General features: G+C 36.4%; 1 protein-coding gene across 9 annotated transcripts; it reads left to right on the top strand.

The window, feature by feature from the left end:
- Positions 1 to 63,737: 63,737 nt before the first annotated feature.
- Positions 63,738 to 281,252, top strand: NRPC2 (nuclear RNA polymerase C2). Of its 9 annotated transcripts, none has more exons than XM_089829230.1 (40): positions 63,763 to 63,886; positions 65,369 to 65,431; positions 65,579 to 65,653; positions 81,454 to 81,532; positions 81,614 to 81,741; positions 81,900 to 81,992; positions 84,651 to 84,729; positions 84,821 to 84,911; positions 85,015 to 85,067; positions 85,532 to 85,596; positions 132,673 to 132,778; positions 132,918 to 133,028; positions 174,949 to 175,008; positions 175,332 to 175,376; positions 175,681 to 175,731; positions 175,925 to 176,023; positions 183,150 to 183,209; positions 183,555 to 183,647; positions 185,899 to 186,000; positions 186,177 to 186,287; positions 186,467 to 186,583; positions 192,119 to 192,235; positions 192,386 to 192,466; positions 245,446 to 245,550; positions 245,637 to 245,717; positions 245,796 to 245,927; positions 246,049 to 246,093; positions 247,221 to 247,298; positions 247,482 to 247,621; positions 261,686 to 261,794; positions 277,608 to 277,732; positions 277,824 to 277,959; positions 278,065 to 278,195; positions 278,892 to 279,017; positions 279,111 to 279,166; positions 279,283 to 279,353; positions 280,087 to 280,171; positions 280,302 to 280,405; positions 280,643 to 280,771; positions 280,906 to 281,252. In XM_089829230.1, the coding sequence occupies exons 3-40, from the start codon at positions 65,637 to 65,639 to the stop codon at positions 280,954 to 280,956; spliced, it is 3,462 nt and encodes a 1,153-aa protein (XP_089685356.1). In that variant the 5' UTR covers positions 63,763 to 63,886; positions 65,369 to 65,431; positions 65,579 to 65,636; the 3' UTR covers positions 280,957 to 281,252. The 9 variants fall into 9 exon arrangements, with proteins under 9 accessions (XP_089685355.1, XP_089685360.1, XP_089685356.1 ...); XM_089829237.1 differs by lacking the exon at positions 65,369 to 65,431 and adding an exon at positions 81,121 to 81,213 and having other exon boundaries at positions 63,789 to 63,886; positions 85,547 to 85,596; XM_089829236.1 differs by lacking the exon at positions 65,369 to 65,431 and adding an exon at positions 81,121 to 81,213 and having other exon boundaries at positions 63,789 to 63,924.
- The last annotated feature ends 7,106 nt before the right edge of the window (positions 281,253 to 288,358 follow it).

The following is a 288,358-nucleotide window of genomic DNA, read 5'->3' as shown; positions in this document are numbered from 1 at the left end:
AATAATTCCTCATATGGATATAATGCAAGCTTATGTCAAGAAGGTTAAAGAACTGGTATAGGCACATGAGCTAAGAACCATTGATAGTATGGAGGAGCTTGTATCTGACCTACAGGGTCAAATGATTACAATTAGAGCATTGAAATACTTATGGGAGACTCTACTGAACAATCTAGGAGATTGATACAAATTTATCTCTGATAAGCTATTATCGTTATGTACCCCTATGTACATAACCTTTTGTTATCTTTGACATTATTTCCAGAAAAGGGGAGAGATAAGATAAATAAAACAAAATAAAGAAAATTAAAAAGTGGAGAGATAAATAATTTAAAAATTATCATCAAAGGGGAGTTTACAATATGATTACTGATAATGTATAGAGGATACCTATTTGGAACTTTTGAAAATTTTGAAGAAGTTTTCTTTTGCCATCAATGACAAAGGAGGAGATTATTGATTAAAAAATTACACAATAGAATTTAATGATGATTTTGATGTTATTATTTTCATTGATGGAAAATAATTACAAAGGAAGAATTATTATTCATAGGTTCATCAAATAGGTGAAGACATAAAGACGGCGTGTTAAGAATTCTACACTATCAACAAGTGAAGTAACCTTATTGGTAAACATGAGAAATAGGTACAAGAGAAGAGTTATTTATAGACTAGATTGTTATCGACACAAGGATACATGGAGATATAATTGATATTGTTAGCCTGGTTTTAGCACCCAAATTTTAAACTTCAAAAATTGGGCCCCATGGACAAAGTTTCTTGAACACTCTCATGACTTATAAATATTTTTGCTAACAATGGCTTTGTAAAGTTATGCTTGGGATACCATCAACTAGAGGTATTGAACTTGAACCTTGAACCACATAGTTAAAATTCAAAAGTTTAAAGTTTGAATTTTAAAATGATAGTCTCAAAAAAATATTCTTGGTGTGGGGTCAATATCTCTAAATTTAACTGTTGGATTTCTGTCTATTTTGGATATGTTGTTGAGAGGCAACTTTCCCAAATTCTCACTAGAGTGATTGGTAAAATTTAATCAGGTGTAGAAGTTGTTAATCTTTGAGTACAATCATATCAAACTAGACTAGAAACCTCAAGTTATCATATTGAACTTGAACCTTGAACCACATAGTTCAAGTTCACTAGTTCAAAGGTACAAATCTAAATTTTGGTTTAGAAGTTTAAGTTTGAGGTTCAAGAGTTCAAAAGTTCAAAGATACGGCTGGTCTAACAATCTAAAATTATTTTTTGAGTCTAGGTCAGCAAGTTATCATATTGAACTTGAACCTTGAACCACATAGTTCAAGTTCATTGGTTCAGAAGTGCAAAGCTGAGTTTTTTTTATTAAAATCCATTTGTGACATAAGATCCCTAAACCATGAATGTAATTAAAAATTTCAAGTTCAAAAGTTTAAGTTCTAACATATGGGTTTAGGTTTAATTTCAATTCATAAGTTCACATTCGCAAGTTCAAATTGTCTAGTTTTTAACAGCAAAAACCTGTAACAACAAATTTTCTAATAAGAAAAATGGGTCTCCATGTGGGGGCATAACATTTTTCTCCACTGTCCAATCTCCCCAATTTTTGGATATGTTGTCAAGAGGTAAGTTAAATTAAATCTCACTTGGGAAATCAAAAAATATATGATTGCAGTAAAAAGATACAATCACCTAAGTCGAGGTCTACCAAAAATGACAGTGAACTGCAACTAGTGAAGACATGCTTCAAATTTTATTATCCCTTCCCATTGATATTTTATTGTAATGTTGTATTCTCAAAGTTCTATATCAAATGCTTAAAAGAAACATTATAATAGAAAGGAAAATATAAAAGGGAATTAAAATGATTGGGAAGGATATGAATAATGGATGAAAGATTAATTATTAATCTTTCCAAGATTTGGTAATGAAACTAAATACTAATCCATAAAATTATTTATTGTCAAAGAAAGAGATAAGCAGGGTTCTTCTTTCGATGGTCTAGTGGCTATAGAAAGGATGAGATTACATTTTTCTGAACAATTATTGTGATAGGGGGAGTAAAGAGGAGTTAGTTTCATATTTTGAAAATTAATTGTAATAGTAGGAGCAAAGTAGTCTTGAGGTTAGTTTGCTATATTTTTGAAACAAAGAGGAAGATGTATGTGTTAGATCTTATGGCCTGTGCATTCATTTTTCTGGTTAAAAATTAATTTTGTGGTTTTTTCTTTCTTGTTTTAGATATAGTTCTATTGCCCCGCTTTTTGTTTTCTAACCAATTGGAAAAAGTGAGTTCTTAGGTATAAGAGAAAAGAGCATAGTTTCAATTTCATTTGAGTCTAGGTCTAAGTCCCTTTAGGTTAGGTGAATCTCTATCAGATTTTCCCTTTTCTCCCTCTCCTCATTCATAGCCGGGTGGGTTTTCATTTTGCTGAGTGATCTTATAGGTAGGTTAGTGCCTAGCCTGATAGAGATTCATTTTACTCATTCAAAGATTAATTACATTCTATATCCGTTTATGATGTATCATTATTTGAAAAACTGATGCTGGTAGAAATTTGGAAAATCGTCTTCTCCTCAGTGGGTTTCCTACCCATGAGGACAATTTCCCATGAAAGGTACTAAATGATGCATGCGTATCAAAAACATACAAGTAACAAGGCATCTTGTAGACAATCAATGTTTTCATTTATGATTATGACTCCCAAATATGGTTCAAATTCATTGTGGCCTACATAATCTTTCTCAACGGAAAACTCAAATCTAACTTCTCCTCGATGGGTTTTCTACCCATGAAGTTAGTTTTCTGAAAAGATAGTTTGGAATGAAAAGGGATGTTAATTAGTCCTTGAAAAGGTCTTCACACCTCATTTAAGACATTTACAACTTCAAAAGAGGCAATCTAAAACTTGACTGAAAAAGGGAAATTAGTAGAGAAACAAAAATTGTCTTCTCCTCAATGGGTTTTCAACCCACGAAGACAATTTCCTAAATTTCAAAGAAAAATAAAGTTAATGATTAAGTTGGATTTTCAAATCACATTTAGAATATCTTAGAATGATACTAAAGTGAATCAAACCATTATGGAAAAGAAATGATAGTTAGGATCTCAATTGGTAGACATTCTCCCACAGGGCACCATGTAACTTTCTAAAACTTAAGAAAAATGGAAAAGTAAGAAATGTGTTTACAAATAGTTATTTTTGAGTTCAACGAAATAGTGAAAAGACCCCTAAAAGTTCTATTAAGATTTCACATTTACTACTCAATGGGTATTTTCTTAAATTCCATCCATGTGGCACGAATTTTGAAGAAAAATGGATGAATTGAGGCTCTCATTTATAGAAACATAAACGGTTGAATGAGCTACCACTTTTTCTTTGAACTATTATTTTGTTAACGTGATAGCTTTTTGAAAAACTAGTGATTTTTGTGTTTGTTATTCTTTTCATCTCTTCAATTCAAATCTAGTTATCAAAATCATGGCAACCAAGTTCCTGGGTTTTGATGGACCAATTGGAATCAAATCCCCATTGCAGAATTTCACAGACACTTCTCTTCACTTCTATGACATGGAGGACTTTCAAAAGATAGTAAAGTCTAAATAGATTCACCCTGTTACCAAGAAACTTTGGGGATGCAGGTTAGTTGAATCTACTAGTTTTTTGGTTGCAGTTCAAGCCCCTATGTTGATTTACATGTGCATACATCATTACAACCTGGAGACAAGGAAAATTGTGTTGCCTGATGATATAATGTTAATTTTAATTGATAGACAAACTATAGTATATTACCTCCACATGCCAAAGTGAGAAGAATTCTCAGACTTAACCTTTGGGGGAGCCACTTTTGAGTTCTTCGTAGAGAAGATGATCTAGAGGAAAGAAATCACGTAGACATGGTTCTAGAAACCATGAGCTGCTAAGATTAAAGTTCCTCAAACATTGTTTGGGACCAACCTTAAACTAGAGATTACTAATATTTTGGTTCTCCTACATAGGTTGAAAAGTGAGGTAGAAGCCTTGAATTTTGTTGAGTAGTATTTCTTTTTAGTACAAGTCATTTTCTCTAACACTCAATACATTGATTGGGCTCAAGAGGTAAGCAAAATTATGTCCAATGTTCTCTGAGTGGCCAAATTTTATAATACATTCTCTATGTCTTCTTTCTTGATTTGTATGTTGACCTCTTTGCAACTATGGCCGGGCCTCCCAAGACTAGAGATTTTTTTTGATAATGTGAAATCTTATGAGTTTTATCCATTATTACAGTTACAGAATGGTTATGAGTATGTGGAAGTAAATGATGCATTTACTATGAGTATTTGTAGGGAGCTACAAGGATGCCTAGAGAGGAGAATAAATCATGAAGGTATGGTAGCTATCAGCTAGTTTGGGAGTTATTTCATTCAATTCTCATTTTTCTTTTATTTGTGTCTTGTGGCCTTCGATGAATTCGCCTTGAAGCTGCAAAGGTATCCTAGTGACATGCTTGTGCTAATTGAGGTTGTGTGGTAGGCCCTTTAAGTGAACATCTTGAGTGGGAGCTTGAAGAAGAAAGGATACAATTTTCCCATGAAGGTGGGCGATTTCAGCTACACAATCCACTCTGATGCTAAGAACATGTTGAAGGTGTTCAAGAATAAGTATAAGCTAGACATGTACGAAGTCCTGAGGCCCATGTTTGACCCAAATGGGTATGTCAGGGATGTTTTACAAATAGGAAGTGTGATCAAACATATCACCACCATTGAAGATTATTGAGCCAACTACAAGGATGAATTTGAGAGTCATGATCAAGCCTTCTCTAGATTAAAAGTTGATTAGGTGAAGATATACAAAGTTAACATTGATGTAGAAGGGGTGGAAGACGATGACCAAAATATGTATAGCAACACTTACCTGACTAAGCTCGGAGCATTACAAAGACACCAAGGAGGAGTTCGATGAAATGATGGCTCAAATCTATAAGAGGATCAAAAAATGGGTCGAATGGACCATAGCTCAGAGAAGTCAGAGCAAAGGTACATTTTATTAGGCTTCCCCAAAAGTAGCAGTGACTTCCTCTTCTCAAAGTGGTGCATCAACTGCACCCTTGTCTATTACTCAAGGGTCCACACAACCATCAAGTGGAGGTAAACAACCTCCCGACAAGAGCATTCCTCTCGCCAAAACTTGCCAAGACAGTTCTCTACGAGCAATTGGAACAAATACAAAAGTTGAGAAAAAGAAGGTGGAGGAATTGAAAGACAACATAGTCGCAGTAGCTCTCTCACCACATAGCAATCTAATCCCATCTATGAATGTTGTACTACTCCTACCAAGTAGTCCCTAAGTACAAGTGGTGGACCTCGGAGATGGTGGAAGCAGTGAAAGTGAGTCTACTAAGTCTGACGAAGCCATAAGGAAGACTATAGAAATAGAAAATGGTCTCGAAGTTTCAAAACTCATTTCCCAGGACTCAAAGAACCCTTTCTCTTTAGCTACAAAGACATTGACCTTGGTCAAAAGAAAGATGTTTAGTATAGGCATGGTCGGTACGACATCCAAGGTGATTGGCATAGAATCATGGTTAGAGGACACCTTGGATAGAAAGAGGAAGAGGAAAGAAGATGGGGTTCCCAACAAAGAAACTTTATCTCTAGCTATATATTCTAAATCAGCATTGAGTAAAGTCAAGAAGCAAAAGACCCTATCAATTCTTGGACAAGATCCTCACACAGGGCATCTGACTATGGAAATTGTTAAGCCCACTAAAGAAGGGAGGATCAAAGACATGTCTGTAAAAGATTTCACCTTCTATTATGTGGATCTCAGAGAAGTTAGACATGACACTAAGGTCGGCTTGTGGAAGTCAAAAAATGATGTGATAGAAGGACAACTCGAAAGCCTTAAGCTAGCTAAAGTCAGAATGAAGGCAAACATTCATGAACTTAATTTCTTTATCAAGTAATTAGTCACTCCGTTGGCAAGCATCTCAAGAATGTCAACCACCAGTGATCCTATAGCTACTGACATTTAAGCTATCATCTCTTAGTTATAGGAAGACAAGCATTTCAGACAAATTGGTAGAGAGTGGAGCGAAAAACTCAAGTTTGAGGTACTTGTAATCATAGAGAAAATTGGCAATGCAGTATTGAGGCTCGAAATAGAGAAGGATAACATCTAAGCTAACTAAGCTACCTTGGTAGCAGAGAAAGCCAAGAGTGAAGATTGCATTTCCTTATTTAAGATGATCATTCACATGAAGGATAAGGAAGCTATAGAGGCAAAGATTCTGCCTAGGGGAGATGAGCCCTTTTTTGAATGGTTACAAAGCATGCAATTCAAATCTAAAATGATCCTAGTGGCAGAAGAAGGACTGGAGGAAATAGAAGCTAAAGTTAAAAAGGATCAAGATAGAGACTATGGATTATTAAGAGGTCTACATACAAATTCCCAAGCTAGTGGACAAGGAAAAGGGATAATTGGAGTGGTTGTCATGCAAAAGAATTTCTCCAATTTTCTAGATAGCTTAACGGATAAATCTTCTGATCACCGAAGCAGAGTATCGAAGCTCCAAAAACTTGGTGAATGTATACACATGGCTATGGAGGAAATACAGGAGTGGTTGAATTTTGTCAAAGATCTAGCCAGAGAGCATTCCAAGTGGCTCTTGAGATACACTAAAATTCATGTTCATAGACATGAGGAGTTGATCCCAATCATTGTTGTAGCTAAAGCCTATAGAGAAAAGTCAGAAAAGGGAAAGAAGATGAAGTGATTCTAATCTTTCCCTTTGACATTTTGATATAATGATTGTAACTGACAATTGGCTCCTTGCCATTTGTCAATTTTGAGGAGATGAATTGATTTGAATTCCATTTTGTAATGATCATCTCAAGATCTTATATGTACTGAAATGAAATAATAGTAGAAAGTTAGCTAATTATTGGTGTGAGATACTTAATGTTGTAGAGACAATTTGAGGGTATTTTGTATCAATCATTTTCTATTCCATTATTTTCTATATTAGTTTTATGTTTCTCTTTTTTCTGAATTGAGTCAAGGAATGAACAGAATTTTATTCCCCTATTTTGAAATATAAAACCTAAGATAATAACATTGTTATTGAAAGTTCAAGAGATTATTTTTTGTTCTTTTCTTTCAAATTAGTCTTTTCCATTCCTAGAACTAGAATCTTACTAATATTAGTTTAGTTGTAGATAGCACCCATTGCTAAATCGTTAAACTTTGCAGGTTTATAATATGTGTGAATCCACAAATTTGACCAATCCTAAGACTAAAATTCTCACCTAAGTTAGTTCCTATTTAGGCCTAACTTGGTTCACCATTCCTATTCTTGGCTTAAGAACATACACCATTTAGAGTTAGGAACAAACATAATTCATTGCAAATTACAAATACAAAAGGGATTTGTACCTAAGAATACAGAGGGAAGTTAGTCACTTAGTAGCAACTTCCCAAGTATTGTAATAAGTTGTTGTTCACCAATATTGGGCAACTAAAGAGTAAAAGGAAATAACAATTTGTTTACCAATAGATTTTTGGCGACTCTATTGGGGACACAAATAGTCACTAGACCAATAGACCTATAGTATGAAGAAAGATGGTGTTACCTCATGAGAACATAGTCCCAGTACTCCAACCTAATCTTGGATTCCAAGATGACCAAGAATATATAATCTTGTCCCTTAACACATCCATTTGGAGGAATAGGAGGAACACAAAGCACTACAAAAATGCTAGCCAAGTGTTAGAAGAAGTAGAAGCTAGAGTTGAAGCAATGGAAAGAGTTGTTCAAAAGAGAGAACTCTGAATAGCAGAAAGACAATTAGAATGCAAAACCCAAAGGAAAAATTAATTCAACACCTTGGACCAAGTAAGGTTTCTTAGAAGCACCAAATATCAAGGTGGGAAAGATCCTATTTTTGAAAAGCTTACAAAACTTGGCTTCCCCACCCTACAAGTACCTCAACGAAAAGGTGATAAGAAAAGTTAGAGTAGGCCACCTTCACCTCCTAGAAATCAAAACTTGTCACACACTACTTGCTAGGTATTGGGCTTAAATGGAGTAACTACTCCTCTAGTTGTCATTTTATGACATACCTTTCTATGATAATCGTGGTTGCTCCTTGGGACACAGCAACAGGTCCGTTAGCACTTACGATGTATCACCCACTCCTGTTTGGCTCAAGAAAGAATTTCCCAAAGTTTTCAGGTGATGGAAAAGTTATTACTGATGAACATATCAAATCCTTTTTTGCAACTACTCATATCTTGGGGGTAGCTCACGAAGATGTAGTCATAAGGCTATTTGTAGAAACTTTGATGGAGAACGTAGGCATATTAGTTTTATCATTTGGGTGATGCCTCAATCACAAGTTGGGATACAGTGAGGATGACTTTCGAAATGAGATTCAAAATAGAAAAAGATGAGCATGTTCTACTAACATAATTGACATCCATTAAAAAACAACCTATTATGAGTATGATGGATTTTGTTACAACTTTTAATAAGATCACTAGTAGAATTCCTACCACTGACAGACCCATTGCTAGCAATTTGAAAACATTCTTCATAAGCGTGATGCCATCAAATATCAACTATGATATAAGGAGATCCCATACCATGGACTTGGAAGATGCACAAAAAAAAGTGTTTGAATTTGAAGACGACTTGATCTCTGCTAGAAAATGGAAATGAGAACTTCAAACCAAAGGAAGTTCCAATAATACCACTTAATCTGATGAGATGATACAAAAGTTTTCAAATCAGCTAGTTTCTATGAAGAGGTTGTTGGAAGCATGAAAGCTAATGATATTACTTCATGGGAGTATTGTAGAAATATGATTAGATCTTTATCATGATGATACGTTACATTCATGACTATGTTTATCATTGATGTCAACATAACAATTTTCTGTGGTAGCTGAAAGAAGAATAGTGGAAAGATCAAGTTGGTATGGACTGATCATTGAGTACTTTTAGTAGTGAGGTTAAAGAGAGATACTACTAAGTGTCTATTATATGCAGCGAACCTCAGAAGCATAAGATATTAAGTCTAGAAGAAGTTATGCATGTTTTGGTGAAGACAATTCTAAGATAGAGTTTGCAAAGGCATGTTTTGGTAAAGTTACTATATCTCTTAGTAGAGTTATTATTCTAAGAAGCAAAAGTTAAAGATGTGAAGAAGACATGTTGGCGATGGCATGGACAAGCTCGCTCATCATAATGATACATGTACAAAAAATATTCAAGTTGCAAAGCAAAAGATTAATGTTATCGCTAAGTGTAATGTGTTCTTAATCTGGTCCTATAATAAATAACTGAGAAGGTATAACAACTTACTCAAGGAATTGTTTTATGGATTCAGTATAAAGGAAGGACATTTTCCTTTATCACAAGAGTGGATGTATGGATGAATGAAAATGATTTTAAGCAACACAAAGAGAGGAATGAAAAGATAAGTAGAGTAGAACAAAAGTGAAGCAAACTTCATTGTCGAGGTTTTATTGTTTGATCTGAAGTTGGATACTTGCATTTGAGGTTCGTGACCTAGTCTACAAAGTCTGATAGTGATTGGTCTAGTTGACAGGATAGAGGAAAGAAGTTTGAAGTATAGTACACACAATTATTCTACAATGAATAGTTGAGAGATCAGTTGGACAATGAGTTTAGTGGTCTTTCCCCAGAAGCTATTTGGATAGTGGGTCCTTCTATCTTCTACAACTCCTAACAGTGTTGGAATCTCCTAATAGGGATTCAAAGTCTCCTAATAGGGACTCATATGTAATAAATGTTGTAATAGACTCCTAAAAGGGTCCATCCTCTAACAAGGAATATTTATATTAGTACATCATCTTGTGCGCATCATTCCCACCAGGGTTTTCCCTCTAATCAAGGGTTTCCCTAGTTAACATATCTAGTGTAATTGTCTATGTGCATCTTGTTATGGTTGTTGTTTACTTTGATTGAATGGATAAGATTGTTTAAGGTTGACAAATATTTTAATTATTGGATAACTAATTCACCCCCCTCACCCCCTTCTTACTTATCTTGGTGGACTACTATTTCTAACAATTGGTATTAAAACATTAGGTCCTTGAAGATAAAGTTTAACAACTTTGGGAGATCCATGGCAAGCATGTTCAGGAAAGATAGTCAGAAGTTTGATGGAACAAATTATGATAGTTGGAATGAAAAGATGAAGACACGTCTATTGTGTATGGGTCTAGGATATTGGATCTTGACAAAATCATTAAATATAATCATTGCTAAAAAAGAATTGGAAACTTATACTGAGGAAGAAAGAGATCTTCTTATGTGGGACATGAGAGCAAGAGAAGCACTATTGACTATACTTCCTAAAATTGAATACAATCAGGTAAAGTCACTTGTTACTTCACATTTGATTTAGAAAGATTTGGAAACTAGTTTTGAAGGTGATGAACATTCTAAGAAATTGAGGCTATAAAATTGGACTTGTGCATTTCAAAATGCTAAAATGATGGAAGATGAATCTATAAGAACATATGTAGGGAGAATATCAGAATTCACTATAGGTACTAAATCTCAAGGAGGAACCAAATAAGATGATGAGGTTATATGGAAGATATTGAAGAGATTAACACCACCATTTAAGTCAGTAGTTCAAATGATACAGTTGTTAATATCTTGTATCGAAGATTTCACAAAGGAGACATTACTTAGAAGACTTGAAGCAGTTGAGAATGAGCTTAGACAGTTTGGAAAATTGACCAAAACTGAAATAGTTTTCAGTGCCTTGAATATTTGACCTAGTTTATCAAGGAGCACAAGTGTTAGAGGAGACTTTACTAGCAATAGCATATCTGATGAGGATAGAAAGATTGAAGAAGGAGTAGCCCTTCTGGTAAGAAGAGAAAAAGATGGTAAGAAAATCTTTAAATGTTGGACTTGTAATGGATTTTGTCATTATGCATTGAAGTGTCCTAAAAGAGAGAAAAAGTATAAAGGAAATTTCAAATCTAGAAGAGATAGAGAGTGTCTGTATGCAAATGGAGAAGATGAATCTAATGAACAAGTAAGTGCTAGTGATAATGAAATACAATTTGTAGCAATCAAAGAAGAAATCCTAGAGAAAGTAGGTTGAAAAGAAATCTGATTGGATAATTGACAGTGGTTGTTTACATCATATGACTAGTGATATGAACAAGTTTTTTGACTTCAAAAATGAAGATGGAGGCATTGTCAAAGTTGGAAACAATGCAGCATGCTAAGTTAAAGGTACTGGATCTATAACTCTTGATGGTAAAAATAACATTGAGGATGTATATTTTGTTTATGATTTGAAGCACAATCTTTTGAGTGTTGGACAACTAGTGGATAAAAGTTATCAGTTGCAGTTCATAGAAAAGACATGCATGATCAGAGACAGACATGGAAAGATAATTGGAACAAGAACCAGATCTAGAGGTAATGTGTTTTAGTTGAATCCTCCTCAAATGACATGTTTGGTTGCTAAGGTAGATGACAGTTGGTTATGGCATAAGAGATTTTTTCATATAAACTTTGACAGTATTATGAAGACCAGTAGTATGTTTGTAGTTAGAGATTTTCCTAAGATTGTAAAACCTACTAACACAATTTTCAAGGAGTGTGTTTTGGCAAAGCATAACAGAACTTCTTTTCTCTGCAAGAAGTTTACTACTACAAAAGAATTGGAGATTGTACACACAGATCTCAATGGTCCTACGAAGACTAAAGGACTTTATGGAAAAAGGTATTTCACGATTTTAGTTGATGGCTTTTCTCGAATGATGTGGGTTGCATTTCTTAAAGAAAAATCTGAGGCATTTGATAAGTTAAAGATATTCAAGAATAGAGTTGAGAATGAATTAGCCATGAAGATTAAATGTTTAAGATCAAATAGAGGAGGAAAGTTTACTTCAAATGAATTTAACATCTTTTTTGAAGCTAATGGAATCAAAATATAGTTATTAGCACCAAGAACCCTTGAATAGAATGGAATAGCAGAAATAAGAAACGGGGTAGTAATAGAAGCAGCAAGAGGTATGTTAGCTGAGAATGATGTATCTGAGATGTTTTGGAGAGAAGTTATGAATATAGTAGTCTATACTATGACTAGAGTACAGGTTAAGAAAGACACAAACAAGACCTCTTATGAACTATGGTCCAGTCACTCACCTACAGTTAAGTATTTTAAAATTTTTGGCGGTAAGTCTTATATCAAAAGAAATGATGATATTGGTAAGTTTGATGGTAAAGTGATGAAGGTATGTTTCTTGCTTATTCATTGAAAAGCAAGGGTTATAGATGTTATAATATGAGAACTAAGACTATTATGAAAGTGCAAATGTGAGAGTTGATGAGAAATTTAGGATACAAGAAAGAATAGTTTATTACAATTTAGATGATGATGTTGTTACTAAAGCAAGGAATGATGAAGTTTTCCTTGAGACTAACAATGATTCGCAGAATGAAGGAGAGCTAAGGTAGGAACAAAGCTTGAAACCTTCAGTAGAGCCAAGAGTTGAGATAACAACTCCTACTTTGGGTAAGAATATGTCAAAGAATCATATACCTGAGTAGCTCATCAGAAGCAAAGATAAAGGTGTGATGACAAGAAGTAGAATCAACGAAGAACTATGTTTGATATCTCAAGTTGAACCTAAGAATGTAGATGAAGCATGTAAAGATGACTATTAGAAGCAAGCTATGAAAGATGAATTGGATTAGATAGTAAATAATGAGACATGGGAATTGGTCCCTAGACCAGTAGATAAGAATGTGATAGGAACTAAATGGGTATTCAGGAACAAGACAAATGAACAAGGCGAAGTTGTAAGGAACAAGGCAAGATTGGTATGTAAAGGTTACTCACAGCAAGAAGGAATAGACTATGATGAAACCTATGCTCTTGTGGCAAGAATTGAAGCAGTAAGGTTATTCTTAGCATATGAAGCATATAAGAAATTCAAAGTATATCAGATGGATGTCAAGTCAGCATTTCTGAATGGAGAACTTGAAGAAGAGGTATACATAGAATAACCTAAAGGTTGTCCTTTAACAGATGACAAGGACATAGTATGTAGATTGAAGAAAGCATTATATGGCTTGAAGTAAGCACCCAAAATGTGGTATGCAAGGTTGGACAAGCATTTGACAAAGCTTAGATATAGCAAAGGTATGGCAGATAGCATCTCTATTGGAAAGAAATTGATGATAGATTGATGATCTTGGTAATATTTGTTGATGATATCATATTTGGAGGAAATGATGATGAAAGTGAAAAGTTTACAGAAGAAATGAAGAAGGAATTTGAAATGAGTATGATAGGAGAAATGAAATATTACCTAGGATTATAGATTGTATAGGATAAAGAAAGAATCTTTATTTCTCACACTAAGTATTTGAAAGATTTACTGAAAAAGGTTTAGTTTGGAAACATGTAAACCCATTAAGACACCTATGGTAACTAGACACAAGTTATCTATAAGGGATGAGACACTTACTATTGAGTAGAAGAAATACAGATCTATGATTGGAGGATTGCAATATCTCGCTCACACAAGGCTAGATATAGAAAATGCAGTTGGAATTGTTGCAAGATTCCAAGCTGATCTCAGAGAAGCACATTATGCAGTAGTCAAAAGGATATTTAGATAACTAAAAGGAACACCAGAGTTTAGATTGTGGTATGATAAATCTAATAATTTTACTTTATGTGCTTATACTGATGCTAATTGGGCAGGCAGTATGGATGACAAAAAGAGCACCAATAGTGGAGCCTTCATTCTTGGAGGAAGATTGGTCTCTTGGCTAAGCAAGAAGTAGGATTGTACCTCACAAAGTATACTAGAAGCTAAATATGTTGTAGCAGTAAACAATTATAATCAAGTTGTTTGGATGAAGCAAATACTAAAGGATATAAGAATAGAATTTAGTGAACCTGTTGTCATACATTGTGACAACACAAGCACATTAAATATGTCTAAGAATCTAGTGTTGCATTCTAAGACTAAGCACATTTATATCAAGTATCACATGTTGAGAGAGAAAGTTGCAGAAAAGGAAATTAGATTGGAGTATGTGAGCACTAAAGAGCATATTATAGATATCTTCACTAAGCCTCTTCCCAAAGAGACTTTTGAGTATTTGCGAGGTATGCTAGGGGTTATGCCCCATCCTACATCAGACTAGATGATGCAAGAGTGCATCAATCCAGTGTAATAGAGCACCATTGTTTGTCTGGATTAAATGTTGATGCTTCCCTTATGGGGGAGTATTTGTGATGGATAGAGTCATCTAGGACTCTTGTTGGATGTTATTTTTAAATCATGTCTTTGGACACTTGAGCTAAGTAAGAATCAGTTGTTGTAGAGTTTGATGGTTGTTGAAACCTTTGACATTGATGTGAATGGGGGAGAAGTACTAGATGAAAAATAATTTGAGTACATTGAAGGTAGAAGAGAACAATTTGGGAGAATTATAACAAAGGAGAATGATTGATGAAGAGGATTTGAAAAGAAAGGTTAATAGTCTTTTGCAATTGGTATTCTTGGAACTAGATGTTTTTCATCCATGTTGCCATCAATTCCAAAGGGGGAGATTGTTGGAAGCGTGAATGTTGATGATATTCCTATGGGGGAGTATTGTAGAAAAATGATTAGATCATTATCATGATGATATGTTACATTCATGACTGTGTTTGTCATTGATGTCAATATAGCAGTTTTATGTGGTATCTAATAGAAGAACAACGAAAAGATCAAGTTGGTACGAATAGATCATTGAGAACTTTTAGTAGTGAAATTAAAGAGAGATACTACTAATTGTATAGTATATGTAGCTAACCTCAAAAGTATAAGATATTAAGTCTGTAAGAAGTTATGCAAGTTTCAGTGAAGACTATTATGAGATAGAGTTTACAGAGGAATAGTTGAGAGATCAGTTGGATAGTGAGTTCAATGGTCTTGCCCCAAAAGCTATTTGGACAGTGGGTCCTTATGTCTTCTACAACTCCTAACATGGTTGGAATCTCCTAACAGGGATTCAAAGTCTCCTAACAGGGACTCATATGTACTAAATGTTGTAATAGACTCCTAACAAGGTCCATCCTCTAACAAGGAATATTTATATTAGTACATCATCTTCTGGGCATCATTCCCACTGTGGTTTTCCTTCTGATCAAGGGTTTCCCTAGTTAACATATATGGTGTAATTGTCTATGTGCATCTTGTTATGGTTGTTGTTTACTTTGATTGAATGGATAAGATTGTTTATGGTTGATAAATGTTTTAATTATTGGATAATTGTTTCACCCCCCTCCCCAACTCCTCTCAATTATCTTGGTGGACTATTGTTTCTAATAGAGAAAATTGCCTAGATTTAATCACTCCTACCAATGGAATTACCAAAATTTGCTAGGAATGAATACCAATAAAAAGTTTCGTAGCTTGCAGGTCCACAACAAAGGTTGGCAATCAAAGTGACACCTAAGAAAGGGAATATGTGTGTTTTTCATTTAACAATGGATCACAATAATGAAAGTTGTCCTAAAATGGCTCATATGATGCAATTATTATCCACTAATGAGTTAAAGATTGTAACCTCTAGTTTTGAGTCAGATTTGTACTAAAATGGTGACTCTGGAAATTTATTTTTAGAGTATGAATCAGACTCTGAGAAACAAGGCAAATGTTATGCAACTATTGATGGAACTTCATATATAATGTTAACCAAGAGCCAAAAGCACAAGAATCTATCTTCTAATCATATTCTAGGAAGTGATAACATCCCTTCTTTAGGTACCATTCATATTGATCAAGGAGCCATAATATCTCAACTAGGCAAGGACAAGAATCCTTTTGATTTTATCCAATTTTGTAAAGACTCCACAATCCAAATCTCTCCCATATATTACCTAAAATATCATCCCTCTGAGTTAAAAATATTAGTGGATCACTGTAAAGGAGATGACTTGAATTTGAATCATAAGGTTTCCACTAAAGAGGAAGATGAACCTTTAAAATCTAACCTTTTTTATCAAGAAGAATCCATGGTCTTAGCAACCTTTCCTGGACAAAAACCTGATCCATTCTACATATCACTATACTTCAATGGGTGCAAATTAAGTAATTGTATAATTGATTCAAGTGCATCAGACAATGTGATGCCTTATGCTATAGCTAAGCTCTCAGCCTCACTCTCACCAAAGTTCATGGTAGATTTTATTCTATGGATGCCAAACAAGTCCCACTACTTGGAAAAATTAAAGACTCTCAAGTAGCACCGACCTCTCATCTGGAAAAGAAAATGTTGTTAACTATCCTAGTTGTGGATATCTTGACAAGCTATGGCTTGCTCCTAAGTAGAAGTTTTTGTAGAGATCTGGGAGGAGAAATAAAATTGAATTGGTCTCAAGCAGTCATACCCATAGGAAGCATGAAGGTCAAGTTGGAACCTGAAGAGAATGCTAAATTTACAGTTTTAAAGTCAGATGATCCCAAAGTCCAAATTCTCTACCAAGAATTAGAATTCAGTAACTACATGATGTTTATTAAAGATGTTTTAAATAATCAAGAGGTAGATGACCTGAGAAATCAAATCCTTAGTGAGGAGGAAGAATCATCATACATATGGACATTGGAGTTTGATGGAAGTTGTTCCTCATATGGGTTTAGTGCAGGTATAGTGTTGATATCTCCTAAAAGAGAGCCCTTACCCATGGCTTTTAAACTAGAATTTTGGAATACAAATAACACAATAGAATATGAAACTATATTACTCAGAATGATAGTTGCGAAGGAAAAGGGGATAAAGATCCTGAGAGCTCAAGGTGATTCAGAGCTCATTGTGTGACAGATCAAAGGACAGTACTCTATGAAGAACCATAAGTTGAAAAATTACAGAAACAAGGTCTAGGATGAAATAGAGGGGCTAGATGCATTCACAATTGAATCAGTGTCAATGGAAATGAATTTTAAAGCAGATTCACTGGCCATTTCTATCTCCTTGTTGCTCCCTTGCCCAAAATTTAAATACAAATCCTATGTTCCTGACAATATAGAAGCTTAGCAAGTGTTCAAAGATGACAAGAGTCTATAACTATTTTTAGAAAATTCCAAAGATACTCATGAGGATCATCCTAGTGAGATCAATCAAGAAGACCTTCACTAGAAATGAAAAGAAGGTCAAACTAATGAAGTTCAAGTGCAAGGTAATATCATTCCCCTGTACTTTGTACATAAAGAAAAAGAGGATAGAAAAAGGGCCTACTACTAGTAAGTACGAAGGAGTAAACATTGGAGACATGCAAAGTCTCAAAATGATCAATATTGGAAAGTGTTGCTCACCTAAGGAGAAGGAAGCTGCCAAACAACTTTTCATAGAATATCAAGATGTTTTTGCTTGGAGTTACAAAGATCTGAAAAGCTACAGAGGTGGGAAAATGAAACATCAAATTTCCTTAAAGCCTAATGTAACTCATTTCTAGTAGAAGCAGAGAAATTATTATATGAAAGTGGCACACACTATATTATGAGAAGTCGACAAGATGCTAAAGGCAAGAATCATTTATTTTATTCATCACTCTACCTGGGTAGCAAATATAGTACCAGTTAGAAAGAAGAATAGAGAAATAAGGATTTCAGTAGATTTTAGAAATCTAAACCAAGCATCTTTGAAAGATAATTATGCTCTCCCTAACATGGACCATCTACTACAAATAGTGGCTAGAGCTGAAATGATGTCCATGCTCAATGGATTCTTGAAATACAATCAGGTAGAAGTGGAAGAGAAAGATCAACACAAGATGGCTTTCACCACCCCTTGGGGTACATTCGCATATCATAGAATGCCCTTCGGCCTCATCAATGTTGGTGCCACATTTCAGATGTGTATGAGTAAATATTTTGCTGACTTAAAAGATCAAATTATTGTTATATACCTAGATGACCTCATTGTATTCACAAAGAAGAGAAAAAGCCACATAGAAGATTTGAAAAAGGTGTTACAAAGTTGCTGAGCACATGGAATCTCACTACATCCTAAGAAATCCATTTTTTGGGTAATAGAGGGAAAGCTACTCGGTCATATAGTATCACAAGAAGGTATTTGAAGGTTAAGTCTAATCGTAAGAAAAATACGAGTTAAGTCATTCTCTGGACAAGTGAATTTCCTCAGAAGGTTCATACCTGACTTTGCAAAAAACACTAAGTGTATTATAGATATGATGAAGGGAAATTTGAGCTTCAAATGGAATGAGGTGGGAAAATAAGCCTTCTAGAATATAAAGACTGCTATTGCTAATGCTCCAGTATTATGTCATCCAGACTATAAGCTATATTTCATGATCTATTGTTACACTTCTGAACACACCTCGTCAGCCATCCTCATGCAAGATAACAAGGAAGGAATACAAGCCCCTATCACCTTCATAAGAATTCCCCTAAAGAGTCACGAGTAGAAATATTTGCAAATCGAAAAACATGCCTTTGTCATAGTCAAAGCATTAAAAAAATTTAGATTTGATATCTTGCATTCACATTCAGTGGTTCATGTACCTAATATGGTGGTAAAGAGTGTGTTGACTCAACAAGATGTAGGGTACGATACCAAAGGAATGTGGGTAGCAAAAACACAAGAATATGACACTGATATAAAGCCCATTAAGCTAGTAAGAGGTAATGCCCTATGCAAGGATATTGTGAAAAATAGAATTACTGAAGAGCTAGAATAGAAACAATTAGTCTTGGTTGTGGGTCTGCAAGACCCTTGGTTCGAGAATATCACTTATATACTGACATATGGAGAATGTATCGAAGGGATGACAGTGAAACAAAGAAGAGACCTCAAGCTGAAGGCCGCCAAGTATGTGATTTGGGATAATAAATTATTCAAAAAAGCTATAGATGGTACGTTCCTCAGGTACGTAGATAAACAACAACAAGAAAGATTGTTGAAATCATTTCATGATGAAGCATGTGGGGGACATTTCTAACCCTCAATCACTACTTTCAAAATACTATGACAGTGTTATTATTGGCTTGCCATGTTTAAGGATTCCTACTACTGGGTGTGGAAGTGCGAAAAATGTAAAATGTTCACGGGTAGACCTTAGTTAGTCGCATTACCTATCAGACCTATGATTATTGAAGGTCCTTTTCAGCAATGGGGTCTCAATTTCATTGGCCCTATTAGTCCAACATCTAGTGTTGGTCACACATATGTTATTACTATAACTGCCTACTTCACCAAATTGATAGAGGTGAAAGCAACCAAGAAAACTAATTTCGAAGTAGCTCACGAGTTCATCAAGGAGAATATACTAGTTAGATTTGGCATACCCATCAAACTAGTAATAGATAATGCAACATACTTCTCTTCAGTTGAAATTGTCGAGTTTTATTTTGAGTATGGCATAACAGTCAGTCACTTTGACTATTTTCTACAAGGGAATGGTCAATCCAAATCTAGCAACAAAAACTTGATAAACATCATTAAAAAAATGGTGTTAGACAATCAGAAAACTTGGCACAAAAAGATTCATGAGGCGGTTTGGGTAGATAGAGTGACCCCAAAAAGGGCAATTGGCATCTTCCCTTTTGAATTAGTCTATGGAATAGAAGCTAGTCTCCCTTTACTCTTGGAATTGGCTACAAGTAGACTAAGGACAGTTATTGAAGATGACATCTATAAAGATGGACTAGAGAAGAGGATCCTGTCCCTAAGCAAGCTCAAAGAAGAAAGAGAAGAAATTGTGGATCACATTATGCAACATTAGATGTGTGTAAAGAACTTTTTCAACAAAAAGGCAAGTCCATAGAAGTTAATGGTAGGAAATACTACTCTACTATGGGATAAGTGAAAGGCACCAAAGGGCATGCATAATAAATTTGATACTCTATGGAAAGGCCCATTCGATATTCATCATGTTGTTGAAAATAACTTGTTCAAATTAGCATATTTGGATGGTGAAGTACTAGCCCTAACCTACAATGGTCAAGATTTGAAGCTGTATCAAGTTTCAAATTAAATACAGGAAACCCCTATATTGCACTATAGTTATGCTTAGTTCCCCTTTTTGTTTTTTCCTAGTTAGGTTTCACTCACTTTTCTTGCTTTAGTTTTGTTGTGTAGCCACCTTTTAATTTTGTGAAACTAGAGATCTTGGATTCCTTACTTGGACATAGATTGCCCAAGTCCCCAGACAAAGCCAGTTGTTGCCCCATTTTTTGTTTTCTAACCAATTGGCAAAAGTGAGTTCTTATGTATAAGTCAAAAGAGTGTAGTTTCAATTTGTTTGAGTCTAGGTCTAAGTCCCTTTAGGTTAGGAAAATCTCTATCGGATTTTCCCTTTTCTCCCTCTCCTCATTCATAGCTGGGTGGATTTTTACTTTGCTGAGTGATCTTATGGGTAGGTTAGTGCCTAGCCCAATAGATATTCATTTTACTCATTTAAAGATCAATTACATTCGATGTCTATTTATGGCATATCACTATTTGAAAAATTGATGCTAGCAGAAATTTGGAAAATCATCTTCTCCTCGATGGGTTTCCTAGCCATAAGTATGATTTCCTGTGAAAGGCACTAAATGATGCATGTGTATCAAAAACATGCAAGTAACAAGGCATCCTACACATAGTCAATGCTTTCATTTATGATTATGACTCCCAAATATGGTTCAGATTCATTATGGCCTACATAATCGTTCTCGGCAGAAAACTCAAATCTAACTTCTCTTTGACGGGTTTTCTACCCATGAAATTAATTTTCTAAAAAGGTCGTTTGGAATGAAAAGGAATATTAATTGGTCCACAAAAAGGACTTCACACCTCATTTAGACATTTTTGACTTCAAGAGAGGTGATTGTCTAAAATCTAACTGAAAAAGGAAACATTAGTAGAGATCTCCTCTGCCGGTTTTCAACCCATGAGGACAGTTTCCCAAATTTCAAAGAAAAATCAAGTTAGTGATTAAGTTTGATTTGTAAATTTCATTTAGAATATCTCAGAATGATACTAAAGTGAATTGAATCATTATGGAAAAGAAATGATAGTCAGCATCTCAATTGGCAGGCATTCTCCCATAGTGTACCCTAATGGTAACTTTGTGAAACTTAAGAAAAATGGAAAAGTAAGAAATTTGTTTATAGAAAGTTACCATTGAGTTCAACGAAACAGTGAAAAGACCCCTAAAAGGTCTGTTGAGCTTTCACATTTACTACTCAATGGATATTTTCTTAAATTCCATTTGTGTGGCACAAAGTTTGAAGAATAATGGATGAATTGAAGCTCTCATATATATAAACATAAATTGTTGAATGAGCTACCACTTTTTTTTGAACTATTATTCTGTTAATGCGCATAGATTTTTGAAAAACTAGGGATTGTTGCATTTGTTATTATTTTCATCTCTTTAATTCAAATCTTGTTCTCAAAATCATGGCAACTAGGTTCATGGGTTTCGATGGACTCACTTGAATCAAATCCCCATTGCAGAATTTCATAGACACTTCTCTTCGCTTCTACGACATGGAGGATTTTCAAAAGAGAGTAAAGTCTAAATGAATTCACCCCATCATTGAGAAACTTCGGGGATGCGAGTTAGTTGATGTTGTTGGTTTTCTAGTTGCAGTTCAACCCCTGGAGTTGATCTATCAGTGCATACATCATTACAACCTAGAGATGAGGTAGATTGCGCTGCCTGATGGCATAGTGTTAATTTCAATTGATAGGAAAACTATAGTAAATTGCCTCTACATGCTAGAGTGGGAAGAATTCTCAGACTTAACCTTTGGGGGAGCCATTTCTAAGTTCTACACAAAGAAGATGATTTGGGGGAAAGAAATCATGTAGACATGGTTCGAAAAACCATGGGGTGCTAAGAGTAAAGTTCCTAAGACGTTGTTTGGGACCAACCTCAAACTAGAGATTGCTAATATTTTGGTTCTCCTACATAGGTTGAAAGATGAGGTAGAAGCTTTGAATTTTTTTGAGTAGTATTTCTTTTTAGTGCAAGTCATTTGCTCTAACACTCAATACATTGATTGGGCTCAAGAGGTAAGCAAAATTCTATCCAATGCTCTCCAAGCAGCCAAATTTTATAATATGTTCTATATGTCTTCTTTCTTGATTTATATGTTGGCCTCGTTGCAACTATGGCTAGGCCTCCCAAGACCAGATAATTTTCCTCATAATGTGAAATCTTATGATTTTTATCCATGCTTACAGTTACAAAATAGCTATACAAAGTATGTGAAAGTAAATGATGCATTTACTATGAGGATTTGCAGGGAGCTACAAGGATGCCCAGAAAGGAGATTCGGTCCTGAAGCCATGGCCATTATCAGCCAGTTTGGGAGTTATTTCATTCAATTCTCATCTTTCTCTTATTTGTGTCTTGTAGCTTTCAATCAATTCCCCTTGAAGCTGCTAAGGTATCCTAGTGACATGCTCATATTGATCGAGGTTGTGTGGCAGGCCCTTCAATTGAACATATTGAGCAAGAGCTTGAAGAAGAAAGGATACGAATTTCCCATGAAGGTGGGGGCTTTCAGCAGCTTCCTCTTCTCAGAGTGGTGCATCAGGTGCACCTTATCTATTACTTAAGGGCCTGCACAACCATCAGATGGAGGTGACCAACCTCTCGACAAGAGCATTCTTCTTGCCAAAACTTGCTAAGATGGTTCTGTACCGATAATTGAAAAAAATACAAAAGTCATTAAAAAGAAGGTAGAGGTATTGAAAGAAAACACAGTTATAGTAGCTATCTCACCCTATAGTAGTCTAATTCCATTTGTGAATGTTGCACTACTCCTATCAAGTAGTCCCCAAGTACAAGTGGTGGACCTTGGAGATGGTGGAAGCAGTGAAAATGAGTCTACAGAGTCTAACGAAGCTACAAGGAAGACTATAAAAACATAGAAATGTCCTAAAGTTTCAAAACTCATTTTCCAGGACTCAAAGAACCCTTTCTCTTTAGCTATGAAGATATTGACCCCAGTCAGAAGAAAGATGTTCAATATAGACACTCTCGAGATTGCATCCAAGGTGATTGGCATAGAATCATGGTTAGAGGACACCTTATATAGAAAGAGGAAGAGGGAAGAAGAAGGAGTTCCCAACAAAGAAACTTTATCTTTGACTATCCATTCTAGATCAACATTGAGTAAAGTCAAGAAGTAGAAGACCTTATCAATTCTTAGACAAGATCCTAACATAGGGAATCTGACTATGGAAATTGCTAAGCCCACTAAAGAAGGGAGGATCAAAGACATGTTTGTGAAAGATTTCCCCTTGCATTCTATGGATCTCGAAGAAGTTAGACATGACACTAAGGTAGGCCTATGGAAGTCAACAAAAAATGTGATAGAAGGACAACTCAAAAGCCTTAAGCTAGCTAAAGTCGAAATGAAGGAGGAGATTCATGAAGTTAATTGCTTCATCAGACAATTACTCACCTTGCTAGCAAGCATCTTAGGAATGTCAACCACCAGTGATCTTATAGCTACTGACATTTAAGCTATCATCTCTCAGTTATAGGAAGACAAGCACTTCAGGCAAATTGGTAGAGAGTGGAGTGGAAAATTCAAGTCTGAGGGACTTGTAATCATAAAGAAAATTGGCAATGCAGTACTGAGGCTTGAAATAGAGCAGGATAACATCTCAACTAATCAATCTACCTTCATAGTAGAGAAATCCAAAAGAGAAGATTACATTTCCTTATTGAAGATGATCATTTACATGAAGGCTAAAGAACCTATAGAGGCAAAGATTCTGCCTAGGGGAGATGAACCCTTATTTGAATGGCTACAGAGCATGCAATTCAAATCTGAAATGATCTTAGTGGAAGAAGAAAGATTAAGGGAAAGAGAAGCTAAAGTTAAAAAGGATCAAGATAGAGACTATGAATTATTAAGAGGTCTACATACAGATTCCCAAGCTAGTGGACAAGGAAAAGGGATAATTGGAGTGGTTGTCATGCAATAGAATTTCTCCAATTTTCTAGATAGGTTAACGGATAAATCTTCTTATCACCAATAGAGTGTCAAAGCTCCAAAAACTCGGTGGGTGTATACACGTGGCTATGGATGAAATACAAGAGCGGTTGAATGTCATCAAAGATCTAGCTAAAGAGCATTCCAAGTGGATCTTGAGATACACTAAAATTCTTGTTCATAGACATGAGGAGTTGATCCCAATCGTTGTTGTTGCTAAAGCCTATAGGGAAAAATCAGAAAAGGGAAAAAAGGTGAAGTGATTCTGATCTCGCCCTTTCACATTTTCATGTAATGATTGTAACTAACAATTGGCTCCTTGCCATTTGTCAATTTTGAGGAGATGAACTGATTTGAATCCCATTTTGTAACGGTCATCTCAAAATCTTATATGTACTAAAATGAAATAATAATAGAAGGTCGACTAATTTTTGGTGTGAGATACTTGATGTTGCAGAGACAATTTGAGGGCATTTTGTATGAATTGTTTTTTGTTCCATTTTTTTCCATATTAGTTTTATGTTTCTCTTTTGTCTGAATTGAGTCAAGGAATGAATAGAGTTTTATTCTCTTGTTTTGAAATAGCAAGCCTAAGATAATAATATTTTATTAGAATTTCAAGAGAGATTATTTTTCGTGCTTTTCTTTCAAATTAGTCTTTTCCATTCCTAGAACTAGAATCTTACTAATATCAATTTAGTTGTAGATAGAACCCAGTGTTGAATCATTAAACTTTATGGGTTTATAAGATGTGTGAATCCACAAATTTGACTAAACCTAAGACTGAAATTCTCACCTAAGTTAGTTCCTATTTAGGCCTAACTTGGTTCACCTTTTCTATTCTCAGGTTAAGAACATACCCCATTTAGAGTTAGGAACAAACATAATTCATTGTAAATTACAAATACAAAAGGGAGTTGTACCTAAAAATTAAGAGGGAAGTTAGTCACTTAGTAGCAACTTCCCAACTATTGTAATCAGTTGTTGTTCACCACTATTGGACATCCAAAGAGTAAAAGGAAAGAACAATTTGTTTGCCAACAAGTTCTACATTATTATACCAAGTAGTTATGTGATTATGGATCATGTCTATTCACGAAGGCATCATTTGCAGAATAAGTCATTTAATCCTTTTCATTTCCATTGTAATGTGAAAGTTTTGATAAGCAATCTTATGGTTCTTTGTTGATCTTTCTCTCTATGTTTAATCCATAAATCTGATAACCCCACTCATTTCATGTATATGTTTGGGTGTTAATACGCCTCAGACATACCCAGTTATCTAATTCATTGCAAACCTTTCTTGGAGGGAGTTGTAACTCACAATTCAAAGGATACTTATCAATCAATTATAACTCGTCCAACTGTTAGTAGCTTTTGTTCTTCCATTTGGGCATTTTGATTCATATTTTGTAATTATTTTCCAAGGGCAAATTTTTTTACTAACAAATTTTTGGTGACTTTTCTAGGGACTCAAAAACAAGTATTGGTTCTTGACTTTTGGTTCCTCCATTTTGACATCATCTCTATGTTTAAGAGATTGGCAACTCTATGCATTGACCATGTTGAATAGAACGGTCACAAAGAAGATGAGACCTAACCCTACCATCTCATAGATCATCTAGATGAATGAAAAAGTACAGCAAGACTTCTAAGCACGCCACAAAGAAAGTATTTCGCATGTTGTGAAAATAAACCTTAGCATTGAACATGACCACACTTCTACTCTATTGTGGATAAGTTTGTGCCACGTGTTTCACAAGCTAAAAGACATGGAAGAACACAAAAGTAAAGTATAGCAACTTGAAGGAGAACTAGAGGTTGGTGATGAAAAAGCCCCAATCATCCTAATTTCTTCCCTCTCATACAACTACCTTCATATGGGAAAGAAAGAAGTTCAATGTGAAGCCATTAAACCTCTTGAAAGTCAAACATTGGTAAGCATAAATGACCCAACTAAAACTAAAAAATTATGTGATCTTGAACAAGATGAATTCATTGTATAATGTTTTCTGTGTAGAAATAGACAATTTCAATTTTCAAAGTGAGAGGAATCATTTTATTTTAGAAAGAATGGAAGGAAATAATTTTAGTTTTATCAACAACTAGAATATGAGGTTTTTGATTTCCATTAAAGAGTGGATAAAGATGTTTTCAAAATTCTAGAAGATTGTGATCATCCTATTCTAGAGCATGTTCACTTTTAAAATAGAATTGGTGTTGATGACAAAGGGAAATCGATTTTAAAAGACCCTTCTCATTTTGAAAATATAATCAAAAAAGAAAGTTGTGAAATAAATTTCCAACACCATGACAATACTGGCAAGAAAAGATGGTGTAAGTGAAGATTTTTTTTTGTTATCATTCTTTTTCCTAAATTTAAAGGTGTTAAAAGTTGTCATTTTTCTATCATATTTAAAATGAGCATCTTCAAGCTCATGTACAATCTAAATATGAGGTTATCCATTCTACTTGGCACAAGGATGGATGTGGTATTTCAAATCAAACTATTGTAGAGTCTGGCTCCTTAAATGAGATCCCTTGTGGTGAAAGTAAAACTAATGTGTGTCTTGCCGAAAGTTATTTTGACTATGAATTTTGAGTTTTAAAAAAAATCTGAAATGTCATAGCCCCAAGTGATGGTTAATAAGCCAGATCAATCCTTGGTAATTGTCAAACAAGGATACACTCTCAAAGATGATTTGGGTATAAATCTATCTTTGGTCCTAGATAAAGAAAAATTAGACTTCATTCCAATAATACATGATGAAGGTATTCCAATATATGTTGACCCTATGCTACATGAAGCTAATCTACATTATGAGGAAGATTTGAATACCATAAATTATTTTGAAAATAGTGCTCTTGAATGATTTGATCCTATTAATGATATATTCCTTTATTGGGAAAGAGCTAGGTATTACTTTTATCTACCTTGGGTTGAAAGAGGTGCTAAAAGTCTCGTGCCTCAAAGATTATCATACAACTTGGAGAATACTTCTTGTGAAGATGAAACCATAGGTAGGCTTTCGCTATCCAATCCACAAGAAGATTTTGGAAAGAAAGACCACTTGAGAATGTCACATGAATGTTAATCAACATATGGTATTATCAAAGACTTTAGACATAGCTCTGAAATTTTTCAAACTCAAACCCATGAAGATGTGTGGTATCAAATAACCACAAAGATGAAAAGAAAAAAAAGGCAATCTTCTACAATGTGCAACAACTATAAAAATTGATGGTAATATTGGTGGCATAAAATTTTATAACAATTTGATCTACAAAAATATAGCTTGCATGAGTATCTCAAGCTTGGAAGGTATGATGTATAAAATAGATCCATGTTGCATTCTCTATCATCTTGTTAGCCATACACATCTTAGCTTTCATCTTGAGAGAGGAGATATTTCATGTGTTTTTCTTAGTTATCTTGTGCACCTTAGTGATACCAAGGTGATTAAGATTGGGCAACTCTCACAACAATATAAGGTCTATTGTTGTCATGCATTCCATAGGAAGGAAACTAACACAACCTATTGTTGATCAATTGAAGATATATCCAACATTTGGGTGAACAAACCGAGCACATTTTGGCATGCAACTTGGATCCAAGAAGGTGAGCTTTATGAAGAACATTTTTTAGATGAGATGAATGTTTATGCTGGTTGGTTTGGTCTTGATAAGATTGTTGAATTGGATAAATAATTTGGAAGTGATCAAAAGAGTTGTATCATGTTCCAAGTTGTAGAGCCTGGAGAGTTTCTCTTGGAGATGTTTAGGCATCATCTTTTTCAGTTACAAAATGGCAATGATTTTGAGAATTTCATGATGGAAGATTGGGAAGAGTCTAAAATCTATGATGAGTCATGGTTATTTTCATATGTATATCTACTCACTAAGATCTTGCACACAATCAGTTGGGATTACAGTGATGAAGAGTTTACCAAACAAAGATGGCATCGAGTTCTTCCATTCAGATGCACCCTTCTATTCAAAAGGGGCCCATATTTATCCTAGCCTGTAAATGGATTTTTGTAAATATTTTGTGCCTTCAGCTCTCATGATGGGTGTCTCCTCCCAATTAACATATTTTTTAATAACTTTCTACTTCACAATTTTTGGTTGTGCTTAGTTTCAGTTTGTTGGTTTTTGGCTTGCTAGGAGTTTAGGTGTTTTGGTGTGTGTCTTGTTCTTTGCCCTCTCTACAAGAAACTCCATGTCATCTATGAAATAATGACTCTTCTCCCAATGACTAGACATTGGTCTTACACCAAAGATTGCAAGATTTTGTATGTCTCATTCAGCACATGTCCCTAGTCAGAGCAGCCTTCTTTTAGCACCCAAGTTTTGAACTTTAAAAACTAGGCTCCATGGAGAAAATTTCCCAAACACTCTCATGACTTATAAATATTTTTGCTAATCATGACTTTGTAAAGTTATGCTTGGGATATTATCAACTAGAGGTATTGAACTTGAACCTTGAACCACATAGTTCAAGTTTAGAAGTTCAAAGCTTGAATTTCAAAATTACAGTCTTAAAAAAGCATTCTTGGTACAAGGGAAATATCCCCAAATTTAACCATTATATTTCTCTCCATTTTGAATATGTTTATGAGGGAAAAATTTCCTAGATTCTCACTGAAGCGATTGCAAAGTTTAATCAGATGTAAAATTTGTTAATATTTGAGTACAATACTATCAAAATAGACAAGCTACCTCAAGTTATCATACTGAACTTGAACCTTGAACCACATTGTTCATGTTCACTAGTTCAAAGGTAGAGATTTAAATTATGGTTCAAAAGTTTAAGTTCAAGTTTCAAGAGTTCAAAGACTCGGCTAGTTTAATAATCAATAATTGTTTTTTAGAATTTAGGTCAACAAGTTATCATATAGAACTTGAACCTTGAACCATATAGTTCAAGTTCACTAGTTCAAAAGTGTAGATCTAAGTCCATATTCAAAATCTAAATGTGACTTAAGATCCCCAAACCATGAATGCAATTCAAAATGTAAAGTTCAAAAGTTCAAGTTCTAACATGCAGGTTCGAGTTTAATTTCAATTCAAAAGTTTAGGTTTGTAGGTTTAGGTTCACCAGTTCAAACTATCCAGTTTTTAACAGTAGCAGATTGTAACAATAAATTTTTTGACTGGAAAAATGGGTCTCCATGTGAGGGCATAACATTGTCTCCACATTCAAATCTTCCCAATTTTTGGATATGTTGTCAAGAGGCAAGTTTACTTGAATCGCACTAGCACAATCAAAAAAAATCTGATTACAATAAACTTTTTTGATCACTTAAGTAGAGGTCTATAAAAAATGATTGTGAGAAATAGCTAGAAAAGGCATGCTTTAAATTTTACTATCCCTTCTCATTGATATTTTATTCTAATATTGTATTCTCAAAGGTTCTATATCAAATGCTTAACAGCAACATTATAATATAAATGAAAATATAGAAGGGAATAAAACCATCGAGAAGGATATGAATAATGGATGAAAAGACAATTATTAATCATTCCAAGATTCAATTATGAAACTAAATACCCACCTGTAAAATTATTTATTGTCAAAGAAAGAGAGAAGCAGGGTTCTTCTTTTAGCAATCTGGTCGCTATAAGAAGGGGGAGATTGCATTTTTTTGAGTAGTGGTTGTAATAGGGAGATTAAAGAGGAGTTACTTTCATTTCTTGCGAATTAATTATAATAGTAGGAGCAAATTAGTCTTTAGGTTGTTTTGCTATGTTTTTGAAAAAAAGAGAAATATGTATGTGTTAGATCTTATGGTCTATGCATTCAATTTTCTAGTTAAAAAGGATCTTTTGTTCTTTTCTTTCTTGTTTTAGATATAGTTCTACATTATTATACCAAGTATTTATGTGATTGTGGATCATGTTCTTTCACAAAGGAATTATTTGTAGAATAATTCATTTAATCCTTTTCATTTCCACTATAATGTGAAAGGTTTGATAAGAAATATTATGGTTGTTTGTTGATCTTCTCACTATGTTTAATCCATGAATCTGATAATCACAGTTTCATGTATATGTGTGGGTGTTAATACACCTTCATGTCTTCTATTTAAAGAAATGCTCAGTTATCTAATTTATTACAAACCTTTCTTAGAGGGAGCTATACCTCGCAAATCAAAGGAGAAATATTAATCAATGATAAACTCATCCAACTATTAGTACCTTTTATGATGTAGGAGCATCCCTAGTTTGCTTGCAATCCTACAAGATGGTGTGGTTTGGCTTTGGAGTTTGTATTTTGGGAACTCGGTCAAAGAAGGAAGTGTGACTCGGTTGATACTGAGTTGGTTTGTGTTAACCAAGTGACTGTAAGGAAACTCAAGTGCAAAAACAGCTTCCTACACTAATATCTTAAGAGAAGTATGGTGCAAATCCTATTAAATGCTTTTACACTTACAAATCCAATATCATATAAATGGCAATATTTCAGCCAAACAAGCATAAAGAAAATAGACAGAGAAAGAAACACATAACACAAAGATTTTTTGGTGGGGAAAAACCTTTCAGTAAAACAACCCCACCCCTCCAGAACCTGCACAATGTATTATCTTCAACACAAGGTTACAATACACTTGCAATGCAAGTTCAACAGCGACAACAGAAGACTCCAGTAGCAACTCACAGTACCAACAATACACTTTCTTGCATACCTCATCTTCACAACCCTAAAAATGCTTATAACATGTGCTTCACTTTAGGGCTACTCCCAAAGATAACCGTATTAGGGTTTTACCATTCTCCGAGAAAATAGGAACCCCAAAAAAAAATTTGGGGGGTAGAGTGTATAGTACTCAAAATTATCAGTTGCCACATGTCTTCACCTATCATTGAATCTTTCTAACATAGCTCTTACGTGTCATTTGAATCTGTCATAACCGTTTTAGTGATGATCTCCTTATACACAATTCAAAATGCCGACACATCAACATTATTTGTAAGAAATACATTTTACAAAACAAATAATAAGAATAGGAATTATCCAAGATTGAGACACCTTATTCCTAACAGTGACTCAATTAATGAAGGTGCTCAACAATACTTGTGGGAACTCAACACACACTAGGAGCTCGGTGAAGCTTGGTTTTAGTGTTTCCCAAGTTGCTTGGTTGCTTCTAGGAGCTTGACAGACATTGGGAGCTCAACATACTCTATGGAGCTTAACATGCTCTAGGAATCCACTGATGCTCAACCTGGTCTTTCTAATGCTCAGCTTGGTCTTGGTTTTTGTTGGTGTCGAGTTCTCTATGAGTTGACATTTGGCATTTAATTTGTGTATGGGTATTTAATTTGTGTTGTAGCTGACTTGTGGCTCAATATATATTAAATGTAAGGGATTTAATTTAATTTTTAATGAATTGAGTTGACTTGTGGCATAGTTGGGTATAAGTAGGGTTTTTTTGGAGTTTTTAGGCATTATTATGATCATTTGGCTTAGAGAAGAGGATACTAACTTTGAAGGGCTAGTAGTTGCAACTTGATAACTAAAAGATTTATTGGTGGGCTTGCGAGCACAAGTTGAGATTTCCTTGGTGATTTCTCTTCCAATTGTGGATCTAGACTAGATGGGATTTGGATTGTAAGATGGATCTTATAGGATCTTCTAGAACTGATATTGTAATTTTTGTTTGTATTTGGCCCTGACGTGGAAGGCCTTACAACCGAGCATATTGCATGTAAGTGGTTATTAAATGAATAAAGAGTTGTGAATTGGTATTAGATCTTGAATTATTGTTGCTTGTTCGTGTGTTTCCTCTATGTGGTTATTTATTGGAGGTTTGGACATCTTCTTTGGGGATTCTCTTACCTTGCATAACATCATTTTGTTCTTCCATTCAAGAATTTTGAGTCATATTTTCTATTTATTTTCAAATGACGAAACTACTTTCACTACCACTTAGGGAATGTTTCTTATAGGTGAATGCCTTTTGGGCTCATAAATGTTATTGCCACCTTTCAAAGGGCAATGAATTCTTCATTTGGTCAATTGTTGAACAAACTAATAGTCATATGTTTGGATGGCATGATTGTCTTCTCAAGAAGGTGAAAAATGCATTTATGTAACCTAAGACTAGTCCTCCAAAGGTGTAGAGAACATGGGGTGTCTCTCAATCCAAAGAAGTTTATATTTTCTATTATAAAAGGGAAACTCCTAGGGCACCTGGTGTCAAAGAAGAGAATCAAGATCAACCCAAAGAGAATTTAGATAATTCAACAGTTATGCCTACCTTCCAACTGTAATGGAGTGGGGTCATTTTTTAGTTAGATTAACTTTTTAAGAAGGTTTGTACCTAAATTCTTTGAGATCACTAGGCCTATTGCTAATATTCTTAGTGAAAAGTTAACTTTCAAATGAAATGATGAAGCCACAAAAGCTTTTGAAGAACCTATTTTGGCTCACCCTAATTACAAAAAGGATTTTATGATCTTTGTTATGCTAGTGAACATACCATGTTTTCAATCTTGCTATAGAAGAACAAAGAAGGTGAAGAGGCTCATATTTCCTTCATGAGTGTGCCATTGAAAAATCATGAGTTGTGGTACTTTCTCACTGAATTTTTTTTTTTATAAAAAAAATCAATGGTAATCAATTTTGCTATTACATCCCTCACTCCCATTCTACATTATTTGTCCCTAATGCAAATGTTGAAATTATCCTTACATAGAAAGACATGGTAGTAAACAACTAAGAAACATGGGTATCAAAAGTTCAAGAATTTGACCTTTAAATAAAACCAACCAAACTCATAAGGGGACAAGGCTGGTGCAAATTAATAGTTGAGAATCAAGGAGAAGACACTCAAGAAAAATCATTGGCATTGTCGGTAGGCCTAACAGATAGCTCATTTTAGAATATCACTCATTACCTCACTTATGGTGAATGCCCTAAGCATCTCACAGGTAAGGCAAAAAGAAATTTGAGTTTGAAATCTACTAAATATGTAATTTTTAATGGTATTCTATATAAAAGGGGCTTAGAATGCATGTTCCTAAAATTCCTTGACAAGGATGAACATGAGAATTTGCTTCATGCTTTCACAATAAAGTGTGTGAAGGATGTTATTCTTCCATGGTCACTACTTTTAAAATACTTTGAAGTGGGTATTATTGGTCAGGTATGTTTGGTGATGCATATAGATGGGTTGGATGATATGAGAAATGTAAAATGTTTGCAAAAAAGCCTAAGCTAGAAACACTTCCTCTAAGACATGTAATGATAGAGGAACCTTTCAAACAATATGGCATAGATTCCATTGGACCGCTTAATCCAAATTCCAGTGTTGGGCATACTCATATCCTAAATACAATTTGATTATTTTACAAAATGGGTTGAAGCGATTCCATTTAGGAAAACTGCCTCTGAAGTTGTATGGAAGTTCCTGAAAGATAGTACCTTGGTTAGGTTCAGTGTGCCAAAGAAGATAGTAATAGTTAATGCTCAGAATTTCTCCTCAAATGAATTACAAATTTTTTGCTATGATAATGGAAAAAGACTTTCACACGCCTTTGACTATTTTCCACAATGGAATGACCAAACAAAATCCTCACATAAAAAACTTGTTTCCATCATGGAGAAATTGGTTAGTGATAATGCAAAACATTGGCACAAAAGACTATTTGAAGCTCTATGAGTTGATCGAATGACTCCAAAAAGGGTTTGGAATGACACCTTTTGAATTGGTATACTATGTAGAAGAACAACTATCACTTCCCCTTGAACTAGCACCTACAAAACTGCAAAAAAAAGAAGAAGATGAAAAATTCAAGAGTGCCTTGGAGAAATGAATATACTATATCATGAAGGTGGAAGAGGAGTGATAAAGAGTGGTAGACCATATCATTGAGCATTAAGCTTAGGTTTAAAAAAAAAAATTGATCATAAAGCTAGACCTAGAAAGTTCATAGGAAATGATAAAGTATTTTTGTGGGAGAAAAGGAAAGAGCCTAAAGGTGCTCATGGGAATTTCAAATCACTTTAGAAGGATCCTTTTGAAATTAGAAAAGAACTCAAACCTTTAGATAAATTCCTATCCAAAAATCCAAACACCAGCGTAAGCATTGATTTCTTGGAATATCTAAAGCAAATCTTAGATAATGACATCAATTGTATCAATGTCAAAATCATAGGAATATGGAAGATTAGTTGATCTTGATCTGAATCAAGCTATGATAAAAGACGAAGGAGATGATTATGATTACCAACCCTATGAAGAGAAGCCTTTTCTATAGGATACAATTGAAGGTGGCATCTCTATGCAAATGGAAACTCACAATCACTGAGAATATTCTCCTGTGTAGATGGAACTAAGCAAAAGGCATTTAATGTCTTCCATTGCTATATCTAGATCAGGATATCTGGTTCCAAAACAGATGTCAAGTATGCAATCATTCACTAATAGGAGGGTTGATTTTGTAGGGAATATCTCTCCAAGGAAATCATTTACACCATTGAGACAAAGGTCCCCATCTCCTGTAGGAGCCAAATTTCCTACACCTGCAAATAATATTTCAAGATCACCATCTAGATCGATGTCACTAGTACACTACACATTTGCTTCATCTACCAAGCATCAAATACCTTCTCCTACAAATTCAATGCCTCGTATTTCACATAGATCACATTATCCTAGAAAGCATCCTTCCTCACCTAAAAGGCATGAACCAACTTCACCTAGGAGGTACATATCACCTTCACCTAAAATGAACAGATCAACCACAAGGATAAGTGTAAGTGAAATAAGAATAATTCTAAGAAAATGATGGAGCATACAATGGCACTTGGCAACACTATTTTGAGAAAGAAGAAATTTAGATAGCCATGGAAGCCTCATACATTCCTCATAGGAATGGTTGAAACATAAGGATGTTTATACTGCAACTAGAATACCATATAGTTGATACATTAAATATGAGGAAATGTACAAAAAAGATTTTATTAAAAATACAATAATTTGTTAAGTGGTGATCCTATGCCCAATGATTAAAGCACTAAAGTGTCCCATAGATTCCAAATTTCTCTACATCTTGACACAAAATGCAGCCCCCAAAAAGAGTCAATTGTTACCTAGGGTTTTGAAACCCTAAGTATTCCCATCTCAAAACCAAAAAAAGAAGCTTGCAAAGAAAATATTTAAAAAAATTTTTGTATCATATTTAATTCTTTAAAGAATTAATTATTACCACATTTAAATGCAAAATAATTAAATATCAAACTACTTTAAGGTAACTTTGTTTTTTCACATAATTAATTCTACAAAGAATTAATAATAAGTATTATAATGTGACCATGAAAGTGAAAATGGTAAATAAGTTGATGGGGTGGGATAAATTGGAAAAATAATTAATTTTATTGTAATATGAGGGATTTGTGGGAGAATTTGTACAAGGAGATACTATTGAGAAATAAATTTTAATGAAAGGAAGTTATGGGTAGTTTTACTCGGGTGAAAATTCTTTAAAAGGGGAAAAATATATTGTAATGGGGTTCTTCTTTTTTTGTGCATGCTTGTGCATTTCTCAATGAAAGGGAAGACTTTTTATTTTTGCAAACTTTTTTATTGTACAAATACAAAATGATCAGTTGATCATTTTGTATGTATATTTGAAATGAAGGGAAATGCATATTCAAATCAGTTGGTTTGAATTTATAGTTCTCTGGTTGGGAGTGATCTATTGATTATTCCAATCTTATTTCAAATATTGTATTGGTTTCATTCATCAAGTGTTTTTGTGTATTATAAAATTAGTTGGTTTTATGCATTCATACATGCAAAGAATGAATATTAAAATATCCCCTTTGTTTCTTTGTAAATGGGAAGATTGATTAGATGGCATGTGCGTCATATACTGATTTTATTTTTACTTTGTTTAAATAAATATTTGCATCCATTTCATGTTTATGAATGGATGTTAGTGTTCCTTATGTGCCTTTTGGTTAAAGGCATGATCATAAATCATTCATTGTAAATCAAGAGAAGGGAGTTGTACCTTCATTTCAAAATTCAGAGAGCACTTGACAAAATAATTGCAAGTGACTCAATTGTTGGTTTTAGAGTCTACCTTTCAATTTGGGAATTTAAGAGTTATTTCTAAAAGATTTTGGAAGAAGACAAATCTGTTTACTAATAGATACAAAGGAAAGTTAGTTTTCTATCAGTAAACTACAATTATTGGTGAAAAGGAGAATGTTGAACAGGTACAGTTAACCAATTGATAGTGGAAAAAAAAGGTTTGCAAGAGTGATCAAAACCTATCATGTTATAATAAAATTCATCAAACATGGACAAAAGAAAAATAAATCTACATAGAGAATTGCAAAGAGTAAAAATATTTATAGAGATTGGTAACAAGATCTAAGTGCAAATTTTGAGGAAAGTTGGAGGGATAAAATGAAATATAATTTAACCTTGAAAATGATAAAATATCATGATGTAACCAAAAAGATCAAAACATATTATGGAAAGATATAAATGGATTTGAGGAGAAGATAATGGAAACCTTTATTTGGTCATACAATATCTTGGAAGGATGAAGAAAATTGAGCTGGAAAAAAGTTGTTCAAGTTGTTCAGAGCAAAGAGGCTGAAGAGATAATGTAGAATTAAATTGTGATCGCATATGTGGGTAAAAAAAATGGAGAAAAATAGTGCACAAAGGATCTGACAATATTTGAGAGGAAATCATTCATAATTCAATTAGTTTCTTATACCTAATAGTTTGTACAAGTTATTGTAAAACTCCTTGATTGGGTATTCTTTTACTAGACTTAAGAGTTCTCAATTGAACATGTTTTAAATCCTCTAACAAGGTGAACATTGTATATGTGGGATTAAATCTCTTAACAAATAAGTTCATGATAGGATTGCTAGATACATCTAACAGTGTATCAATCGCTCATGATAGTGTGGGTCACTTTGAAGTTAACATATCTAGTTGTTAATCAATCATTCTTTTTACTGTTGTGAAGAGTTTTGGGTGTCATCCCCACCATAATGTTTTCCTCAAACCAAGGGTTTTTTGAGACTAAAATTTATGGTGCAACTTGTGGATGCATGATCTTATGGTTTACTATTATTATTTTTATAGTTTTTATACTCCAACATATCAATAAACTAGTTCAAATTACAAAAATTAATAAGCAAATGAATAATATTGGTTGAATATATTATAGATTTGGGTTTATGGTTAAAAGTTTGAATTGGTGAATTGTTAGTGAGTATAGATTCACCCCCCTCCTCCCAGTGCACACATTTCCAACATTTTTAGGTGTAGTCTAATTTTATTATAAAGAATGCTCTTATCATTATTTTATCAATCTTTCTTTCTCATTCTCCCTTCCATCTCTAGGTATCTACCATCCTCTCTCCATCTCTACCTAAAGTTCTCTCTTGAGCATGAATTTCCCATTTAAAAAGGTTTGTTTATATACATTTCTCTATCTCACTCTAATATCTCTCACAAATCAACCCCTCCCCAAGTCTCTCACTCCCTTTCCATCTCCCCTCCTACATTACCCCATATTTACCTCCCTCTCAAACTCTCTCTTTTTTTATCTCTCCATTCTCTAGGTTTCCATTTCTCTCTCCCTTGCACTCCACCTATATACCTCTCCATCCATGGAACTCATTTCCCACATCTCTACATATACTTATATCTCTCACCCTACTCTCTATCTCCATCTAATCCTCTTTCCTCTCCCCCACCCCTCTAGGTAATGTTGAGATAATGGGTGTTGCACACATTGCATAGTATTGTTATATTGTACTATTTTATTTTATTATGTAATGTCGTATCTAGGAGTACCTAGATGGATGTGCAACATGGAAAGATTCCCATGGGATATACTTGATGAGTTGTATTGTAACATTGTGATAATATTTCATGTAATTATTTAATATTGGGGAAAATAATTAAAATTCCAATATTAAATGTGGGGTCAATGGGTTAGGTAGCACATGGTTTATGTAATATCACTTGATGGTTTTGTGGGACTTGCTACTATATAAGCAACCACAAGGGTAGTTGATGGGTGAGTAAATGAGAAGAGAGAAAGAAGAAGGCAAAAAGGGAAAGAGTTGAGCGGGACAAAGCTTGACAGCTTAGCCAAGGGAGCATTTGTGAAGGTTGGAAGCATGGCATGGGATGTGTGGATTTATACTTGTTCACATGGATTGCTTGGTTGTGGCTATGGCTTTGAAGTCTTCCATGGTTGTATTGCAATAGTTTTTTTGTTGAATAATACATGGTGATGGGTGCTTTTGGAGGCTGGGTTTTCCCCCTTAATAAGGGTTTTCCAGGGTATATCTTGTGTCACATTTTTGTGGGTATGTTGTCTATTCTCTTACATGTGGATTTAAATTACATATTTATTTTAGATCTATTATGGGTTATGTGGAAATGATTATATTCTTTCTTGCAAGTTTTCGTACAAATGGTATCAGAGCTATGGTTTTATTGTTGTAAACCTAGATTGAATCCATGGGAATGCATGAGAGGACAAAAGAAAGGGCAAGATATATGAGTGGTTTATTGCAAATCTGAGAGTTTTGGGTTTGTTGTTATGATGGGATGTTGGTAGATTTTGGGCATGTGAAATTGTTGGACAAAAGGGTTTTTTGGATGTTTTATTTTAAATGAGGGTTTAGGGGGAGCTTGTAGAAATGACCTCCTAGGTAAAAATAGACCTCACCATTGGATCTGAGTCAATATTTCCATAAATTTTGATTTATAAAATGCCCTAGTTTGGCCATGTTCAGAAGAAATGAAAGAGTTTTTTAGTTTCAACTCATGATGGTTGTCAAATTTAATCCCGTCAAAATTTTTATCATAAAAAAAAAAATCACAATGAAAATAGTAAAAAGACTATCTTAGTAAAACGACCATCACTATCTCTCAAGATATCAAATTTTAGACTTTTTATAGGTGTTGGAAAGATAATTCAAAGCACTACAACTTGGTGTAGGTTTGATTTGATGGTTTTGACATTTTATTAGGTTTTAAGTGCCTAAAAGTTAGATGTTATTTATTTTGAGCACAAATTAGGACATGACTTGGGCATACGAAGTCAGATTTTAGACTTCGAGTAGTCAATGGAAAGCTCTTGGAGAGCTCTACACATTTCAGATTTGGTGCAAGTTTGACATGCTTTATTTGTTGATATATCAATCTAAATAGTTTATGATATATATTGACTATAGCAGCATTGTGAGTTTATGACATTATATGTTTGGAGATTTAAGATTTGATGTCATTGTATACTCAGTTCATATTTCAGATTGGTCTCGTGATGATATGGTTATCAGTGTTTAGTTTGGATATTTATGATGACTTGTTGGGTCTACAAGTTGTGCAATGTTGTAAGCAGTCTCTACTTACAAGTTGCACTTATAGCTTGGTTATGGGTTATCTTTTCCCATTGATCTTTCATTATTGATGCATATTCAGATTGGTGGCTTGGATTTAGGTTGTTTATGCCCTAAGTCACATTATTTGCTAATTTTTCTTCATGTAGAAGGGATAAGATGTTGTTACTAGGTACAATCATGTTAGAGAATTATAGTTGACTATTTTATGTTGACAAATTGGACATATTGAGAGTCAAATGCTCAGTTCAAGGATGTGATCATGGTGCCATGGATTTTGGCATGACATGATTGGATATACAGGTACATCCTTGATGTTTATTGGATTGGATTGCTGATTTGGTTATGGTGGTATATCTTCTTAGTTGAGGATCATGGTTATTTGGTTTTTTTTTAGGAGCTCATGATGTGCACTTTGAGTTCTTTGATGGGTTTGATGCCTTGATTGATTATCATGGTTAGAGGATGAGTTTTTCATCATGATGTCATGGATAGCTTGGATACATGATTTAGTGAGAGCTTGTGATAGTAATGAGGTGGCAGTGCAGGATTAGTTCCTAGTTTGTTTTATATCTTCTTGGTTTGGAGATCTTGGTTTCACTTGGTACTGACACTTTGGTTGTGTGACTGTAGACCTATGGGATCTTCATGTAGGAGATGGGTTTTATGATGCCATAGTGACTTGTTACCATAGTTGAGTGGGAGTTGTTGGCATTGATATAATGATTGAGGGTTTGCAAATGTTGGAGGTTTGTCTTAGATCCTATTGTTGTAGAAGCATATTTGGCATTTGCATAGTGCACTTATTATATTCATAGTGTGTGAAGATGGTTAGATCTTGAGAACTCATGGGGTTCTTGGTTATATTCATGGTGTGTGGAGATGGTTCTTTATGGTATGTGGAGATGGTTCTCTTCATGGTGTGTGGATATGGTTTCATTTTGAGGACTAATGGAGTTCTTAGTAAAGGTGTGATTTACACTTTCACTTGACATGTTATCCTTGGTGTTAGGATGGTTTCATTTTTATGTCATGATATACTCTTGATATGTGTTTAGAGTTTTGGCATGTTATAGTATGTTCATATGGATCATGTTATCTCTTTTGGCTGAGATGGTTTAGATCATGTTGTCATGTTTATGTTCCTAAGGCCGTGGTTGGAACTTTGACATTGATCTTGGTTTAGTTTCTTAGTATTGAGTACATTGAGCATAAGTTGGATACTTCATGATATTGCTATGTTGCATTTGGAGTTGGCATGGATTGATTGGTTACAGGTGCTCATGGATACTTAGAGATGGTGATGATGTTGATTTCTCTTAAACTAGAGAAGTATTTGTTGGGATAATTATTTGGTTTTAGGAGGAAGTCTGAGGGGCAGTCACCTGATATGGACTTGAGAGGAGATTGTTCTTAGATGAGTCTTGGTTGGAGACTTGGATATCTTGATGAGAATTCTCATTCCCCACTCTTGGTCTACTCGGTGGTTTTCTACTTGAGAGGTATAGCCCATTGTTTCTCTTAGGTGCATTATGTTTATGCTTGTTTTTCATGGATATGGATCTTGAGCTATGGTACATGAGTTAGTTCTAGAGGGTTCATTTGAGCGGTGGTTTAGCATTGGTTATCTCCTTATGCATATGTTGTTATTCTAGTTGAGTTTGGGATATGGTTTTATATTGGGCATATTCCTTGGATTATGAATGGTTTATGAGTTTGATCTTTTTTGAGAGGCTTACATCCATGATTTTTTATATGGTATGGTTTGGGTGCTATTGAGGCTTCTTGTTGGGGTTTTATGGAGGAGATCATACTTCCACCATTTACATCTAGAGGTGTGTGTAGAAGGGCATTATACAAGTGATGATTTCCATGGTTTCTTTTTAGTCTTGGTTATCTTTATGGATGCTCAATTTTTCTTACACTAGACTTGAGATTGGTTAGAGATTGTGATCACTAGTTTGTGCTTATGTATGTCATGTGAGAGATGACATGGATATTCTTTTATCTCTTTCCTCTATTGGTTGTGGAGAACTTGGGAGAGTGTTGGAGACTTCTTATGAGATTTTTTCTTACATGTTATTGGTCTATGTGTTGTGAATGTCCTTGAGACTACATGGATTCACTTCTTTGAGATGTTGTGAGTGGATTGGTTATAGATTTGACATTATCTTTTGTAGTGGGAGCTTCTTGGTATATATGTGGCAAGTATTTCTCTTGAGGCTTGTGATTGTAGGTTACAGATTGGATATGTTGATGACGTGAGATTTAATTGGTATACCTTTAGAGGTATGAATATTTGGATGGGTTTGGCACTTGCTATGGGTGCTATTTCAGCTAGATATTTTGACAACTACAGATACATGTGATTACCTTTGGATTAAGTTTTTGTGCTTGGCATTTTAGTTGGTACATGATTTTATGATCTTCTAATGCGACAGTTAAGTGGCTTTCTCTTTGGATGGCTTCTATGTATGTCTAGTGGCAATGACATAATAGGAGGTGAGATCATTCATGTTTGAGATGTTGGATACTTTGATATTGTTGTGAGTACCAAGATGGAGCACTTCATGTACTTTGATCCATGATGGTAGATGTGCTGGGAGGGATTGTTCCCTTGTTCATTTATGTGGCTACAGATTGACCCTATGCAATGTATACAACAAGTGGGAGATTGTTGAGATAATGGTTGTTGCACACATTGCATAATATTGTTATATTGTATTATTTTATTTTATTATGTAATGTTGAATCTAGGAGTACCTAGATGGATGTGCAACATGGAAAGATTCCCATGAGATATACTTGATGAGTTGTATTTAACATTGTGATAATATTTCATGTAATTATTTAATATTGGGGAAAAGAATTAAAATTCCAATATTAAATTTGGGGTCAATGGGTTAGGTAGCACATGTTTTTAGCACATGGTTTATAAAATACCACTTGGCAGTTTTGTGGGACTTGCTACTATATAGGTAGCCATAAGGGTAGTTGTTGGGTGAGTAAATGAGAAGAGAGAAAGAAAGGCAAAAAGGGAAAGAGTTGAGCGGGACAAGGCTTGACAGGTTAGCCAAGGGAGCATTTGTGAAGGTTGGAAGCATGGCATGGGATGTGTGGTTTCATGCTTGTTCACATGGATCGCTTGGTTGTGGCTATGGCTTTGAAGGCTTCCATGGTTGTATTGCAATGGTTTTTTTGCTAAATAATGCATGGTGATGGATGCTTTTGGAGGCTAGGTTTTTCCCTTAATAAGGATTTCCTAGGGTATATCTTGTGTCACATTTTGTGGGTATGTTGTCTATTCTCTTGCATGTGGATTTTAATTGCATATTTATTTTAGATCTATTACGGGTTATGTGGAAACAGTTTTATTCTTTCTTGCAAGTTTCCTTACAGGCAACTCACATCTCTCTCTCTCTCTCTCTCTCTCTCTCTCTCTCTCATTGATCACCTATCTCTTTGTTTTGTTGTCTCTCCTCGCCTTCCTCCCTCCAATCTCAAGGTAATTAACTCTAACTGTCAGAATATTCTGAATAACTTGGGGTGGGGCGGGGGGTGAATCAATTATCCTTAGGTCCAGATGTACCAATTTAACATTTAATAACTTCAAACAACTTAAATAATCCCACTAAATATCTCAGTCTATATATCATCTCATCAGCAACTTAATATTCTTTAACTCTATTATTTGTATATTTGTCGACCAACAGTAAACTAAACAACAATAAAAATTAGTGTGCATAACATAACATTCACATAAGTAAATGACACCAAGGTTTAACGTGGAAACCCAATTTGGGAAAAACCACCAGTAACGTGCTACTAACTTTTCACTCTTCTAAAGTGAGCTTGGTTAAGAGACAACCCTATAAAAGGTTACAAAACACACTATTAGGTGTGAACTTGTTAAAGGATTTAATCACCCTATTAAGGGTGGCCTAGTTAAAGGACTTTGGATCATTCCATTAGAATGTCACTTTGATTAAAGGGTTTACAAATTTATTATTAGGTCAACCTTTATTACAGGATTATGATTGCTATAATGGTTAGAAAGTAAGGGCAAGTTTTATATGTAAAGATACAACTCACTTTACAAATTCATATCTCCATTTGGTTATCTACTAGTTCATTAATTGGCCTTCATTAACATATCCATCACTATTTTTCTTGGAAACCCGTTAAGAAATCACACTTCACCAATCTATTCACTTCTCCTCTGCTACTCTGTTATTTATAGGTTCTCCTTGAGATCGTCAATCAACAACATACCAACCTTAGGAGACATCTCTTATGCCTCCTTGAATAGGTAATTGTGATCTTTTGTCGATTAAACGTCACTATAGTTCTTAGGGTTAGGCTAGATCCATTGAATCTATCTATCATTTTGTTCTTCTACTCCTTTCTTGATACTTCTAGAAACTTCTTCTTAAATCCTTGCCTTTAATCACATAAAAAACTCTATTCATGCATTAAGTATGTCAACTCATCAATCCTTATCATCCATGCATTTTGACTAATCTAAAAATTCAACTATGTCAGCCTCAAACTTGATTATTTTATAAGATGACATTGTGTTGACATTCAATCATCACTGTGTAGCTTGGTCATTATTGTTCTATCTCACTTGGCTTCCACTAGCTTGCTCGGTCGTCACTATGCTCAATTGCTACTCCAACTTACTTGGCCATAACTATCACTCAGCTAATAATGTTTACTTGGATAACCTTAAGTTCCTTAATCTTCTACTTCAATAGCCTTGTAAAACTATCACTCAGTCAAGCTTAGTGTTTTACCCAATTTCTTTTCTTCTCTTCTAAACATCAACTCAATGTCTTCCTTACTTCGTATAATGATTAAACAACACATTATCTTGCCAAAGACAAACTAATCAAGTGCCTGTTGTAACTCCATCATACTTACTCGTCATCACTCCTCAACTTCACTAGTTCATCTAGTTATCTCTCTTTTCAAATCCTCTTCATCAATCAACATATATGACACTCAAAATAAGTAGTAAATGTCTTACCGGTGAGGTTTGACATTAATGACAACATAACAATTGTTCCAATTGTAATTTCCAATAATTTCCCTCTTTGGAATTGATGACAACACCTCTGGTTACCATGTAAATGCAAAATAAATCACTTGATGTATTAGTAATAGTACCCTGTATGATTTGAGATAGATCTTTATTAATATCCCTAGTTTCAATCTGATACTCATCCATGCATCACTTACATTTATCCCTCTAAGATACCAATTTTATATTCTTCAATACTAACACCAAATGTATGACAAATTGTATTGGCAACACCTCTAGTTATATTCTCTTCTTGTAATTCATCTTCTCTCTCTAATCATTGGATGACGATATCTCTAGTTATATTCTCCCTCTGATATGCATCCAACTCCAAATGTCTCCCTCTTTTTATCTCAACACCTACTCTCCATCATGATATTATAACTTGGTAACATACTCTCCCTCTCTCATTCAAATATAGGATGGTAACTTGTATAAGTTCTCCCTCTTTGACAATAATGTCAAAGGCATCAACCATTTACATATATAACTTCTCCCTCTTTCTCTAGCATGCATATCTTCTTTAATTTATCATTGTCTTATTGATATTTCAAAATCACTTTTTCCTTCATATTTACCTTGACTCCGACAATCTCATATTCTTCATACTTAAGTTCATTATTTCACAATCTTTAGGCAACTCCTAAAGTGTGACTTTCTGCATTAATGTGTAATATATTATGATTTCAACATTTGATGCAATGCAACATCTCTCCTTAGCTTCCTCGGATAGAGGAATGACCCCTAACTTACCTCTTAGATACTCAAAAAAATCCTTAGGTGATTCCTTAGTGAATATATTAGCTATTTGCTCCTTTGTGTTCACATATTCCAATCTCACTTATTTTTCTCGAACCAACTCTCTCAAGTAATGATACTTGTGTTATCACGATATATCACCACATTTTTAGCAATTTCTTCCTTCATACCTTTCAACAATTGTTTGACCCACACAATATTAGAACATATGACTGTTGAAGCATCATATTCAAACTTTATTGTGGATTGAGAAATATAGTTTTGTTTCTTTCTTGTCCATGAAATCAATCTCCTTCCTAGAGAGAAAACTCCTCCACTTGTACTCTTTTTGTCATCAATGTTGCCTACCCAATCAACATATGTATAAACCTTCAGTTCAAACTTGTCACTTTTCTTGTACCATAATCCATAGTCTTTTGTTCCTTTTAGACATCTTAGTATCCTTTTCATAGCCATCATGTGATTTTCTCTATGATTAGCAAAAATCTAGCTACAATGCCAACAACTAATGCAATGTTAGGTTTTCTTTGTACAACATATTTTAATTTGCCAATCATCGACCTATACAATGTTTGATTCGCTTCAGTTGAACCATCATTCTTTCAAATTTTATGTCTAGTCACCATAGGTGTCCCAACTGATCTTGAGTCTTCCATTCCAAAGGTCTTTAATATCTTTTTGATATACTTTGACTGTGTAATGTAAATACCTTTCTTCATCTGATAAACTTGTAAACCAACAAAGAACTTGATCTCTCCAAATATTGACATCTCAAATTCCTTCTTCATTTTATTAGAAAATGACTTGCACAACAAATATTATCCTCCAAATATGATATCATCAACAAAAATTTCAGCTAGTCATATTTATTTCCATTTCTAATATTTTGGCTTAGATTTCCACTACATTACCATCATCTTCCTTAACAATAGCTCTATCACTAGAGGGCCTCGGGTTCCCTCTTGCAAACCCACCAAAAATTACCTTAACCCACCCTAGCTCTAGTTTCTTCCACACAACCTATTTTTCTATTACACAAATTACTATTGTCATTAGTTCTTTCAAAACCAATTTTCATTATATAAGTGTGTAACCTTTCATACTATGCTCTAGGGGATTACTTCAAACCATATAATGCTCGTGTAGTTTGCATACCATATTTTTCTTGCTAGGATCAACAAATCCTTTGAATTAATCAGTGTAGACTTCTTCCTCCAAGATTCCATTTAGAAATGCAATTTTAACATCCATTTGGTATACTTTGTATATAAGAAGCATATGCAAGAAAATTTTTCACTCCTTCCAATATTTCAAGTAAGGAAATTGCCTCTGCATAGTCAAATCCTTCTTCTTGTGCATATCCTTTACAAACTAGTCTTTCCTTGTTCCTTGTGACTTCACCTTTCTCATTTAGCTTGTTTCTAAAAACCCACTTGGTTCCAATCACATTTTTTTCTTTTGGTCTAGGTACCAATGCCCATTACTACTTGTTCTCTATTTGATCAATTTCTCATTCATTTCCTTTATCCAATCTTCATTCTCCAAATCTTCTTTAATTGATTTAGGTTCAACTTCACATAATAAATATGTATCATTTTTTAATGAACTTCTTGTCATGACTCTTGAATCTTTTCTTACAATAATTTGGTATGGTGTATGATTCCTCCTTGCATGCTTTGATAAGATAGGTTCAGGTCTTCTTTCTACTTGTTATGGTTCACTTGGTTCTACTTGCTTTTTTATTTCAAGTATCAATGGCTAAAACTCAGGTTGGTTTGGCTAGTGTTTAGTTTCCTTTCTCTATTGTTATGCGTAACTCAACTCCTACAACCTAATGCTTGACATTCTGTTGAGACTCAACAATTTGTTGATGCTAAACCTTGGCAGTGCTTGGTTGTTGATGCTCAACAACCTCCTTATGTGGTTTAGGTCGAGTACTAGGCTCACCTTCATATTTATATATAAAAAATTTATGTAATCTTTAGGATCTTTATTGCATTCCTCTTCATTCTTTTCTACAAATTCATCAACTCTAACATTTGCACTTTTCACAAAATTTGATAGTGTAAGAATTCAAACACTTATATGCCTTACTTTTAGTGGAATATCCTAGAAAAATACCTTCATCACTCTTTGCACCAAGTTTTACTTTCCTTGCATCTTTCAATATGTAACATTTTCTTCCAAAAACTTTGAAATTATTCACATTAGGTGCATAGTCATACCAAAGTTCAAAAGGTGTTTTTTGTACCTTTCTTCACTTGAGGGTGAATGCACCAAGTTGGTGTAAAAAAAAGTGGACACCCAACATAAATAAAATAAAATATCTCAATAACCTAATTGGGTTATTTAAAAGTGAAATGTGGGCCAAACTTGGTATCCAAGCCTAGCCATTATAATTTAAAAAAGCTGAACGGGTTCTACAAAACCCGATCAAGTTTTCAATAACCTGATTGGGTTATTTAAAAGTGAAATGCAAGCCAGGCTTGGTATCCAAGCCTGGCCATTATGATTTAGAAATTTTGATCAGGTCCAACAAAACCCAATTGGGTTTTATAATTTTAAAAATTATGTTTCTTAAAACTCGATCAGGTTTTAAGAAACATAAATAATTTTCTAATGCCCACGTTTGAGGGCATTCTTATACCCTCAAATGACAACAAAAACATGGATTGCAAAGGAAAAAGACAAAATCTAATTGGGTTTGTAAGGAAAATAGGTTTTTTCTTGCATTTTGATCCATGGCACCCTGCAAACGAGGTATGCCTTTACTCTTTTCATTGTTTATGTATTTTTTCATTATAGTTTGTAATATGGTTTTTTAATTTGTAAGTTTTGTAAAAATAAAATCATAATTTGTAGTATAAAAGAATAAAAAAATATAGATGCATCAATGAATCCAAGAAAATGAGGGAGAGGCAAAAGACCACCTCCTACACAATAAAACCCTTCATTTGTAATGACACAACCACAAAACCCTCCACTCAATGTTCTCATTCAACAACCATTGCTACCTATAAACCCTTTGTGCATATCATTGCACCATTTAACTACTACACAAGAGGATCTCATAAACCACCTTACACAAAATAGTGCTGACATTATGCAAATGGTCAATAGGTTGTTGTCGTCTACACTTTCTCACCACTCCACCCTAGCGAATACACTTGAAAAAATGGCCCAAAATGTGAATGAGGTGTTTAGGGAGGTTACAAAATGGGGTACATGGTGGGATAGGTGACATGCATTTTATGGCAATGGGTTATCATATCAACAAGTGAAAGATAAGGACACAAACGAAGGTACTATATGTTCTCTTTTCACCGATCCTATATCTGGCAACTCCCTATTACACACAACCAAAATTTTTCCTATTCATCAATGCACTCATACTAGGATGAGGTCATATTTTTGGGACAAGTGGTATATGGTATTTGACCTACCACCAAGTAATAATTATGAGGTGTCTCTATATTTTTTGAGAAAGCTATATCTTGAGGTCATTCTTTGCGAGAAGACAAATTACATTGACTTCAATGAGTTCCTAGGTAGAGGGAGAGGCTTTGTGAAAGACAGACTTGGGGCTCATAGGGTGGTACCACAACATGAGAGATGTACAACATGAAAAATCATACCAGATGTTGTGCCCCCATCAATTGTAAAAGAGTTTATTGATTTACAATCTCTTCATGTAGTTACATCATTAGAAGATGTTATCATTGAACATGACTCACAACTAGGTGGCTTTCCTTCATCTACGACACCTCCACCATCATCAAATGCAATTTTAGGGTCATCGCAGCCTACAGAAGCTTCATCATCATCACCTATGGCACCTCAGTCATCCTAGCCCACAACAACTCTACCAGCATCACCTGCACTACCAGTGTCATCCCCTCTTGTGTCACCTGGACCAGTAGTGTCATCCCCACTTGTGTCACTAGCACCTCCAGTGTCATCCTCTCTTGTGCCACCTGCATTGTCATCATGTGCATCATTACAGTCTTTGGGGCCCAATCAACATTTTTGGTTTAGTTGTCAATGCATGTGTGATCAAATGGGTATTGAGGCATCTCAAGATAGAGTGTCATCTCATCCATGTGTACATTGCGGGCATACTTGTTATTCATACAGAGGTGGGGATTTAACACTCACAGATGATTTGATGATGATGGTTTTCAGTAGATAGGAGACACAAGTTTGTTTGATTGAGTTTTGATGTGATATTATTTAATCACCTAAATATCATAAAAGTAAAAAAAAAAAAAATTATAGAGCACTCTAGATTGATATGTGAATAATATGCAATGCAAGGTGTAGCAAGTGGTATGAGGATATTGCAGAGTACTCGTTATGCTTTAGGTGTGAGGCTAGGAGTAAGAACACCTGAGGTAAAGTTTTTTAAATATTTTATAAAAGTGTAATAATATGTTGGCTTTGAAATATTGTTTATTAATTGGTATGACACTAACAACACAAAGTTCCCTAAATGTTGTTTCTTAATTGTTTTACAATGAACAACCAGTCTCTGAGAAGTCTTACAAGGAAGCCAATAGAATATCCATTTCCAAGTTAAGTTAATGAATACATCTCATCTAATTACATCATGCAAAGCTTCCAGCACACTGAAACCTTTCCATCCCTCGCACTTGTCATTCCTCTTCCATGTCCCATAACTATCATCCCTCTTTCATCCAACCTGCTTATAGATCCTCCTCCATTTCCTACCATTATTTTAACCCTGTTGGTCATTTTTGCGTTCCCGCCAGAATCACCGCATTTGAATTTGACGTAGTAATGTTTAAAAGTTTTAAATATTCAAATATTCAAAAGGGGCACAAAATACTTAACGCTCAACCTTATATATTTCTTTCCTTGAGCATTTTAATGTTTCTGCGGGCCCGCAAGTCCGCATCATCGGATCGAGATAGATCAACGGTTGGCGCTATCTTGCTATGGGAAGTTGCACGTTGTTTTGCCATAGCGACATAGCACCTTTTGGCTGCGTGGCCAGTGGGTCCTCCCTTTTTCTTGTTGTTTCCCTGGCGCCGAGTTTTGTCTAGATCCCCAGAGGGCGCTATGGCGCTATTGAAAAATATGTGTTCCTCGTCATTAGCGACATAGCGCTTAAACGAAAAGTGATATTGCAGCAACACCAGAAGGAAGAATGTGGGTCCTACTTCACTTGACAGCTCGCAAACGATGATTTGTCAGACAGGTTGGCACGTGGCCAATTTCTTATTGGTTGGTATACTGATAGGTCAAATCCATCTTGCTCACTGCTAGATCTCAAAAAATCAATGGTGGGCGCTATCTCACTATGGAAAGCTGTGAGGATATTACCCATAGCAACATAGCGCCTCGATGATGTGTGGCACAAATGACATCATGGGCTCACCCTTCTCCAAATTAATATTACGGCTCATCCTCAGTGGCAGTTGTCAAGTGGGCCATAGTACAATGGTGGTATTTTGTTGGTCCACTCAGCCAACTCAGTGTGCAGTCATGCAATTTTCTTAAGGAAAATCAATAGTGGGTGTTATCTTGCTATGGAAAGATGCGAGGATATTACCCATAGCGACATAGCGCCATTGTGCCACATGGATCAGTGGGGCCAGGTCATACCAAGATGAAGATGTCAGGTGTGTTGAGTGGTTCGTGGGCCTAGGTTTTCAAGTTTTTTAAAAGGATATAGCGCAGTAATACGGTGAATCTTCACGATTGTCAGATCAGTCTAGATCCACGGTGGGCGCTATCTCGCTATGGGAAATTGCTCAGAGGATATGCATAGCGACATAGCAGCTTGACAACGCGTGGCAGGGTGGGGCCAAGTATTATGAAACTGTCGATTAGTGCCAGTTAGGATCATGAGGTCCGACTAAGGTATGAACAACAATTAAGGCATTAACGGTTAGTGGCCGACAATTAGTATAACGTTGTAGTCAAGATTTTTTAAACAAGATGGCGTGGTTAGTAATGAAAGAGGTGGTCAACTCGAGAAGACCTTGCGAGGTGGCAGAAAGGAAAGAAATTATTGGCCCACGTGGTTCGTCCTACTTGCAATTTTAGTTTGACTCATTGACTTGCTGATTCATGAGCCAAAATGATGGAAAACTAGGGTTATCTTGCGAATCTGACCAACCCATAATGAGTGCAGAACGAGAGGGACACTCCACTATCCATTTTTTGATCCATCTACCTAGTCAGAATGGCTTAATGGCGCAATTTCTGTCCTCTCAAGGCATTATTTGACATAGAAGATCAGATATCATTACATCTAGATCCGTATCCAGATCAGATTTTCTTCATGATTTTTCTTTGTAGGACTTAATGGCAAGTTGTTGTGAAGTAATTACAGTTGGAGGACATCCTAGTTATGCGTGAGCTATAAAGGCAAAATTTTATGAATTTTGTAGGGGTTGACCTTTCTCTGTTTTCTCTGTTATTGCTCTGCAGATTCTCGGTGTAAATTCCCCTGTGCCTCTGAACTACATGATTTTCTGCCTTATCTCTTTCAGGCATTGGTATGAAAGTGCAAGAACTCTTTGCCTCTTATTGGTGTTTTGTAGAGATCTATGATCTGCATGACTGTATCTCCTTGGCCTATGAATGATAATATACGTGAATCTCTCTTTCCTTGTGTCATTCATCTTGGTCTTCTGATCTGCATGTGATTATTAGATTAAAGCAAGTCTGAATGTGTATATCCTTAGTTTCATTTTGGTTCAATAGTGCATATATGGGCAGAGTTTGGTCCGAACACTCTATTTTGGTGCATCGCCTCCCTAGATTAGAATAGGTAGATTTGCTTTCCATGCATTCCTTCTCCCTTTTCCTTTCTAAGAATAGTTAGGTGCACCTTGATAGTAAGAGGAAGCCGGCCTTCTCTGGAGATTCAACCTCACAGTTCAAGTCCCACAGCTTGGAGGTTGTTTCCATGTTTCACGAGGTTGTCCTCATGCATAGGCTTTGGACAAGGGTGCAAACCTCAGTGACAACAAACCCCTCTTATAAATCCTTGTCCACCTCCTACCATCATTGAAACCCTCTCATTCATCAGATCCTTCCAATTCCCATCCACATCTCTTGCTCCTAGCATTACCCAAACCCATATAATGAACCTCATAGGTTTTGACATGATATTATTTAATCACCTAAATATCATAAAAGTAAATTTTTTATTTATTTTATAGAGCACTCTAGATTGATATGTGAACAATATGCAATGTAGGGTACAACAAGTGGTACATGAACACCACATAGTACTCATTTTGCTAGAGGTGCGAGGGTAGGAGAAAGAACACCCGAGGTAAAGTTTTATAAATATTCTTAAAAGTACAATAATACGTTGGCTTTGAAATATTGTTTCTTAATTGGCATGTCACTAACAACACAGAGTTCCCTAAGTGTTGTTTCTCAATGGTTTTACAATGAACACCCGGTCTCTAAGAAGTCTTACAATGAAGCCAATAGAATATCCATGTCCAAGTTAAGTTGACGAGGACATCTCATCTAATTACATCATGAGAAGTTGTTAGCACACTAAAACCTTTCCATCTCTCGCACTCATCATTCCTCTTCCATGTCCTATAACTATCATCCCTCTTTCATCCAACCTGCTTATAGATCTTCTTCCAGCTCCTACCATCATTGAAACCCTCCAAAATTCATCAAACTCATCCAATTCTCATCCACATATCTTGCTCCTAACATACCCAAACTCCATCTAATGAACCTCATGAGCTCATCCTCCATATACCCATCCACATCGAAGAACCTCCACATCACATATGGTGTCTTGCAGGAGTGTGGAGATCATGAATCTCCACTTGTATTTCTTGACAAGGTGCCAAAAGTTCATTCACATCTCTCTTTTCCTTCTTGATCTCTTTGTTTTCAATTTAGGCCTTGTAGCCTTTTTGAGCCCCAAATTTTCCTATCTTTCAACTATCCTTGCAATCTTGTCCTTCAAGTCCTTCTTGTTTCTTCTTACCCTCCTATGATCTTCTTGTTATTATTGTGACTTCTTGCCATTTACAACATTATCTCATATTTGTAACAATACTTTTTACTATTTTATAGGGCTTGTCGAGGGCTCAAATTTCTCAAGTTGATGGTCACGCTTTCTGCCATTAACTTTGGCCTCAACAGCTATGTGGTATCATAGCTTTCACACCTATCAAGTTTACGGTTTGAGTTGAACTCATGATGTATCTTATTGATTCCTCTTATGTTATATTTGTTTCTTCTTTAGGGTACTCCACATAGCTCAAGGTCTAGATGGGAAGGGAAGGAAATCAACAAGAACATTGAAACAAAAAAGGTATTAAATACAAGTCAAGTTTATATTTTGAAATTTATTATGAATGAATGTATATACATGTACTCAATATTGATGAATATGTGTTGACTTGTTTGTTGAATATATATATAAACAATTGAGTTTTGTATCTAGTTTACAAATGCACCTAAGACTACCAACGTTGAGGCAATCGAAGAGGTAAAATTTCATATTTTCCTTCTCATAAATTTTAGGTTATTGTATGCATTTGTTCTATATACATATTAAATAGTTACATTTACAAATGAGTACATGTTTTTTTTTTCGAGTTTTAGAGTAGTTATCAATAATTTGGCTTATTAACATGTGTTATTTATCTTTTACCTATTACAAAACTATTTGAGACTTCGTGCAAATCCTTTCCCATTTCATTTTTTTAGGAGTCCTGAGCATAAAAAATAGGGTCAAACACAACAGAGACCAGAGTTATGTATGTAGATTCTTAGTTGAAGCCGTCTTGTGATCTCAATTTGAATTGCTTGTATTTGTGTGTGATAGAAATCCCTAATGATACCATAGATCTGTATGTTCCTAATTTTCTTGTGGTTGACATGGATGAGGATTTACATGTTGCTCTTATTGCGGATTTGAGCTTACATGTTGTTGATTTGGTTTAAGAGTTACCTCATGTTCCTGAGATGGATTTCATGTCTAAGGATATTGTTGTTGGTGGTTGTGATTTGGTGAAGCATTATGTTTAGTTTGTTCCTAGTAGTGAGCTTGCTAATTGAGTTGTCGAGATTCATTTGATTCTAATGTTTGAGTGGATGAAGCCAAGATGGTTGATGTACCAATTTTTTCTTCTATTTGGGATAGATTGGAAACCTTTAGCGAAGATGGAGTTGGCTAGAGAAATTTCTTTTATCATCAAAGCATGGGACATACCTTTCTATCTACCTGGGAAGTCTAATGCAGGAGCATCTTAAATCAAAAAATAAAAGGGGGCATGATATATTTATTTTTATTAATATATATATTTATATATGGAGGAGAGAGAAAGTTACGAAAACTAGAAGAATAAATTAATTAATTAATTAAAAAATAAAAATTAATAATAAATGTAACTTGTGGCTTAAGGATTTATTTAATATAACTTGCTAGGTTGACTTGTGCCTTGGTTTGGTATAAGTAGAGGGTCTTGTCTTCTCATTACTCATTATTCAACATGAAGGAAGTGAGCTAGAGAGAGGAGTAGCTGAGCAGAGCTAGTAGCTGTAGCTTTGGAAACAAGAAGGTTGCTTGGTGGATTGTGAGCACATGTTTAGATCCTTCTTGGAGTTTTCTACCAGATTGTGGATCTGGGCTAGCTAGGATTTTGATCTTGTGAGATCTTGTAAAATTACTATTGTAATTGCTTATGTATTTGGTTGTAACTCGAAGACCTTACAACCATGCATATTGGATCTAAATTTTATGATTTTATTATGAGAGTTGGTATTATTTTGGATCTAAATCTCTGTGTTATTGTTATTCTTCTGTTATGTGGTTATTTGTTGGGGGCCAAGACATCTCCTTTGGGGATTCTCTTGCCTTGCACTGCATAAAAAAGGTGCTATGCTTTTTAGTTTTTAGATTATCAATCCTTCTATTATGATATGAGAAATCTGGAAGCAAAGAAATAGGCACATTTTTCAAGACAAGAAAGAATTGATTGAGTAATTACTATGGAGAATTGATCATTCCACAGAGGAGGTAACGAGTGTTGCAGCCTTTAGACAAGATTCTAGCAATGTAAATTATTCCAAAGATGATGGAGGTATACTACATCATTAGTCGGGTATAAAAATTATAAGTCTAGGCCGCAAGAAGCGAGATAAATTAGGGGCTATTTTAAGGGGACCAGTTAAGTGGTGTGCTCCAAATAATGGTGGGATCAAAGAAAATTTTGATGGGGCTATAAGGGGTAACCCTGGCCTTTTTGGGATTGGAATTATCATTAGAAATTAGTTAGGGGAGACTAGCCTTTAGGAGGATAAGATTTAACAGACAAAATGAATAACATCACATAGATGAAGGCAACTTTGATGGCGGTTAAATGTGTGAAGGAGTTAGGGGTGTAGAGGGTTCATTTAGAATGAGATTCCGTAGTAATAGTAGAAGCCATCCAATCAAGAAAAACTCAAGAATGACATTTGGAGAACTATATTGTGGCTATTAGAAAGGAGTTGGAAAGCTTTTTAGAATTCAGAGTTAGCCATTTTTATAGAGAGGGGAATGGGGAGATAGACACATCGTCAAAATGGGTTGTAAACTTCCAAGAAGTTGGCAAAAGTTAATTTGAATTTTGTGACCATTGGAATGATTACTTTTCAAATTAGTTAATAATGTTATTGTCACTCTTTATATTATTTATTGTGATGGGGGGAGTATATTTTATAATAAAGGAGGTTGAAAACCCTTAACTTAAAAAAAGAGAGGCAAGAATGATGACATGGGAAATCATTTGAAGGACAAATGAGTTGCATTTTGAATGAAGAAGATTTAGAAATGACAATGCTTGGAGTGTGTGGAGTTGATGGGGACAAGAAAGGACTGTTAAGTAGTAATTACGTGAGGTCTTTATAACATGAAGCCATAAGTGGTTTTTCAATTGAGGAAGGTGGTGAAAGGTGGATTTGCAGACATGGATTTGACGTTTATATTCAAAGCCCATCAACAACAAAAAGCACTTCTTGGGTCCTCTACGAAGAAGAGATTGAAGTTTCTCTTATAATGCCCAATAAATGGAGTAATCAACGTTGTCCAACGAATATCAGATCACTTATTTCAGGAAGTGACTTACTATTGGAAAGTGCAGGCAGTGGTGGTTGCAATGGTGACGATGTGGATGTTAGAATTGAATGAGAATGCACTAGTGGTTCAATGGGTGGTGGAGGCTTTATTCTCTAAAAATTTAATTATTAGAATTGATTCATCTGGAGTGGGCCTTCCCAGGCTATTGCTTCAATTATAGTGAGTGCTTCACAAATGAGGAAGAAGGGAATGAAGTGGGGAGTTTTCCTTTTTGTGATAGCCCAAGAGAGTAAACTAGAGGGCCTATAAGGAGGAAATTATTGAAGCCTGAGTGTAGCTGAAAGAAGAAATTTAACGGTTTCAAGTAAATAAAGATCACTATGTAGTGGGTATTCTAATGATTCCTCTACGAAGGTGACGGTCTGCTACCTCACGTCAAAAAAGGCTAGTGCGAGTGGTTTTCCTACATAATTGAATTATGGTTTGAAGTTTTTTGTGTGAAATGGAAGGGTTGTTTTTTGTAAGGATTCATAAGGAAGAAGAGCAAAGGATTATAATAAATAGTGTTTTGAAGAAAGTTTAAAAATACATTTTTTAGATTGGATGTTGGTGGACGGATTGGTGATGACGGAAGGAAAGAAGGGTAGATGTTGATGATGGTTTTTTAAAATAATATTTTTTAGCTATCATGGGAAATTGGGTTTCACTTTGAAGGGCTCGTGGTGTGTAAATAGAAGTGTGCAAGAGAAGTTTAGATTGAGGGATTGTGGAAATAGTGATGGGGAGAAAGATGGCAATGCAACAACTTGAGACATATTGGAGGACCATTTCATAGACACAACTTGACAAAATTGGTGGTTTACTAATGAAAAATCCAAATGGTTTTTGGATGTCTAGTTTGGTTGTGTTTGGTTTTGGGACCCCATGCTTTGTAATGATTATATGAAATAAAAGGGTCTGGTTAGATATTTTTAGGCCTTATTTCAAATGTCCTCATTAGTTATCTTTTTATGTATTGTAATCTTTTTAAATATTAATAAAATGTCATATTATCGACAAAAAAAGATAAACTATCAAAATGATTTGAATAATTGGTTAATATTGAAATTAAAAGTAGAATTAATAATTTGGTTTTGTATAGAGAAAAATGATGCTTTAGATATCAAGGATTGATTTATCAATTTGCTAAAAACTAGGGCCTTGTCTAGATGAATGTCTCAAAATCTATAATCAATTACATTGTTGTTTTATCAAGATACATTCCTATATAATTAATCTCTATGCCTAGTAAATTATATATTGTGTGAAAGTGGTGCCTTATATTATGTATGCATGTGTCTTTGACTGGAATGTGCGCTATTTTTCAACATTATAAGTATAAACTTTATACAACAATAAATAAATAACCAAACAATAAAATTGTGAAAAAATCCATGCAATGGAATTCACTCCTTGCTTAAATTTAAAAAACTCTCACATTAAACTGATAGTAGTAGTCATTCATTTTACTACTAAAATTCAACATAATTGATTCCAACTTAATATAGGTATTTATCTATGATTAACTTGTATGATTTAAAAAGAGTAAACAATAGAGCAAGTCATGTTGAGTGCATTGGTCCAATGGAACTATAAGGAATAATGACAATGTTATGCTAAATTCTCTAGATTCACTACTTAATAGAGATGATCTTGGAGTTATACCATGAAATTATAGTGGAGCGAATACCCAAATTCGCTTAACTACAATGAATGAGATTGTGACAATGCTTCAAACATATTTGATAGAGTAGATAGTTTATAATAATTAATAAACTCTATGAAGAACATGGTTGAAATAATGGTTTACACAAATTTTAATATAATGAATAATGAATTTGCTTGACCCTATAATAGTTGAAGTATTATATTAGAAAACTTTCAAAAAATAAATCTTGTCAATGGATCCTTGATCTTTGAAAAAGTTGTTTGATTCTTAATGAGTCCACCAAGGATCAAGTATTGTTGAATGCAAAGACCCCAACACCACAAGGGACGCTATTGAAATTATGCTCCAAACAAATTTTAACCAAATAGATAACCAAACCTCCAAAAAAATAAAAAACATTTTAATACAAAATTTGAAAATAAACAAATGCTTCTAAAAAAATCAAACAAATATTCTCAATCCTTACCACTAAAATTTAAATAAACAAGTTTTTACAATATCTATTTATTTTTTGCTTCTGACCAATTAATAAAAATCAGAATACACCTACCTATCTATCTATCTATCTAGAGTAATACACATAAAGCGTGCCCCATAACAAGGCAACAGTAGATAGATAGATAGATAAAATTTTAACGTCCACGAGGCTAAAAATAGCCTATGGGACAGCAAGACAACTCAAGCAGACTTAAGTGGCAATGTTCGCTGCTTCTGCAGGATGATGATGAGTCCACCCAATTGCTCAATGTACTCTTCGTTGAATAGGTTATGGCAAGAACTGTCACATATAGTGTCCGCAAATTTATCTCTACTACTCTTGTAGGCCTCACATTCTAAAATAAAGTGTTGTTCAATTTCCACTTTCCCAGAATTGCAGAATCTGCAAATTCTCTCTTCCCAAGCCTCCTTTGGCCTCTTCTAACGTCCGGTCTCACAACGAAGTTGGTGAGAGTTGGTTCTCAGCTGAGCAATAAGAATTTTAGCCCTCCAAGAAATGTTGGCTCCTATGTATGCTTTTTAGAGTTGATCACAAGCGAGTTTGAACTCATTTATATAATATAATTTCTTCATGCTGATCTCGCTTCCCCAATTTCTCTTGTAGAATTTCTCCATGACAAAGACCTTTATTTCTTTATTATTTGTGGGGCACATATTGAATTGAATATTTCATTTACTCATCCATTTGATGTTTTGTTGCATCCATGTCCTTTTTCGCTTACATAGTGTGTCACTAAAGACAACTTTAGGCCATCTATCCTCTTCCATTTTTTCAATTCTTTTTAAATAGCTTAGAAGGTGAACCATAGCAAGTGCCTCAATAAGAGCAGCCCCCATTTCACTTAGCATGATATCATATGGAACAGTGCTTTTTATTTTAAACTTGCTTGTGATCAAGCGCTTTTGGATTCCTTCGATTTGTTTCCATTGTGGTATAGTAGTGTTGTTGGCCCATAATTCACACCCGTAAAGAACAACTGGCAGCACAAGAAGACCGAACAAGGTTTGAATAGTTTTCCAATCCCACAACTCTGCTTCACGACACCTATTCTGAAGAGCATAAAAAGCCTTCCACCCACCTAATATCCTTTTATACCTGCAGCTAGACCAGCTTAGTTTTTTGTTGAAATCGATGCCAAGGTATTTATACTCCGCAACTTCTTCAAGAACACTTCCATTGTAATAAAATTCATGTTGGTGTTGTTTTTTATTATTAGAGAAAATCATAACCTTAGTCTTGCTGATATTGACCTGCATCCCCACCATTCCGCAAAAGTGCTCGAGAGAAGATAGATGATCTTGCAAACCATAGGTAGATTTGGCAATTAAAATGAGATCGTCCGCATATAGGAGCAGCTTTATAACAAATTCACCTAGCTGAATGCCTTCACCGTTTTGCATGTTTAACCACTCTTCTAGTTTGTCAATATATAAACCAAACAAAGTAGGAGATAAAGGGCAGCCCTGTTTGACCCCGATATTGCTCCTAAGACATTCTAAAATGCCATTTGAAGTTTTGATTTTAACTTTCACCTCTTCATACATCCTATGAACAACAGCTCTGAGATGCATAGGAATCCCCAATTCTTCCATCCTAAACCAAAGCTTGTCTCTTGGGACAGTGTCAAAAGCCTTTTAAAGTCGACAAAGCAAAAAAATACCTCTTCCTTTTTCTCCCATTCTTTTTCAATAATGTGTCTCAAAGTGACACAGTGATCCATTGTCGAGTGCTTTGGCCTAAAACCAGCTTGCCCTTTAGCACGTTTATGGTTTTCTTCTGCCCATTTGCTGATCCTAGTTTCTATCATGCTACCAAAGAGTTTAACAATGAGGGGATTGATCATTATAATCCTGTAGTTGGAGGGATTGTTAACATCACCACTCTTAAAAAGTGGTATTGCAAGGCCGATTGTCCAATCTTTCAGAAACCCTTCTTGGCAAATTTTGTTAAAAATTTCAGTGATGTGCGGTGCAAGAGTTTTCATACCCCACTTCAGATATTCTGCTTGGAGCGCAACAAGGTCTTTTGCTTTACCTCCACCTAACTTCTTAATCCTTGCCTCTATCTCTTGCACAATGAAAAGATTTGTATCATCATTGACCAAAGGTGGCTGTCCCACTCCACCCTCTTGTTCATAAAGTTTCTTAGCATATTCAAACCATTGGGTGGCAGTAATATTATTATTTTCAGTTTGTTTTCTCCTTGGTTGAAGTTCTTTCAAAAAATGTTTGGGGTTATTTCTGCCCAAGAAAATTAGCTCCTCTCTCCTTGTGAACATAAAATCAAATTTCTTCTTCTTTAGGATCTGTTTGTAGGCCTTAATGTCAAGGTTAGTTTTATTTGACTCTCTTAGGTTTCTCCTAGCCCTCTTGCATTCCTTATCAAACCAAGCATTGGCTGGAAAACAATTAGTTTCAGATTTTCTATTTTTTGCTCTCTTGTATTTTGAAAGAGCCTCATGAATCAGATTTGATAAATCATAACTGTTAACACCATGTTTATACATAGGGTGTCCCATACAAAGTTCCTCAAGAGTAGTTTTGAAAGTGTTACTGTTTTCTGAAGTTAACAAAATTCTGCCCTGAGAAGGGGGGGTTTGAGGGCCTTGGGTTTTTGCTCCAATCCGCCTATCCTTTGCTCAATACAAATTTACGTACAACGGTCTATGATCTGATTTGAGATCCCAAATTTGTTCTCCAATTTCAACTTCTTCAATATTTTCATACAAATTCTGCGAACAAATTACATAATCTACCACACTTGCCCCGTTGTATGTGTTGCAAGTGAAAGTGCCTGACTTAGCCCATCTAGCCAAACCATTACAAATTATGAGATCAAATGTGCCACATAGAGTGATCAATTCTTCCCCAAAATGATTGCAGCCTTTAGCATCTTCGGATATTCTTTCCCATTAGTGATTTCTTTCTTCTATGAGCCAAATAGGGTTATCATTTACTTTGGAGCTAAAAATACTTGCTTGCCAATTTGTTGTCCTAGCATTGAAATCTCCAACAAGAAGAACATCCCCATGCTGCGAAAAAATAGCAACATCTTTCTTTAACGCAGCATAGGGATCATTGTGATCTAAGCCACAGTTTTTATAAGTTTTAGATACTTGTGGAGCAAAGTAACATGCTGCAATCCTGATAAGAGTGTTATTTTCCACAATTTTGAGCCATATAAATTGTTTATTAGAATCAGTCTTTTCCAACTGAATGGCACGACCTTCCCTTTCTTTTACTAGAACCATTATACCTCCATGACCTTTACCATTTCCCACTACCTCATTCCACACTGCCATCTTCCAGTAGCCTTCAAACAATGGGGTCTTACATCCCTCATGCTCATGTGTCTCTATGAGACAAATAATGTCTTTGCCTTCCGCAATAGGTCTTAACCCAGGCCCACGTCTCCATGGATAACCTCTGCAATTCCAACAAACTAAACTTAAGGACGCCTGGGTTAAGTTTGATTGCTATTTGTTTTGATGTGAAAGACTCGAAGTTGAGTTATTATCGCTAAGCGTGATTGCTGATCTTGTTGTATCACTGCATGCTAATGTGTTTGTTGTCACACCTTTGTTGCCTTCTTGCTGCCCTTCACTAGAGCGATAGCCAAAATGAGCAATAATTGCTTTTCCCTTGAACATCCAAGCTCTTTTGCCTTCATTTCTAGCGGTTCTGATTTTTTCCATTTCCATTCTTCTTTCTACTTGCTGTCTCATGGTTAAATCCTCCTCTATAACGAAGCGAGAACCCCTCAAGAGCTATTTTTTGTTAAGTAGATTTTGTTTGTCGCTAATGCTGGGCATGACTACCTTGATTGGCCTATTTCTCTCAGCTTGTGGTTTGCCAACCCTCCAAGCTTGACAGATTTGTCCTTGCCACAACAACACATCTTGTAGGAAATCCCTTGTTAAGTCGAGGGTGTGTTCGCCTTCCCCATAATCTTTTATCCCTTTGATAATTACATTGGATGCCCTACGTTGCCTTTCCTTGACCTCTCTGTCTTGTGTGTTCACACGAATCTTTGCCTCTTCTCTTGCCATATCAAGGTGTTTGCTGTTTTTGTCCCAAGTTTTGGTGACTTCTGAAAAACTTCTCCTCTCCTATTCAACCCCTGCCTTTCCCAACGAATTAGTGTGAAGAATCAGTCTCTCCTTATAATGAGATGACTCAATATTTGTTGTGACCTTGTTTGTTTCCAATGTAGCATTCAGGTTTTTCCATTCATCCTTCATGTTCTGCCATTCAAGCTTCTCTGCTAAAAGTGTTTCTTGCAGCGTTGAGATTTGAGCTTTTAAAATGTTGTTATTATCTGCAAGAGTTTTATTTGCTGCAATTAACACCTGCATATTACGATAACTTTCTTGTTCCTTAGCCTCTAGGAGTTCCAACCTCCTCTTGGCCCTCAATAGTTCTTGCACATAAAGATCTGGGCACCAAGCGAGAGGTGTGGTGGTAGGGCTGTAAGTGACAGAATCAACAAAGTTGTTGCTACCATGCAAATGACTGTCACCATCTAAGTGTGGAGGGGGGTACATTTTGACAACATCTTTTTGTTTCTTTTCTGGTTTATGCAATCTCTGCCTGTGCTTCTGCTTTTCATGTGACCCTTTCAAGCGAGCAAGTCTACGTTTTAAAATGCCCTTGAACTGTTTAACGTTGACCCAAATATATTTTCCTATCTTGCTGAGTGATGCCATTTTGACTTGACTTAAATGGTTAGTTTCAAAGTGCACCAGAATTTCTTGACCGTTTTTTACCAATGATATGGTTTGTTTTCCCAATGCTTGCATATCCACCGTTTGTTTTCCCATTGTTTGTGTATCCACAATTTGTTTTTCCATTGATCAAAGGAAAGAAGGACGAAACAAAACTAACAAGAGCAAATATATAAAACAAAAAAGTCAGAAAGTGCACCTTGAAACCCCTGGCTTAAAAGCCTACTCTATCTTGCTGTGGGCTGGGCCCAGTCGTCGTTTTTCCCTTGGAAACGAGCCTGTCTGGAATCTACGCCTGTTTGGTATTGTGTCTGCTGCTTGGTCCCACTGTGATGCTCCGGTGTGATGCCCTGGTCCCTGGTATCTTTCTTCCATTTCAAAAAAGCAAAGCCTCACTTATGCAACAAGAAAACAGGAAAACCTCAATTTGAACAACATAACAACAAGATTTAAAAGCTTATAAAAAACAACAAATGCATAAATAGTTGCCATAGTTCGAACCTAATAAGGGCAAAGTTCAGGTACAACTGCGGCTCCCGTCTGAAACACAGTGCAACTGCATTTCAAGTTTTTTCTTCTTTCCTCTTCCATCATTTCCGCGGCCACCCGAGGAGATTGAAAGAATTCTGAACATCGATCAGGTTCCTTTTGAAAGAATAACAAGTCTCGAAGTAATCGTGTGAATATTTCAATACTTTAATCAATTTCAAATACTTCTTTATATCTTCTGGTATTTTGAATGGATTCTGGTATTTTGAATCCATTCTTTCAATTATTTTCATTATATCTTCATGTATATGCGGTCACAAAAGGTTTTACTCTGTCAAATCCACTTGAAACTCTAAACAAGAACAGTACATAACTCACCCAGGGATCTACGGAACAAAACCAGTTTACTAGTTAACCGCCTACGATACGATTCATTGACTCATCAGCATCAGGAGGACCTAGTGCTAGTTAGGCGTGTCGGAAAGAATCATAGTTTGGGTTGGGTGCTAGTTCGGCTAGGTCCATTTCAATTGCATGAACGGAACCGTGAATGCTGTTTTATTCAATTATAAGCACTTCATAATGCCTCCCGCTGATACGAAGGCTATCATGAAAGCGCCAATGCTTTGAGTTTGAAGTGCTACGTAAGCTTATCCTGCTACAACAGTTTTTAGAATCTTCTTTTGTTATGCCTCTGTTACAGTTTCGAAATTCCTATAGGTAGATTTTATATTTTATATTTTTAACTTTTTAATTCTTCAGTGAAGTGACTTTTGGCTTAAATGACACAACCTAAGAGCATCTTTCTTGTTAAATTTGCCTGGGTCTTGACCCCAGCCCTGTTTGGTTGGATAGGCTGTCCTCAAGAAGTTGTATGCAGTGTTTTATGCAATTTCATATATGTTTCCAAGTATTTTGGGGTTCGAATCCAGGAATGTTACAAAGGATCTAATAAATTTACCACTTTAATTTATTCTGAAGCCATATGCTAATATGAGAATAGGTACAACCCAACTCAAGTGGCACTGAGAGGACGTAGTTGGGCAATGGTCCTTCAGTATAGCCAAATATAAAGTCTTTGTTCCTTTTCGGTTTTACCCTTATTTGTTAGATTTTGCAAGTCTCCACAGCTAGAATTTTTTATTGTCTCGTGGCTCACTGCATTATTTCTTTATCATATGAATATTTTAGGTCTATCGTATAAATTGCTATCCAAGGTTTAAAACGTGTAGGATATACCTGTAATTTTATTTTATTGACTTCAAAATCCATGTGATTTAAGGTTCGGGCCTCCTTGTTCCAAGTCTCATTGCAGCTTAAATTATCTTTTGCCATTTCCTTGTTTCTATTCCATTTGGTAAATTGCCTTAACTTTTTTGAAGCATGTAATTTTCAGCTCTGTTGCCTTGACTAAGGATTTCTCTTTCTTGAAATTCTCCAAGGGCTTGTTGTCAACCTTGGATATGCCAAACCCAATAAGCGTTGCAGTATTTTACAAAAAAAATGAAGAGTTGTCATTTATTATGAGATTTGAATCTGCATCTTTTTTGTGAAATCCTCGATGCCTTTGTCACTTAAGTTCAGCTCAGTCATGAGACAAACTATTTCATTATTTCGCCATATTTTCTGTTTAGGTAAGCTAAACTGAAAGAGGATTTATGATTGTAGCTGAGAATGACCGTACTCCAATGTTTCATGTATGGCTTACTTCAGCTTGCTTATGCAATTTATTTAATTATTATCAACTTGTTGTGTTTCAAAGCTGTGATCTAGAATTACATGTAACATGTATGTAACAGTTTTTTTAAACTTCCATATAAAAATCCTCCTCTGTAATATTGCAGGGAATTGCAGGTTTAGTTTCTTTGAAGGAGTTATTGTCTTTTGGAATTGCAGATTGCAATGGGTCAGCTCAAAGAGTAAGATTTATTGTATTTCTGTCTTTTGCAATGAGTATTCATATGATTTTTAGCTTGGGGCCAAAGAATCGAGCCTTAATAGCTTGTGGTGAAGAGATTTGTGTCAAATATAATGCTTATGAGCAATGCTCTTTTTGATGATTTTAAATGGAGCATCAATAGGGGGTGCTGCACATTTATCCCAGCAATAGAAACAAGTGTATTTACGAATGTTGTAATAGTAACTGATTTCAAACTGTTTATTATATCATTTTACAAAATTTGTACACAACTCTTATAATGCGTTGTAACTTAAATAGTTTCTTCTTCTGTCAACATAAACAAGATGAAAACAGTTGCTATGTATTAATTTTGCACCTTTAGTTTAGCATTGGAGAAAATATAATTTAGTAATTGTCAAGTTTTGAGCTTCTTTCAAGTACAATTGTTCAGATAGTAAATATTCCACAAAAGTGCACTTCAAAAAGTTGATGCAACAACTCTAAGTAGTTATTCCGATAGAAAAGAATCTACAAATCATGTTTTTTAGAGATCCCCTTCTGTTAAGGTCTTTTGTGCATTTTGTTTCAAGCTGAGAGTTGTTATTTATTTAATGCCCATCTGAGCTGGCAAGGGCCTCTCCTCGGAGACATTGGAGGGACCAGGGAAAGCTGCATTTTTTTATAATACACATCTTAGCTGGAATGGCATGGAAGATTTTGATGATGTCCATGAGACCAAACAGTCTAAGGGACTGAAAGATTGTAGCACTAAAGAATTTCCATATTCCTTTTCATTTCCGATTTTTTGTTATGGATCTTAACCAAAAAACCAGCTGTTTGTTTGATCTTATCTTCTTCAAATAAAATATGCGTGTTGTTGCTTTCAAGATGGCATCATAATGAATCCGAATATTGTTATACACTGCACATTCCGAGAGAAAGTGCCATTCCGTTCAATTGCGCCCGTCCTGCAAAACATGCAAGTTCTCTCCCCCCAAGCCTCCTTGGTCTACCCATCTCACATCTGAGATGATTGATCCCGTCCTCAATTGTGCCACTAGCCTTGCCTTTCCTGTAATAGCAGCCCTAAGATACCCTTTCTCACCATGTTCCCCGGTTGGGTTGAATTCTTGAATGTAGTACGCCTTTTCTCTACCACTGTTATTTGTCCACATGGCGCTTTGAAACTTCTCTAAAACAAACTATTTAATATCCGCATTTGTGTTACTCATGTATCTTAATTTTGCATTTATTCAACCATTTGTGTTTTTGCTTCATCCATGTTTTCTTTCTATGGTTAAGAACCTCTTCTTTCACAATTTTTGGTCATTGGTGGTCATGCATGTTTTCAGCCTTCTTCAAGTAACTAACTGAATTATTGCTGAAGCCTCTAATGGAAAAGTCCCGGACTTTGCTGAAAGAATTTATAAGGCACAAAGGTTTTAACTTTGAGATTACTTGTGATTAGATGTTTCTGAATTCTCTCTAGTTGTTTCCATCTACAATTTGACATGCTGTCACCCCAAACTCCGCAGCTATAAAGAACCACCAACGTGACCAACAAACCAAAAAGAGTCTTGTTTTCCCAATCACAAAGTTCCGTTGTCTTGCATCTCGTTTGTAGAGTAAAAACAAAGCTTTCTAGTCTCATTGTATCCTTTTCTCTCTACATGTCTCCCAACTGAGCTTATAATGGAAGTCAATCCCAAGATACTTGTATTCTTTCACAATTTCCAGTTGGCTGTCTTCAAAAAGGAACGTAATATGCTTTTTTCTCTCATCAAAGAGAAAATCATGACTTTGATTTTGGTAATAGTTGCCTACATCCCAACTTCCTGGCAAAAGTGCTCTAAGGCCCCTAAATGATCTCTTAACCCTTGAGCCGTTTTTGATATCAAAATAAGATCATCAATGTACAAAAGAAGCTTCACCACATATCGTACCAAATAAACACCTTCCCCCTTTGTTTTACTTAACCATACTTAACCAAGTTTCTAGTTTATGGATGCATAACCCAAATAAGGTAGGAGATAAAGGACATCCTTGTTTAACACCAATGTCACTAGCAAAACATTCGAACATCCCTTCACTAGCGTTGTAAGGCCCCTAAATGATCTCTTAACCTTTGAACCACTTTTGATATCAAAATAAGATCATCAACGTACAAAAGAAGCTTTACCATATACCCTTCCAAATGCACACCTCCCCATTTATAACCCAAATAAAGTAGGAGATAAAGGACATCCTTGTTTAACACCATTGTCACTAGCAAAATCAGACATTCCTTCACTAGTTCTTATTTTGGCTCTTGCTTTGTCATATATCTGTGCATTGCTGCTCTATACTTGTTTGAAATACCCAATTCTTCCATTTTGTTCCATAGCTTGTCTCTAGGCACTGTGTCAAAGGCTTTCTTGAGGTCTATCAAACAACAATAAGCTTCTTCTCCCTAATTGTCCCATATTTTCTCTATTAAGTCTTGAAGAGTGATGCAATGGTCAATGGTGGAGTGTCTAGGTCTGAACCTTGCTTCTCCTCACCTTCTACCTAGTTGCTGATTCTATGTTCTATCATGCTCCCAAAAAGTTTGCCAAGAAGTGGGTTAACCATAATAGTGCGGTAGTTAGATGGATTATTGATATGCCCATTCTTGAAGAGGGGAATAACCACACTAGTAGTCCAAGCCATTGGGAAACCATCACGAGTAATAGGATTGAAGATTCGTTTTATGTGAGGTGCAAGGATTTCTGCTCCCCATTTTGAATATTCAGCTTGCAACCCATCAATATCTCTAGCTTTACCTCTTCCAATTTCTTTATCCCTAGCTTGATATCATTAACTATGAAGAGTTCCTCCGATGTATTCACTATAGGAGTGTTCTCTTTTTGTGGGCGTTCATAAAGCAGCTTTGCATATTCCAGCCATCGTGCATCTGCGATATTGTTGTTTATTTGTTTTCTACCTGTTGCAGTCTTTTCCAAAACTTTTTGGGATCATGCTTTCCAAGGGATATTAACTTTTCCTTCATTCCCTTAACATACTTCTTTTTTTGTGTGAATCAATTTTGTATACCACTACTTGTTAGCATCCTACCCTTTTATAGATCTCTTTGCTGCCTTACAATCTTCATTGTACCATGCATTTGCTAGGAAAGTTTTTGTAGCCCTCTTTCTACTGCATGATTTTTTACATGTATTTAAAGCGTTGTGAATTAAAAGAAATCAACAAGCTACTATGGACCTGTTCGCATTCCTCATTAACCTTGTCAACCACTAGGAGATTATTTATTTCATGAAATTGCTGCTCAAGCACCACATTGAAGATGTCCTTGTTCTCTTGATTTGAAAGGATTTGAATTTGTTGGCTGCTTTTTTTTGCATGTGAGGATTGTGTTTATCGTGTAGGTTGTTTGAAGGAAAGTCCAGCTTAATATATAGAGGCACATGATCGGAACTCATCTCTATATGCCATTAACTGATGTCAAACTCACACTCTAGCTGTAAGATTTTGTGAACAAATTACACAGTCAACCACACTTTGGCCATTATATGTTTTGCACGTGATACCCTGACTTTGGCCAACCTCTCAACCTGTTGCAAATAATCATACCAAACACACTACACAACCTTAGTAATTCAGTTCCAAAATGTGTCCTTTTCAAAATTGACTGCTGCCCTCTTCCAACCACAGAGGATTATTTTCCCCTTTTTCAGTATCAATCAGCAAAAAAGATTGATTATTAGCTGTCCTATAGCATTCAAATCTCCCACTAACATTATATCACTAGTGGTGTTGAACACTGAAATATCTTTTTTCAATGATGCATACGGATCTTAATTGTCTAGATTCTTCCTCTTAGAGAACTTTTGCAGAGCAAAGTAACATTCAACCAGCCTGAACATTATCTCATTCACTGTAATTTGCAGCCTTTTATACTATTTATTTGGATTCTCAAATTTTAAAACGCCATACCACCTCTCATGATTAAGCACCATAACTCCACCATGTCCTTTACCTGTCTCACTCCCTTTATTCCAAACTGAAAATTTCTTGTAACCTTCAAAATCTGGCACCTTGCAACCCTCATGCTCATGTGTTTCTACAAGGATGATAATATCCCTCCCTCATGCTATGGGCCCCATCCTAGGATCTCTTCTCCATGGATAAAAATGGATGGAGAAGTGGTAGAACGTGTGGAACCGCATATGCACACAAGCAGTCTTGTGGGGCCCCAAATTCCTATTTCTTTTCGAGAAACGTTCGCTAATTTGGGCTTTCCCATTCTTCAGCCAAGCCCATTTACCTTGATTTCTTTCCGTTTTCACCTTTTCCCACTCCTTCCTTTGTTCTTCTTGCCGGGAAAAAGTTAGATCTTCACGTGCCAATTCACAACCTTCTATTCCTAAGAATAATGTTCTTATCTTCTTTTTTCAAGGCAACTCTATTGTGTCTGTCAATCACTCCATCTATCCATTTACCAATCTTGTTTGCTTGTTGAGTACCATCAATCCACTTTAGCTGATCACTAAGAAAGTCCCTCATTAGAGTGTTAGTTCTCTCATTTTCTCCAAAATCTCTCACTCCTTTAACAATGGTATTTGCCACTCTGCTCTGTTTGTCCTGTTCTTTTATTTGTATTTTGATTTGTCCAATAATCCCCTTTTGTTTATTTGCTGATCCATTAACCACTTGGGACCAAAATCTTGCTTCTTCTATCTGTGCCCTTAGCTGAGACTCTTTAACTTCCATATCCGCCAAGGCTGCTTGAATTTCCTTTATTTGTGTTGTGTCCTCTACTTTTGTAATTCTGCCCCTTACTTCCAACTGATCTCCATTGCTCCAGTTCCCGTTGTAAGGATTCTAGTTCTTTCTGTCCTATCTCCATTTTGTCCTGCATGCTTGAAATGTGCTTGTTTAAAGTTTTGTTTTCCCTCTCTATCTTACTTGTGTAGTCTGTTGCTTCATACGCTTTGTTCTCTTCTTTCCAATTCCTCTCGTCTGGATTCGAGCCTCTCTTTTTGTCCATGAGTTCCTCTACGTATAATACTGAAGACCATGTTAGTGGTGTTGAAGTTGGGCTGTAGTAAATTTTAATGTCTTGTTTCTCTTCAGTGCTGTCTGCTTTAGTCGTTGTTCCTGTTTCTCCTTGATATGGAAATGATCCAAAATTCTCACTTGCTTCTGCCTGTTTTTGAATCCTCTCAGTTCCTTTCTCCTCCAGCCCTGTTTGTTCTACATTGGATTGGCCAAACCTGCCCGAGGTTCCATTTACTTGTGGTAAAATCATGCCAAAATGCCTCTTATGTGATTGTTTTAATTTCCAGATCTGTCTGCGTCTTAAAATTGCTTTGTACTGTTTTGCATTTACCAATATCAATATTTTGTCTATATTACCTGCCTTTTTTTGAAGAAAATCTAGCATGACAACTTGCCAAACTCCGGCTAAACTTTCTGTGTTAACCATAGGTAGGGGTGTTGTATGTCTTCTTTTTCGCTTGCTTATAGCCTTCTTACAGCCCTCCTGATATAGAGTGTTCAGCATTGGACCCAATAGCTGAAGATTAGTGTTGGAACCAGTACCTCCCATAATGCTTGGTTGCAAGAAAAGTTTATTCCCTACTGCAAGTTGAGAATCTTCTAGTTTGCGTTTATAGCGGACCACTGCTAACCTTTTCTGCGACTCGCCGTGAATGAGCCCCATGGGGTGAAGTGCCAGATATATTTTAAGTCCAAAACAGTTTTGAGTTTGAGCTCGATGTGGTTTGTGTGTACCCAATATTGTTCTATTTTGCAACAGATATGTTTTATTTTATTGAAGTGACAGTGCATGTAAATGCATCAAGTGTACTAAAATAGAAAAACGGAAGGGAATATTATCTGACAAATCTGTTGGAAATGAAGACCTTGTGCTCCCTGTGGATCCGGTAGGATGTGGAGATGGGTCCCTGGCGCCTCTGTTCCAATGCTTGCAGATAATTAAAAAAGGTCCTTTAACTGTTTGCTGCCATGTCTGCAACCTAGTTCACCCCCGTTGCTGCAGCCTCTCTGCTGCACACTCCATTGAAAGAATATGAAAAACAGATGCTGCAGCCTCTCCGCTACCTCTGCTGCCTCTCCACTACCTCTGCTGCACTCTCTGCTAAGGAATCTTTGTCACCTCAGTAATGCAGATGAAACTTGCTAATGGAAGCTACTACAATGTCATTAAAGTCAAGTTGCAAACCCTATTTATGAGGACTTCTTTCCTCTCATCTTCAGGGACTTGAGGCTTTTTAAACAAGAGTTAGCATTGCTTATTAAACCTAATGTTAAATTCCATTATTTTTGAAAAGATAGTGCATCATTGCATCTTGGAGTCTAGTCTCAGTTTTTAATTTTTTAAGGGTTTTAGGGAGTGACGATCCTTGAAAACCTGGTGTCAATTGATGTCTTTTTCTCCTATTCCACAAAGTAATACATTTCACTTCAGAAAAAAAATTAAACCTCTACAAATATAACCAGACACACTATAAAGGCACAAGATTTCCTTGTCATGGAAATGACACACCTTAGGAATACCCACATTGTGCATGAGAGTCACAAAGTGAGTATAACAACAGGAATAGAATAGGCACCTAACAGCTGAAGACAGAGGGAGTATTGATAATAAAGCATTCAACATTCTCCTTTTCCTTGGATTGGATATGTTCATGGTTATCTTCATCTAGAACTTGATTCATTGATTTGACATATCATTCTTATTCTTATCTGATGACATACTTGTTTTATCAAACTGTCTATGCTCTAGGTGAGCTTATTCTGTTCTGTTGTAAACCTAACCTGGGGATTGTGTCTTTCTAGCAACATAATAATCCAGTAGGAAGGACTGCCAATTGTAGTTACTGTAGTGTATACATGATCTTCCCAGCCATTTTTAATAGAAGTATGCCTTGAATATATATATATATATATATATATATATATATATATAGAATCAAATAATAGACAACTTGACAGTAAATAATAGCGTTTATTTGCTGGTAAATGTCTAATCTGAAGTTTCAATATTAATTTAAACTATTACTATGTTCTTGGGAGCATTGATACAGACCAACATGATAAATCAACATGATATGAGGATGCAGCAAATTATCAAATTATCAATCATAAAGCACCAAAATATCTTATATTTGTAGCATGGTGTAACATTTCATACCTGCTGCAGAAGCATCAAATCGGGACATTAAACAGCAGCTGGTAAAGTTGGCTTTCCATTGTTAGGTGCAAGTCTCTAAATACAGCTTTGGGGCCAATAAGCTCCTCCAACACATGGAAAACTCCTTCAAATCTTCGGGATCAGTGCATCAATCGTAACCAACCAATAATAATCATGCAAAAAGTCAGAAATCAGACCAGACTTTCACTATAGCAAACTAGGTGCTGTTTAGCAGGGGCCAAAAGATTCACAACTGTTTTTTCTGTCACCCTAATTGTCCAGCATCATTTGTTTTTGGTTCCACCAATCATGGAACCTATGTCAGCGGATACTGCAACTTGAGACCTTTCCTGCAATCCCTGTGTGATGTCCTCACTCTGATCTAATAAATAATTTTATTGATTGCAAAGCGAAGATTTAATAAAATAAATAATATTTAAAAAACAAATAATAATATGTAATTAAATGACAAAGTCTGTAAAGAGACTAAATTGTAATTATATAATTTTAAGTCTGTTAAGGATGTACATGAGTGAGCTTGAAGATCATCCTTAAACCAAACTATAGAGAGATGTAATTACTTCATTCCAATTTGACATTGAAATTAGTATAACGAGATGATATCAATAAAAGAGGCAAGAACATTTAATGAGCTATGCTGGAGACTAACAAGTCAGACATGAGACTCTATAAGTTTGATTCTTCATCATATGCATTAACCATTTCTGCAAGACCAATGCTTGACCTTTCAAATATCACGCAGTAGGTAAAATAACCATCGATGGGATACTATATGGAGGCAAGATATATTACAATACTGTTTAGGGTTTAGTCGACAGTAATAATGGAAGACACATCATGTTTCCAATGGCGAACCATCATATACAATTATCAACTATAGGTTATGATTGGTATCTTTAAGTGAAATGGAAGATTGATCATTCTGTGAAACAACATGAATTGCCTATGACACAATGATATTAAGGTACACTTCATGCGATTGAATCTGGTATCAAAGGATACACTGTCGATTACAAACATTGATAATATTAATGAAGAAACAGAATAATAAACTATCTTCAATGAGAGAAGAGGGATGCATTATGCAGCGATTAATATTAACTGAGATGATACGATTAGTTATGAAGAAAGACAATCATGAAAGGATGGGATGTGTATTGACTAAGTAACTTGTGCACAATCTAAAAGGACAGTTCCAATCACTCATTCATGCATGCAATGCGATGTAACGCCCCGCTAAGGGATCAAAAAGAATTAACCTAAAATTTTTCTAAGTTTGCTAAACATTTTTTTTTTTAGTAAGAATGTATAACATACACATCAAACACATAGTAGCGGAAGTAATAACATGTAATCATCAACAAACATACATAACAGGTTACATTCCTTAAGGATCCCAAGACGTTGAGTCATATTTAAATTTAATTAATTCTAAGTCTAACAACTACCACATCCGCATGAAAGAATAATAAGAAGTCCAATGTCCATATAATATACATTTGTTCCAAATGCCTCTTGGCAAATTAATTCGGAATGCTCAATCATCCACTGTACATGTCACAGGGTATGAAAGGCTTAAAAGAATATACATATGTAAAAATAGATATACATCATCCTCAAATCCATATATACAAGGTACAGTAAAATAAATGAAATCATCCACCATACATGATACATCCATACATCCATAATGATAAAACATTCATCATAAAATCTAACCATACATCATAATGATCTAGGAACATAGTGAAGGTAAATGCCAACCAAGAAAGCTCCAGCCACGACGACTACGGGCGAATCTCAATGGTAAGAGTAAAAGCACTACCACCCGACCGCGTGGAACCTAAATGGTCCACTCCCACCGCACTAAGGAGATAGTCTCAAGTCCCAAATAGGATATCAAAACACAAAACACAAGTACTCTCTAAGTTTGGAAAATCCTAAAAGAGTATACTAACTCAAAGGTTCCAACATAGATAGACATCTAGACCCAGAGGCACACAAGACACGTAGGGAACCTACTATGCAAGCGGGAAAGTGTCATCACATGAATCACATTGGAAGTTACCCGAGCAATCCCTCAGGAATCTTGGGTCCCCAGTAATCCTGCGGCCACTAGTACCCTCTCATACCGACAAGGCATACTATGGATTGCAAGGTCGCAACCAAGCGTTCTCTCTACCCCATCCTAGTTTGTACTAGCACTCAAGGCATGGGAGAGAACATACAGTTATCTTATTAGGTTCATTTAAGTCAGTATTTAGGTGAGATTTTTCACTTATTAAAACAAACAACTTACAATGAGTCATCCCCAGAGCCACTTCGGGTCTCCCGTCCCTCATTGCAAGCCACTTCCTGACACTACACATAGATAACCTACCCTAGGCTCATGAAATCACAAAACACAAAATCACCTCAGTCCTATACAAGCGACTGGAAAGCATCAAAAGATAAACTGCAATAGTCACATCAGTTCTCCACGAGAAATTGGAAAGCATCAAATAATAATCATAATGATCACAACAGTTCTCTATCAGCAATTGAAGGCATCAATGATAAGTCACAATATCCATCAGTTCTTAGCAAGCAATCGGAAAAACTATCCCAAAATAAATCACAATGCTGATTGAAGACTCCAAAATGGTCAAGTCAAAACATGTCACAACATAACATCATCAAAACAATCACTTAAAATACCTCAGCTTCGCACAAGGAAACTGAAAAAAACAACCAGTAAATACATCCATCATAGAGCATATTGACACATCACTATGGTTGGGTTTAGAAAGATCGAGAACAAATACTCAAAATGCCACAATCACATAACGCCCAAGCCTCTGGTAACGTCCCAAACCGGTGAAACTAAGACAACCCAAAACCCCAAATCATAGACAACAGAATAGTCACATAGAAACAGAATCATCACACAGTTGGGTATGAATATATTGTTGAGTTAATGTAAGGTTTTAAGTTCCAGTTTTATGTATATCTCAAGTGATAAGTTTTCGCAATTACCCCTTACAATTAACCCATTTCTATATTCAAATAATTGTACAATTACCCTATAAATAATCTAAGGATAATCCTTTAATTTATTAAGTTATAAGAATAGCCATTAATGATTTTAAATAAAATAATTACATTTTTATTTTATTTTATTAAAATCAATAATTTTTCTTTAACATCAAAAAGTAAGTCCTTATTAATAACTATCGATTATTAATAAATATTATTTAAATTATATTCAATAAATTTATTAATATTATATTACATTCATAATTAATGTATCAAATTTTAAAATATTAAAATAATTTAATAATTGCATTATTAATAATTAATAACATAAATTTGATTTAATTAAACTTTATTAAAAATTTAAAATGCAATTTATAATATTAAAATTACACCACAATAAAAAAAAAGCGAATTTAAAAAGAACATATACTAAAGTCTTTTAAAAAATAAAAATAAAATATTAAAGCAATATCAAATCGCCAGTTGTGATAAACTCTGCAGCGCACGGCTGCTGTCACAGTCGGCCTGCGTCAGCAGGTACGACTGCCAACAGTAGCGTGCCTGGCACCATTAAATAAAGGGGGGGGTAGGGGGTGGTTTAACCGCTCCTCCCTAAATAATTTTTTTTTAATAATCAAAATATGATATGCACGGTTTTCTATTTTATAATTAGATCTAATTATGTTATAAAAAAAATTATAATTATATAAAAATTATTTAAATAACCTCTTTTTTTTCTTCTTTTATATATATATATATATATATATTTATTTTATTTTTTTTAAATTTGGTTCCCACATTACTCTGATAGAGGAAATAATAACAACCTTCCAGATTTTTAATTTAGAACTTCATCTTTAAATTCAACCCCTTCCTGATTAAATCTTAATTTCTTAAATCTAGAAAAAACGAGGTTTTCTGATAACTCTATTATTCTTCACGTATACAGAAATTATTAACAAGCAATTAATAATTCACAATATTGAAATATATAAACTTTCATCATAGAGAATTCGGATTTTACAATCCACAGACACGAAGAAGACAGGGAAGGATAACTACGAAATTAATCAACGATCAAAGCACAAGACCCTACCTGATCCTGATGCTAATATGAAAACCCTGAAAAGCTGTGAGAGAATTCGCTCTTCTTCAATAACTTTCTTAGAATTCTCCTTCTAAAATTCGCTGCCAAAAGATGTCTCCTAAAATCCTTGTCTCAAAAATTCACGGTCCAAATTCGTGTCCCTCAAAAATGAACCCCAAAGTTGTGATAAGGAGTTTTCTCCTCAAATCGGGGCACTAATTGTGCGTTCACCCGAGAGGACTCCTTGCTCAACTGAGTTAACTCTAAAATAACTTGTATTAATCTTTGCTTTATCTTTTTAATGCACGTTAAATAAATTATTAAATAACTTTATTTAATATTCCACTTGACTTCTATTTTTAATCTTTATTAGTTTTAAACCCATGCGCACTTTATGAAATTAAAACAACATTATAATTTCCACTTATTTTATCTTTTAATTTATTTCTTTTATTTTCAACTCAAGCTCACATCATGTGATCTAGAAACTTTAATAATTTAATATCTTTCAACTTTTAATTTATTTTAGAAACTTAATTGATAAAATATTTAATTAATTTAAATAACAATAATATTTAGCATTTATTTAAAAATGAACTCTAAATATATTATTATTAAATTAAATAAATATTATCATGTTCTAAATTTATCCTTAAACTTTTATCTCCAAATTTTAATTCTTTTTATTTAATTAATTGCTCAATTAATTAAATAGTAAAAATTATCATATTGATTTTCCATTAAATTAAATCATTAATTAATCTTTTTAGTTAGACTTAATTAATAGAAAAATACATCAAGGACTCATAAAGCAACATACGAAAACCCATCATAGAAAAACACATACTAAAGCAACAAAGGGTTATAATCACGAAATTACATCATTTGATGCATTCGGAGGGTACTTAACTCAGATACTTGTCCTAATTATCAATTAGGACAATTGGCTAAAGGGTTTAGGATTTGGACTTAAAAGTTTATCTCCCCTCTCTTACCATTGAGATAATGCGATAGGGTACGCTCATCCTGGCAATTCAGGGAAGTCGATACCCGGTACCTGCAACCTGCATAAAATTCACGCATGTACAAACACAATATTCTATGCTAAACAGACAATGGCAGGAAGTGGTGCATCGTGTAGATCTCGACTAGCAGGTGACTACGACTCCCTTCCTTAACCACATCAGAAACACCATACATAAAGAAAACAAACACGCACACCATACACATGCAGTATGGGGTAAGTAATCATAAGAAAGCACATGTGATACTAAACCATCTAACTAATCATCATCGATAACTGAAAACATTGAATAATCATCATACATGCATGAAATATAGAGTACCAAGTAATCTCATCATATAATAAACTGAGTGTAAAACAACATCTGATAATCTCTAAAATAATAATACTAGTCATCAAACATAAAATTGGCCTAAAAGAGTTTGGCAAGGATGACTGAAATGCGACTTAGGGGCAAGCACTACATGCGAATATTATTTATACAAGGTATTCAAAAAACTAGAGTACACATCAATTATGCTTACAAAAAGAGAATTACATTATTTGGCTGGCAAGTGTCATATGATAGCATAACGTTATGTTGTAATTTATCTATAAATCAATGATGAATTGCAGAATATGATATCTGAGTCCTATTAGGATCAGAGATCCTTATTTATCCTAATATATATTAGATATATAAATATATATATCCAATAAGAATATATATTCAAGATATATAAATTCAACATTAATAATGGTATACAGAAATTATATTTTAATCTTATTACTATTTGATTAATAGAAGGGAAGTTTGTGATGTTACCAAGGAGGGGCTTGTTTAAATCCAAGCAATGGATCTTTAACCCAAGAAATGGTAGGGGCTAGTGCTCCGTACTTGGACCTATAAACTTTGAGAGAATCCATTGTAAAGTTTGTATCTAGGGAATTTGGATAACACCTACTCCTTCCTTCATTGAGTTGAAATATTAATAAGATTGAGTACGATTGTTAAAGATATCCTCAATCTAATAAGATAAATGACTAATCCTACCATGTACATTACAATCCGAACCCTAATCATGAAACATAAGTTAAATTAAGTAAAGTCTTGATAGGGGACATCACACCCTGTCAAAACCAAATGTGCACACCCAATACTTGTACAGCCTTCTGGTAGGGGCGATCTGCTCTAGGATGATAAGGACAGCATATGGGCATAGAAAATTACATGACGAAGAGTTACCTGGCAGTTATGATGACTCAGTGAAATTGCCCATAATCATTGCATCCATCCATCAATCATAATATCCAAAATGGTGAGGATCGACCAACAAGAAGGGTTGTACAACTAGCTTGGAAGTATTGTGAGTCAGACAAAGAAACAGCAAAAAATGATGCTACGAACCCTTGCAAGAAACACCAAAAAATGAAGACTCCAGTCTGCAATCGAACATCATGAAGATTCTTGTTTTTTGTAAACCCAAAACTTCTAATATACCCTTATATTCAAGTCTGCAAACCACATCAATGAAACACAAGCATAGATTCAGGATGAATGTATAAGCAATTAACCAGGAAAGATCTTTGACCACTGTGGATGATATTCTCCATGATAGCTTTTATCCTTTTAGGAGTTCTTGGAGAAAAACTGACAACATAACATTAACATATAAAATCCTGGCATATTGAAATGAGCTCCAAAAAGACCCTTATATACTTAACCAAAACTCAACGCCCCTTTTTGGAGAATAAGGTTTGATTTCATTAAATATTTTCTTTTCATAACTTGGGTGCTCACTCCAACCAGGGTCTACTTCACTTTAATATTTAAATAAAGACTTAGGCATAATATAAAGTTAAAACATAGTAACTTGCATTTATTTTAAATAAACCACCTGACTTGTGGAAAGCATCACACAAAATCGGTTCCTGAAATTGAGTGTACCAAACTGAAGTCAAGGGACATTGTTTATGCTGAAATATTGAGTTTCTAAGAATAGCCATGGGCTCAAAGAAATGTGGAGCATGGACCAGGCTTTCACAATTGCTTCTTAAAGCGTCACTTCGTATCTGACTTCCAACAGAGCTCAAAGCCACAAATAGAAATGCTGAAAGAACTAGAAGTGAACTGCAACAGCTCCAAGAACTGCAGAGCTCCTAACCAACCACACTAGCCTAGGGGAATACAAGGAATAGGCTTATGGTCACCAAGCTGACTAGGCTTAGAGAGGGGACATTATATCCTTTTAACCTTCATTTTCATCAAAGTGGAGCCCTGTAATGAACTTAAGAGAGCACCAATTATCGAATAGTTTTTTTGTTTAGATGGCATGTTTAATGGTTTCAGGTTATAGGATCTTGCCATTAATAACAATTAACGAAACAGCATAACTACTGGGGATTATTTTAAAAAGCTGGCCACTGATGGGGAGAAGACTAGATAAATATGTAGTAAGTGCAATACCTAATAAATTACAACCCTGTGGTCGGTTCCTGGTTTCCATGGAATGAATTTATTATTCAACTTTGAGAAAGCCTAGAACTGGGTTCTTTATATGATGGGCAGCTAAATTCAACAATGAGCACAACTTTGTTTTCTTCTCCTAGAATTATTGTAACATGAATACTACATTCAACATTGTACCTACTTTATTTGAATAAGAAACTAATGATGATAATGGGCTATTTGCAACAATTTCCTTCAATGAGTAGCACTTAATTTTTCTTCATTAACCTAAATTGGTCCCTCTTGTCCATTTATGGAATATTTCTTCATTACCATTGCAAGTAATGTTAAATATTTTATGTAGTCACACCTAAAATATCTATTTTATTCTCATCCATGACCTTTTTGTGGTTATGCTTAGAAAAATAGCGTATATGATTCCCTACATGGTTACATTTCCTTCTGATGTGCCGAGGGGAGATTGTTCTAATAAAAAAGGATTATCATGTTTTACAATCCATGTATAACTGCTGTCTTATCCAATTTTCTCCAAGTCATCTTCATATCACCCTAAATCTCTATATTAAGCTATGATTCTTGGATCACCAAATGGATCAGAAAAGGAAAGGATCAGGTCCAAGTAAATTATCAGTGTTCTCAATCTAAACATGTGCTTTAACGATCGAGGAGATTCCAATCTTTGTCTTCTCCTGCAGGTCCAGGATTTGTTTCAGAAGCTCCATCTAAGTGCAACCCGACTTTTAAAATAGCTTCCATTTCATCCTTGGATCCGAGACCATAAACTTCAGGTCGCTTATTGGGGTAGTCTATGGATATAAAACTGCTTTTGTTATTGATGTTCACTTTTGCTATGGTGATTTAGATATATTATTTGTCTTTTCAAAGTTTAAGCCAGTGAGGACTAGGATTTAAACTCTAGCCCATTATGAGTGGATCATCTATATTTTTAGTGGCTGCTGAGAAACTTTTCCATTTGATGATTGCATTGTTATTTAGCCTAGACTTTTTACGGTTTACCTTTGTGGCAGATCTCCTGGCTCTAAAAACATAGAAGCTCCCGTTAAGACGGCAGTTGACAAATTTCAGCTGCTTCCAGAATTTCTTAAGGTGGGTAGTGTCTCTTTGTTTGATGCTGCTTTTTTCTCTTTTCTTAGATTGGATAATTTAGTATAATCATTTCATTTTCAGGTTAGGGGACTTGTAAAACAGCACATAGATTCTTTTAACTACTTCGTCAACTGTGAGATTAAGAAGATTATTCATGCAAAAGCCAATGAAAAAATAACCAGTGATGTTAATCCTAATTTTTATCTCAAGTAAGTGCACTTTTGGAGTTTTTATATTTTCTTGAGCACAAAGCCTCTGCAAAGTTTCCTACTGGGTATGACATAATGATGATTGTATTCTATTCAAGAAAGTTGTATTATGCTTCAATTGTATGCCTATCGATGATTATTTTTTATTTTTCTGACAGGTATATAGATATATACGTGGGCATGCCTTGTGTGGAGCAAGACTACATTTTTGAGGACATTGCACCCCACAAATGTCGCTTAAGGGATATTACGTATGTTGATAGATAACTCGATTTTATGTTGGAAAAATTTATCTAAATGCACTATAGCAGTGATATTGCCTTGAAGAGGACTTTACTTTTGTTGTTTTGTTTTTGTTGAATGCATTTTGATTTCAAAGTTTTAAAAGAAAATACTTAGAATTCTTGATTTGGGCATCTGGAATAATTGTGGTTTGTTGTATTGATAGTTTCATGCAGCGATTTGAAAGTTGAATTATGCCAAAAACATATGGATGCTTTAAGCTGATATAATTGAAACTAATAAAGAATGCTGTTTGTACCACTTCAAAAGCGGTGCACTTTGGAATAGGATGTCTTTGAAAACTGTTACATTCTTATTCTAAATGTACCGTTCAGAGAAAGAAAATGCGTAAAATGAAAACTGCTATTGTAATGAAAGAACGTGATATTGGCATCAAATTTTGTGGAACTTGTCAAGGGGGATTAGAAACACCCTTTGAAATAAATCATTGTAACCGGTGTATTCTCATTTTGGATTGACAGTCTAGTGTTCTACAGGGATGTGTCCCTTCCAATGAAAAATCCCACGTCCCCTACATGGGGATGTTTCTAAGACTTGGGGGCTTGGGGGAAATGCCCCCTCCCCCAGCACCATCTCTGTCACCTCCACCAGGGTTGCCTCCGGGGTGCTTGCTATCATGCTGATTGCAACCTTTAACTTTGTGAAAACTAATTAACTTTTCATGGGGGATTCATAGAGATGTTATATTGCAGATTTTGCCTTGATTCACCTCAATTTTAAATTTTTTATATCATTGTCACCTCCTATTGCCTCTCTTCTGTTGTTCCCTCACTGTCTCCTTGCTATCCCAAATTAAGGTCCTTGATCCATCTGTTCCTGAAACTCATCCCTGCGTCCTCATGTCACCCTGATCGGGAAGCTCTGTGGAACTATGTGATTTTTAAAATAGAATATCTATATTTCAATGGATTGTGTTGTATTCAGCAATGCTACCAAATTTTGTCCAGTGATTTTGTTTGCTGCAAAAATATTGCACTACCAAATGCTATATAAATAGAACAAATCAAGTATTTATAGATGAAAATTATTGATTGCTTTGTTCAGGGTAGTGCTTTCACAACCAAAATGTAGTCCATTGAGGACCATGTATAAAATTGGACAACTCCCCCGACTATGAGAAGTGTATATACAATGCCCAATAGTTGCCAATTAGGGCACAATCATTAGCAATCACTTACAAGCATTCTCAGCAATTTCCTTTAGTTTTCAGCTAACACTTATAACCTCAATTCTTTCTACACCATTTGCTCATGATCTGGCAAAACTTTTATGTCTTTAGCTTTTCTTCATTCCATGCAACTAAGTTACTGACATATGCAGCAGGGTCGATTGTATCATGGGCAATCCATTGAAATTTCTTTTCCTGCACTACCCAAGCCGCAAGCGTGTTGCTGTTTTCCTTATTAGTCAGGAAAACATTTCTTTGCATTTTATATTTGGCGATCTCTTTATTTTATTTTAGTTTAAAGTTAACATCAATATTATTGGCAAACTACATAGTTCACTGCAATACATAAATGTCTTGCAGAAGTCAGGTTCATCTGGATTGGGAGTCTTTTTGCCTGAAAGGGCTCACGTCTTGAGCTTAAGATCCTGTTTTGCCTTCAAGAAACTATCTGTTTCTAGTGCAACAAATTTCTATTTCTTGAGAAATTTTCAGACTGAAAATTATTTATACCTATAACATAAACCAAATATATGTTACTATAACCTAAACCAAATATATATAGACAGACTCAAAAAGACCTAAAGGTAGAAGTACCGAAGCAGGAAAGACAAGTCTTCAAAAGTATCATGAATATTGATACCTAATATGTGGAAAGCATATATGTCTTGCAGAAGTCAGGTTCATCTGGATTGGGAGTCTTTTTGCCTGAAAGGGCTCACGTCTTGAGCTTAAGATCCCGTTTTGCCTTCAAAAAACTATCTGTTTCTAGTGCAACAAATTTCTGTTTCTTGAGAAATTTTCAGACTGTGAAAATTATTTATAACTATAACATAAACCAAATATATGTTACTGTAACCTAAACCAAATATATATAGACAAAGACCCAAAAAGACCTAAAGGTTGAAGTACCGAAGCAGGAAAGACAAGTCTTCATAAGTATCATGAATATTGATACCTAATATGTGGAAAGCATATTTAAGAATACTTTTACCGACACAATTTTGTATGGAAAATTTAAATCAGCCATTGACTTCGCTTTAGATAAAATTTGATATAGTTGTATCCTTGTTTTGACATTCATCAAATATAAATGCCAGTCTTAAAAATATAAATCTTGACAATGTTATCACTCTTATTATCTTGTATAGTGAAATTTCTGTTTATCTGCTTATTGATATATTAGAATTCTTCTCATTCAAATATTGGTTTTCTTGTTCATGCGAGGTCAGATCGTATTTGCAAGCTACTTGTTCTTATATTTTCCATTTATTAGCTCAAAATATGCTCAAAACGTTTTTTGTAAATGGAGAGGATGTTGATTCTGTATTGTAGCAGAAGTTACATAATGTATAGACGAATAATAAAAAGTAATCAGTGAAATACCTTTTCTTGAAGATTTAAACCACTTGTTTGATATGCTACACTACATTTCTTATAGATACGCTGCGCCAATCAATGTTGACATAGAATACACTAGAGGACAGGAGATTGTTCAGAGAAAGGGGAAGCAGGGGCAGGTAGTTTTAGTTGCTCATTTGAAGAGCTATCTGACATATTTAGTAGCTTATGTATGTAAATGGTGAAAATAAAAAAAACGTTTTCTTGTAGGGAGCTCTTACAATTGGAAGGATGCCTATTATGCTTAGAAGTAGCCGTTGTGTGCTGACAGGCAAAAATGAGGCTGAACTCGCAAAACTAGGTATGTTAAATTAAAAACCATGCATTTGAGATCAATTGATTTTATGTTCTGAGTTACAACTTTTCTACTCTGCAATTATCAATATTATGAGTTGAATTCACAGGTGAATGCCCTCTTGATCCAGGAGGCTATTTTATTATTAGGGGAACAGAGAAGGTATTTGGATTCTAACTCGTTTAATGATGCTTTAAACCTCTATCTAAATTATAGTAACATACTAACATGACTCGCTGTGAGTCACACGAGTCACCCGGGTTGGCGAGTCGGGCCACTCCTGCTGGGTCAAAATGACCCGTGACCCTGACCTGCCAAGTCATCAAATATCTTATATTTCTATTAGTATACCTTGGCTTGCCAAGTCACTGTCGAGTCACAATTGAGTCCGAGGCGGGCCACAAGTCGAATTGCCCTTGCCGAGTTAGAGCTGGCTCCGAGTTTCATGACTTTGATTTAAATGTATCGTCTACAGTCATGATGTCTTTAACTAAGTACTTCCATCATTTATTGCCTTAGGACTTGTTTGGGGTTAAAACTATGTTAATTTTTGTAGGTTTGTTTCTATTATGCGAATAAGGCTGATTATATGTTGTTAAAGTTTATGATAGTACTCATTCTTTCAGGTCATTTTAATTCAGGAGCAGCTCTCAAAGAACCGAATAATAATTGATACTGATAGTAGTGGCAGGTTGGATGCTTTCCTACTTCTTAAAGTTAATGTTAGTCTTTCAATATACAATAAATTCTTTAATACGCAGAGTTGGAAAATAACCTCATTATTTTTTCATTAAATAGTGAACTTTCCCTGCATTTTTATTCTGCTGCAGTTCTTCGCATTCAGTTATTGTTGAATCTCTGAAGTAATAATGCTGACTTTTTGTGCAAGTATACTATAATATTTTATTCAATATAAATAGGATTTTTATACAAACTTTATAAATTTGCTTACTAGGAAACAATTTCACAATTATATCATCCTAATTTATTCTATATGGGTGTGGCTTCAACAATTTAACTGCCCAACAGTAGGTAAGTGGAAATAATTTTTTTGTTTAATCAAACAATTAGTATGTACTAACAATATTTTACTAACTACAAACCATAGGTGTACGTGTAAATACTAAGGCCAAACTGTTAATGTTGTAGCTTCAGTCAGATTGAATTGACGCAGATACAATTCTTCTATGGTTATTGGTCAATCATCAGTTAGACTTATATATTTATTATATATATTATATATTATCATATTTATTATATGTATCATTATATATAATAATATGTATGTTATATATAATTTATTAATATTAATATTGTCTAATCAATGATTGATTAATTTATTACCAAATAGACATGTCTCTTCTATGGTTATTTATATTACTTTCAAATCTGCAATTGGAATACACAGAAATAAACCATAGTGCTTAGTACATTTGTAGAGATCCTTTCACTTAACATGGTATCAGAGCCAAATCTGCAAATGTAAGAGGACGTGTTTTTGAAATTATTAGCAACTTGACATAGAAGACTCTTCAAGTGGTGGGTGTGTATCAGGACAAGTATTCACCTCAAAACTCAAAGTATGAACAACAATCATCGTGAAAGTCTCAAGCAACATAAGACTCTGATTATAGTGGGAAGTATAGTCCAAATGCGGCACCTAAAATAATTGGCAAAAATAAGAAGTGCAGTTTTTAACTAAAATCTTAAATGGACAGCAGCAATTCATTCTGAACGAAATAATGAATACAGTGCCCGATGGAAGACATACAACGGTATATCGAAGGAAATGTTTCAATTGGAGTATGAAGCAAAGAACTTATATACGGTGGACAGATGTATAAAAGTCTGTTGTGTTTAATTGTAACAAAGAAGAAATGTTATGTAGTTAATGTAGCACATAATTGTTTGAACATCGTTCTAATAATTTCATCGGGCTAACAGACATAGTACTAAGAAGGTCCCGATAAGGGTGTGTATTGGCAAGTAATTCTGTAACTTTTTTTTTTTTTGAATAAGGTTCTGATGATTAAGCAGTGTGTTCCCTTGGGTACCCGATAAAAGACAAAGGAGTAAATTCATAACAATTAAAGTGATAAATAAAAATCGCTACAGGAACGGCAACCATATTGGGCATATAGACAAACAAAGAAATTATCATCTCATATCCTAAAGTTATCGGGGCTAGTATTCTTCCCGTGCAAACAGGTGTTTGAAGACAGACTTGAAGAATTTGTTTGAGGAAGCTGCCACTACAGACCAGTACATTTGGCATCGTTCTAAGAAGACAAAAATTGATAATATTTGTATATAGCTGTTTGGTGTTTTTTTTGTTATGAAGTTGGGGAGTTTCAATTAAGCACATGATGAAACTGTCATCTGATAGTGAGAGTTTCAGTTCATTGTCAGCCAGATGTCAGGTAGTAAATAGCCACGTAACTTCTAGTTACAATTATGGAACTGTCTTTGTGTTTGAAGCTTTTTATCGAGCTAACTAGCACCCGAGCAGGACCCCATATTTATTAATAATATGTTTATTTATGGGGAGTTAAACTGTTTTGAACTATCTTGTCACTGTATAATATTTCATTTCCATGTTCCAAGTTTGTTATCAAATGAAAAAGTATATATCAATCAGTACGAAGTCTTTGAGTAATATTGTCTAACAAATAATCTGTGTAAGCATCACGAATAAATAAGTGAAGCACAGAAATAAATAAATGCACAGTGGGCATAAAATATACTGGAATACAGATTTGGTGGTGGAATTTGAACAATCAAAGTGGAGAAACTGATAATACAGGGATTTCTGGTACTTCACATATTTTAGTTGATATAGAGGTAACATGATTTTTTATCAGATCGGCAAAGTTTATTAGATTGCTCTGAAAATAATACAGCATACAGAACGTGGATAGCTATAAGGTGGGAGCAGAGAAAAGGAAACTTTGGTAAGACTCAGAAATTCAGTGATTAGATTAGTGGTTGTGATGAATAGAAGTAAACAAAAACAATAAACAAAATTCAGAAATAGTAAGAAGTAAAGTTCAATCATAAGAGGAGCGACCCAAAGTAAATGTTGCGATAATAATAGATATAAAAAAATAAAAAAATAAGAGGGACCAAAGATTAAAATGGATTGTTGCATCGAAACAAGCACTAAGTAAAGAGTATAAGGAAACATTTCACATAATCCAGAGAAATATATTTATTAATTTTCCTTATAGCTGCTGAAGGAAGCATTTAGTGCAAGGATGGGATCAGTATTAATGGAACCTTGAATTGTTATATTTCTCACACATAACAAGCAAGCATGCAGATAAAGACATCTAGTTATGTTGAGAATAGAAACAATATTCTTGTTATGAAATGAATGTTGCATAAGGAGATAATTATGATGAGATCACATTGAAACACAACATAAAGAGTCTCTTGAGAAATGACATAGAGAAATGATATCATGAAATTGAGTAACTCATCAAATATCATTATGTTGATATACTAAGTGGAGAATACACTACCTTATGAAGATGTGGATCAAGAAAGAGGCTAAGTGATATTTTTTAATGATACCCATTGGAACAAATTCATTATAACACATACTGAAGTGCCGAATCAACGGATTTAAGCTGCAGTCAAAACATAAAGAACAATAATGTGTTTTCCCAATACGTTCTAATGGCCCCAAGTTGATGGAATGATCAAAGGCCTAGATTCTGCCACCAAGTTTTAGAGAACGAGGAAGCTCTTGTTTATCATCTCGGACAATCATTATGAAAGGTAATTGAGGTTTGCAGGCATCTGATGGTCATTTCAGACATAGAGGTTGATGACTAACAGAGTAAGAAGTTGATATCATTCATGGATGATTATCACTCATTGGACTTGATAGTGATTGAAAACTCTTTAAAATGGAGTGAGTGGGAATTTTATATTGTGGGGGGGGTAATAATAACCAATGTTCTCCATTCCCCATTTGAACCATCTTTAAAGGAAATATGTTAGAGAAGGGACATGATTAGAGTTCCAAATTGAACTATTATTTGATCTAATGCACAGGACCTTCACTGGAGTAACTTGTATAGATAAGTATTTATTACCCTTAAATATTTCATTTAACTTCTCACTAGTCTATCTTATTTCAATATGTGCTATAAGAGCCATTTGCCTTGATCTTTTCCTTTTCTCTGGGAATGTTCTTGTAGGAAAAGAAGAGGGAGTATACTAAGTCGAGATGGATTCTCCACTAATCAAAATACTTATTGACCTAGGGAAGCATGACACTACTTGCTGCCAGGAGATTACAAGGATTATCAGATTCAGAGGGAGTTTGATACTTCATCTAAGACAACCCTGTACGAGGAGGTTAGAAGGGTGGTATCAGGCTTGGAGGGAATATGACATTCCATCACAAGCAACCTTGATCAGAAAAAGTCAACAGATTGAGAGGGAGAAGTTCGAGGACCAATTCCTTGTAATTCATTCTTCGTGAGAGAGAAGCTTGAGGTGAAAACCTTGTTCTAACCTCTTAGCTATGGTGGATCCACCCTTTGACTTGGTTCACGGTGGATATCATGAGAGATAATATTTTGCATATGTGGATTATGTCATGAAAGATGACGATCTTTTATTGATGTATTTGGGAGTTTGCTATTGTAAGGTGACGATCTTAACAATGGCTTGATCTGTTATCATGATTGACTACATTAAGTTGCTGTCCTAGAGTGCTGGATATCATGATAACAAATGTATCATGATAGACTACATTAAGTTGCTGTCCTCGAGTGCCGGAGATCATGATACTTGTCATGATGGAGATCATGACATTTTGATTACTTGTTATTTGATAGACTATATTCAGTTGTTGTCCCGAAGTCCCGGTGTTCCATAAAGTTTAAAATATGGGTTCATAGCGATGAATTTCACGATTGGGGAGACTTGTATGAAATTTGTGGATGGCTGGGGTGAGTGGCGGGGAGTGAGGGCAGGGGAGGGGGGAGGCAATGAATTATAAAAAATATATAAGCAATTACAATTCATTTTTATTGTTTATGAAAATTTTAAACATTATACCAATCAAAACCTACAATATGTTAAACATTTCTTATTGCTAGAACTGTTGGAAGTGGATCCATCTTTTTGAAGCTCTTCCAAATGCCAGAGGAAACTCCTCAATGCTAGAATTGCTGGAAGTAAATCGATCTAGCTGATGCTCCTCCAAATTGACACCATTCAATCACATTGTGCGGCTTGATTCCCATCAATTTGAGTTGGTTCCTTTGGGTCCACATCCCATCGTTCTACTAGCCTTTTAGTGTTTTTGCATGCAAGTGTCTTGTGGTCTACAAGACACAAGGCACCATGTGCAACCACAAGCTTCTTTGCTTACTTAGAGCTAAGCTTTGCTCCTCTTAATGAAGTGGACGATTCTCTATATAGACTAGTTTTTCTTATTAGCAAAGTAATTAAAAAACTTGATATCAAAAGTAATTGGCAACTGTATTTTTTAGCAAATGGGGGCCCTAGCTCTTTAGTGTTAGTAATTTGGTCCAATCATGACAGATGGCAGCAACCTCCTTTGCATTTGTATAAATGTAATAATTGCCTTTGTGAAGCTTGTTGTCACCTTAGTATTTTCTACACAGACAAATTTTTTGAGCCTTTGCTCATACAATTTTAGGTACAATGTATAGGTAGCCATGTGCAAGGGAGTGTTTAGCTTTTCCCATCTCCTCCGAATGACTGACAATAGAACTGCAAGGTGGGTTTTTTCTTCTGTACGTCGACTCTTTCATTTTGCCATGCATGCTGTCCATCTTGTCATACATTTAGAGATCAACCATATTTGATCACTGCGAAATTTGGAAATGTGATGCTTGCATTGTATTTTGCAAGAGTTAAAAAGTGGTTCTTGTTATCACTTATTTTTCTCTCTTCCTTGCTTTGATTTGGACTTATTAAATCTTCTCTCACATTATGACCATTAGTTGCAAGAGAAGTATGACACACTTCTGATATCAATAGGTAATAGATTTGCCTTATTGAAGAGAGTCTAGAATAATGCATTTGACATGTGCTGCAACTTGTCAAATATCGCCATATCTTCAGCATTAATGACAGACGGTTTTAGCTAGTCAATTTTTTCCATCTCCTTTACTGCATTGTTCATGGCATGCAAACAAAAGACCCAACAATATGTTTGCAGGAGCTCTACCAACTTTCTTTCTGTTTTACACATAGATTACATTCATCATGACTTGCACCATCACATGCTACCATAATTTGGATGAGTGGGCTATGTCCAAAAATCATTCACCCTACCTGCTAATGTTGCATCCATTTGAAACCTATGTTACACCAAGTTTCTAGGATGGGGATGAGAGGGAATGAGAGCATTTGTTTTGGGATGGTAGGGCAGGGGAGGATTTCTTTTTAGAGAATAGCAGGGAATAGCAATATTGAAACAGGGAAACTGATGCAAAAGGACAGAGTAAATACATCCAATCTTGTATGCAACCCATTTCCCATTCTCTCCTTTCTAAAAGAGGAACTATCAACATCTATCAAAATCTGAAGTTTTGTGTTTCAAATACGCATAAATATAAATAGATTACAAAACAAAAATCATGTATGTAATGGCCACTCATGGCCTTTCAGCTCTATTCAAACCCACTTTGTGAACACACCTCTTCAGAATGCTTCTCCAAGCTTTCTTTAAAATCTGCAATTCAATACCTGTCTTTATTTACTTATTTTTCTTTTTTCCTTCACACAGCAGCCTAACTTTTACTGTTCTCATACACTTTTTCTCTTGTTTCTCATGCACTCAACTCTCCGGCATCAAACCATCCTTCCTTCCTACTCTGCGTTATTTTTCTCTCTCTTGTGCAGTAATTGCCTCGTTATTGCAGTCCCCCTTTTCATTGCTCTTCCTTTGTCTTTTTGTTTCTTTGATTAATTAATGCTTGCTATGGTAAATCGATGCTGTATTAAACAAAGGAGGTAAAAGCTTTTTATATAAATTTACAAAGCCTATGTCTATTATGAAACAATCTTGAACCAAAGACAAAAATAAAAAGTACCAAAGACTAACTAAGATGACCATTAAAGAAACATTACAATATTCTAATAACCCTCCCTTAATGGTCATTGTCTAACTACCTTGTATAAGAAACAAATGTCTTTTGGTTAAAAATTATTTTGAACATTTGGCTGCTACTGAGACCCTCCCTGCCTGGATCTGTAGAATGTCAATGACCAAGAGTAGCCAAAATCCATCCAAAAAAGAAAAATAGCTAAGGCTACCGCTTTCAGAACGAGCTGCAATAGGAGACAAGAGCTTGACATTGACTCTGCCTTTGAGATGAGGCTACCACTAACCCTCGAATTTGCAAAACCTATGACTGCAAATCATCATAAAATGTCCAACCTGATGTTCGGTAATGGAACCACCCTTTCCTGTAGATAGAGACATACTGAGAACAATGCTAAATTTCTTGCAGTTTTGTATATTTTATTTTATTTGTTAATTTCTATTTTTTAGTATAACAGAGGAAGAACAATTTTTTCCTCTATACTTATCGATTGGTCACCACTCTACCCTTAATATTATTATATAAATAATAAATAAATAAATATATATAAAATACAATAATAATATAATTATTATATTATCAATTCAATTATCTCAATAGTAATTTTTTAATATAATAATTACACTATAGTAAAATATAATTATATTATCACAGCCATTCATGTTATCTATGTCAGCCTGCAGGAATGTGACCATAGCTACAATAACATCAACACTCCCTCATAGCTAGGGAGGAGTCTCCATTTACAATTTACATCATCTTTTGTGACGATTGATCATAATGGCTACATCCATATGTGAAAGATATCATCTCTTGCTATATCAACCATTATGACTTATCAATAGATATCACTTTATGTGATATTCACCATTATGACTTTTCATAAATATCACTTTTTAAATATTTAATATTCTTGATCTGTGAACTAATTAGAAATTCAATATAGATAAATTTAATTATCTTTAAATTCAATATTCCGTCCATCCTTTTATCACGGTCCCTTACACTTTATTACATATTGAATAATAGTGTTTGGTGTTCTTCTGCAAAATCATTCTTGTCATTCCCAAACAGATTGAAGGGGACAATTATATGTATTGACGTGTAACGATAGGTCTCCTAATGAATGCTGATTGAAAAAGCATTGGCACGCTGAAATTTGGAATAGCTCATCATTGGTAATAAGCATTCGAAGGTAAAGGGACCAATTATAAACGTTAGAATATGAAATATACTATGGTACGAAAATAGCATAATAATATAGATTTAACATTATTTAATTAAATGTATTTTGTGCATTGAGTAAAGTAGCTGAATAATTAATATAATTAATTATTCAACTATGTTATTAATTTATATCTTAATGCTTTTGTGTTTTTCGAGTCATAGGAAGCACTCCTTAAGCTAACTTCAACACTCCCTCTTAGCTAGGGAGGTTTCCATAGTAGTTAAAGAAAAGCAAAACAAATTAATTTAAATATCTTCATATGATATACAATCATTTGAGAAGTATCTACGACATGGTATTTGCCTAGATATCACCTTATGCAATTTCTCCCATAGTTAATTTTAAGACATCTACCATTTTGTCCTTGGATACCACCGCATGCATCATCCTCCATAATGGGTTTATAATATCTACCATTATGGTATATCCTTGGGTAGTACCATATGCACTTTCCCATCATAATGGATTTAGAAAATTATCTTCATGGCATGTCATTAGATACCACAATATGTGCTATCCATCATGAGGATTCTAAGACATATACCATTATGTCCTTAGACACTGTCGTGTGCACTATCCTCCATAATGGATTTATAATATCTACGATTTGGTATATTCTTGGGTAGCACCATATGCAGTTCCCTTCATGATGGATTTATAAAACTACCTTTGTGGCAAGTCCTCAGATACCACCATATGTGCTATCCACCATGATGGACTTTATGAATCTACTATGGTGTCCTGAGATACCATAGTATGCGCTATCCTCCATAATGGAGCATCCTGGGTACTTTGGCAACCTTGCATCAACCAAAAAAAAATATTTCCATTTTATTGTTCATGTTTGCTATTCTTGGAATGGCCCTTCTTGTTCGTGTTATCTCTTTCCATGCAGTTGGGTACTTGATGTGTACCTATTGTGGTTCTCTCTCCCATATTTGTAGAACTTCATTTGATCTCGCCAAAGAGTTATCCTTCCTCTTTGCTTGAAGCATGTTCATTTCATAGCATGTCGAGTAATGTGTGGTTATTTGCTTCTGTGAGGTTTTTATGGTTTCAAGGCTCTCTGTGAACTTGGGAATCCCGTCTTGGATCGCATGTCGACCTATCTTTGTTCTTGCGGATGTTAATTTGCTTAATTGTTTGGTCACTGATTTCCCCGTTGCGGTAGGACCTATAATTTTGTACTAATTGTATCTGTCAGGCCGACTTGTAGTCTTGATGGCTATATATATTTGAGATCTAGGATTAGAGTAGGAAGTAATCAAGTAAGTAGAAGAAATATAATACAAGTTTGGATCTGTAAGCCAGAGCTTCTAAGCTCGCTGATTGTAATTTCAATTGTATATGGTTGCAATCTAGTAGGCCTTATGCCTGACACATTGTAAGAGGATTATCTTAGCATTTTTGCATGAATTCAACATAAGTTGTTTCTTCTATATTTGTATTGGCTTTCGTGCGTAACTCTAGAAGGGTGGTTAGTGAATGTTTTCCATGGGTCTATTCTACCCATCAACCCTTGTGTCAGGTGGTATTAGAGCTAAGTTTTCCTTCTTTGTGGAGTCTTGTGATGCAGGAGCATCCAGAGGTATAAGGGCAATCCTGTGTCACCCAAAAAAATGTACTTAGACTTAGTTTCTGTTTCATGTCTTTACATTTTTGGATACCCATTTGGGTCAAATAAAGGTTCCAACTCTCACAGTTCAACTATCAGTGTGCTAGAAAATCTCGAAAAAATAGGAGCATGCAATTTGGCCATCATTTTGGTGACCTAGAAGGTGTGAATTGGCCAGATGAATGTAATTGTGATTTAGAGCATTCCAGAAAAAGAATCAGCTCAAAAGGCCCCACGGTTTGAAAGTTATTGCAGTTTTTCGAGTTTTGGAGACCTCCTAAGAATGCTTCAAAGTCAGGTTAGGGGCATTAAATGACCTCGAAAAGGGCTGAAAAATGGGGGACGAGCGAAGCTTGTCCATAGGGCTATAGAGCACTTCGAGAGCTTTCCGGAAATGTAAACGGTTCGTCAATCGGAGCTACGGTTCAAAAGTTATGCCTCCCGGAAGTTCGGTTACCGTTTCTAGAATCTTCTAGATTTGTGCCAACTTCTGCCGCAGCTTCTGGAACCTTCTATTTGGTCGGTGGATGCCTACTAGCACTTTCTAGAATGTACTCCTAGTCCTTAACCCTCCAGGGTCTATTTAAGGAGATTTCTGGCATTGTAAAAGGCAGTTCGGAGTGGAGTTTGAGGGGAGGTATTGTAAGGAGAAATTATCTCCAGATTTATGCTATTGTAAGCCCTTAGGGCATGTTTTGAAGTTTATTTTCTCTGTACTGTTTGTACTAGCTTATTTTCTCAGTTAATACAATTTCCCTTTCTGTTGTGTCTATTCTATCGTGTGGGTTGTGTCCCCATCATCTTGGGATCGTGGAGAACCACGTTTAAAGTTGGTTGTAGGGTGGCAGATCTGATTTCTGACCTATAACTTGCAGAGGGTTACGATTCTTACAAGAACTATTGTCAAAGTGGTTCGAGGTAGAGGAAATGTAGATAATGCTATTATGGACATGTTGAGACAAATTGCAGCTAGACTTGAAGTTGTTGAGGCAACCCAGAGAAGAGCACATCTTGATGATGTTAGTGATGAAGAAGAAGCAATTGCACCTAATCCTGAACTTGAGGTAGAACAAGATGAAGAAAGACTTTTGAGAGCCTTGAGTAGAGTGAATTCCAAACCTTCTTTTGAACTTTCAAGTTACTGTGGGGAGATTGATACAGGTGCTTTGTTGGAATGGATCTTTGAGATAGAGAAGTACTTTGATTATGACAGTATCCTTAAGGATAGGAAAGTGAGGATAACGACTACTAAGTTGAGAGGACATGCTTCTCTTTGATGAGAACACTTGCAAACTGATAGACAAAGAAGAGGAAAGGAAAATATAAGATTTGGGTGGAGATGGTAAGTTGAAAAAGAAATTCCATCCATCTGATTATCAAGTTAATTTTTTGAGAAGAATGCAAAATTTGAGATAGAAAGATATTACTGTGAAAGATTACACTAAGGAATTCTACAAGTTGTACATCATATCTGGACACGTGGATGATGAGGTTGAAAAGTTTGCTAGGTACTTGAATGGTCTAAGAACTTCAAAGCAAGATGAGATCAGTTTTGTGAAGATGGAAACTGTGGAAGAAACATACTTGTATGCCTTGAGAGCTGAAGAAATATTGGCAAAGAAACAAGAACATGGACAAACGACAAGAGGTGGAAGATTTCAATGAACCAGAGGTAGATCTTATGGAGAAAGTAGCAGATATGATAATACACCTCATGACAAAAGCGAATTAGAATGGAAAGAGGATAATGCTGGTAGAGGAGAAGGTAACTACACAAGAGGTTATTCTTCTACTTACCCTAGAGTAATAGTATTGGGAAAAGGTAAGATAGATTTTGGTTTAAGGGCACTTGTTTTAAACTTGGAAAAGGACATCGAGCCTTTGAATGTACCTTGTCTGGTAAGAAGACATGAAATGGTAGCATAAATGCTTTGATTTAGGAGGATTGATCCTCCTAATAAACTTGAAAATGGAGAGAACTTGATGATCATAAGAACCTTGTGGAATGAACAAACAGACAGAGAACTTGTTTTCAGGACAAGAAAGCTAGATGTAAGATTGAAGGAAAATGTTGCAAAGTGATCATTGACAGTGGTTGTTCGGATAATTTGGCATTTGAAGAGTTGGTATCTATGTTGCAATTGCAGAGATTGAAACATCCTAGTCCTTATCACATTGCTTGGATCAAGGATGAGCACAAGTTACTTGTAAGTGAACAATGCCTTGTGAAATTCAAGATTGGGAATTACTATGATGAAGTTTTGTGTGATATTATGCCTATGGATTGTTGTCATATTCTTTTGGGAAAACCTTGTCAATATGATAGACAAGATTTCTATGATGGTAGATTGAATCAGTATACTATTTGGGCTAATGGAAAGAAACAAGTATTGTTACCTTTGATAGAGAAAATTGAAGAGGATCGTTGTACCACCTTTAGATTTTGTTTGGTTGAAGGAAATCAGGTTTTGAAAGACATGAATAAACAAAGTTTGTTTTTCTTTGATCCCTAGGAAGAGTGAGAAACAAGAACAACTTGAGCATGCACCTGAGATTAGATCTTTGTTGACCAAATTTCAGGATATTATTTCAGATAATGTACTTGATATGAGGTTTACCTCCCGTGAGAACTATTAGTCACTGTATGGATTTGATACTTGGAGCTAGTTTGCCTAATAAAGCACCACATAGATTAACACTTGCACAGAATGAAGAATTGAACAAACAAGTGCAAGAATTGCTTGAGAAGGGTTTGATTAGAGAAAGTTTGAATCCTTGTGCAATACCTTCTGTATTAGCACCTAAGAAGAATGGAGAATGTAGGATTTGTGCTGATTCCAGAGCTATAAATAGAAGAACAATTATGGGTTTCCTTTGAATAGAGTGGATGGCATTACAAATTGTTTAAGTAGAGCAAAATATTATTCTAAAATTGATTTGAAGAGCAAATATCATCAAATTAGAATCAGAGAAGGGGATGAATGGAAGACTACTTTTAAGACTAATGAGGGTTTGTATGAGTGGTTAGTAATGACTTTTAGTTTGACTAATGCACCTAGTAATTTTATTTTGTTGATGAATGAGGTTTTGAAGAAATTCTTGCGTAAATTTGTGATTGTATATCTAGATGACATACTAATCTACACTAAGAGTAAAGAAGAACACCTAATTCATATCAGGCAAGTGTTCTAGAGGCTGAAGGAGGAAAATTTGTTGATAAACCTCAAGAAATTTCTTTTATGAAGGAGGAGATTGTGTCCCTCTGTTTTGTGATGTCTGTTAATGGACTTAAGATGGATCTTGAATAGGTAAAAGCTATTCTTGAGTGGCCTACACCTGGAAGTGCTAGAGAAGTTAGATCATTTCATGGATTGACAAGTTTCTATCGAAAGTTTATCAAAAATTTCAGTTTAGTATATAATGCTATGACAGAGACAATGAGAGGTGATAAAAAGGAATTCAGATGGACACATAGAGCAAACAAAAGTTTTGAAACAGTGAAACAAAAGGTAGCAGAATCGCCTGCGCTTGCTTTACTTGATTTAACTAAAGTTTTTCAAGTTGATTGTGATGCTAATGGAAATGCAATTGGAGTTGTTTTGAACCAAGAAGGTAAGAAGAAATATTCAGTTTATGATCAAGAATTGCATGCTATTCAAGTTTTGAAGAAATGGAGACATTACTTGATGCCTAAGGAATTTGTGTTGTACACTGATTAGAAAGCTTTACAGTATTTGGGTAGTGAATAAATTGAATCAAAGACAAATGAAGTGGGTAAAGTATATGCAAAACTTTTATTTTGTGTTGAAGTAGAGGAGTGGACTGTCAAATAAGGTAGCAGATGGTTTGAGCAGAAGAAGAAGCTTGTTGACAGAGATGAGGGTTGAAGTGCTTGGATTTGATGATTTGAAGAACTTGTACGAGATTTATCCTGGTTTTGTAGAACCTTGGAAAACTTGTAAGAATCACATGACAGATGAGCAAGATAAATGGGTTGATTTATTTTATTCAAGAAGATATGTTGTTTAAAGGAATTCAGTATGTATACCAATAGGACCTATGAGAGAAAATATCATTAACGAGAAATATAGTGGTGGACATGCATGACATTTTAGGATTGATAAGACAATGAAATTGATTTCTGAGAGATAGTTTTGGCTGCAGTTGGATGTTTTGAAGATGGTGAAGAGTTGCAAAATTTGTCAAGTAGCTAAAGGACAAGTCAGAATGTGGGATTGTATACACCTTTACTTGTTCCTTGTAAACCTTGAGAATATATCAATATGGACTTTGTTCTGGGATTACTTAGAACATAGAGGGGTAATGATTCTATCTTTGAGGTAGTTGACGGATTTTCAAAGATGACACATTTCATGCCTTGTAAGAAGACATCATATGTAGTACGCAAAGCAAATCTATTTTTCAGACAAATTGTGAGATTACGTGGATCACCTAAGATTATTGTTTCTAACAGAGATACTAAGTTTACTGGTTACTTTTGGAGAAGACTTTGGAAGAAGTTGAATACTGAGCTCAAGTTTAGTTCTACATTTTATTCACATAGAGATGGACAAATTGAGGTCGTGAATAGAAGTTTAGGTAACCTGTTGCGCTGTCTGATTGGAGACAAACCTACTAATTGGGACTTGATTTTAGCACAAGCATAATTTGCATATAACAGTTCGGTAAACAAAAGTGCTAAGAAGACTCCTTTTGAAATTGTGAATGGTATGCATCCTAGACGTACTACAGAATTGAGGAACTTGAACACTAAGTTGAAGCATAATGTTGAAGCAGAGGAATTTGTGGACTTTATGAAGAATTTGAACGAGGAAGTGAATAGTAATCTGAATAACAATAATCAGGAATATCAAGAGAGAGTAGATAAGAGGAGAAGACATAAAACTTTTGAGGTTGGAGATGAAGTGATGGTACACATGAAGAATATATTTCTTGTTGGGACATACAACAAGTTGAAGATGAAGAAATTTGAGCCTTGTAAGATCTCGAGGAATTGTAACAGTGGAAATACTTATGAAGTTGAATTGCCACAAGTAATTTAGGCAATATCTACGACATCTATGAATATTTCGAATCTGATGAAGAGGGAGCTGATAATCCTGATTATCCTAAGAAGAAGACGAAGGGAATTGAAAGAATTTTGGATACTAGAGTAAGCAAGAGCACTAGAGGAAAATACAAGAAGGAATATTTAGTTCAGTGGTAGAACAAACTAGTTGAAGACAGTTCTTGGATATCTCAAACTTAGTTGGATCTTTGTGATTCTTCTCAAAATATCAAAGGCTTCTTGATATAGATATCTGTCTTTATTTACCCCAAGTGTCTGAACTTGGAGCATCCCGAGTTCTTTTGCAATCTTGCATCAAGCAAATAAATAAATATTCTAATTTTTTGTTCCTGTCTGCTATTCTTGGAATAGCCCTTGCTGTTCGTGTTATCTCTTTTTGTGCAGTTGGGTACCTAATGTGGACCTATCGTGGATCACTCTTTTATGTTCACAGAACATAATTTGATCTCGTTGAAGAGTTATCCTTCCTCTTTGCTTGAAGCATATTCATTTCTTAGCATATTGAGTAATGTGTGGTTATTTGCTTATGCGAGATTTTTGTGCTATCAAGGCTTTTTGAGGCCTTGGGGATCTCTTCTTGGATCGCGTGTGGACCTATCTTTGTTCTTGCAGATGTTAATTTGCTTAATTGTGTCGTTGCTGATTTCTCCTCTGGGCTAGGACCTATATTTTTGTAATAATTGTATTTCTTTGGCTGACTTTTGGTCTTGATGGCTATATATATTTGAGATCTAGGATTATAGTAACAAGTAATCAAGTAAGTAGAAGAAATATAATACAAGTTTGGCTCTGTAACCACAAGCTTCCAAGCTCTCTGATTGTAATCTAATTTCAGTTGTAATTGCTGCAATCAGGTAGGTCTTATGCGTGGTACATTGTAAGAGGATTGTCTTAGCATATCTGCATTGAATATAATATAAATTGTTGTTTCTTCCATATTTGTGTTGGCTTCCAGGTGTAACTTTAGCAGGGTGGTTGGTGAATGTTTCCCTTGGGTCCGTTCTACCCATCATCCCTTGCGTCAATATGATATATAATCATTTTAGAAGTATTTATGAAATGGCATGTGCTTAGATATAACCTTATGCAATTTCTTCCATAGTGAATTTTAAACCATCTACCATTATGTCCTTGGATACCATCATATGCGTTATCCTCCATAATGGGTTTACAATATCTACCGTTATGGTATATCCTTGGGTAGCGTTGTATACGCTTTTGCATCATAATGGATTTAGAAAACTACCTTCATGGCATGTCATTAGATACCAAAGTATGTGCTATCCACCATGAGGGATTTTAAGACATACCATTATGTCCTTAGACACGCTGTATTCACTATCTCCCATAATGGATTTACTTCTTGGGTAGCAGCGTATGCGCTTTCCCGTCATGATGGATTTATAAAACTACTTTCATTTCATGTCCTTGGATACCATTGTATGCACTATCCTCCATGAAGGATTTGAAGGTATCTAACATTATGTCCTTAGATACCACATTATGTGCTATGCTCCATAACGGGTTTATGATATCTACCATTATGGTATATTCTTGGGTAGCACCGTATGCGCTTCCCACCATAAGAAAATCAACCATCATTGTGAGATGGTCACCTCAAAATGAAGGTAACTATGTATGAGTGTCTTATTGTGAGAGATCATCATCCCACAAAGATATTCAAATAACAAGTATGATGAAATCATCATGGATTCTCTTACATGGTGTTGTTATGATGCAACACACTTGACATCCACCATGAATCATATCAAATTGTGGATCCACCATAGCTACTGCTAGAGGGTGGAACAAAGGCTTTCACCTCAAACTTCTCTCTCATAGAGAAGAATGCATTGCAAGGAATTTCACCTTGAACTTCTCCCTCACAAGGAAGAACTCATAAAGCAGATGTTAATATTTTGACCTCTTCTAGGATTGCTTCTGATGAATTGTTAAACTCCTCTTACTCTGATATCAACCTTCTAACTTCCTCGTCCAGGGTTGCCTTTGATGAACTTCTAGATTCCCTCTAAATCTGATATAACCTTCTAACCTTCTCACCCAATGTTGCCTTCCATGAACTGTGAGATTCTCAAAGTTTGATATCAACCTTCCAACAACGAAAGAAGAATGGCCAATAGGAACATGTTCAATTGAAGGGGTAGTCAAATCCAATGCAGATTAAAATACAACCACGATATTAGTCAGAGATGCATGGGGGGCAGCAAAGTTAGCTGCCAGTGACAACACAATGGCAACCCCAAAGAGTAATTTAACAACCATTATGATGCTCTCAACATATATTCTCTGCATCCTCTAATGCATGCAATCCGACAACCATTGTCTCACATGTCACATATAACATCACAATCAATGTAGTAACCATCATTTCCACAACTGTTGGTTTTTGGATAGTTACAAACGTAATAGCACTACCTGGGAGGTATGTGCTTTTCAAAGGCAGCAATCTCTTGTATTTATATTGAGAATGAGCCAAAAGACACACGTCCCTTCATGGGACATGTCTATTCTATACGTGTTGGTAAACATATTTGTTCTTTCCAGTTCTGACTCACAAATGCTCTAATCTATGAACAAATTCTATTCACAACAGTTTGGAAAGTGACCTCTTGAAGATTTACTTTCCTCTAAATTGTTAGGTACAACTCCCTATTATGAATTTGCAATGAATTTTGTTTATTCCTAAATCTAAAACAAGGTATGTTCTTAACCAGAGAACAGGAGAGGGAAAACCAAGTCAAACCTATACAAAATTCAACTTAGGCAGAAATTAACGCTTTGAGAGTTATTAAAATCTAATGAATTCACACATCTTATGAATTCATAACTAATATGCACTGAGATTAATTGATCTTTCTAGAAACTAATTAATGGAGAAGATTAAATTGAATGAAAAATCTAATGAATCTCTTCGAATTTAAAGTGACAGTTCGTATCACGTTCAACTCATTGTATTAAAACAGGGGAAGTAGAACTCTGTTTATCCCTCGCTTCAATTCCAATTAAAGAGAAACAACAAACTAATAAAACTATTTTTAATGGAACAAAAAATGATTGATACAAAAATACCAAGCAATTGACTCTGCAACTTCAAGTCTTTCATATCGAAAATTTGACGACCTTTTATTTATCTTTCATTATCATACATATAGGATTCCGAGATGACCCTTACAAAGGAAGTTTAACCGGTTCATCTTATCAAAATTGACAAATGGCAAATAGCTAGGTTGTCTATTAAAAAGATTACAAAATAAAAATGGAAAGGGCAGAATATGAGTCACTTCGCCTTCTTTCCTTTCTCTAACTTTGCCCTATAGGCCTTGGTGGCAACAATAATTGGAATCAGTTCTTCATGTCTCTATACATGCACATTAGTATATCTCTAGAGCCATCTGGAGTGTTCCCTAGCCAAATCTTTGACGACATTTAGTCTATCTTCCAATTCTTCCATTGCTACATGTATGCATCTGCCAAGTCTCTGAAGTTCGGCCTCTCTGTTCTAGTGCCTTGAAGATATGCTTGTCAGGCTATCTATAAAATTGGAGAAAATTGTTTTGCATGACAATGACTCCAATTACTCCTTTTCCTTGTCCACTAGTCTGTGAATTTGTGTGTAGTCCCTTTAGAAGTTCATAGTCTCTATCTTGATCTTTCTTTACCTTCTCTTCAGTCTCCTTTAGACCTTTCTCTACCTCCAAGATCATTTCTGACTTGAACTGCATGCTTTGCAACCACTCAAACAAAGGCTCATCTCCTTCGGGCAAAATTTTAGCTTCGACGACTTCCTTTGACTTCATTTGAATAATCATCTTCAACAAGGATACAAAATCATCACTTTTAATCCTCTCTGGGGCCAGGGTATTTCTATTAGATGAAATGTTATCTTTCTCTGTTTCTAGTCTTAAGATAACATTTCCGATTTGTTCTATGATAGAGAGCCCTTTTGATTTAAGCTTGTTACTCCATTCTTTACCAATCTGGCCAAAATGCCTATCTTACTGAAGCTGAGAGATAAGGGATTGAACCTTAGTAGTAGTAGGATTACTTATTACTGGCATTCCGGAAATACTTGCCAACGGAGTGACCAATTGTCTAATAAATCTGTTCAGCTCATCTATCTCCGCCTTCATCCGTTTGACAGCTTTAGGCTCTCCAACTGTCCCTCAATTACTTCGTTGGTTGACTTCCACAAGCCGACCTTGGTATCATGTCTGGCTTCCCCAAGATCTACTAAATGAGAGTAAAATCATTGGTAGACATATCTTCAATTCTCCCATCTTTGGTGGCTTTTGCAATCTCCATTGTTAGGTGCCCTATTTTTGGATCTTGTCCCAAAATAGACAAGGCCTTCTGCTTCTTAACCTTAACTCAGTGCAGATCCAGAACGAACTGCAAGAGATAATGTATCCTTACTGGGAGCACCTTCATCTTTCCTCTTTCTCTTTCTCTCCAGAGTGTCCTCCAACCAGGAATCAGTGCCTATCACCTTAGAAGCTGTCCCGAGTGAATCTAGATAGAACACTTTCCTCTTAATCGGAGTAATTGCTTTCGCGGTTGAGGAGAATGGATTCTTTTGAGCTTGAGAGACAAGCTTCGAAGACTCTTGGCCTTTCTCCGTTTTTGCAGTGTTCTTATTCACTTCCTCTGATTCAGTGGACTCACTATCACTGCTTCCTCCTTCCTCCATCTCCGAAATCTACTACTTGCACTTGAGGGCTATAGGGCTACTTGGCTGGAGAAGCGTAGCACTCGTGGTTGGAACAGGGCTACCATGAGGCGAAGGAACTGGAGTGACAGTGCTGTCTTTAGGCTCCTCTTTTTTCTTCTCAGCTTCTGATTGAGTACCATTTACTGGAGAAGAGCCATCTTGACAAGTTTTAGTCAAAGGGATGTTCTTGTCTAGAGGTTGATCACCTTCACCCGCCAGTTGAGCTAGTCCTTGAGTGATGGCAGGGGTCACATCTGATGTATCAACTTGTGAGGAGGTAGGAGTAGATGCTGAAGGAGCTTGAGTGGGTGTGCTCTTACTTCGACTTCTTCTCGCTGTAGTCCAATCTACCCACTTCTCAGTTCTTTTAACAATTCGGGCCATCATAATATCTAAATCATCCCCAGCATCTTGATAAGGTTCTGAACTAATAGGGGTATTTCTTATCTTTGTCAAATATGTATTACTATACATATTCTACCCATCATCTTCAATTCCTTCAACATTAAGGTTGACTTGATACATTTTAACTTGATCAACTGTTAATCTGGCGAAAGCACGGTCTCGACTGTTAAAGTCATCTTTACAATCTGCCCAATAGTCTTCGATCGTGGTAATGTGCTTGATCACACTCCCTATCTGCAACACTTCCCATGCATACCCATTTGGGTCAAACATGGGTCTTAAGACCTTGTACATCTCCAATCTATATTTCATGTCAAAGGCTTTCAACATGTTCTTTACATTTGAACGAGACTCACAGCTGAAAGCTCCCACCTTCATAGGGAACTTATATCCCTTCTTCAAACTCCTGCTCAACACGTTCACCTGGATAGCTCACCTCACTATCTCGATCAACACAATCGTGTCGCTCAGGTACCTGGTGAGCTTCAAGGGGAATCCATTGAAAGCTGCAAGATGTAAATAAGAGAAAGATGAGAATTGGATAAAATAGCTCTCAAGCTGACTAATGGCCACCATTGCTTCTGGACTAGATCTCCTCTCTGAGCATCCTTGAAGCTCCTTGCAAATTCTCATTGTAAATGCATCATTGACCCTTATATATTCAGCATAACTATTTTGCAACTACAAACATGGATAGAACTCATAACACTTCACATGATCAGGAAAATTTTCTACCCTTGGGAGGCCCACCCATAACTGTAGAGAAGCTAACATGTAAATCATAAAAGAAGACATATAGAAGGTGTTGTAGAACTTTGCGGTGCTGAGAGCATTGGAAAGATTTTCACTTACCTCATGAGCCCAATCAATATATTGAGTATTTGAACAGATAACTTGTACCAAAAAGAAATATTGTTCAACGAAATTTAGAGCTTCTGCCTCACCTTTCAGTCTGTGCAAGAGAATCAGAATGTCTACAATCTCGGATTTGAGATTAGTACCAAAAAGAGTCTTAGGGACCTTACTCTTGGCGCTCTGTGGCTTTTGAAACCATGTTTGCATAATCTCCTTTCTCTAGACCATCTTCTTTGCGGAAAACTTAGAGACAGCTCCACCAATTGTCAGGTCTGAAAACTCTTCTCGCTCTAGAATTCCTAGACAAGTCACCACGATTTGTCTAACAATGGAGATCAACACCATATCATCAGGTAATACAATTTGCCTAGTATCCGGATTGTAATCATTTAAGCACTCATAGATTAATTCCGGAGCTTGGACCGCCACCGAGAAACAAGTTGCTTCCACTAGCCCACATCCTCAGAGCTTCTTGGTTATGGGATGAATTGGCTCCAATTTCATCGTCTTTTGGAAATCTTGCATGTCATAAAAACATAGTGAAGTATCTGTGAAATTCTGTAGTGTGGACTTGATCCCATTCAACCCATCAAAACTCGCAAACCTGGTTGCTATTCTGTCTAAGAATGAAATGAATTGAGTTTCGAATCTAGAAGAAGAACAGGATATCGAATTCACAAACACAGGCTATTTGAAAAAGTTGCAAAATTTAACAGAATAACAATTCAAGAAAGAGCGGTAGTTTGAATAACTGTTATGTTTCCATCTATATAGGAGTCTCAATTCACCCGTTGATCTTTAGGATTTGTGCCACACGAATGAATTAAAGGATAAATCTGTTAAAACAGTAAATGCGAGGGTCTTAATGGATAAATCGGTCTCCTTTCACTGTTCCGTTGGTCCAACGGTAACTTTCCATCTATTCACACTTACTTTCCTGTTTCCCATTCAGTTTCATGAAGTTATGAACATAGTACTCCATAAGAAAATATCCACCAGATCAAATCTTGCCTAATAGATCTTTCCTACAATGATAGGATTGTTTTCACTACCCTCTTGAGATATTTTGCATGCGAAATGTGGGTCCAATTCACTTTCAAACTTAATTTTCTTTTGAATGTGGAAAATCATTCTCATGGGTTGAAAACTTGTTGAGGAGAAGACGATTTTTATTTCTCCGCCCAGGCCTCTTTTTGACCTTTACCTTTTAACTTATTTCTTCCTTTGAGTTAGGAGATGTCTATAAGGAGTGTAAAACTTCGTTAGGGGCCCACCTTTCGTTTATTTCCTTTTAAAATTGCCTTTTGTGGAAAACAGACTTCATGTGTTGAAAACCCGCTGAGGAGAAGTCAATTTTCATTTTTTTGCCAAAGAGAATTCTGAGAGCTGTAACGAGTCTTTAATACCTATTGAGGTAGATAATCATAAAAGCAACAGGAATTCATCACAAGGCACTTTATCTTCCTCTCATTGTAACTCATGCATCATTTGGTGCTTTCTGCGGGGAATCGCCTTCATGGTTTGAAAACCCGCCGAGGAGGAGGTGAAGTTTAATTTTCCGCAAGCTTCTTCTTTTCATGAAAAATATGGTAAGCTGCAAATAAGCTCAACTTTGTGAATAATTTTTTCATGTTGCAAGAATCTCCATTGGAGTAGGTACTAAGCTACCCGTAAGGCTCACAATATAAAGGAAAACCACCCGGCCATGACATGTGGGGAAGGGAAAGATGAAAAATCCAATGAAGACTCTTTCCACCTAAGGGGACTTAAAACTAGACTTGGACATACCTAGGCTTTACTAAGACACAAAATTCTCCACTTTTGCAAAATGGTTACAGGGTGAAAAGTGGGGCAACAGCTGGCTCTGACTGGGGACTTGGGTAGACCATACCCAAGCAAGGAATCCAAAATCTTTGGTTTCACAAAAATTAAAGGGGCACGCAACAAAACTAAAGCAGGAAAAAAAAACAAGGAAAAGAGGAAACAAAAGAAACCTAACTAGGAAAACAAAAGGAAAGTAACTAAATTTAACTATTGTATAGCACATGGGTTACCTGTTCTCAGTTTGAAATTTGATAAGTTTTAGATCCTGACCATTGTAGGTTAGAGGTAGCACTTCACCATCTTGGTAAGCCAATTTGAATGAATTATTTTCGAACGCCTGATGAATTATGAATGGGCCTTTCCACAATGTATCAAACTTTTTATGCATACCCTTTGGAGCTCTTCGCTTATCCCACAGTAACACACTGTTGCTTACCATGAATTTCTGTGGTCTCGCCCTTTTATCGAATAGGTTCTTCATATGCATTTGGTGTTGAGTTATATGATCCACAATTTTCTTCTCTTTCCTCTTCGAGTTTACTTAAGTAGAGAATTCTCTTTTCCAAACCATCCCTATAAATATCATCTTCAATTACTGTCCTCAATTTGTTTGTGGCTAATTCCAATGATAATGGAAGATTGGCTTCAGTCCCATATACTAATTCAAAAGGGGATATACCAATTTCCCTTTTAGGTGTCACCCTGTCTGCCCATAGTGCTTCATGAATTTTCTTGTGCCATGTCTTCTGATTGTCTGATACCAATTTTTTAACGATATTCATCAGAGTTTTGTTATTGGACTCTGCTTGACCATTTCCTTGCGGGTAATCAGACGAATGACTGACTGTGATTCCATGCTCGAAGCAAAAATTGGCAATCTCTATTTAAGAGAAATATGCTGCATTGTCCATCACCAATTTGATGGGGACACCAAATCTGACTAGTATGTTTTCTTTAATGAATTCACATACTACTTCAGAAGTAGTTTTCTTAGTTGCTTTGGCTTCCACCCACTTAGTGAAATAATCGGTTGCAGTTATCACATACTGGTGACCAGCATTGGATGCTGGGTTGATAGGTCCAATGAAATCAAGACCCCATTGTTGAAAAGGCTCTTCGATGATGACAGGCCTAAGTGGCAGTGCAGCTAATTGAGGACGCCCGACAAACATCTTACATTTTTCACATTTTGCTACCCAGGAGTAGGCATCCTTGAACATTCCCGGCCAATAGTAACACTATCTTAATATTTTGAAAGCTGTGACTGAGGATGAGAAATGCCCTCCATAGGCTTCATCATGAAATGTTTTCAACAACTTTTCTTGCTGTTGTTTGGCTACACACCTGAGGAAAGTGCCATCTATGGCCTTTTTAAACAATTTGCCATCCCAAATTACATACTTAGCTGCTTTCAATTTAAGATCCCTCCTTTGTCTTGCAGTTAGGCCCTCTAGACATTCTCTGGTCAATAAATAAGCAATATTCTCAAACCATGAATCTTGCATGCCAATTTCTAATACTAACTGCTTTTCTTCTGATTCCTCCGCTTCTTCAACAATTCTATTTTTTGCGATTGCTTTGCACAAGGCATTGTCTCTCACTAGCTTACTAGGCTTAATTTCTATATCATACTCTTGTGTCTTTGCTATCCATGTTCCTCTAGCGTTACACCCTACATCCTGTTGTGTTAACACACTTTTTACTGCTACATCAGGGACATAGACCACATAATGCGAATGTAAGATGTAAAATCAAATTTTTTAAAGTGCTTTGACTACTGCAAAAGCATGTTTCTTGATTTGTGAGTACTTCAATTCATGATTTTTCAAAGGCATGCTCATGAAGGCTATTGGAGCTTGTATTCCTTCGTCATTATCTTGCATAAGTATTGCCGATAATGTGTGTTCAGAGGCATAACAGTAAATGATGAAATCTCGCTTATAATTCGGGTGACATAATATTGGAGCATTAGCGATGGCAATCTTAATGTTCTGGAAAGCTTGTTTCCCAACTTCATTCCATTTAAAACTTGAATTCCCTTTCATCATATCTATGATACATTTAGTAGTTTCTGCAAAATCCGGGATGAATCTTTTGAAGAAATTTACTTGTCCGAAGAAAGACTTAATTCCTATTTTGTTTACTGGCAAGCTTAACCTCCGAATGGCCTCCACTCGTTGTGGATCAATCCTGATGCTTTTCTGGGAAGCTACATGACCTAGAAGTTTCCCTTCTGTAACACAGAAAACAGACTTTTTGGGGTTGAGTGAGATTCCATGTTCTCGACATCTTTGCAAGACTTTCTTCAAATCTTCTATGTGATTTTTCCTTTTCTTTGAAAACACTGTGAGATCATCCAAGTATATGACTATAATCTGATCTTTAAGGTCTGCAAATGTTTTGCTCATGCATCTCTGAAATGTAGCGCCAACATTAGTGAGTCCGAAAGGCATTCTGTGATACGCGAACGTACCCCATGAAGTAGTGAAGGCTGTTTTGTGTTGATCCTTCTCTTCTACTTCTATTTGGTTATATCCTGAGAAACCATTGAGCATGGGCATCATTTCAGCTCTAGCTATTGTTGGAGAGTGAAATTGTCTTTCAAAGACGCTTGGTTCAAATTCCGAAAATCGACACAGACCCTTATATCTCCATTCTTCTTCCTAACTAACACTATATTAGCTACCCAGGTGGAATGACGAATAGGATAGATAATCCTTGCTTTTAACATTTTGTCCACTTCACGGAATATGGCATCAGCTACCCTAGGATTATAATTCATTTGCTTCAGTCTGAAAGGGACTGCATCGGGCTTTAGGGGAATTTGATGTTTCACTTTCCCATCCCTGTAGCTTTTCAAATCGTCATAATTCCAGGTGAATACATCCTGGTATTCTATAAAAAGCTGTCTAGCAACTTCTTTCTCCTCTGGTGAACAACACTTACCAATATTGATCATTTTAGGATTACAGACATCACCTATATTCACTCCTTGATACTCACTAGTGGAAGGTCCCTTTTCTGCCCTTTTGTGCTTTATGTAGGCATCATGTCTACTAAATAATTTCTCCAAAGATACGAAGTATGGGGGGATGATATTACCTTGTAATTGGACCTTAGCCATTTGATCTTCTTTTGGCTCATGATCAGAGTCTCCATCAGACTGATGTTTGCAAATGGCCTTGCCATTTTCTAGGAATAGTTGCAAGCTCTTGTCGTCTTCAAAAACTTGCCAGGATTCTATTTTATGTGGGACAAAGGCTCGATACACAATCTCAATTTGGTACTTCTTATCTTTGAATTCCGGATGAGGTAGTAGCAAAGAAGCGGAAACCGCTAAAGAATCGACTTTGGTGTTCATCTCCCTTGGTTCTGCTTCAATAGCGAAAGCATCCAGGCCTTCTATTTCATCCCAAACTGTGTTTCTGTAGTTTCTTAGCTTATGGTTGTTTACAGAATACTGCCCCTTAATTTGTCTCACAATAAGTTCTGCATCACCTCAGGCTTTCAAGATCTTTACCCCCTTTTCTTTTGCAGCTATTATCCCAAGGAGTAAGGCCTCATATTCTGCGGTGTTGTTTGTGTTTACAAACTCTGGTTTAAAAGCCATGGACTCAGGTTCTCCTTCAAGAGGTATTAACACTACACTTGCACCAGACCCCGAAGAGGAACAACTTCCATCAAACTCTAATGTCCAGATATTTGTTGAATCTTCATTCTTAGTAAGGATGTCTTTTTCTAGATTTCCACTTCTTTGTTCGATAAGAGTTTCCTCAATAAACAACATATAATTACTAAACTCCAGCTCCTGGTAGAGGATCTGAGCTTTAGGATCATCTGACTTTAGCATAGTGAATTTTTCTTTTTCTTCAGGTTCCAATTTAACTTTCTTATTCCCTATGGGTATAACTGCTTGGGACCAGTCTAGTTTTATTTCTCCTCCTAAGTCTCGACAAAAACTTCGGCTTAAGAGAAGTCCATAGCTTGCTGGAATATCCGCCATTAGGATAGTTAGTAAGAGTTTCTTTTCTGGATGAGAAGCTAAGGCTACTTGAGGATCTTTAATCTGTCCAAGCAAGGGAACTTGTTTAGCATCCATAGGGTAACATCTCTCCTGAACTTTAGTAAGGTTGAGACCCAGGGCTTTAGCTACAGAATAAGGCATGACATGGTCTGACGCACTTGAATCTATTATGCAATTGCTCAATTTGCATTCATTGATGTATAGTGAAATATAGAATGGATCAGGTTTTTGCTCGAGAGAGGTTGCTAGGACGGTAGAATCCTCTTGTTTAAACAGGTTATATGTCAAAGTTTCATCTCTTTCTTCCACGGTCACATTGTGATTTAAATCTAATGTATTCCCTTTACAACGATCTACCAATCTTTTTAACTCAGAGGGATGAGACTTCAAGTAATCTATGGGGAAAATTTGGACTTTTGATTCTTCACAGAATTGAATGAAATCAAAGGGCATTTTGTCCTTACCTGTTTGAGATGTCAATGCTCCTTGATCAACATGAATGTTATTCGCTGAAGGACTAAGGTCATTCTTGTGAGCATGACTGGAGGATTGCTTCTTGAGCCTTTGACCTCAAGTCAACACTGTGTATGAAGTTCCATCAATGGTCGCACAAAATTCATCCTTACGTTTGGAATCTGATTCGTACTCCTAAAATAAATTTCCAGAGTCGCCATTTGAGTATGAATCAGCTTCAAAACAAGGAGTTATAGTATTCAATTCATTGGTGGATAACAACTGCATCATATGAGCAGTTTTTGGACAGCTCTCACTATCATGATTAGTCGTCAAATGAAACACACACATGTTTCCTTTCTTTGGTGCAACTTCAATCATCAACTTTGATTGTGAACCTTGTGAGAATTTCCATCATTGTTCCTTCTTGTTGGGTTTTGGTAATTCTGTTGGTAAGATGAGTTAAACCTAGGTAATTGTCTTTTTACTGCTACCAATTCATTCGACAGTTTCTGAATCATTTCATCAGATGATGTGGTGTTACTGGAACTTCCTTTAGTTTGAAGTTCTCGCTTCCATTTTCTTGCAGAAATAAGTCATCTTCAAATTCAACTGCCTTCATTTGTGTGCCTGCTAAATCTGTGGGATGTGCCCTTCTTAAGTCATAATTGATATCTGGGGGCATCGCACTTGTGAAGAAGGTTTTCAGATTACCGGCAGTGGGCCTGTCAGCAGTTGAAATTCTACTAGTAATCTTATTGAAAGTAGCAACAAAATCCCTCATACTCATGGTGGGTTGTTTTTTAATAGATGTCAACTGTGTTAACAATACATGTTCATCTTCCGCAGTTTTAAATCTTGTCTTGAAGGCCGTTCTCATTGTATCCCAATTAGTGATTGAGCCATCATCTAGATGATAAAACCAGTCTGCTGCATTGTTTGTCAAGGTTTCCACAAATAATCTTACAACAACATCCTCATCTGCAACTCCTAAGATGTGAGTAGCTGCAAAGAAAGCCTTAATGTGTTCATCTATGGTAACCTTCCCATTATCTGAAAATTTAGGGAAATTCTTCCTTGAACCAGCTGAGACTGGGTGATAAGCGGTTAGTGCTAATGGTCCTATTGCTGTAGCCCAAGGAGCAGCCATAATTGTTTTGGCAAGGTATGGCAGAAAATTGACAACTGGGGGAGCAGTGATTCCGTGTAGGGCCAATACTTGGTAGGTAGTATGTGAAGTGCTTTGATTCCTAGCAGGGGAAGGTGGTCTACTCCGGCTTTTCTTTTCACCTTCCATTTAGTAATGTCTAGGATGGGAAAACCAAGTTCTTAAGTTTATCAAAAATAGGGTCTTGCCCACCCTGTTCTTTGGTACTTCTGAGGAACCTTGTTTGTTCCAGGGTGCTAGGTTAGTTTTGTCTTTGAGCTTCGCGTCTCAACTATCTTTTTGCCCTTCGGATGTCTCTCTTTTGAACAACTCTTTCTAATGCTTCGGCTCTAGATTCTTCCTCTTCCAATACTTGGCTAGTGTTCTTGTAATGTTCAACGTTCCTCCTATTTCTCCAAACAAATGTATTAAGAGATGAAATTATGTCTTCTTGGTTGTCTTGGAAACAAAGGTTAGGTTGGAGCACTAGGGCAATATTCTCATGAGGTAGTACCATTTTCCCTCATGTCATAGGATCTATCAGTCAAGCAACTGTTCGTCTCCCTAGTATAGTCGCCAAAAATCTATTGGTAAATAGATTTGTTCTTTCCAGTTCTGACTCACAAATGCCCTAATCTATGAACAAATTCTATTCATAGCAGTTTGGAAAGTGAACTCTTGAAGATTTACTTTCCTTTGAATTGTTAGTACAACTCCCTATTATGAATTTGCAATGAATTTTGGTTATTCCTAAATCTAAAACAGGGTATGTTCTTAACCAGAGAACAGGAGAGGGAAAACTAAGTCAAACCTATACAGAATTCAACTTAGGCTGAAATTAACGCTTTGCGAGTTATTAAAATCTAACGAATTCACACATCTTATGAATTCATAACTAATATGCATTGAGATTAATTGATCTTTCTAGGAACTAATTAATGGAGAAGATTAAATGGAATGAAAAATCTAATGAATCTCTTCGAATTTAAAGTGACAGTTCATATCATGTTCAACTCACTGTATTAAAACAGGGGAAGTAAAACTCTGTTTATCCCTTGCTTCAATTCCAGTTAAAGAGAAACAACAAACTAATAAAACTATTTTTAATGGAACAGAAAATGATTGATACAAAAATACCAAGCAATTGACTCTGCAACTTCAAGTCTTTCATACCAAAAATTTGCCGACCTTTTATTTATCTTTCATACATATAGGATTCCGAGATGACCGTTACAAAGGAAGTTTAACTGGTTCATCTTCTCAAAATTGAAAAATGGCAAAGAGCCAGGTTGTCGATTACAAAGATTACAAAATAAAAATGGAAAGGGCGGAATATGAGTCACTTTGCCTTCTCTCCTTTCTCTAACTTTGCCCTATAGGCCTTGGTGGCAATAATAATTGGAATCAGTTCTTCTTGTCTCTGTACATGCACATTAGTATATCTCAAGAGCCATCTGGAGTGTTCCCTAGCCAAATCTTTGACGGCATTTAGTCTATCTTGCAATTCCTCCATTGCTACATGTATGCATCCGCCAAGTCTCTGAAGTTCGGCCACTTTGTTCTGGTGCCTTGAAGATATGCTTGTCAGGCTATCTATAAAATTGGAGAAATTGTTTTGGATGACAACGACTCCAATTACTCCTTTTCCTTGCCCACTAGTCTGTGAATCTGTGTGTAGTCCCTTTAGAAGCTCATAGTCTCTACTTGATCTTTCTTTACCTTCTCTTCAGTCTCCTTTAGACCTTTCTCTACCTCCAAGATCATTTCTGACTTGAACTGCATGCTTTGCAACCGCTCGAATAGAGGCTCATCTCCTTTGGGCAAAATTTTAGCTTCGACAGCTTCCTTTGACTTCATTTGAATAATCATCTTCAACAAGGATACACAATCATCACTTTTAATCCTCTTCGCGGCCAGGGTATTTCTATTAGATGAAATGTTATCTTTCTCTATTTCTAGTCATAAGATAACATTTTTGTTCTATGATAGAGAGCCCTTTTGATTTAAGCTTGTTACTCCATTCTTTACCAATCTGGCCCAAATGCCTATGTTACTGAAGCTGAGAGATAAGGGCTTGAAGCTCAACAACAGTAGGATTACTTGTTATTGGCATTTTGGAAATACTTGCCAACGGAGTGACCAATTGTCTAATAAATCTGTTCAGCTCATCTATCTCCCCCTTCATCCTAACCTTTGACAATTTGAGGCTCTCCAACTATCCCTCAATTACTTCGTTGGTTGACTTCCACAAGCCGACCTTGGTATCATGTCTGGCTTCCCCAAGATCTACTGAATGTAGAGTAAAATCATTGGCAGACATATCTTCAATTTTCCCATCTTTGGTGGGTTTTGCAATCTCCGTTGTTAGGTGCCTTGTTTCTGGATCCTGTCCCAAACTAGACAAGGTCTTCTGTTTCTTAACTCTACTCAATGCAGATCTAGAATGAACTACAAGAGATAAGGTATCCTTACTGGGAGCACCTTCATCTTTCCTCTTTATCTTTCTCTCTAGAGTGTCCTCCAACTGGGAATCAGTGCCAATCACCTTAGAAGCTGTCCTGAGTGAATCTTTACTGAACATTTTCCTCTTAACCAGAGTAATTGCTTTCGTGGTCGAGGAGAATGGATTCTTTTGAGCTTGAGAGACAAGCTTCGAAGACTCTTGGCCTTCCCCGTTTCTGCAATCTTCTTAGTCGCTTCCTCTGATTCAGTGGACTCACTATCACTGCTTCCTCCATCTCCCAAATCTGCTACTTGCACTTGAGGGCTACTTGGTTGGAGAAGTGTAGCACTCGTGGTTGGAACAGGGCTACCATGAGGCGAAGGAACTGGAGTGACAGTGCTGTCTTTAGGCTCCTCTGTTTTCTTCTCAGCTTCCGATTGAGTACCAATTACTTGAGAAGAGCCATCTTGACAAGTTTTAGTCAAAGGGATGTTCTTTTTCTGGAGGTTGATCACCTCCACCTGTCGGTTGAGCTTGTCCTTGAGTGATGGCAGGGGTCACACCTAATGTATCAGCTTGTGAGGAAGTAGGAGTAGATGCTGAAGGAGCTTGAGTGGGTGTGCTCTTATTTTGGCTTCTTCTCGCTATAGTCCACTCTACCTACTTCTCGGTTCTTTTAACAATTCGGGCCATCATAATATTTATATCATCCCTAGCATCTTGATAAGGCTCTGAACTAATAGGGGTATTTCTTATCTTTGTCAAATATGTATTACTATACATATTTTGCCCATCATCTTCAATTCCTTCAACATTAAGGTTGACTTGATACATTTTAATTGGATGAACTTTTAATTTGGTGAAAGCATGGTCTCGGCTTTCAAATTCATCTTTACAATCTGCCCAATAGTTTTTGACCGTGGTAATGTGCTTGATCAGACTCCCAATCTGCAACACTTCTCGTGCATACCCGTTTGGGTCAAACATGGGTCTTAAGACCTCGTACATCTCGAATCTATATTTCATCTCAAAGGCTTTCAGCATGTTCTTTGCATCTGAACGGGACTCACAGCTGATAGCTCCGACCTTCATAGGGAATTCATATCCCTTCTTCGTCAAACTCTCGCTCAGCACGTTGACCTGGATAGCTTGCCTCGCTATCTCGATCAACACGATCATGTCGCTCGTGTACCTCGACAGCTTGAAGGGGAATCCATCAAAAGCTGGAAGACATAAATAAGAGAAAGATGAGAACTAGATAAAATAGCTCCAAATTGACTAATGGCCGCCATTGTAAACGCATCATTAACCCTAATATATTCAGCATAACTATTTTCCAACTACAAACATGTATAGAACTCAAAACACTTCACATGATTAGGAAAATTTTCTACCCTTGGGAGGCCTGGGCATAACTGTAGAGAAGCTAGCATGTAAATCAGAAAAGAAGACATAGAGAAGGTGTTGTAGAACTTCGTAGTGTTGAGAGCATTGGAAATATTTTCACTTACCTCATGAGCCCAATCAATATATTGAGTATTTGAACAGATAACTTGTACGAAAAAAGTATATTGTTCAACGAAATTTAGAGCTTCTGCCTCACCTTTCAGTCTGTGCAAGAGAACCAGAATGTCTACAATCTTGGGTCTGAGATTAGTATCGAAAAGAGTCTTAGGGACCTTATTCTTGGTGCTCCGTGGCTTTTGAAACCATGTCTTCATAATCTCCTTTCTCCAAACCATCTTCTTTGTGGAAAACTCAGAGACGGCTCCACCAATTGTTAGGTCTGAAAACTCTTCTCGTTCTAGAGCTTGGACCGCCACCGAGAAACCCGTTGCTTCCACTAGCCCACATCCTTGGAGCTTCTCGGTTATGGGTTGAATTGGCTCTGATTTCACCCTCTCTTGGAAATCTTGCATGTCATACAAACGGAGTGAAGTATCTGTGAAATTCTGTAGTGTGGACTTGATCCCATTCAGCCCATCAAAACCCGCAAACCTTGTTGCTATTCTATTTGAGAATGAAATCAATTGAATTTAAAATCTAGAAGAAGAACAAGATATCAAATTCAGAAACACAGGCTATTTGAAAAAGTTGCAAAATTTAATAGAATAACAGTTCAAGAAAGAGTGGTAGTTTGAATAACTGTTATGTTTCCATCTATGTAGGAGTCTCAATTCACCCGTTGATCTTCAGGATTTGGGCCACACGAATGAATTAAAGGATAAATCCATTAAAATAGTAAATGCGAGGGTCTTAACGGATAACTCGGTCTCCTTTCACTATTCCGTTGGTCCAACGGTAACTTTCCATCGATTCACACTTACTTTCCCGTTTTCCATTAAGTTTCGGGAAGTTATGAACAAAGTACTGCATAAGAAACTATCTGCCAGATCAAATCCTGCCTAATAGATCTTTCCCGCAATGATAGGATTGTTTTCATTACCCTCTTGAAATATTTTGCATGCGAAATGTGGGTCCCATTTACTTTCAAACTTAATTTTCTTTTGAATGCGGAAAATCATTCTCACGGGTTGAAAACCCGCCGAGGAGAATACAATTTTCATTTCTCTGCCCAGGCCTCTTTTTCACCGTTACCTTTTAACTTATTTCTTCCTTTGAGTTCGAAGATGTCCATAAGAAGTGCGAAACTTCGTTAGGGGCCCACCTTTTGTTTATTTCTTTTTAAAATTGCCTTTTGTGGAAAACAGTCTTCATGGGTTGAAAACCTGCCGAGGAGAAGTCAATCTTTTGTTTTTCCGCCAAAGAGAATTTTGAGAGCTGTGACGAGTCTTTAATACCTATTGAGGTAGATAATCATAAAAGCAACAGAAATTCATCACAAGGAACTTTATCTTCCTCTCATTGTAACTCATATGCATCATTTGGTGCTCTTCACGGGGAATTGCCTTCATGGGTTGAAAGCCCGCCGAGAAGGTAAAGTTCAATTTTCAGCAAGCTTCTACTTTTCATGAAAAATATGGTTAGGCGCAAACAAGCTTAACTTTGTGAATAATTTTTACATGTTGCAAGAATCTCCATCGGATTAGGTACTAAGCTACCCGTAAGACTCACAACATAAAGGAAAACCACCCAAGTATGAAATGCAGGGGAAGGGAAAGATGAAAAATCCGATGAAGAGTTTTTCCACCTAAGGGGACTTAAAACTAGACTTGGACATACTTAGTCTTTACTAAGACACAAAATTCTCCACTTTTTCAAATTGGTTACAGGGTGAAAAGTGGGGCAACAATACGTAATTAGTATAATGACAATTTTCAATTATATATATATATATATATATATAAAATTTCCACGAATCTTTATATATATATATGTATGTATGTTTTATATCTAACATGATATATATATATATATATATATATATAAAATATCTTCAATAGTTTAGTCTCATAGGTTTATCCAATTGAAGCTACCAAACATCAACACTCCCTCTTAGCCAACGAGAATAAACACAAGATTACTTTAGTGTAAAATTAGGAATGACAAGTTTTAAGGATATCTTTGATCAAAAGATATCCACAATTTAGATATCATCTCATGATATTGTTGATGTCAGTTTTGGTACCACTACATAACATATAGCAATTGAATATCTGACACGGAGTATCAAACACATAATTTTTCTCGTGAAAAAGTTAATAGTCATGAAGTCATAAGAAAAACTCCAATGTTCCTGACACCTGTGGATACTAACTCAGTATATCGATGTGATTTGCTGGTACTCACGTAGGCGGCCTTACACTATTTGTTTGAGGACAAGTTGGACTTTTGGTGGAATGATGGTGATGATGGTTTTGTATGAGTTTCAGAGGATGTTGATGGAGTTGGTGATGGTGATGTTGGGTGTAGGGCCAGATAATATTGATTGCGCGAGGAGGAGGCAATAATGCTTCTAATGACTTTTACCTTCCTAACTTTCTAGAGTGAAATTCGACTACTCAATTTCTCGCTATTCTACTCCTACTCCTATGAATGGAAAGATTAGCGAATGGACGGAGATCAAATCTAATGAAAGCTAACCGGTGGCTCTACCTCCATAGATGTAATGATTCAAAGGAAAAGAACTAGTTTATCGCACAAGGCTTCCCAACAAGTCGTTAGGATGCTAGTGGCCTAGTTATAGATCCGTATCAAACATCCACTAATACTACCATGAAACTATCCATCTACTTCTCTTTCTACTTAGCAACTTGAAATGAAATCTATTTTAACAACTTCAAAGAAAATCTTATTTTAACTATTGGAAGTAGAAGCCATGCAATAATACCAAAAGTTCTTAATCACCATGCAAGTCACAACAATGAGAAAGAAAAGCGATTTTGGTATTATCTTAGCAACAGTTTTCTTCGACCCTTTACAAATGAGAGCAAATGGCCTTATATAGAGGCCAAAATTTACAACCAACGATAGAGAAAAGAGGCAAAACCAATGATTTAGATTGAATCCTAGAAACCCTAATTAGGGTTGCCACCCCATTGGCCAATGAGAAGATGCCATCTCGTCAATGGACCAACAAAAAAAAAGGGAAAGTGGCAACCAATGAGAAGGCACGAAAATGGTAGCCAATCAAAACTAGACACTTGTCCTATCCAAGAAGAGGGAGAAATTGTCACTTGGGCTTACATCAAATGATCTCCTAATATAAATCTACCCTTTTCTTTCATCTTTTTAGCCAAGGCAATGAATTTGGGTAGTCTTTCGTTGACTTCCGTCATGGTGCTGCATTCAGTTTGTTTGCTGGAAGTTCTGGATGTTCTTTATTCTTCTCAGTCTCCAAACTTCTCTTCTTGCTCCTAATTGTTCCTTGTTGCTGGCTACTTCCTTCACCCTTTTGTCCAACTGATTCCGCTGGACCCTCCTTTGACTTTGTAATTTCCTTAACTTCCCACTATACCACGATTCGGTGTGCAAATTGACTGTCCTTGTAATTGCCTCCAAGGAAGGATCCTGTTGATCATTCCAATCCACTGGATTCAACTCCGTTCCATCTACTATATCATAATCTTCTCTCAACACATTTTCATCATCTTCTAGTTGATCGAGAATATTAAGGCCTCTCTATCTGATTGTTCTCATCATGTTCGCCGACAATCTTAAGGCCTTTCCATCTGATTGTTCTTATCATGTTCATCAACAATCTTGAGAAAGCTAGCTTTCTCACATGAAAGTCATCCTGGGCATTGGCCCAAAAATCTTCTATATTAGGAACATGTTTAAATGTATTTTCGTGAGATACCTTGATAATACCATTAGGATCGAATCCTTGCCTTGCTCTTTACCATCCTAGATGATACCATTCTAATTCTTTCTCTGTAGCTGCAAAGGTGACATGATTTGGGCAACTATCATTGCCAATTCCAAATGAGAAGGTAATCCTTGTCTCACCCTTAAGTTTCATCATTCTGTTATAATGCTCAAGTTGCCTAGCCAATTCCATCAAAACTACCTTGTCGGGTGGGTACCTTGGAAGTCTCTTGGGACAAATTGTGCTTCCTATACTCTAATATAAGTGAATTGCAAAAATTGGATGAACCAACCCCCATATTTTTTAATTTTTGGTTTTGCTTCCGATGAGAGTCTCTTAGCAAGTGTCCTTTGCAATATCCTTACTGTCTTCATGGCAAAGGCGTCAGAAAACATCTTATGGTCTTTGTTGTTGTGCAAATTAAGCTGTGGATAGCATTCATGCACCAAACATTGCCCTGACCCATTTCCAGTTACTCCTAAGGCCTTAAGTTCCGAATTTTCGTACAATCTCGCAATCAAATAGAACAGATAGGACCCCATATAGAATTGCTTTTGATTTTGTACGGTCCTAAGTTGCAATTCTAGATTCTCGCTTATGATCCTAGCCCAATCAAATCTTCTTTTTCCTTTTTCAATTTCATCAATAAAGAAGTACATCCAGTTTTCGAATTGCATACCTTGAGCTAGGCTCATGATTCGTCTGAGAAGCGGAATGAGATCACCATACTCTGATTTGAAATTTGCCACGGTAAGCCTTGATGACCTGGTGACTCCTTTCATGCCTTCGTGTAGCCAATCCTGCTTTAGATGAGTGAAATAAGCCTCTTGGTTATCCTGGAATAACTTAGCCGCCTGATCCATCATTACCACTGTTATGCTTTTATACTAGGGGATATTGAATGCTTCTTCGACCACTTGTTCGCTGATATTGGCTAACACTATCATCCCTTCATCAAAAATGATGGATTTACTAACCAAATCAAACCGGGATGTACACTCCAATACCAGTTCCGGAGAAGGCAAGGTAGGAGGGAAGGCCACTGTGTGTACAATTCCACTTTTGTAAATCTTCTTTGCCATGGTGGATTGTCCTTCCTTCACTCTATCCTTTAGCTGTATCATGTTCACTATACCGATATTGGTATCGCTTATTTGCCCCACTTTCGAGAAAAAGGTGGTCTTAGGCATCATCTCTTCCTTGTCTTTTTTAGTATTCGTTCCCTTAGGGTTCTTGCTTAAAGTAACATCTACCATCCTAAACACTTATTTCTGTCCCTTCGTTCTAAATGATATGGACTACCCTTATCGATCTCCAACCTTCTTTCTATCAATGGATTCTAACTTATTTCTACCTCGCCAAGTCCTATCACTACACTTATCAATCTCCAATCTTCAACCTAGGGGTGGGACTACCATTTATTTCTGCCTCTTCATTGCCTTAGGATGGATTACACTTATATCACGGCGATTCATGCGATTCACGCGATTCGACGATTCGATTCAAGCCAAACGATTTTTTGTGAATCGGTGAATCGAATCAGCGATAAAGGGTTTTTGAAATAAGTTACTCACTAAATTTCAAGGGTTTTTTAAATTTTCCGATTCATGGCCGATTCGATTCCGATTCATGGCCGATTCACGATTTGATTCGGCCTTGCCGATTCCGATCCGATTCCGATTCTTGTTACTTTGGTAACTACCACTTATTTCTGCCTCTTCGTTACCTTAGGATGGACTACACTTATATCTCCCAACTTCATTCCTAAGGTGGTCTAGTTTATTTCTGCCTCGCCAAGTGTCCTATCATGAAATCTACACTTATGTCTCCAAAGTTCAACCTATAGATGGAATGATGAAGTGGTGGATGATGAATGCAAGAAGAATATAAGGGAAACGAAACCAAGCAAAAAAAGGAGTAAAATCCGCTTTTAAACCAACCTTTAGCTCTAAAATGAATTGAACTTTACCTTTACCAATAGTCGGGCCTTCTTTGAATTCGGATCAGACCTTAGAAAATTCAAGCCTCTTTGCAAAAAAAATTAGAATTTCGATCTTATTGAAACCGCCCACACTTGCCCAGAAATCAGATCTTCAATTATGTATCCTCTACCAAATAAAGTTGCCTTGATTTGAAATTGAAATTGCAGCTCTAGCAAGAAAATCAGATTCCACAAAAATTGCCAAACAAGAGGAAAGCACTTAGATCTGCCCCAACAAAATCACCAAGGTCTGAAATCCGTTCAAGTTGGAGGAAGGAGAATGCCAAACACATGAAAATCTGCTCCTCAAGGAAAATCGGCTAGGGCAGAAAATTGCCTCCTTTTGTGAAAGAAAAAATCGCCAAGCAAGAGAATATTCAGGTCTGCTCCATCATTGCCAAGGTCGAAATCTGCTCCCACAAAACTGCCAAACACATAGAACTGCCCTTCCTTAGAAAATCGCCAAGCTAGAGAAGAAAGCTGCTTCAAAAAAAAAAAAATCGCCAAGCAAGAGAAGGCTGTGATGGAATGAAGAAACAGGAGAGGGAGGAGCCCTCTTATATCACTTTCCCTTTACTCCTCCAAGCTGGCCGACTAGCACCTATAGGAGAAGACAATTAAATTAATGTCTCATTAATGGTCCCAATTTAAATGCCAAGCCAAAACTAATTTTGCCTATAGTGAAATTTGCACATTTAATTGCCGGTTAGGATCAAAATTGCAAAATAAAATTAAGAAAGCCTTGGGAATGTTAAAAATTTCCATTTAATAACGTTTTGTTAATTAAAATATCATTTAAAATCGGATTTAGCAAGCCAAAATCAATTTTTTAATTTTAATTTACCAATCTTTTTAAATATTTTTTTTATAAAATCTTCAAGGCAATTTTAACCAATTTAATGCAAAATTTTGCAATTTTAATCCATTTTCGATTTTGCAATGCAATTAAACTTTTTTACCAAAATATATCATTTTTCTAGCATCCAAAATCGATTTTCCAATTCAATTTCACTATCACAAAATTTTCTTTTTCACCAAAAAAATAAAAATTTTTCCGAAACAATTAAATCTAAAAATTTCTTTATTTTGAAAAAATGCTCAAGATTATATAGTTACATCCAATTTTCAAAATAAAATTGTCCAAAAATTTGTAAATTTATCTTGCCAAGTTGTTCTAACCATCGAAAAATATGATGCCTTCGAAATTTGTTCGACCTAAGGATAAAATTACATGTCCCGGAAAATCAAGTTTTGCATCGGGTGAAAAATAAATCCAACCACATCCCTCCTGGCCCGAAGGCGTCCAAGGTGTAAAATTTTCTAAATCAAATTGTTTTGGACAACTTCGAAAAAAGTTGCCAAGGCAATTGAAAAAAGGGGGTACACAAAAATTTTGGGGCGATGGTGTGAAAACCTCACAACAGATATCAACAGTAATGACATCTTGAATGTCAAGTCACATGACATTCACCAAGTACTATGAGAAATTATATTAAGAGCAGTGGCCTTTTGAATGTCAAGTTGCAAGATATTCACTAAGTACTTTTGAGTAATCGTCTCCTATATGTCAAGTCACATGACACTCACCAAGTACTCCTAGTAATGGCCTCTGGAACATCAAGTTGCATGACATTCACCAAGGACTCAAAGAATGTTCATAAGGTATGTGCACACATATCCTCAATGATGCTTACCATAGGAACATTCATGGTCTATTTAAGGAACTTAATCCAGCATGCATGATACAATATATCATGATCTTCTTAGACATCATAAGATATCCATCATAATGAAAGATTAAGTTATTGTAAAATCGTCACCTTTCAATAACTTCTACAAATACAAGTGATAATCATATGGAAGTCGTCACTTCCTCATGATGGACATAGGGGATAGGCCCATTAAATCATGCAACCACACATAGATTTTTAGACTCTTTGAATATCAATCTTTTGAGCTCCTCACCAATGTTGCCTTTGATGAATTGTCAAACTCCCTTTGAATCTGATATCAATCTTCCTTTTCCTGCAAGGACATCCCCAAAGAGAAAGGAAAAGATCAAGGCAAATAGCTCTTATAGCACAGATATAAATACAAATAACAAAGAGAGTACAATGAATAGATAAATGTAATACTTAAGGATAATAACTACTTATCTGCACATCATCATCCTTGATACAAGTTGCTCTGAATCCTTTACTCAAATCTTCTTCTTATTATTCTACTCTCCTCGTTGCTCTTTACACTTCACTCTAAATACACACATACACACACACATATTAGATTGAGAATCCGATTTTATACATGTGTATGCTACTCTTATTGCTTCTTATTTGCTCGCCTTTTATTCTGATTTTTCGTTTTTATTCTACATACTTATTCTTCATATATATCTACGTGGGGTTTCTTATAGAAATGTTCATAAGTTGTTTGGTACCCATAATGGTAATATGTGATGTATGTCGTCTATAATTTTGAACCTATATTTTACCCATGTTATTGCAGGTCGACACGGGGGTACCTTTTTACACACATATATACTTTTCTTCTTCACTTTATTCACTAATGTCTTATAGTTCGTACACGGTTTTGATGGCCACGTGGACTACTTAAATATGTGTTTCTATCACGTGCCCTACAACGTGTCAAGGTTAATCCTTGCAATGCCCCTTGTACTTATTACTTGATACAACCTGTGCAATGTGTATTTATCTGCTGCGTTGCCATGTTGGTAGATCAACTCTCCATGTCGAATCGGACCCTTTTTCTTCCTTATGTACATTCAATGTATTATCGGTGGGTGAATGATGTGTTTGATGCCTACATGCTTCAATCTTGATCACAGTATTTCGTTAAGTAGGTGCACTGAATAGTTTGGCCTATGTTGACATCACCTTAATGTAATAATTATTTTAATGTCGCCTATGTCTTTCATTGCAGTGGAACATATCACCTCCTTCTAATTCAAGTCCTTGCATTATCTGCAATTTTCTTATAGGATTATATCAAATCTCTGAATGCAGATAATATATATGCTGAGTTCTATTTTATTCAATCTGGTATTTTATAGTTTCTTTACCATGTTGATTTTTGGATCATTGCAAATGTAATAACACTGCCTACGAGGTATGCATTTTTCAAAGGCAACAGTCTCTTGTGTTTATATTGAGAATGAGCCAAGAAGAGACATGTCCCTTCATGGGACATGTTTATTCATACATAATTAATATAATAACAAATTTAATTATAGTTATATATATATATTTATATATATAATTTCCCTGAATCATTATTATATTAATTTCTCCCTCTCTCTCTCTCTCTCTCTATATATATATATATATATATATATATATTTATTATATCTCTCATGGGATATATATATATCTTCAATATTTTAGTCTGATAGGTTTATCCAACTGAAGCTACCAAACATCAACAACAACAATCAAGGCCTTCTCTTATGCATCAATAGCAGAATCAACATGCTCAGGGTATTGGTTTTCAGTCATCAGTTATTCCACATCAATTCAATACTGTAGAAATAATCTGCGCTGGTAAGGGAAGAGACCCATAGATAGTTCAAATGGTTTCCCAAAAAACTTTATTGACCTTTCATCATAGCAGCTTAATCTTGCTCAATCATCTTCCAACTATCCGAATGGGATGTTTCAAATTTGATGTTATTCACCACCGCTGAATTGGTATCACACCAAATTTTAATATTTGACTCAAGATTGTTTATCGCATTAAATCTCTCTTCCCAACATGTCTATTAAATAAACCTCCAGTGAGAAGGTCCCATCACCCTCATTTTACCAACAAACTCTAAACAAGTCCCTAGATGTTTCCTTTTCTCTATTGCTGGATTAGAGTTGTCTGCACTAAAAGATGCTTGGTGCTACCAAATCTGACTCTTCTTCCTGTGTATGCATAAGCCCTTGTATAGGGAATTAGTAATATATTTCTGCTGCATGGTAACATTGATCTCAGCTGTGGTAATTTCATGTCTATTGGTTGCTTCCAACGATCTTCATACTGCATGTGATTTTGCTTCCAACCTGTACTGCAGGTTCTTTCAAACTAGGTTCAGATCTAATCCATAGATCCTCAACACAATTTACAAACCTCTGTGGTTTTTCTTTTACGTACTAAGCAGTCTTTTTCATTCAATGACGACCTTTATTCATGGAGGTTTCAAAGTTATTTACATACAACTCTACATTCTTGCCTTTTCAATGTGGAATCAGCTTCTCTTGAGTGGAAACGAGTTAATGATGCTAGCTTTGGAGATGTTCTTATTATTGACCCTTGAAAGCCACATCACAAGAGTTTCTTCAATCATCACTGAATTTGTCCCAACTGGACTCCTCAATATTACAGAATGCAACTCCAACTGAATGTGGATCCAGCTAATTTAGAGCCTTCGTTTTCGCTGAAAGGGGCATCTCAAAGCTGCCTTGATGATATTTAGCATCAACAACTGAAACATTTCAAGGTGATATCCATACATTTTATGATACACAACATTCAACTAGCAATGAATGTATCACCCTAAATAGAGTTTTTGATGACGATTGGACTCCTTATTGTGGTAGCAATAGAAACTCCCATTAATTCAACATCCTCCAATAAATATCAACTCCAATAGTCGTGGGTTTCTATGAATAGGGATTTCACAACATCCAGAGGATGTTAATTGCCATGATATGATTGAATGCAATGTATCACCAACCATGGAATGTCATTCCTATGATCACATAGCTATCACTGCAAATACTGATACACTCATATGTATGTTGGTCTGATAGGTCCAATAGGAATCAAAGCAGATGGATGGTTGTTGATTTGGTTAATTCAGGATGTCTGACCACCGCAAGTGTATATATCATAGAAGAAGGCGAATTGCAGTGTTGAGTGTAGTCATAATAGATAACAATCCGATTGACAAAATGAGGTGACAATGTATGTGATGGATCTGACTGCAAAAATTACTTCCCAAAGATTTTTATTTGCTCTGATACCATGTTAAATTTCTTGCAGCTGTGTATATTTTATTTTGTTTTTAAATTTCTATTTTTCAGTATAATAGAGAAAGACCTTTTTCTTCTTTTATACTTACTGGTGGTGCCCCTTTAGTAAGGATCACCATTCTTTCCTTAATATTATTATATAATATAACAATTATATACAATACAATATAATACAATAACAATATGATTAATATATTGTCAATTCAATTATCTCAATAATATTTCTATTATTATAATAATTATACTGTAGTAATTATATAATAATTATATTATCACAACCATTCATGTTATGTATGTTAGCCTAAAGGAATCCAAGCATAGCTACAATAACATCAACAAACAACTGTCATGATTTTGAGAAAAAATCGGCAAACCCTCCAATTGTAGATGAGTAGTATGCCCCAAAACAGATTGCAAGATACCATGATTTGAAGTTAACAAAGCATCATTTTTTTGGCAAAAATGGTAAAAACCTTAAAACAGAAATCCTTGACATAAAATTGCACGCAAACTTCATGAATTGAGAAACTAGCAACAATTTTTGAGGTGGACAATCGGAAAAACCTGACACAAATTTTGAGGTGAAAATCAATCAAAACCAGAAAATAGAATATGAGAAACGGATCATAGAATACAAAACATCATTTTTGAGGAAAATAGGGTAAAACCCAACAAAGAATTTTTGAGGAACAGATAAGTTTTGACAAAAATTATTAGAACCTAAAATATAATTTTTGAAGTTTTTTTTTTAAAAACCCTTTAGAATTTTTTAATGAAAAATTATGAAAGCCCATCAAAAAATTTTTGAAGGGAAAAAATGATGAAAACCCATCAAAGAAAGCTTCATGTGGCAAAGCACAAGTCTTCGCGTGGCATAACAGCACATGTAAGCAACATTCAACTCACAAAAAGCGCATGCAAGAATATGCAACAAACATGCGAGTACATGCAACCCTCGAAAATCAAGTACTTTTGCTCAAACCAGGAAATCCAATCAAAAACCTTCAACCATGCATGCAATTTTCAACAAAAATCTTTTAAGGCAAACCACAAAATTTTCATAAAATACTTGCAACGATTTTTATTTAAAAAAATCGAAAATAAGCTTTTTGGGAAAAAATTCCAGATCATAATAGTAAGAAAAAATTGCTAAATTTTATGAATTCTCATCAACTTGCTCTGATACCATGTTATGGTAAATTAATGTTGTATTAAACAGGGGAGATGAAAGCTCCTTATTATGAAACAATAGCGCACTAAAGACGAAAATAGAAACTACCTAACTAATGACTAACTAAGACAATCATTAAAGAAACATTGCAATTTTCTAATAAGGCTTGCGATTTCTTCATCTTCCACCATTTTATTGATTTTTTGACGTCGAAGAATGTATCATCTGAAATCATGCTGGAAGAGTGTGGAAAGTTGGTGTTACAATTGCCAGATAAGAAAGATGTCAACAGTCTTGGGTTTTACACCTGCCAAATGCATTTGCTTGCAAGTTTATGTCACCTTGTCAACAATTCTTTCTTGTACATATCCATGCCTATGTATAGATGGAAATCCATATCCTGTTCTAAAGCTTCTGTTGCATTCCATGGGACAACAATTCTTTGAGGCATTTCGTAAGCAATTAAGACGTGTTGCCTATAATTTCTCATTTTGCAGACAGGTCTTCCAATGCAGTCACACCTGGACATCATGTTTATGCCTGGTTGAAAAACCTGACCTAGTCCTTGCTCCAATATAAATAAGCATCCTTATTAAATGTGCTGCGCAGAATTGGATTGATCTAGTGTTATTGCCCAAGTGTGTTAAATTTAGATGCAGAATTGCATAAAATAAAGAACAGATAAATCAAAAACACAAGAACACCAAAGACATTCTTGGAAAATCCTCCTACTTGAGATAAAAACCCCGCGCCTATTGTATAATAATAACAGGATCTCAGAACACAGCTCACAAACTCTTGAGCTTTTGCCCAAATAACAAATGAACAGAACTCCCCTTACAAAATAATGAATATGCAACTACACACCGAATGGATGCTTCATACAGAGATAATAATAAAACAATCTTCACACTGTTTCCTGCAAATACATACTAAATAGAAAACTTGACAGTGCTGATCAACAATGCTGTAAGATTCAGTAACTCCTACAGCTGCAGTCTACGAAAACAATAGTCTCCAGAAAAAAATGCTACAACAGCCTCACTGATATGATACTCTTCAAATCATCAATCTCCAAAAAGAAAGGCAACCGCCACTTTCATCAGAATCGCATGGCACATGAATTTCCGCCAAAGCTCAGGAAAACAGTGGATACAAATGATCAATGTTATAATTTCTAACTCTTGTGTGCATGAACTGACGGCAGTTGTCACTAAGTGCCGTTTCATACTGTCAAGTTTACGATGCTTAATGTCTTCAATCACTGACATCACGCACAGGGACTTTACATATAGATGAACAATTCCTTATCAAAACTGCGACAGCCACGTACATTATATTAAAATAAAGGAGGTGTTACATACGAAGATGCTCTTCAAGCTACCAACAGTTACACAAGCCTCACTCTTCGCTTGCCAAAAGTAACACACGATAAGACTCTTTGATGTGCCGTTGCCATATGTGCATATCAATGATTACAACATGTATGTTGTTCCAATCATCACAGGTAAGCTGATATCTCCTGCAGCTACCAAGCTGAAGCAAAGTGAAGCTCTCTTAAGTAAAGAGTGATGCAATATCGGAACTTACCAAACCAAAACTAAAGAAAGTAAACAAACATTTTTTTGGCCAGGCCCAGTTGCTGATTCACCCAGGATGCTCCTGCATCAAAAAATTAAAAAGGAAAGACCAAATATTCATATGATAAGGCATTTGCCATATTCTTTATTTAACCATATTATAATAAAATCTAGACAGCCAGACTGCTGTGGCTGTAACTCTGCCTCATCTTTGTCTAAATTGGAATCAGCCTTTGAATCAAAGTCACTACCAATGAATTTAAATAAATTAATAAATATTGAAATTAAAATTGAAAGGTAGGAAAAAACTACCGTGAACTGTCTTTTTAGTACTTCCAATGCTATCTTTCTATAATAATAAACTTACATTTGAACAAATCAATTACCAAGATAATTAAAAAGCGCTATTTTTATTGTACTACAAAGTATTTCTATTTTAACAATCAATATACTAAAGGAAGTTTAAATAATATCATATTTCTATCTTTCAACACATGAAATGAAGAGAAAGAAGTGATTTTAAAACAATGCGACTCCATCACTTGAAACTTAAAAAATACTCTTCCTTAGTCATGCTTATGAACACTGAAAACTAGGGCACCCTGAATTGAAATATCCTGCTGATGTTCTGCTAGACAACAAGCACATCAAAGAGAGACTGGTAGTAGAGTTGGGAAAACATAAGATTTTCCTTAAAGAAGCAGAAGGCAAAATCATTTGGTATGGCTTATAGTCGGGTGAATACACTATCAGACTCGGTTATCAAAATTCAGAGAGTCCAGGTGGATAGGAAAGATTGGCCGTCCAAAGGTATGTTGGAGTGAAGCCTGCCACTCATATCCCTAATTAGAACAACACACAATTGTTTGATTCAAAACGATTTGACAAAAGGAATCAAAATTTTAAACAGTAGAATGGAGGACTAAGAGGAAAGCACAAAATATCATACCCTTGTTTTTTGGCCATGCACAGCAATGCAGCTTTGTGTGAGTGAATTGAGCTCCATGCTCAACATGACATCCATTGAATGAACAGATTGCCACCATACTTCTCAATCATCACACTGCTTTCCAAGTGCCTGATTCATATAAAAAGTTAAAACCTTATAGCATTTATTGCCACCCTCCAGGTACATTTGAATGGGAGAAACAAAGCAGTCAACGGATCACCTACCAAGCTCTAGTTGTGTTGTTTGGATGGATTTTGCATCATGTGCTGCAAGGGTGCAATACTTATGACTTCAAGTTTGTAGTACTACAGTAAAATTCATATTTCTAGGCTAAGATTTTATTTGAAAAACAGCCTTAAAGAATTTATAATTATAATTATCAATGTTCTGTGTTTTATTTTGTCTTTTTTTTATGAAGAACAATATGATGATGAATTATAAATCAATGTTTTTATTTTAATATACAATATTAAATTTAATTCCTGGTTTATGCTAAAATGTGTATACTTTTAGTTTTCTGTATGGACACATTGAAATTTTACCAACCCCAGTTTTTTGCCATTCCGACATGGGTGAATCAAAATCGGCAATTTATGTTAAAATGTTTCTTGATTCTATCAGTTATACTGATAGATTGTTATAGTTGTTAATGAGAATTGATAATAAGGAAGACAATAGCAACATCTTTTTTCCTTCACCTTGCATGGTTGTTCTTTCTATTGTTCTCTTTTAGTTTAATATTGTAGAGAATATTGGCTATTCACTTTACATTTTCATTCAAGTTAGTGGAATGGTTGAGATTTTCAATCAGCAAGTGATCATGATTTCTGAACTTCCATTTTGGGATCCTAATATTCTGGCAGTTTTCTTTGAATTAGTGTTACAGCATCCGTAACCAGCAGCACACATGAAAGGAAAAGTAAGACGAACATTGTTGTAAAGCATGAGAGAATATATTTAAAGCTTAACACCTTCTCTGAAGATGTATGTTTCTAATGCATGCCTATATGTTTCTTATACATGATTATTTTTTCTCACCGTTATAAGGATCATGACTTTGGCAAGGCGATTGGCATTAATTAAGATAATGTTCTTATATCAACAACTTTGATATGAGCTGTAGGTTCCCATTGTGGTTGTTTTAAAAGCAATGGGCATGGAAAGTGATCAAGAAATTGTACAAATGGTTGGAAGGGACCCTAGATTTGCAGGCATACTTGCCCCATCATTGCAGGTACTGAACGAATACCCCATCTTTTATGTTTATTATTTAAGATCCATCTTGGTCCAGAGTGAGATAGAAAGCTACTTTTGGTGAGTCCTCCAGTAGCTGTAGGAGAGTTTGGCTGTCCTCTGCTATGGTGGAACTTGTTAAACAAATTCATGCTACATCTGAAACCTTACTTTATGGCATAGCTATAGAAAGACAATGGGTTAAAGGTTTGACATTATTTATCATTTAGCTGCACGAAATGCAAATGATTAGTACAGTGCTCATCCAACCTTTTCTGGAGGTATTTCTGGTTACTTTTATATTTTTCTTTTTTCTTGAATTTGTGCATTATTTGTGAACAAAGAGGCAATCTTAGGTTTGATTTTGAGAGTGACTGTTATAGATTGCCTTTTCTGTACTTGGCAACTTGCAAATGCAGTGGTGTAAACAAAATAGCACATGTTTGTTCATAGTTTGGAATTATTATGCGTTAACATAGATCTAGAGTTTAGAATGTGGAGATTTTAATCTACTTCTAGGGTGATGTTTAGGGATTATCATATGACCAAATTTATCACTGACCTGTAGCATTTGATGTACGTTGCTATTTGGATTAGGTTCACACATTGTGCAACTAAGTCACAATATTGTATGACCACGCTCAAACAAGTAAAGAAAACCCACTAAAGCAATTTATATCCGGCTATCTTCATTTGTCTTCTTTTTAGAATTGGAGGCATCTTTGTTGGCCCCTTTTGACCAAAAGAAATCATGTCAGTATGATCTTTTTCCCAGATTGAATGGAAGGTTTTTAAAAAATCAGAAACACTCACATGCTTTCTTGGCTTCTGTTTACCGTACAGGTAAAGAAAATGAACGCATACAGACAATAGAACATGAACAACAGAACTTATATTATTATTCGCAATCGTAGATGAATGATTCTTCACAATGATCCCAGATGGGATATAAATACTACCGCCGAACCTTCCCGAAGGAGTCCGTCGGCCACAATTATTCTATCCGCTACAAACTATTTACCGATGACGTCGGCTACAGAATACAGAAACACCACCGGACCGTCGGCTACAGAATACAGAAACACTGCCGGACTGTTGGCTACAGAATACAAAAACACCGCCGGACCCATCCAGTCGGCTAACACCATCCCCCCAAAAAGAAAAGTCGTCTCCTGACGACTGACAAAATATCTGAGACAATTTAACAAACAAAATACAATAACAGAGTGACTACAACAAGAGAAATCTGCTTCTGACACATCACTGTCACCTTCGTCCTGTGCCTCTAGCCTCTGCTAACACAACATTGCCTCCTTGATGAAGCTGACCTTGATAGCCACCTGTGCTGCTTTCTCTGTTTTCAATTCCACGGTACCCTGAGCCAAGTGTCGCTGCACTGCCTCCAACTGGATGATTAGCTCCTCCCGAGCTCTCTACGCATCCACCAAGACAGCCTCCCAGCCAACACCTACTCCCAGTGCCTCGACACACAAACAGTCCATGCCTGCAGTAACTGCAACTCTTCTCAACTGGTCAGACTCCCACGACTGATATTCGCAACGACTGGGGGTCCAGGGGTCGAGGGGCAGCCCCCTCGCGGGGTCCTGGGGCAACGCCCCAGGTGCGCTCCCTGTCGCAGTACAGGGCGGGGTCGAGGGGCAGCGCCCCTCGCCGCCAAGACCAAATTAGCACTTCGCAACCCACACAGAAATGCACGAAACACGCCATTTCTATCATTTTCTGCCGATTCTGCACTCTTTCTGGCAACCACGGATGCGTCCCCTTTCCTTTGGCATCATCTATAACTCATTCTAAGCAACTTGAATCTGTCGTCGTTTTTTTTTTTTTAAATTTTTTTATAGCCATCAAACTAAATTCAATTCATGTTACAGGGCATCTGTACAACCCGAGACAGATTGCAACTCTTCAGCAGTTGCCAAACCGTCGCCATTTGGAGCTCACCCATGTCAGAAATTCGGCCATGATCAGGCGGCAAGCCGTATGAAACAGTCAAAAACCGAAATTTGAAGCCCCTTTCTTGAATCTCGCTGTTAGCAGTGAAGAAATGCTTGAAGTCTTTGCACGATTCTATCTCCTTCTGGCAGCGAATGGCAGAAAAAGCACGCTTCTTCTTTTATTTGGCTCTGCTTCCCTGCGTAGAAGTCTGGCACGACCAAGTTCCAAGCCCGCAGACCTTTCCTTTCACCGGCGGAGGTTGCTAAAAATTCTGGCCGAAATGATTGTAAGCCCGCGGCTATCTTTGGCGGAGGATGCGAAAAAAAATTGAGCCTGCGGACAGCTGCCCGTGGGGCTTATAACCACTTGTGGACAGACTGTCCGCGGGGACCTTCCGTGGTCTTTCTCTGCCCGCGGACAACCTGTCCGCGGGACTTTCACTGCCCGCGGATAGGCAGTTGTCCGCGGGACTTCCACTACCCGCGGACAGGCAGTTGCCCGCGGGACTTTTCAATCCGTGGGCCTTTCTGTCCGCGGGGCCCGTTTTTTTTTTTTTTTTTAATCGAACACATCAAATAACAGAGGTACCTTCGGACGACGTCGCCGCCAGAGGGTGCTGCAATGACAACGATGGAGGATTCGATGACGGCGAAAACTTTCTTGCACGATATGGTTTCAACTTAGATCCGTTAACTGACTGAGTCATCTCCTGTCCGTCCAAGGTCGCCAGTTTGATTGCCCCATTCTCGCCAATTTCTCGAATCTTATATGGTCCAACCCATCGCACTTTGAATTTTCCTGGCTTGATTTCATTTTGACCGTCGTACGCCTTACGTTTGTTTTGTGCCACCTCCATCACCCAATGTGCCTGCGGTCGTCGCGCAACTGGATTATTTCCTTGCTGTCGGTGCCCTTCCACTAATTTTATGTTGCGGTGTAACCTTTCCTTTCCGCGTGGTCCATTCACCATGTACCGGACAGTGGGATCTTTCGTTTTTTTGTGTTCAGACTGTATGTTCTTCCCCTCAGCGTTAGCCATGGCAGCTTTTCCTTCTTCCGCTTCCCTGCATTCCTCCGGACATTCATTTCCCTGTGTTTTGTCACGTTCGTCAACCGTTAACATATTGCAACTCGGAAACAGTTCGTAGTCTTCTATCTGCCAGTGGAACAGGCCATTCACCGAGTCCAGGTCGTCGTCATTCGCTCCTCCATCAAGTCTCAATACTCCCTCTTTGTCTGGTTCCATTCTCCTCTTTGCTTCGTCATCACTTTCGCCGTCACTTTCTGAATCTGACGATGCTGCCTCCTCACTGACCATTTGTGTATGCAGGTCAATTGTGAATCTTTTGCCTCCGCGCTCCATTGATAGGGTATTTCGTTTCCAATCATGTTTTACTTTTGCTTGTACCAACTAATCCCGTCTCAGAATAGCATCATATCCTTTTCTTTTTAATGGAATGACCACAAAATCCAATAAAAATTGTTGCGTACCAATTGTTACCGGCTGCGCTTTCAAGATTCCCAATGGTTTGATCCCGTGCTGGTCTGCTGTGAGCAACTGAAATGCAGGTGGCCACAATGTCGGCTTTCCCAACTTCTTCCAAGTATCCTCCGGCAAGACATTCACGCCGGACCCTCCGTCGACAATTGTGTTTGTCAAAACATTTCCCAAAATCCCCATTTCGACGACCGCCGGATGCCGTTCGGATATGAGTGCCAACAGCATTGGGTCTGTTGTCATCACTTCCCTACTATCCCTTCCTGTCTCCTCCGGTGCTTTCGAAAACGGTGTATGATTCAGAATGGCCGTCCGTAACTGGGGCATTGTGAGAAGGAGGTCACTTATCTTGACCGGTATCTTCGTTTGTAAGATCTGTCGTACAATGTTTTGTTCTGCGAAGTTCCTTGCCAAGGTGCCGGTGATGTCCTTCAACTGAGATGTCCCCGTCGATGATGCCTTTGCAATTTCTGCCTGCGCTTCCCCCAATTTCCTCTTCTCCTCCGCTTGCCTCCGTGTAATTGCCAGAACCTCCTCTACATCCGTGCCGACAGTGATCAAGTTTACTCCAGACTTTGGACACTTGGAATCTTCGTGATCGTCGGGTCCGCACCATCTGGATAATAATTTCAATGTGTTTGCCGCTGTACAATCCCACGCAAAATGACCCCACAAATTACATACTCGGCATTGAACGATTGACCGTCCGTTTGCATCATACTGGGTTCGACTTCGGCTTCCATTATTATTGTTATTGTTTGCATTGTTGTTATTTTTCCCTCTGCTATTATTCCTATACCCTTCGGATGTGGCACCATCAATGTTTGCATTTTCGCTACTGCCCGACGGGGAAGCTTGCTGCGTAAGAAGCACCTGCGGATATCCTCTTGTCTTCATGTTAAAGGGACAGTCCTTTGTCGAATGGCCCATGATCTGACAGATGTCACAGAATTGGTTCTTCGGACACGATCCCTTAGTATGACCGTCGGTCTTACATTCCGTGCACCACAGTTCACTACTTTTTGGCTCCTTCTGCATGTTTTTAAACTCCATCATTCGAAAGATATCCTTTTGTAAGGCACGAACCTTTTTCCTACTACCTTCGTCGTCGCTGCTATCATCTCTGGCAGGCTTGTCGTCATTAGAATCAGAGGAGCTAGTTTTCTTCTTCTTTGTCTTCTGTTCACTTTCAAGGTCCAGTGCTCTGTTATAAGCATCCACATATGACGACGGTGGTACAATTTTCATTTTCCTTCGCAACTGTGAGCATAGGCCGTCCACAAACCACCTTTTCTGCAATCCGTCCACTGGCTTGCTTTCCATTTTGTTTATTAAGTCTTTTAATCTCCTGGCATAGACGCAGACAGTTTCGTGCTTCCCCTGTTTCGTATTGAAAATCTCCGCTACGATTTCATTATCATCCCACAAGAGTTTAAATTCCGCTAGGAACTCCTTTTTAATGTTATCTCAGGTATCCAGCTTCTGCGGATCCATATCCGAAAACCAATCAATCGCGACACCCCGTAGGGTTGCCGGAAATTGCCTGGCCCATTCGTCGGCATCTATGATTCCATTTGCTCGCCAGATCGTCTCACATGTCTTACAATGTCGGATGGGGTCGGCTGTACCATCGCCTTCAAATTTCGGCAGCTTCTCTTTGGATCCCGCCATCGCAACACTGGAGGTTTGCACTATCACACCGGAGGTCTGCACTCCTATACTGGCAATTGGCACTTCCACACTGGCGGTCGACACTCCCACACCGGCAGTCTGAACTCCCACACTGGCGGTCGGCACTCCCACACCGGCAGTCTGAATTCCTACACCGGCGGTCTGCACTCCCGCACCGGAGGTGTCGACAGCTGCGAACCTTGGTGAAGAAGAAAGATCCTCTGAAATTGTTTCCCACGGAAGTCTATCTTGGATGAAGAGATCACCCCACGCTCGTGCTCCGTCGGCACTGCAAGCCGTGCAAGTTGATGCTCTTCCGTCAGAGTTTTCCTCCCTTGGCGAACACAAGTTCAAGAACTCCTCCCGTGCTTCTTCCACCAATTCCACTCGCTGCCGAGTCTCCTCCAACAATTCTTCCGCGCTCCGGTGTCCGTTGGCAATCTTCTGGAATCTCCGTCGGCGTTTGGCTTGCTGTGCCAGAATTAAATTCTCTTGCGCAATACGGATTCCATCTTTTCCCTTCGCCTTATTCCGATCCTTGTTAAGCTGATTTGGCATTAATCTTCATTCCTCCCACCTTCCAGATTCATAAGGCAACGATGCCAAATGTTTACCGTACAGGTAAAGAAAATGAACGCATACAGACAATAGAACATGAACAGCAGAATTTATATTATTATTCGCAATCGTAGATGAATGATTCTTCACAATGATCCCAGACGGGATATAAATACTACCGCCGGACCTTCCCGAAGGAGTTCGTCGGCCACAATTATTCTATCCGCTACAAACTATTTACCGACGACGTCGGCTACAGAATACAGAAACACCGCTGGACCGTCGGCTACAGAATACAGAAACACCGCCGGACAGTCGGCTACAGAATATAGAAACATCGCCGGACCCATCCAGTTGGCTAACAGCTTCTAAGTGAATCTCCTTTGTCTTACATTGTACTGTTGAAAGTTGTGCTCTAGGTATGCTTTTAAGTATGGAAAAAACTTGTGTCTATGCTTTGCTTGAATTGGATTAGGTGGATATGCCTTATTTGCGTGGGCCATGAATAGAACGTATTTTGTTTCTACTTGCACCTTAGGTTAATAGCTATTTCTATGGCTGTTTGTGTCTTTGCTCTAGTTTCTTCCATTCACCAATACAAGTACTACTTATATCTCTTGTTTTCTTTTTTTGATTTTTGACATGCTTTGGCATTCTGATTACGAATGCTTGCAATAAGGTATTGGAGGTGATTGATGTCTCCATTAAGCTTCTTTTTGCTTATGATGTGAATCACACTTCTCATAATTGGTCCGGTTATGACATATTTCCAAGTGTGGTCTTTTGTTTTAGTAGAATGACTTCTAGTAGTTGATATTGAGCCTGATATGAAGCTGGCTGTCATCATATCTAACCTACAACATGTTTAAATTCAGAAGTTACTAATTGAATAGCAATGTGGCATGCCATTAATTAATTAAACCAAAATATAATTTTTTAGTCAAAACTGTGAAGTCTTTCTAAGGGGAAAACAACGACTTCATTGAAAAAATGGAAACTGATACTAGCAATTAAAAATTTTCAAAGCTTAAACTCATTGCAAGCTAAATGTAAATGATTTAACTTACATCCTTTGGGAAAAAATACTATCTTAGAAACTGAAATTGTGCAAATTTGCCCAATTAAAATCCTTTAGAACTTGCCATTAAGAATGCAATTTTTATGCATGATGATACCTATGGAATGACAGGATAAATAACAAACAAAATGGTGAGATACAGTGTCCTAACCTGGTTATGCACTTAGTCCACATCCCTGCAAGTTTTTGCATTGGATTCACCTTCTCTATTAAAACTCAGTGTAAATCGTATTGCTGTGCCCCTTGTGTGTAGACTTCCAGAGTGCTATTTTTCCAAAAAAATCACAGCAAGTTTTAAACTATGCTTACATGCAATAGCCCAAGAGAAATACATAAATGCACTCTCTAACATACACGTATCTAATTTAAAGATATAATAATAACTGCTAACATTTTAGTTTGTACTTAAGCTTTTTAGTGGAAGAAGAGGGAGAGGGTACATCAAGGTATTGGACTTGACCTAATGTACTACAGTTGGGGGAGGACATGGCCTATTGGCAGAGAAATCCACTCACACTAGAGCTATTTCTACCTAGTACAATATCTCCTTACTTAAATGTTCCATCAAGGCATTGTTGAAGCAATTTCCAATCTCAGACCAATAAATGTAGATTTTTTGTCTAATGGCTATCATTGTCTAATTTGGTTATATTTTTACAAGGACAATTTTAAGGCAGACATATTGTGCACGTATATCTTGCAATGTCATTAGAGTTCTCGGTGGAAGGCAATGTATTTGTCATTGACTCTCTTAGAAAACTTGGCATTGGTTTTGGGATGTGTTGAGGAGTGTTTTATGACTGCACCAATGCAAAATAAAATACCAAGGCATCTTATCCTCTCTTGAACAAAATCTGGTGTATGCTAAGACTGCGAAAGATCATACATGTGATTCCAAGGCTCCTTTTATTTATGGACAAACTCAATGATCATTGCAATATGCTTGTAATCCAAGGGCCCTTGCATTTGAATCTTTCTTCACCTCTGCTGGATGGAATGTCTTCATTGGATATTGCAGCCTCATGATGCTGCTTCTTTGAACATACAACTAAAATGGACTGAAATTAAAGAGGAAAGGGTTAGAAGGATCTAAGATTACTCCTAATGGCAACGCTATCAATGAATAGTGCTCCAATGGACAAATTCCAAATGACCAAGCTCTGCTTCACCAAGATCAACTACAACTCCAGAAGAATTGGTGCAATCTTCTAAGTTATGCAAATAATTTTCATATCACAATGAACACCATCATAATGAGCAATGCACATTTACAGATATAAGTTAAGCATAGATAGAAAGGGGTCCCAAGCCAACTTTACACGATAACTTACGTCAACAAACTACCTAAAGTATGAGCCATGGAAATTCACCGTTAATCATTACATTTCTCCTTAGAAATCAAAGCACTTTATTTAAGAAATCTACTCTAAGTGAGGGAACAATGAAACCATGCAACAAGCACCAAATCAGTTCAAGTAATCACCATGAAACCAACAGTTAAAAACTTTTTAATCTTTGTAGCTCTTATCAGCAATCTCAAAATTTGCCCGGTCTAAGATCACAATGGGTGGCCAAGATTTAAACAAAATGAATGACTCAAAATTTGCCATCTTAACCTTGATTAGGGTTAGGGAAAGAAGAAGAACCTACAATCAATGAATGGGTCCATATGCACCAATAGAAATGTACATGCCCAACATGGGGGTGATAAATGCCCACTATGTAAGTCCTCTCTATAGGAGGGGTGAAATGAATGCCCACTATGCACTCAATGCCCTGTCACCCCAAAATAGTCACTCAAGGATTCCCCTCCTTAACTGCAGTTAATTTTTAAATTGGAGACTTCTGATTAGCTAGTGGAGACAATTGGGCGCCATACAGTCTCGAGTCTTTTCTAACTGCATCATTTGCAACCCAGATCCAAATTTGATTACTTCTTTTGAAATTGTCTCCTTTTGATCATTTCCTTCCTTCCATATACCTGCTTAAGCATTCATCTCTTGAGATAGATTGGACCTTCGGACTTTTGATATTGGGTTTCTAGAGGAACTTCAAGATGTACTTGAACCCTGATCTTTGAAGTCTTAAACCTTGAATGCCATGAACTGGATTACTTGAAAATTGGAATTGGAGTTCTAGTACTTGAATGTCTTCCTTGAACATATGGGACTGGAATTCTTCCTCATGCAAAATAAAAAAATGGACTTTAGAATTGTGCAAGAATTTATTAAAATACATTTAATAACCCCAACTCATTGTAGCTTAGACAAACACTAATTTTCTTCATTAATCAGTTGTTTGACATTTCATCTAACACTTTGCAAGCAAGTTCTGATATCACTGTAATAACCTCAGTTGGCTCATCTATCAATATTGAATGTTAAGATTAAGTCTTTGGAATTTTGTGTTTTATTGCATTGGTGTGTGGAAACATATGTATTAATCTTCTTACAGTTTGAAATACTGAATTCAACAATGGATTAACAACTATGCAATCACCAATTCACAATGAATATCAACACTGAACTTTATTTATCTATTTTTTATCATTCTTACAAAATATCAAGTGAACCTGGTAACTATGCCGAGTATGTAGCCCAAGGGTTGCAAAATTATACCCTGCTGCAACTCACAACTCCACGTACACCTACACCAGCTTCAGCAAACTACCTTCAAGACCCACGATAGGCAGAACTACAACCACCAAAAGTCAGTGTGGTCTCCAAATTATTAACGCAGGCACTCAAAAACTCCACGCAGCCTCTCAAAACTTGACCGCAGGGCCTCAACACTTGAACGCAGGCCCTCAGACTTGGTCTCAGCCCCAATAAAAAACTCAAATGTTACCTGGTTTGCAGAACAAGACCACCCAGGTATACAAAGAGCAATGGCGGCTATATGCAGACAATTTCAATGCTAAACTTGATAAATTCGGGCGCCCAGCTATGCCAATATTAACCAATATGAAGTGCCCTCAATTGCAAATGCAAATACCTTCAACATCAACAATCAATCGGTGTCTGCCAACCACAATAATCACAACCAATGGAAGACTAAATAAATTCATAGAACTCTAATTCTAATTCTGCTATACCTCATAAGTAGATTGGAAAAACAATTCAATCTTGAGAAACCCAAGATCAAACCCTTATATCTCAGCAAGGGAATTGAAGTCACCCAACTTAGAAACCCTCACAAAGACAACAAAAGCAGAATAGACAATTGAATGCCTTTTTCTCTCACAATGGGTTCATATTTATACCACCAAATGACACTTAGCTTCTTCTTCAAACTTTTCACTTAAGAAGTTTCATCTTCACAATTTCATTTTATAATAGCAAATAACGTAAAGTGCCTTAATAACAATAATGCGTCACTAATTAATTAATAAATATGAACCCCATCAATAAATAATTGCATCCAATGTTGGTCATGACCAATTACTAGCGCCACCGACTGAACTGCCAAGTATGGTAACTGCCCAAAATAGACTTACTAAAAATAGCGAGTCCACAACTAAGACCCCCAAATCCTCCATTAGCTCACAAGGGTCGTAATGATGAATTGACTTAGCCAATTGCAAAGACTTGCTGAACATAGGGATATGATAGTTCTCCCTCCCGAAGATTGCTTGTGCCCAAGTAATCCCGAAGCAAAATGAACACCAAAGTCCACTTGGATCCCAAGGGTGAAACTGTGTAATATCTCTGTCGTGCACAACAAACTCATGTAGCACTGACACCCAAATACTTGATATAAATAATATAATCACCAAGAAACTAACCACAGACACCATTGAAGTAAACTACTCATTAGGACTCAATCCATCTGAAGCACCAAGTATGTCAACACAAGAGTCCCAATATAACTGACATTCACACCCAACTGCATTACGAAGATGGTAGCAACCATAGGTACCTGATACGCTTCCATAAACTCCGTCCTTTGCTAAATTGGCCTGGGCGTGTTGATATTGCAAGTGATCTAACTTGTAGTAGCTGATCCCATTTGCAAAAGATGGTGCTAACCCATCCCATAATGGATGGTGTGAAAACGAAGCCAACCCACACCTGCGTGAGACCAAATCCTTTACTAGTGGCAAAAGCGAAATGATGAGCACTCCTCATTGTGTAATGCTAGTAAAAAACTCTGATCTTTATCAAAGGCTCATTGAAATCAAACTAGGAATCAAGAGATGGCTTTAATCTCTAACTCCGAACCACTGGTCTGCTAGGATCCTGGGCAAACCTCTCAGCTAACCCAACCACAAAATCTCTATGGGGAAGCATTGTAGACAAGGTCTCTATAATGTTTCCCATCATCCGCTGAATACCATGTGAGCCTCGGATGAGAGTACCGTTAGAAACTTCATATTGTCCCTCCCGCAAATCCAAACTCTCCAATAGATACACCATCAACAAATTGGTTCAATAGAAATTATATTAGGAAGTGTTAACCTGCTCTCCCATAATCAACAATTGATCTCTCTGTAATTGATGTACTACCAACTTTCTCGTACTACTAGATATATGAGATGAAGCAATAGATTGGCTTCCGATAGAATGAAACAAATCCTCGTTTGAACATGTCTCCACATCAAGTGATAGCTTGCCCAAGTCCTGAGAAGGAAAGGGAGAAGAGGTAGAGCTAGATTCAATGGTCCAAAAGCATTTACCCATGGACCTTGGGCCATTTACATGTCCTTGGTAAACACTTGAAACAACTACAGGAAATTGAATTTCAGTGAATATTTACAATGAAAAAGGACACAAGTATGCTTTAAATGAAATCATGAGGCTCTCAAATGCACGTCGTGTCCGCAATAGTGTTATCAAAAACTGTTGGGTGGATATTTTGCAACTAATAGTTTATGCAAATTCAGTCACAAAATAGGATTACCAGCCACATCGTGTGAGACAAAGTCTCTCCTACCTTAAAATTAAGGGTCCCCCTTCTCATTGTTCCTTGGATCAATTCAAGGTAAGCAAGAAATTAAGAGATATTTTGTAATAATCTCTGCTGGATTTGGATTAAATTATTGAATTTGGGCTAACAAGGATTCCGTCAAACAGTTGTCATGTATACAAATCCTCAAGCAAAATTATTATCATAACCTCATTAAACCTCGGAAAATACTGCTATGAAATGGTTATGCCAACCAAAATGTCAGAACTCCTAGCAAGTCAGAATTAGAAGTTTAACTCAGAATTTAATGATCACGCATTATATTCATGACAACAAATATATGACCTATAAGCTACACGTTGAATATCTATTGGTAGTCTTTACAGTATTAACAAATCTGCAATATAAATGATGCGGAATGGGTGTAAGATGGACAAACCCAAAATAATGGCGGATGCTGCTATGAAAACCTAAGTCTGCAGTTACTCCCAGTATGTCACCATTTCCAGGCATCAACCAATCTGCCGCCTGCTACTGGATTCCACTTTGCTACCGATGCGGATAAAAGGGGCCAACTTTAGCTCTGGAACGTAATAAAACCAATGCTGCTACCAACTGCAAGTGCCGTGAAACATTAAGACACTCACCTGTGATTACCTTCAATAGTGTTCTTAGTTCTGACTATCACAATGTACACTGTTTTGTAGATCCCGTGCTGCTATGACTACCCTGTCAACCACACACTTCAACCAACTTTGAAAGCGGTGGGATTTACGTGCAAGTTATTCATCACTGAGGTCTATCCACACTGGTTGTCTGAGTTACACTATCACGTGAACTCTAAATAGGAAGCACGCTATCACTGTTCAAAACTAAGAGGCTGAATATTTACTTACATAAAACTTCATCAGAATCTTCAGTCTGGGAATACCTTCTTCCTTGAGTGCTGTCTAGTCTTCTAAATGGTATTCTGTAGCAACTAACACCACTGACCAGATTCTCTTTCTATGATTTACTAATCGCGACTTCTTGCCTAACCTCCAAATACCAAATCGAACTCCAATCTGTTAATGAACTGTGAGGTACTAGGTTTGCGTCTAGTCTCAAACTTTTCCTCAAGGGTTTTCGTCCTTTGGAAAATCCAGTCACATCTAAGCAACCTTTTAGGATTTGTAGAAATAACATATATTTGCTCTTTTAATCCCCATGTAGCTCCATGCTTTTATAACCTCGATATGAGGGAAGACACAAATAACTAGGCAATGTGGGATTGAAAACCACTTTTGTCTTTCAGTCACTTAAATGACTTTATAACTTTATAACATTAAAATATTTAAATAAATCACTTAAGTCACTTAAACTTTAATATCTCTCGAAATATTTGTCTGATTGCTATGTCGTCTGGAATAGGAATCTCTCCTCATAATTCCCCATGTGCCCAAATACACTTTCTAAAAATAGAAAGGGTCCATCTAAATTACCCTTGACTTCCTATACATAGTAAGTATGGCAAATGACGTCCAAATGACATCGAACAAAGGCCAAATCCATAAATCGTTAAATGTTGGAGATGAAACAATCCTCAAAAGACCCTCTAACCATCCTCATTAGCCTACGAGGATCCAATATTAGGCTAATCCCTGAAATACTGATGCTGGCAACCAATGGGGACATTACATATTTATAGGGTGTTACCGATATTCTTTCCTCTTGTTTCAAGAAATAAATCCAATTACTCATGGAGTGGGTAATGTGCAAGCTTGATCTCTTCAACTACACTTCTATCTAATAGTTGGAAACATTGATACTTATACCAAATGCCAACTCAAAGGTTGATGGAAAGCGTATCGGCTTAGATCCATGTCTAGTTTTTCTAACCTATAAGAATGGTCATGGAGCTCACAAACATCTATGCAATTCTTTTAAAGGTAAATCTCTACCATTGGGGTGCACAGACTTCCAGAAGTAGATGATTTCTACACCATAATCTTATAAGTTATTTCAGTTCAAAGTCATGAAAGTAACTTAATTCTAACAAATTGTGTGAATATAAGATATTAATATAAACCACAGTCAAAGCTTGTAGTTTATACCACTAGAATTGCTCCCAGTCAAAGCTTTGGCTCCGATTGTTTCTAGTGCTTGGTTGGGGTACTTTAGATCTTCCTAGTTTTGAGGTTCTAAGCGAATGGTAATCCAATGCAAAATATGTCAAGTGAAGTCTAGACTGCCATTAGGATGACATTTCTTCTCATCTACCCCTGTGAGCCTACCCATGTGGGAAATGGAGCAAGTTAAGCACTATTAGTCAGCTAGGTGATTCTAGGATGGGTGGGCAAGTATCAAGCTTTTCCTAAGATGAGAAGAAAGCTAAATGAGCTCTATCGATACATCTATCCATGCTTAGAACTTGCTTGAAGTGAAGAACTGGTTCTATGTACATCAGAGGAAAAGATTCCATGAAGATCGAGAGCCAGAGCAATGAAGAAGCAACCAGTTGAACGAAGGGATCATGGAAAGCATAGACAAAAAATGGCGATGCGTTTCATGTCGTTGATGTGATTAGAGCAACGATCTAGATCAAATCGTGATCAGCCACGTCGGGAGGAAGAAAAGTCAAATGTCATATAAGTAAGGATTTGTGTGACTAAGCATTGAAGAGTCAAAACTCCAATCATAAAGATCCACGTGGCAGCGGACCCACAACGAACCAAGTGAAGTTGTTAAGTAATTGAATCCAATGGCCCTTGCTTTGCCGTTTTAGCCAGATGCAAACTCTTTGATCTTCGCAGTGTAGTGGTAGCCCTAGATCTCCTTCCACCTGGTAAGTTGTGGGCCCAAATCATCAATTCATCTTGATCGTCCAACAAATCTAAGATCAATTTGACTCCAAATGAATTTTAGGCTGATTTTGGGCAACAAGCGTCTTGTATTCACACATTCTCTTGAAAGAGGACATGTGAGATACTTGACGTAACATCTATTACGGCATCGACATCCTTAACAAGTGTTACAGACCATTCGATCAACAAAGATGGAATGGCCCTAGTTGTGTTTCAAGCCTAAATGTTGAAGGACAAAAGGTTTTGGAGAGTCTTCAGAATAATGACACTTGTCCACACTGAAGTCCATTTCGGGCCAAAGAAAATTAAAAGGATCAAAATTGACTTGAAAAGTCATCTAAAAATACGATCAAGCGTGAATGTAAGTTCGTAAAGGGTTTTTTGATAAGATATGACCAAGTGACTGTACAGGAGGCCCCACATTTCGAAATGTTGGGCAACTGCGAGTGAGAGCTATTAGAGATGAGAAGTAGCGATATGAGGCCATGTTGCAATGACATGGCCAAGCACCCAGGTTTAATATGACAAAGCTGGTGACAGAGATCAGGCAACCAATCACAGAAGGCCACGTGTCAAGAAGAGTCAACCAGGGTTTGACTAAGCTTGGATAGGTTTTGATTTTGATTCAAATTTATGAGTATTGTATATCAACAGAAAGAGGAAAGATGAGAGATGCTTTGTAGCAGTAGTAGGATGAGATTTCAAGTGGACACTTGTCATGTACAGATCAGATAAGGGATTCCTCATTCTTCTATATCTTTCACTTCTTTCTCATTGTAGGGGGGTTGGTTCTAGTCTATTGAGCAGAGCTAACAATATCCTCATTCCAAGTATCATGGAGTTGAATAATGTAACTGATGCAATCTAAGCCTACAGAGCTAAATCCGTAACTCCAAAGAAGAACTGATGCTCTGTTAAAAGTGTTACATTCTCCCTGCAAGATGTGACAAGTGTCACCCCTACTTCCTCTCCCTTTTTCTGATATTTTGCCCACATTTGACATTCTCCTCATAGGCAAAGGCTTTGTAATGATGACTGATCAGTCAATCCCATTTTTAGAACACGTCTATGCTCTGTGTGGTAATCATGAAATGTAACTGGCCAGTTCAAAAGGGCCTATAAATGTAACTTTTTGAGAAGTAAATAAGATCGACAAAATTTGGATTTGGGCTAGCCCTTGTAGTTGGGACTATTGTGTGAGACTCTGCATCCATATTTTAATTTTGTCGTTCATGTCTTTCTAGCGGTAGTTTTTGTATGGTGCTTGAAATGAAATGTACTATCGATGAAAACTGTGGGATTGCAAATAAACTGGGTTTTGTTTCTTTCTTTTTAGTGGTTGTAAGCTTTATTTCCTTCATTTGCAGTACTACCTCATTTCCTCTGTTCTGTTCTAGATTTGGTTGATGTAAGCTACTGAGTAGGAAACAAACGGTTGTTGTGAAATCTCAGTGAGTTGGGCAATCTAAGTGTTGCTTAGTTAGTCAAATGCCCTCTCCTTATACAATATGCATTGTTAGGTAGTCATGCATTATTGCATTTTGCATTCAGTAGATTAAACATGCTGCATTTAGTTGTTGAAAGAGCTTAAAAGTGGCTCATATGCATTCGTAGCTGTGGAGGTTGTGAGTCATCATCTTATATCCGCCTTGATTGCTTGAAGTGTTGGGCAATCTGGTCATACCTCTTCTGCTTTTTGGTTAAGAGCATATCCCTAGATATTGCTAATCTACTAAAAACAATATTCATTGCAAATTTTTGCACACAAGGGAGTTGTACCTTTCAATTCAGGGGTCCTTGATAGAACACCTACATTGACCCATTCTGTTACTAATTACGTTGTCTTTCACTACACTGGGCACATTTAGAATCAAGGTATAAACCAAAATCTAAGGAAGACAAACTGCTAACCAACATACTCACTTTGCTCTAATAAACGTACAAGAATAACATGAATTAAAGACATTAGCCACAAATTATAGTCACATCCATTGTTTGCAGACTCGGACTCGAAGAGTACTTGGCAAGCCCAAAATTTTCAACTCGGGAAAAACTCAGCATATTTTTAACAAAAACTCGGGGAAAACTCGGCAACTCAAAAAGTACTAAAATTTAAAATCTCTTAGAAAAACATATATATTTTTGTAGAATACAATTATAAAATGTGTTAAATTAGTAATTAACATTTCAATAGAGAAAATGTATAGTTTTATAGCACTAAAATGATGCGAAAAATGCATCTACTCCAATGTTTTCCATGCATCAACATGTTTACCTACCTTTTTTAACATCTATAAATATGCGAGAGTTAAACCTGAGAGTACTCGCCCAACAAAAAAACTTGAGAGTACTTGGCAACTCTGAGAGTACTCGGAGAGTTTGCAAACTATGGTCACATCTTCCAATTTGTTCTACCACAACTGCTTCCATTCAAAGCTTTGAATACAATTGCTTCTTTTTACTCACTTTTTTTTCAAATTTGTATTACATGTTAATGTTTTAAGGATCGTTTTTGCAAATGTAATAACGCTGCCATGGCATTGGTGTGTTCCAAATGCAAATTTGAATCTCTAATAAATATGAGAGGAGACATGTCTCTATGGTTTAATCATTGTTTAATTAATAGTAAGATATTAACAAAAATAATAATATGTATAACAATATATATATATACATTATGTACTATAATATATATTATTTAATATGAATAAGTATATATAAGAAATGATGATTTATCAATAAGAATGATGTATCTCAAATTGAATCAATCCGACTGAAGCTACAACCTTAACACACAATTATGCATGCACTAGTTTGCATGTACTAGTTTGATAGAGTTGTCTTGCATTAAAAAATAGATGATTATCTATAATGGGGGGCACTTCTTTATATAGGCAAAGGACTGAGAGAAAAGAGGAGAAAATGGTAGCGTTTACTAAGTTGAACAAGAAAGAAGATTTATTGGATTACATAATTGAAAGTATAGTTAATCAAGTTACATGCAAATGGATAACACACAACCTATCTTATGAATCGACAAAGCTTAAAATTTACTTGAAGAACTTTTTGAAACTATTGATTCTGAATGAATAAATCTTGTAGATTATCAGCAAAGGCCTTGTACTTGATGATGCAATCACACATGAACATAGGGTTGGGAGTTCTGTATTTCATGCCACTCCATTCACCTAGATAACTGTGGTATTGCATCTTTTGATGGCCTCTAAATTTCTTTGGTGAATTATTCATTGTCATTTTGAAAGCTTGATGTAATCAAGCTTTTCTCATTTCTTAGTTGTGAATTCTACTTTGTTAGATTCGCACATTCTGGAGTGTCTGACACTTTGAAAACCTTCTTATTGATGTCCGGACTCTCCTTGCAACATCTTTAGCTGATTTTTGTTTAAAGAAATTGCTCGATGAATTTCCCCTCAAACTCAGGTTCTAGGGAAGCCATAAGAAAAGTGGAGACCAAATGAATGTCACTTCTTTGACCTGAAGCATATCATCTCGATGGGATGTCTCTATCTTCTGTAGAAATTTTGTCATATCTTGAAGAGTTTGTTGCAACTTGAAGTTTCCGAAAAATAAAAACAACTTTCAATGTGATTGAATCCATGAAGTTTTCAAGATTTTGACAATGATGGAAGATTTATGGAGGATGTGTTCTAGGTGTGATTTAGATACTTATTGAACACTTTGGAAGGCTGAAAATGAATGAAACAGCTTGTATTTTGGGCAAAAATGATCAAAATCGGGTTTTAGAAGATGGATTGCATGTAGGCAAAATAGGGCTTTTGTTTTGAATGGCTAAGAATACAAGTTGGGAGCAAATGGATGTGTGTAGGATGATAGTTTTTACATGTAAAAATGCGAGTTCTTACCAAAATCGGGTTTTGGAGATGCAATTACATGTTGTGAAAAACTCATCATTTTACTTTGTGTAAATATGTATATTGATTACATATTTGGTGATATGGAGTTTGGGTGTACTTTGAAGGATGGATTGGATATGGAAGATGAAAGCATGGAGGATACTTGCATTCTTCTAGTGAAAATTCCAAGATTCCTTCTCAAACAAACTAAAAATAAACAGAAACGAAGTAACAAAGTATATACAAAAACCAAAAAACAAAAATGAAGAACATACCTCTTGCTTTGACTTGACTTGATGAGTTATAATACGTCAAACTTGCATGCAAGTCTGTTTTTGTGTTGGAAAGCCTTTTGCATTTGAAGGAAATAAGAGTTTTAAACTTATTAAAAAAACAAAAACAAAAACAAAAAACTAGGGCTGCATTCATACAAATGGTAGATAAAGAGCTAAAGAATGCAAGAAACAAGCAATATGATCAAGATATGCAATCAAAATCCATGTCTTACACTTAATTGGAGAGCAAAGAGCAAAACTTGGAGCAAGTAGTTGAAAATGAATTCTCTCTCGAAAATCGAGTTTTGGAAGTGTAAATGCATGTGAAGATCGTTGCTTTGACAAATTCAAACTCTAGCTCCAAGTCATCGTTTGTTGATGCAAATGATGTTGCAAATATCCTTCTAAGTGCAGCTTGCATTTCTCCAAACGATATTCATGTTTGAAATTGCCTTCCCAAGAGAAAATTGTGGTTTGAACCTTGCATTACATGTGCATGAGAGAGCATCAAAGTATTTTCAAACGTTTCTCTTCAAGAAATCAAGGTTCTCCAAACATTTTGCATATTTAGAAATATGTAATTGCAAGCTAAAATCGGGTTTTAAAGGGCCAAATGCATGTAGCGTTTTCCTTCAAATGCCTAGATCAGAGTTTGATGAAGGTATTACATGTGTTGGAGAAAACATGAATATTCAGATTTTGTCTTCTTGACTCAAAGTAGGGTTTGGAAACTCAAACGCACATTTAAAAATATTTAATGTAAATGTCAAAGTTCCAATGTTCGAGCATAAATTGTGGTTTGGAGAAGTCATTACATGTTTAAAATAACCTCTCCAAGGCAAAATGTGGTTTGCAAATGCATTTACATGTAATGCATATGCAAGCATTTTGCTCAAAACTTCATCAGTTTGGCAAATCGTTGTTTGAACAAGGCATTGCATATAATGCAAATGAATGCAATGAGACGTCTAGGGAAAATCGGGGTTGGAAAAATGACTTGCATGTTTTAAATGACTTGCATTTGCACAACCAAGCAATCCTTTGGCAAATTGGGGTTTGTAATTCCATTTACATATTTAAAATAACCCCATTCCATGCAAATTGTGGTTTGCAAGATTCATTATATGTTTTAAAATAACTTGCAATTGCACGACCAAGCAATCGTTTGGCAAATCGGGGTTTGGATAAACATTTGCATGCAATGCAAACACATGTATTTATCTCTTTGGCAAATCGTGGTCCTTGGATGCCATTACATGTTTGCATTTTGCATACAAAGACCAAAATCATGGTTTCCAAGATGCATTGCTTGTTTTAAATTGCATGTATAACCAGTCAACAAGTTGTTTTGTTGAGAAACTAGTGATTTGCAAGCCAAAATTGTGCTTTGAAAGGGCATTTACATGTATTTCATTCAGAAATAACATGTAATGGATTTGCATCACTTAAGTTTTCTATTTAGCACATGTCTAATTGATTCACTTAAGTGAATCTCACTTTAAAGGGTCCATTGCATATTTACACTATCATATTTTACATATTATGTGTAAATATGTTAAAAAAGTGAAATTTTAGTTAAATATTTTAAGTTAAAACGTTAAACTAAAACTCAACATCAAAATATACTATAAAGTGCTTGAGTAACTTAAGTGATAATTTAAAAAACAACTCAACATCAAAATATAACATAAAGTGCAGTATATTGACTTAAATCACTTATGTTATAAATTTAAAGTAAAAAAGTAACGCAAAAAACATAATATGAAGTGATTTTAAGTCATTTTTTTCAAAAAGTGCAACTGAGCATTAAAATATAAGGTCAATATTTTAAATATGCAATGGAAGTTGCAAATCCCACTTTTCGGCCACTTAATCCTTAATATCTTTTGACTAACAACTTCAATTAAGCTCCAAGATATCTCAAATTGAAGGTATGACTCAAAAGTATGAGATTGGAGGAAACAAAAAGGTAAAAGCAATTAAAACAAACACTCAAATGCAAAAGAGACGGTGAAAGTGTCAAAAATCAAGTATAGACTAACAAACTGAAAAGATAGAAAAGACTTACGAGAACCTTTAGTAAAACATTTCATTATATGTATTAGTGACGATTGTATGATCAATTCTTGCCAATCAAATAATGAATTATCTTAGAGAAATGCGAAACTTGATTGGAAAAGTTTTGTATTGTTGCCTCTATTTTGTGATGACAATTGTAAGAAAACATCTGTCTCAATTTGGGGAATGCCACTCATTTGTTCTTAGAAGCAATGAGTTACATAGAATCAAGTTCACTATGTGCCTTTATCCACTCCATTAGGTTATAGAGTCAAGCGACCAACTAAAACAAAAAGACTAACCCGACTAACACAAACCAAACCTAGTTAAAATAAAACAAACTTGTTCAAGCACACTTATTAAAAACAAAACAAAGCCTACCTAATTAAAGCTAGCTGATAATACAAGTTTTAGATGAAACCATTTACGGGTTCAACAAAATAACTACCTTTTTTCAGTAGCTTGCAATACCTTGCATGTTCACAAGTAACTTCATATAGATGGAACATGAACAACTGGAGCAATGATGTCAATGCCTGATGTAACACCTCTTGGAAGAGATGGAAGAATTCTCCTTTTTAAGATGAATCATGTTTATTGCTGCTCCAAGATAGGTTTGTTAATTAAAATCGCTCCTACAGAATCGAACGTGCTTCTTTTGCTTCTTCTTGAATTGCATTTTCATGTTCAGGTTCATGTGGAATGTCTAGTTTTCTATTGGCTTCCAACCAAGTTAGGTCTTAGATTGCACATCCCCTTAATCGAAAAATTGTAAATTCTTCTTGCCAACTGCAACTTGCTTGACTGGTTCATTACTCACTAGCACCTCAAGGAGATAAAGAAAACCTTGCTCATGTGATTTCAGTAATGACATGTAAATTCTTCTTGCCAACTGCAACTTGCTTGACTGGTTCATTACTCACTAGCACCTCAAGGAGATAAAGAAAACCTTGCTCATGTGATTTCAGTAATGACATGACTGCATTGCTTTCCTTAATATACTGTTGACAAACTCTTGACTTGGGAAAATCCATATTGTTTAAGAGAAATTCTGTTTCAAGCTTCATGGAGAACATTCATGCAAAGTGTACCCAAGTTCATGACCTTGAGAGTCAAATACATGATTTCAGCTTGATCAAACTTTGCTTAAATGTCCCTTTTTATGACATGATTATCTTGAACTTTGGAAGAAAAAGTTTCCTTCCTCGTCTTTTCATCACTGGTGTTCTGAGACATCGTGCATTAGATATGAGAGTTGCCAGCTATGTCTTCTTCCTTTTCTTGGAAGAGAATAGCAACATCACTAGCTTCGATAGGCAAGAGCCTACAACACAATGGTAAAGTTGTGCATCTCTCATATAGGAGATCTTGGGTTCAACTCTACTCAAACTTAACACATACTTATAATTAATTTCAACCAATAATAATAAATAATCTAGACTTTGGCCCATTACCTATAAAAAAAGAAGAGATCACTACCTTAAAAAATAGGATGCTTTATTGTTGTCTTTGGTAATGTCTTCTCATTTCCAAGCTTCTTTTATGATGAAAATAACTCTTATTGATTCCCAACAATAGAACTATGGGGAATAGTTGGAAGAGGCCTACTTTGTATATCTTTGTGAGGAACAAATAACAGGCCTTGAGCTATTTGCTTTTTGAGGGCAAGTGACTCATTTGCTAACCTTTGCATTGCAAGATCCGTTCTCGTGCTAGAAGAAGATGAATTGGAAGAATGACGACTTTCTTCAAACCCATTTGCTTTAATTCTTATCTTCCCAACTATAATAAGGCCATCTTCAATTTAAATCGCCAATGTCTATGCAGTTGCAAGAGAGGTTGGGCCTGCTCTCCTTAATAGAAAAGTAACTTCAGGAATTTGAGCATTGATAGAGAATGACTTCAAATTTTCAGTTGTAGGTTGAGCAACAACTGAAATTCTTCGTGCGAATTTGTTGAAATGAGCAACAAGTTCATGCATAGGCACGTGAGATGACTTCTTCTGGTGAGTAAGTTGAGCAAACAATGAACAAGCATCTTTAGGAGGCTTCAACCCTTCTTCAAACTTGGCTATGAGAGTAGCCCAGTTTGTGGTAGTATGTGGTGGTAAATAAAAAATCCAATCAACAACCACACTTTGGAGAGTTTCCACGAACCTTCCAAAAGCGTCCCCATATCCAACAACATGAACACCGCATGCAATGTAGAAAGCAACAATATGTTCTTGAGGATGTTGTTCATCACTGAAGAATTTGGGAAAATTCTTTCATGAGCCATTAGGAAGAGCATGTAGAGGTGGAGCTAGATTCAACGGTCCAAAAGCATTTACCCAAGGATCTTGGGTCATTTACATGTCCGTGGTAAACACTTGAAACAACTACAGGAAATAAAATTTTCAATGAATGTTTACAATGAAAATGGACACAGGTATTCTTTAAATGAAATCATGAGGCTCTCAAATGCTTGTCATGTCCCCAATAGTGTGACCAAAAACTGTTGGGTGGATATTTTGCAACTAATAGTTTATGCAAATTCAATCACAAAATAAGGTTACCAGCCACAACGTCTGAAATAGAGTCTCTCCTACCTTAAAGGGAAGGCTCCTCCTCACCGTTCCTTAGAGCATCTCACGGTAAGCGAGAAGTTAAGAGATATTGATAGGGCTGTTACTAATATTCATTTTTCTTGTTTCAGGAAAGAAATTCACTTACTCAGGGAGAGGGTGATGGGCAACTTGATCATTGATAGGGCTGTTACTAATATTCATTTTTCTTGTTTCAGGAAAGAAATTCGCTTACTCAGGGAGAGGGTAATGGGCAACTTGATCATTGATAGGGCTGTTACTAATATTCATTTTTCTTGTTTCAGGAAAGAAATTCACTTACTCAGGGAGAGGGTAATGGGCAACTTGATCTCTTTAACTACACTTCTATCTAAAAATTGGAAACAGTGATACCAGTACCAAACACCAACTCAAAGGCTGATTGAAAGCATATTAGCTTAGATCCATGTCTAGATTTTCTAATCTACAAGAATGGCTATGAAGCTCACATACCTTTATGCAATTCTTTTAAAGTTAAATCTCTAACATTGGGACACACAAACTTCCAAAGTAGATGATTTATGCACTATAATCCTAAAAGATATTTCAATTCAAAGACATGAAAGTAACTTAATTATAAACTAATGCGTAGATACAAGACAATGATATAAACCACAGTCAAAGATTTTAGTCTATACCATCACAATTGTTCCCAGTGAAAGCTTCGGCTTCAGTTGTTTCTTGTACCTACTTTGCTTTAATAAACATAGAGGAATAACATGATTTAAAGATAGTAGACAAAAATTACAATCACAACTTCCAATTTGTTCTACCACAACTACTCCTAGTCGAAGCTTAGAACCCAATTGCATCTTTTTATTCACTTTTCTTTCAAATTCGTTCTACACAATCATAGTTATGCTTGCACAAGTTTGGTAGAGCTCTCTTGCATAAAAAAAGAAGATAATTATTTACAATGGTCACTCCTTTATATAGGAAAAGGAGTGAGAGAAAAGAGGAGAACAAGATGGAAAAAACTCAATCAACTTGACTAAGTCAAACAAGAAATGAGATTTATTGGATTACATAAGTGAAAGTATGTGTAATTGGGGGTTACATGCAAATGGATTATATGCACCCTATCTTGAATCTACAAAGATGAAAATACACTTGAAGAAAATGTTGAAATTGTTGATTCTGAATGAATAAATCTTGTAGATCATCAGGAAAGGCCTTGCACTTGATGATGCAATCATGGATGAGCATAGGGTCGGGAGTTCTTGTATTTTGTGCCACTCCATTCACCTAGATAATTGTGGTAATGCATCTTTTGATGGCCTCTGAATTTCTTTTGTGAATTGCTCGTTGTCATTCTTAAAGCTTGATGTAATAAAGCTTTTCTCATTGCCTAGTTGTTGTGAGTAGATTTGCACATTCTAGAGTTTTTGACACTTTGAAAATCTTCTTATTGATGTCCGGATGTATACTCATAACAACTCTCCTTGCAACATCTTTAACTAATTTTTTTAATAAAGAAATAGCTTGGCGAATTTCGCCTCAAACACAGGTTCTAGGGAAGCCCTTGGGAAAGTGGAGATCAAATGAATGTCTCTTCTTTGATTTGAAGCATGTCTTCTCGACAGGATGTCTCTATTTTCTAAAGAAATTTTGACATATCTTGAAGAGTTTGCTGCAATATGAAGATTCCAAATAATGAAAACATATTCCAATGGGATTGAATCCATGAGGTTTTCAAGATTTTGACAATAATGGCAAATCTATGGAGGATAAGTGTTCTAGGTATGATTTAGATACTTATTGAACACTTTAGATGGCTGAAAAATGAATGGAACAACCTGTAAAATGGCCAAAATCGGGTTTTAGATAAATTGCATTTAGGTAGAAGAGGGCTTTTGTTTTGAATGGCTAAGAATGCAAGTTTGGAACAAATGGACGTGTGTAGGATGAAAGTCTTGATGTTTAAAAATGTGAGTTCTTACCAAAATCAGGTTTTGGAGATGCAATTACATGTGGTAAAAAAATCATCATTTTACTTTGTGTAAATATGTATAGTGATTACGTATTTTGGGGATATGGAGTTGGATGTATTTTAAAAGATGGATTGGATATGGAAGATGAAAGCATGGAAGATACTTGCATTCTTTTGGTGAAAATTCAAACTTTCTTTCTCAAAGAAACTTGAAACAATAAAAAGCAAGTAACAAAGTATATACAATATCTAAAAAAAATGAACAACATACCTCTTACTTTGACTTTGACTTGGTAAGTTTGAATACTTCAAACTTGCATGCAAATCCGTTTTGGACGTGGAAAGCTTGTTGCCTTTGCAAGAAATAAGAGTTTTAAACTTAATGGAAAACATAGAAGAAAAAACTAGGGCTGTGTGCTAACCATGGAAGATAAAGATCTAAAAAATGCAAGAAATAAGCAATACGATCAAGAAATGCAATTAAAATTTAAGTCTTACACTTACTTGGAGAGCAAAGTGAAAAACTTGGAGCAAGAAGTTGAAAAGGAATTCTTCTTTCCAAAATCGGCTTTTGGAAATGTGAATGCATGTAACGATCAAATTCTTTGAAAAATTGAAACTCTAGCTGCAAATTGTGGTTTGTTGATGCAAATGCATGTGTAAGATGATGCAAATTAAAATATCCTCAATAGATATTTACCCGGTTTCTTCCTCAAGATAATATTTAGAACTCAAAACATATGAAAATGCATTACAAACCAACAATATAAAACCAGTAAATTCTCATAAAGTACCTTAAAATACGTTACTGTATTATACCTCAGCAATTCAATAACTAGTATTCAAAATCCAATCTTAAACACAGTTGTACAGCCATATTGGAATAATAAGGAAAGAATCTGTAAGCATACGCGAGATACCTGATGTGACGTCTCCACGGACAATGGGTTTGCGTCCATTGTTTATCGGCACGAGGGGCTACGTCCTCACGTTGGATGAAAACTAAAGCTTTTTAAAGAATTGTCGGAAGAGAGATACTGAAATTTGAATCATAAACTGAGGATCCCGAATGAATGAGTCTCTTTTCCTTTTAATCGTCATAGCTATGACTCTTCGACTCCCTTCCTATCTTTTTGTCTCATCCCTCCTTGCCACTTTTAACCCACTTCATAATATTAAATTGACCTTTTATAAATTTAATTCACACTCTCTTAGTCAATTTTAATATTATATGAATATGTCTTTAAATCTTCTAATGTGCCAAAAAGGGGACATTACAAATCTTCCCTCATCGAGATTGCTTGTCCTCAAGCAATCAGTACTAGGATCCAATATGAATTTGCAGGTAGCTCTGTAGCCCAATCTAAAAACAAATCCTGCCATATTGCAAAGCAAGGTGTCAAATTGCAACCTATCCATCAATTAGATCCCTAGATCCCATGTTAATCTATGAAGTATTGCTGCATCTGTAGGCTGTACAATTCTGATCATAATTGCATCTAGTCTCAAATTGTGTAGAACTACAACCGAATCCTCAAAATGCCATAGATACACACAGACAACACTTGGATCCCAAACCCTGTTGTCATGACCAACTGATATGACAAGGTAGAAATGTATCGAGGAGCTATGTATAAACTAGTAGATGGTTATGACCCAACCTCAGTAGTTGATGTAAGAAACAAGCTGCTCAAAAGCTGAAAACAACACCATGGGCACATAAAATACCAAACTGTCGTCATCTATCTGGAAAACCCCTAAGTTCATAGGTGCTATGAGTAAGAATGAAGCTGAAAAACCATTCCCTATGATTGAAACATAACTCTCATCAATACTCCACTGAGATTTATTCAATGGCTGATATATATAACCCATCCAACTCCTAAATGGGTTGAATTTGGGAACCACACCAATCCTGTGACCAAGATTCATCACTAGGAATTGTGTCTAGGTCCAATATTCTTAAGTCAAGATCATCCTCTTCATGACAATCAAAAAGAGTTCCCTTGTTTACCTCAAAAAAGGGATTATCGGAAGTCCAATCAGCATCTACTTCAGAGATGGGGTTGTCTAAAAGTTGAATGTGATCTGAAATTTTGGTAGTTAGTCTTTTGGGACAACTATCCAAGTCATAAGTTTGCCGAATGTTATCAAGTTCATCAATTACTTCTTGGAAAAAATCCTGCTTCTCTATCCCCTCGTGTTTCCGAAAATGATTTGTCATCCTAACTCGATTTTCTGCTTCCTGAAGAGAAATCTAAGTATCATCCAATGCCTCACAAGCATACTTAAGCTCCCTGTTGAGCTCCATAATCTCATTCTTTCGTTTATTCAAATGATAAACATATATTCCAGCAACCTTAAGAATATAATCCTTGTCGGAAAGAAAACAAACTAATTTGATTTCATAGATTAAATGGCTGTTTTGACTACCAACAAATCAGCGACACGCCAATCTCCTTCCACTCTCTTTTGAGCCTTCCTATAGAGATCCTCAATCATCTTGTGAGTGCTGTTATAATGTACCAAGGATGCCACAACCATGTGTTCACTAACCTTTAACTGGTTCTTTAAGACATTCATCTCATTATTGACATGTTGATACAACTCATCCTCTTGTAGTGTCATCTTGGACTGTTCATTGAAGTTAATATCATGTGTATAAGAAATATATGGTTCATCATATAAGGACTCCAACGTGCTATTACTTCGAGTACAACCGATCTCATCAACATGCTGCTTAAAGCTAACCTCCAAATTTTCAATGTAGAAACTTGTACCTTGTGTAACATTTTCTACATGATTACGAGAAGGTTGCAAATCATTGGTAGTTGACTGCTCTTCTTTTTCAAGATCATCTATTAGATGATTTTGATCTGTTGGAAACTCTTTGTACAAATTTTTGCATTGGTTTTTTGCAAGGAGATCTTGAACCAATTGAAAATACTACTTTCTTGCCATATCAGTCTTGTTTTGCTGCTCTAGATGAAAATCCATGTAATCAATGAACGGTAAGTCATGCTGAATTCAGGTAGGAAGTTTTTTATACTCTATAAATGTCGAGTATTGCTGCTCTTATATCGGATTCAAAATTCTGGGCTAACTGCTATTGTAGCTTCATATTACCTTTCCTAATTTTATCCAAGCCTTATATTTTTTCTATTATTGTACCTATTAGAATGACTTTTGGCCATAAAATTTTAGGCAATGACGTTCCAAAGCCAATTGTTGACCCAGCAACAAAGGCAGGGGTAGCATCATGAGTCAGAGCGAGGGCCTAACTAGAATCGCATCAAAACCAATTCTAGAACCACCCGTTGAATCGATCTGACATAGGTTCAAAGGCAATTATTGATCCACTAGTAGCAGACCCATATGCAGGAGTAGATACAAAGGCAGGAGCAGTTTACCGATGGAAGGCAAATGACGTTGAATAAAGCTATTGGAGGTAGTGGTGGAGATGCAAGCTAGGACGACCCCCAAACAGATTATTGATTCAGTGGGCTATGGGATACCCCTAGTGTTTTCCCCAAATTATCAATATGGATGCTCTTTCAAGATGTAGAAAACCAATGGTGCAGAGATCTTTAACAATGTTGCTCAAGGCTGACTTTTTGGCTCCAATATTCAATTTGAAACCTGAAAACATCAGATTGTGATAAAATCTGATACCTGACCTATTGCACAATCGATTATTAAATTGTAATTGCTTTATTGTGCCCAATAGAAAACTCTTTCTGACCATAACCACAGTTTCATGTAGCAACTCACACTTTGAGTGCACCTCTTCAAGTTTTTCCACGTTATAAGTTCTGCTACATTTGATGTGGTACACTACGCGCAATGCTACATAGATGCTCCAACAATTAACCAAAGAGCAATATTAACAGTCAAACCATTTAATGCCCTGATTGACTCTGATTGGGTGACTTCAAGAGCTTTAGGTAGTACTAGTTGTTGCTTTTGTAGCTTCAGACACACTTTGTGACATCCATTGTGATCACAGGTTGGGTGGTATTGGCATCAATGGGAAACTCCAACTAACTCTGTTGACACTACCCTCAATACTCCTGCACAATGTATTATCTTCAACACAAGGTTACAATACACTTGCAATGCAAGTTCAACAACGACAACAGAAGACTCCAGTACCAACAATACAATTTCTCACATCCCTTCTCTTCACAACCCTAAAAACTCTTATAACATGCGCTTCACTTTAGGGCTACTCCCAAAGGTAACCATATTAGGGTTTTATCATTCTCCGAGAAAATAGGAACCCTAAAAAAAATAAGTTGCTTAGAACACTATCAATATTACTGTCACTCAGCACAAGTTTAATGAATCTCATTACTGTGATACCCAGATAGAAATATTCAAAAGTCTTGTTAATTGAGTCAGGTTTGTGAAGGTAATAAAATCACCTCTTCTTGATGGTAAACATATGGTACACAGTACAACCAAGTAGCACTACCATATTCAAGATAAATTCCTCCATATGTCCCTATTCCACAGTCATGATTTTGAGATGGAATCCAACTACTTGAAGAGATTTGAAAGAAGAATTTATTCATCCCACATGATAAAATCCAAGCTGCTATGACAATTATCGGTAATCAATATTTGACAATTTTGCAACTCGTGCGTAGTAGTATCCATATCTAGCTTTAACAACATCAAAAGAAATGGAAACAAAAGAGTCTGAACAAGAATTGTGCTCCAAGCAACATTAAATCATCATCTTGATCCTCATCAAGTAAAATGACAAGATGTCCTATTGGAAGAAAGTTACAGCTGATAGGAATCTTGTTGTATTTCGCAGGCGATAACATGTTAGACGTATTTCTCAACTATTGCTCAAGACCCCATGCTCAGGCTGTACAAGGTCACATAAGTTTTGATGAAGGTAGAGATCAATGGTTTTTGAACTTCATGAATCTCCCAAACTTAGTGTATAGCAAGTTGTGCCTTTTGAACTTTCAGCCTGAGATTGCTCCCGCCAAGCCTTAAACAATTATATTAATCAATTCCACAAATTCGTGACTTTCACCGGCTTTTAGAATCGACAATTTCTGGCTGAATAAAATGATCTTTCTGCAAATAGTTTGGATTCACGACATCATGGAAATGATTATCTTTAGAGTTCGAATGTTTTGAATAATGCCTCTGAGCAAATTAAATTGGGGAATGTAATGGTTTTCTTTCCACTACTGATGATCAATTCCACTAAAGTCCAAAATTGTTTGTAACGCTCCAATAACTCACCGATTTCTCCCCTCATCTCTATTGGTTTGAATCATCCCTAAGCTAGACTGGTGAATTTTTAGCGTCTTAACCAAGAACTGTCTCACCAAATCTAACGACAATACTGGCAATGGGAAGTGCTTCATATCTCTCACCTTGGGCATCTCACAATAATGTTGCTGTACGAAATCATTCTTGGTTCCTTTGCAGACTACCAACCTGGAGAGGTTTCTAAAACGACGAACTTGAACTGAATGAGATCTTGCTATTATCGCTATTACTCTCATAAGTGCTTCACCCCAGTCATTACACCTTCATAAACTACAAATTCAAATCTCAGTTACGTAAAGATACAATGCGCACAACTAACAATGTCGTGTATTGGACTAGAAGTAGTCTCGGTTTGTTCAATATTGTCGTTTGGACTCCCCTTTGATATTCAGGGGCATGCACCTCAAATGACAACTTCCAAACTCTGCTCGATAAAACTTAAAGAGGAGAGTAGTTCCTCTCTATCTTCAATCTTCGATAATCCTTCCGTTTGCTTGACTAGTGTTTGCATGTGTTCGACTTATGCCAAAACTATCAACGGGCCCAACCTAGATACATAGATGGCAGTAAGCGTTATTAATTCCAACTATATCTCCCCCACTATTAGTACATGTTCTTCAACCTTGATGTTGCTCGCTACATTTCATCGAACTATAATGTGAATTCCGGCTAACTAAGGAGGTGAATGCACAAAGTGCTATGGAAAATAGAATGTTGTTCCAAATTGCAAATTGTTCTTGACGTCTTCTTTGATGAGATTCTGGGAGTGAACTGTATCAAAACTGGTTGAACTTAGATAATGTAGATTCTATTTGGAGGCCACACAAATATTCTTGTTGTAGTAAGCTACTATACTTTCAACTTCTAACACCAGAAGCTTTGATTTTGTTCTTTTGTCATCCAACCTTAGTCTTGCATCTATATCTTGTCACACGATACTGAAAAATAGTTTCCCGATTTTATACTGAAGCTCCACAAATACTGCAATCACCAACCATAATGCAAAGTAGTATTTCAGGAACACTGTCTCGAAAGGATATTTTCCCAATACTCTCCTCAGAATAACTTTTCTGAATAACCTTCACAGGATGGCAAGATCGAGGCTCTAATACCACTGAAATATCCGCAATAGATATTTACCTGGTTTCTTCCTCAAGATAATATTCAGAACTCAAACATATAAAAATGCGTTATAGACGAACAAGATAAAACTAGTAAATTCTCGTAAAGTACCTTAAAATACGTTATTGTATTATACCTCAACAATATAATAACTAGTATTCAAACTACAATCTTAAACACAATTTTACACCCAGATTGGAATACTAAGGAAAGAGCTTGTAAGCACATTCGAGACACCTGATTTGATGTCTCTGCAAACAATGGGTTTGCGTCCACTGCCTACTGACATGAGGGCTATGTCCTCACGCTGGATGAAAGCTGAAACTTTCTGAATAACTCTCACAAGAGAGAAACTGAAATTTGAATTATAAACTGAGGATCCCGAATGAATGAGTGTCTTCTCCTTTTAATCATTACAGCTATGACTCTTTGGCTCCCTTCTTGTCTTTTCGTCTTATCCCTCCTTGTCACTTTTAGCCCACTTCATAATATTAAATTGACCTTTTATAAATTTAATTCACTCTCCTAGTCAATTTTAATATTATATGAATATGTTTATAAATCTTCTAATTTCCCAAAAAGGGGACATTACACAAATGCCCTACTAAGTGCAGCTTGCATTTCTCCAAATGATTTATATGAATGAAAATGCCTTGCCAAGAGCAAATCGTGGTTTGAACCTTGCATTACATGTGCATGGGAGAGCAGGAAAGTATTTACAAATGTTTTGCTTAAGGAAATCGAGGTTTTCCAAATAGTATGGATATTTAAAAATATGTAATGGCAAAGCTAAAATCGGGTTTTAGAGGGCGAAATGCATGTAGCGTTTTCCTTCAAAAGCCTAGATTAGGGTTTGAGGAAGGTATTACATGTGTTGGAGAAAACGTGAATCTGCATCTTTTGTCCTGTTAGGCTCAAATCGATGTTTGGAAACTCAAACACATATTTAAAAATTTGTAATATAAATGCCTAAGTTCCAATGTTCAAGCATAAATCGTGGTTTTGAGAATTCATTTCATGTTTAAAATACCTCTTTAAGGAAAAACATGGTTTGCAAATGCATTTATATGTAATGCATATGCATTCGTTTTGGTCAAAACTTCATCCCTTTGGCAAAACGTGGTTTGAAGAAGGCATTGCATGTAATGCAATTGCATCGATTTGGACGCCTAGAGTAAAATCAGGTTTTGAAAGATGCATTGCATGCTTTAAATGACTTGCATTTTCTGAACCAAGCAATCCTTCTACAAATTGGGGTTTGTAATTCTATTTACATATTTAAAATAGCCCCCAGGTCCTGCAAATTGTGGTTCACAAGACTCATTACATGTTTTAAAATAACTTGCATTTGCACAACCAAGCAATCCTTGGGCAAATTGGGGTTTGCAGAACTCTTTGCATGTAATCCAAACACACGTATTTCATCTCTTTGGAAAGTCATGGTTCTTGGATGGCATTACATGTTTTTATTTTGCATGCAAAGACCACATTCGTGGTTTGCAAGATGCATTGCATGTAAAACTGCTCAGCAAGTTGTGTTGTTGAGAAACTAGTCATTTGCAAACAAAAATTGTAGTTTGGAAGGGCAATTACATGTTTTTCATTAAAAAATAACATGTAATGGACTTGCATTATTTGAGTTTTCTATTTAGCACATGCCTATTTTATTCACTTGAGTGAATCTTATTTTAAAGAGTCAATTACATTAGTATATTAATTTTTTTTACATATTATGTGTAAATATGTTCAAAAAAAGAAATTTTACTTAAATGTTTTAAGTTGAAATATTAAAGTAAATCTTAATGTGGTTGTTTCGAAACCATATTCGATTCCCTATATATCACATGTATATAAGGAATTGAATATGGTTGCTGATTTGATTGCCAATGTGGCGGTTAAGTGTGATCAAAAGGTGATATGGTAGGGTGATATGAATTTTCCTAAGGTTGTCATGTCAAGCCAGTGTTACCCGGCGCGAGGGTGCAACGGTGCAGGGGGACGTTGGGAAGAGTTTCGGGTGCGAGAAAAAAAAGGGCCTCAATTTGGGGATGGCGGTGGTGCGGAGGGGGGAGGGGGTGGGGTAAGGTGGGGGGGAGTGGGGGGAGGGGTTTGCATAGTATATATATATATATATATATATATATATATATATATATATATATATATATATATATATATATATAACTGAAAATGCTAATTATGGAATGATACTTCAATATATTATATAACATTAACATACCAAATATAGTTGAATACAATGAATAGAGAAAAATGAAATGCGATTCACAAACCGTAAGTTCAAACTTGAAACTTGAAACATCATAAGCATTACCAATGACCATTTAACAAATTAACTTAGTTCAAGATGCAAGATTCAAAATTCATTGTTCAAATATGATTCTATGAATATCATATATCAAAAAGATGCTCATGATGACAATGAGCCGAATAACATGTAACAGTGAAATAATAATAATGTATCATAGCCAAATCAAAGTGAGTACAATCAACAAAAAAAAACAATTTCAATAATGAGAATGGAATCATCTCAAGTACTCTCTAATCATCCCCTACACCGAAGTCCTCATCACTGGAACTACTAGACTCCTTATGGGTAAGATCCTGATCCTCTAAAGGAACACCGACTAGCCCTACATTGGCTTCTGCTACATTGTCATCCTCATCAATCTGAGCTAGATCCTCTGGCTCCACATCCCATCGTGCTGCAGGGCTCTCCTTGTACTCGCGTGTCTTGCGATCTTTGAGCTGCAAGTAACCATGTACAGCAACCAACTTCTCCGCTCTCTTAGAGGTAAGTCTGTTCCTCTTAACAGAGTAAATGAAGCTATAGGTGGACCAGTTCCTCTCTGTAGCTGAGGAGCTAGACACGTGAGATAACAAAGTTGAAAGTTACAAGTTACAAACAAATGTTCATACAATTTGTTACAAATGATAAATGGTAAATCAATGATTATTGAATCAATGAATCATAAATTAAAATCAGTAAAGTAAAACTCTTAAAGTTAAGATTATAAAGGGCTGGAATTAGTAATTAGTATTACAAACCTGAGAAAGCAGTCGGATGGCTAGTTAGGTGATCTTTGACTTCTTGACCCATGACATTACCACCACAAAATGAGATTCTTTTGTGCCATGGTTTTGAGATCCACCTTTGCAATATCCGAGTATCCTACAAGTTACAAGTTTTAAAGTTTAGAACATAATATTAAAATAACTTAAATAAAGTTATAACTTATAAATAAAGTGACAATTAATTATTAAAATAACTTATAATTATAAAGAGTTTAGAGCACTGAATCAAGATTTAAGGATTACCTGAAAGACTAGCAAATTCGGACCACTCGGTGCGAATCTCACTAGCAATCTCAATATCATACATCTTGGCAATGCATCAAAAGACCCCATTCTTCACCTCATCATCCTGAAGTGGTGTGACTCTACCAGGCCTAGGTATGTACCACTTCGGGTTCAATGCATAGGCAGCCATGTGCAAAGGAGTGTTCAACTTCTACCACTTGCGGTGAATGATAGGCTCAATGTGCTCCGTATAGAATGCTAGAGTGGGGTCTTTCTCATGCACAACTCTCATCTACCCAAGCATGGAATCAATGCATTCATAAACCCTTATACCTCAGCAAGGGAAGTGAAATCACCTAACTCAAAAATCTTTGGAAAGACAAACAATGCAGAATAGACAATTGGATGCCTTTTTCTCTCACAATGGATTCATATTTATAACACCAAATGACACTTAGCTTCTTCTCCGCTCTTTTCACTTAAGAAGCTTCATCTTCACAGTTTCAATTTATAATATCAAATAACCTTTGTTCCACGAGAATGCGTCCCTTGGGTTTTTACCCTCGTACCTGTAGCGGTACAAATCAGTGATGCGAGTACCCTTTTTTGCCATCCCCTGTGCCATGTCAAATGGCTATTTTCAGTTACCATCCCCGAAATGCCTTTTTGTGATTGCCAGGAAACTTGGGTACAACAATCCATATTGGGGATGCCATTCCCGTCCCTCGAGCGTCCTTGAAGCCTCATCCCGTCCCCTTTTTTCCAGCATGCTGTCAGCGGCCAAAAATGTTTTTTATTTTTTTAATTCTTTTGGGTTTTGTCTCCCATCCGCCTAGGCCCTAGCCCCACATGGATATTGGGTATTGATAAAATAATGAAAACCCTATTTTGGCTTTAAAACACAAAAGACTTGAGTATTTTCTTCATTTGAGTTATTTGCAAGTTGGGAAGAGGAAGAGGAAACCAACAACAGTCAAAGAGGAGTGCATTTTGGAGGTTGAAGAGGAGGTTTTGCCTTCATTTCTTCTTCATTCTAGGTATGTTTTTTATTTTATTTTGTTTGATTCGAACTTTATTATTGTTTGTTGCCATTTTTCATTTTTAATTTTTTTCCAATACCATAGAGAGGGCATGTTGAATAGAACATTGAAATGTTTTTTTTTTTCCATAACTTGCAGCAATATAATACATTGTATAATCCAAAGGCAAAAACATGAGCAAGAGTAAGAGTGAGGGAAGTAGTGATAGCATGGATGTTGCCATGCATGAAACTCAAGTATTTACAAAGAGCAAGAAAAAGACCTAGGGCAGCCATGGATGATTCTTCAAGTGAGCCTAATATAGATGCCCCTATGCAAGATGCAATGCCAAATCCATTTGAGTTCCCTTCCAAAGCCCTAAAAAACTATGCCAAAGGCCTATTCAACCCTAAGAAACCTCTCCTACAATTTGCCACAAAGGTAGACAACAATAAGAAGAAAAATTCGGGGTGTGGTAGGGAATGGGAGTACCATATGTGTGAGAAATATTATTTTGGGAGCTACACTAGAGTGTATTGTCATCTTTTATGGATAGGTGGGCAAGGTGTGAAAGGTTGTAAAAAAATTAAGGATGATGAAAAACTTGAGGCCAATAGGTTGTATGTGTAGGGGGAGTTATTGAAATCAAGGGCGCTATAGGTACCACTCCCACACCCTCATTTACTCCCACACTCACTCCCACTAGCACTACTAGTAAAGGGAAGGGAAAGGCCAAGAGAGATACCAATGTGGCTGATTTATTTAACATACAAGTAAAAGAGAGAGCTGAAGAGTCCATTGTCAGATTTCTTTTTGCTCATGGTATACCATTCCATGTTTCTCATTCCGCATTCTATAAACAAATGTGCAAAGATATTTATGCTGCTGATCCCTTATTTGTACCACTAGGAGAGACTAAATTATGCACCACTATTCTTGATAAAGAGTACTCGAAAGTAAACATTTTGATGGAGGATATGAGACAAACATGGATGAGTGATGGATGTTCTATCATCATGGATGGTTGGACCGATATCAAACATCAGCCACTCATCAATCTTATTGTCACTAGTACAGCAAGGGTCTATTTTCTTAGTCATTGATTGTTCGGGAAAAAGGAAGGACGCATGCTTCCAATTTCAGATTTTGAAGGATGCTATAGAAGATGGAGGGGCTTCAAATGTTGTGCAAGTAGTCACTGATTCAACCCGGGTGTGTAAATCAGTTGGATTGATAGTAGAGAGAACCTATAGACACATTTTTTGGATGCCATGTTGTGTACATGCATTTAATAACACCTTGAACGACTTTGGGAAAATTGATTGGATAAAAGCTATGGTGTTTGAGGCTAGAGATGTGCCAATGTTTATTTGCAATCATCACACATCTCTTGCATTATTCAGGACGTTTTCCAAAAAAGAATTACTCAAGCCTGTGGATGCTAGAGATGCTAGCTACTTCATTTTGTTAGAGAGGATGGTTGAGGTCCAAGAGTCCTTACAATCCATGGTGGTCAATGCAAAGTGGAATAGATGGCATGAATCAAGCACCCCAGACAGAAGACTTATCAGACGAAGAATCCTGGATGAGAACTAGTGGACACAATGAGGTAAGAAACTTAAATAATTGACATCATAATTGTTGTTGCTGATTTAATAAAAATATTTCCGATTTAAGCACTTGCTGATTTTTTTTAACATATGACGTTTCTCACTTGCAATTTTCTTTCATTTGCAGATACATTTGCTCCTTAATTGACCCTATTGTGCAGGTCATTAAATATGCTGATATTGACTCTCTTAGCCTTGGAGAGATTTATGAGACCTTTGATAGCATGCTTGGGCAGATCAAGAAAACTATTAAATAGAAGGAACCTACTTTGGAGTTCTGTGAGGAGCATCTTAAGCCCATTGTAATGAAAAGGTGGAACACTATGAACGTCCTACTTCATATTGCAGCCTATGCAGTCAATCCAAAATGGTTTGGACCAAGCCCTGGGAGAGTGCCTCCATCTAGTGATGAGGAGGTGAGTTTAATTTATGTTCTAGATTTCTGATTTTATAATATCTTTTTAAAATTTTGATTTTATTTGTAAAGGTTATAAACTCCAACTTATAAATTTTTGTTTGTTCAATATAGGTGAAGGAGGGCTTCTTCAAGGCCCTTTCAAAAATGTATAATGCAGAGAATGCTGCAAAAACTCGAGGACAATGGCTTGACTTTTGCAATCTTCGTGGTCCAACATTTGGTAGACCAGAGGCGAGGATTGATAGAGCTACATTAGCTCAAAGGGACCCGATTGGATGATGGACATTGCATGGTAGAGATGCACTTGAGCTGAAAGGTCTTGCCATTTGTCTTCTCTCACAGGTTGCGAGTTCTTCTGCTGCAGAGAGGAATTGGTCTACATATAACTTCATCCAATCGGTCAAGAGGAACAACCTTACGTCTAGACGATCGAGGAAGCTTGTGGCTATTCATAGTGTATTTCGACTACAGGAGCGACAAAGTCTTGAGTATTGACAGACTGCAACACTATGTTAGGATGTTAATCCTGAGGATACGTTGCAGATTGATGAGGATGACACACCTCTAGGGCTGTTTGGTGTTCCATTGGATGAGGACCCTCCGCCTACCCTTGCCAGTGATTCAAAGGAAGAGACTGGCGCTGATCTTTATTTAGATATAGATTTAGATTCCTAGAGGACAGCCATATATTTGGCTTTCCACCTGCAAATTCTCGAACGCATTATTGCTTTTGATTGTTATGGAGTTGGACATCTCATTTACACTTCTAGTATTTACTTTCATTACGTCATTTTGATTTCATGCATGATGATGATACATTGATACTTGGAGCCTTTGTTCATTTTTGCTAATTGTATGCGTTATTCGGATATATCATATATCATATTCTTAATTTGAATTTAAAAAAGTTAATCTTGATAGTTTTCAATTTCCATGTATTGATCTTCTAAAATGTCTATGAATCTATGATTCTATGGTGAATGTTTATCAATGTTATGATATGCATATTTGAATCATGTCTCCAAAGTCTAATACTTTTTACATAAAAAATTCAAAAATCCCTATATTTTATCGCCGTCCCCTAAATTTTGGCTTCGACCCGTACCCATACTGGAAACATGTCCCCGTGCCCTAAAATGTCCTCGTCCTGGAAACTCCTTGGAGCATAGAAAATAACATAAAGTGGCTTAATAATACTGAAGCGACATTTATTAATTAATAAATATGAAGCCCATCAATAAATAACTCCATCCAATGTAGGTGATGACCAGTTGCTAGCGCCACTAGTTGCACTACCAAATATGGCAACTAGCCAAAATAGAGTTACAAAAAATATGGCACTATCAATAAATAACTTCAAAATTCCTTTTCTTTGAAATACAACATATTCTCTCTCTAGAAATCACACCTCATCTTTCGAGAAATTCTCTCCCCAAAATTCGCATGCCTCTCATTCTGAAGTTTTCTAAAAAATTCCCTTTTAAGGCATTTAACTTCATCAACGAGCTTCATTCATAGGCACACACTTGGAGAGGTTGGAATTTAGATATGTAAGCAATTGAGTTATTTCCAACTTTTGATTAAATCCCACCACCTTACTTTGGACTTCGCATATTTAACCAATTTCAAACCAATCTTTGTAATTTAAATCTTTGATTTTCCATGCTTGGTGACATTCTAAATGCATCTTTGCGATTTCTCCCATGGGTGCTAATGAAGATAGGCATATAGTTTCAACACTATAAATTTCCACCTCTTTTAATTTTCATCAAATCAATCTTTTGCCATATCACCTTGTGCATAAATTACACTAGGTGGTAAAATCTTGAATTTCAACCCATTTTCCTCGAGGTTTGTATTCAAGCATTGTTGGGCGCGCATGTGTGTAGTGAATTTCGTGCCTTGAAGAAATTTCCTTGATCATGTAGAATTTGCACTAGGCCATATTTGAGCTCATGTAGTGATTTTTTCAAATAGAGAGGGAATCTATGACTCCCATAGATTTGCAACTATGAGTGCAACCTAAGCCTTATTGTAGTACGTAATAAAGTAATGTTGTTATTAGAAGTAGTTAAGCTTTGTTGGGTTAGGGTAGTTTGTGTGACCTTTGTCAATAACCATTCTACACTTATGAAGGATTTTATCCTTTGTGATGAAATTCACGACATCCGTGCATTAGTGCTCTAGGGCGCAAGTTGACTCTTGAGAAGGATTTTCCACTTATTAGATTTTTCTTTGTCATCATGAAATGGCGCATCTTGAGACTAGTGGAGGAATTTGTGCCTTGCACGTGAATCCATTACCTTGGTGGATTAGAGCTGTAGGGCACTAATCCATGGTAGTGGTGGATTTTGTACATAAGTTAGTCATGTTTTCAACTTTCCTTGCATAAAATTATAACATTTAAGTATTAGTCACATTATTTTATAATATATATAAGTACTATTGTGATGTTTGAGAGTGGTTTTAGATCTTCAAGAGCTATATTTGAGATTTTATATTTAGAAGATCTTGAAAAATTTCAGACTCAACCGAATTTCAGTAATCAACCCACTTCTGTTAGTGTACTTTTTTTTTTTTTTCAATATTTCTAATAAATTTGATATTGGAACAAGGATTTTCCAAGAATTTTCAGATCTTTTCCTGGATTAAGAGTCAAGAATCTTCACAACTTTCCATGCTTTTTCAACGTTTTTCCCACTTTTTGAAGCTTCAGACTAAGTGATTTTCGCTCATTTGTCTGGAGATAGATGCTTTTTTGATTGTCATGTCAGATCTGGAAATGGATGCCTTTTCTGATTTCCCTCTTTTAGGTGCTTTTTCAATACTTTTTACTTTATACTTTTCAAGAGATGCTTCTTGGGTGGCCTTTCTTAGAAGATGCTTTTTTAGACAATGCTTTTTTGACCAATTGCTGGACTTGTTCAACATTCCAGATATAGAACTAGATACCGTTTTGCTTTTCCTCAGCTTGTGGTCATGTGACCTGCCAAAAATAAACTTTCTACAAATAGTAAGTTTGTTTAAATGCAAAACTAGGGCAAACTGGGAGATAGTGAAACTTACTGAAAATAGACACTGCTAAAAAAGTAAGTACTTCCAAACTCAAAATAAGGTCATTCCGAGACGCAATGGAACTCGCTAAAAATGGACATACTAAAAATAGAAAATTTCAAAACTAGCAAGTATGTTAGAATGTTCAAAATATCACGGGCATTTTTTTTGAAATATCATTCTCATTCACACTTGATCTAAGTCACTATTTTTCATACAATTCCATTCTAGGGGCTGAAGGAAGACAACATCTGAATCCTAGACCTAGCGAATCTCATACTCATGACAAACCACTAACATAGTTCTAGGGTTGGGAGACAACACTTATCGCAAAAAGGCTTGTCCTGGTCAAGAGAAAGAGGGAGGTCCCCATTTGTAATGGGACGATTTGTGAAAGTTTCACAATAGGATGGAAATGCTCCTTAAACTAAATATTGATCAGAGCGCTCTTTTGCTCATGCATTCGAGCCATTTTTTTTCACATCTCAATATTCTCAAATCATGCATTGGCAATCACAAACGGGAGTGCTCATTGAGTGAAGGAAAAGGAGATTTTTTGAGCATATTATACAATACTAGTTGCTCTTCAATTAAAAATATGTCTTCCTTGAAAAAAGTGCAAGCATTTGAAAAACCAAATTTTCTGTGGCTATTGGTTGGATAATTTACTTTATTAAGTTTACATTGTCTTGAAATTGAACTTTTCGTGAGAGAAACATTTAATATTTTAAGCTTCCAAAACTCTTATCGCACATAAGTTTGTTTATCACTTTCTATTCTACTTATAGCTTTAACGTCTATTTCATTTTCATTTGTATAATGCATTGCATTCTCAGGAATGTGCTTCTCTTGGGATTTTTACGCGGGAGCAAGCATTGGAGTATCTTGGAACAAAGGTATTTTCAAAATATACCTCTTGTTGTGCTATTGACAGTCCATATATTTACATAAAATGAAAGGGTATATGCAATTGAAGATCATATAATAGAAGAAAGAAGCAACTTTAGATGTGGAGTGTGGCTATTTTTGGTTTCATTATGTTCTTATGATTGATTGGTAATGTAGATATTGAAATACTTTTCCCTACTACTTTATTTACTAGTCTAGAATGTCATTTCTATTTGTGGAGCTAAATGCTAAATTTGTTATCTTGGGAAATGGACATGGATCTATCAACTTTTTAGATTCCACTTGAAGACTGTCATATTTGTATTTCCAGGTGAAAATGATGAGACCTTCTTGGGCAAAGTCAGAACGATCAAAGGTGCCGCTTTTGCACAAACTGAGTGAATATCTTTTTTAATCTAGTAAAAACTGTCTCCTCTTAAATAGTGCCGTGTCTTTCCCTGGTCTTTATATTGTTTTGATATTGTTGTATATTGCTCCTTTGTGTGTCAAATACAATTTTTATATTAGATGGAGATATTTTTATTTGCTCCTCATTTTCTGTACTTCAACAAAGATGGTCTATTAAGTTCTCGTTTTATTCTTTAGTCATGTAGCCATCCTGTTGCATTGATCTCATCTGTCATCTATGGTCTTTATATTATATCATTTTTGTTCTCCAGGTTGACGAAGCTCGGGATATTCTTCTTAATGTTTTTATTGCCAATGTGCCGGTTAGTTGTGCCTTTCAACTGTTTCCTTGTGTATAGCTGCACATGAGTTCATGGAGCATCTTGATTTGTTGAAATGGGTGAACTTGCATTGACATATTGTTTTTTGATCTTTTAAGAAGTTACTGGAATCCTTTCAAAGTTCTTATTAATCTTCTTATTAGTTTAACAATTTATTTGCTGTTTTGAGCTACAGGTGTATCAGTATGATTTTCGACCAAAATGCATCTATGTTGCAGTCATGTTAAGACGAATGCTGGAAGCCATGATTAATTCAGATGCTATTGATGATAAGGTAGGGTTAAAAGAGGTGGCACAGAAGAAAAGCTTTTCTCTGATGGATTTCAGCTATTATTAGTAGTTTTAAGTTTGTACATGTCTTGGCAAAATGTTTTACTGTCAAAGAGTCTCTCACTTCTTTTTTTCAATTTGAACTAGAGGTATATGTGGAAGTCTCTCATGGTCATTCACTGCATATTCACCTGTTTTAAGCATATTATGACGAATTTTGATAATTTATGTAGACTTCTAACTAATAATTTTTTTCACAAAAGCAAAAGGCATCTAACAGTACTTAACAAGACATTCATAGTTACAGTTTTCCGGACTCTCAGTCTATGAGATTTTCATGAGTTCAGAGGCATCAAGAGTCCAACTGGAAAACCATCATTTATCATGACAAAATCATAGTGTCACTTAAGCTGATATGAAATTTCCTATGAAGACTAAATCTGACATTATTATGAAGTATAAATAAAAAAGAGAGCAATCAACTATATTTAAAAATGGAAGATTATCCTGGTTATGATCATCTGTAGTTGAACATGACGGTCAATCAGTAGTTGGTTTGTCAACCATAATTGTACATTGGTTGTTACTGTACATGGTTGGAAATTAGTGGTGGTTGATTATCCCTCTTGAATTTATGACCAATTAGCTTTATTCACCATTATGTTGCTGGACAATAGACATCTATTCATAGAAGCCAGTCTAAGAAGCTGCGTCATTGGCTTTGTTAACATCTTTTTCAACTTTTAGCTTGAACTATGATAATTTTTAACTCCTTGCTTTTTTCTTCTTTTTTATTAATTATTCTTGGTGGTCCTTTTTGACCAATCATGCTTCCTTCATAATGTTTTATTTTATCTTTCTGTGTGCTTGGTAATGAAATTTCAAGCAGCGATTGTTGTTACGATCAGTTGTAGATCATGATGATCAATCAGAAGATGTGAGTTGTGGGGTTCACATTGCTGTCTATGAACTGTGATTGCCAATAGCTGACTAGCTCTCTCAAATTCTTATTCAAAAATTGCTTTACCTCACCATTTTTTCCCTCTATCATCATTTTGCTTGACATATTGTATCTGTTCATAGATGTCAGTGTTAACACTTGTCATTTGCTCTGTCATGTGACTGTGTTTTTTACCATTGTCCGTGACTTTATTTGTTTGGTGCTCGCCAATGATTACTCATTCTGTGCTCACCAGTTATGCACATTCTATTCTGTTATACATACAAGCAAACAAACAAATGATGAAGCAGACAAAAATCACCTGTAGTTGGCTTTCACAGCCCAACAGGGGACCCCATGATCAAAACATCTTTCGACATTTGTTTTCCCACTATGCAGATTCGGTATAACAATGCACTGTTGCACTTCTGAAAGCTCTCTAAGTCTGAAAGGGAAATCCTCAGTTTTTATTGCACTCATAATAAAAATAGCATGATAGGATTTTATTTTAGTTTTAGCAGTGTAAGTATGGGGTGGTGTGATAGGAAGTGCATGAGAGGACAGAATGGTGGAAAGGATATTTGAAGAGGGAAGAGTAATGGGAGTTGTTGTACAAGTGTTAGGGGAAATGGTCAAAGCTACTGTGAACATTTATAATTGTTTACCATCATTTACTTACATTTCTTCCAATTTGACCTTGGATTTTCAAGCCATAGACAGTTTTTCTTTTGTGGTTGATCTTCACAAATTTGACATTTTGATTCATCTCCGCTAATTGACAAATCTTTAAAAACTACTAAATTTGAAAGCCTAATTTTCAAACAAGTATTGCAAAGAAAAGAAGCTTGGAGCAAATAAAACGAAAATCCATGTAAACTGGATAATGGTCATTTCAATAACAGTGATCCACATTAGGCACTACACTTAATCACTACCCCATGATACATATATCAGATATCTGGTGATTTGTTTGTATAATCTTTTGGGATCACCGGACTTTGTTGCTTTTGACAACATTGTCATGGTACTATGCAATGTTTTGTCTCTACTTTTTATTACTCGTGATATCTAATGATGTAAGTTATGTCGATTTTGATATTTCTCAATAAACAAGTACAGAGGAATGTATTATAAATTTCCAATTTTATTTTCTCCAACAGTGTGTCCATGCTATCATAGACATCCCCCAAGCATGGTGCATTTATATCATGAAATTGAAGCATACACATGATAGGTCTAGTGAATTCCGACACAATCTACAGTTACACAAACCCACCAATCGTCATCCATGATAAATGCCTTGACCTTTTGGGCCCTTGAGTCTGATTGCTTCCAAATACCACATTGGCTGCTAATAACCATTTGAATTATTGTCTCTTTCACCTTCACAAGTCATCTCAAAACAATTGCATGAGATACAAACCAAGTCTTAGCAATCTGAGAACATGTTAATAGTATGTTAAGAACACATTTAAAATTTGTAAATAATGGAAAGGAGACATTTTATTCAATTATGTAAAACATGACATAAGTGAATTAATGAAACTAATTAAATTAATTTTATCTTGAATAATTCCAATTTTGAAAAGCGTCTGAAAATTGCTTGTAACATATGGTGTTTTTCACAAACATTTGGATCTCCTCTGCATCATGGTATGTTTCTTTCATACACTCTATTGGGTGCCAATTTCTTGCATCACCAAATTGAGAGTGTACTGTGTCCAAAAGATGTTCTCATATGTTGCCTCTACAAAACTATTTGCACCCTTGCAAACTTTTATATTGTCCATAATTACGTGGACACAATTTTCATTACCCACCATCTCTATGGAGTCAATGAGAATCTTGGAAATGAGCTCTGTATCTTTGACTTCCCCTTCATAGTCAACTACCCTCAGACATTGTAATTACATTGATCAATGGATGGGCTTTGCAATCTTTCTCTCTACCAGAAATGATAGATACACTGGTTTCCGTCCAAGAGTCTCTAATTGGTTTTAGTTGGGCCTCTACATTTGTGCCTTCTTTTTGCAATAAGGTGGTAGACACTTTTTCATACTAGGGCTTTTGTAACCAGGAGGTGTTTTAGTTATTGCTGACACCATATCTCGCCAATAGACTGATCTTACAAAATTGAATTGAAGACCATTGGTGTAGAGCCAACTTGCAAATTTTTCATTGCCTCCATTGATCTCTTAATGGATCTCTCTCATGGGTGGGGATTGGTTGTTCTTCATCTTCATCTTTAGTAGAGGGCGTAGGCAAGAAGGGATTTATGGAGGCCGTAATTGTTTGAAAGGGTAATGTCATTGTTTCTTTTTTTTTGGGACCTATAAACACCTTTTCCTTTTGCAATCAAATTATCAACATCTTTTTGTACTTTTATAAATGCGCCTATTTGTGCAACTTGCAACCCCTTCTTATATGGGCTATCACACATTAATCCCTTTACAACTAGGGCCCATAAAATGAAGTTTTAGTAGGTAATAAGAGCTATTATAGTGTGCATTATAAAAATTACATTTCCAAACAAAGCCCCCACCTCTAGGATTTTGTGAATTCTTGTGGTATGTCTCCATAGATGAGATCCTTTATCAATTTTGAATTTTTGACTTCCCTCCCCACCGATTGAACTTTGATTACTAGCCATTTTGTAATCTATAAAAAAATGTGGAAAAAAATATACCTTAAACACTATAGAATAGGGTTCAAATGCAATCCATCAAAAGACTAAAGAATAGGGTTGAAATGCATACTTTAAACACTCAAATCTCCTTTATGGAAAATATTTGGTGCTCCACAATTGATCTCCTCTGAATACAATCATCTTTCTTCAAAATGCCAAGATGGAGAGAAAATTTTGTGAGAGCGCATTGAGAGGAAAAAATGAAATGGAAGTGTGTTTGGAGGCCACATGTTGGGTTATTTTTGTTATGGAAATGAGATCAGAGGTAGAACTTTAATCTATAAATTATGTTCAGACTTGACTGCTCTAATTCTTATAATTATCACAGTGAGGATATAACTAGATCATTCAAGAAATGAATTTTGATATCTTACTTGTATTTGAATCCTTCAATAGCAGTAATAGCATGTGTTATAAGTATACAGATCGCTGGTAATAGCATGTGTTATATTGATGTGTTTCCAAATGATCATGCCACTTCGTATATATAAGGATTGAGGTGTTGTGTCTCATGTAGAGACAACCCTTAACAATTATCCTTAATCATTAGTGAGGATCCATTATACTAAATCACATCAGTGCTTCAAGAAATCCGATCATGACTGGTATTTAGCGCTTCATAACTTCTGATCTCAATCAGTGATGTAACACAATGAAGTGGCTCACGATAATAGTGAATAATGGAATCATATTCATACTGTGATATGATCGCTGCATATGTACAGAGTTTGAAGGGATCGAATCAGTTTAATATAGTCAATTAAAATACTCTCATACAGATATATATATATATATATACACACACACGTGTATATTTATGAGAGTATTTGTGATTCCTTTTGAGCAATAATCAGATAGAAGATATCAGAAGATATCCGACAGATGCTACAAATCCAACAGTTTTAGGATTGGAAAGCAAAAAGTAAAAAAGAATGGTTTAAAATTGTTTAGGGCCTACTTTTCCTTGCCTGAGCCTGTTGGTGCACGTGGGTACGTGCTGGGTGCACACATGGTATGTATCTAGATCTGTGAATATGCAGTAGTGCATGGGTGTGTGCACCTGCGCATACCCACAACATTGGGCATGTGCCCAGTGCGTATCCCTAGTAGGTGTGTACCCAAACCTGATATAGGGCATGCCTATACAAACTCGGTAACATAGATTTCATTGAATCAATCAATCATTCAACAAGCATCATTAGCAACATAAGAGAACATATGTTCAACAGAGATGATCTATCAAGACAACAAAAACACATTAGATAAGTAGCAGATACAATAGTGTATAAAACAAAATGATTTATTTATAATCTCTTAATTGTTGTTGTATGAAGATTCACCTATGTATTTATATCTATATATAGATGGGAATACATGATGCTTATACCTGATTATATACAATTAATGAGTACTTGAACTTAATGTCTATATATTTATTAATATGAAATCTCACATTATCAATTTTGTCGAGGGATGGAAGAGAGTACAAGGAGGGAGAACAGTGAAGACTCCTACTAGGTATGCCTCCTCTTAAAGATGGTTAAGGACCATTGGCTATGGACCACAAAGCCATCTCCTAACAATGATCAAGGACCATTAATTAAGGACCCTTAAGGCCGAGAGGATAAGGTCCTCACCTCGGGCCTTGTGTTGAGGGTCAAGGACACCCTATTGAAGCTCCTTTATTTATTGTTCAGGATAAACAGATACTTATCGCATGTAGTATAGTAAGATATAACACAAAACAGATAATTTATTCATATAAGCAATATGCACCCAATGCTTACAATAATGATTATGATGATGTCTCAATAGTCCCTACTAATGATGTACATATACTTTCCCGAAGGGGCAACTTAATTGTCACGTGCCCTTTCGGATACAATTCTACCGTCAGCTACAATATAGAAATTACCGACAACATCGTCCTCCCCCAAAAGTAAAGTCATCTCCAGACGACAAAATAAAGACAACTCTTACAATGAAACCCAAATGATTAATTACATCAAGACTTAAAAAACTAAGAGGGAAGTGTCTCTGGTGTAGTAGACGTCCGTGCCTTCAGCTTGTCCAGTTCTGCTCGAAGCTGATACACTTGCGATGTTCGTACTTTCAAATGTGCTTCATCCTCCATCTGAAGTTTCAATGCTGACTGCAGTATTCCAACAATCTCCCCAAGCTCTTTCTCCTTTCCCTCTACCACTTGCTCCTCTGCTGCCAACTATTCCTGCTTTGCTGCCACTTTTTGTAGACGACTTTGCCGGGCTAACAATGCTTCCCTCTCGGATTACCAGGTTGTTGTTTCCGACTCCCAAGTTGCCTTCATCGCTGTTACCTTGGTAGCTGAGTCCTCCCAAGCCCTCTCTGCCACTACTCGGTCCGCCTGGCTCCTCCTAAGTGTATAATAAGCATCCCTATGTATCCTGACTATCTCTTGAGTCAGAGCCTCTATGCGAGTCTCCATACCTATCTCTCTCATAGAGGCCCAATCCTCTCTCATCTCGGTAGTCTCTACACTCGGCCATCTGCGCTCCTTAAAACAAACTATAAAGGCCGCTGGACATCCCACTCTCATGAAAGATATAACGATCTCCAGCTCCTTCATCACTGAATCCAAGGCTTGTATCTCTGTAGAGGCCACCACTTGGCGAGCTCGAGTCACTAGAGTCGCTACAGATATAACACAGAATAGAACATAATAGAAAGATATAACATTCTCCAGCTCCTTCATCACTGAATCCAAGGCCTGTATCTCTGCAGAGGTCGCCACTTGGCAAGCTTGAGTTGCTAGAGTCACTCGAGTCGTATTGCATATATGAATAAAGTATTTGTTCTGTGTTATATATAATCTGGTTGCAGATCTCCAAAACAGGGTTTATATCTCTAACTATATTTTACTATTTGTTTCACTTGGATTTCTGTATTTTGGGCACATATAATGTGGTTTAAGAAAAGGACATTACATGTTTATGATTTTTGTGTATGTAACCATAAATACATTTCTTATCCTCTCTAATTATATGAGTATTCCCTTGCTGTCCCATATATACTTACAGCTCCATCAATTCTTTGTGTTGAAGATTCCATTTTTATCCTCCAATTCGTTAGAGGTAGAAGAAATAAAAGAATATCATGACTGGACTTCCTAATAACCTTTTCATTGGAGGATAGCCTCCTGCCGATTGGTTCTACTCCCTTCCTACAACCTTTTTTTTCAATATAACGCCTGACAATGTTCTGATTGTCCATTTTGTTGGCTACAAGATTTTATATCTTTTTTTCGCTTAGTAATTGTGTAGTAGAGAGTTTCATTCTTTGTTTGATCAGACCATTGAAATATCTAATCGTTACATTTTTGAATTGCAAGAACTGATTTTCTAGCTTGTAGTTCAAATGGCATCCTTTATTGAGTAGAGCTTTGTTGATTGGGGTACTGGTTTCAGAAAGGTTTTTTAAATATTTCTTTGGGTCACCTTTTATCACTCATTTGTTTGACATTGACAGGATTATGTGGGAAATAAACGATTAGAGCTTGCAGGTCAGCTATTGTCTTTGCTTTTTGAGGTGAGCCTTGACAATGCTATTTATAGACATGATATTTTTAGCCAATTGACAATGAGATAGATTTGGAAGCACTAATTATCACAAAACATCAATTATGATCACGAAGCATTGATTATGTGTTTTAATGTTCCCTTGATGTGGGCAACTGTAAAATTAGTCCACATGTATTTCATGATATTAGTACAAAGTACCTTTCTATTTGTTCCCAAGTTAAGTCTTCTAGTTTCATGTTTTACTTTTCCATAATTTTCAGATATATTATAGGAATGTTACATTTTAGCCAATTGACAATGAGATATATTTGGATCTTAATGTGGGCCGCACCACACTTTCTTTTCTTTGCAGGATTTGTTTAAACGAATGAATACTGAGATCAAAAGACAGGTTGATGCCACCTTTGCAAAGCAGAACGTCTCAACCAAATTTGATGTTGCAAAGGTGGGTCAAATAACTGGCCTAGGGGTGCTGGGTAATAAAGTTTATTAATCATATTTCCAGATTTAGATTATAGATTTCCCAGGAGAGTAATTGTAATGGAGGAAGAAAGTTCTAGTCTTCCATGCTTGAAATTACATTCCATGATAATCAAATTTTATTAATCTTGATGTAATAGATTTGTTTTTTTGGCATCTTCTCTTCTTATAATGTATTTAACAGAACAGAATGAAATATATATTTTAATTTCTGTGATTAAACATTGAGGGTTCTATTGGGCATTTGCCCTGAAATATTTTTCATCACATTTTGAAATTTCATTTGATATAATTGATCAAACAGAATTGATATTGTAAAGACAAATTTGAAGATGCATTTTTATGGTCCTAAGCATTATGTATAGACATGACCTAGATTTTGAAAGTCATTCATATGGTCAGTCGCCAAAAAGTCTGACCAGAAAGAGAAGTTTTTGCACTCACTTACATTTCATTTAAATTCCTCTATTGTGCCATACTACTGCCAGCTACTGAACTCCATCTGTCTAGTTCATGTAGAGCACCTCCACGAATCCTTGTTGAGTCCATCCATTTAATGAACCAGAACCAGGACCATAAGATTCAGAAGCTCAACATCATTGGAGATGTCCCAATGACTCTTGGCCACAACTGTTTTCTCTTGAGTCTGCCGTGGCATTGGTCATAAAATTGGAGACCTCAAGAATACCATTGTTGTAACTTGTCAGTAACCATGAACATCTTCACCCTGCTTCAAAGGTCAGGACAGAAAACCTTAATCTCTTGTAGCTCTCTGTACACCATGAGATTCTCCTTGCATGCTAGACAAGTGTTTTTCATAATGTTTCTTTTGAGCCATTGGGGCCTTATCCACAATTTGTTCTTCCCTTGATAACATAGAGTTACTAATATACATGGACGATAAGCAGAGGCAAAGCAACCATATAACTTTTAATCTCGAACTTATTTTAGACTTTTTTCCAACAATGTCCTCTTTGATACACACCTTTGACTTTGATGCTCTCATCCTGCAAAGTCGCCAAAGCCTTTTCTTCATTGTTTGATTTATTGCACAGGAAGAAAGAACTTTATCTGACGTTTTGGACTGAAAGTTATCAAACCACCTCTGTAACCCTCTCTAGTTAGGGCTGTTTTATGACGCTGCATCAAAACTTAAAATAAGTTTTAGGAAACATTGTGTAACCTCTTCCTTAGTCTCATTCTCACTCACTCTTTTGACTACTAATGTTAGAAAATTTAGACATAAGTATACTCTAAAATCACATGTAGGTACCAAGGCAAAATATTAAATTATGTCATTGAGAACAAAATATGTACATTCTTGATTTTGTATTCAAGTGATGGAACCGACCAGTAGTGATCTATGGGATTATTGTTCTGTTTATAATTTCCACCAGAGAGCCGGGTTTAACTAGTGCAAGATAGGGCTATTCTTGGATTAATATGAATCTGTAAATACAATGAAGTTATGAATCATATTTAGCTGGCATAATCTGTGAACTTTGGGGATATGCTTAATCAAAACTAGAAACAAGTTTTAGGAAACATTGTGTAATCTATTGCTTAGTCTCGTTCTCACTTACTCCTTTGACTACTTATGTAAGAAATTTTAGACATAAGTATACTCTAAAATTGCATGTGTAGGTGTGTGTGCATGGGGGCATACCAGGGCAAAATATTAAATTATGTCATTGAGAACAAAATTGTACATTCTTGATTTTGTATTCAAGCGATGGAACCAACTAGTAGTGATCTCTGGGATTATTGTTTTGTTTATGTTTTATAGTTTCCACTAGAGAGCCTGGTTTAAATAGTGCAAGATAGGGCTGTTCTTGGATTTATATGAATCTGTAAATACAATGAAGTTATGAATCATATTTAGCTGGCAAAATCTGTGAATTTTGGGGATACAATTCCTCTATTCAATTCAACATTGAAAGGGATGCATTGGAAAGAGTACTAGACCATTTTTATGTGATAGGCAACAGATGTGGAATAACCTGAAATTTCCATCTCTTAGAGAAGCTTTTTGATTTCATGGGGTTTGAAATTGACTAAAACCTCATATAAGTGTCGGTGGCTCTAAGCTTATCTGTTTAGTTTTGAACAGTTTGTCCTTGTGTTTTAAATAATCAAAACAATTAATTTATAGATTTGCAGGAACATAAAATGTGATGCATGCATAAAATAATGCAATTGACTGGATATTTTTACAGGTCATGCGGGGGGACATTCTTACTTATGGATTAGAGCATGCAATTTCCAGTGGAAACTGGACTGTAAAACGGTTTCGAATGGAAAGAAAGGGTGTTACACAGGTAGCTTTTCGGATTTATTATTTATATAAATTATTTACTGTACGTCTTTCTTGAAAAATTCAAACTTTTATTATCTGTTAACCTGCTTTACCTTTGTGTGCTTTTAGCATGGTTTTCCTACCACATAGGTTCCTTCTAATGAAAAATAATATTGCAAAGTTGATATGGATAACTAGGTTGTTTCAAGGCTATCATTCATAGCAGCATTGGGGCATATGACACGTATTTCATCTCAGTTTGAAAAGACACGAAAAGTTAGCGGCCCAAGGGCTTTACAGCCAAGCCAGGTAACCTTTTATGAACAGAATTCAGCTAAGCAATTGAGACAATTTGAATTTCATAAATATTTGAGAGATCAGTGGTGGGTTTCATGTATGCCATGTCAATGTTTACTTCTGAAACATATTGTTCAAGTAAAATATCATGAAGTACGCCTTTGTTAAATTAACCTGGCATTCTTGAGCAGTGGGGTATGCTGTGCCCATGTGACACACCAGAGGGAGAAGCTTGTGGGCTTGTCAAAAACCTTGCATTAATGACTCATGTCACAACTGACGAGGAAGAGGGCCCACTAATTTCACTGGTACGCTGTCATTATTATAGAATAAAACTGTGGTATTATATTGAATCTTATAATTTCAATCTTTTAACACATTAGAATAGAACCATGATTTCTTGATTTTTTAGGTCTATGTTTGCTGCATTCGAAGATAGTTCATGTGAATTGAAACGTTAGGGTTGTAGTACTGTTTTTAGATTAATGACGATTCTTCAAGTCATAATATAAACTAATATAGAGGTAATTAGATTACTTGTTTTGATTCAGTTGACATTGGATTTTTATTATTTCAAAATGAAGTTAGGCAAGAGGAGAAGATTCCAGATTATGGCTAGAACTAAGAATGCAAGCCCACTATAACTAGATCAAGGAGTGAATAAATAAGTTTAGAAATCAGAAAAACCTATTATTTTATGCTAATGAAGCACAAGGTTTATGCAGAAATTTATAACTGCATGGCTAAATTGATTGAATGCCTGAAATGCTCCTTGCATGAAATCCAATATTAAGAAAATAAACATGTGCATGATGTCAAATTTAACAGAAGTAAAGCTATGCCTAGTTAGAATATGAATATTTGTTGAATTATTGTTGGGCCATGTACTTGAATTACAACTTTAGTGTGATACTGTTGCTAACTTTTCTAAGCATAATTAGTAATGACTTTATCCCTTGTCAACTTTTACTTTTGAAATTTGGAACATATAAAAGTATGTTTTGCGATGTCTAGGCTAGACAAATTATTGATTTTAAAATCTCATTTAACCTGTGTGAGCACAATCAATTTGCATATGATGCATACATTGTCATCTTGTAATGAAATATATCAAATTAATGGACTTAAGACTCCACTTTGCTCTCTATAGCTTCCATGTTGATCATCTGTTTTTTTCAATAACATGCAGGTCATGGGTAACAATTAAAATTGGCCTTTGGATACTGGAACTACACACATCAGAGCCGGCGGAGCAGTTAGGCAATGCTTTTGTCACTGTACTAGCATTACTCATATTACTTAGATTCCCCAGCCTGCTTGCCCTTGGTCTGGTGGCATGACTTGGCCCATTTTGGTGAATGGATCTACTACTTACTAGCCCCTTCCTAGACCACAAGGCCAGACATGCATTACATGTTTGTTTCTTTTCTACTGTGTTAGCTAAACCAGCCTTCGATGTTTGGCAAGTTTTTAGTGGAAATGTTTTGGGTTATGTAAATTCCCTTTTCTATATTAGGATTTTGTAATAAATAATAATAATAAAACTATTTTTGTTTACAAATATAATATAATAAATATATTTATAAATTAATTAAGTTTAATGAAAGGTCAAGAGAAATGCAATGAAGAGTTGTGGCACAACTCCCTCAACCTAAGATATAAAAGGAGAGCTCATTTGAAAGTAGATGTATGGAGGAAGGAAGAAAGATTGGAGCAACATGAATTAAGGGAACATTAATGGAAGAAGAAAGGAATGGAAAAAACATAAGAGAGTGACTCTCTCAAATGGGAAACAATGATGAAGGGTTGTGAGTGACCCTTTGAAAGGGTGGTAGTTGTGGAAGGTTGTGATCATTATGAAGTGCTGTGACTTTTCCTCACATTGGAGGATATAAAGGGGAGTAGTTTTGACTTGAGGACATCCAAGGGAGATAAATTTGGAAAATAATATTATATTCTCGAAGGCAACAACAACAAGTGGTTACTCAATCCATATGAAAGGTGGTGACTCTTCCACCAATAAAGGAGGATTCATTATAAACATTGAAGGGGGCTTATCAATCATCACCCACCCATACCTTAAGGCATCAATCAAGTAAGATTGAACCATTAAGCAATAACACTTACCCAAGAGAGCATGAATCAATATCTTGTTGTGTGGTTTTCACACCATCGCCCCATTGCAAATGGGGACCCCTTTTGCTTTATCAAGGATGAGTCTTTGTCCTAGGTGGTTTTGGTTGGCAACTTTTTCAAGTCTCCAAATCTAGGGTGAGTTTGAGCAATTTTGGCTCATAGGGAGGCAATTTTGTTCCAATTTTGTCCAAGCATTTTGGTGCCATTTGTTCTATTGGTTGAAGATGATGCCAAAGATGGACTTATTTTCCTAGCAAGAATCAAATCATTCTCAATCTTAGTTGCCAAAGTTTTTGCAATCGCACGATTGACTTGATTTGCTCTTCTTAAGAAAAAGCTTACCTCTGGAATTTGGGTGTTAATAAAGAAGCATTGGAGATTCTCCATTATAGTCTTAGCCATGGTAAATGAATTCCTGTATGGGTTGTCAATTGAGCCAATATAGCATGAAGTTTGAGTCTTTCCTCAAGCTTAACATTGAGAGTAGCCCTTTTGGTGATAGTTTGAGGTGCAATGTGGTAAACTATGTCGCAACAACTCCTTGTAGATTCTCAAAAAATAGTTTCAAAGAGTCATTTTCATGTCACATAGGAGGCAGTTAGTCTCTTTTCATCAAGAGAGAGTTGATATTTGCCAACAATCACCCCCTCGACATTACTCGAGGGGATTTAAACTTGTGACCAAGCTTTGATACCACTTGCTACAAGTGTGGTTGTTGTTGCACCAAAACATCGACCTCTCAATGCGCACCACAATCTCTAGACTTATAGAATCCTCAAGAGGCAGTTAGTCCGTTGTTACGAATCTTGATTTGGCAGCAGTAACCATTTGCCAACGGAGGTGTGGGCGAGGTAGTTCACTAAGTAAAAACACATGAACCTGATTCAATTTGTTCTTCATGTCAATTTCTTCTTTTGTTTTCAAGTTTAAAAGTAGAGGTGGCAATTATTGTTGGGTTCAAGGGGAAATGCCTCTTGCAAGGGTGTTAGGTTATGGCCTTTGAATTCTTCATTTTTGAAGCATTTTCTCCCAATGTATTTCAGCTCCCTTTGAAGTGCAACATTTTGAATGCCTTTGCATGCAAATCTGAGCTTGTTGAATGACAAATATGAGCTTGTTGGCCTCCTTTGAGGGACATTGTACCATTTTTCCATCCCAAAAGAGTGTGTCAATGGTGTAGTGGTAGTTGAGCGGTGGTAGGGATGCATTGGCTCCTTCCCTGCCCCCATGTATCAAGGACATCCCTTTTTTCGTAATATGGGTGTTTAGGGACCAAAATGCATTATTGTGTTTCACTGGTATAAAACAAGTTTTGGGGAAGGTTTCATAGGGATCAAGAGGCAACATTCCTCATTGGGGTTCAAAGGTGGCCCACTCTATTTGTAATGTTTTAGAAGGTAAAAATTAATGCTTATAAACATAATCTAGATTGGTAGAAGATTAATAAACATAAACGCTTCTTGAGTCTATGTCATCTTATAGGGTATGTTAGAAATGAAACATGCATTAAAAGGTTGCAAGTTTATTGAAAGGTGCTTGAGTACATTATGGGATGGTTAGCTATTCCCTAATAAACCTTGGCTTCCCTTAAAAAAATTGGGTGTGCTAGGGGATAGGTTACAAGCGTTTCTTTCTTTTTTCTGTGTTCCCAAAACATTCCCTTTCGAATATGTCATATTTTGTAGGGAATGTGCCCTTAGGGAGGACACGTACACATAAGCCTATGCCTTCACATACACATACACATACACAGACATAGACGAATAGAAACACATAGACACACACATACACATATTAACACCTTTTTAAATATTTCCTAGCATAATGATATGCTTGTAACAAGAGGAAACAGAAAGGGAAGGCTTGTAAAACAAAACTACAGAAAACTTGAAAAGAAAATAAAGAAAAAATTCACCTCTTTTTCAAAATCTTCTTCTATGATCTTGTTGGCAAGTAATGAAGTCTTTCTCATGGATAGGAATAATATTGCAACTGCTTTGAAACTTTCAATGATCAATCTTTACCCTCCTGTAATAATAATCAAGAATGGATGTTTAGTAGAAAGGAATGATATTTGTCATGTGCAATCAAAATTAGGTAAAATGAGTTTGGTTTAGTGTTTCAAATAGTTTTGTCGATTTAGAGGGCAGGGATTCGTTTTGGTGTTCCAAAATTTGTAATCTGCAGTCCTGTTGTGTCTAGTTTTTCTATTTTTTTGGTTGTTGATAGAATGAGATAAAGGAGAGTTAAATTCAGAGATGTATAATGCTTATATACAGGTTTACAGTAGCAGATAATAATGGAAATAATTTGCTACTTTCAAAACTCAAATCAACTATAATCTGTGAGTATAATGCTGATAGAAAATTTATAATATCGAGATGGTCTATTGTTATCATAAAGATTAATTAAAGATGTGCATTTGCTGGAAAGAAGAATAGAGCTCTGCACCATGAAATAACCAGCATGTACATTGCTTTAATAGGCTTCTAGCATATTGACTCGCAGCTTGAAGGGCATGGAGTAGATGAACTGATATTGCATCAAAGGCCTCTAAAACTCCCAATAAATCTCTCCAACAGAAAACACCCAGCCTCTAATGTCCTCCTGACTCACCTGGAGAAGTACATCCTACTCAATAGGTGTGGCCAGCTTATGAAAGAGCCGAGCTGAGCTAGTAATTGCAAACAGCAGCAAGCCTTTTCCGAAGCTTCCTAATTGGCCCTCCAAGAACATTTAAGAAATTAGAATTCCAAGCAATGTGTGAAAATCTTAAATACCAATAAGCTCAACTGTCTCTTGAATGAAAACATCCACTATCCTCCAGTTAATGACTCTCAGCAACATGAAGAATGTTTTTTGCAAGGGATTTTGTTCTCCCAAACTTGAAAAGAACAATTTCCTCCAAAAAAAATGACATTAGTAAAATATCAAACTCAGCATGTCTAAAATGAACTCCAGAAATGCCTTTTATAGCCATTACAAGAGGGTTGACTGCTTTCTCCTTGAATATTTTATTTAATCTATTGCTCATTTATGTCCCCAAGATGGCATCCCTTTCCAAAAGGCCTACTGAATAAATCAAAATATCGTTACTTAATATCTGGCACCATATATTCATATTAAAATAATAATAAATATCGTTGTTTTATTTAAATGCACTAGACTATACAAAATATAAAACTAAAGATATCTACTGCTCTGATTGATGTATCTTAAAATAGCAACTTGACCAATTGGCTTAGTCAGTGCCAGAAACTGATTTATCAAAAATATGAGGTATAGAACTTCTCCAAAATTAACCCAGATAAGGGCATTATGCTCATAATAACTGTCGGAGCTCAACTAGACATTTGATACTACCAAACAGCTAGACAGAATTTCTTCAAAGTCCCCTAAACCTAACTCATTAGCTCATAAGAACCAAACTGAAGAAGCCAACAGTCCACCAAACCAATTTATTAGGAAGGGGAACATCCATTGAGAAAATGGATGGGTTTACCATGGTTTTGTTGCCGCCTTGCTCGGTTTGTTTTGTATTCCCTTTGGTTTGATCAGGACAAACATATACTCATTTTGATTTGTCATGTTGACTTTTTTTCTAGAGTAAATTTATGTTGATTAGTGTTGTTGTTTCAAAACAAAAACTGTTCAGTTCCATTTGTTACTTTCAATAGTCTTTCTAATGTTTGAATTGGAAATTCCAGTGCCGTACTTTAGGAGTTGAAGATTTGAGTTTGCTTTCTGGCGAAGAACTCCATTCACCCAAGACATTTTTAGTTATTTTCAATGGGCTTATTCTTGGGGTGCATAGGCGGCCTCAGGTAGTTTTCAAATAAACTGTTAATAGTTTTTCTACATATGCCATATGGTTATATTTAGTAGTTTCAATATTAGAAGTAAAAAATTGAAAGAAACACATGTTAGTATTTATACCCCACATATCTAATTGATTGTGAATGTTTTATTGTTAGCGTTTTGCTGTATTTCTAAGAAAGCTTCGCCGAGCTGGTAAAATTGGAGAGTTTGTGAGCATTTTTGTGAATGAGAAGCAGGTATTTGGTAAAAACTTTTCCTTAGGCTTTATAGAAAGTTCCGGATTATGTATAGAATAGGTAATCTTCCTCTTTTTTCCATTCTATTGATATGTCCTGATATTCTTCTCAAATCTGAAGAATTTTAAAAGAAGACGGAATTTTCTTGATTGTACAATGCATTCTTGTATCGTTGGCATGTTTTTGTATATGGATGATCTCTGTGCTTATATGTGCATATAAAATTATAAATGTTTACGCCATCAATCATTGAAAGGAATATGTATATATAGTTTTGTTAAAGTGTGTAACTCCAAGAAATTTTACCCTCTGAGGAGTAATAAAAGTTTGTGGATGAAAAATACATTGTTATGTTATGGTGCATGTAGTGTTTGAACTAGTTTTTGAAGAACACTAGGGGTAACCCACATATGCTTTATTGTATATCTGTAATTCTTATTGTAATGTCCCTGCTTTCCGATTAGGTTTGAAAGCTGTAACCTGCAACCATTTATCAGTACAATATCGAAAATTGTATGTAAAACATATTAGCAATATTAGATTTAAGTAAATACTAATCTAAATACTACCCAAGCTACCCTTCCTAATGCTTCGGAAGAGATCCTTTCTCCAGTCACCTAACCCTCTGGTGAGAATTTTATCTCGATTAGGTAATCACCATAGAAAGAACAACTCCCTTAGGCCTCTTTGGGATCTCTGGTAACACTACTGGGTAGAGATCCCACCTCTACCAAGTCTCTTATTTTTGACATATGCATATGTTTGACCACTACAATATATATTGTCTCTAAGGGATTCTCTATAAATCCCTCTCTGGAATCCAATTTGGAATTCTGACATTCAATCAAGAATGTCCTCTAATCTTTGAGTTCTCTTGTGAGAAACTCAACATCCATAACGAACATACTCTACCAAGAATCTACTTGGTCTCCACGAGAACTATAAGTTCCCCTCATTATACATATTTATCTTATATCTATATAATTCATGTTTAGTTCTAACTTATAGATATCAAAGTTACATACCTCTGGTAGCCACTCCAGTTTGCAATTATATGCTCCTTTAGTTAATTTATTCTTTGTCTATTATTTCATTTTTCTGTTATAAAATATAACTCTACAATCTAGTTATCTTTAACTCTATGTCAACCTTTGTTATGTATTTTATCATTTAACTCACTGCATCTCACTAATTCTTATTTTGGTCCTCTTATCTCTTACTTATTGTCTGCTCCTGATTCTTATCATTGTCTTCATAGCTTGATGGCTTAGTGCATGTTTTTATGTTTCTATTGAATAATATCCTTATTGAAATATCATTCTTGTATTTTATCGCTTCATGGATTGTCTGCGTTCACTGCTTAGTAATTAAGGTGTTGTGGAATTCTTGTCTGAGGTTTGTATGTTAGATGCTGGTTGTATAAGTAGGTCAACTATTGACTGTAGAACATGACTGTCTCCTATTTTTTCCCACCTGTGTCTGTTCATCTGCTGTTGACCACAAATGAAATCATGTATAAGACTATTGTGGCAGTAATTTAACTCAATATATGAGAAGTGCTGATGTTCCCTATACTCTCATATAATATTGATCCTCAGTTCTATATTCTTAATTAACTTTATTGTATTCCTTATCACTGTCAACACTTGGTTACAATTAGTAAAAAGATCTCTTTGACACCGATGTTTGCATGCTGATTACTATGTTCCTTTAGATCTTCTCATGGTCGATTAAGCCCCAAAGCTGAACTCACCCCTCCATATATCAGTGTATCGTCCAGGATGTCTTATAGTTTTATGTTCGATTATCCTTCTTGAATTGATAACCATGGAAGTCTCGTGTGACAAATACTATGGTAGCTTATCTTCCACTATTTCTTGGACTAACTTATCCGGCTCACGCTGACTCTGTGCTCCTTCATTTGATGAATACTAGACGGCTTTTAGAAGACTGTTACCTTTCCCTGTGAATCTCCATGCTATCATTCTTTATTTGCAGTCGATGACCGATTCATGTGGTATTCTTGGGTGTTAGAACCTGGACATTCTCCTAACATTGACGGTATATCCTCTGCTCATTCTGCTACTAAACATATGTTCCCTAACTCAGGCCTGTTGATGGCTTCCCATGTTCGTTTCTCCTTCTATCATCTCCCTGTAGAGTCTAGATGTGCATGCTTTCCTTTTTTCTATGTATCGGTGATAGCAATTCTAGTTGCAGATGGCTTCCTTATGTGTTTGCCCAATGATACTGGTGGCAATGAAGTTTTGATGACTTGACAATGTTAGCTGTGATGATATCTTCCCTATGACTGTCCCTTTCTGCGTTAGATATCTCGATGGCTATATGCTGCAGTGATGTTTATTGTTTCCATTTTCGCCCATTTTTTCCCAAGTCTCCCCATGCCTCCATAGTCATATGGACTCCTGTTCATGGGTTGCGTTGCCTCATAACCGACGGCTATTGTTTGGTTAGTATATTAAATGGCTGGTAAATGATTTTATTGATCAATATATAATCAAATTCTTTGTTTGATGTTAATAATAATCAGAATTGTTATATTGATATAGCTAAGTCAAATTATATGCTTCATAATTTCATGCTTAGAATCACTTGATATTATATTAATATCAATTATTTCTTATACCTCTTTTATTATTATTTATATATTATTGGTTATTAACCTAATACTAATATTTAGTCATATTACGAATACAACTTTTATGTTATTGTATCCATTAGATTATTATATTATGTTAATAAATTCTTATTTCCTTAGGTCATTTAATGATATAGGTTATTTAGCAATAAAATATTTTATAGTTATTTCTATTTATTGTTATTATATTAAATCTCAAAGAGGGTGTATTACACTTATCCAAATAGGATAGGTTGTTACAGAATTGGGTCACTTCATAATGGAGAGATCTAAGAATTTCTTTCGCATCCCAGGACTTCTCTGGAGTAAAAGCACGAAAATCCCAGAGATTGTTTTGCTTTGACAGAAGATTAGAAATAAGAATCAGAGTGAAGATAAAAATGCTAGTAACTCATTTTAATAGAGAACAATATTGCCAAGAAATGTGCAATAAAAATTATGCTTGGATCTGAAAATCTCTGATGGGAGATGTATAATCTGTGATGCTGTCTTGCGTAGGAAGGGAAGGATGTGTAGAGTACATATCACTGCAGAAAATGTGATCTGAATTATAAATAGAAGGATGTATAGAGTACATATCACTGCAGAAAAATGTGATCTGAATTATAAATAGATTTTGAGGAATATGAGGTGGCTTATTTTTCTGGTGATTATTGGAGTTATACAATCTCACACATTTGAGATAGTGTTGAAATCTGTGCTGCCCCTTTAATCATTGGAAAGGAGTAAGAGAAATAATAGCTGCTTCAAGTGGCACATGTTTGGTAAATGATGGTGGCATTTAATTTTTTTGGCATTGAGTTGCCATGTGGATCATAATGGTAGTGTTCCAAATGATTCAATTTTTGGCATTATATCAATAACTTTTCCAAAAGAATTGTTCATTTCTGAAAACTCTATGTTCCATGGTTTTTAAGCTTTTACAAATTCCAGTTCGAAAACCTTTTTCCATTTTTCTCTAAGATGTTGACAATAACATTGCTTAACCTTATAAAAATAAACCACATCGAAGATTTGACCATACTATGAAAACTAGTTCGCATGCAAAAACAGTTACAACCATCAGAGATCCATTTCAAGATCTTTATTGAATGTAATTTATTAAGAAGTTGATTCAGTACGAAAATTTATTTGGAATATAAGCTTGTCATTGCTCTTGTGGGAAAGACTAGCTGAATGTGGTAGACTTAGGCTACTTTGTCCAGTTTTTGTGTATCTATGTATTATGAGTTACTACAACTTACAAGCATATGTACATCCTTATAATACTTCCATGGTAGTCATTTGTCACACAGTCAACAAGAGATGGGGGATTGGTAGCGGTAAAGGGGATGGGTGCTAGCATGCCGTTTGACAAAAAATGTTGGAGATAGAAATACTAAAAATATTAATAAATAAGTTGTATTGTAAAAAAATTATATGAAGGATATCCAACTTTGACAAATGTAAAATACTAATACTTCAAAGTTAAATTTCAACATTTATATAATTCGTATTTTCAAAAATTTACACAGTATATCCCACTTTGAAAAATGTAAAATACTAATACTTCAAAGTTAAAATTTCAACATTTCAAAATATAGAGATAGATGTTAACAAAAAAAAAGATGGATTATATTGATATTTTGATATTCTTCATCATGACATTAACAATTAAATATTAGCCATAATCACCTAGAGATGATGAACAAAGACTGAGAAGGGAATTCCATCATTTATGAAATGTTATAGGTGTATCTAGCAAAGTCCAAAAAGTCACTCAGGGTCACAAATGTAGCTTGGGTTAGCGAGCAGAGAAGGCCTAGGCTTAGGCTGGTCAAAATGACCCAGATCTGTGACCCAACGAGTCGTAGCACATGGCCCGCATGATTCGCTGAGTTAGCGAGTCATGACATGGCCTATCAGATCTATGGTCCATGACCTGACCAACGACAATAGTAGCCGGCTTGTAAAAAAATAAAATAAAAAAAATCTACCTTTCTTTTTTTAACATACCTTTTTTATTTTTCCTTAAAAGATGATCTACTTGCTTTTTATGAGAACAATAGAGGAAAAGTGAGAGGATGAAAAACAAGAGGCCATAGGTTTGTAACCAATAGGGAAGAAGAGCTAAAAAGCTTCCACAAATCATATCGGGGCAATCGTATACTTGCATTGAGAGCATCAAACTGTCCAGAATAGCTCTACCAAGACTTCTCAACTCATTTGAAAGTGGTAAGTGTTAAATTTTGTAGATTTTGTTGGTCTTTTAGTATGTTTATAGATTTTTCATATTTTAATTTTTTTTTTTTTAAAGTTTACTTTTCAATTCTTGAATGTTTTCTATGAAAATATAAATCTCATACTTCAATGAGAGAAGTAGAACAATATAAAAGCTTAATTTTTAATTGTAAACATATATTTGCAAATTTTTATTTAAAAAAATGCAGTGCTACTTTACTTTTCCAAATTCTTCTTTTTAAATTTGATTTTCTTTGAGAAAAAACACAATGCGCAAATGTAGAGATTGCTGATTTTTTCTATTAATTTATAAGCTTAGTTACTGGATTCATGCCGGGTTTGGATCCGTGCTTGGATTAGTTTAGATCCTTTTTGATTTTTAAATTTATTTTTCATAATTACTTTCTCATAATCATAATGGCTTTGATCTATAGATTTATACGAGAATCATAGATTCATACTATGAAATGATTTAGTTTTAGAATTATGTATATTTCTCTCATTTTTTAGTATAGACACACACACACCCACACGAATCCTCCATGAATCATAATTGGGAAAAAAAATCACTAATTTGCGGATCCGATTCACGTGCTCCGAGTCGGAATTGTTTCATGAATTGGCAACATAACTTTGTAAAATACAATGCTCAATTGTTAATTTGTTCATAAAGTTGTCTTATTGCAATAACCTTCATGTTTTGAAAACATTAATTTTTGCCAATGCATAAAAAAGGCGAGGCTTGAAAATATATTGAAGACTTCGGCAAAACAAAATTCAAACAAAATGTTACTTTGTAAAGAAATTAATCATGGTGGCATCAATAAATTTAAATACCATATTGTTGACATATGTGGCAATGATGTTGACATGTAAAAAAGCAAATGCTGAGCCAATTTGTTTTTTTTACGCTTAGTTAGAAACATATGAACAAGAAAATGAAACTAAGAAGAGGCGATTGGAGGAGTTTAATGTTATCCACATGCTAAAGCTATGTTGAAGAGGGTTCTTCCATGCCTCCCTTTCCTTCTAGTTCTTCTACTTTTGCTCCTCCTAGTGGCACTATTAGTATTGCCTTTGGCCCTTAGAGTCCAAAGATTCAAGTTGAATAATTATTTTGTGCTACATAGTACTACTAGTGCACAACCTTTGCTTGAGAGCATGGGTTGGAACAAGGAGGTCCCCGTTGCTAAAAGAAAACAAATTTACAAGTTTTGGTACTTTTGCATCATTCCATTTATTGCAGCCAAGTTATTCTTTTTGATTAGGTTTCTTGAATTATAAAATTTATAGTTTGAAGTTGAACTATGTGATAATCTATTTGTGAGAGGTCTCCTTACTGGCAAGGCAGGTAAATGTCATAACCAATTGTAGTACATGTTTAAAGCCCCTGATAGTACTGAGTTAAGTGTCCCCCTCTTGTTAAAAATGGTTGATGATATGAAAGTTGAGCTAGAGTACCACAAACAATCTTGAAGCCACAAAAAGGTTGCACCATCATGATAGATGGTTTGACGGATAAGAGGAATAGGACACTACTAAATTTTTTTTTTCTTGTGGAGGTGATTGATCATTCTACTTTCCAAAATGCATTGAATAATTTCAATTTTGATTTATTGATTGATCAATGATTAATGATCATTAATATTTATTTTTATTTATTTTCAGGATCCACTATGTTCTTGAAGTCCATTTATGGTTCCTCACATGTGAAAAATGGCAGATACTTATGTGAGGCTATTGAGAACATCATACGTGAGGTAGGGGAGGAAAATGTGGTGTAGGTTGCTAGGTTTAATGCATCAAGTTATGTTGTTGCAAGTAAACTTTTAAGTTTGATGGAGATTTGTTCACGAGTTTATTTAAAATTTTCTTATCACATCTAAATTTCTAATTAATTTAAATTTGCTGAAGGAAAACTTTTGGTGGATAGGCACCTGAATTTTTTGGTCTTCATGTGCGACCCATAGCCTTAACCTCATGTTGGAGAATATTTGTTAAGCTTGAATGGATGAAAGCATGCATTGAAGGGGCCAAGAATATCTGTAAATTTGTCTACAATCATGCATTGTTCCTTAGCATTACGATGCAATATAGGGGTAAGAAGAGTTGGCTCGTCCTAGTATTATGAGATTTGCCTCAAATTTCTTCACACTAAAATCCTTGGTAAAATAAATGGAAGCTTTGAGGCGCATGGTTGTAGGTGAAGAGTGGACATCCTCATCCTATGCTACGATCGCTGCAAGGATGGATGTGACAATTTGCATTTTTTACGAGATAGGTTCTTGGACCCCTTGTGCAGTTCAATATATTACAAGATAAGATAAATTTATTAATGTCCAACAAAGAGGGTCTAAGGGACTACTGGAACAAAGCAGAAAAACAATCCACAATAGGAGCACCAAATGGTGTCAAGGAAACCACGAAACCAAACATCCCAACTATTTGCTTCAAGCAATTGCAAAGAAGTACATAACTGATGGATAGGCCCTAGGGCAAGAAATCCTAAGCCGTCTTTGAGGGCCTTTGGAACAAATAGAAGAAGGCATTTACTAAGTGGAGTATTTGTGAGGTCTGATAACCTTGGAGGACCTAGAAGGGGAACTAGCAGCTGCTTGGTACCCTATGTGCGAGAAACCATCATAAAGAATGGGATGATGAGTTGATTGGAGTGTGGTCTCAAGGGGAACAATTGCTAGAGAGTGATGTCCCAAAGCCTCTTAGCCTTTTGAAGATAGAGCACAAGGCATCTTTGATTTGAGGAAGGATGGAAGAGACTGAGTATCCTTGAATAAGTAATAGAATCTCCCTTTGATCCTGTAGTAGATTGGGTAGTGAAAAATGAAGTGAGCCTTTGTCTTAGTCTCCCCTATATCACAACGTTGACAAATCATGTCATCCCTAGCTAAATGATGGTTGATCTAAATGCAGAGCCTATGTGATCCCAGTCATAATGAACAAAGTGAGATACAAAGGGCACGCGACCAGTCATGAGACCAAATGTTTAATGTTTAGTATCTAGTTTTTATAATTTTATATGGTTATTTTTGTTTTGTTTGCAAGTTTACAAGTTTGCGTTTTTTAATGCATATTCATAACTCAACTATTTTTGTTTAACATTATTGACAAGTCACTGAACACCTACTAGTTCTCCTACAAGTTGTTAATAGGGAGAAGCCTCTATTGGGTACATTATGAGGGTATCAATAGGGCCAAAGAGGGTATTAGATACATATATCTAAGAGTTGAGCATAATTATGGCCCAATTTAGGAGATAATTGATAGGCCTAACTATGCAACAACTTATTTCCTCGGTTCAGCATTGTGTTTCTATAATAACTTCAAGGCGGATTAGGAGGTTTTTAGTGGCTTGTATACAATGATACAAAAGATGTCTATTGATGGCACAACTACATTTCACAAGATGGATGCATATAATAATGCATTAGGGGTGATTTCGGCAACCGAGATGTCCAAAGATACTTGGATAGAAATGCAAGTAGGTAGAAATATGTGTTAAGATACTTAAGTGTATGGCTTATGCATTTTGATTTTATAATCTAGCCTTAAAGTTGGAAACTTGGAAATAAGACTTGTTTTTCTTTTCCTTATCTTAGACAGATGGTGGTAAATAATTGGTCTCACAACCCTAAACCTTCAAAAAATTGCCATTCATATTTTGAAATAGGCATGCAACACTTTTGGATGTGAGTGCAATTGGTCCATGTACGAGCACATCCACTCGAAGAGGCATAATAGATTGTTTGTGGAGAGGTTGAATGATCTTGTCTTTGTTCATTACAACCTCCTTAGGACTAGACAGAGTTTGGACACTGAATCCTTTCCGATCAGTCTAGTGGAGGGCTATGTAGAGTTCAAGTGGCTCACCAAGTCTATCAATCTTGTCTTTATTGAGGAGGACCATGAGTGGGCTGGCTAGATGAACAGAGGTTGAGGCTATAGCCATGGCAAAGGAGAATGATAGAGAATGATCATGCACAATTGATGTTGATCATTGTGGCACCTCATAGGCTAAGGCTATGGCTACTCAGTCATCCAAGACCTACCTTAGACACCTTTGTAGGAGGCAAACAAACTACTCTAAGGCTAAGGCTAAGCTACAACTTGAGCCATAGACATGTTTTTGTTTACATATATGTTTGGGAACATTTGGTGTCATGTATTTTATATATATTTGATAATATTTATAATTCTAAATATCATATACGCTTGATGTGCTCACATGGAAGTGCTAATCATTTGCATAGACCTAGAACTAGTAGGCTTCAATGTATTGAATCTATGAATAATAAGTTCACCAATCTATGGGTACTCGGATTTGGATTAAGGAAATTTATGTACGTGTTTATGCATCACATTATGCAATCCAAGGAACATTAGCACAAGTGGGATCCCAAGGATAGTTTACATGGACTGAGAACTAGCAAGCTTCAATGAGTTGAATCTATGATTAATAAGTTCTCCAATTCATGCGCACTCGGATTGAAGTAAGGAATTCAGTGTACATGTTAATGCGTCAAACTCTGCAATTGAATGAACACTGGCACAAGTGAGACCACAAAAATTGTATTATCGGATCTTTTTTTATTAGTAGATGGTTGTTGAATGTAGGGAAAAACTATAGCTTGAGTGAGAAGGAAGGACTTGGAATAGTTTATTTTGTGCAGAAATTTAGACATTAGTTGTTTGCAGTGCCATTCTCCTTTTATGTTGATAATTTGGCCCTAATGTACTTGGTGAGAATGCCAATACTTCAAGGTTAGTAATTAAATGGCTATAATATTTGCAAGAATTTACATTTTCCATTGTTATTTGGCCAAGGAAAAGTCATGTCAAAGCTGATCAATTTTCAATGATAAAGTTGGCTGAACCATTGGAATTGGTGAAAGAAGATTTTCTTAACACTCATCTTTTCTAGATTGAAACATTACATCCATGGTACTAGAATGTTGAAGAATAGTTTGTGCAATGCCACCAAGAGAGGGAAGCTGTACCCAAAGAGTAAAAGCTTCCATCTCATTAAAAAGTTATCATGTAAAATAGGACATGACCATGTCTCAGCATTGTGTCATGTGGGAGGAGTTAGAGTACTTAAAGAAGCACACAAAGGGCTTGTTGGAGGACATATGGGACCATATGCCACTACCCAAATACTTATTTTGCTGACTTGGTGGTGGATGACATTGTGTACAAATGCTTGAGAATGGGTGGTGGGATGTGCGACTTGTTAGAGAGTTGTCAAATTTTGCAAAAGAGATTATATACCATTGTTCTTGTCAAGCCATAGGACTCTTTGACAGGTGGGTACTCGATTTCAATAGTTTTCTTATGGTCAACTAGCTATGCTGATAAAATTTGATTGTCATAACCACATAGTACTTGATTAAATATAGTGGCTAGAGCACACTGGACAACATGAGCAAATAATTGATTCAAAGATACAAAGAGTTTGAAACAACTACTCTTCCAATTCAACAAACTTGACAAATGACGGGTGCTTTTCAAATGGGCAACTGAAGCAATGTAACGACAAAAGAATTACTAACATGACACACAGCGTTGAAGAATCAATTCAAGTGTGGACAATTGTTTCTAAAATGTAAGGGTTGTAAGATATTTAAACTAGGCAAATTCAAAGTAAGTTGGCTTTGTCTTTTTAAACGTGAGAGGTTTTTTATTAAGGGGCTACCAAGTTAGAGAATATAGACCACTCTCTTAGAAAACAATTTAAATGGTTCAAAGCTAAAGCCATAGGATTAGAGAGGAGAGACTTTACTTGCATTCACTTTGGTCTGTACAACTTGTATGGAGGAAATTTTCAACTAGGTTTGAGCAATTATTGGAAGAGTGAGTTGTTGCCAAGGAGATTGGAGGAGGTGCGAAAGATAGACCCACATCTCTCTATTTTGTTTGGGTCATCTGCTATAGAGGTAAGTCTCTCCAATGACTCTTGAAGAATGTGTTTATCGTATTTGGGCAGAAGCATGGGATACATAAGTCATAAATTAGAGATGGACATCAAATAGCAACATAGGTAAAATAGGTAGAATGACCCAAGTCTATTGATGAGAATGGAGAGGATCCAAAGCTACGATCCATTTTAATGGCAGAATACCATATGGTGGTTGAAAGCTTAGGGTAAAACAAGTCCGCAATTGAATGTGAAAGGAACCATGGATAATGATACCTCTATTTCTTTACACAAATAGACATTGTGGAGTAAACCTAGAGGAAGCCTAGTGATATTAGGGGGGGTGGTTAACTAGTATGAACAATGTGAAGTTTATTGACGAGCATGAAAAAATGGAAAAATATATGACAACACTTCTAACTGTTTTTTTTTTTTGGTCAATAATAAATGGCAACCTATTGCGAAATTGGATGTTATAACAAATCATGAGGTGTGTGTTGAGGAGTGATAAGGGAACACAAGGAAATTCTATGAAAATTAAATGTTGGTCCAACAGAATATTATAATGTACATTCACATGTTTTTCAAACAAAATACAAAGTGGGACTATAAATGGAAAATTATAAGGTTGTGATTAGATTGTATTAGTATTGGTACTGATAGGTCTATTTTTGAAAAATAGGAGACTAGGATACTTGGAGACAACACCTGTTTTAATGTAATTGAAAATTTTCATTTATTAATTTTGTGAGGGTAATACTAAAAATATTAGTGTCACTATACAAAATAATATTTGATGTTAATTTCCAAGATTGTGTATGGGAAATACATTCGAGTCCTTGAGATGCATCCTGTAGGTCTTTGTGTCTTGGACTGGTTCAAACTCGGTGCAGGCCCCAACTTAGTCCGGTATGAGTCCAGGCAAGATTTGGCTCAAGGAGTGGATTCAATTATGCCAAACCCAAGCAAACTTGATAAGTATTTTTGTCTAGAAACACTATAGCAGGGAAAGCAACTATAGGTTTTAGTGCTCCAACTTCCAAACTTGAACATATAAAGGGCCATCCATTCTTGTTTGTCCTCAAGAACATGTTGCATCAGATAAGAGAGAAAAGGGACCAGTGGAAACAATATTTTACAAGTAAGGTAGATTGATTGGTAAAAAAGACATAACTAGAAGTATTTCTGCTATTGGATTGACATTTAATGTTGTTGCTCGCCTTATTGGCAAAACGTGGCGAGATCAATTAATGTGGCTCCAAAGGAGTTTAAGGGCTTGAGTTATTAGAAGGGGCATACTCCCTTATTGGATGGAGAGGTGAAATATGTAGAGGAACCTTAAAGCCTATCAAGGATTCATGGGTTGAAAAAGGAATGTGCATTATATTCGATGAATTGAAAGGTACAAGAGATCATCCCTTGATCAATGTTTTGCAGTGCCCGTAAAGGGGCAATGTTTCTGAGAGCAATGGATTGTGAAGGACAAGTAAAGGGTGGTCCATTTGTCGGTAACATTCTTTCTGCGAGCATTTAGCAAGTTGGCCCTTGAAATGTTGTTCAAGTTGTAAAAGAAAATTGTAATAACCCCAATCAAGCTCACACAAATAGAACTAGGGAAGTTCATAACTAGATGCTTCACAACTATAACTTTTGTTTCCAAGAAATATCACCCTTAATTATTACAAAATTAGAACCAATTTCCTCTAATCCCAAGAACCTCTAGTAATATTGTAATAAGATTTTGCGAGTACAAAATTCTCAAATTATGGCTTCACAACTGGAAATGAGATTGGGATTCTTAAAGTTTTACCAATTTCCCAAATACTAAATATCGAATTGACATTTCTTAACAACAGCCAATACTGAAAGCAATAGCAAAATCTTATTAATTCAAGTTAATGCTAGCACAATATATAAAATGAGACTAGTGTGAGGAAGAGCCAATGAGAACTTACAACAAAACTTTGAGAAATGATGCCAAACTCCAGACCCTAGGTGTACCAAAGCATGGGATTTTCTTTAGTTATCAGCCCTCTTCTCAATCAATGGTAGAATATAGATAACCTCCAGCCAACATATATCTTCCAAGCCATAGTTAGTACAGTAATGGAAGATGCCAATCAAAGTCCAGAAATGCAATACTTCCAGCCACAAATAATAACAGTAAGGGAGATTAAATGGAATCACTTTACCTCAGCAGTGATTAAAAAACACTTCTCAGCTTCCCTTATACCTCAGCAAGGGCAACAAAAATTCAATACCTCAGAAAGCCACAAAGGCAACAAAAGCTATAACCTCCAAATTCCCTTTTGTTGCCAAAATGTAAGTTCACTCAAGAAGCTTCGCCACACAACATTAATTAGAAGCTTCCTCTAAATTCTCTCACTTGCCTTGGCTTAACTAATTAATAAATGACACTTTCCAATGATAACTCAACTCCCAATTTAAGTGAAATTATAATTTTATAATAAGCCATTTAATAATTAATAATAATTTGGCCACTAAAAATATAATAACTTCCAAAATACTCATCATTTAAATATGCCGTCTACAATAGGAGTCATACCTATTATTTCTCCATGTGACCAAGTGCACTTTCAAAAAATAGAAAGGGTCCATCTCATTCAACACCGACTTACCACAAATAGTAAGTACACAAAATTAAGCTCAAGCGAAGTCCGATCTAAGCCAAACGAAGGCCAACTTCTAGCTTACTGAAATGTGGAGGAGATAAGACACTCCCAAGCCAAGCCTCTGCCACAAAAGACCCTCTATCCACAATAATTAGCCTAGGAGGATCACAATAATAGGCTAATCCCTAAAACTTAGACGCTGACAAAATTGGGGACATTACAAAAATTCCAAAATCTATTGGGCTGTTGGATTATTTCTTGTAAAGCTGCAAAATATTGTAACAAAGTTGAATGGATAAAACTTGTGTTGAACATGTTGAATAACTAGGAAGGGGGGGTGGGGTGAATCAGTTTTTCCCACACAATTCATTAAACTGTCCGTGTTGGTAAACTTATAAACAATAGCAGCCATCTTCTGATCTACTGGTTAAGAACACCAAACAATTACAAAAAATCTAACATAAAAAGCACGTTAACACCGACACAAAGAACGCCAAGATTTACGTGGAATCCCAAACTGGGAAAAACCAGAGAGAAGCTAGTTTTAATGAAATTAACTACTTCTAAAGGTGACAATAGTTAAGGTGATTTTTGCAATAGATTCCCTTCCGGTTTTGGCCCCCGTGTTTCGGCCTACTGTCACTCGAGCTAATTACCCTTACACAAAATAGATATCAAAATAGATACAACAAGAATATGAACTGATTGAATTGCATCTGAATCTGCAGGAACAATTCTTTGTTAAATAACTGTCACTTCCACCACCAGTAGATCTGGAGGATGTGATCTTCTCTGTGTTGATAGATAGTAGTTTTAATTGAACATTAGAATTATAGATTATAATGCTTGCACACGTGTGCATGCATGTATGTATATCAGGTTGCTATGCAAATTGAAATGAATTCATTCATACACAACTGCTATGTTCAACATGTGTAATCATCACAGAAACTTGAAGACAAATCTATCATCCTCATACCTAAATCTGAAGCTCTATATCGGCAGATTGTGATGATATTTATTTTCTCGACTTTGATCCTAATGTGGTCTCTTGAGTTGATACATACAGATAATCCTTATGGATTGAGCAATGATTCATTAAATAGTAGAGAAGATCTGTGACTTGCTAAGGAAATTATTGGCTTTGTATAAACAGACCTGATTATGGTTAACACTAATCATTTGTTAATTGAAAGGTCTTGTCATGAGCGGACATGCGACATGTCCAGTTATAACATACCTTTTCATTATGTAACTATTGGAAATAATATATATACCCTGCCGATAAGTCCAAGAGAGATATAGAAATCAACGAATATTCTCTCCTAGAATACTCGACACTTACAGATCTGCAGACATATTGTTATTCTCTCAATTACATTTGCAATTGATATATTATTCTGTACCAATACCTGCAAATTGTAAAGTCTGATCATAACCTGCATAAGAAGTTCGATTTCATTTACATGGTCTCAGAGCCAGTCTAAGAAAAGACAAAAAATTGAACTTGAGAAATCAGATTACTTGCCTTGACATTGCAGTTTTATTTCATCTTTCAAAATGTCAACAATGATCAGATTCGAGAATCGCCTTGAGTGTGCAAATAATTTCACATCTTGGAAAGTAAGAATGATGATGATATTAAAAGAAAATAAATTAGACCAACTTTTAAAGAATAACGCGAAGGCCATGAAACTAATAGTAGATGAAGTTAGGGATCACATGGTACCTATATTGGCAAAAGGAGACTGCATATGATCAAATCACTTGACAGCACATTTGGAATAAATAACACTAGCAAAACTCTTGCACTAAAAAGACAAATGAATCACATAAGCATGGACAAAGGATAATCAGTCAATGGTCATGAAAATAACCGAGCTGAGGGATCAACTGTCAACTGTTGGGTACAAAATTGATAGTGAAGAGTTATCCCTAATAGCCTTAGGTGGCCTATCATTCGTACAAGGTATAAGTGCAAGGCCAAAACTTCCGAAATTGGATTGGTTAAGGTCTGTTTGCCTTCAAGAAGAAGCTAGACAAATGTCAAAATGATATAAGCAAAAACCCGTAGATGAGGATATTCATGTCCTAAACATAAATTCGCACAAGAAAGGAAATAAGAGCTTCAAATGGAAAATAAATTTTCATGGAAAGGGTTCAACCAAGCAAAGAAGAGATGCTTTGCAAGTTCAATGCTTTAGACATGATCAATATGGACAACATGTTGTCAAATGCCCTGACAGGACAAAGAAACAAGCATCTTATGCTGAAGTTGGAAAATCAAATACGGAAGATGATTCTAAGAAGTTCTCATTCTATTTAGCACTATCAAATCATGTATCAAACAAATTCAACACTTGGGTGATTGATAGTGGATCTTCAAGACATGTCACTAGATTCTCTGAACATCTAGATACTATGGTGAAAGAAATTGATGAAGAGGTAACCATTGGGGATGATTCTACACACTCTGTAAAAGGGGTGGGAACTTGTACAAATAAACTAGACTCAGGTATCACTATCCAACTAAAAGATGCACTATTTATACCTGAAATTAAAAGAAACCTAGTATCAATATTTGTCCTAGAAGATAAAGGATATAGGGTCACATTCATGTGTGAGAAAGTTCTGACATGGCCTAAATCCAAATCATAGTGGGACATGTAAAGAATCTGCCTTGGGGAAAAACACCAAGGGATCTTTTCAAAACAATATGAGAACAATTAAAAATATATTGAAATCAGTCCTCTTTGACCTATGTGGACCCATGTCTACCGCCTCCATTGGAGGTGCTCTATATTATGTAATTTTTGTAGATGACTTCTCCTGAAAAATATGGATCTACTTTCGTAAGTGTAAAGAGTTAGAAGAGATCCTTAAAAGGTTCAAGGAGTTCAAAGCCCTAAAAAAAAAAATCCCCTAGAAAGAAATCAAAACACTAAGAACTGATAATGGGAAAGAGTTCACTTCAGAAATCTTTAAAGAATTTTGTGTTAATGTCAATATTAAGAGAGAGTTTATTGTGCCCTATAATCCTCAACAAAATGGGGTGGCTAAGAGGGAAGACATAATTATTGTGGAGGCTGCAAAATCAATCGTGTATGACCAACACCCAGAAACCTAATTTTGTGCAGAAGCATCTATAACATCTGTTTACATCCAAAATAGATGTCCCCATTCACACCTTGATAACAATACTCCTGAAGAGGTTTTTTAATGGTCTAAAACTAGACATAAGCCATCTAAGGATATTTGGTTGCTTTGTGCATATTCATGTGCGTAAAGAAAAGATGTCAAAACTGAAACCTTTAGGAAGGAAAGAAATTTTTGTGGCCTATAGTGAAACCTCAAAAGCCTACAAGATCTACATCCCTGTACAAAGACAAATAGAATGTAGCAGAGATGTCATATTTGAGGAAGACATTGCCTTCAAAGGGCAAAGAGTTCAAATGAGATTGAAATTTAGGAATCACCTAACATCATGGAGGAAGGATCTACTCTAAGATTTAGAGGGAGTACCTAGTTGAAACTTGAAATGAAAACAAAACTGATCATGAGAATGAAAGGGAACATCAAGAGGAAAATCAAATCATTAACATTAAGAAAAACCACTTTGGGCTAATAAAATTGTTGAGGAAGCTGTAAACTTCGCAACACCTAAAGGAACTTTAAGAGAAAGTAAGAGGCCTACCAAATTCTCAAGCTATGTGGCCTTAATGAGTGAAACCATGAATTCATATCCTACTAGTGTATCAAAAGCTCTCAAGTATCAAGTATGGAAAGATGTCGTTACGGAAGAGTATCAATCCATTTTGAAAAATGATGTTTGGGATATAGTACCTAGGCCTAAAGAGAAATTTTTTGTCTCTTCCAAATGGCTCTTCAAAATTAAACATGCTGCAAATGGCAATATAGAGAAACACAAAGTATGTTTTCTTGTCAGATGGTTCTCTCAAAACGAAGGTATTGATTATGAAGAGACATTTGCACCCGTTGCCAAATATACTCTTGTTAGAGCAATCATGGCTATTGTAGCAACTAAGGGTTGGAAGATACACCAAATGGATGTGAAAATTGCATTATTCAACAAGACTATCGAAGAAGAGGTCTATTTAGAACAACTTGATGGGTTTGTGATTCATAATGCAGCATCTCACGTATGCAAATTGAAAAAAGCCCTACATGGACTTAAGTAGGCTCCTTGAGCTTGGTATGAAAGGATCGACAACTTTCTCGTGGATCTAGGGTTCACAATGAATGTTGTAGATCCAAATTTTTATTTTAAAATTATCAAAGGTGATATGCTAATTCTAATCCTATATGTTGAGGACCTAGTAATTATGGGAGAGGATCATCTTATTGTTCAATGTAAAAGGGACTTCGCTTCGTAATTCGGTATGAAGGACTTGGGCATTTTACACTACTTCCTAGGTTTGGAAGTCTGGCAAAAACTTGGTGGTATTCTTTTGAATCAAGGGTAATACATTATTGATATTCTGAAAAGATTTGGGATGTTAAATGGTAGACCGATGTCCACACCCATGGAAACCAACCTACACAAGTTAAAAGAGGCAGCAACAGAATCCAAATTTGTAGATCTTACCCTTTATAGATAGATATTGGATCTCTAATGTACTTCATTAACACTCAACCTGATATTTGTTATGTAGTGAATGCTTTGAATTAGTTTCTGTGTAAACCACAAGAGATATACCTCATTGCTGCAAGAAATGTATTGAGGTACCTATAGGGTACTATTGGATATGGTCTCATATATAAGAAGTTTGATCTAGATGTACATGGATACTTTGACTCAGATTGGGTTGGGAGTGACTGATCGGGAAAGAATGTCAAGATGTTGCTTCAATTTGTGATCATCCATGGTTTCTTGGATAGCCAGGAAGTAGTCTTCAATAGTACAAATTTCTACAAAAGCCGAATACATCCCAAACTCTATGGGAGCTAGAGAAGCAATATGGCTTCAAAAGTTGATTGTGGGACTATTAGGTGAGCCCCTGAAACCTATTAGTATCCACTGCGATAATCAAAGTTGTATTGAGCTCTCAGTGAGTCTTGTGTTCCATGGTTGACCTAAGCATATTGAGATTACTTACCACTATGTGAGAGACATGGTAGAAAGGAATTCGATCCAATTGGAATATATTAGTACAAGTGATCAAACAATAGACATTCTCACCAAAGAAACTTGGTATGATTTACATGTAATTTATTGAGACTAAGTCTCAAAATTGTTTTTGTACTAATATTTAAAGATGTTTAATGTGTAAACTCTTTTGTCATATGCGCGACTCTATGACTGTATGGGCCCCTTGTGTACATTACTAAAAGGTGACAATCCTTTTTATAATATACACTTGTATTCAACATTGTAAGGTGACAACTTTACAATGTTCACTATCATGATGAATATCATGTGAATTGATATTTGTATGTGTCATGATAGTTAGAATCTCTTGGACATTTTGATAGATATCACGAGACATGATATCTTTGGTATCATTATGTTATTTAATAAGATATTCAAGGTGGATATTATGTGAGGTAATATCTGTGGACATGCCATGATATGTATGGTAGACATCATGAGACATGATGTCAGTGCTCATACCATAACTAGGATATAAGAATGTCTTGTGACTTGATGCTCTCTATGCTCCTTGATATCATGAGTTAGGTGACATCTAAGTTGATATATACTTGATTATCTTCCGCAGCTAAGAGAGAATGTTGATAGCTAGTAGCTTGAGTCAAACGTTAGAATGATAGATCGTAATGCTTATACACATGTGTGCATGCATGTATTATATTAGTTTGTTTGCTATGCAAACTGATATGCATAAATACATACACAACTGCTATGTTCAACATGTATAATCATCACAGAAACTTGAAGACAGATCTACCATCCTGACATCTAAATCTGAAACTCTATGGTCAAGTAAACTTCGTCAATATCAGCAGATTCTGATGATATTTATTCTTGAGTTAGATTGAAATGTGATCTCTTGAGTTGATATATACAGATAATGATCGCATGATTAAGTCTCCTTATAGATAGAGCAATGATTCATTAAATACTAGAGCAGAGCTGCGATTTGCAAAGGAAATCATTGGCTTTGTATAAACAGACCTGATTATGGTTATCACTAATCATTTGTTAATTGAAAGGTCTTGTCATGAGCGGACATGAGACACGTCCACTCATGACACAGCTTTTCATTATATGACTATTGGAAACAATATATATACCCTGCCAATAAGTCCAAGAGAGTTATAGAAATCAACAAATATTCTCTCCTAGAATATTCGGCACTTACAGATCTGCAGAAATATTGTTATTCTTTCAATTACATTTGCAATTTATATATATTATTCTGTACCAATACCTTCAAAGTGTAAAGTCTGATCATAACCTGCTACAAAAAATAAATTAGTGCATTGAAATGTGGAAATTGTCAAAACAGTATCAGTCTGATAAGAAGTTTGATTTTGTTTACACTCTGTATCCACTGCTTTCACTATATAAACTCCCCTTTGATATCTAAGTATATCTCCTCATTAATCACAACTCACATGTACCAGTGCTGCATATTTGCACAGAATATGCAATTGTAATACCCAGACAAGATTTGTTGACGCACACCAACTCAGATACAAAAAATACTTCTTTATTTAGATTGGTACCCAAGTATACATATGTCAGCCTCACACCAAACATGTGACATTATAGATGCAAAAGATATTAAATTTAATTTCAAAGCACCGACCCTAAATATAGGACACACTTAAGAATAACTTAACTAGCATGCTTCAACATGGCCCAATATTACATTTGTCAAAGCCGTTAGAAAGCCACAACCAAGATGAAGCCATAAGATACCATTATCACCGATAAAACAATTCTCCATAGTATGCTCTAGTCAATTTACAAAATGCATCTAATGGTCTGCATTACTGCTTAGATATCAAAGATATCTGAAGAAATGATTCAGTCATAGCAATCACCGGGAAACAATAGAAGCAAAGTGCAATGATACATGCAAAACAAGAATAGAACTTAGTAAACTTACCTTGAAGCACGAAGGAACATGAGAAATGTTCATACATAACCTTGTTTGTGTACAATTAGAACTCTTGTCCCATTATCGATAGCTAACAGAATATACCCTAAACTGTCAACAACTAACCAATGTCACTAAGGTGTCGGTATGGATGTTTTGACATCAATATTAAACAATGCTATTACTATCTCTCAAATTCCAACAACATGCGTATGCTGACATTGAGTAGATCCAAATGTTTACCGATAACAATGTCACAAGGCATATTTAGACCATTGTAGAGTTTGGAGCTGTGGAAGTTAAGATAAATAATAAATGTATTTAACTTGATTAAACTTATTGATTTTATTTAATTAAATTTTTAATCTTTTACTTTTTTAAATTTTCAAATAGGTTGTTGAGACCGATTTTGCCTCTAACTTACTTGTGTAGAGATGACTGTTGAAGGTTCATGATGCACTATCAAGCAGGGTAATCAGCCCTAGTTGGGGCATATGGCAGAAATCTAGGACTATAGAAGAATGATACTAGATGATCATAGTAACATAGGGACATGACCTCCCCACCCTACCACCCCCCTCCCCTCTCTTTTTGCCCCACGTCCTAGAGACAGGGGTGCACTGAGGCCTTGGGGACACCATTCCCCCGTCCCTAGTAGTGCTGCCAGATTCTGCCACCTCCGGCAAGGATGGGGGATGTCCCAGTGTGGACTATTTTCTGATTTGACATTTCATGTTGAATGTTTGATGTTCCAATTCAATGCAATGTTCAAGTATCTAGTCTTTCACATCTTTGTGTCATATTTCAATACATCTTTTTGTAATTAGCATTTGAAGTACTATATGTGTAGTACATACAACACCCCCCCACCCGCTGCTGCCCCCTGCTGTCCCCAAATTAAGGCCCCTCTATCCCCCCATCCCGAAAACTTCCCCCTCATTCCGTCTTCCCCCAGGGCGGTGTAACTATGTAGATGGCACTTGGTGGAATTGAGTTGATTACCTTATCAATTTTCTTGAGCATATATTGGGCATGATTTGTTATACAAACAAGGATGAACCTTGTTTGGGTGAGGAATATCATTGTATAGAGTCAATAATTGAGAAGATGAAAGTCATTATAAATGAAAAAGAGCAAGATTCCAAAGAAACATTCTATAAAGAACTACAACAAATCATGGTTGAGAGATGGAACAAAATGATCATTCCATTGTATCTTCTGTCCTTTTGCATTGAGTCCCAAGTATTATAGTCAACATTTCCTTATTGGCACGAGTTTCCCCACAGAGGCATCTTGAAGCTTGCCAAGTGTACAAGGCAACACTTCACAAACTCTTTCATTGTGGAATACGACTTGCAATGAGGGGCAAATTCATGAGTTTCACAAGGACAAATGGTTGTGGTCTTGAAACTCTTTGGGACAAATATAATGTTGATGCTCATAGTGGGTGGTAATTTAATGGGGAATTATACTAGTACCTATAACCCCTTGCCATCAAAAAATTATCAGAAAGTAAGTTAGTTGTAGAAAAATAATCTTCTATCTTGCTCTAAATTTTACTGTTTTATTAATGTTTTAATTTTATTTAGAACTCTTAACTGTCAAATATCAAAAATTTGATAGGTTGCTTGTTCAGCTTTGTTTGAGAGGAATCAGAGCATATACTTCTTCATTCATTGAATAAAGCACAGTAGAATGGACTTCAAAAGTTAGATGACTTGGTTTTTGTGCATTCAAGCTCCTCATGCACCTTGGAAATTCATACAAACTAATGGAGACAATAGTATTTGCCAGATCATAGTTAGTTGAATGGTTTAGTTCCCGTCTTTTTGTACTTAGACTTGCTGATGACAACGAGCCACGTTGTAATCATGAAACCAAAAATGATAATAGCGTTTCCAATGCTAATGCCAGTGCCACTACCAATGACACTATTTGTGGTTCTAAATTACCACAGCATATGATGGATGATGATATTTTTATGACCCAAATGATATTTGATTAGTGATGGCTGATTGTTAAAACTTGACATTAATGGTTGTCTATTTTGGTTAATATTAAATAATGAACTAAAAATTTAATATGGTTGTGTATTTTGCTATATTATTTGAATTAAAACTTTAATACATATCATGACAATAGAGTTTTGAGTCTTGAGTATTAATATGGTGGTGTATTTTGCCATGTTTTTTTACTATTAGCATAATGGTGTATGTTGTTTTATTTTAATATGGTTTTTACAGACCATGTTTTTATATATTTGTATATATTTTTATTTTAATATGGTTTTTACAGATTACTGCTGCATGTTTGTATATATTTTTATTTTAATATGGTTTTTACAGACCATGTTTTTTTACTATTAGCATAATGGTGTATGTTGTTTTAAATTACTGCTGCATATTTGTATATATTTTTATTTTAATATGGTTTTTACAGACTAACGGATCCCTCCAATTTTTTTTTTTGACTGAATCCACAAACCGAACCCCTGACCCCGACCTTGAGTTTGAAGTGAAACCAATGAGAAATTATAAAAAGGTTGTTTGTAAAGTTTGGCCTATTCATTGTTGCAAGAATTTGTATGGTCAATGGTGGAAAATAAGTCCTCGATAATTTGCAATGAGTTATTCCTACTGTAGGATGCGTTGAACAATATAATGTTTCTCACATCGTATGACCCCACTGCCTTGCAGTGCATTGACTGATTTTAAGTACTCCTTGGTTACATTTCATGTACATCGCACAAGGACAAGATAATTCTTGTTGCATATAGAAAAAGTACTTCCCTCCTGATGTATGAAAAACATCCACTTGGTGAATTCACTCTGGCGTATAGCTTCTTCACATTGGCATATGTTGTAGTTGCAACGTACAACCACCTTCGGGCATGCAAACTCCCTTTTTAATGACCACATGGTAACCTTCAACTAGCATACACTGGTCATGTTCATTGTCCTGTGATGTATGATGATTAACAACATTCCTTGTTCATTGCTTCTTTCTTGGCATACAAGAAAGAAAGGTTTCCACCATGCAGCTTGGTAGTTGGCAAAATCCATAAGATGAAAATCTCTGTCATTGAGTTTGACCTCCACCACAAATAGTATGACAAGCATTCTTCACTACATGAACATTTTGTTCCTGAAACACTCTGACGTTTCATGCATCTTTGTTGGCATCCCAAAATGAGACTATATTCACTCTGTAAACATCATTCCATATGGATCCTAATACAATGCCATGAGTCTCTTGTCTGCTACAGCACATTTATTTTCTCAAATTGCCGTTATTTTTCATTAGAGCATATTTGCAAATATTTTCTTCCAAATATGGGTAATGTTAATGTTGTAGCTTCAGGGGGATTGAATTGATCTAGAGTTAATCCCCAATGGTTATTGGTTAAGCATTATTGCATTTGATTAGTGATCAATTAGACACACACAAACACATGTTGTTGTTAATAATGTCTAATGGAAATTAACTTACAATAACCATTGTTGATTAACATAGAGACATGTCTCTTCATGAGACACGTCTCTGCTGCTCCTATATATATGCACTCGGATCCACACCTGGAAAACACATAAAACATATTTAGTGCCATTATATTTGCAGTGATCCTGAAAACTCAACACAGTATCAGAGCCAAGTTCCTTCTATAAAGCCTAACAGCTTGAAGGTAGATCAACACGTACAAAAGAAACATTAACAACAGTACATAGATGGGTTAGAGACCTTGCTGAGGCATTTATGCTACGGCGGATGAAAACATAGAAGGAAAAGGAATTTTAAACCATTCGGGACGAATACCCAAATATTCAGTGAGCACATAGAATAAGAAAAGGCGTCCACATTAAGAGAGTGAATTCTGCAACCAATGATTATATATAGTAACCCTAAGATTCATGTCGAAGATATACTGCAGAATATACACAACAGTCTTTATTATTATCAGATTAACATGAAGGGTATTATAAATACTGCAGAGAGCTTCTGGAAGGAGATACAAAGACTTTCAGATCATTGGCAGAGTATATATATTATCTCACAGATTGAAATCACAGTGTATATATATATCACAGAGGGTAATCATGAAGGATATGTGTTATCTGAACCATGGTATCATGTTTCATCGAACAGGAGCTTCCATGCAATCTGGCAAAGATCTTTAATGCTGAACGGTAAGAAGATATGAGATGTTCATTGAACATGATTTATGAAAAGATTAAGAGATCCAGTTTGAATGATAATCATCAAAGAAGAGACTTGGTATGAAGAAATTAGCTAGAAGCAGATCAAATTTTTATTGAAGATTATATCATGCATAGTCATACCTTCAATTCATATGAAACAAAATAGTCTAGCACAATTAACCAGTGCCATTCACATCACATATCATGCAAGGGCATATCTTTTTGAAGACAAGTTGAATGCTAAGTATCAAATCCATGATAACAAGTCGTGTTAAACATTATTGTCGGGGATTTAAGTATTGGGCTTAGATGGAGACAATATATCGCAATATCATCTGAGCTTAGTTAACGAATTCACTAAACAATGGCTTTCTTGTTTGAGCATGAAACATATCTACATTAATACCGAGCATGTACCAAAGCTTATAAGACACTTTCTTCTTGAGAAATCATTGATGTATTGAACTGGAGCTAATAACAGTGATTGTATAATTGATGTCGTCCAAGGTATTAAGGAGGCAAATATGAAATATCCAAATCATCTATGACCCTATTAGATGAATTGATATAAGGTGATATCTGGTTTATCTTCATTAGTTATATACTACCTAGAATGGAATATCTTTTCCTGGTTATGATCAAGGTAATTGTCAGGTGACAACAGTTGTTACTGTAGAATGGCTCTAGTATATTGGGAGGACACACGACTATATTTCTGAAACCAACATAAGGGCGACCAGGGTTAAAAAAAGGTAAGGTGGTTTTATAGTCCACGACACTATGCCATAGTTTTTGGGTTTACATATGGTGACAGTGATATGGGACTACCTCGTACTCTTTTTCGAGAGGCGCTTGGCGCTACAAACGAGGCGTACATACCCTACCCCCCAGTGGGATTTGAACTTGTATCAGAACAATTTCTGATAACAGTCCATTTCATATATGTTCATCAATTGTGACTCAATAACATTGTAGGCAGCAATGTTTGACCATACGCTCAGTAGTGAGATTTGAAATAATTGCACTGATCATAATAAAAAAACTATCTGACCAAGTTTTGAGTAAGGGAAAAGAATAAATTAGGCAATGTCCCATTGGGGACATTACACACAACTCGAGCACGTGACATTCAGATGTGAACTTTAGACATGTAAGGATAGGAAGGTGATTATTGTCAAATAATGATGGAGAAAAGTAATTTTTGTCAGGCGACTTTTATGGTTACCACCTTCTCTGCAGCAATGAGAAAAGTTAGATAACCGATAAGTTATATTCGTAATCTGCAGAACATAATAACAAGGGAAATATACCCATGAGAAAAACATTGTAAACTACTGTCAAATAATCTGAAATCGATAAGGAAGTGATTGAGCAATAACAATAAAGAGTGATTCAATGGACAAAGCCATGACAACGTGGACTACCGACATATGGGTCTTCATAACGTGTAAAGAGGGGTTGAATGCCATGAAGATAAGAGGGACCCACTACCAAAGCGAACACAGTATGCCTGTTGTGCCATTAACTGTGGCCAAGGAAGGAACATTGAAATCCTTATTGTTGTGGCTAGTTGATTGCCAAATTACCAGTGTGAGATTCAATTCGTTTTTGGCTTGGGAAGAAAATGGACACGACCAAATGTGGACTTTAAAGGCAGTGAAGGACAGATATTTCCACGTGGAGGTAGGGTCCAATGCACCTTATATACTCATCATCATTAAAATAGATTGCAAGGTATTCTTTGAATTCGATCTATGCATATATGTGTAAAGCCGTCGAATGCAAATATATCCCTATGCTAAAATGTTTGTTCGAACATAAACGAGTCCACACATTGACACATGATTCGATGCTAATGCTTCACATTAGCCATCACAGGGGTAAAACAATTAAGAACACTTATTAATCCACATCACATGTGGACCCCTCATTAGCATAAACCTAAATATAAATAAATTACCTTTTATAAAAGGTAATGACGGGTCTTCCATGTGGATGTTTGCTAAGTGGGACCCAAAGGGGCATTCACATCTTGAGTCATATAAAGATGACAACCCATAAAAATAATAAAGGTTTCTATATATATAATGATCTCAACCCCAAAAATATAAAATTTAAAAGAATATAATTGATATGGAGAATTATTAAAGAAGATATGCACAAATAAAGGGGAGAACCTTTAAGTAAAGGAGTACCATTAAGATATAGGTGATAAACACTCTTAATGGAGTTAGAAGCAAATTAAGAGTGATTCCTATGTAGGGACATTGCAAGGGGCGTAGAGATGCACAATCTATAGAGAATTATCCTTTGACTACTTGAGATATGTATTTTTTGTTCAATACAATTTCCAGGTATCATATTTCTAATATAGTTTATCTCCTATTTATTTCTATACATACTATAAAGAGTTATTTGCCTTGATCTTTAGCTTTGTGTCTGGGGATGTTCTTGCAAGAAAAGAAGGTTGGTACTTTGCACATGCAACCAAATATTGTGTAGACTCAATCTAATGACAATAGCTCCAAAGAAGTTTCAGTCTAAAACTCATTAGTCAATTCATAATTGGGTTGGATAAAGTGAGGCTCTTGAAGCGAATATATTTGATGATTGAGATTATGAGTATCCTTCTATATCAAGAGGGAGTTTGACATTCCAACAGAATAACTCTGAGCTATGAGCTTCTTGTAAGACTCTGAGTTGAAAGCACGACCTGATTGCTCATATAACGGCCTTCTATAGTACAAATAGACTAAGATTATGAGATCTACTAAACATAAAGAAGTTTTCCATAATTGATGCAAAATTGTTCAATAATATAAGAGTGAGAATTTTACATTGTGGGGGGGAGGGGTGAATAATAACAAATGTTCCATTCCCACTTGAACCATCTTTAGAAGGGAGATGTAAGGGAAGGGACATCATTAGAGTTTCAAATCTGAATCATCTTTTGATTTGATGCAAATGGGCCTTCATTGGAGCAATATGATTTAAGGATGTTGATGTGCAGGTAAGTATTTATTATTTTTGAGTATTATAATTACTTGCTTATTGTAGTTTCTTACTTCTTTGAATATTAAGAGCCATTTGCCTTGGTGCACTCTTGTTCCATTCCTTGGTCTACAAGAATATTCTTCCAGGAATAGAAGAATGATGCATTAGGAATGCTGTTAAGTGATAACATATGGGACTATGAAATAAAGACAAGACAAGGGGCTCTGTCATCAAGGAGTAGATTGCGATGGAATTTTGTTCTAAGATCAAGATTGGTTGTTTAGATGATCTTATGACAGTAGTTAAAGAGTGAGTAACTAGAGAATCTACTACAATTTACATCAGAGGATCTTGGACATTTTGTTTTAGAGGGATTCTGATAAGTAACCTTGGATGCAAAAGTCAACAGATTGAGATCTTAATGTGGAAGAAGTTCGAGGTGAAATTCCTTGTAAAGTATTTTTTATTTGTGAGAGAGAAGTTTGAGGTGAAAGCCTTTGTTCCACCCTGTAGTATAGCAATGGTGGATCCACCCTCTAACATGGTTCACGGTAGATATCATGTGAGTTACTATTTTGCACATGTGGATAATGTCATGAAAGGTGACGATCTTTCATTGAAGTGTTTGTGAGGTCGATATTGTAAGCTGACAATCTTAACAATGGCTTGATCTGTTATCATGATGGACTACATTAAGTTGTTGTCCAAGATATCATGATAACGAACGTATCAATATGGACTACATTAAGTTGCTGTCTTGGAGATCATGATACTTGTCATGATGGACTACATTAAGTTGTTGTCACTGAGATCATGATTGTTATTTGATAGACTACATTTCATTGCTATCTCAGAATGTGCTGGAGATTAGATAACACATATCCTTTTAGGATATGACATATTCTGCTTTTTTTGGCTTGCTTTTTTGGTTATGCTTTTTCGGCCTGTTTTTTCGAATTGTTTTTTCGGCCTGCTTTTTCGAACTGCTTTTTTCGGCTTGCTTTTTCGGCCTGCTTTTTTTGTACTCAAATATTTTTTTTTCAATGTAGCACAAATAGAAGACTGAATTATCTTCCTCCCAGCTGCAATAATTCAAGTGATATTTCACACCCTCAAAATCGCGTACCAATTGAGAGTTTTCGTTTTCAATGGCCACAAATATTTTTTCTCAATGTAGCACAAATAGAAGACTGAAGTATCTTCCTCCCAGCTGCAATAATTCAAGTGATATTTAACACTCTCAAAATTGCGTACCAATTGAGAGTTTTCGTTCTCAATGGCCAGTTGTGACTATTGCAGATTGGAGGTGACATTACAGTCATTTCATCGGGGCAAAATCTGTGGCCTAAGGCCAATTTTTGAGGATCATTGATCATTGGAGGATTAGCTAGTGTGAAATTAATTGCCATCTACACCAAGCATTGCAGAACTGGAGAAATTTGCAAGGCAGCTGGAAGCACATTTTATTCATAACTTTTTATTGCGAGGGAATTTGAATTTATGTTTGAGAGGGGTTATACTTAACCCTAGGCGTTCCAAACCATACCAAATTCGGCACCCAATACCAAGCAGATTAAATTATAGCAGGGCCGTACAAACCGAGCCGTACTAAGGTTCAAGTCACAATTTGCCAATTTGTCACAAACTGTTGAGAGTTATGATTTAAGCTTTAAGGGACTATCTAACATCCCAAGGCGATTCAATCCATGCTAGTTTGGTGCTGTTTTGGAAGGCTGAGATTTTATTGCACAGGGCCGTACAGGTACGGCAGACTTAACAGGTCAAGAAGAGCAGGCCGGAACTGATCAGTGGTTTCAATCCTATCATTTATTCATGCCATATTAAATCGCAGGGACTTAGCACTCAGTCTGGAACAGAACTGTGCCTTCATAGCTGATCCACATGTCATGCGATTTGGGGCATTGACTTCCTTGCCATCAGGAGGACTCAGTTCATATCAGATTAGGCAGTGTTTGAAGGTGGCGGATTATACAATCGCATAGATACAGCGATATTGGTAGACGGGTCAAGAACATATTTGAAGATTCAATTCAGACTCATCAGCACTAATTGCAAAGTTTATGGTAACTAAGTCCAGGCCTGTTTCTGCTAGGAATTAAAATATTATTCATGTACAGGTCTGTTCGGCTTCAGAGTTTTCCTAAGCAATTGGGCAGCGCTGACATGTCCAGGTTCTTATGTTAAAATTGTTTGCATATTAATTTTAAGACGAGGCCAAGGATATAATTGAGTAATCATTCATTGTAATAATCAGACATATGAGGGTGAAGAATGATTTAAATAATTAATGTCTCAGTATTCAGCATTATGGCAAATTTTTAAAGTTTACAGCTATACCTCTATTTTTCTTGCCAACTGTTTGTGAATTTGTCTCAGTTAGTGTAACACGTTTGGGCATCATTTAACAACAAGTTGTTAGCTCTGTGAACAACTCCCTATAATCAGGTAATTATCTCCAGCAGTAGCATTCAGTACATGCCCAGTTTTGACAAAATTCATAGTATAATATTTTCCATAAGTGCAGTTCAGACTACAAGACAGGTGTTTGACAAATTGTTTCAAGACTAAGCATTGGTTTTTAAGTGACCTTAATAGTTAGGGTCATTACAATATCATATGGTTGATATTCCTTGTTAAATCATACTTTCACTGATATCGAAAGATAACATCTATTTTGATAAATATATGTTCATATCCTTAAATATTTTTTTTTCAGGAATATCGTATTGAGATGATATCTCTCTATATGCTTGAGAGCATAATGTGTTCTATAACAACCCCCCTAGCTAAGAGGGAGTGTAAATGTTGTAGATTAAGTTGGATTGAATTGATCTAGATTTAATCTCCTATGCTTATTGGTTAAACATTATTCCATTTGATTAATCATCAATTAGACACACACACATATAATGTTGTTAATAATGTCCAATGAAAATTAACTTACAGTAACCAATATTGATTAACATAGACATCTCTTTGACACGCAGCAAAACCATCCCACTTCGAGTAGATCTTAGAGATGTCAGTGTAGGGCACCTTCTTGCCCTAGACCATTCCTGTATGCTTCAGTTCTGGACTACTTCTCATCTGTGAGGAGTACTTAGTTTCCCTTTCTTGCTTTACTAGTCTATTCTTTTGCTTTATTGTTATCAGGGATGACTTGGTAAATTGTCATTAGCAATGGATGTTGAATGTGATGGTAGAAGAATTATGATAACCATGTGTTCAAAGTGGCATTGCAACATTTATAGGTAGATAAAGTTGCAAAATTCCATTCTTCAATTTTGAAGAGATTTAACCATGTATGGAAAGATTGGAGGACATGCCCCAAAATTGGAAGGACTTGCGAGTCCACGAATCAGCCAAGTCGACTTGGCATGGACTTGGGAGTCGAGTCAAGGGAAGTCATAAAGATGGGCGTCTGAGGTTTTTCTTAGGTTTTGCCCAAATCAAATGTTAGGACTCCCAAGTCTTGTAGATGGGCTCTCACTAGAGACAAAAAATGGCCAGTCAACTTAAAAATTAGCAATGGATGTTGAACGTGATGGTAGAAGAATTATGATAACCATATGTTGAAAGTGGCATTGCAACATTCATAGGTAGACAAAGCTGCAAAATTCTATTCTTCAATTTTTAAGAGTTTTAACCATATATGGAAAGATTGGAGGACTTGCCCCAAACTTGGAAGGACTTGCGAGTCCACAAGTTAGCCAAGTTGACTTGGCATGGAGTTGGGAGTTGAGTCGAGGGAAGTCATAAAGATGGGCATTTGAGGTTTTTCTTAGGTTTTGCCCAAATCAAATGTTAGGGCTCCCAAGTCTTGTAGACGGGCTCTCACTAGAGACTAAAAATGGCCAGTCAACTTAAAATTTGATTTTTTAAAACTTTTCATCACATTTCTTATTTGTTATTACCCAGAATAGGTCTGTAGGTTGCAATGTTTCAACTATGGCTCTTATGTTCTCTAAATGCATTAATTTTTTTTGCTTTTTGTAGAAATGTGTTTTTATTTTTGTCAAGTCCTTTCTTGAGTTTTTCACAAGGTTGAGTCCAATATTTTGGACCGCTAAGTCCAAGTTTTCCAACTATGGTTTTAACCTCATTTGAAAGCAATGTTGGTAGATTATAATTAACAATATCATAAATTAGCAACCAGCCATAGGGATTTCCAGTTTACCATTTCATTTTGTCTAATTTATTTTTACCGAGGTTTTTGGCTTAGCTTCTTCTAGAGGGGTAGCAAAGTGTAAACCACTAAGCAAGATATTTTCACAACATAGAGGGAAGGCATCAAGGGGAGGACAATATATGTAGTGCTAGGAATTGAAGACAATGCAAACAATCTTGGCTACTATTGAATGGAAGTGCATAAAGTACTTGGTGAAATGTCAATTAACTAGTGCTTATGGAGCATCCAATGTTGTGATATGGATGATAATTTCATGATCAATCTAAGCATGGGTAAGGTACACAATTGGGCAAGACTTTGTTTGAGAAAATCAGGGGATTCCTTGCACTGTAACACAAGGCAATTCATGTGACTTAGCACACCATTAGCCTATTCGTGGATGATCTTTAGATTAAGGTCCTTGTGGATAATTTTGGTATTTTTCATCCCATATCACAATATAATCCCTGATTGCGAAGTACATTCAATTGGACTACCTTTGATCTTCAAGCAGCAATAGGGGAAGAGGTATGGTCAGTGAGAAAGAAAAGACAAGGATGTGTCGAGAAAATCAGGAGATATTATAGAAGATAATTATGAGCATATTAGGTTATCTTCATGCACATCTGCCACCATACTTGTAGGTGGATGTGTCCCTTGTGACAAATTCACAATCCTTGGTCCCATCAGAGATTAAGATAGAAAAGGTGTCCTAGTTAGTGATAATACTACTTTAACATTTTAAGCCCTAGCATAAAAATTGCCCTTATGGCTAGTCACATTATCAACATTGTCACTTAATACCACTTTGTTGTCGAAGGCTGCTTTTTTATTTGATGCCTCATTTCCAACCGAGCCTACCTTGCTGATCGAGGCCACTTTGCCAACCAAAGGAACCGTACTAGTTGAAGCCACCTTGCCGGCTGAAGGCATCTTACTTGTAGACACCACTTTGGTCGAGGAAGCAAAGAAAATTGATCATTGGATAATGCTACTTGGGATTTGGTGGAAGTTCTGACATTTCCCTTGTTTAGCTCTAAAGGGGTCATTGCCAAGGGACTTGATAGTAGGAGACAAAACAATGATTCATAGTTGTTGACAATGTCTTGCCTAATCCAATCAAATAACTCTACCTTGTGTAGAGTACATTAGGTGATTGGTGAGATCTCCAACCTCTTTGCCAAGGAAGCTACTTGGGAGCTTTAATCGTTGCAACTCAATGCTTTTTTTAGGATTGCTTCTCTCAGAAAATTGTTTTACATTGGTCTTGTGGTTTGGGATTAATTATTTCACCTCATTCTTTGATTTTATATTAATGTATGTTGAATCGTTAGTTAATGTTTTGTAAATTGGATTCTTTACCATTGCACATTTCTATTAAAACAATTGGAACATGGGGATTCGTTTCCCCCTTCTACCCCCTTCCCTTTCAAAAACCCCAATGTGCCTAAGTTGGGGACTGTTAGAATGATTGGAACACAAGGATTCATTCCCCCCAACTACCCCCTCCCCTTTCCAAAATCCCAATGCGCCTAGGTTGGGTATGTCCTTGCATCTGGGACTTGGCATTCCCAAGTACCCCCACCACCACCTTCGCACCATCACGTAATGGGTTTCTACAAGAAAATGTTGCAGCTGCAACACTTGTGATACAGAGTGGGTTTATCGGCTACCATAAAGGGGTCATTATTTCACACACAAACTCTATATATGCATATTTATCTATGTTACCCTTGGTTTCTAGGATGAGGGGACAAGGAAACAGGTTTTCAAGATATTTTTTTTTTGTCAAAGTAGGGACGACAATGAGAACTATTGTATAAAAAATAGGGAAAATTTAAAATATATAGGGAAATTTTTAATATTCATATAAAAACATTGATAAAGCATTCTTATATTAATTATAGAACCGTAACATATAATCTGTGTTAAATAATTCAACTTTTGAGTTTGTTGTCCGGCAAAAGGGTAGTTAGACAGTTACCGGTGCAGCGACGGTTGTGTCGTTTCATTGGCACTGTTTTGGACATTATAAATGTCGCGAACACTTATGTATTTGGCATCATTATTAGCATCATTATCATTGTTCAGAATGTCATTGTTATGTACGGAAAAGCATTTGATAATGAATAGTATTTTGCATTGAATGTATGTTTTCTTTCCTATTCGCCACCGGCTAAACATTTGGCATCGTTGCTAATTTGAATTCGGGATAGTATGGAAGGACAAAGCAAATGGGAAGAATAGTACAAGACAACTGAAAGACAAATGATGATGGTGAAACATAAATTTTTGAAGGAGAGCATGAGACAACGCGAAACTTTCACATTCTGTATCGTGTAGGCCTGAAAACTTTCGTATGGAGGGAAGCCATGGAGAACGTAGTTACGACATAGCGTGTGGGATGATATGCACGCGAGCCCCACCACAAACAAATTTTTAGACCAACTTCTTCATCTGATCACACACGTCTATGTGGCACAGAAGAGATGCTGGGAGGAAGCGGAACGCAAGGAATGCTGTCAGGAGACTGAAGAAATTCTATGAGAGCAGTTGTGCCGTGGTGTTAACAACACTCACAAATTTGTAATTGTTGCATAAGTTGACACATGATGTATACAAAATAAATAAATAAAAGAGTGTTCTATTTTGATTTTCTTTTATAATGGTACTATATGCTAAATGCCCAATCTTTTGAATAAGAATAGGAATTTGAGGGAAGAAATTGACGAATTACAAATTGTGCGTGGTGAAGCCAAACGCTGTTGGAAGATAAGACAACTCACTAGGGAATAGACTGAGGGGCAGCCAGAGGAATCACCTAGCATGGTGGTCGTAGTAGGGTTTACAAGAACCAACGAAGGATGCCTTAGTTCGCCAGAACGACAGGGATAGAGCAACGAGGAGTTGCTCGAGGAAACACGGCATCGAGCGACAGTGCTTGAGGAGACAAAGGAGAAATTTCTACATTTATCACACACCACTACAAGAGCGAACTTGTAAAGAAGTCGGAGAAGAGGCGAGGCCGACAGAGGACACCAGGGTGAAAGGAAGTGCTGGAGCGACATTGCACGGTGGTTAGAGTAACTCGCTGGGATCAACTTCTAATAGTTCAGTGACACGATCTAGTGGTAATCAATGGGCAAGAAGCACTATGTCTCAAAAGCAAAAACTCCCAAAGTTCACGAGCGACGGGAAGGAAGATCCCAAAACGATACGGACCGCCAACGCGGTCACGGATGTGGATGAATGGCCAAACAAATTTCCTGCCAACTTATGGGGGGTAGCTGTGGATTGGTTCTTTGACATGGACAAGGCAAAGATCTTCACATGGGATGATCTGAAGAAAGAATTCCAAGTAGAATTCTGACTGCTCCGGGATGATAACGAGGTTGTAGACAAAATCTACAACTGCATGTTGTCGGTAGAAATTATGTATCGGCCGATGGGTCCCTTCGGAAAGGAAATTGTGTATCGGCTGACGGGTCCCTTCGGAAAGGTTTTTGTTATGTCGCGACATGTTGTATGTGGCCGATGGACTACTTCGGGAATGTTCTTCGGAAAGTATTTATAACCCCTTCGGGAAGCATTGTATTCATCTGATCATGGAAGAATAATGTACTGTTTGGCATATGCGAATAATAATAAGAAGAGTTCTGCTTTTCGTGTTCGTGTTCATTATCTGTGTGCATTTCTTAATTAACCTATGCGGTAAACATTTGGCACCATTGCCCGATGGACCTGGTATGCAAGCAGGCGAATATGAATTAAATGCCGAATCAGTTGAACAAAGATAAGAATAAGCTGAAGGAAAAGGATGACATATGCATTGCGCAGGAAAATTTAATTTTGGCTTAGCAGACAGAGCGTCGAAGGAGATTTCAGAAGATTGCCGACGGAAACAAGAGCACGGAAGGATTGTTGAAGGAGACTCGACAACGGCTTGATTTGGTGGAAGAAGCGAGGGAGGAGTTTTTGAAGCTGCATATGCCACGGGAAGAGAATCTTGACGGAAGGAGATCGACTCGCACGGCTCGGAGTGCCGAGGGAGCACGAGTGTGGAGTGATCTCTTCGTCTGAGATATACTTTCGAAACAGATAGCTTCGGTTGACGAAACTTCTTCTTCACCAAATAGCGCGGAAGTCGAAAACAACGCGGTGTTGAAAACAGCGCGGAAGTCGAAAACAACGCGGGTGTTGAAAACAGCGCGGAAGTCGAAAACAGCGCGGAAGTCGAAAACAGCGTGGGTGTGCAGAACAACACGGGTGTGCAAAACAGTGCGGGTGTGCAGAACAATGCGGGTGTTCAAAACGTGGGTGTGCAGAACAGTGCGGGTGTGCAGAACAACGCGGGTGTTCAAAATAGCGCGGGAGCTCAGAACAGTGCGGGTGCTCAAAACAGCACGGGAGTGCAAAACAACGCAGGTACACAACAAAACCCTCAACATACAATGATAATGGCAGGTCCGAAAGAAAAGTTGCCTAAATTTGGTGGTGATGAAGCAGCTGATCCCATTCAACATTGTAAAACATGTGAAACGATCTGGAGGGCAAATGGCATAAAAGATACAAACGAATGGATCCGACAATTTGCTGCTACCCTACGGGGTGTTGCGATTGATTGGTTTACTGATACTAATCCACAAAAGTTAAATAGTTGGGATAACATTAAGAAGGAGTTCATCGCAGAATTTCAACTTCTGCGCGACGATAATGAAATTTTAGCGGAGATATTCAATACCAAGCAAAAGAAGAATGAAACAGTACGGGTCTTCGCCAGGAGGTTGAAGGACTTAATTAGTAAAATGGAGAATAAGCCAACAGATGGGCTCCAAAAAAGATGGTTCATTGAAGGCTTTCACTCGAAGCTGCGGAAAAAGATGAAGATCGTGCCACCATCGACATATACTGAAGCATACAATCGGGCATTGAACCTCGAAAGTGAACAGAAGACAAAGAAGAAGAAGACCACCTCATCCGATTCAGATGACGACGAGGCTTCAGAAGAAGATAGCAGTGACGATGAAGGTAGCAGCAAGAAAGTCCGTGCTCTTCAGAAGGACATGCTTCAGATGATGAGGGAGTTCAAAAACATGAACAAGGAGACTAAGGGCAACGACCTATGGTGCACAGAGTGCAAGAAAGAAGGCCATACAAAGGGATCCTGCCCAAAAGATCAATTTTGTGAAATTTGCCAGATTATGGGACACTCGGTAAAGGAATGCCCTTTCAATTTGAGAACAAGAACACTGTAGCAAGTGTTCCTGACACAGGAGGCATCCCCGTCAGGAGGGAACGGGAACACCAGTACGGAAGGTGCCACATCGGGTGGATATAGAAACAACCAACACGGTCAAAACAACAACAATAATGGCGGAAGAAGTCGAATTCAGTACGATGCAAATGGTCGGCCAATTGTTCAATGCCGCGCATGCAATCTATGGGGTCACTTTGCCTGATAGTGTACAATGGCAAACACACCGAAGTTGTTATGCAGATGGTGTGGACCTGGCGATCATGACGATGCTAAGTGCCCGAAGTCCAGAGTAAACTTGATTACTGTCGGGATGGATGAGGAAGAAGTTCTGGCAATCACTTGAAAGCAGGCAAAGCTATACCCTGATCCGACGGAGGAAAAGAAGAGACTGGAGGAAGCACGGGTAGAGATCCAGAGAGCAACGCAGATAGAAACGACACACTTGAAGGACACGCCGAGTACCTCCGTACGGAACTACGCAAAACATAACATTGTACGGCAAATATTGCAAACTGAGATACCTGTCAGGATAAGTGATCTGTTGCTCACTATGCCTCAGCTCCGATCGGCACTCACAAACATCGTTCCCGCTGCTAAACTACCAAAAGAACAGGGAAGGGAGCAGGAAAGTGGAGCAAGTACAGTGGACAAAAAGGAGAACGAAAGTGGCGCAAGTGCAGAAGATCCGATGTTGTTAGCCCTCTCATCCAGACGCCACCCGACAGTCATCGAAATGGGAATTCTCGGGACTGTATTGACGGAAACAATTGTGGATGGAGGGTCCGGTGTCAATGTGTTGCCTGAAGACACCTGGAAAAGGTTGGGACAGCCGACATTATGGCCGCCTACATTCCAGCTGCTAACGGCCGATCAACATGGAATCAAGCCATTGGGAGTCCTGATAGCACAACCAGTGACGATTGGAACACAGCCATTCTTGTTGGATTTTGTCGTGATCCCATTGAAGTGGAGAGGATATGATGCCATTCTGGGCCGGGGGTGGTTGATACAAGCTAAGGAAAAACACGATTGGAAGAAAAATACTTTATCACTTGAAAGCAAAGGCCGCAAGTATGTCATCGATCTACACACTCAAATGGTTGGAGAAGAAGCTCTATCGTCGGATTTTGAAGGAGAAGACGATGAGAGGAGGACGACTATGGAACCTGATCAGGAGGGAGTCCTATGATTGGAAGGAGATGACGATCTGGATTCAATAAATGGTCTTTACCACTGGTAGATAGAGGATTACGAGCTCTTTCCAAGTTGTAATATGCTAAGGATCGACGAAGGTAAGAAAGAAGGAGGAAATGAATGTCTGAAGGAACACAGAGAAGCCGAAGGAGGAAATGAATGTCCGTAGGAACACGGAGTAGCCGAAGGAGGAAATGAATGTCCGAAGGAACACGAAGAAGCCGACGGAGGAAATGAATGTCTGAAGGAACATGGAGAAGCCAAAAAAGGAAATGAATGTTCGAAGCAACACAGAGAAGCCGAAGAAGGAAACACGGATATGACTAAAGCTGAAGGACAGAACATATAGTATGAACCCAAAAGAAGGAAAGATTCTATTGTACGACTGCGCAAGAAGAAAGTATTATGTCGAACCATAGATATAGCAAAAAGGTACTGGTAGCAAGGAAGACACACGATACGGTCTGCACAGGCAACAAAGAGGAAGGGTTCAATAAAAGTTGTAGCGGTACAGAGTGAAAGTGTTATTGACAGACAGAAGGGGTAGTTGACGGAGTCCATGGTAGCGAGCTTCGGGAACAAACTGGGTGATATGGAGATGACACAGAATAGGCGTAGCAAGTTTCAACTCGGACAGTGGGTTTTGAAGTACGACGACCGGAATGAAATCAAACCAGGCAAGTTCAAAGTTAACTGGGACACGCTGTATCAGATTCGAGAAGTAGGGGACAATGGAGCAATAAAATTATGGACTTTGGATGGACAGGAAGTGCTTCAGGCGGTGAATGGCTCGAAGCTGAAGGTATACCATGGCCGGAAGACTTCTGTGTCAGAGAATGGCCTTCGGGGGACCCCTTTGTCGTTGCAGACCGATGATGCTGACGGTCGAAGGGAAAATTGACTTTGCTATTGAAAAAAAATAAATTAAAAAGATGAAAAAGCTATTGTATGGATTTTTGGAAACAAAGCACCGTACGGATTCTTAAATGTTCACCGTATGGTTTTGGAGGAAGTGTATGGATTTTCCAGTTCAGTGTACGGATTTTTGTGCCGTATGGATTTTGCTAGGTTTTGCATCTTGTTACGAATTTTTTGGAAGTTTTGAGCAGTGTACGGAAAAGCATCAAGTCTGATATGTACTGTACGGATTTTAAAATGATGATGCAGTGTACGGTTTTCAAGTAAAAGTTGCCGTACGAATTTTTCAGTTTGGCAAGAGCGTACGGAATTTTATATTAAGTCTGGAATTGGCATAAAATTGTACGGTTTCCTTCACACATGAATGTACGATTTTTTAAGCTATTTTAACCATGCACCATACAGACTTTATTGAAATCACTGTACGGTATCCCAGTACGGATTTTTAACAAAAGTTATGGTACAGATTTCTAGTATAGTGACCGTACAGATTTTTGGGGGGTTTGATCAGTATGGATTTCTACATGTGTTGTACGGATTTTTGAGGAGAGCCACTGGCACTGTACAGATTTTGGCCGTACGGCGTATGGAATTTGGAGGAAGTTGGAAGTAAAGGTAGCGTACGGAAATTGCAGTTTGGAATGTGATGTACGGATTTTTAAACAAGTGGCCAGCACGAGTTTTAGCAATCAGAGTATGGCTTCTTTCATGTAGTTATAGTACGGATTTTCACAGAGTTGAGGATGAGGAAGGATATTGCTACAGTACGGATTTCAATGGATAAGCTCCCTGTGTGCTTCAATATGAATTTGCAAATTTAAAGCTTCCAGTTGCGTACAATTTTTGCATAATGTGGCAAATTGATTCTATAGGTTTTGGCATACGACTTCTACCTGTTATTGCATTCAGACTTTGGAGGACATTACAGGATATTGCATAAGGAAGGAGTCGATATGGTGGCAGGATGTCTGGTGTAGCTGTACATTGGTAGCACAGAAGAGTGACAGGAGGTTTTCTAAAAAAAAAAAAGAAAAAAAAGTCGACAAATCAAGAATGCTCAAAATGAGTAACAGATGATGCCACAAGTTAGAGGAAGAACCAACGGTTGCCAGAAAGAGTGTAGAATCGGCAGAAAATGGCAGAAACAGTGTGTTCCATGCAATTTTGTGTGGGTTCCGGAGTGCTAATTTGGTCTTGGCGGCGAGGGGCGCTGCCCCAAGACCCCATGGGGGTGTTGCCCCCTGGACTTCTAGTCGTTGCGGATATTAGTCGTGGGAGTCTAACCAGTTGAGAAGAGTTGGAGCTACTGCAGGCATGGAGTGTCTGTGTACCAGAGGCACTGAGAGTAGGTGTTGGCCGTGAGGCTATCTTGGGGATGCATAAAGAGCTCGGGAGGAGCTGATCATCCAGTTGGAAGCAATGTAGCGACACTTGGTTCAGTGTACTCAAAATTGGAAGGCAGAAAGCGACATAGGTGGCTATCAGGTTCAGATGTCAGATTGGCTAAGGTGACAGTGTTGAAGACCAGTTAGTCAATCAATGTATTTTGGTTGTTGATTTGTCTCAGAGATTTTGTAATAATTGTCAGGAGACAACTTTTCTTTTTGGGGGGGATGATGTCGTCGGTAGAAATTGTGTATCAGTCGACGGTCCCTTCGGAAAGGAAATGGTGTATCGGCCGACGGGTCCCTTCGGAAAGGTTTTTGTTATGTAGCGACATGTTGTATGTGGCCGACGGACTCCTTCGGGAATGTTCTTCGGAAAGTATTTATAACCCCTTCGGGAAGCATTGTATTCATCTGATCATGGAAGAATAATGTACTGTTTGGCATATGCGAATAATAATAAGAAGAGTTTTGCTATTCGTGTTCGTGTTCATTATCTATGTGCAATTCTTAATTAACCTATGTGGTAAACACTGCAGACAAGGGATGAAGGACATGGTTCAAGCTTATAATCGAAGGCTTAAAGATCTTCTTAGCTGAATGGGTACTTAACTGGTGGATGAACTAAAGAAATGCTGGTTTGTAGAAGGCCTCCACGGAGCATTGAGAAGAAAGATGAAAATAGTTCCTCCCATGTCCTACACCGATGCATACAACCATGCCCTAAATCTAGAAAGTGAAAGCAAAACAAAAAAGAAGAAGAAGAGGAGAAGTAAATCTTCATCATCTTCTGAGAGTGATGAATCCTTCGACGAGGGAAGCAGTGCCGACAACGAGGAGGAGCCCAGCATGAAAGTGCAAGCACTCCAAAAAGACTTAGAGTGGATGCGCAAGCAATTCAAATTCATGATGGGAACGAGTGGCTGCACGGAGGAAGGAGAAATCTGGTGCACGAACTGTAAAGAGAAGGGTCATTCAAAGGGAGTGTGTCCCAAGAAGGCGATGTGTGATATCTGTCAAGTCCTAGGGCATTCTACAAAGGAATGTTTGTTTAACATGAAGACTAGGAGCCAACAGATATTGTTCACACAAGAACAACCATCCACGTCTAGCACAAACAATGACACCCAGGGCAACAATACTGCCACATTTGGCTTCTATTGGAACAATCGTCAAGGAGGACGGGGTGGGAATGACAATAGAAATCGAATACAATATGATTCAAAAGGGAGGCCCATAATCCAATGTCGGGCATGTAACCAGTGGGGCCACTTCGACAGAGTGTCCAAAGAATGACACTCTGCAGAGATTATGTCAATGGTGTGGTCCAGTGGACCGCGAAGATGTGAATTGCTTGAAACAAGTAAATCTCATTAACATCGATGAAGAAAAGGTTCTGGTTGTTACCTGCAACTAGGCTAAACAGGCCACCTATCCTGACCCCCGCAAGGAGAAGCAAAGGTTGTGGGAGGCATGGGAGGACGTAGAGAAAGCAATGAAAGCTGCGAAGGATACAAAAGATGCTTTTCCTCAACGATCAGAGGGAGAAAACAACTTGGTCAATCAAATCCTACAAATGGAGGTGCTTGTCAGAGTTAAAGACCTCTTACAAGTAGTACTACAACTAAGGACGACATTGCTGAATACCCACACACACACGGCGGAGACAAAAGGACAACCAATTGTACCAGGATGATCCGCGACAGATCCCATGTTGCTGACAGTAAGCAATGACCATCATTCGGCGGTGGTCAAGATGGGAATCGTCAGAACCATCCTGACGGACACCATCGTGGATGGTGGTCTGGGTAAATGTTCTTCCCGAGGAGACGTGGAGGAAATTGGAAAGCCTACCCTTTAGCCGTCCACATTCAACCTACTCGGCGCTGACCAATAGGGGATAAAACCGCTAGGGACCTTAGTGGCTCAACAAGTAACTATCGGCACGTAACCATTTGTGCTGGATTTCGTATTTATCCCATTAAAGAAAATGGGATATGATGCCATTCTTGGAAGAGGATGGCTGCTGGCCGCGAAAGTAAACCCTAATTAGAAGAAGAATACCCTGTCAATGAAAAGTGGAGGGCAGAAGTTTGCGATTGATCTCTGAATTGAAATGGTAATCGAAGAAATGGCCTCGTCGTTGGAGTCCGAGTCGGACGAAGAGCACCAGAGAGATGAAGGAAGAATGAATCCAAATGACGAAAGCGTTTTAGATTTGGAGTGTTCAGAAGACGAGACAAGTTCACTGAATGGACTTTTTCATTGGCAGATGGAAGACTATGAACTCTTCCATACGTACATGCTTGGCGTTGAAGAACCCGAAGATGAGGAGGTATTCCCACCATAGTTCGTGGAATACAGAGGAGGAAATGCAGAGATCAATGAGTCTTGCCCATTGCTTTGAAGGAAAAGAGATAAAATGCGAAGTCGTCCATAGAGGTTACTAATCTTGGCAACGCGAAGAATCCCAGGAACATACTTATTGGAGACTACTGGAACCCGTACATATATAAATCATGTGGCTTCGAACAGGCAGACTAGGAGGAAAAGTTGCCTTCGACATTGTGGGCCTACCATACCACATTCAAAGTCACAATGGGACAGACGTCGTTCCAGCTGATGTTTGGTCAAGAAGCAATGGTATTGGCTGAATTTATGGTCTCGAGCCTAAGAATTGCAATTGACAATAGACTGGGAGATATGGAGAGTTTACGAGAATGCCTCTACCAATTGAATAGACTGGATGGACGTAGATTAATAGCGCAATGGATGACAGAAGTGGCACAGACCTGTCGAAAAGTGTGGCACGACAAACATTTGAAAAGGATGAGGTTCCAGCTAGGCCAACTCGTGCTTCGGTACAATGGCCGTAACGAGATAAAACCTGGGAAGTTCAGGGTTAAGTGGCTAGGACCATATAGAGTGAGAGAAGTCAGCAACAATGGATCCATCAAAGTGTGGACCTTGGACGGGTGCGAGATTCCTGAGGCCATCAATGGATCGAAGTTAAAAATTTATCAGGAGCGACAAGGAGGCGAAGTAAGAAATAATTGCCAAATTCGACCAATTTAAAAAAAATAAAAAAGACGAAGTGTGCCCTGCGAACACGAGTTCCGCGGACGTAGGGTGTCACACGGACACTTGTTTCGCAGACACAAAGTGTCCCGCGGATGCGTGGCTGTAGACACTTGTGTCCCATGGTGAGGGTCTTGCGGGCAACCTTTTAAACTCCCGTGAACAACATTTAACAATTAAAATTGGTAGCCGTTGGTTAAAAGAAAACATGCTGGTAAATCAGCCAAAAGAAAATTGCAGCTGCAGAGAAGGAAAGGAAGAGAACTGGGGAGAAGAGAGAGTAACCCAACTGCTAATTGCCAAGTGTACAACATCCTTTGTGGAAAAGGGCAGTCTATGGTAAGAGTATTGATGCCGATGAGGAAGCTAGAAGGAGAATAAGTGTTGAAGGAGAAAAGAAAGAAGCTATGGAAAGGAACATATTGCAGGCACATCATCTGCGGGAAGAAAGAATATCTGCAGACAAGTAGAGGACAGCAAAGGCAATTCACATGGGAATCATTGCCACTGAAGAATCTTTGCTGCAGGAGACGAGAGAAAAAAAAGAAAGAGAAACCCTAACCGTTTTCTTCTAGGTACATTAAAAGACAAAACAAGGGATCGTTATTATGGAATCCGCAGGGAAAAGAAAGTAGTGGAAAAACCAGTTGAAGTCAAATATGTAGAAGAATGCGAGAGTGTTGGCTTTCGGAGTTCGAGTTGTAGGGCCAACATCCAACAGTAAGAAGCAGAAAGTGAAGGATGACCTATCACACCTCACGGTCTAGTTTGAAGGATTGAATGGCAACGAGTGTCGGAAATGGTGGCAAGAAATTGCAGATATAGAGGTAATTAAACAAATTCTTGTACGAGCACAAGTACATTGGGAAATACAACTTCCAGTATTTTCCATTCGCCTGTTTGAATCAGTTTTAAGAACTATGATAGAATCATACAACAGTAACACTAGAATGAGTACATTTGTTTACAAAAAGTATCCTATGACAATCTCTTTTAAACTACGGGATCTTAGTAGGGTTTTTGGCATTCCTGGCCAAGGAGGTCGGAAGGTGGAGACCAAGAATCGAAGGTTGTCATAAGAACGAAAGGAGTATTGGGTGAAATTAGTAGGCCGTGACTTCACACTAGAGGAAATGGAGTCTGTGGTGAAGGGTGCCAAGAGTCGAGGACTGTGGAGAGATTTTATTCGGGAGGGCCACTAGAGGTGTATTATAGATGTAATTAAAAGTAGGTTGCTAGGGGCAAGTTGGGCGTCAGATATAGCTTTGCCGCAGATTACATCCATGAACGACATCATGAATGGTACCATGTACGATTGGGCCACAGTTCTCGCCGACAAGATGGAGGAGTTTATGACAGTCCAACATCAGACATTCTTCATGCCGCATCATCCCATAGGCTTGTTTTTGGAGGCAACCCTTCATCAAGTTCCAGTTAACGATTTTGAAGTTCTACCAAGGGGGAAGTTAGTGCCAAGAGAACCCCTAATATTCTATTGGAGACATTTAGATACGGGTGGAACCACGGCCGGTTAGAAGAAAGTGTTACAGGGATTGGAGGCATACGGAGACACAGACAACAGAAGGGAGGACACCACAGAGAGCAGTGGGGCCAATTTCGAGGAAGAAAGTACCTCGGCGGAAGTTGGCAGAGACACGGCGGCCAACAGGTCCACATTTTTCACCCTTCCCCAGTTGCCAACTTCGGTGCAGTTGACCGCCACCACTTCGCTCATTCCTCCATTTGGCTAGAGACATGCGCCAGTCATCATGATTCCATCACCGACCACGGTAGATTTGACTCCACCGATGACCACAACAAATGTTATTCCATGGACAGTCATGACAGATGTGATTCCACTGACGACCACGATAGAAGTTATGCCTTCACAGAGTTTTTCGCCAGACTCAGTTGCACCTGTAGAGCCAGCCGTAGAGATAGTAGAGTTACTAGTGTCAGAGCCAGAACCTCAGGGTCAATTAGATGTGATTGGCAGTGACGCTGTGGTCACCATCACTTCCTCTTTGTTGGCTGATAGCCAGCCAATCCAGTCAGTTTCGCCAGTCTAGCCAGTTTTGCCAGTACAACGAGTTTCACCAGTACAGCCAGATGAGAGCATTCAACTGACATAGGCAGCTCAGCCTGAGAAGATTGAGGTGATAGACAGAGCTAGTGCATTCCTACGACAACAGTTCCGAGTCATTCTTGCAAAGGTCGGTCCTTCCATTCAGTCCCTGAGGCATGGAGGGGTATCCCTAGGACCAGTTGCCATTATAGAGCCACAGGAGGTGGGAGTACCACAGTTTGAGGATGCACCCAGAGAGAAGGTGGCAGCACCAGATGTGGATGTGGCTATTGCAGTAGAGGCAAGGATGGATACTGATGGGGAGTAGACTCTCGATGATGTGGGAAAAGAGGATTATGGGTTGGATGAGGATAGATGCAAGGCATGCCTCAAAGCTATGTAGGTTGTGATGGAGAAAGGACGTGTCATTGTGTGCCAGGCTTTGACTCATAGGAGAGTTGCATTTGATCCAAGCTTATATTCAAGGGGTTTTGAGGCCAAGGGATGGCCAACTGTGGAGACACTAGAATTGTTGGCTGATTGGGCCACAGAGCCTGAGCTGGGACCGTGCAATACTCCGATGGAGAAGTTGGCGCACGAGATAGTGGGGTTATATAAAGGCATATATTATGCTCATAGGCGTGCGGAGGCAGACAACGCATTAGAGAGGATTGCAGCTGAGAGATCTCTGACGACTAAGAGGGAGACTAGAGAGAAGCTAGCTGCTGACTTGGTTAGCCAGTAGGTAGCATGGGCAGCCGAGCGCACAACACTTTTGCAAGACAAGGAGATGGTTGAACAAAGACTACAAGCGGCCGAGCAAGAATTATAGACAGGTAAGGCTTAGGCCATGGACGCAACGCTTCTTCTGAAGGAAGCATTGGAGGTTAATACACAAACTCAGAAGGATTTAGCATCCGCACAGATAAAGTGTATGAGTTGCGCCGACAACAGAGCACTTCAGGGACGCCACCTCTTCCCTAGTTTATATTGTTTCTATGTTTTATTCTCCTATTTTGTTAATTTTTGAAGTTGCCTAGAGATGACTTTTCTTTTTTGGGGGGATGATGTTGTTCGGCAGAAAGGGTAGTTAGACAGTTATCGGTGTGGCAATGGTTGTGTCATTTCATTGGTACCGTTTTGGACATTATAAATGCCGTTTACACTTATGCATTTGGCATCATTATTAGCATCATTATCATTGTTCGGAATATCATTGTTATGTACGGAAAAGCATTTGATAATGAATAGTATTTTGCATTGAATATATGTTTTCTTTTCTGTTCACCACCGGCTGAACAGAGTTGACATGAGAGTGGAAATCAAACAAATCGTTAAATGGAAACATTAATTTTATGGGACAGCCAAGGGAAAATGTAATGTCCTTCTAAAATAGGATTTAATAATAAATACTAATTAAATAATAAAATATAAAATATAATTAATTAATGATGTGACATAATGAATTTTTAGTATATACTATTTGGTGTTGCACATATGGAAGGAGAGAAACCGCAAGATATTCAAAGAGGAATGTATGTCAGTGAATGAGTTAAAACTCAGGATACACAACAATTGAGGAAGTTTTCATCTCAAAATCACAAGGAGTACAATATCACTATCAGTTGAGTTGGGACTATGACAGGAGAGGACTTGGCAGTTTAATCTGTGAAATGATTAAATGAGATTAAAACAGAAGGGCCAAAGGTGTAATATGGTATGGCAGGCTTCTCCGTCAAGTTGGATGAAGTTGAATTTTGACGGAGCCAGTAGAGGGAATTCGGGTAGAAGTGCATTGGGAGGTATCATCAGAGATGATCATGGCAAAATGGTGTATGGCATTGCACGAAGTGCAGGTATTACTACCAATAATCAGGCAGAGATATTGACTCTAGAGACTGGGTTGAGTTGGAGCTCTAACAATGGCATTAATAAGTTAGTAATTGAAGGGGATTCGCAAATAATTATCAATGGCGTGATTAGAGCAAAATTCTGTAATTAGAAATTAGCTAGTTGGTTGCCTAGAATAGAAGAGGCAATCAAATCCTTGCAAGACTTATGCCTTCAACTTGTTTTCTGTGAAGGGAATAAAGTAGCGGATTTTTTGGCAAATATGGGGGCAGATTCTTTGACAGATCTGGAGTTTGGACAGGACATTGAAATTCCTAGGGGTTTGCTCAATGCCATTTCGGCTGACATAGATACTCTTCCTAGGGCTGGGATTGACTCAAGTAGTCAGAGTTAGATGACATCACAGTACTGAGGTGGAGGTTGGCATACATCTTTTTGGTCCACTATATCTCTGTAGTAGTCCGTCGTATCTGTGGCAAGGATTTTGTAGATTTGCTGTAGGTCTGGAATTCGATATAAGTTCAGCACCTTCATTCAGTTTGTCATATATACTTAGTCTCCATGGTGGATATTTTGGGTGTCCATTGTAAGTGTTCTCAGTCGGAGGAGTGGGAGGAGTCTCCAGAGGTGCAAATTAGTAGAATTTTCATGTGTGCAAATGATTGAGAGACCATAATTTCGCTTTTTTGAGTCGATTGTTGGGGAAGCAATCACATTCATGACAGATAGTTGGTTCATGATTTGTTCCAGTCGATTATTCATGTCTCCAGTCACCTGTTGACAACCTATGGTATGATTCATAGGATAGTTAACAAGGAGATGTATTTGGAAGTGATGAATGCTATGGACCTAATTGACACTAGTATATCTAATGGGGATTTACTGGGCTTATTTTGTTTGGAGGCTGAAGGAAAGAAGAAGGTTATGAAGAAAGCCTAGTCGCTTTTCAAGTCATGCGTGATGAAGGAGAATGACATGAGTAAATTTGAGACATTTTACCAAGCAAATGGAAATATTTTCCCAACAGAAGTTGCAGAAAGGATGGTATGTATTGGCAAAGGTATCGGTTACTTGGTACATTAAAGCAAGGTTGTAAAGCTGGTGGGTTTGGTTTCTCTTTTGTATGTGGAGAGGTTATATCCAATATCATATGTAAAGTTTTATTTTGATAATAAAAAGGGCACTTCCCCCTAGACAGAGCTTGATTAAAAAATAAATTAGAAGAATTTAATATATACTAATATATTATTATATTATTAGTATAATAATATATTATTAATAAATTAATGATAATATATTAATTAATAATTAAGCCAAATACTTGATAAGCAATTTTAATATGATCATTATATACATATATACATATACATATCTATATGTATATGTATATGTATATATATATCTATACATACATATACATATACATATACATATATATATGTATATAGATATACATATATATGTATATGTATGTATATCTATATGTATGTATATATACATATAGATATACATACATATATATATATATATATACATACATATACATATACATATATATATATATATGTATATGTATACATACATATATATATATATATATATATATATATATATATATATATATATGTATATATGTACATACATGTATATGTATGTATAGATACATATACATATTCATATATACATATATATATATATATGTATATGTATACATACATATACATATATATATATATATATATATATATATGTATATATGTACATACATGTATATGTATGTATAGATACATATACATATTCATATATACATATGTATATGTATCTATACATACATATACATATATGTACATATATATATATATATATATATATATGTATATATATATAGATGTATATGTATATGTATCTATATATATATGTATATGTATGTTATATATATATATATATATATATATATATATTGATAAATCTGTACATAGAAACAAATGTTAGAAAATCTGAATAATTCCTAATTTACTAGTAGCTAATTTGTCAGATGACTAAGATCTTTACGAAGAATCAATGATGGATGTTATCAACGCTACATGCTACAAGAAGAAGACACTGAGTTATTCAGGAGACGTGTACAGCTACATCTGGCATATATAAATTGACATATATAAACTGTTGTAATTGTGCCCAGGTATGGAAGAATCTCAATAATATGAGTTAACAAACAGCCAGCGTTGAAGATACTATAATTATTTAGACCAGCGATGGAAACAAGCGATACACAAAGCTATCCATAACTATTAGGAGAAGTTGTCATTTAGAAAGAAGATTGATGAATCGTCATAACCGTTGACTTTGGAAGTTGTCGCCTAAATCCAATCAATGACTGTCCTAACTAATAAACATTGCATTCTATCGATGTTACTATACAAATCAAAATAGCATAATTAATAAGTGTTATGAAGGAATACGTTCACCAAAGAATGTGAGATGTCGAATCTATGTGACATTTCATTCCAAGGATATAAAGAGATTGAACAGGAACCTAAAAATCAATCCAAGTCAGCGAAAATAGAAGAAATATGATAGTACTTCCCTCAAGAAGAATATATTCACTCTTTGTGCGCACACTTCACTCCTTGATCTTAGAAGTTGGAAGCCCAAATCTGTAGCACATTTCCAATGTGGTATAGATGCATAAGGTGTGGAAGTCTTAGGTGTTTTCCCTCATTGGTTGAAGTATATGTCAGAGCACCCAACAGTAAGAACTAAATTACAAAGGCCAACTGAGAAATATAATACCGTGTAACAGATAATCGAATAGAATTATAAACAAGGCAGGAAACAAAGACCAATGTGGTTATCCAGTAACATATAGAATTTAGAGGATATGCACAGTCAACATATTATCACTATTCAATGGGAACCAATTATCGAACTGAAGAAAAGGATAATTGAATGGTTACAATGAGTCATAATTCAAAGAACAATAGATCACCAAAAATCCAACTCAGTGATGAAGTGGACATTACCGATGTAATTGAAGGGAAGGGAAATGAAGAGTCAACATCAAAAATATATTCTTCCAACCTTGGGATAACATATTAAGGTAATAGCAAATGGAACGGAGAAGAATTAATACTGCAGACTTGAATTGAATTCAAACTCTTGGGAGGATGTTAACATGTAACAAAATTCAATACCCTCTAAAAATTATTACAAAGGATACAGTCAGTGATCTGGAATAAGAAGTCAGTGAATAATAACTCCAGTCAGTGCTCTGTCAGATTGAGTCTCTTATAACATCGAACATTAGTCGTGACAATAGGAGAAGAATGCCCTTGGGAGTTCAGAACATAACGGAGTCATCCATATCCTTTTAATATAATTTATTACAAGAAGATAATGATAGGCGCAGGGGCTGAAAATTCTGAGTGTTGGCATGGATTTATTAATGTGACAATATAATAGAGACAGGAGTAATCTGAATGGAAAGGGTGTTGGGAAGGAAAAACTATTGAGAAGTCAGAAGCCTATATGGAAGTCAGAAACCAGAAATATCCCTCATAAGAATGCAATGGAAATATGAGATGTCAAAACATTGACGCAAGTAAAGAAATTGGCTCTTTGCCTTGGACACATAACTGAAAGCATTATTGCTTAGAATGAACATTGACCTTGGATTACTATAATCCCAATGTATAACAAGAAAGTGTTAAGATCAGAATAAGTCAAATGATATCATTCATATAAATTTGGGATAGTTGCATTGGATTTAAAGAAAGAAACATTTTGTAATTAAATATAGTTCCAAATTTTAAAGGATTACGAGTGGGGACATTACAGAAAGGTTTTTAGAAGTCCTGGAAATGTGGATGGGTAAAATTTTTTTGTAAACGCGTCCTTGGGTAACATTGACATTTATGAATGTATGTATATGATTTTGTACTTGTTTTGATGTCATGCTACTTATGTAATCATCTTAATGATATTCATGTTGCAATTTTGCTATGTTCAAGTATTTGGTATTATAATTTATTACTTGTTATACTATAATTACATCATTTCATAACTAGCATTTCACGTGCTGTATGTATAGTATGTTACAACACCCCTACCTGCCTCTGCTGTTGCCCCACTATCAAGGTATTGCCCGCAAATTGAAGCCCTCTTTTTCCCATATCGCAAACCTGTGGCATCGTCTCGACATCTCCCAATGCCTGTGTCACACTGCTTTAAGCCGAGTCTAGTTTTGGAACTCTATGGACATCGTATTGGCTGTTCAATTATGAGCACAAAAACGCAGAGATGCACATGCAGAAGAGCAAGTTTCCAAAATCCATCTATTCAATAATGTGTTTGTGGTACTGTAAACACTGGTTAAAAGTTCTCCATCTTGCATTTCTTTAGAACTTTTCATGTGTGAGTAGTCTACAAGGTGCAAATTCTACTTAGTTCTTGGTATATTTCTATTCCAATGCGTGGCAGAGTAGAACAAGATTTGGCAAATCAAAATTGTTGTCATTGTTCAATTCCCTAGCGCTGGAAGAATTTTTAATTTAAAAAATGAGTACTGGCTTGTGAGAGGAACTTCTCTTGAGGAAGAAGGTTGAGAAATGTGCCATGACAACTATGCAGAATTGTGGACTTTATCTCCATCCAATAAAGGTATGCCATTCAGGTATAGTGCTATGGGTGAGTAACACCACAAGGAGAAGGGATGCTTGATCTCTATTTCAAGCCTTCATTACATCAACCATCTCTAAACTAGATCCAAGAGACCATGAATGAAGGAAGCCCCATCTCTGGCCTTCTTGGATGCTGTTTCAGAGTATAATTAATTGAACTTGTGATAGTAATACTTGATTTTAGGAGGTGGGAAGATAGGGGGCAACCATTTGTGGGGTGTTAGAAAGAAGGTAATTTTAGTTTTAAATTTTTAACTAGTGCTAGAATTATATGTATTGAGCACAGGATTATTTCTCATCACTTTATTTTTGAAAAAGAAGGGCAGCATTATAATTATAGTTATTAATTTTTAACTAGTGCTAGAATTATATGTATTGAGCGCAGGGTTGTTTCTCATCACTTTATTTTTGAAAATCACAAGAGACAGAATGATGATGAACATGCTGGAATTTCTCTCTAGGTCCAGCACATAAGCATATTTTGTTCTTGAATGACCAGCCGCTTTGCACAGATTCCTATCTTCATTAACAGCAGGACTCTGCTTTTGTAATTAGTTTAAAAAAATCTGCCAGATTGTGAATTTTATATGAAATAAAAATAGAAAGTTGTGAATTGATATACATTGTAATGATGGTTTATGCAGCGGTGTTTATATGTTGCTTCAGATGGTGGTCGTGTTTGTCGGCCATTGGTGATTGCAGATAAAGGGATCTCTAGAGTAAAAGAACATCACATGAAAGAATTGAGGGTTGGTTGCTATTTGTTTGATATGTTACAATTTCTAACATTTGTATTTGCAAATCTTAGTTCTGCTTGTGTGGGTGTCTGTACCAGGATGGCTTCCGAACATTTGATGACTTCCTGCGGGAAGGCTTGGTGGAGTATCTTGATGTCAATGAAGAGAACAATGCACAGGTGAGACCTGTTTTGTAAATTGTTGTGACTTATTATGGTTATTTAGATGTTGCTTGAATGGCACACGATGATCTCCAGGTTGCACTTTATGAAGGAGAGTCAACACCTTTGACTACTCACATAGAAATTGAGCCTTTCACCATTTTGGGTGTTTGTGCTGGACTTATACCCTTCCCGCACCACAATCAATCACCAAGGAATACATATCAGGTTTTTGGTGATAACAGTAGTTGTGGAGTTTCTCTCAGAATTTTATTGCAGACTATGACTATATGTTTCTCTTTCTTGTGATTAATATTGGAACTTGACAATGATTATCTTTTTATTGCAGTGTGCAATGGGAAAGCAAGCAATGGGAAACATAGCTTACAATCAAGTAATACTTGTTTATTCTTGGTTGGATACATACAGCATATTCATTATTCAGAATAGATACATAAAATTATAAAGTCTGTTGGTTTTTCCTTCTCTTGTACTAAAGGGACACATTCATTGTGTCATCTTTGAGTTTGTTGCTAGTCTTGTTCTTTATATGATTCAAATTTGTGATGATTCCTTTTAATCAATTAAGCACTTTTTCCTTCTTGTAATGTGGGGCGTGCATTTGATGACTTAATACTTTGTTGAAATTTCTTTTACTATGATTCTGTGTTGTTTTCACCTTTAGGCTTTTTATATGTTTTGCTATTGTTATTTAAGATCCCTTGGGCTTAGAATTCCTTTTACCGATAATAGGTATCAGCCATGAAGTCAAATTTAGAAGTGTTATTTTTCCAGATTCATACATTCTTTCTTCGAATTCTATATGTATCTAAAAACCAGTTGTCCATTGTGAACTTTATTGTTGGTATGTATAAATGTTAATTTTTTAGGATAGCTCTCTTTAGCTTAGCATCCTATAAATCTGTTTGGTATTTACTGTCTTAGTGTTTCTATGGAGTACAGCACTTGGTTACTGTGTCAAAGCTATGTTTCAGACGTTTCTTCCTGTGCTATATGCTTTGGGCAATGCCTCATCTAGCTGCTGCATGGGTGTGCTGTTACGTTAATATTTTTTTCCTAGGCTTTTAACACAAAACTTTTGAACTTCTGTCAAAAACTTAAGAGAATTAATTATAGCATAAGTGGCAGTTTACTCTCTAGGATGGTGATGGAACGTTGTTGGATGGGTTCTTTGACAACAATATTAACCCTGAATAAGTTTATCATGTCTAAAACTGTGTGCGCGGCAGGAAAAAATGATTTGCTTGTGTACCAAAATGGAAAACCTTTATGTCATGTTACTTTTTAATAACTGTAAACTTACTAAAATGGAGTCTTCAGTCATCTATTCTTTTCAGAGGGATTTCAGATTTTCTTGTGTCTATTTGACAAATATGTGTATGAACATGGAAACTGAACATGTTGGATCCGATTTAGAAGTGTAAATCTTATATTGTGATAGTCAGAAAATTCATATATATTATTTCTCAGTATGAATCCTGCTTGTGCACATTTGTGCAGTTATGCAGAATAGATACACTGCTCTATCTGTTGGTGTACCCCCAGCGACCTCTTTTGACAACAAAGACAATTGAATTGGTAAAGGACATCAAACTTTCTATATGCTGATGTTTGTTGGAAGAAGTCTGTAAAATTTTCGCTAGAGTTTTGTTTCTCAGTAGAATCCCTGAATCGGTGGATATTGAGTAGTCCTATGTGTATTTAGACTTGGGTATGTCAATCTATCTTTCATAAATCATTGCTAACACTTATTGCCTCCAGATTCAATATGACAAACTTGGAGCAGGGCAGAATGCTACAGTGGCCGTGATGAGTTACAGTGGCTATGATATTGAGGATGCCATTGTAATGAACAAATCTTCTCTTGATCGTGGGTTTGGACGATGCATTGTGCTCAAAAAGTAATTAAATAATTTATTTCTCATTGTTAATGATTTCTTTGCATTTTTCCTAAATTTTAATTACTGATCTTCTTGGCTTTAATTAAAATCTTGACTGTACTATTTGATTGGAGCTTATATGGTTTCTAATATGAGAAAACATATTGCTGGAAACAATTCAGGGAGATTTATTATGATTCTATTCTGTAAAACAATTGCTTAACTGCGAATGCATTTACCAAAGGATTGTTTGATTATTACAAAACCTAAGTTGCCGGTTCTGGTATGGATTTGTGGATTCAGCCAACTTTTTTTTTGGGTTCCCTTGTACAAGAGACATGTTAAAAACATGCACACAACACACATACACATACACTTAGAGGTTCCCTACATGCATTTTTGCCATTTGTCCAAATATGATATGATTGGACTGTCTAGTTGTCAAAAATCTTTTGCTGAAGGGCGTCAGTTAAAACATAAATGATAAATAATATAAAATATTCATATTTCAATATTAACAGAATAATATCAATTTTAACAATTAGTATTAAACTTTTAATTATTGAACGGATTTTCTGAATTGTCAATATCATCATCATCATTGACTAAGTTCTTAATTAAGCTCTTCACTTGGTCGAGTGCAATCCATTTCACTCAATAGTGTGGGTGAAAGAACGTGTGTTCCAATTTCTCTTAGATGCGGGTGGACTAGGAGCCTTAGAAGACAAAAAAATAACACTTAGGTATGCGTTATTCGAATAAAAAAGGTTAAAAACTATAAATGAAAGTTGGAACTTGAAACTTTTTAGACTTAAAAAATAAAAGAATTAATCTTTCTTGAGATAAATCATCTTTGATTGCAAGGGGTTGTAGATGTTGGATTTGTTGGCCGTGAAAGTAGCACAAACTATGAGCTTCCTTCTTAAACTTGTCATGTGAAACCTCAATACTTTTAGTATTTGCTTGCACAAAACCAAGTAGCTCACTTGTGCTACATCTTGCAATTCAATTTCAAGGAAGAGTCTTGGATATGTTGTCTTGTACTCTTTAGCAACTTCAAAATCTCTATATGGGAAAATTGTTATTACATGCAAATAGAACTAGTATCAGAGAATAATAAAGCACACAGAAGAGAGCACAAGCCTCAAAGATTTAATGTGGTTCACCCAATCCCTGGGCTACGCCCACCAAATAGCGAGTTGAATATTCTTATTATCTAGAGATTACAATTTGCAATTCCTTGCAACTCAATACCGCCGTAGGAAGCTAGAATATCATGATGCATTAGTAAATCCCTAACCCTAAGCCATTTTATACAAGCTTTTTGTTGCTTATAAAATTAGGGCTAGAATAAGTTGTCGAATAGAAAAATAGTAATTGACACCTTTTACAATGAATAAGTCGTCCAAATGAAAATATCAGCTGTACCCTAGGACCCTATAAGGGACAATGCCCCCAAACCCTCGCAGATATAATTTGGGGGGAAATCGTGCTGAATAAAGTGGGAAAAATTAACCTCTGAGTATAATTAGGCTCCACATCACAACAAAAACTCTTATTAGTATAAAGAGAATCATAGCATTGAAGTATTTTGGACTCAATGCAAAGGCAAGAAAATGTAATGGCGTGGTTTTTGTGTTCTTTCTTTCTTGAACAACTATTTGCACTTGAAGATATTCTCATTAGGGTCTTGCTCTTTTGCATTTATGCTACTTGTTATCTTTTCAATTACTGAGTTAAGGCTGTTGTTGGGAAACTTGGGTAGTTAGGTAGTTCGGCATAACTAAGGGAGTTACACAGGTGCAATGGTTCGCCTTGCACCCCCTCAGACACTATGTATGAACCTTCTTCATAAGAAAAGGCATGTTGTGCAGATGTAACCTTGAGTTCGGTGATTAATGAATATATCAATTACTTCTGAGTTCTCTATATTTCTTGTATTGAATACCTTGCTTTTGTATCTATGCATTAAGTTCCTATTACCCCACAAGGGTAAACATCTGGTGTCATTGCCAGATTGAATTTAGGAAGCATAGTAATGGAATAGATGGGACTACCTGTGAACGACAACATGACAACTAATGAAGAAGAAATCAGAATTTTTTTTGAAGGGGAGCACACTTTGACAACTGACTTCTATATTTTCCTGCGGGCCATCATTGAGACATTCATACAAATAGAGGTCGCACAAGTGGAAGTTACAAATGACTCTTTTGTGGGATACACTGAATATTAGTCCCGCGACGGATAGTGTTTTGCACCAACTACCTCGTCTATTGGTGCAAGCATTCCTCGCGCAAGTTAACCGAAGGGAAGAAGTCGAGCACGAACAACGTCAACAATAGATCCTTCAGAACTTTAGTGAAAGCAACCATTGGGAGGCAGATGAATGTGGTGCATCCCAGTGAAGGACCAACCCTTGAGCTTTAAGCCTTGGGAGTGGCAAAGAACACTTGTAATTCTGTAATGACAAGGTCACATAGTTGACCCACTTGTCTTGTACGGAGATATAAATAAATAGAAATTGTTTTGTTTGTCACCAACTTGTCTTGTACGGAGATAGAAATAAATAGAAATTGTCCTATTTGTTACCAATGAGGTTTTCTTGGACTTGATGCCCAATCTATTAAATAAAGATAGAAATATAAAGGACCCAAATGATGCCATACACGCCACACAACAAGCCCTAATTCTCACACAACAAACCAAGTGAAGATGGAGGTTTAGACAACTCGTTGATGGATAGCCAAGTGAAAGGTTGTTCGAAGGGATCGTGGAGGTGTCAAGGAGGGTGACCATGGTGGTGCCATAGGAGGTACAGTGATTGTAGGGGAACGTGGTTCACTAGAACATCAATGAGTGAGAAGTAGTGAGGATTTACTCGAAGAAACACGACAAAGATTAAATTGGATTAAGGAAACATGAGAGGAGTTCATAAATTTTTGTCATGTACCACAGGTGGAGAACCAAAGTAGGAGTGAAGAGGGAACCAATGCAGCTAGAGGTGCTGAAGTGACACAAGCGCGGGGTAACCAAGACGCTTAGTTTGTTCCTCACACACCGCATGAGTGAATACAATTTAGTAATTGAAACCTTTTCTTGAGCCCTACCACACCATGGTACAACACAAGCAATACGATTATGTAGGCATAGGAGCAAACCTTGCATGGGGCACAACCAACACAACCTGTAGTATAGCAAGTATCACAATTGGTAGCCATGGTAGTGAACAAGCAGAAACTGCCCAAATTTATCGACTAGGCAAAGGAGGATCTTGTTTGCCATTGTTGAACATGCGAGATCATTTTGATGGCGAATGGGCTTACCAAACAGGATGAATGGGTCAAATAATTTCTTGTGACACTCAAAGAGGGAGCCATTAACTGGTATGCTGGTGTGGATAGGACCAACTTGACCACACGGGCTGAGTTGAAAAGGGGATTCCAAAAGGAGTTCAAATTGCTATGAGACGACAAAGAGATACATGCAAAAATCTAGGGTATGAAACAAGGGAAGAACGAGTCCGTTAGAGCCTACGAACAACAAGTGAAGGAATTACTGGGTAAGATGGAGTGTGCACCAACAAAAATACTCATGAAGTGATGGTTCATCGAGGGACTCAGAACATCCCTTGTGAGAAGGATGAAGATCGTACCTCCTATTTTGTACGACAATGCATACATCCGTGCCATGGATCTAGAGAGTGAATACAATACTTCCAAGAAAGCTAGCAAGTCATCATCATATGATGAGTCGTGCAAGGGAAGCAGTGATGAAGACAAAAGTAAAGAAGTACATGCCTTGTAGAAGGACCTCCAATAGATGATAAAAGAACTTAAGGCAATAAAAGGAGGGTCTAGCAAAAACGAGGAGGGTGAAGTATGGTGTACCAACTGTAAAGAAGCCACACACACAAAGGGTTCTTGTCTTAAGCAGTCTTTTTGTGACATCTACTAGATTATGGGACATTCCACCAAAGAATGTCCCTACAATATGAGGGCCAGAAACCAACAAGTATTATTTATACGAGCAACCCGTCACGTCTAGGATGACTACCCAACAAAATAACAATAATGCGACTTCTGGTGGCTACAAAAGTAATTGCTAGGGAGGCCGAGGGAACAACAACAACAATAATTGTACCCTCGTCCAATATGATTCGAAATGGAGACTAATGATACAATGGAGAAATTGCAATCAAGGGGGACACTTTGCTTGGGATTGCTAGAAGGAAGAGATCCCATAGAAGCTGTGTAGGTGGTGTGGACCTAGCGACCATGAAGCCGTTAACTACTTGAAGCTTAGAGTCAACCTCCATGATGTCGAAGTGAGAAGCAAGGAGGAAGGAATTCTAGTAATCATATGTGCACAAGCCAAAAAAGCCATATATCTTCACCCTTGTACGAAAAACAAAGGGGATTGGAGCTAAAGGCTGAATTGAGAAAGAGTTGTAGGCCTATAAAGAGTCAAGGGATGCGACGGGTACCTTTTCTCGGGCAACGACAAAACATAATATTCTAAGGAAGTTGATGCAACTAGAAGTTTCGTTAAAGGTTAAGGACCTACTTGAGACAATGCCCCACCTCTGTACAACCCTCTTAAACACTCCAATGATCACAACAAGTACTCTAGAATGAACTGAGGCCCTTAGTTTGGTAGTAGACCCAATGATACTTGCGGTGAACAATGGACGACACCCTGTCATGGTGGAGATGGGCATTTTGGGGATCATCCTTATTGATACAATCGTTGATGGTGTGTCATAAGTGAATGTTCTGTCAAAAGAAACCTAGAAAACCCATGGGTAGCCAATGTTGTGGCCGTCGACCTTCAACCTCTTAGGGGCCGAGCAACATGGTATCAAGCCCCCCCGGAACCTTGATGGCACAGAAAGTCACGATTAACACACAACTATTTAACCTAGACTTTTGTGTTAATCCCTCTTTAGCGAAAGGGATATGATGCCATCTTAGGGCGATGATGGTTGGTAATGGCCAAAGCAAACCAGATTTGGAAAAGGAACACTTTCTCATTCGAGAAGGGTGGAAGGAAGTCCATAATTGATTTACAAATCCAGATGGTTGGAGAGGATGTGGAATCCTCCTCGAACTCTAAATTCGTTGGAGTGGACGAAGGAAAGAGAGTCATGGAAATTAATGACGAAGGGGTATTGGTGTTGAGGGAGTACTCGGAGGATGCAACTTCATGGATGACCTATTCCACTGGCAGATGGGTTATTGTGAACTATTCACACCATCTTGCAAAGTGTTGAAATAGAGGAGCATAACAAATTCCCTGCTGAATACATAGAATATAGGGAAGGGAAGTCTAAAGTTAAGGACAATCCTATCCACAAATTTCCCAAGGATTATCCTATTAAGTACCAAGAAGCCAAATTGCAAGAAATAAATCTGGGAGATGAGCAAAACCTAAAAACCATCCTAATAGGAGATTAATAGGATCCCATTGTGAAGACTTTCACATTCAAAATATTTATGGAGTATAAGGATGTGTTTGCATGGATGTACAAAGATTTGAATGGTGTACCTCTGGAGCTATGCATACACCGAATTCCTCTGGTTCCCAGATCCCAACTTGTGCACAAGAGATCGTAGAGAACGAACAAGAATTATGTTGTAAGAGTGAATGCAAAGATCGAACGAATGTTGGAGGCATGCATCATTTTTTTCGAGTTGAAACAAGTGAGTAGGTCTCTCCCATTGTCATTTCCTTGAATAAGTAAGCATACCAAATTCACATATGTGTGGAATTTTGATGCCTCAACGCACTCACCATCCAAGCACCCATTTCGTATTCCGTTCATTGAGAACATTTTGGAAGAAGCAACAGGCCATGAAATTCATTCATTTATGGATGGATTTGATGGGTATAACTAGATATCCATTGCGGAGGATGACAAATAAAAAACAACCTTTGTAGTGGAAGATGTTGTATACACAAAATTGTATGCCCTTCGGTCTCTACAATGCACCAGCTACTTTTCAATAGATTACCCTACATATTTTTGATAAGATGTCACTAGGGAACTTTACAACATTCTTGGACGATTGGTCAGTATTGAGTGGGTAAGACAAGCATATTGCAGCTTTGGGGGAATGCATGGAATGGTGTCGGCAAGCTCGCCTTGCCCTTAACCCAAAAAAGTCCCACTTTACGGTGCCACTAGGAAAGTTGTTTGGCCACATAGTTTGTAAAGATGGACTGAAATTTGACCTAGACAAAGTACAGGTGATAGTGGAAATGGAGGCCCTTATGGTCCACGGATATGGCCAGAGTCAAATCCTTCGTTAGTCATATTGGATATAATCACAGATTTATCAAGAATTTCGCATAGATATCATGCTTGTTGGAGCCATATGTTTGGGAGCCATCTTCATTGTATCTTGAAGTGTATTTGGTTTTAGCACCTTCAGAAACCCTTTGAATTTTTCACTCGACCCTTCTACGAAGAACATTACCTTTCTATTTTTTCACATGCCTGGAACCATGATAGCGAACCACTGAAACTCATCAATATATGTATGTAATGCACCACTTTGCTTCAGCTGGGCAAACTCCCTATAATAAACTTCTATGACCTTCCTGTAAAACCAAGTGATCAACTTGTTACTTAACTGTTCATATGAATTGATAACACCATGATCTTTAGTAACAGGTCCATGATGCCACCAATTGTACGCCATCCCGCCGCCATCCCGCCTAGGTGCATGGTAGCTAACTCAATTGCCCCTGTTTAATACATGGGTTTAACTGTCAAACTTGTGTATCTAAGTTCTAGCTGAAGTTTTCCCATTGTTATCAATTATAGATAGAGTTAATTTGTTCATGACATGCTTCAAATCCCTATTTGGGGCCCTATGCCTTTTATCATGCCTTTCCTTTCCCATTTCTCTATGTTGTTCCATATACTAAACACAGCTTAAATTTTCCTTTACATTATGTGGAAACAAATCCCACTCGACATGCATGGCCATAACATCCTTTGGAATAGCTACCATTGCTTCTACATTCCCTACATCTACTTCATCATTATTCTCAGAAAATATAGGCATTAATGGTCTATCCGTTGTATGAATATGTTCTCCAACTCCTCATGATGACCAAACTGGGCTACCACCTTCACTGTGATGGCTTTGAGGTCTTCTGGCTCCTGTTTTTAATTGGTGAATAGCCTCTGTGAGCTGCTGCAGAACATCAGTGACATGTTTTTGTTATTCTCTAATTGCTCTCAAGGTTTCTCTTGCTTATATTCCTGCTTCTTACTCCATATTTGCAGTCATCTCTATATTCAAAGGAACTCCCACAGTCTCTGATATGGTTGTTCCTTCCAACACTGCCGAGCTTTCCAAACCCTACATGGCTCCTTGTTATACTGATGCATTCAATGTCAGATTTCCACTAGATAGTAGGTTTGCTGCTCTAATATCACTGTAATATCCGTACTGTTCTTTTTGTGTCAATTATGTGAATAATAATGTCTTCTAGTCCTGTTCAAATTCAGATAAATGGTGCTATCCTTGTGTAGTGAAGTTGTTTAATTCTTTAAAAAAATAGCTAATGACCTTAAAATCCTCCTTGGCAAATCTATTTTAGTGAAGAATTGAAATACATTCATGCATAACAAATTGTTTACAGAGAAGAGGTTTCAGAACTTGGTGTGTATTTCAAGCCAATAAGGGTTCTTCAAGCTACCACTTCTTTCAGACAATTGGTACCTTTAGATGCAACATTTCAGTACTCTACTTTACTATGAATAATCTTGTGACTCAGACTGTTTCGATATTATGATAATAACCTGAATGTTATGCTTACAAAGAGTGAGAAGATACAGATATATAAGCATTTGTGATAATCATGCCTTAGTTTGGAGAGAATGACTTGACTCCCTTAGTGCGTAGTCCTCCTATATAGTCTAGGTGGCTCACTGTTGGCCGTCCACTCAGATTGTGTTTGCTAAAAATATGAGTCATAACCACCTGGTTTATTCTATGCACCCCTGTGAAGACTATTACAACCATTTCACAACCCAGTTTTGAACTTGAAAAAAAAACATTTGGCATTATTTGAATGTACACACTTGATTTTTCCTGGTTCCATCGCAACCCCAATAACTCTGGTCACCTAGTTCAGGTATCCCGAGTAGAATGATTTGTTTAATCTGCAACCTTGCACTTGCATAGATGGGCTTCTTATGATACTACAATCTTACCATTTTCTATTTAAGCATTTATTCAATATCATTTTTGCCTATGTCAAACTAACCAATATTTCTGTGCGTCGCTAGCTTTACAATCACCATTAAATAGCTTATCAAGCTCAAATAGAGTTTTAAGAAATGTAATCGGTTGGACGTCTAAATCATGATGAAGGGTTTTTGTCCTTCAGATTGAAAAATTTAGATCAAAGGTTTTGCTTAGCAAAAATCATATTCTGCATGATACCTTTTAAGTTTCCACATCTTCATAAACTACAATTGCATGCAAGAAACGTTACAGATGAAGACTATAGAACAAGTGGTGAGGATATCTGGCTGGGTAACCGTCAATTGATTACAAACTCAAACACTAGTAAAGGATTCTTGTTATGAATTTTGCAATATGTGCCACACCATTAAGGAAGACATTAGCATAATGCATGGTACCCGTTACAAAGTGGTTCCATGTTAAGTTGCAAAGTTGAATTAACGAACATGGAGTTAAAAATAGCTGGGCAACTATATTAATCAATCCCCCAAATAATGTTACCTTTAACACCAACAAGGAATAAGTTTGCAATGCGACCCTAGATCCCTTTGGAGAATGAATTAGCCTATCGGGATGGGCAATAGGCTACTAGTGTACTTGGTGCGGTCCGCTAGAAGGGACATGACATGAGAAGAGATCATATATGTTTTACATGCCAAGAGACTTGGACACTTAATCATGCTTGTGGGGGCAATAATAAGTAAGTAAGTAAGTAAGTAAGTGGGTTTTATAGTCCACGACACTATGCCATAGTTTTTGGGTTTACATATGGTGACAGTGATATGGGACTACCTCGTACTCTTTTTCGAGAGGCGCTTGGCGCTACAAACAAGGCGTACATACCCTACCCCCCAGTGGGATTTGAACTTGTGACCTCTCTTTCAAGAGTACAAGTTCTCCACCACTAGAAAGGTTGACCAGCATTGAAGAAGATAAGAATTCCACAGTTTTGTCGCAACAAAGTGACACAAATGATGGCGATGCGATGGATTCATGTGTTGTTACTAATAATAGATATATAAATCTGAATATTGATGACTTTGAGGTGGTTATAGGCAAACATCTTGGAGAGGATGGTCTTACTCGAGTAAAGAGCGTGTTGGAGACTTCGCATGATGAGAATTTGCTTGAAAATAATGACATAGCAGCACTTCATTGAGATCAATCAAAGGAAGGATTTTAGAATGATGGTGTTTTCGATGACCAATCAGAAAATGCATTCCCAATTGACAATGATACCTTGAAGAATCAGTTGAAAGTTATTGATGATATGATTGGTTCAACTTAAGTACACCATGATGACACTCGCATGATCATTGAAGATCTCTACAAGAAGGTCCAAATGGAAAAGCGACAAAGGGTTATGGAAGGGGACTGTTGTGTTTCTGATTTGCAGATGGTCAAAGCAGCCTTCGAATCTATGGAATCTTTTTTCTTGTGCTCACTTTTAGACAAGGACCATATTTTGAAGGTTGCCGACATTTATGCTGATAAATTGAAGGAAAAAGGGGCATGGTGTAGATAAGCTCATTGGGGAACTTAATGATACTCACAAAATCTTAGAGGATACATAGAATGTCTTCAAAAAGAAAGAAATTAGATTGTTGTCGCTAATCATTTCAAGGAACAAGAGAAAAAAGAAAGGACTGAGATTTTCATAGAAGTGATTAAGGAACTTGATAGCATACAACAAACTTATGACTTGGGTAGCTGTCGGGATTGACTCCGATTGGCTTCCTTTGTACAAGTACTCATTGAATGACGCCTTCATTTTCTACCACCTCACTAGGAGCTAAATGGACACATCGGGATGGATATTTATAGACAATTCATCCTCACTTCTCAGGTCAACCCTTTTGGGGGGCTGAGCCTAAGAATTGCCTTCTACACTGAGCACTTTTTAGATATTCAGGATGGGATCATTGTTTGCCCCTCCTATGTAACCCGCAGTTTGTTGCATTCATTTGTATCTCCCTTGGCTCCTTTCGGAGTGGGTTCGCAGTGACTACATTCAGCCATACCATTTTTTAAGAGATGACAAGATTTGCTAGGTTTGTGACATGAGGGCTGTAGAGATGAAGACTCATTCAATTTTCTATTGCCCCATATACTACAAGATCAGCTGACAATTCTACTATTTGTTTGAGAGACTTATTCTCTCTCATTCTTTTTCAGATACTTAGACCAGAGGTGCATTGCTCTCTATCTTCAGGAATCCTTGAGGTCTTGGGACCACTCTTTACAAAAATGATTCCACAGGAGACCACACCTTGATCAATTCATCACCTCATTTTGTACAATGGTCTCTTTGATGTAGGGAATCGAGAGGCATTGTGATCCTCCATCAGGGACCCTCTATATTGTGCGTCCTCATAGATCTTGCACATGGCTATGACCTTCCTCCTCACCTATGCCCAAAGGTTCTTAGTGATGGCTTAGTGTCTCTTCCTACCTTAAGGCCTATCCTTCGGTTATGGATTTATTTTCCAATACTTGGGGCCGCTAGTGGGGCAACTCAATTTCTTGTCGATTCCTTAGTTTGTTTTTGTTCTTTTTCTGGACACCCTTTTGTTGCTCCTATTGTTGGCTTTCCTTTGGCCAGGCTTTTCTCTTCCCTTGGACCCACTTGTTAGTCTCCCATTGGCCATTAATAAATTTATCTTATCTTATCCTCATTTGTGCAATAAAAAGCATATCCTTAATAATGCACATAAATCTTTGAAGATTTTAAGCTTTATTTTATATTATACCAGACTTTTCACTTTTCACATCAACTTTGGCTAGGCTTTGTGTTTGGGAAGCGCTTGAAATGTAAACTTACATTTTTAGGCACACTAGAACGGGTAGTGCCAATGATGTCAAGAAAGATCTTTTGTACTTCAGAAGTCAATTGCATGTAGGATTTATCTAGAAAATAATGGATTGATATACGCGGATTTATATTTTCCTAACCATGTGAACAAATTGAACACACTCTAGAGTTGTCTTTAAAGTGCTTGTGGTCAAACTATTCAGCATTCAAGGTATTTTATTTTACGAATTTTGAGACTTTGCACTCTTTTCTTGTGTTGACTAAGTTAGGAGAAATAAGTCGCTTAAGTAATATCCATAGTGTACTTTCCCTATGATCCATGTTTCTTAGGTCCGCACTTTTTCATATCCTAATTTGTGCTATCAAAAACATTTCCTTAATAATGCACATGAATCTTTGAAGATTTTAAGGTTTGTTTTAGATTAATCCAGACTTTTCACTTTTCACATCAACTTTGGCCAGGCGTTGTGCTCGGGAAACCCTTGAAATGTAAAGTTACATTTTTAAGTACACTATAATGGGTAGTGCCAATGATGTCCAGAATGGTCTTTTGCAGAAGTCAATGACATGTAGGATTTATCTAAAAACTAACAGTTTGCAACCATAGATTTACTTTTTTCCTAACCATGTGAACAAATTGAATGCACACTAGAATTGTCAAAATTTCAGCTTCATTTAGTTTGTTCAAGTTTTTTTAATAGTTTTTATTTTTTATTTGAATTTACAAAATATTTTTATATAATATTTTAAAAGCTTCCCCTTGGCACTGCCCCACACTGTCATGTTCCCTATCTTGAAATTAATAGCAAGAATTGAAAAAGACCATTCCTTGTTTCATGTGTGCTCAAGGAGAATCTATAGGGAATTTTTATTGTGACATTGCATTGAGCTGTCTAAATTATTTCCTTTTCTATGAAAACATAAATTCTGTCTGAATTTATGAATGAAGGGAAAATGTAATATTATAATAAAAGGTGGCTCACCTTTTAGTATAATAAGGTTATAATATGACTCAAATTTTGAGTCAAGGAATTTGATGCCCTTAGGTTGGAAGAGGGGATTGATATTGTGACATTGCATTGAGTTTTCTAACTTCAGTTTTTCCTTTTCTGAATTTATAAAATGAAAGGGACAATGTAATATTATATAAAAAAGTTGGGTCACGTTTTGAAGTAGATAAGGTTATAAAATGACTCAAAGTTTGCATCAAGGAAATTGGTTTGCTTAGGTTAGAAGACATCATAAAACAATGTCATCAAACTAAAGGCACATTGATCTATTATTTTTTAAATCCTTTTTTTGACTGAACCAAAAAATCGAAAACCCTAATGATATGATGAAATTTAAGGACTTTTTTTTGGGAAACTCAAACAAAGAATGGGTACAAAAACTCTTGGACCTTGTATTGGTTATTCAAGCTCAGTAATTACACAGAAGTTCCCAATCTGAAATTACTTATTCTAGGCATAAAGCTTGTTGGAAAATAATGTAGATTGTAGTCTAGGGAAGTCTAGGAATTATAGAGGTTGATGCCCATTTCCAAGGTAGCATAGATTGCTGTAGCCATGGTAGGATTAATATGGACCTAGAAACCTTTTTCCCCATTGTACAACACCAGCAAGGTTGTTGTGCCTAAAAACATCAACAATAATGTCTTTGTTGGGGTGTTGTCAACATTGCCATTGGTTTTTTTCTCGTGCACTTTTCAAGGGCATAGTTTTCTCTAAGGTGTTTTACAAGAATCAGTAGAGAAACAAAGGATCAACAGTCAATATTTACTCTGTTACTTTATAACCAATTATGTGCTATGTGAAATGTGCTCTATAGGGGCATCTTTTCCTATTTTAGTTCTGCATGTGGTTGACAAGGATGACGGCTTCTTTTATCTTTTATCAATATTGCACTTTGCATGCATCTTGGAAGTGTGGATGTTTCTGCATCTTGTGTTATAAAATATAAACTAATATTATGCATCTGGGAAACATAAGCGTGGGGATTGATAAATAGTGCCTTGACTGTTTAATTTTCAATCTGAAAAAACTGGAATCTGCAACTGTTGGGAAAAATCCTAAAATGAAATTATCTTTTATTATCTGAAAATCATCTTACTGTTTTCAGAAAATAGATTGGATTTACGAGGAGCTGAATTTCCTGGGTCCAACCTTGAATGCGCTGTCTCAAACCTATGCACGGAGAAATATTTTTGAAGGCATGACCTCTACAATCTAGAATTTATGTGTCCCACTTATCTCTTCTGCATTCTGCGTGAAGGCTATAATTTCTGTTGGATTCAAAAAGCTTTGCCTAATGGATCCAATGAATTGAAGCTCACTATTTTACACATTTTCAGTGCCCTTATCTTCCAGTACAGTATGAACAACTTTTGCGTTAGTGCTTTCCTTACATTTGAATTCTAATTTTCCAGGTTTTTCAGGAATCTTGGATTCTTGGAGGATCTCAGAATAGTGTGGGCTTGGTTTTAACTGTGGGTTTTGAAAACTGTAGCATTTTCTGGAAAATAAATTGGATAGAAATGGTGTTAAGTTTTCTTGAAGCTGCCTTGAACAATACAGCTCAAACCTATGGACAACTTATTTCCAAAGAACGACATCTACCATCTAAAATTGTGAATTTAACAGCTGTCCACTTGCTCTTTTGCCTTTGGATGTGGGTTATAATATCTGATTTACTCAAAAATCTAGTTGAATCAACCAGTTTTTTTAATTTTTTCATATCTTAATAATGTCTTTGTTTTCAAATGTGCTGTGAATGATTGTGGCATTAGTGCTTTTTGTAGATTTGATTTCTATGTTACTGGGTTTGTCACTAACCTTGGATGATTCCTGACAAATCTGTGCCTGGTTTTGATCCAAAGTTTTGAATGCCAAATTTGAAACTTTATACCTTCTTTCCTATGAAGCACAAACCAAAATTTACTTTTGATTGCTGATTTCATTTGCCTTTCCTGAAATGTGCTAACAAAATATGGGGTCTGTAAAATCAATTCAGGTCTTCAGCAGTCATCAAGAAGTATGTCAATCGCACTCAAGATAGGATAGTTGGACCTAGGATGATAGCGAATGGGAAGGGTGGTTATGTTGTTGATTCTCGATGTCAGGTGAGTCCATGAAGTTTTATGAAGTGATTCTATTTTCTCTCCTCAGATTGGTTCAATTGAACAAAATAAAAACAATAATAACATATAGAAGTAAAGGTTAGAGGAAAATATTCGTGTACTAAAAAATGATTATTGTTGTAATGCTGAAATCCAAATGATGAAAAAGATTCGTTAAGAAACTATCATGTGATAAAAAGGGTTGATAATGAAAACTCTGCAATACAGCTTTATGATCCAGAGACAGCATATATCAATCTTGATGTGTGCAATACAATAGGTGAGTTCTGTCTAATATTGCTGCTCGCTCTTCAACATAATGTTTTAAGAATATAGTTTTTCAGCAGATGATTTTCTCACTACTACTGTCATCCAGTTGGAGTACATTCTTTATGAGCAGGCTTACTATTATTATTTGCAATATTGCTTAACTCATAATTTAGAATTAATTATAGTTTGTATGGTAAAGTACTAAAGGTAGCATGGCATTGTAAATATTGCTAATGTGGAAATATTCCAAGAGGGTAGGTGATGGGAAGGCTTACTCCTACTAACTGGTTGCTACATTCATTACTTAAAGTCATTTTTTTGCTTGCGAAGTCATGGGATTTTGGGGTTGATTTGGTTGCGAGCCTTCACTTCCAGTAAGGATTTAGGACTCATAAATGGATGACATTGATTCTAGGTGAAGTAATGAGTTGTTTCCTTTGTTAGGGAATATTAATTTGCCAAATATTGCATTCTGAGCACAGCTTAGGGATCTTTACTGGGCAACTCAATTCCTTAGAAATATTTGTAGCTATACTCCATGGGGACGCGTTTCCGGCCCTTTTATGCTTGTCTTGGTACCAAGTATGAAACGGGGATGTAGGTACCGATTTTGGCCGTCCCCTTTGACATCCCGAATAGGGGGAAAAGGGTACCGTCCCTGAAACTCCCAAAGAAAATTGCGAGGAAATGGGGGTATGGAATCCTGTACTGGGTACTCCGTTCTTGTCCCTCAACCATCCTCTTTCGCAATCGCTGTCCCCTTTTTCCCAATTGGTGATGGCTAGCTTAAAAGCCGAAAAAAAATGTTTTAAAATTTTTTTCTTTTTCAATTCCCCCGGGGGTCCACATGGACGTTAGAGGTTTCTAAACTAAGAGAACCCTAATGTGGCTTCAAATAACAAGAGGTAAATAGTTAAATTGGAGTTCATTGTTCATTTTGAGTTGTTTGCAAGTTGGGAAGAGGAAGAGGAAAACAACAACAAAAGAGGAGTGTATTTTGGAGGTGCAAGAGGAGGTTTTGCCTTCATTTCTACTTCATTCCAGGTATGTTTTTTATTTTCTTTTTGTTTGATTCAAACTTTATTGTTGTTTGTTGTCTTTTTTAATTTTTTCCAATGACATAGAGAGGGCATGTTGAATGGAACATTGAAATGTTTTTTTTCTTTCCCCATAACTTGCAGCAGTATAAAACATTGTAAAATCCAAAGGCAAAAACATGAGCAACAGTGAGAGTGAGGGAAGTAGTGATAGCATGGATGTTGCCATGCAAGAAGCTTAAGTTTCACATGTACAAAGACCAAGAAAAGGACCTACGGCAGCCATGGATGATGAGACTAATATAGATGTCCCTATGGAGGATGCAATGCCTAATCCATTTGAGTGCCTTTCCAAAGTCCTAAAAAAATATGCCAAAGGCCCATTCAACCCTAAGAAACCTCTCCTATAATTTGCCACAAAAGTAGAGAACAATAAGAAGAAAAATTCGGGGGGTAATAGGGAATGAGAGTGTCATATATGTAAGAAGCATTATTTTGGGAGCTACACAAGAGCGTATTGTCATCTTTTATGGATAGGTGGGCAAGGGGTGAAAGGTTGCAAAAAAATTAAGGATGATGAAAAACTTGAGGCCAATAGGTTGTATGTGGAGGGGGAGTTATTGAAATTTGGGGGTCTTACAGGTAGCACACCCACACCCTCGTTGACTCCCACACTCACTCCCACTAGCACTGCTAGTAAAGGGAAGGGAAAGGCCAAGACTAGGAGAGATACCAATGTGGTTGATTTATTTAACATACAAGCAAAAGAGAGAGCCAAAGAGTCCATTGGCAGATTTTTTGTTGCTCATGGCATACCATACCATGTTTCTCGTTCCTCATTTTATAAACAAATGTGCAAAGATATTATTGCTGCTGGTCCCTCATTTCTACCACCAGGAGAGACTAAATTATGCACCACTATTCTTGACAAAGAGTACTCAAAAGTAAACATTTTGATGGAGGATATGAGACAAACATGGATGAGTGATGGATGTTCTATCATCATGGATGGTTGGACCAATATCAAACATCAGCCACTCATCAATCTTATTGTCACTAGTATAGCAAGGGCCTATTTTCTTAGAGCCATTGATTGTTCGGGAAAAAAGAAGGATGCATCCTTCCAATTTCAGATTTTGAAGGATGCTATAGAAGAGGTAGGGGCTTCAAATGTTGTGCAAGTAGTCACTGATTCAGCCCGGGTGTGTAAATCGGCTGGATTGATAGTAGAGAGCACCTATAGACACATCTTTTGGACCCCATGTTGTGTACATGCATTGAATAACACCTTGAAGGACTTTGGGTAAATTGATTGGATAAATACTATGGTATCTGAGGCTAGAGATGTGCAAATGTTTATTTGCAATGATCACACATCTCTTGCATTATTTAGGACATTTTCCAAAAAAGAATTCCTCAAGCCTGTGGAGACTCGATATGCTAGCTACTTCATTTTGTTAGAGAGGATGGTTGAGGTCCAAGAGGCCTTACAATCCATGGTGGTTAATGCATAGTGGAATAGATGGCATGAATCAAGCACCCCAGATGGAAGACTTGTCAAACAAAGAATCCTAGATGAGAACTGGTGGACCACAATGAGGTAAGAAACTTAAATAATTGACATCATAATTTTTATTGACAATTTATTATTGATTTTATAAAAACATTTCTGATTTAAGCACTTGCTGATTTTTTTAACATGTGATGTTTCTCACTTGCAATTTTCTTTCATTTGCAGATACATTTGCTCCTTCATTGACCCTATTGTGCAGGTCATTAGATATGTTGATACTGACTCTCCTAGCCTTAGAGAGATTTATGAGACTTTTGATAGCATGCTTGGGCAGATCAAGCAAGCTATTAAAGAGAAATAACCTACTTTGGAGTTCTATGAGGAGCATCTTAAGCCCATTGTAATAAAAAGGTGGAACACTATGAACACCCCACTTCATATGGCAGCCTATGCAGTCAATCTGAAATGGTATGCACCAACGCCTGGGAGAGTGCCTCCATCTAGTGATAAGGAGGTGAGTTTAATTTATGTGAAAAATTTCTGATTTTATAATACGTTTTAAAATTTTTTATTTTATTTGTAAAGTTTATAAACTCTAACTTCTTAATTTTTGTTTGTTCTATATAGGTGAAGGAGGGTTTCTTCAAGGACCTTTCAAAAATGTATAATGCAAAGGATGCTGCAAAAATTTGAGGGCAATGGCTTGACTTTGCCACTCTTCGTGGTCCAACATTTGGTAGACCAGAGGTGAGGACTGATAGAGCTACATTAACTCAAAGGGACCCGATTGGATGGTGGACATGGCATGGTAGAGACACACCTAAGTTGAAAGGCCTTGCTATCCATCTTCTCTCATAGGTTGCGAGTTCCTCAGCTATAGAGAGGAATTGGTCTACATATAGCTTCATTCAATTGATCAAGAGGAACAACCTTACCTCTAGACGATCGAAGAAGCTTGTGGCTGTTCATAGTGTATTGCGACTATAGGAGCGACAAAGTCTTGAGTATTGATAGACTCTAGCACTACGTTGGGATGTTAATCCTGGGGATGCATTTTAGATTGATGAGGATAACACCCCTCCAGGGCTGCTTGGTGTTCCATTGGATGAGGATCCTCTGCCTACCTTTGCCAGTGATTTAGAGGAAGAGATTGATGATGATCTTGATTTAGATAGAGATTTAGATTCCTAGAGGACAACCATATATTTGGCTTTCCGCTTTGCAGATCCTTAGATACATTATGGCTTTTGATTATTATGGAGTTGTACATCTCATTTACACTTCTAGTATTTACTTTCATTATGTCATTTTGATTTCATGCATGATGATGATACATGGATACTTGGAGCCTTTGGGCATTTTTGCGAATTGTATGGGATATTTGGATATATCATATTCTCATTTTGATTTTAATCTTGATAGTTTTCAATTTCCATGTATTCTATGGTGAATGGTTTATCAGTGTTATCATTGTTATGATATGCATATTTGAAATATATCTCTAAAGAAGTCTAATTCTCCATATATAAAAAATTTAAAATCCCCTATATTTTATAGCCGTCCCCTGAGGTCTTGTCCCCTAAATTTTGGCTTCGATCCGTACCCATACTGGAAACACATTCCCGTCCCCTAAAACGTCTCCATCCCGGAAACTCCGTGGAGCATAGGTTTGCAGAAATCCAGATAAATATCAGCAGATTTGGAGGAGTTGAATCTTCTAGGAGCTGTTCATATTGGTGGTGTTGACCTTTGGAATTGGTTTTGTATACATAATCATCTAAATCTATCATATAATCATAACAAAACATGTTTTTGTTTACCTTTGGAACTTGTAATATCCCCTAATAGTGATAATGGAAAATCCATAATATCTCCAAAAATATGCAATAGTAGATTTTGAGTTTTTATTTACAAATAGATAACCTTTTAGCAAACTCATTTCTATTCTTAGTTTCTTTTTAATATTTCTAAAATTTTACAGTAATCTCTGAATATTTAAGAAAGTGTAGAAAACATACTAAAACTACCCTGAAATTGCAGAAACAATTTATATTATTTTATTTTTCTTAAATGAAATACCTGGCAAGTAGACAGGCTGATTGCCAAATACCTCAAACATGCCTTCAAAACCCTAGCTGCCCCTGATAGATCCTACAGAATACAAAGGAGATCTAATGCAAAAATTAGAATGACATTGTTATAAATTGAGTTCACCAAAATGTACTATAAGGAAAAGAGAGCAATGCATGCAAGGGAGATTGGATTGTCCTCCTTTTTGTAATACATAATTTGAAGGAAGATGATACACTAGGCTCAAGTAGGATTCAGGGAGCAAGCGGGTCAATGATCCTTCACAGTAATATATTAGAATAATTTGGATTTAAGGGAATATGATTGGATGATGCAAGACAAAAGACAAAATAAGCCAAAGTGATAAATTTCAAATCATATAGACTAATAGAAAGAAGACAATAAATGGTAAGTACCCGTGGTTTCAATTTAAAGCTGATCGATAAGGAAGAGGTCACCCACGACATCCTATTCCCACGAAGAGGTTACCTGATCCATCCTATTCCCAATACTTTTTGACAATACAAATTCCAGATTGTCTACCAGGTCCTATACTTCCGATATTTTCAAAGGTAGGTTCATCACTTGTTCTTGCAGAAAAAGAAAAAAAATAAAATTTTGGGTTGAAAGGGGTTTGCCTTGGTTAAACATCGGTTGAGGAATCAACCTTGAAATATGTTGGTTAAAGTTTTGTAAATCATGTGACCAAAATTTACAAAGATGTACCTTTAGGCAATGTCATTTGAGAGTACTCTCTCCTGTCAACAATAATCGAGGCTCCCTTCTTACTGTAGGTGGCTCCAACAAGGACTTAATTGGAAATTATACAATAGGGCTTGTCTCTTAATCTATTCCTCTTTTTTTAGGAATGATTTACAAACTACTTTTGAAAAACACTAAAACTTAAAGAAAAGGTACCTGTTGCTACAATATATTGGTGTCTTTTGAGTTGACATAAGAACAACCCATAAGACACCAATCCACTTTTGTATGGGTGGAGCAGTTGTAGAAACCCAAGGACTTTTGCACTCATCCCGAATGATGTTTTAACAACTTGAGTAAACGATAAAGCACAGTGTCTTTTACCAAATATTCACTAAATTATATGAAAGTACTTAAAACTAAAGCACAAAGTCTATCACTCTTAAGTATTTGAAGCCACTATCAACTACATCAACTTGCCCTTTCGCAACACAAAGTCTCCAAAATCTCAAATTGAATACTTAAAGGATTATGAAAGTAAATCAAAGATAGAATAACTCGTGCAACATAGGAATACACAAATCACTCTCAAGCCTCACAACACAAAGTTTGGAAAAACTTACTTCTTTATAAGTAACTTAGAAATTGTGTATAATGAAACAAACAGTTTTCACTTCACAAGAGTTTTTTGCATAGGCTACTTGCATAAACAAAAGATGAATATTTACGATGAAGCTACTCCATTTTATAGGCAAGGAATGGGGAAAAAGATAGAGAAAGAAGGGTAATCCTCCATGCCTACAAGAATTTGAGTTAGATTGAAATCAACAATCTACTTCAAGGTTAATCTGCAAGAATCTATGTTCTTCATATCCACCTAAATATGCATGTTAATCTAGATGTCTTTGAGGCAATGAACATGTGTAAAGCTTCTCTTAATTTTGTCATTAGTCCCTCAGGTAATCAAAGTGTGTCATGTGTTTGAACTTCTTGAGAGCAATCCCCTGTAACTCATTTTTCATACACTTAGCCCTTGAATCAATAACCAAAGCATAGCTCCCAATATGGAGTGGATTCTGTGAGGAGATGCCAACTCCAAGTCTATGCAGTGTAGACTGATATGCTTAGATGATTGTATCCTTTGAAATGTAATTCTGTAGTGTTGTGAGATTTTCACACCATAACTCCATTGCAAATGAGGACCTCTTTTTGCTTTAGCAGTTGTAGTAGTAGTCTTAGGTGGTTTTGTTGGCAACATTTTCAAGTCTCAAAGTCAAGGAAGTAATTTTGGCCTGCTAGGAAGTAATGTCTGTATGGGTTGTGGGCAAGAATTGAAGTAAGCTAATCATGGAGATATGGTTGGAACCAAGTGATTTGTGAGGAAGTAAGTTGAAACCTTTTGAAAATCCTTGTTCTAGCTTCAATTTGATCTTAGAAAACTAGGAAAAGCTATGGGGGATTAGAATGTTGAAGGCATGTTGTATCATGAAATTTGGGTGAGTTTGGAAATTTGACTGAAACACATAAAAACTAGAATTTGCATCTAAACTCTTATGAAGCTGAAATCTAATTCAAATATCCTGACAATGTTTATACTAATATAACTAATAGTATAATTGAAATTGTGGATTTTGCAGGTGAATTTCCCAAACTAGGTCAGATTTTGCCACTCTTTGGAAAATAATTCCCAACTTCGCCTTATTTTCACCCCTTTTAATCAAGCCTTCAAAACATAGCGTTTCAAAGAACTTTAAAATTTGATTGAAATAGCATTGGATGAGCATTCAATGGTTTTAAGCACTTAGTGAAATTTTTATTTTGACTCAAATTAGCCAAGTAGGGGTGGAATCCACTCCATCTTGGGGATTAATACCCATGATCATGAAAATCCCGTTGCTCTTTAAATCGGCCTCAATGCTTTTTGAAATCTCGATGAGATAACTAATAATACCCAAGTAGGGGTGGGCTCCACCCTCGTCTTGGGTAAATCTACCCAAAACTCATAAATATCCATCCCCTTTAGTTTTATAAATCTTTTGATGTCCTAAAATTAATTCTTGATTTGGCCGAATTCGAGGAAGAAATAGCTAAGTGGGCTAGGGAATTTGGTAAGAATGATTGTGGTCTTAACTAAGAATACCCAAGGAGTGGAGTCCACCCTGTCTTGGGTAATTTTACCCCGTTGTCAAAATTTTACCGCATAATTTAAGCATGAGTTGAGGCATTTATCAAATTGGATAAGGAATGAAAGATTTTGGAAACATTAAGTCTAATCTATTGTGTTAGGAGAAGGGCTACAATTAGAAACTTTCGGTGAATACCCAAAGGAGAGTGGAATCCACCGCTTCTTGGCTATTTTTACCTAAAAGCATAAGATTTCCACCTTGGGTCTAGGCTTGGACTTAAAGACTTAGATTGAATTACAAGAGGGAAATGAGTAAAATTTTGGAGCCAAAATCTCATTGAATAGTGGATTGGGTAAGTTCATGGTGAAGGCATTACCCAAGTAGAAGTGGAATCCACCCCAGCTTGCGTATTAAGACCCAAACTTGTCCGATTTCCTGCCCCCTTAACCATGCTTATTTTTACTCCATAGATCATACGTTGTGAAGGTGGGGGCCATGATGAGTTGATAGTCACCAAGTTGGGCATCTTGGGGAGCATGCTTTCTTTTGGCAACCAAGGCATTACCCAGGAGAGGGTCTTGGGTATTCTTACTCAAACTTTGCCCAATTCCTCCCAATGATTGAGCATGGCCCGTGTTGGCTAGCAAGGAGGGGGGCCAAAGCTTTTCATTTTTTTCATCTAAATGACCCAGGTTGGGTCTCTAGGGAGCTGTGCCTTTTGGCCCTAGCAATTGCCTATATAACAAAGGCCTTGAAAATCATTTCAACACCAATTCAGACCTCTTATTGTCTTCTCTACAAGGCAGCGAATCCCCTTTTTAGGCAGAAAACCTCCCAGATATTTTGATCTCTAATAAAGCAATGACTTTGTCAACATCAAGAGGGCCAGCGATCTGCCTTTGACAAGCAGCAAATTCCTCTGTTTTGAACAGTGATCCTTTCTTCATACAAGGTGGTGATTGCATGGAGTAATTTTAACAAGGAAGAAGACAAAATTCTGAGTTTTTTCTAAGGCAAAGCTCTCTCAAGGAATCAGAGATAAGAAAGGAAGAGAGAAGCAAAGTCTGTGGTGTGATGTATCGAACTTCATTATTCTTTTCTAGGTATTAGCATGATACTATTTCATCTCAGAATCATAATGCAAAATCAAAATTTCAAGTTTTTAATTTTGTAACTTTCTTATGCCAAGATGATTAACATTTTACAAGGAAACAAATCAGGATTGTATTTAGATCTAAATATAAATGCTGAGACTCCTTTTATGTCATCTTTGTAAACTTTGTCTCTTTTCTCTTGTTTTGCAATGTAAGAATCCGAGTGGATGCTACAAAGAGCTGGCTTATGCTCAAAGGTTGCAAGCAAGAGAGAAGATGCACTCGTTGTTTCTTGAGTACTAAGGAATATGCAAGCTCTTATTAAAATCGATTCATGAACAAAATCATTTACTAGATTTTCAATGACCTTTTTGCATATAAAGCATATTAAAATCATATTAAAAATCCTTAAACATTGGCAAAAAAATAATTAAAAAAATTGCAAAAACCTATGAAACCCTACAATAAATACTAAATTCCCAAAATCGATGAATCGCTCAAACATAGAGTTGATATTAAGACAAAAACAATGTTAATGCGGAGTTGGCATGGAGAAAAAATGTATTTTTGTCCCTTCAATTTTCCTCTGATCTTTGGAAACCCCTAAATTGTTGGGGGCATGTAAGATAGTGTTGAAGCAACTACTAATAAACTAGTTCTAAATTGTGGTTTCAATATGATCCGAGCCCTTTGGACTCCTCACTCCATGGACTCTAATGAGATCAAATACATAATTAATATTATACACTAATTTCAAATTTATAACTATTGTGCACCATTATAGATGGTCCTTTAATGGGGAAGCAACAAACCCTTACAATTTGTAATTAATTTTATTTAAATTACTATTGTCTATTAATATATATTAATTGCATAGTAGCAAAAAACAACAAAATCTTGCAACTATATGTGATTAATCAGGAGTCGGCGTGTGTAGCTGTTTATTCCCCAAAAAAATCAGGTTTATTGGTCATGTCTTTCAATGTTAATTTGGTGATTTATGATGTGATTACTTGGCAAAAAGTGAGTTAATTGGTGAAAAAATATGGAAAACAACAGAAATCCTAAAAGCGATGTTGATAGGAAAAACCTACAAAAACATGATGTGATTCTCTACGGTTCAACATGTGATGTTGAAGACACAACTGAAAAAGTTGGGTAGGATGTGTTGCGATGGCCCAATGTGTTGTAGAGTCATAAAGTAACGTTGGAGATAGGCAATTACATTACAAACAAAAAATTCCTCTCCTTCTACATTGAATATATTTTATAGTTTGATTGATACTATTTTTTTAACACTAATTTTGTTTATATAAATTTCAAATATTTAAGTTGTTGCAATATGAAACAAAACAATAGTGTAATAAAGTTACCTTATTTATTGCAATTCGAATGAAAAGTGCAAGTTAACATAGTTTTGCCTTTTTGTTTTGGAGAAAACAAATAACCTTACAATAATCACTATGATCATTTTAGGGCTTGTCAAGTATGAGTTCTTACATTAAATTAGACATTTAAAGCAATTCACTCTCTAAGTTCAATATAAGTAATTTTGGTATATAAATGTGTAAATATCACTTCATGTGTGTATATCATGCTGATTTTGCATATAAGTTTTTGTTTAGTATATATAATAAAAGAAACTTGATAGAATTGTAGAAAATGAATTCTACTTATATGAATATGATCTTTTATTGACAATATTTTGCAAAGAAGGCTTCATTCTGATTTTGAAAAAGAAGAAAGCTTGCATCATATTTTTGTGCTACTTCAAATCATAGCTTGATTGAAATTTATATAAACAAAATTGTTGGTTAACACTTTGTCTTCCTTGATAAATTGGTTTATACCTTTACTCTTGACTTGCCCAAAGCTTATGGAAAACACAAAAGTTAACAACAGTAATCTATTAAAGACCCTTGAATTGAAAGGTACAACTCTCTTATGAGTGCAAGATATGCAATGAATTTGGCTTTTGGGTTTCAGGGGTATGCTTTTAACCAGATAGCAGAAGAGGTAAGAACCAAGTTGCTCAACACTTTAAACAACTCAGGCAAAGAAAGGGGATTATCTCACAAGATGCAATCTACTAAAACTAACAGGGCAGCAATTGTCTTCTGCTTCTTTGTCTTGTTTGATGGTTGAGAGGAGGTGACTTGTGTGATCAAGTCCTCTGATGGTGCTGCATCCTTGTATCTCCTCTTCTTCCTATCAATGGTCTCCTCGAGCTAAGACTCTGTAGAGAGCACATTGATAGCAGATTGTAGTGCAGATGGGTCGAACAACTTTTTTGGAATCAACGGAGTTGGCCTTCTTTGGGAAGCAACAAGGAAGGCAGCTACATTGGTTACAAAAAGGGCTAAGGCATCCCCTGGCTGAGATGCATCCTGATCATCCATGGGGTTGGTGTCTCCATCCAGATTAATGACTTGAACAGGGGAGGATGGCTTGGTCACAGATTTTTCTTGTTCCTTCCCCTTATCCCCATCATCTTCCTTTTCTTCAGTCTTCCCTATGTTTGGAAGGGGGCCAGCTTTGCAAGTTGGAGTAAGTGGTACATTTTGTTTTGGAGGCTGGTCTCCTCCTTGGCCAATGGATTGTGATAGCCTTGCAGATGCTGATGTTGTGGCTATTATGGTTGTTGCTGCAGTTGACTAGGCGGCTCCAGTTGACACTCCATTTGTAGAATTGGTGGCTCCGGTCTTCTTCCTCGACCAGGTCCACTCCACCCACTTGTCCATTCTCTTGATAATTCCTTGCATGAGAACTTTGTCATCGGTAAAGATTTTGTAGCCGATGGGTAAATAGTTTGTAGCGGACATAATGTTGTGGCCGACGGACTCCTTCGGGAAGGTTCGGCAAATAGTATTTATACCCTGTCTGGGATCATTGTAAATCATCTTATGAAGCATAATGTAATGTTCTGGCTTATGCGAATAATCTAAGGAGTTCTGCTATTCGTGTTCATTATCTTTGTGCATTTCTTAATTAACCTATGAGGTAAACATTTGGTGCTGTTGCCCTATGAACCTGGAAGGTGGGAGGAATGAAGATTAATGCCAAATCAGCTTAACAAGGATTGAAATAAGGCCAAGGAAAAAGCTGGAATCCGTACTGCGCAAGAGAATTTAATTCTGGCACAGTAGACAGAGCGCCGAAGGAGATTCCAGAAGATTGCCGACGGAAATAGGAGCGCGGAGGAATTGTTGGAGGAGACTCGACAATGGGTAGAGTCGGTGGAAGAAGCACGGGAGGAGTTTTTGAATTTGTGTTCGCCGAGGAAAGAGAATCCAGACGGGAGAGAATCGACTCGCGCAGCTCAGAGTGCCGAGGGAGCACGAGCGTGGAGTGAACTCTTCGTCTGGGATACACTTTCGTGGGAGACAACTTCAGAAGATCTTTCTTCACCAAGGTTCGCAGCTGTTGAGACCGTGGGAGAACAGTCCATCGGCGTGGGAGAGCAGACCGTTGGTGTGGAAGTGCAGTCCGCCGGGGTGGGAGAACAGTTCGCCGGTGTGGGAGTGCAGACTGCCGGTGTGGGTGTGGGAGTGCAATCTGCTGCTGCTGGGAGTGCAATCCACTCGGTGGGAGAATCAACTCGAAAGCTTATAATCCGCGAGATATACAATGATAGGGCAAGATTACAGATAATAAAGCATAGAACACTTCTCATCGGGAGGACGCAAGATCACATCCCAACCAGACCTAAATCACCTAATCCTAGTGCCCATCAGAAAAACAGGAAAGCTGCATAGAAAGACTAGGTAAATGTATTGCAAAGGGAGACCCAGAAAACAAAGTAAGTAGAGTACTTCGAGAAAGATGAGAAGTGACCTAAAATGGACCTAGACATCCATCACTCAAACACACAATTACCTCAACCATGTTTACCGTACAGGGTAAAAGGATACTTATTGCATGTAGTATAGTAAGATATAATGCAAAACATATATTTTATTCATATATGCAATATGCACTCCAGTGCTCACAATATGATTATGATGATTACAATGATTCTGTTGCTGTTCCAAAGTCCCTTCCAGACGGTGTACATATACTTTCCTGAAGGGGTGACTCAACCGTCACGCATCCTTTTGGATACTATTCTACCCCTTGGCTACAATATAGAATTTACAGACAACAAACCAAAAACCTCAAGCTTAAAAGGGGGAAGACTAAAATTTGGCAACAAAAGTCAATGCTAAAACTTTGAGTCCTCAAGTTAAAAATATATCAGGAGTAGGTTGTGCAATTGCTTTCAATCATTTATATAAGTCCTTTTATTATCTAAATTCTATCATATATGCTATGGAAATGTCCTTTAATTTTTTTTAAAAGTAGTTATTGACTGTTTTTTCCCCCTTCCCAAATTTTCACTTTTTTTTTTGTAAATCTGCCTTTTCCCGCACTTTTCCCTCATCTTTTCAATAAATCCAGCTCCTCTAGTTTGCAAATTTACTCTCCAAACAATTAATGCTTCTATGCTTCAGACTTGACTGGTTTTACCAAAATGTCCTAAATGTTGTTTACATTTCAATTATAGACTCAGACAATTTCACCAATTCATTTGAAACTCGAGGAACCATAGGGAACTAATGTCAAAACTACTGAGAATGAAAGCCAAAAAGATCAATTGGTCCAAAAAGTAGGGGGTCCCCATTTGCAATGGTGTGATGTGTGAAAAAGGTCTCAAGTATGTGCAAAGATCAATATAATTAAATTCGAACTTGACATTAAGTACATATTTAGACTGTAGAAATGTTATATCAACTTGACGCTAAGACTGCTAGACCACTCGATAAATGATGACATATCAACATACCATATGCGACAAAAAGCCAAGCTATTGCCTAATCCTTTGGACTGGAGAGTTAGGAATGGTTTTTGTATGAAGCTCCATCATTGCTGGATCAAATGTATTAACCATATGAAAATTGCAGAGCTTTATATGAAATGGTTTCTTGGAAAGACAGCTTTGATTCTAATGATAAAGGGAAAAAAACAAGGTTACATGGGTACGCGTACCCACGTGCCCAAGTACTGAGTACATGTACCCAAGTACTGGGTACTCAGTGGAGAGCATCATAGCTAAGGACCTTGATGAAGATTTCTGATTTTTGTTTCTGTTTTCTGTTTGTGTATCAGCTTCTTGTTTATCAAGCTTAATTCAATATGTAATCAGTTTGAAACTTTGATACAATACTGATTAGCAGTAAACTTTATCACTGTTCAAGCCAGAAGTTAAACATTTACAATATGTCATTGTTATATGATTTATGATCTTCTTGTTCATTTTTAAAGTCTGTCTTCTCTGTGATGCATCTAATCATTTAGCATATATTCTTATTACCAATATATTGCAAATCTGAAACTGAAAACAATACATTACATCTGCAAATTTTATCATTGTTCTTGTTTTGAAAACCCATTCTAATGACTCATTTTTTCAGACTTCTATAAATTTTAAATTGATATTCCCAAGTACCCCAGTCCCCTATTTTTGAAGAATAGGTGCTCCCATACCCAAGCACCCCCGTCCCCGTGCAACCTTGGAAAAAACATGATTTCATGTGGGGAGTTAATACATGGTAACACCATTTGCACAGAGGTTGGGATGGAAGTCAACACCTCTAAGACTAAGATCATGGTATTTTCTTTGAAGGAAAGAAAGCAGCAACCTACTTTCATATTTAAGGGCAACGCTTTAGAAATTTTGGAAGAATACAAGTTTCTGGGGATCTATTTTCATTATTGGCTAGGTTGGGAGACATGCAGATCAAAAAGAATACAAGGGGGTTGGAAGGTCTCTTACCTTCTTCATAATAGGTGCAAGAAAGCAGAGTTCTGGGATTGGAAGACTAGGAAAATCCTGTTTGGGTAGTTGGTGATTCCGGTTGTTCTTTATGGAAGTGAGGTATAGGGGAGCAATGTATCAAACCACAAATGGCGACAAATAGAAAGAATACAAAAACATTTCATTACCACTAATGTCAAAGTCATGTCAATTTCCTATGAGATTCTTTTGGTGGAGGTAGGCATGTTCCCGGTGGAGACCTCGGCAATTATTCGACTGCTGAGCTATCTATAAAAAGTGGGTAAAATGGATATACATCACTGGCCTAGAATGGTGGTTGGCGAGGAGCTAGACCATTGAAAGAGGACATGGAAGAAACAAAACAGCAAATGGTTCAACAAATGGAAAATTGACTACCAATAGTGCCCAGAAACTAACTTAGAAATAAAAAATGGGTGGTAGAAAAAATCAGGTCTGTAATGTGGACAAACCAGATAGGTAGGAAAAAAGCTTACTATGTCAAAGAATTTAACCCCACATGCGAACATGGCGACAAAGAAAACTTAGTAGCCGATATCAAAGGAAAGGTAAAAACTTTAATTGCCCAATTGAGGTTTGGATCACAGCATTTGAGATGTGAAACTGACAGATGGAAGGACAGAATTTGTAGGTTTTGCAACGATGGAGTGGTTGAAACATAATGGGATTATGTCAAAGATTGTACTGCATACGAGGATATCCGCAACCAATACAAGGACACTTTATGGGTGAATAGCATAAAAGAGCTTTTTGAGGTGTAAGCCTTCACATCTTACTTACGCAGATCCACAACAAAAGGGACAGCTTGGAGAAATCTCAGTAGACTGATTAATGGATCCTCTTTTGGTCCCTCAGACTGTTGGTCTCATGGACATCATTAAAAATCTTTCATTTCATTTCATTCACGTGTTGTTACGTTCCCATGTAAAAAGTCTTGTTACATACATTTTGAATGGCCTCCAATAGTCTTAAAATGCAGCAATTTGTGGTACTACCCCTTTCATAAAAATAAGGGATAATGCCTTGCCAGCATTTTGCCCTTCTTTAATGGTTGTTACATACATCTTCCCAGATTTATTTATATCATCTGCTATAAAATAATTTGTATGTTTTCATTCTTAAAATACAGCTATATTACAGTTTACTTATATGTTGCTTTCCTTGGGTGCAGATCTTGGATGCTGACGGAATTGCTGCTCCAGGTGAAATTATAAGACCCGCTGATGTGTACATAAATAAGGAGAGTCCTATAAGTATTAAGGAAGAAGTGAAGAATCCAATGGCATTGCCAAACAGGTGCTTAAATCGCTATAATAATTTTCAATTAACCTTTGGCTTGATGCTTTATTTTGATTGAATTGCTTCTTTATGATCTGAATTTTGGCAGTGCATACAAATCTACTCGTCAGACTTACAAAGGGCCCCCAGGGGAGTCTGCAGTTGTAGACAAGGTGTTGCTAACATCCAATGAAGAAAAAACACTTACCATAAAATTTCTGTTTCGACACACTCGTAGACCTGAGGTATATTAACAGTATACCTTATTACTTATGTCAGGCAATTGAGATGTGCAGAGCAATCTAAGTCACTATATCTAACATATCTTTTTTTCGGTTTTTGTAATAAAGGTGGGTGACAAATTTAGCAGTAGACACGGGCAGAAAGGTGTCTGTGGGACTATTGTTCAGCAGGAAGACTTCCCATTTAGTGAACGGGGTATTTGTCCAGATTTGATTATGAATCCCCATGGGTTTCCAAGGTGTAAGAGCAAATCATTACATTCCAATAGCAATTAAAAAATTTAGGAAATAAACTGCAAGTTGCAGAAGTAACAAGATAGTAAGAGAAGAAAAAATGTGCTCCTTTTCAATACTTCTCTCCATCTTCAATCGTTATGTTGAAAGAAAAGTATCCTTTGCTGCAAAATGAAGATAGTAAATGGTCAGCCATGGTGCCTGCACTTTTCAAGAATCTTGTTATTTCAATGGTTATTTGAACTCAGATTTATTCAGATGTTGCACTTGTTTCGATAAATGACTGCTGATTTACTAAATTCTAATTGCTATATATTTAACTCAAAACTTTGATTTATATATGAGGAAAAATTATAATGTGTTCTACAAAACTTGTGCATATTTGTGTTTTTTAAAGAATGTTTTAAGAAATCATATATTTTTCGAATGTTTGATAAAAAGCCATTTTTACCGAGATTTTGCTGAGACCAAGATTTTCAAAAAAATTGGGCCCACCAAGATTTTGCCGAGACCGACTTTTTCAACTATGATTTTTTGCAACATTATTTTTTTCTTTTCCCTCTTAAGTGCAATAAAATACATATTATTATTTTTGTTTTTCATTTTCCCTCATTTTCATGATTTATGTAGAAGATTGTCAGTAGGTTATTATAAATCTTAAACCAAAAATTGTTTCTTATTTATTTTCTGTCATGTGCCAGTCGAATGACAATTGGGAAAATGATTGAATTGCTTGGTGGTAAAGCTGGTGTTTTGTCTGGGAAATATCATTATGGTAGTGCTTTTGGAGAACCTAGTGGTCATGCTGACAGAGTTGAAGCTATCAGGTTTGTTAAGCCATCATTTCTATTTAATTATTTTGTAGCATTATCAATCTCAATAACAATCTTATTTTTTGTTGGCATGGTTTTTCTTTACAGCGATACTCTTGTGAAGCATGGGTTTAGCTATAGTGGTAAAGATTTTATCTACTCAGGTACATCTGTTTAAGTCATGTGGTATTGCTACTATTGACTTTTGTTGTGAACTCATTTGAGGAATTTTGAACCTAACTGACCATAATGTTTATTATCGTGGCTTTTAAATGGGCAGGCATCACAGGCTATCCACTGCAAGCCTATATATTTATGGGACCAATCTATTATCAAAAGCTGAAGCACATGGTAGGAAAATTCTCAAACTCCATTATTGATGAGATCGTATGCGTGCTTTAGCTAATTGAAACCACCTTCCTTTTTTAAAACATGTGGTCCAATTTTATGTCCTTTGCTTTCAAAAATATTGATTTTTCACTTAAAGAAAACAAAAGAAAATACTCCTTATGCTGATGGACATTTGAATCAGATATGGAGTTATAATAGCACTTATAGTCAGGTTTCTTAAGTGGTAAAGATATTCGAATATGGTTTTACCCAATTCAATGTTTTTAGTGGCTAAGTGGCACTTTCTTGATAGGGAAGTATTTATCCAGTTCCAATTTTTTATCCCATTTGTTGTGCTGTCATGATAGTCTTGCTCAGTTTATATCTAATCGACAATAAATAATTTTATAATTATCAAAGGGGTTCTGGTGTAATGGTAGTGATGCACTTGAAAAATGTATGGCCCACGTTTGAATTTCCTTTACTGTAGTAAGGTGGCCTATCTGGTCAAGTGCCGTGCATGGTCCATAACTTCAGCTAAAATTTTAGCCTGAATCTGGCTGGTTAATACATTCAATCTATTAATATAACTTTGTTCTCTACAACATATCGAGCTACAAAATGAGCCCTAAAAAAATACTGGCTTATTGGGAATATTATGACTGTAAATGTGATAATGTGTTGTATGTTTGAGATCAGGGAATTCAGGTTGTCCATGTATTTATAATCATTTATTTTAATTCTATTTTAAAAGGTTCTGGATAAGATGCATGCCAGAGCGCGAGGACCAAGGGTGGCATTGACCCGGCAACCTACTGAGGGAAGAAGTCGTGAAGGAGGTAGACTCTAGACTTCTATTATGTATCAGTTTGTCTAGGACAAATAACTTTCTGTCCAGATTTCATTGTCAAGGTTGAGGAGATGACATCAGATAGTGAAAATCTCAGAGAGCTTGATGTTAATGTGCAGGGTTGAGATTAGGAGAAATGGAACGTGATTGTTTAATTGCTTATGGTGCAAGTATGATGATATTGGAACGATTGATGATATCGAGTGACCAGTTTGAAGTACAGGTAGAAATATAGAATCAGATGTTTATTTCTATTGATGAACTTTGACATGGGAGCCTGATAATTAATCATTCTTTTCATTTTATTATTAAATCTCCTACAATTCCTAACCCTTTTTTACAGTTATAAGCTTTAAATGGATTACTAATCATCAATGTCTATTAAAATTTGGCTTTAGCTTCATGTTGTACATTTACATTAACAGTCACGTGTGTATTAATTGTCTGGTAAAATTTGTAGGTTTGTACTAAATGTGGTTTGCTTGGACACTATAATCACAAACTTAAGATGAACTACTGCTCTATGTGCAAAAACGGTGAAAACATTTCTACAATGAAATTGCCTTACGCCTGTAAACTTCTTTTTCAGGTAACATGCACTTATGTTGAAAATGGCAGTACTAAATGTTCTGTTGCTTCATTTCCATCATATATTATTTAATGTTTTTTTTATAATAGATTCTCAACTTTTGTCAGTCCATAATTACCTTTGTTGTTTTGCAGGAGTTGCAATCAATGAACATTGTGCCTAAGTTGCAGTTAGCAGAAGCGTGAATTAATGGAAGCATCAGAAACCATGAAATTTTGATCAGTGAACCGAAAAGTTACCATATATGTTTCAAGATTTACATGTGTAGTAGTGTACCATGTTAAAGAGTACTGCAATTCTGTTCATATTTTCTTGTCACTAATTTAAAGAGAGCATATGCATATTTATAAATTTCTCCTTCAACATTATTTATTCAAACAAGATTGCGAGCGTCTGAGTGTGATATGTAAATTTGTAAATTGTCAACTTCCATGTGTAAAATAAAGTGCATTGTTCAAGGAAGACTTTGAGCAATTGAGAGTATATGTAATTTGTCAATTTTCATATGCTGAATATGGTGTTGCAATAATTAGTATCGCAGTTGGAAAACTCCTCAAGGCTAAAAAAAAATAATTCAGGGAAAAACTTGGCAATTGTTGAACAAAACTATGAAAAAACCTCAAGAACCTAAAAATTGCTAAATTTTAATCAGAAATGTTTTTTTTTTTTTCTTCGTGTAAGATTCAATGAGAAGATGCATTCAACAAGTCAATAAATGAGGACACAAAAGAAATAAGCCAAGTCTAGATATATTTAAACACAAATTGGGTACAAAATCACATTCTCATGAGGAATGGAAGTAAAATAGTAAATAGTTTTCGTAACACTAAAAGTAAATACATCATTACACATATATCTTTCTCTTTCCATCTCTAGTAAAAACTAAGGGAGAGGTAGAGCTAGAGGATCTAGTCCTAGAACCCTGTAGTGGGAGTGATCGTGCTTCCTATCTCGGTATTGTTGATGTTAGTTTTTGTACCACTACATAACATATAGCGATTGAATACTTGATAGGGAATATCAAATACTCAATCCCTCTTTTGAAAAGTTAATACTCATGAGGACATAAGAACAACTCCAATGTTCCTTCCACCTATGGATACTAACTCAGTATATCGATGTGATTTGTTGGTAATCACATAGACGAGCTTATGTTATTCATTTGAAGATAACTTTGCTTGCTTGACTTATTCTTTTCTCCTTGATCACTTTCACTTTGAACTACTCCTACCACTAAATGCTTATTGCTCTACTACTACTTCTATGGATGGAGAAATTAGGAAATGGACGGGGATCTAACCAAATGAAAGCTTGCCAACGGTGCTACCTCCATTGATGCGATGAGTCTAAGGGATACTCTTCGGATTTTCACATTGACACCTATCTTCCAACCCAACTTGAAGTACAAGCGGAAAGATGATATGCAAGTACAACTTAGGAGTGATTGGACTAGATTACCACACAAGGCTTCCTAACAAGCCACTAGAATGCTAGTGGCCTAGTATATAGGTTCCTATCAAACATTCACTAACATCACCATACAATTAGCTATCTACTTCTACTCTAACAACATGAAATGAAATCCTACTTTAATTTGAGAGATGAGAAGAACCATGGAATAAACCAAAATGATTATGTATATCCACCATGCAAGCCACACCAATGAATAGAGAACAATTTGGATAGTATTTTGGCAACTCTCCAACATAACTCTCTCGCAAATGAGAGCGAAATGGCCTTATATAGAGGCTCCAAATTACAATGAATGGCCAAGATTTAGAGGCAAAATCAAGGGCCAAGGTTATATCTTACAAACCCTAATTAGAGTTACCATTATTCAACCAATTAAATGAGGGCACCAACTTTGTGGGCCAATGAAAAAATTACAATAATTTGTCAACCAATGAGAACATAGGATACTCGGCATGATTTGATTGCATGCACATGAAAGTGCCACCTCATCAACCTTATCTTATAAATTTATTCAATCCTTGAGATAAGGTGAAGCCTTGGATGCTTGAGCTTGTCCTTAGAAACTTTCTCATCACTACTCGAACTTGCTCGTACTTGATGCCCTGACCCTAAAAGGATGAGGTCTTCTTGCACTTGGGGTAATCTTGCCTTGGCCTCGATGGCTTCCCTAGATGCGAACTTCTTTGCAACTTGAGAGCCTTGCACTTGGCCACTACCTTGAAATCAAACTTAACCTCCCCCATTATCCTTGCCTTCCTTAAACTAACCATTCGAATTCGACCAAGCTAGCTTGCACGAATAGCCCAGCCTTACCCAACCTCAAATATTTTCAAATCTCTTCTACTAATATGCTCTTTCTTGAAATTGCGGGGCTTCCTGAATCTCAATTTTCAATCAAATTCGCCCTTCACCCGATTTCATTCTTCACCAAAGCTCGCACTTCAACCTTTGCTGGCTTGCAATCAAATAGAAGGGCTAGGAACCCATGTGGAATTGCTTCTAGTTTTGCACTGCTTTAAGTTGTAATTCTAGATTTTCACTTATAATTTTAACCCAATGAAATTTTCCCTTTCCATTTACAATTTCATCAATAGAGTAATACATCCAATTCTTGAATTGTATACCTTGTGAGATGCCCATGACTCAGTTGAGCAACACAATGAGGTCACCATACTTTGATTTGAAGTTTGATTGGGTGAACCTTGACGCCTTGGTGACTCCCTACTTGCCTTCATGTACCCAATTTTGTTCTAGGAGAGTGAAGTAGGCCTCTTGATTATCTTGGTGGAACTTGGCATCCTGGTCCATCGTTTGTCTCTTAGTTGTATCATGTTTACTGTACCGATATTGGTATCGGTAATTCCTCTCATTTTTGAGAAGGTGGTTTTGGGCATCATATCCTCTGTCTTTCTTAGTATTTGTTCCCTTAGGGTTCTTGCTTGCACTAACATCTACCTTCCTAAACATTTATTTCTGCTATTTCGTTTTAAGTGATATGGACTATCCTTATCGATCTACAACCTTTCTTCTATCAATGGATTCTAATTTATTTCTGTCTCGCCAAGTCCTATCACTACACTTATCAATCTCCAATCTTCAACCTAGAGGTGAGACTACCACTTATTTTTGCCTCTTCATTGCCTTATGATAGATTACATTTATATCTCTCAACTTCATTCCTAGGATGGTCTAGCTTATTTTTGTCTTGCCAAATGTCCTATCATGGATTTTACACTTATCTCTCCAATTTTCAACCTATAGATGGGATGATGAAGTGGTGGATGATGAATGCAAGAAGAATCAAGAGAAACAAAACTAGACAAGAACAAGGAGCGAAATTCACTTAAGGACCACCTTTCAACTCTAGAATGAATTGAATTCACCTTTACTAATAGTCGAGTCTTCTTTGAAGTTTGGATTAGACCTGAGAATTTCTAGCCCTTTGTAAATAATGATGCCCTAGCTGGGAAAATTAGAATTCCGTCCTCTTGAGATTGCCCATTCATGTGTCAAAAAACCAGAGTTCAATCATATGTTTCATTTACCAAATAATACTGTCCAGATGTGATGCAAAATCGCGGCTCTTCAAGAAAATTATACCTCCACAAATTAGGCCTCCACAAAATTCACCCAAGCAAGAAAAATCTAAATTTGCCTCAAAATTGTCGAGGGCAGAAATTTTCCCAAGATGGAAGAACAAAAAAAAATGCCTCCAACCAAGGAAAATCTACTCGAAGAAGAAAATTGCCTAGGTTGGAAATTACCTCTCCACAAATTTTGCCCAACACATGAGGAGGAGGAAGATGGAATGAGAAATGAAAGTGGGGAGCCTCTGTTATACCAACATTTCACTAATCCTCCAAGCTAGTTGACTTGCCCTGGGAGACACAAAAAAATAAATTAGGTCACCATTCATGGTCCAAATTTAAATGCATCATTAAAATTACCTCTTCCATAGTGAAATTTGCATATTTAATTGTCGGTAAGGACCAAAATTGCAAAAATAAAATTAATGAAGCCTTGGAGATGTTAAACATTTCATTTAATAATGTTTAGGTAGTTAAAATATCATTTAAAATTGGATTTGGCAAGCTAAAATCAAATTTTCAATTTTAATTTATCAATCTCTTTAAATATTTTAAAAAAATCTTCAAGGCAATTTTAACTTATTTAATGCCATTTTTTTGCAATTTAATCCAAAATCGATTTTGCAGTGCCATTTTAATTTTTTAACAAAAATAAATCATTTCTCTAGAACCCAAAATTTATTTTCCTAATTCAATTTCACCATTACAAATTAATTTTTTCACCAAAAAATTAAAAATTTCCAAATCAAATAAATCTAAAAAAATTTATTTTGAAAATGCTAAAGATTATATAACTACATCCAATTTTCAAAATGAATTGTCTAAGTCCAAAAATTTGTAAATTTATCTACCGAATATTGTTCTTACCATCGAAAAAAATGTCGTCTTTGAAATTTGTTCAGGCTAAGGGTAAAATTGCTAGTTCTGAAAAATCAAACTAATACTAGGTGAAAAATAAATTTAACCTCCTCCCTCTTGACCCAAAGGTGTCCAAGGCATAAATTTTTTGTAAAATCAGAAATTTTTGGACAACTTCAAAAAATTATTGCTAAGGCAATAAAAAAAAGGGGGTGCTAAAATTTTTTGGGGCGATGATGTGAAAACTTCACGACATCTAGCATCAACTCAAAGAAATGTTCCTAAACATTTCAAGAAATAAGTAACTTAGAACATAAATCTCAGCATGACCTATCCGAAAATCTACTTAAGGACAAGCACTCAACAAGGAAATAACTCTCAGGTTGATCCTAAGCACCCTGACCATAAGTTACCCACCTTTGTGCAAATGATTTATTCCTTGCTCGACAAGAACTTGATACTCTCTCAGATCCATTGAACTTAGCTATTGTAATATCCTTACTTCAAAAGCAACTTGGATAGAGCCTCGCTGCCAATCAAGCGTCTATAGCCTTGATAAAGTTATCGCTATGGCACCACAATCATGGTTCTACCTTTAGTAATGATTTTTATAGCACTGGTAGAGTTGATTGCACACCCTTGAACCAAATTTCATCTTTATTTTCACTTTCATAATGCCTTTTTTCTTTTCTCATGATATTTTTTTCCCTTTGATTTTAATCTTTTGTTTGGTTTGTAGGCAATGAAGCTTGTGGAGGGTTTGGAAGACCATAGTGGTGCTGAAGTAGGTGTATGATTTTTACTAAGTCCAACTTCACTTCAAAACACCAAGAACTCAGAGCAATTAAGTGTGAGTAGAATGTTGTAACCATGTTAAAGATAACTTAAGAACCTCTATCGAGTTTGACCCAAATTTAGTGCAAGTCCTACCATAGGCAAACAACTAAACACATCCTTTAATCTCTGAGCCTTGCCAAATGTATTCAAGAAATGAACAAGACGGACTCCGTTTTGTCACCAAAAATGTAAAATCTACACACCTTGGTCACGAGTGATAACATGGACCCTCTTTGCTCTTGCAAAGTCCCAAAACCAAAATCTACTTTACAACTGAGGGAAGCTAAAAAAAAATTCAAATCAAGCTCAAGCTCAAGCTCTCTCACAACACTTAAACTAAACAACTAAAAGAAATATACTCTAATCAACTGAAAGGGAAACTTTAATCTACCCAACTGAAAGGAAACTAAACTACTCTCTTGAACCAAATGATCCAAGACAAACCTACCCTAACTATGTACAAGATTCTGAAGGGACAACACTAACCGATCAAGTATATACACTGGATCTAACTTGGTTTCTCAGGGTGTTCAAAAGTAACAAGGTTTGGGTGATAATTCTCAATCTCGCAAACTCATCCTTATACTATGAAAAATATTTGGTCACCTCAAACTCAACCTCAAGAAAATTATCATGCAAGATCAACAATTGAGGAAATTCATTAGGACCATGATCCAACCACAATTACAACTTTGAACATTAAGAGCTAGGAAAGATACAACCTGGCATGACTCAAATTCAAAGGGAAACTGCAAATTCTCCATGGCCTCAGGAGGTCAAAGTTGGTGGTGGGCCATCCCATTAGCATCAACACCAAACTCGTGAGTGATCAAGGCAAGGTCAGTCATGAAGTCAAGGCCTTGAAACATCCTTCTAGGGGGCTTGTTCTTGTGAAACATAAACCATGCATCCTTGTGAATCTCCTCAAGTGTATCCTCAAAAACCAAGGATTCTTTGATATTCTCCCCATCAAACACCTCTCCAAATTGCTCGAACACGATATCCAACTATAGCATTAACCCAAATTGTTAGATCTAGTGTATATACTTGATCGGTTAGTGTTGTCCTTTCATATCCTCACATATATCCTTGCATATCCTCACCAATAGGACCTTCATCATCTAGCATGTAGTTCCCATTTGAACTCTCTTTAGGAACATCTTGCAATTCTTTATACAAACTCTCACCAAACATAGCACCTTCAAGACTGATAGGAGAACCATCATACATCTTTGTGAGTTGCCCATCAACTTCCATTTCAAGCGGAAAAATTTTTGGAGGTCAATGTTGATGCTGAATCATGCTACTTGCAACAACTTGATCACCTTGAAAGGCTTTGGGCAATAACTCCTTTTGTATTTCTTCCGTAGGATCTTTAAGCATCCCGCCAAAGAATGTAGTGGAAATGGCACCTTGTATTGGTTTATCAAAATTTTCCTCATATTTGAACTCTCTTGTGATTTCTTGTAATTCCTTGTTCAACTCATTGATTTGATTATCTTCCTCTTTAAGGATATTTGAAACTTCTTGCAACCCATCCTTAAGAGTCACCCCTTGAATTATGCATGAAGGATCACCAAAGGTTTCCTTTTTGTCCACCTTTTGATGTTCCATTTGTAGTTCTTCGTGTGCCCTCACATGTTGACCTTTGCCTACCATCCTCTCTCTCTTGGATAAATTCAATTGTTTCTTCATTTTTTTGCCAACCTCTCCACCTCGTAATATAACGTGCGAAGGTTCATCCACTTGGTTATCTTGAACATTAGAATCAACCATATCATCTTGATATATCTTGCCCTCTTCATTATTTGGTGTCGAACTCAAAAGCTGAAAGAAATCTTTACCACCCCCCACTGATATTTCCTCATAGCAACCCAATTGAAACTTGACCAAGTCAATAGTGTCTTGACAAGATGGGCAAGTAGATTCTGAATGTGAGAGACTATGTACACTGCACCAAGAACTTCTTCCACATATGTTTTTTGGTTCCCTATTGATATCTTCTTTGTTATCATGAAAATCTTCCTCTGAATTGACAAAGACCGCAAACTCATGTACTAGTGAAAAAGACAATCTTCCTCTTAGTGCCAAGTCCACTCTCAAGAGAAACACCAAACAATTCATCTCCTCATGATTTTTAGTACCATGTATCTTGCACTTCCCCGATGCTGCAAGTTGAGACAAATCCAATGGAGGTGACCTTTTGTTCAAATCAAACCAAATGGGAAGAACGTCCACCTGCCTATCCATTGAGAAACCTTTCTTTTTTGAATTCTTTGATTTTTTTGATTTTTTTTGAATTTTGACTTTAGAAGAGATCTCTCATCTTAAA

The sequence above is a fragment of the Cupressus sempervirens genome, chromosome 5 (assembly GCF_028749045.1).
Source record: "Cupressus sempervirens isolate cs-2001-9-10 chromosome 5, ASM2874904v1, whole genome shotgun sequence".
NCBI lineage: Eukaryota > Viridiplantae > Streptophyta > Pinopsida > Cupressales > Cupressaceae > Cupressus > Cupressus sempervirens.
Note: the sequence above shows the minus strand (reverse complement) of the source record. Positions and strands in the feature narration are given on the sequence as shown.

Coding starts and splice junctions, on each gene's coding strand:
- NRPC2 (XM_089829229.1), top strand. Junction 81,533..81,613: donor TGCTTCCAGAATTTCTTAAG/GTGGGTAGTGTC, acceptor TTTCATTTTCAG/GTTAGGGGACTTGTAAAACA. Junction 277,960..278,064: donor GACACACTCGTAGACCTGAG/GTATATTAACAG, acceptor TTTGTAATAAAG/GTGGGTGACAAATTTAGCAG.